This window comes from Takifugu rubripes, chromosome 3, assembly GCF_901000725.2.
Source record: "Takifugu rubripes chromosome 3, fTakRub1.2, whole genome shotgun sequence".
NCBI lineage: Eukaryota > Metazoa > Chordata > Actinopteri > Tetraodontiformes > Tetraodontidae > Takifugu > Takifugu rubripes.
In genome coordinates, this window is record NC_042287.1 from 1,952,624 (window position 1) to 2,173,201 (window position 220,578).

The following is a 220,578-nucleotide window of genomic DNA, read 5'->3' on the forward strand; positions in this document are numbered from 1 at the left end:
GGGCACGACAAAAGCATATGAACGAGATCGGCAGGGGCCTGCCCACATCTGTTGCATGAATCTGTTCTGTCAGGATAGATTTTGGCCAGCTTGGCATTAGTGAGATAGGCTCTATGCAAAATTTAACATTGTAGAAGGCTATGCCTCGCACAAATAGAGGACGAGTGGATATTTTTTAATATCTTTTCCCATTGCTCATCATGCAAGGGAGCTCCAAGGTCCTGGCCCCAAGCGGCTCTTAGCGAAGTCAGTTGATGGGGAGACAGAGTATAAATTTGCTTGTATGTGATCCCTATGAGTCCTTTCTTCCTGGTGTTAAGGGTTAAGAATTGGTCAATAAGAGAGTTCGGGGGTCCGTTGGGAAACTGGGGAAAACAAGATTTCACAAAATGTCTTATTTGAAAAAAACGAAAGAGGTGAGAGTTTGGTAGTTTAAACTTTGCTGCCAAATTGGTAAATGAAGCAAAAACACCATTAATAAAAAGATCATTAAGCGTTGCTAGGCCCCTCTCAGACCAGGTACGAAAGGTAAGATCAGAGCATGAAGGAGCGAAAAGGTGGTTACAGACTATTGGGGATAAACTTGATTGGGTGTGGAGGCCAAAGGTTTTTCTAAACTGGTTCCAAATCATCAGTGTGTTGGTTACAATTGGATTGGGGCTGACCTGTTTAACTAACAGTGGTAGTTGGGAACATACTACAGACCAGAGGCAAAAACATGAGGAGGAAATTTCAAGCAGGGCCCATTGTGGGCATTCAGATACAGCTTTACCAGTGTTCCAGTGAAGAAGATTATTGATGTTACAAGCCCAGTAATAATAACGGAAGTCTGGGAGCGCTAAACCTCCCAGGGGTTTAGGAAGGCGGAGAGCTGAGCGACCAATTCGTGCCCGTTTATTGCACCAGAGAAAGGAACTAATCAGCTGGTCAAGTTTTGAAAAGAATGATTTCCTGATAAAGACTGGTATATGTTGGAAAAGATAGAGGAACTGAGGGAGTATTGACATTTTTATTAGGTTGACACGGCCGATCAAAGAGAGGGGGAGAGAGGACCATCTGGCAAGGTCTGATTTGCAACGTTCGATTAATGGGATATAATCTTTGGCAAATAGTTCAGAAAATGATCTTGTCACTAAAATTCCCAAGTATTTAAAACCGTCTGAGGCCTTCCTAAAGGGTAGGAGACCTTGTGGTAAAAGGTCGGCAGCTGAATTAATTGGTATGTAGTCACTTTTTCCAAAATTGAGTTTGTAACCAGAGTATTTGCCAAATTTTTCAAAAATATCTAAAATTACAGGGAGACTGGAGGTAGGGTTGGACATGTACAGTAAAAGATCATCAGCATAAAAAAAGGTTTTGTGAAGCTGTCCATGACGAGTGATACCCTCAAACCCGTTCTCGCTACGCAACCATATGGCCAGAGGTTCGACTGCCAGGGCGAACAAAAGCGGGGAAAGGGGGCAACCCTGTCGAGTGCCCCTGTGCAGGGAGAATTGGCGTGATCTAACCCCATTAGTGCTGACAGAGGCAAGGGGAGAAGTGTAAAGTAGTTTAATCCAATCAACAAAGTCAGGGCTGAGGCCAAATTTGTTAAGGGTAAAAAAGAGGTATTTCCACTCTACGCGGTCGAACGCTTTTTCAGCGTCTAAGGACAAAACTAGTTCAGGAGAGTCAGTAGGGGGAGAGTAGAGAACATTAAGTAATCTGCGTGTGTTTGAGGATGAATGCCTCCCTAAAATAAAGCCAGTCTGGTCAGGATTGATTAGGGCCGAAATTACTCTCTGGAGACGGCTGGCTAAGACTTTCGCCAGTATCTTAAAATCTACATAGAAGTGGATCTTTGTCCTTTTTTAATAGGAGTGTGATTGAAGCCTCTGACATTGTGGGAGGTAGGAGTCCTTTTGCCCGAGCATCATTGAAAACCCTAACTAGAGTTGGGGCAATAGCTTCGGAGTAGGTTTTGTAGAACTCCGTAGTGAAACCATCAGGTCCTGGTGACTTATTACTCTGTAGAGAACTTATTGCATCTTTGACCTCAGAGATCGTGATTGGAGCACCTAACTTGGTCGCAGTCGTTGGGTCAAGTTGAGGGTATGCGAGCATGTCGAGAGGGTTTGGGTCATCCCAATCGCATAGAGAGGTTTCGGAAGAGTACAGTTTAGCGTAGTAATCCACAAATGCATTATTAATGGCGATAGGATTGGACGTGATGTTGTCAGGGGCTGACCTGATCCGAGGAATAAGTCTAGAAGCGGCCTCAGTTCGTGCTTGGTAAGCCAGGAGTTTGCCTGCTTTATCACCTTGCTCGAAAAAGCGCTGTTTAGTGTGTAAAAGTTGTTTCTCAATCCGACCGGAGGTTAACAAGTTATATTGTGACTGGAGCTGTACTCGTTTTTTATATAGCACATCTGAGGGGTTAACGGAATACTGGGCATCTAACAGTTGTATTTCATCTGATATTTGTTTCAATTTGGTGCGCTCCTCCCTCCTAAAGCCAGAGATGAAAGAAATAATTTGACCACGCAAATAAGCTTTAAGAGTCTCCCAAAGCACACCACTACCAATATCCGGCGTATCATTGGTATCGAAGAAGAGCTGAATCTGATTAGTTAGATAGTCTTTGAATTTTGGTTCGGATAATAGGTGGGAGTTGAATCTCCAGGGCTTCGTAGGCAATTTGTCTTGAGAGAGATTAATATTTAAAGTGATCGGAGAGTGATCAGAAATTACTATGCTGTGGTACTCACACGATTGTATGTTGTCTAATAATCTATTATCGAGTAAAAAAAAGTAAATCCGAGAGTAAGACCTGTGGACATGCGAGAAGAAAGAGAAAGCTTTCGTGTGAGGGTACATAGTTCTCCATGGATCAGATAGGCCTAATTGGTCTGCGTGAAACTTTAACATACTGGTTGCTTTAGACAGGCTGGACTGGCTGGTGGAAGATCTATCGAGGTCAAGGTCCTGGACCTGGTTAAAGTCACCTCCAATTATTATGTGATGATCTGCAGCATTTGGGATGTTTGAAAAGATTTTGGACATAAATTTGTCGTCGTCCCATGTTGGAGCATATATTGAGGCCAGGACCACAGGAGTATTTTGTAATTTGCCCTGTACTATGACATTGCGCCCATTTGGGTCGGAAACAACAGAGGAAGATTCAAAGGCAACGTCTTTGTGTACAATAATGGCTGCACCCCTCGCCCTCTCAGAGAACCTAGAGTGAAAAAGGTGACCCATCCAAGGTTTCTTAATGCGAGAGAATTCCAATTTGCGCAGGTGTGTCTCCTGCAGGAAAAATAGGTCCCCTTCAAGATCTTGCAAGTGAGATATTACCTTATTGGCTTTGACATTATTATTCATCCCCTTGACATTCCAGGAGATGAGGCGAATACTCTTATCGTTCATCGACATTGTCTGGTCCTGCTGTCATTCTGCTGAGCCCATGGGGAGAGGGGAGGGGGGGAGGGGGAGAAAAAGAAGAAAAAAAAAAAAGAAGAAAAAAAAGGGGGGGGAAACATACACAAAAACCAATCCTTGTAGGAATACAACAATGAGTATCTTCCAGATACAATTGCTTTCTAACTATCCCATTCCCATTGGTCAAAAACATATTGCCCAACTCCTCTCCAAGTAATAAGGACAGGAGAGCATCAACAAAGATGGAGCACAAAGCATTTTGCCTAAACTTGGGTCTAAAAACTAGGCCACAAACCAGGAGGATATATAACACCTTCTTACAAAGCAGCCCTATTGAGTAACAATATGCATACAAACAGTATATAGTGGTAAAGCTGCATGAATCTAAATTAACCCGCAGTGTAAAGAAAGGGGAAAAAAGGAGTAAAAAAGAATGCTGGTATGGTGTTACACCAATGCCTGAGAACCTCTTCCTAATGTTGTTAGCAATGTTATAGTAAAACAGAAATCTTAACACATGAGGCATCAGAAGGAACATTGAAAGAAAAGCGGGCCTATCAGGCCCCAACTTTATAATGGAACTTGGGAGCAAAGAATTAAAACATTACCATCCTGAATGTCTACCATTATAAACTTCCAAAGGGAAAATCTGAATATAAATTACAACAGGTGCCTCATACACATTATAAAGATGCTTAACTGGATGTAAACAGAGTCCATGGACAAAATCAGCCACCTTTGTCAGTTAAGTATTTGTGCAGTTGGAATTGCACAGTCCGCATTTTTCAGTGTTATCAAAGTGCTAAGTGGCCAGCAAATTAGGTACTGTTACCGTGTGATCGAGGGTCATCTTCAAGTGTTGTCACTGGAGAGGTATTCTTTAGCCTTTACAGCCGATGAAAGCAGGATCCTTTCCCCGTTGTTTGTGGTGATGTACAGCTTCGCAGGGTAGCGAAGACTGGGTTTCAGGCCACGCTTGTAGAGGAGGGCCATGACTTCTCGGTATGCAGCCCGTTGTGCCATCACCTCAGAGGAGAAGTCCTCGAAGATTGCCACGGGGCTCTCCAGATATCGCAGGTCGGACCTCCTCTTGCGGGCTTCACGGAGGACCCTCTCTTTGGTTTGGTAGTCGTGGAATCGGATGATGACCGGCCGTGGTCTCTCGCCTTGTTTAGGTTTTGGGGCCAGGGATCTGTGAGCACGGTCCAGTACAGGTGGTTTCAGCAGTGTCTCCTCACCCAGCAGTTGGGACAGCAATGCAGAGAAAAAATCGGTCGGTCGAGGGCCTTCAATCGATTCAGGAAGTCCTATAATACGGTCATTGTTGCGGCGGCTGCGAGCCTCGAGGTCTGCTGTTTTGGCTTTTAGCTTCTCGTTAGCCGCGGTTAGCTCCGCGCATAATGTCAATAATAATAAAAAATAATTACCTAAGATAATTAGTGTCCCCTGACATTTTCAAGCCAAGACGTGATGGCACATTATCAAGTCATATTCCGCTGTAGTGAAAACATTGAATAAAGCAATTTTTCATCAAGAAATGGATCCAGAGCTACTTTTCATCTCTGTAAATATTCTTTTACTGAGATCCTGTCGTCTGCTGAGGAACAGACGATTCCGAAGAACAATTTTAAGTTGGGGGGGGGCAGTGAAGGTTGATTGATTTTATTTTTTATTTTTTTTCCACATTTATGTTGTAATATTTTAGGATGATCATTTTGGACCCTTACTGAAAACAATTGTAAACTACACATTGATTTCTTATTTCCCAAAAATTCCATATATCAAACCGCACAGTGGAAATTATGTTAAAAAAAAAAAAGTATCCCATCAACCTTTACGGTATCACGTGATACTGTAAAGTGCACTGTGAGTGCACTATTAGGATATAGGGGTGATTTTAGACACAGCGTAAGCATTCGGACGCTAGTTCAAAATGGTGTACACACTACTGAGTGCACTATCTTGGGTATAGGGCCATTCAATTAATTTGGATTTGGGTCTGGTTTGTGAATCTGAAGCAAAATAAGGGGCCAGAGAATATGAGTAATCATGGTATCAAATAAAGAAATTGCTACAACATACTGAGATTACTGGTTATTTTGTAAATATAGAGCAACATATGGACAAAAATCTAAACATAGACTACTACTGTAATAATTATAGTCCAGTCTGGACATAAATCATAAGAATCAGTCTAATTCAGCCATATCACATATACGTAAGGTTGCACTTGTTTCAGTGACAAACAACATCAAATGTATCTCCAACATAGATAAAAAGCAAAGTGAATAAATAAAAGCAAAGTGCATATAACATCAAAAAAGTGCATGGTCTTTTATTAGGACAATGTATTTCAAATTGCACCCAGTTTAGGGTTTTTTTTTTTTCTTACATTTTCATTTAACTGACAAACAACTTAAATTCCAAGTGCATCAACAAATACAAAACAAAACTGCACATTATGCCTCTAATTATAACAATGTAACAGTGCATGGCACTTTATCAAGGCAAAAAAACATTTCAAAATGCTTTCAACAATCACCACCTCACCCTAACATGAGGGAAAGAATCACAATCAGAGCCTTAGTTGACCTCTGGACATTTTTTTCCTTATCTTGAAATTACATCAGACACCTCAATATTCAGTTGAACCATTTCAAGAAAAACATTAAGTACATAATATGAAGTGAATAACATCAATTGCATCAAACTGTTATCAAATCCATCCTCATTACTTGCTTGACTGACATGTCTGTTATCTTGCATGTATCTTGCCAGCATTTGCCCTCTAATGAGAGAAATGGCATATTTTTGGACTTGACAAGAACATTGAAGATGGTGTTGCTGATGCTGGTCAGTGAGGGATATGTGATTGTGTGTTTTAATGGCATTGAAGTGTGAGGATGAGGACTCACAAGTGTATGTTGAGCCAATCATTTTCAGAAGAAAAAGTGCAAGACCCCGTGAGTGTGGACATTTCTCTTGGCTGATGACATGGGTCCTGAACTTTTCAAAACCTGTCTGCTGCTATGCCTGTCACAATTCAACTGATGACTGAATGTCAATGAGTTCCAGTTGTGAAAAACCCTCATCCAGGGATGGTACTAGATCCTTTCCTTCCAATGCAAAGTCCACCTCAACATTCACACAGAAAGGGTCCTTAACAAATCTCATCACTTCTCTGGACGTGCTGAAATCATCAAAACTGGTGGCAAAGTTGTTCTTTAATTAATCAAAAAAGCCTGAAACCACCTTAGTAATTTGCAGGCCAGATTTCCTTAATATGGGCAAGTGAAGCATCTTCCCAGTACAAAGATCAGCAGAGAAGAGTGAGAGCTTTCTTTGAAAAACATGAAGTTTCTCCACAAGTTCAGACACTGTTTTTGCTCAGCCCTGCAACTCCACATTGAGCTCATTCCAATGATGGAAAGTGTCACTCAAAAAGCAAACAGTGGCATTGGACTCATCATTTTCCCTCAGAGACAGAAATGTGCCAGCTTTTTTCAGTTTTGAAGACTGGAGAAACACCAGAATCTCCTCTCTTAGTTCACAAGAATGTTTTAATATGTTTCCTTTGCGAAGCCATCTGACGCCATTGTGAATGAGCAAATCTTTGTACTCGGCAGACGTGTCAAATAACAGCTTGCGAAAAAGGCGGTGCTGTAAACTGGAGGTGCAACAGATAAAGTTTCTCTTGCCAGGACAGAGTCCATGACCTCTTTTAACTCACCACCTAGTTTGGAACGCAGGAGGCTTTGGTGGATGAGGCAATGTAACAATCTCATCTGTGGAGCAGCGGCTGCCATCCTCGTGGCGAGTCCCGGATCCCTTCAAATCATTGAGGGAGCACCATCCATCACCAGCATTAGATTAGATTCAACTTTATTGTTATTGCACATTTATAGGTACAGGGCAGCAAAATGCAGTTACGCATCAAAGTTTAAAAGGAGCAGTAAATGTAGATATAATAACAAGTAATGAATACATTATGTGCAGTTATCTACAGGTTGAGGTATGAACATATTTTACAGGTGGATATGTACATTAAATGCCTTAGAAGTACAGAGAAGAAATGTAGAGGTAAATGTACAAATGATAAATTAGGAATGTACAAATGATCAGTTAAACTACATTGCATAAATGTATAAATAAGTTGCTAACTGTTGCTATGTAGGATACTAGTGTGTTATTGTGTAAATGTAGAGCAGTGAGAAGTGAAGTGGTGTATGGGGGGGTTGTTAGGGAGAAAAGGATCAGTTTTCTCCCTGTGCTGTTGCCTTCAGAGGAATGAGACGGAAGCTTCAGTTTACTTGCTGCAAGGGCAGCCCACACGTCTGCAGTGTGAGCTACAAAGTGTGAGCCTTGACAAGGTTTATTTTATATTAGCACACGAACATGTAAGATTACAATAAGCATAAGTGCAAGCGTCACATGATAAAGCGTAAGCGTTGCATGATAAAACAAAGCATGACATATACAAAAGGAACATATAAGAAAATAGGGGATGGAGTGTCACAGGGTGGTCAGGTTGTCCCCTGCTATCCCGAGGCGATAGAACATCATTTAAAGCAGGTCACATGGTTCTGCACAGGAGTGATAATAAGTGGTTACAGCATTGCTATATGAACAGTTTGAACCTTACAGGGGTAGCCAGAGTTGAGCAAGGACACAGCATGTTGTTCAAGTTGTTCCCCTCAAAGAATGCAGCAATTTCTGTGAATAAAATCTCACCGGTGGTCTGTCCCTCCAGGGGAAATAGTCCAAGCTGATCATCCAAAAAATATTCTCCATCAAAAAAATCACACACAGAGGCACAACTGCGCGACTTGACTCATCCATGGCCAAAGACATCACTACGGCCTTCCTCAGCTCTTCCAAATGCCTCTAGAAAACGTCTATTGCAAGAGGACTCTCCTCATATTGGATGTGTCAGATATTGGAATTTGCTTCATCAAATCAATAACGGTTGTTCATGTTTTCTCATCGGTTACCAGAGAAACAGTAAAGTGGGTGGCTGTGTGCGTGCGTGCGTGTATATGGTCATCCAATAGCTTGTGCCCAGGGGTCTTTGCCCTCTTAATCCAGGTCTGTTCACTCTTGCCTGTTTCTGATTCCAGCAAGGCTGTAAAATCAGCTCTGTTAAAGATCTACGAGTTGGTTCCTGAGGCTCACAGGCAATTCTGGACATAGAAGAAAAGTGATGGAAGACACCTGGGATTTGAATACACACTTTCAGAGCTGTGTACGGCTTTTAAACTAGATACTTTTGAGAATCCGGCAAACTTAGTTGTTTTAGAGCAGTTGAAACACTCCCTGAGGTTATTGCTGCTTATGTCACCAATCACAAGATGATGGTGTTGGCTTCCAAGTGTAGTTTTGGTGGCATGCCCACTCATTATATGGCTGTGGACAAGGCTGAAGCAAGCGGAGCTAGTTTTTCCTGACTTGTGGCACTCCAAGGACTGGTCTGTGATGTGATTATGGCACATATTAATAATATAATATAGATATAAATATTAATACAGCCCTAGCTCAGTGTCATTAATGTGTTTGCATGATCTCTACCCATCCTCCCCCTTCTCCTCCCTCTCTGCCCAGCCAACCATCAACAGAAGAGTCCCCCCATATGAGCCTGGTCCCGTTCAAGGTTTCTTCCTGTTAAAGGGGAGTTTTTCTCCTTCTCTGCTTCTTATTGGGGGTCAGGCGCTGGGCTTCTGTAACGCACCTAGCGATAATTTTGATTTTAACAGACACTGATAAACAGATGGGTTTAATGAATTGAATTGAAAAAAATCAAATCAAGACTTGATTTGATCACCATCGCCCCCTTTGCACTGGAGGGATTTTTGCAGTTTCTATTACCAACCTTGACCTTTTTTTTATTGCAGAGTTGGGGATTTCTTCATGTTCTGACTTTAGTGGTTATGACTCTTTTAGCTCCTAGCTCAGAACAGGGTCTTCTCCCTCAGCACTGGAAGCCTTTATTACCAACTCCTAATTTACACCTGCTGTGTTTCGCTGGAGTCTTTGTCTTCCCTTTTTAAATGTGAAGTAAACAAACGGGTTTGTGAAAAAGATGGCAGCCTCAGATTTACTCGTTCTAAGGTGGCCGATTTTTCAGATGTTTGGAGAAGAGATGCGGAACTTCACAGGCTGCAGGTTTGAACATTGATATTGTGAGCTGCCTGTTGTTGTGGCTCGTTGGATGGTAAAAACTGCCCTTTGTTCAGTTGCCCCTAAACCTATTGCTTCACACTGACATGCTTCTTTCCATTCCTGATGATTTCTCCTGCATTTCCAGAGCTTTCACAGCAGCAACCTTTGTGGAAGGAGGAAGAGGATAATTACCAGCATCAGGATAGGAGCTACAGTCTGGACCAGGAGGACTCAAAGTCTCCACAAATCAATGAGGAACAGAAAGATTCCTGCTGTTATCAGGATGAAGAGCCACTGACTGTGAAGCAGGAGATGGACACCTTAATGGTGACCATACATGAGCAAGATGACAACGGTGAACTGGGCTTGAATCCTGATCAGAGCCAGGAAAAGCCTGAGGTGAACACAACAGTTCAAAGCCCTGTGTTACCAGATCCAGACTGTGACCTGCAGCTGCTCTCCTACAGTCCTCATATATCTCAGAGCAAAGATGAGGAAAACAGGACCAGCGAAGACTCCAGGTGGACCACAGCTGAAGAGCCAAAACAAACCATGAAGCAGAACCATCCTAAATGTCAGACTGGGAATGTAAACAGCCCAGCAGAGTCAGCAGTGGACTGTGATACAGACACAGGTGCTAAAACATCTGCATGTAACACAGGTGAACAACAGGGAAACATCAAGGTAGACATGACAGGGCACTCCACAATCAATCCTAATGACACCCCACACGTTGGCTTGGCATGTGGGAAAGGGTCCAGAGGGCATCGCTTCTCATTGGCTGACAATAAAAGTGACACAGGAGCCAGATTGTTTATCTGTGAATCATGTGGGAAAGATTTCAAACGGTCAACCTTACTGAAAAAACACCTCAGAGTTCACACATGTAAGAGATCACATGTGTGTAAAATATGTGGGAAAACCTTCAAAAGAAATTCTAAATTAAAAGTCCACATGAGAGTTCACACAGGTGAGAGACCATTTGTCTGTGAAACATGTGGGAAAACTTTCAGCATAAATTCAACATTAAAAATCCACATAAGATCTCACACAGGTGAAAGACCATATTTGTGTAAAACATGTGGGAAAGCCTTTACAGAAGGTTCTTCATTAAAACGCCACATGCGAATTCACACAGGTGATAGACCATTCATCTCTAAAACATGTGGGAAAGGCTTTATAGATTGTTCTTCATTAAATATCCACATGAGAGTTCACACAGGTGAGAGGCCATATTTGTGTAAAACATGTGGGAAGACCTTCAAACGACTTTCTGCAACAAATGATCACATTAGAGTTCACACAGGTGAGAGGCCATATTTGTGTAAAACATGTGGGAAAACCTTTCTACGAAGTCATGACTTGATCATCCATTCAAGAGACCACACAGGGGAGAGACCATATGTCTGTAAAACATGTGGGAAAGCCTTTAAAGATTGTCCTTCATTTATTGTCCACATGAGAGTTCACACAGATGAGAGACCATATTTGTGTATAACGTGTGGGAAATCCTTCAAACGAGTTTCTGCATTAAATTATCACATTAGAGTTCACACAGGTGAGAGACCATTCGTCTTAAAACATGTGGGAAAGCCTTCAAAATAAATTCTGCATTAAATAAACACATGAGAGTTCACTCAGGTTGGAGGCCACATGTCTGTGAAACATGTGGGGAAACCTTCAGCCAGAATTGTGAGTTAGTGCAACACATGAACACCCACAGGAGTGAAAACATCCAGATTTGCCAACATGAGAGTTCAGATATTGCTGCAGCTTCTTCATCTCATTGCGAAGAGTCAAAATAAATGTTTCAATTTTTGATTCCTGCCAGATGTTCACTCTTTAGTCTTAATAATAAACTTTTTTACGATGGAACAAACCTGCAACACATAGTCTTTATCGTTTCAAAATAAAGTAATAAAAGAAAAACAATTGATAATATCTCCATGTCAGCATTCTGTGAGCGTGTGGTGCTCAGCAGGTGTTGGCTGGAGGCAGTTAGAACCTTTTGTTTTAAACAGCACAAAGGACTTGGCTGCTTGGCTTCATACGCCGTCAGCAGTATCCCGAGTCACCACCGAGATCATTGAATGGTCATTTAGGAGGGATCAGTGAGCCACCAAGTCCAAGGAAAAGACAACAGAGTGGTTCAATGCAGCCGGAGAGCCAACTACGGAAAAGAAGGCTGAAGCTGGACACACTCAGGTGAAGGCTAAACTCAGGTCTAAATCCCACTGTAGTCTGTAGTGTGACGAAGATGACCATCACCTTGATGCCTGCAGGAAGTTCGGGAAGCTGACCGCTGATCAGATTGTGAAGTGGCTCAAGGAAGGCAAGCAGTTCTGGAAGTATGATCGCCAGTACACGGAGGATGGATGCACCCTCAATTGACTTTGTAAGACTTGTCAGGAAATGCACTTTACTGGACTGTACGAGCAATTCCTGGACACCAGTAGACAGGTGTACGCAATCTGTCTCCCCACTGTGGTGATACACTGCGGTGATACAGACATTGTTCGAGGCTCTCTTAGGATTCCATTGGGTAACGTATTGCGTCACTTCCTGTTTACTCAGTATAGTTTGTTGGTACACTGTACACGGTGTTTGTTGAATTAACTTTATTTAAAATTAAATACTTGGGCAATTCTAGTTACTTGGAGCCTCACCATCTGTCTCACCCTGTATCTGTTCAGTGTGTGAAATGTTTAGTTACTCTTCTGCCTCCTCTAGTGAAGGAAATATGTGCAGAAAATGTAGTGTGTTTATTGCTCTGGAGGCGAGACTCAGCAAGCATGAGACACGGTTCCGCAGCTTGGAGTTGTCTGGAGTTGCCAGGTAGCCAGGAGAAGGTAGCTGCTGCAGAGCTGCCTAGCATAGCTACAGCTAGCTGTTCACAGGAAGCGTTACCCAAACCAAAGGCCCACGGTGCACCACCAACCACTTCCCATTGCTAACTGTTTTACCGACTCAGTGACTCACCCGCTGAGAAATCGACTCTGGTAATTGTCGACTCTGTTCTGTGCTATGTGAAGCTGACGCCAGCGACCATAGTTAGGTGCATTCCAGGGGCCAGAGCGGGCAACATAATAGCCAATCTAAAGCTGCTGGTGAAAAGTAAACGTAAATTCAGTAAAGTTATTATTCACGTTGGAGCAAACAACACCTGGCTTTGCCAGTCGGAAGTCACCAAAATTAACATGGAGTCGGTGTTCATTTATGCAAAAATGATTCCAGACTCCATAACATTCTCTGGTCCCCTCCCCAATCTGGCCAGCGATGAAATGTTTATTTGCATGTCATTGCTGGCAGTCACGGTGGTGCCCCCCAAACCAGGTGTCTTTTGTAGACAATTAAAACAGTTTTTGGGGAAAACCTGGTCTGATTAGGAGAGACGGTGTCCATCCCACTAGGGATGGTGCCTCTCTTATTTCTAGTAACTTGGCCAATTTTATTAGACGCAAAGTGACCTGACAAACCAGGGTCCAGACCAGGATGCAGAGTTGTAGTCTTACACACCTCTCTGCTGCTTCCATAGAACCCTCATCCACCAATCAGAATCAGAATCAGGTTTATTGCCATTGTTCATGTAATACACAGTATTACACAAGCTAGGAATTTGTCCTGGTGTGACGCTGCGACATTCAACATAAAAAAGACAACATTAGAATAAGATAAATAAAATAAGACATATGTACAGTATATATATAAATAGTAAGAAATAGTGCAGGTCAATGCAGGAGTAATGTGATGTTCGTGAGTCCGACTGGCTGCTGTACATGGTGCTTAAGTGATAAGTCACTTGGTGTTCAGCAGCCTGATGGCAGAGGGGAAGAAGCTGTTCGTGTAGCGGGAGGTTTTGGTCCGAATGGACAGTAGTCTCCTGCCTGAGGGGAGGGGGGAAAACAGTCCGTGACCAGGGTGGGAAGGGTCGGCCGTGATCCGACCTGCATGCCTCCGGGTCCTGGAGATATACAGGTCCTGGATGGATGGAAGCCCGCAGCCGATCACCTTCTCGGCAGCGCGCACGACGCGCTGCAGCCTCAGTCTGTCCCAGGCGGTGGCACCAGCATACGACACGGTGATGGAGGAGGTGAGGATGGACTCGATGATGGCCGTATAAAACTGCGCCAACATCCTGGGAGGCAGTTTGAGCTTCCTCAGCTGCTGTAGGAAGAACATCCTTTGCTGGGCCTTCTTGATGAGGGAGCTGATGGTTGGCTCCCACTTAAGGTCCCGGGTGATGGTGGTGCCCAGGAAGCGGAAGGAGCCCACGATGGTGATGGGGGAGTCCATGAGGGCAAGGGGGGGCAAAGGGGCTGTGACTTTCCTGAAGTCCACAATCATCTCCACTGTTTTCTGAGCGTTCAGCTGCAGGTTGTTGTGTCCGCACCAGGACACCAGTCAAGCCACCTCCCTCCCAGTCTCGTCTCCATTGGAGATGAGCCCGATGAGGGTGGTGTCATCCGCAAACCTGATCAGCTTGACAGACTGGTGGCTTGAGGTGCAGCAGTTTGTGTACAGGGAGAAGAGCAGGGGGGAAAGTACACAGCCCTGGGGTGATCCAGTGCTGATGGTGACAGAGTCCGAGACAGTCTTCCCCAGCCGCACATACTGCCTCCGATCCGTCAGGAAGTGAGTGATCCACCTGCAGAGGGAGGCAGGCACACTAAGCTGGGACAGCTTGTCCTGTAATAACATATGAACAACAATAACATATTTAACACTATAGAGGTAGTCTCTGTTCCACGGTTAAACGTTCACCAAGCACAGAACAAGGGAGCGGTCAATCACCATAATTTTATTAAAATTAATTCCAAAACACAAATTGGAGAAACTAACATCACAATTAAATGTCGACTATTAAATATTACATCTATTTTGTGTAAATCCCTGATCATGACATTGATTTATTTTGTCTTACTGAGACCTGGCTTCAGGAGGAGGAGTATGTTAGCTTAAATGAATCTACTCCTCCTACCCATCTTAATCATCATATTCCTAATGTTACTGGTTGAGGAGGGGGAGTGGCAGCAATCTATCACTCCAAGGTATAAATTAATCCTAGACCAAAACGTGGTTCCAGTTCATTTGAAAGCCTGACTCTTGGAATCACCCATCTGAACCGGAAGACAGAAAAGCCACTTTTGTTTGTAGTTGTATATTGGCCCCCGGCTGGGCCACATTCAGAGTTCCTATCTGAGTTCTCTGACTTCTTATTATCGCTTCTGAGGATGATTTCGACGACATTTCGTAACCTCGACATGATCTGCTCCAGAGGAGAGTAGGACAGGCATCATGGGTCTGGATCGACCGGTTCTCGGCATCATTCTGAAAGGGCCCGATTATAAGGTGAGCACTGCCTATTAAATCGAAAGTGCTGAATGATGTCAAGTGAACCGAGTTGATCGTTAAATTTGAAAACGAGTAAAGAGAGGCGTTTGGCCGTTTTGACCGAGAAGTAACCACAAGTTGATGAATTGGTAGATGTTCGATCCTAGTTCAGCACGAACGATCCGAATTGGTAGACGGTTCCCATTCTGGAGATCAGTCCGAATTTGGTTCTGGACAGATTGGTCCAGATTTCGTAGACTTTTGTCTTGGTTCTGGACAGATTGGTCCAGATTTGGTAGACTTTTGTCCAGGTTTTGGACAGATTGGTCCGAATTTGGTGGACTTTCCTCTTGGTACCGGAGGATCGATCCGAACTTGGTAGACAGGTCCCAGTCTGGGGGACCGGTCCGAATCTGGTCGACGGTTCTGTCCTGGTTCTGGACAGATCGGTACGACGTTGGTAGACGTTTCTCGTGGTTCTGGAGGAGCGGTCCGAATCATGGCTGAGATACAGCAGAATGGGGCCCCAGGACGGTTTGCTGGGAAAACTGTTTAAACGACAGCTGGCCAAAGCAACAAATGGTAAAAAACATGGGGGGGGGAGCAAAAAGTTTTAGGATAAGTATGGAGTCATATTCTCAGGGCAAGGAGATGAGGAAAAGGGCTTACAAATAATATTGAATATTGTAACTGAAAATAAAAAGGAGAAGGACAAGTATGATGCGGAATTGGCGAGTGCAAGTATGTGGGAAAAAGCTATATTTAAGGGATAAAATTAAAAGTGTTGGCAGGAGGAAATATAGTCATGGTAGGAGGAGAGTTGCAGTTTGAAGGAGCAATAGGTGGCGGCAGGCCTAGACTTGAGGATGAGACTGCGGATGAGGAAGAAGGCACTGGAGGCAGAGTGAAGGCATGTGACTGGCTAACGCTCAACTGGGAGCCGCCTCCACGGCAGGCGGGGGCCTCGGGCAGATGGCAGTCAGCACAGCAGTGTAAAGCTGAGAAGGCCCACACTGGAGGGGCATGGCCTCATCTGTGGTGTGTAAGTTAGACATATTCATACTCAACCTGCAGTCTATAGATATTCTGAGTAATCTGCATCAGTCATGTCTGTCAGTCGCTGCCTTTATTTCTGTGTCGGTCGTCCAGTGTTGATTATAACTCTCAATCAATGCTTCAGTCACTACCTCTATATCTAAACATCTTAAAGCATTACAGCATTGTTGTGTCTTTATATTTCAGATCTCTTTTATAGTCATGTTTTTAATTTAATTTAATTTTGTATTTACCTTTTGCAATAAGCGTAATAATCCAGAGTAGTAACACGGAGCTGGATGAGTTTATAATTGTTTAGGAGTCCTCATGTGCATTTGGTTCATCTGAATGGAAGCATTTTACATATGAGGAGAGCTGGTCGGTTCCTCTGAGTGCAGACAACGACAGACAACGAGCAGATCTATTCACGATGAGCAGCGACTGACGGTTTAGGGTCAGGGTAGGGTCTCCTATGCAGTAGGGTCTCCTACGCAGTAATTTAGATTCATCCTTTGCCCGCATCCACAAGTGCCTTCTATTGGACAAGAACCTTCCAGAAAGAACAGCCTTAACACTGACAAATTTGCAGCATGCTGGACCTGTGTTTGAACACCACCTATTTCCAGTACAGATAAGGCTTCTACAGCCAGAAACATGGCTGTGCCATGGTTTCACCAGTATCCCCCATAGTTGTCAATCTATAAACGGAGAAGGTGGAATCCCAGGCCATAACATCTTTCACAAGAACTGCACCAAGCCACTGGTTCAGATATGTGGATGACACCTGGGTAAAAATTCAAACACAAGAATTGGTGCTTAAAAACAATCTTCTACAAACAATTGAAAAAGCGTTCTCAAATCACCTCAACAAAACCGATATAAAATTCACCCATGAAGATGTAAAAGGAAACAGTCTGGCCTTTCTAGACTGTGCAGTCAATATCACTGAGGACAGAAACCTCACCATGGAAGTCTACAGAAAACCAACACATACCGACCAGTAACTCCAGTTTGACTCCAACCACCCACTGGAACACAAGTTGGGAACCCATACCTGTGCAGTTTAAACTAAGCAACACTCTCAGACAGGAGCTGATACAAGGACAAGACACCAATACCTAAACAATCTAATGTTGTTTATGCTGTACAGTGCCAGGAGGAATGCAAGGAACTGTACATTGGTGAAACCAAACAACCTCTCCACAGAAGAATAGCACAACAAAGACGTGCCACCTCTTCAGGTCAGGAATCTCCTTACACCTAAAGGAGAGCGGGCACTCCTTTGAGGACAGCCAAATACGGGTAGTGGCCAGAGAAGATGGTTTGAGAGGGGTGTCAAGGACGCCATCCATGTCAAATTGCAAATCCCATCCTTAAACAAAGGTGGTGGGCTAAAGAACTTCCTATCACCCACATACAAAGCAGTCCTCCACTCCTTCCAACAACAAACCAAACGTTCACACCATTTCAGGAGACCTTCTGACGCACCACCATGTGATGAGTCAGTTTCAGTTGTCCCCAGCAGACAAAAGAGAGACACACCAACTGAAACTAGGTGAACGACCCTACCAACAGCCTTGACAACGACTCTCAGGTGGCCAACCAGATCATTAGCATACTAATGGTCCACAAGGCCTATATTTTTAAGCTCTGTCCCCACTGAGTTCAGAAATGAAGAAGCCTTCTGGATAGAAGGTGAAACGTCTATAAAAGAGAAGTGAAAACAGTCCAGTTGACATAGAAAACTACCTTGGAATCCATGAAGCCGTTTCACCTCTCTTCCAGGAGGCTTCATCAGTGTAGCTGAGTTACAGATACTACTGCTTTTCATGAACCATTAATACATTTGGAGCTTCAGTCGCCTGGTTGTTGGTTGCTCCACCCCTCATTATGCAGGTCGTTGAAACTTCCCCTGATACGATGGGGTTTGTTAGCAGCCTGAAATGCCTCTTCTCCTCCTTGGGATGTTTTTCAAAACTGTATGTAAGCAGGTGAGAGATGATGCCTAAAACCCCCAACTCTGTTTAATGATGGCCCTTCCTGTTTGACATAGATGGCTTCTTTCACTCCTCTCTCGAACCATTTATCTTCACTGCCAAAACCTGTACATCACTGTCCTTAAACAAGTGTCCTTTGTTGTTCAGATGCAGGTGGCCTAGTCCTGTCCTGAGGACTTGCCTGTTCTATGTTGTACCTGTTGCCTTTGAAGTCTGTTGAAATGTTTTTCCTCTTTTTAGTATGATGAAATTAATGTGTGTAAGAGAGACTGTAGAAAATACCAGAGCCATTTAACTTGATCAAGTCATTCGACCACTAATTTCTGTGCTTTTAGGGAGTAAACTGCAAAGATTTTTTAATATTTTATTTTAGAAATGAAACATGGTTATTCCTCCAGTCCTCTCTGTTCTTAGAGCACAGCTACTGAAATGACATCTCTCGTTGTTGATGTCGGTGTGTAGAGTACGCTTGTGACTTATTTATCGATAAAGTTAGAAAATACTTAATTTTGCGAGATATATAGGAATGGTTGCTTGTGAAAGATTGAAACTGATCAGCGAACATCTGATTGACCACATGGTTCTGTGGTGGTGGAAGAGTTTTTAGGTCGACGCGAAGAGGGACTAAATAACACGAAGAGTTCAAATCGTTATCTGTGTTTTCATTTTTATCTTAGAGACGAATATTGAAAATAACAATTCATTTTCTCATTGTTTCAATTTTGGTTTTATTTTGAAAATTGACTGAACGAATGATACACGGATTGCGGAAAGCCCAGCGAAACAAAAACTGCACAATATCTAAACAAAGTATTGTGAATTTTCTGAAACATGGATGGACTGCATGGATTTAATAAGCAACACACTATTTTACAAGTGTAAAGATATATATATATATATATATATATATATATATAGACACATCTCCATTTAAGATGTCAAAAAGTGTTTGCGGCTCCCAGTGTTGTGTTTTCCGTGGAAACCAGGTTGAAATGTCTCTTTGAGTGTTAAAGGTTGCTGCCCTCTGTCCTAGCTCAATGGATGCATCTGGTAAACTTCCCCTCCTTCCTCCTCCTGATGGGAAAACCATCATAACCTTTTGTGCCGTAGGTGTCTGGACAGTGTTTCGTACATCTAAAAATCAAATGTCTCTTCTCGGAGGGGTCAGGGGGACACGCATTCCCCAAAATGTAGTAGAAAGCTACTTGTTGGTCTGAATAGGGTGAGTTATTTATGCTTCTGAATTTTTTAAATGAATTTAATTTTTATCTGTTTGTTCTCAGAGGCCCCATCCCCTGCTGAGATCATGCATACTATTGACCTTTCGATTAGATTAGATTAGATTCAACTTTATTGTCATTACACATGTCACAAGTACAAGGCAACGAAATGCAGTTAGCATCTAACCAGAAGTGCTTAAGTAGCAAATAAAACTGTGATGAGGTATATACAATATATACACACAATAATATATGTTTGTGATATCAATATATATGTTTGTATTTACAGAGTTCACAGATATGTAAAGGGTATATAAAAGTCATTGCAACCAAGATAAATATATATACAGGCTGTAACTATGGTGCTGAATTTCCTACAGGATCAATTCAGATTCAGATTCAGATTCAGGTCCTTTATTGTCCCACACGGGGATATTTACAGTGCAACAACAGCAAGAGCACGCAGAGAAAAATAAGATAAAATCGAATAGGATAGAATTTGGAATATACAAAAAGGATGTATATTTACAATAATCCAGGTAAATGTATACTCAGCCCCTGTATACCTGTAGATAGTATAGAGGGTGAATACAATATAAATATCAGAATATATAATATTCAGATTGTGTTAGCGGGCGTTATGTTTATTGTGCAGTCTGACAGCAGCCGGCAGGAAAGATCTGCGATACCTCTCCTTCACACAGCGAGGGTGGAGCAGCCTCTCACTGAATGAGCTGCCCAGTGCTGTCAGGGTGTCCTGTAGGGGGTGGGACGTGTTGTTCAACATGGATGACAGCTTAGCCATCATCCTTCCGTTTCCCACCACCTCCACTGAGTCCAGGGGACATCCCAGGACAGAGCTGACCCTCCTTACCAGTCCATCTCCTCCTGTCCCTGTCCGTGATGCTACTGGACCAGCAGACAATCCCACAGAAGATGTCTGATCCCACCACAGAGTCATAGAAAGTCCTCAGGAGTGGTCCCTGCACTCCAAAAGACCTCAGCCTCCTGAGCAGGAACAGTCTGCTATTGCCCTTCTGTGTTGTGTGTCCAGTCCAGGTTATTGTTTAGGTGAACACCCAGGTACTTGTAGGACTCCACCATGTCGACATCCGTTCCCAGGATGTTCACTGGTGCAGGCGGGGGGTTGTTTCGCCTGTGGAGATCCACCACCAGCTCCTTGGTTTTGCCAGCATTGATCTGGAGGTTGTTCCGCAGGCTCCAGTCCACAAAGCCCTGATTAAGTTCCCTGTACTCCATATCGTCCCCATCAGCGATGAGGCCGACAGCAGCAGAGTCATCAGAGAACTTCTGGAGGTGACATGAAGATGTACTGTGTGAAAAGTCCGCGGTGTAGAGGGTGAACAGGAAAGGAGCCAGAACTGTTCCCTGTGGGACACCAGTGCTGCAGAGAAGCCGATCTGACTCGGAGCCCTTCACCCTCACAAACTGTGGTCTTTGTGTGAGGTAGTCCAGAATCCATGTTCTGAGGTGGTAATTCACCCCAGCTACCTGCAGCTTGTCCCCCAGCAGCCTGGGCTGGATGGTGCTGAACGCACTGGAGAAATCAAAAAACATGATCCTCACAGTGCTTCCAGCCTTCTCCAGGTGAGTGAGGGAGGTGTGGAGGAGGTAGATGACGGCGCTGTCCACCCCGATGCTCGGCTGGTAGGCGAACTGCAACGGGTCCATGACGGAGCTCACCAGTGGGCGCAGGTGATTGAGGATGAGCCTCTCCAGCGTCTTCATCAGATGAGATGTCAGAGCTACCGGCCTGTAGCTGTTGACCTCCTTGGGGTGCGGTGTCTTCGGCAGTGCGACAATGCAGGACGTCTTCCACAGCTGTGGCACTCTCCTCAGCTTCAGACTCAGGTTGAACATGTGACTGAAGATCCCACACAGCTGGTTTGCGCAGGACTTCAGGAGCCTGGAGCTGATGCCATCCGGACCCGTCGCTTTCCTGGCCCTGTTCTTCTTCAGGGCCTTCCTCACCTGGTGTGGCGTGAGGGACAGGCTGGAGCACGGAGGTGTTGGTGGGGGGGATGGGCATGGGCCAGAGTGTGAAGTGTCGGGAATGTGTGAGCTGAAGTTCATGAGAGAGGGGGAGGGGGGACAGGAGGAACAGTGGATTGGGGGCACAGACAGTGGTGGGGGTAGCAGCAGAGGAGACTGGCTGGGGGAGGGGTGCGTACCTGATCAAATCTATTGAAAAACAAGTTCAGGTCGTTTGCCCACTCACGGTTTCCCACAGGTTGGGACTTCTGCTCCTTGAAGCCCGAGATGGTCTTCAGTCCCTTCCATACGCCACAGATGTTGTTCTGTTGCAGCTGGTTTTCCATCTTCCTCCTGTAGTTGTCCTTCTCCTGTCTGATCTTCCTCCTCAGTTCCCTCTGAAGAGTCTTCAGCTCTTCCTTGTCTCCAGACACAAAAGCCCTCTTCTTCTCCTTCAGGAGAGCCTTTATGTCTGGGGTGATCCAGGGCTTGCTGTTGGAGAAGCTCTGTACACTCCTGGTGGGTACGGTGTTCTCCACACAAAAGTTAATGTAGTCCGTGATGCAGTGGGTGAGATTGTCAATGTCCCCCCATGGGCGTCGCTGAATACATCCCACAGGGTTGTGTTGAAACAGTCTTTCAGGGCCTCCTCGGCTTCTTCGGACCATTTCTTCACTGTGCGGGTGACAGCAGGCTGCCTCTGCACAAGAGGTTTGTACACGGGCTGGAGGTGTACAAGGTTGTGGTCAGCACGGCCCAGGGGAGGGAGTGGGAGAGAGTGGTATGCCTCCTTGGTGTTGGCATAGAAGAGGTCCATTGTTTTATTGTCCCTGGTGTGGCATGTGACGTACTGGGTGAATTTGGGCAGTGTCTGCAGCCTGCTCACTGCTGAGAGCAGGACATCACAGGCTGCATCAGCGTTAGCAGAGGGGGGGATGTACACAACCACCGCGAGGGCATGTGTGAATTCCCTCGGCAGGTAGTGAGGCCTCATGCTAACGGCTAACAGTTCGATGTCCTTACAGCAGTGCTGCTCCTTGATAGTGATGTGCCCAGAGTTACACCATCTATCGTTCACAAACACTGCCAGTCCTCCTCCCATCCTCCTCTAGCTTAGAGGGGATGACAGTGTTAAATGCTGGACTAAAGTCTATGAACAGCATTCCGGCGTATGTGTCATTATTGTCCAGGTGTGAGAGGACAAAGTGCAGTGCTGTGGAGACTGCATCTTCTGTGCTCCTGTTCTTACGATAGGCGTACTGATGGGGGTCCAGGGTTGGGGGGAGACAGGATTTGAGTTGTGCCAAGACCAGCTGCTCTAAGCACTTTGTTATGATAGGAGTGAGTGCTACTGGACGATAGTCATTGAGACAAGCTGGGGTGGAATGTTTTGGTACTGGCACGATGGAGGTGGATTTGAAGCAGGTCGGCACAACTGCATGAGCCAGGGATAGATTGAATAAGTCTGTCAAGACCCCTGCTAACTCCGCAGCACAAGTTCTGAGCACGCGTCCAGGGATGCCATCGTGGGGCCCGCAGCTTTGCGTGGATTGATCCTGCTCAGTTCCGCTCTGACATCAGTGGTAGAGAAAGTTAAGGGTTGGTGGCCAGCAGTCAGCTCTACCTTGCTCGCTTGTTCATGGTTGTCCTTCTCAAACCGAGCATAGAAGTTGTTTAGCTCATTGAGGAAGGAAATGTCATTTGAGGGGGGAGAGGGGTTGATGGGCTTGTAGTTGCTGATTACCTGAATGCCCTGCCACATAGATCGGGGGTTGGTGTTGGAGAAGTGCCCTTCTACCGTCAGCTTGTAGCTGTGTTTGGCTTTCTTAATACCCCGCTTCAGGTTAGCTCTGGCTGTGCTGTAGGTTTGTGCATCCCCCGATTGGAAGGCGATGTTACAGGCCTTCAGCAGGAGACAGACATCCCTATTCATCCAGGGCTTCTGATTAGGTGGTGATGTTTAGTACATGGTGATGTTTAGTATGTCTTGTGAAGACCCTTCTGTCACAGAGGTCCCTGAGGAATCCCAGGATCTGAAGGACAGGAAATCGCATGTGGATATGAAAGAACCCAACATTTAATTGACCTATTGAAGAACATGAAGAAACAGCCTTTGGAAAAATTGAAGGAGTGGAAAAAGCTCTAACAGTAAATCAACTGAACAAAACAATTCTCCATCAACACCCCTGCACCCACCTCCCCAGGAAAGAATCTGGAACAAGAAAGGAAGGGAGGAAAGAAGGGACAGGAGGAGAATGAACAGATGGAAGGGAAAGAGGATGAGAAGAAGGAAGAATTTTATCATTTTGAACCGGGAGGACAACATAAGGATTGAGAAATTGTTGTCTTCTTTCTGGGGGGCATTCTGCCCTCCCCTCCTCTCCTCTCCTCTCCTCTCCTCTCCTCTCCTCTCCTCTCCTCTCCTCTCCTCTCCTCTACTATCCTCTCCTCTACTATCCCCTGCTCTCCCCCCTCTCCTCCCCCCTCTCCTCCCCCCTCTCCTCACTCTCTGCCCAGCTGGCCATCAGCAGGAGGGTCCCCCTACATGAGCCTTGTCCTGCTCAAGGTTTCTTCCTGTTAAAGGGGAGTTTTTCCTTGCCACTGTTGCTTGTTTGGGGTTAGGCCCTGGGATTCTGTAAAGCAATTTAAAACAATTTTAATTGTAAAAGAAGCTATATAAATGTAACTGTTGGAACTCTGCGTTGTGTTGAATGAGAGACTCTTGTATCCAGGACTTTCTTTTATTCTGACAGGAACAAATTATAACATGGATAGACAGTTAGCAGCCCACTCCAGTTCCTCTCCCACGAGAATATTGTGCAAAAGGGCAATACAACTAGCCACATACCTGGCAGCAACAAATAATAACGTGGATAGACAGTTAGCAGCCTGCTCCAGTTCCTAAACACAGACAAGGTGGGAAGACGAACATTAGCGCGACTCGTCATGGCGAGTAAACTAGCAGTTAACACTGTCTAAACATCATGTTTATGTACTGGTATGTTTCCATTGTTGTATTTCTAACATGAATAAATAAACACATTAAATCAATCAGAATACTTAAGTGGACGAACACAGAACCAAACGTAACTAATATGAATTGATGTGATGGAAAATGAGACACCCACCTCTCCCACAAGAGTATTGTGCAAAAGAGGAGAGGTAGAGGGATCGCCATTACTTTTATAGGGGCACCACAGAAGAAATGCAGGACGGAGCTCCCCATCACTAAGCACCGGAAATGTTGTATTTCTGACAGCTGAGCATGTAACAGACCATATTTTGTGTAATTATAAACGCGTTATAACACAAAGGCCCTGTTACGTAAATAAAATTTGATTGATTGATTGATTGATTGATTGACAGGAAATAATGGAGAAGCACTGTCCTTGTGCAACAGCTCTTGGGTGGGTCAAAGAAAGATCCAAAAATATACCCACTGAGGTCCTCATAAGTTTAAGCCGATTAATGGGAGTAACTCGAACATTAAATAGAGAACACAATCTCTCATTCACAATGAAGTGAACAACATGAAAACTGTTACAAATTAACTTGAATAAAAGGGAAAAAAGGAGTCATTAACGTTTCTGCATATCTCTGCTGCAGGACATGTACACTGCTCGAAAAAGCATGTACATGACGTTATAAGAGAGCGACATACGTCGTTCAAAGGCCGTCCCTCATACGCATCGACTGTTACACTGGAGTCACACTCGCCACACCGGAACCAAATGCTCCCGCGGTTGTTTTTACGGAACTTTAATGTGTAACATTCGGCGGGACACATTCGGTAACAGCGGCTTTGAGCGCAAAGTTTTTGTATGTTTGACCGTATTGTGGTGTGGAAGCAACAAGAATGTCTTCTGTTGAGTGTTTGAGGACGTTCGTCGTGGAGCGACTGACTGTTGCTGCTGAAGAAATATTCCGAGTGTTTCAACAAAAGCTCGACGGATATGAAGAAGAGCTCGATTATCAGCGCAGACTGGTGGAAAGTGTTTGGAAACCCCAAATAAAGTTACACAGGACAGGTATGTAAGATTTTAAGACAAAATATGGAAGAATGTTCATTGTGACACTGAAACAGTGCTTCTGCAACGGAAATGTGCTGCTAAATGTTGAGTTATACCGATTTCAATGTAAACCTCTGAGGACTGAAAATGTAGTGAACATGGCAGGCAAGTAGGTGGCGATGTTAGTGATGGTGAATTATTGAGACAACAACTCCACATGTTTTGGGGGAGCAATAGCAAAGCTACAAGAGTTAGCAGCACATGCAGCTCATGTTGCTGGGTAACAGGCCATAGATGTTGCTGCTGCTGCTGTTGTTTCTGGGTGAGCGCACTGCCATTATCTGAAAGCGTAGCGACCTCATTACACTTTTGTGTCTGCGTAGCTTAAAGGGTTGATCTATCATATTAATACAGCTGGATACAGGAAGCACCACCAAGTTAACAAGCCTAACCCCTGCTGGCCAAACGGTGGTCCTGCAAATATGGCGTCAGTCACACGCTCCCATTGAGACCAAAAAGAGTTTTTCAATTGGCTAACATGGTGAAAGAGGCTTTTATGATGTATTATTGTGACATTATGAATGCGCATTGCAACAACGGGACCGAGCCTGCCTGCAGATTCATGTGTGACCCACCCTGTAGTGGAGCGAGCCTCGCCATGATTTTTTCATTGCAAATACATCTTACATACTGTATATTAAATACCGTATTTTCACAACCACAAGGCGCACCGTATTATAGGGCGCACCTTCAATTAACGGCCTACTTTAGAACTATTTTCATACACAGGGCGCACCGTGTTATAAGGCGCATAGAATAGACACTGCGTAGTGCATGTGGTTTCATGACGCATTCACTAGATCGAGCTGCGCTAAAAGGAATGTCAATAAAACAGTCAGATAAGTCAGTCAAACTTTATTAATAGAATACAAACCGGCGTTGTCACAACTCCATTCACTCCCAAAATGAATAAACAGCTGTTTTATTATTTTTCCCGAGTGACGTAGTCTTTTCGCGTAACACAGTTCGTTTAATAACAGCGAGTTATAACAGGCAGTGCAACATTTTTATCACAAGTGGATAGTGGAGTTTAATAAATCTTCGATTTAGTGCAACATTTTTATCACGTAGTACTGTTGCGGTAAATCAAACGTTAGTGCAAACACAATATACGGTAACTCGAACTCTCGAAGTAGTGCAAAGCGATAGCAATAGCAATATAACAATAGCAATATAACAACGTTGTTCAAACGGTAATGTCCATATTCACAGTATGACCAGCCTTGCTAAGTTGTAAACACACAAAAGAAACACGTAAAGCTCACTTTATCAGTTCATTCCTCATCCAGGAATCCCTCGAATTCTTCTTCTTCGGTGTCCGAATTGAACAGTTGTGCTAATACGGCGTCCAACATGGCCGGCTCCGTCTCGTCAAAGTCGTCATCAGGGTCGGTGTCGCTGGTGTTGTCTGCCATTTCAGTGACAATCCCTGCCTTCCCGAAAGCTCGGACCACGGTCGATGCCCAGGCATTTACGATCCACTGGCAGATAGTGACGTATGACGCTCGGCGCCGTCTCCCCGTCTTGGTGAACGTGTGTTCGCCTTCCGTCATCCACCGCTCCCACGCAGTTCGCAGTCTAGTTTTGAATGCCCCGTTGACACCAATATCTAGCGGCTGCAGTTCCTTTGTTAATCCACTTCTTGCTTTGTTTCCTCGGAAGCTCCGTTGAGTCTTCTTTAACTGGCGCAGGTCGTCTTGTTGCTTCCTCCACTTCCGCACCATTGATTCGTTCACGTTAAATTCTCTTGCCGCTGCTCTATTTCCGTGTTCAACTGCATGACTGATAGCCTTCAGTTTGAACTCTGCGTCGTAAGCACGTCTCTTGCAAGGAGCCATTTTGGGGTCTTTACAGACAGAAATGGTTTGGGACTGAATTTACTGCTGTTACCTCGGCCACACCTACCGACTACAGTAGCCGCGATTAACCAATATTACCGTAATCCACACAAAAGGCACTCCGGGTTAAAAGGCACACCGTAGATTTTTTAGAAAATTCTAGGCTTTTAGGTGCGCCTTATAGTCGTGAAAATACAGTATGCCTATTGTCTTAACTAACCAGCATTTGATTTAGCCTGTTAGCAAAGTTATAATATACACATGATATGAAAATTAAGTACTTTTTTCCCATACTTTGAACCCTGCAGCCTACACAACAGCAAGGTTAATTTAGAGTTTTACTGGCTAATGGCCACCGGGGGCAGTCTCTAGCAGTAAACACAAAAGTGAGATAGACTGTGGGGAAAGATTATGCACCAAAGAAGACACAAGTTTTGATTTCGAACTGTCATTTTGTGCATCATGCACACGCCCTCAGGTGCGGCTTATATTCACGTGCGCTCAATAGTCTGAAAATTACGGTACCCATGTTTTCACATACCGAAACAGAAACCTTTATCAAATCAAGACTTGATTTGATCACCATCGCCCCCTTTGCACTGAAGGGATTTTTTCAGTTTCTATTACCAAAGGTTCTTATGACATGCAGTGTTGGGGATTTTTTTCATGGTCTGTCTTTAGTGGCTATGACTCTTTTAGCTCCTAGCTCAGAGCAGGGTCTTCCCCCTCAGCACTGGAAGCCTTTATTACCAACTCCTAATTTACACCTGCTGTGTTCCGCTGGAGTCTTTGTTTTCTGTTTTTCAATGTGAAGTAAACAAGCCTTTTCTTTAAACACTGCTGTTCTACCTCTGTTTTGTCCAAGTAAACATCTTCACTGAGTCATTAGCCATGTGCTAATGTGGACTGATGTTTTTCTCTTGTAGCGTGTTTAAGAAAATGGCAGCCTCAGATTTGTTTCAGATGTTTAGAGAAGAGATGCAAAACTTCACAGGCTGCAGGTTTGACCATTGAGATTGTGAGCTGCCTGTTGTTGTGGCTCGTTGGATGGTTAAAAACTGCCCTTTGTTCAGTTGCCCCTAAACCTATTGCTTATACTCACATGCTTCTTTCCATTCTTGATGATTTCTCATGTATTTCCAGAGCTTTTACAGCAGCAACCTTTGTGGAAGGAGGAAGAGGATGATTACCAGCATCAGAATAGAAGCTGCAGTCTGGACCAGGAGGATTCGAAATCTCCACAAATTAAAGAGGACCAGGAGGAATCCTGCTGTTATCAGGATGAAGAGCCACTGACTGTGAAGCAGGAGATGGACACCTTAATGGTGACCATACATGAGCAAGGTGGCGACAGTGAACTGGGCTTGAATCCTGATCAGAGCCAGGAAAAGCCTGAGGTGAACACAACAGTTCAAAGCCCTGTGTTACCAGATCCAGACTGTGACCTGCAGCTGCTCTCCTACAGTCCTCATATATCTCAGAGCAAAGATGAGGAAAACGGGACCAGCGAAGACTCCAGGTGGACCACAGCTGAAGAGCCAAAACAAACCATGAGGCAGAACCATCCTAAATGTCAGACTGGGAATGTAAACAGCCCAGCAGAGTCAGCAGTGGACTGTGATACAGACACAGGTGCTAAATCTTCTGCATGTAACATAGGTGAACAACAGGGAAAGGTCAGGACAGACTTAAAAGGACATTCCACTATTCAATACCAACACCTTGGCTCAGCATGTGGGAAAGATTCCAGAGAGGGTTGTTTCTCATCAGCCAACAAAATTAAGGAAACGGCAACCAAACTGTTTATCTGTCAAACATGTGGGAAAGATTTCAAACTGTTAAAATTCCTGAAGCAACACCTTAGAGTTCACACAGATGAGAGACCATATGTCTGTAAAACATGTGGGAAAACTTTTAAGCGACATTCTTCATTTTATCTCCACAAGAAAATTCACACAGGTGAGAGACCATATGTCTGTAAAACATGTGGGAAGACCTTTATTCGAAACGATAGATTAAATATGCATCTGAGAGTTCACACAAGTGAGAAACCATTTGTGTGTAAAACATGTGGGAAGACTTTTAAACGAAATTATGAATTAACGGTCCACTTAAGAGATCACACAGGTGAGAAACCATATGTGTGTAAAACCTGTGGGAAAACCTTTAAACGAAATTATGAATTAAAGTTCCACTTAATAGGTCACACAGGTGAGAGACCATTTGTGTGTAAAACCTGTGGGAAAGCCTTTAAACGACATGATCAATTAAAAGGCCACTTAAGAGTTCACACAGGTGAGAGACCATATGTGTGTAAAACATGTGGGAAAACCTTCAAACGAACTTCTGCATTAAATGTCCACAAGAAACTTCACACGGGTGAGAGAGCATTTGTGTGTAAAACCTGTGGGAAAGCCTTTAAACGACACGATGAATTAAAGGTGCACTTCAGAGTTCACACAGGCGAGAGACCATATTTGTGTAAAACATGTGGGAAAGCCTTTAAACAAAATTCTGCATTAAATGTCCACATGAGAATTCACAAAGGTGAGAGACTATTTGTGTGTAAGACATGTGGGATGACCTTTAAAGAAAATACTACATTTATTGCCCACATGAGAATTCACAAAGATGAGATACCATTTATGTGTAAAACATGTGGAAAAGCCTTCAAAAAAAAATCCGGATTAAATGTCCACATGAGAATTCACACAGGTGAGAGACCATATGTGTGCAAAACATGTGGGAAAGCTTTCAAACAAAAATCTGCATTAAATTATCACACGAGAGTTCACATAGGTGGCAGACCACATGTATGTGAAACATGTGGGGAAACCTTTACCCAGAATTGTGAGTTAGTGCAGCACATGAGCACCCACAGGACCGAAAACATCCAGATTTGTAAACAAGAGAGTTCAGATATTGATGCAGCTTCTTCATCTCAGTGAGAAGTCTCAATAATTAGCTTTAATGCTAGATGTTCTGTATTACCTGTTCACCATTTTGTCCTGACAATAAACTTTGTTACTATGGAACAAACCTGCAACACAGTCTTTTTATCAATTCAAAATTAATAAGTAAAATGAGTCAGAAAAGCAATTGAGAAAATCTAGATGTCAGCAGTCTGTGAGCATGCGGTGCTCAGCAGGTGTTGGCTGGAGGCAGTTTGAACCTTCTGTGTTGAACAGGTGAAGTGGCTCCCTGATGTCTGCAGGTGTAGCTGCTCTTCCACTGTTTTAGGCATCAATCATGAAAGCTGTGGGCTCCATTTACCTCCTGCAGCCTCCTGCTGACACCTCCAATCAGCAATCAGCACAGGAGTCATGTGGGCTCTGGCTAGTTCCTGTCAGAACTCAACTCAGCCATTTTAAATATAATAGTTATGGGTGAGTTTTGGGAGAGCTGATTATTATGATCATAATCATTGTGTATACTGGTTTTATCACAATGCTTTAAACGGAAGAAACTGAAAGTGTTGAGAGGTATGTGAGATGGTCAGTTCTTGGGGCTTGTTTGAGAGGATCAAGACCAGATAGGGGAAAGGAATGCAAGAGGGAGTTCTGCTGGCAGAAGTCGTCGACCCCCATGCTGTGGTACAAATACACGCGGTGTAGGTTGATTGGTGCTCTTCTTCATCAACTGAGATGCAGTGCTCAGGGACCTGTGACAAGACCCCAGAAGCTTCTTTAAGTGATTTCATTTCTCTCTTATAATTAAAAATCACATAGTTCATTGATTCAGAATTGATTGTTTGTCTACTCCTTCCTGAGTAAATGTAGGGCACGAGGACCGTGTAGGTAAATGAAGTTTCCTCAACAATGCTAAGGCTTTTCCTGATGTATTGCTTAAGTGTTCCCCACTTGTGTTGTAATACGTGCACAGCCATGTAAGTTTGGTGATGAGTTAAACCTGCCTGAGTCGTCTGGGTGTTCCAATGACGAGTTTGTGAGAACAAAAGTGGAGCCGAAACTGAGAAAACTGGAGAACTCTATTAAGCAGGTTGTAGTGCCACAGGACTTCTGATCACAGCTTATTCATCTTGCTGTGATGAGGTAGGTGGCCACCTGGGATTAGAAAACATCAGCACATTTTGCATGTTTTAGGTCCAGCTCTGAAGACTGGTTTCATTTATTTCTGCCACTCTTGTGCGTACCAAGAAAACCCAATCAGGTCATTCCTCCTGCTCCATCACAGCCTATTCCAGGGATTAGAGAACCTTTTGAACACAAAGTCCTTGTTGGCATGGTCCACCTCCTAAAATGTGGGGGAACATCAGTATTTGTTTACCTTGATGTGTGCTACCACTTGCTATCCAGAAGCCATTATGCTACGCAATGTGAAAGCCAAGCTGTCATTAATGCTTTCATTAGTTCCTTTTCACCTTTGGCCTGCCCAAATCACCAAGCGTCACCAGAACTTTATGGTTTCTTGGCTTCTCTCTATCCCTAAGGTTTTTAGACACAAGTCCCAGGTATGATTCTGTCTTTATTCTCCTTGTGTTAAATAAACTGAATTGGTCTGATTTTATCTCTGGTCGTCTTGGTCATCCTTTCCCCAAAGAGATCCAGAAACCAAAGGGAGAAGGAGAGACAGTGAAGTCAAACACAGGACGAGATTCTTAATTGGCTTTGGGAAAGAATCTTAATCATACTGCCGCGCTAATTGAGGCCTTATAGAGAGAATAGAGGCACAGGCTTCAGATACGACACTATTTCACAGCGAAAGAAGTTCACCAGGACAACTGAAGATTGCTGGTCCTTCCTAAGTGTCCCCAGGAAAAGAGGTGCTGGTGAGCCTTTTTACAGATGAGCTGTTTGCTGTGGCCGAGCACGTTCCCACCATCCACCAGTGTACAAGCTTAACAGCTGGAGCCCCACGGACACTTTGTACAATTTATAACTCTCCCAATTCACAGCATCTATAGGATTGTGAAGCCACCTAGCTGGTGCTAAACAGTGGGGTGTAGTATTCGTCTACATCTCCCAGCATGCAATGCTCTCCCAGCATGCAACACTCCCTCATCATACCACTTTCTCCCAGCATGCGATGCTCTCCCAACCAACATCATTCCAACAGACCTACGTGTGTCAGCACATAAGGAGGAACGGCCATTTGCTCAGAAGGCACCTGTCTGCTTGTTCACATCCAAAAAATGCAACACAGAGTACCGGAAGATTGTTCTTTTCAAAGGGTCTCCCAGCTTTTATTGAAGATCAAAAAGGAGTCAGGATTACAGCAGCCAATGAGTCAAAAATAAATGCAGATGCACAGACCTAAAACCTAGTGGTAAATCAAAACCCAACAGTCAGTCGACTGGAATATAAGTCGCTGCTGCACTGCCTCCGGTCTCTGAGATACCTGAACGCTCACCAGGCCAACTGTACCTCTCCAGACTTGGGATGAAGCCTTTTGCTGCTCCCAAATGCTAACAGCCACTTGTTCTTCTCACTCAGGAATACACTGTTTGTGTGAATAGACTTCATGTGTAAATAGACTTCATGACTTCATGAAGATTGCAAGAGATGGGAAACCCATTGATAAAGATCTGCCCCTCATCTGTCACCAGAAGTGGTCTGGATTAACAACCCCTCCTTTTATGACCGCTTAGGCTGCTCCCAAATGTTAACAGCCACTTTTTCTTTTCACTCAGGAATACACTGTTTGTTGAATTTACAACCAGGTCCATATCTTGTGTGGGAGGCCTAGCAGAAAACTTCGCTTTACAAAATACACATTTGTTCTTAGCATGAACGGGGAGACAGCCAACTGGTATCTGTCTAATAAATATGATCTAAACTAGTCGAGTGCTGCCCCTTTAATCCCAATCACATGTTCCAGTCTCTGTAACAGTGAGGTCCAGCAGAACCTGCATAGAAATCAGTCCATTGTCTGAAGCTATAAGAAGATCAGTAGTACAAGTGCAGTTTCTGTGCTGCCGTGATCTCTAAAGCCGGACCGAAACATCTCAAACAGGCTGTTCCTCTGCAGGTGCTCCAGTAACACCACCAGCTGTGATGATTAAAGTTGACCATTTGGGATGAATATATGACGAGTCATAGTTAGAACATTATTATTACACACACAGGACCTTGGCAAGTGGTCTTGTGCAAGATTTCATGTCCTCACACTTGGTTTAACGTACCTTTGCAGTAGCAGCAGTACGAATGGAGAGCTAAAGCTAAAGGGGGAAAGTCTGGCAGTCACAGAAAGGTGAGTATGCAGTTAATCACAGAGGGATGGGACTCTACGGTGGAGCAATCGTCACTCTCCCGGATCATGTTGGAGATTCATCTAGGCTATACAGTAATCATAAAACTGCATATGGATGTGGAGCAGCTTTAGAAATGAAAGGACTACATGATCAACTTCATGTGTGAATAGACTTCATGACTTCATGAAGATTGCAAGAGATGGGAAACCCATTGATAAACATCTGCCCCTCATCTGTAACCAGAAGTGGTCTGGATTAACAAACCCTCCTTTTATGACCTCTTAGGTCTTTATGACCTTTAGGATCTGAGGGTCAAAAATTACTTCCACCACTTGCAGGGTCCTAAATCATTTTTGACAGAAGGTGTAGACTTATACTCGCTGCTGAACATGACCTCTATGATCTGTCTTCTGTAATCTCAACTGGTCTACACGGCTCTGACATTTAACAGTCACATAGTAACATCTACTGACCCGACAGAACAGAATCCAACCCTTTAATTAAACTTTTTATCTTACTATAAGTGTAATTTGTGTTATTATTTTATTACTATTCTTATTGTCTATATCACTAAATATCCCACTTTATTTTACAGGATGAACCCAGTTAGGCAAGATTCAGAGTTTCCTCTTTCTCAGTCTCCTGGTCCTTTATTGAGCTCCTGAGCTTTTGCTGGACCTTCTAGCTGGAGGCAGCATGGTTCTCTGACCCAGAGAGCTGCCTGTGCATGCACATCAGAGGTGTTTCACTCAGGCTCTTTGGGAGTCAAAACTATTCAATATTCATTTTATAAATCTTCACAAGGATATCTGAGAGTAGCTTCTTCATGTTAGTCCATGTGCTGCAGGATCTGAGCCAGGGCTTCTCCTGTCCAACGACGCCTTTTCTGTCTCCATGACATTGCTGAGGATCATTTCCAGCCACAGAAGTTTCCAGACTTCAGTCTGTAGTGTAGTTCTTGACACTTATGGATTCAGAATAAACACACTGAATATGGAAAAATGTGCATTTTTGTAAGTTTATTAGACACACAAATGATGACATGTGAAATAAAAGTCTAGAGGGACGTGGAGGGAGTTACTCTGGGTTGAAGTTTAGCCTCCACTTTCAAAATATCTTCTTATTCTTCTTTTGCTGCTCAATGATGGTGGAAACAAAAAGAGTTTAGATATCACATCTGATCATGTGAAAGAACTCTTCACCGCAGAAGAAGCTAACCTAGCTGGATGTTCTCTTCCTTGAGACATTGCCGCTCCTGCGGTTCCTGGGTCTCCTGTTGCTTCCAGAAATGTTCTTTCTCCTGGAGCATCTCCTCCAGCTCTCTCTGCTTGTCAACACACTGTTGCTCTCTTTCCTCCAGGTGGTCAGAGAGCTCAGACAGCTCAATGTTTTACAAGCCCCGCATCTCCAGATTAGCCTCTGGTCTGCTCAATGCCGTCTGTTCTCCCACGCCCAGGTTTTCTCCTTCATCTTTCTTTCTGCTGCCGTTCCTTCCTGTCTTCTCCACACTCATCACAATCTGGGTGTTATTCATGCCAGCTATTCCTTTAAAGGCAAGATGCAACTCAGAGGCTGATCATGTCGGTGCACGAATGCTACATCCACAAATGCTACATCAAAGACACTGCTGATCAAAGGCTGATAAAGCCTTTATGTCTGCAAATGCTACAAACAAAAATCAAGTTTGTGTATTCAAGCGTATCCAGCAGAAAGAGGAAAAAGCAAATCCAAAACAGCAGCAAAAATATGGGAGCTTTTACAAACAAAGTTGATGTCCACCAGTCCAGAAAAGACGGCTGTAATTTACTAGGAAAGCAACGCCGTGTGGTCGAGTTTCTAGGGGAAGGAAGTTTTGGTCAAGTTTTAAAATGTAGCAACTTTGAAACAGGAACCATGGAGGCCGTGAAGGTAATGAAGAGCTGCACTGATGTCATTGAAATTGCAAAGCATGAAATCCAAATCCTGAAGCAGCTGCGGCGCCTGGATCCCAACACCAGTCACGTGGTCAGATTTAACAGCTTTTTCTTCAACATGGAAGACATCTGTCTAAGCTTTGAGTTCCTGGACGTGGACCTAGACACCTACATTTCTGAGATGAGTCCATGTAAAACGGGTCTCCCTCTACCAGAGGTCAGACACATTACAGAACAACTCGTTACGGCTCTTCACCATTTAAAAACCATCGGGCTTATACATATGGACATGAAACCAGAAAATGTCATGATTGTGGACCGCCATGAAAAACCACTGCAAGTAAAGTTAGTGGACTTTGGTGGGGCCCAGATGTCTGGTAATATTGACTTTGAGACCTTAATGTTCACCAAGATGTACAGCTCTCCAGAGGTACTCCTGGAGTCTGAAATGAATGAGGCTTTGGACATGTGGTCTTTGGGGGTTACTGCTTTCAAACTGGCTGTCGGAACTGATCTGTTTCCATACAGTAGGCGGTACAGTATAATAAATTCTGTGGTCAAAATTTTGGGACAGCCACCAGACCATGTACTGGACAAGGGCCAGCAAACTGAAGAATTCTTCAATAGAAGAACAAATGATCATTCAAGGTGGACAATTAAGACAGCAGAAGAGTACGGGATCAGTGAAAAAGAGGAGGACTTCAGCTGTTTTGATGATGTTGTGGGGATGCTATCAGTTCAGCAAGAACATGCAACTGGTCTGGATCTATTTATGGATCTCATCAAAAACATGCTGCAAGTCGACCCCAACCAGCGAATTACGCCCGTGGAGGCTCTACAGCATCCGTTCTTCAATGTGAAAGAGGAAGCTGCTTCAAAGAAACCATGTCTGGAGAACATTAAGCTGACAAACTATGCAGTGGACCAGCTGGAAAAACCTGAACTTGTCCCACCAGAGACAGTTGTCTCTCAGGAGAACCCTGCAGAGGTCCAGCCAGACAACTCTGGAGAAGACCAGCTGAATGATGGGTTCCAGACAGGGGACAACACCTTGAATTATACCTGCTTTGTCAATACCCTAAGGACGGTTGGAGATGCATTGGCCCTTCCTAAAAGGACAGAAAAGTTTGACTGGTTTGGCTGGTTTTAACTATCTGCCCTGAAAATTTCAATTGAGTTGGCACCACAAACCAGGATGGCCGCAAAAATAAAAGCCCTGACACCTGTGGGTAGATCAACTTGATGCCTTTTTTAACTACCGTAATATAAAAACATTCAATACTTTTTTTTTGTCATCTGGATATTTATTGATATCTGGTTAATTGATGACTATATTTCTTTTGTTTAAAAAAGAGCTGGTTAGTGCAACAAAGTTTCTGCAAATTAACAGTAAAACATTAACAGGAAAACAAAGACTTTATTACAAAGTGTAAAGAAAGTGTTTTCCAAAGAACGGAATTTGGACATAGCATTTATTTGTTTTTAAAGTTTATAACAACTTCTGTATAACATAACATGATTTTTTTTTTTAAAAAGGTCAAGAGTAAAATGTCTGTGTAAATTCTCAGTCATCCAGGTCATTGTATCCAAGGTAGTTTTCTCTGTCAACTGGACTGGGTTTCTTCTCTTGAAGACGTTTCGCCTTCTATCCAGAAGGCTTCTATCGCTAAATTCCTCGTCAAGAGTAAAAAAAAAAGTAATGCCACCCCAGATTAACAAAATTACAATCCAAAAAGCAGTCTTGAAAAGATCATGATAATATACTCAAACTTATTTTCCTGAAACACTGGTGGCATTTGTAGATTTAGCTTTGTGACAGTCCAGGTGCCAATGAGGGAGCCGCCTCCAATCCATTCCCCCCAAAAAGAAAAGGCTGTATAGCCTATGAGCGTCATATCATCAAATCAACCTATAATGGCTCTTGGATGAGAGGTGAAACGTCTTCAAGAAAATCAAACAAGATTCAACTCCCATAAATAAAATCAAATTAAAAGTAATGTGCATTGGCCAGGAATCGAACCCGAGCCGGTGTGGGCCAGACGAGAATAGCTGTAACAGAGAACAAGCCAATCAGATCGAACCCTCCTGAAGACCTCTGAGGGAGAGTTCGAATCCGGCTTTGGGCATTATCAAATGGAAGATATTTGATTGAAAAATTCACAATAATAAAAATGTTTAAAGAGCATAGCATTGAATCTCAAACTATGTACATGAATTAAATCAAATCAATCTTTATTTATATAGCATCTTATACAAACAAAAATGTTTCAAGGCGCTTTCCAGAATCCCAGGGCCTAACCCCAGACAAGCAACAGTGGCAAGGAAAAACTCCCCTTTAACAGGAAGAAACCTTGAGCAGGACCAGGCTCATGTAGGGGGACCCTCCTGCTGATGGCCGGCTGGGTCGAGGGAGAAGGAGAAGGAGAGGAGAGGAGAGGAGAGGAGAGGAGAGGAGACCATGACCCAGTGGGGTGACAGAGGCCTGTCAGGTGATCGTATTTCTGGACCCTGGCAGCCTTGGCCTATAACAGCATAGCTAAGATGTTAACGGTTAACATCTTAGCTATGCTGTTATAGGCCAAGGCTGCCATTATTATTATTATTATCATACTTAGGGGGTCGTCTAATCATTAGGTTAACACTTAACCTAACTTAACCTAACGATTAGACAATGGTTAACACTTAACCTAACGATTAGACGACCCCCTAAGTATGATAATTTAATTATAATTTAAACTGGAACTGCAGAATTAGTAACTATAAGCTTATTCAAAGAGGTATTTTTAAAGTCTGATCTTAAAAGTAGAGATGGAGTCAGCCTCCCGTACCTGCACAGGGAGCTGGTTCCATAGCAGGGGGGCCTGGTAGCTAAATGCTCGGCCCCCCATTCTACTCCTAGTGTCACAGCCCCATTCCCCCAGGTCCCTCCTCTCCCTGCCTCTGCTCCACTCTACCTGCCAGCCACTCCCACCCCGTCAGTTCAACTCCACTCACCTGCAAGCAAAGCTGCAGCTGATTTCCAATCAGCCCGGCTTATAAGCCTCCCCTGCACTCTGTCTTTGCCAAATTGTTCTCCAGCACTTTGCCTGACCTCCTGTTGCCGAACCTGTTTGCCCCTGACCTGCCTGCACTGCCTCTCTCCCGGTAAACTCACCAGTAGCGATGTCCAAATGAGGCTCCATGAGGCTTTGAACCGTTTTGGACCATTGTGTTGAAAATTAGTTCATTACTCGAAGCTTCAATCATTTCGAACGCGGGGGTCATCTGCTGGCGCATTGATTGTACTGCAGCCATGTAAATGGTTGATGACCCAGCAAGTGTGCACTTTTGATGTATTATTATTTTTCTATATATTTTAGGAACAGATGGGGGGTATGGGCCTAAGGTGCTTGGGTGAACTGGTGTGCTTATGCATTTTTATTTAAAAACAACAGTTTCTCCACAGTCGAGGGTTTGAGGCGGTTTCTCTTTTTTGAAACTATTTCCCCAGCTTTAGAAAACACCCTCTCGCAGGGCAGAGAGGATGCTGGTGTTGCGAGGTACTGGTTTGCTAGGTGGTACAGGTTTGGGTATCGGGCTTTGTTTGTCGTCCAGTACACCAGAGGGTCCTGTGATCATTCAAGTGGAGGGGCTGACGGATAACGCTGTACCTCCACTATGGCATCAGCGGTGGCATTCCTGGACGCTCTTGCTTCTTCAGCATCCCTGTCCAACAGCTTCCACAGATCAATGACTTAAAATAAAACATTACATAAAGTTTACTCCGTACATGAATCAATGCAAATAAATCTATTGATCCAAATTCTCTAATTTTTGTACCTTGAGAAGAAGCAGCTGGTTCTGGCTGTACTGTTGAAGTGGATGGTGGGTCCTCTTCGGTGGGTGCATTCGGCAACAATGCCGCACACTCCGATTTTAACCGGTGCACAGCTGACTCGGCATTTGAAGGGCTTTAGAATCCGAGTGTTTTACTTGGGTCAAGTAATGATAAAGAGAAGATGCTTGTGGTTTCTATTCCACTGAGTTTATCATTCATAATTCTATTGAGGTTTATGCCAAGGTCTTTTGCCATTTTGTTAGAGTTCTGTGCCATCAGCTCACTCAAAGCATGCTTCAGCATTTTTATCAGGGGTATTATTTTTGATCCCGACACCCTCTTTTCATGTGAGAGCTCTATGGTGGCAGCATGAAAAGGTGACAGTATCTTCATACACTCAGATGCACACTCAAAGTCATTTGCAGTCAATAGGTCAAAATCTGTGGGCAGAGTGGTCAGAGCAGCTGCAACTGCATCCCTCTGCTCATAAAAACGCTGCAGCATCTCATAGGTGCTATTCCATCTTGTGTCTACTTCAATAATTAGTTTTGTGACAGGACGGCCCATTTGCACCTGGATCTGCTGCAGCTTCTCTTTAGCGGTGGTGCTTGATTTAAAATGGGTGATCATCCACCTCGTTTTTGATCTTATATTATCTAGCCCAGGAGTAGCATCCATGGCCTTTTTGACAATTAAGTTTAGTGCGTGAGCCAGGCAGACGGCATGCCGCACCCGCAGAATATTTGCTGCAGCAATCATATTTGCTGCTGCATCAGTCACCAAGCACTTCACCTTCTCTTCAAGAGCCCATTCCCTTAAAAGCTCTCAAGCAGTTCCAGCGATGTTCTCTGCTGTGTGACTGATAGGAAAAGGCCGAACTCCCACCAGGGTGGTGGAGAGTTCACCTGCATGAATAGCATGACAGGTGACAGCGAGATACGCATCCATGTTGATGGAAGTCCACATATCTGCGGTCAAGCTGACACTGTCAACATTCTGCAGGGCTGCCTTGGCCTTCTCCTTTTCTTCCACATACCTCCTCTCCACCATGGCTTTAACTGTCTGCCTTGATGGAAGGATGTATGTGGGGTCCAGTTTAGCCACCAGAGCACAGAAGCCAGGATCAGACACCACAGTGAAAGGCTGGGAATCTTTCACTATGAAAACCACTAGAGCTTCATCAAGCTCCTGCTTCCTGCTACCTAAAATATGGAAGTTAGCAGAACAAGATTAATTTAGTTAATTAACTAATTTTATACACCCAAACCTGCACAGTAAAATTTAAAAGTTACTCTTAATATATTGCCTGGAACAGCACCCACTCACCTGGTGGAAACGTCATCACAGCAGCACCACCAGCTTCATTCTCATGTTTGGCTCGGTAATGCCTCATCATTGATGACGTGTTGTTGTTATACGCCAGATGTCGGGAACAAAGCAAACACTTCACCTGCAAATTGAAAATGAGATGTGTGTGTGGTTTATTATTTGTTACTGTGTGAATAAGAGTTGAAAAATACATTTGTAACACCATTTCAAAGTGGTCCCAGACTTGAGATCTCTTCTTGGTTGGTTCTATTGCAAAGCAATAAGAAAGCAAACCGAAAGCAATACGAACGCTAATCAAATCAATCCAAAAAGGTATTGACCAGATAGGCAACGTATTGCGCTGTTTCATCCATTTTTAAACACAACTGAGACCCTCCCATTGAACCGAACCAGTCAGCTGATTCAGGCCGAATGAAGCAGTGAAGTGGTTCAAACGTCATCAGTCACGTGATTTAAAGCGAGCTCCGGGGCAGTGCTTCAGAAAAAAACTCTACCAAGTTTTGGGGCGTGGTTCGAAGCCCCGTGTCAGAGGGAACATCACTACTCACCAGCCTTCCGTCCCTGACCACGACTTCTGCCCCAGCGTTTCTGGTTCCTGTCTGCTCTCCTGGTCCTGACCGCCCCGACTGGCCCGGACTTCGCTGCTGCTCATCCCCAGTCGGCTCTGCTACTTCATCGGCCTCATCGCCTGTAAGCCCCTCTCTGTCACTCCTGCCCGCTGTAAACGGAACTGTACGGGTTCACGTCCTCCCCCTCGGCTCCACATTCCGGCTCTGCTCAAACCCAATCCCCGAGCCCGACACCCATAGACTCTACATGGGCCCTGAGCCTGAAGAATGGACTGTTTCCTGTGTTTCCTTGTGTTCCTGTTTGCCTGTGTACTAATAAAAGGGTCACTACCAACGGTTCCAGCTTTCCAGAGTGCTGCTTTTGGGTCCAAATTGCACCCATCACACCTAGAGACTCTGGGAAACAAAGGTAGACCAGCATTCTGATAGCGTAGTGGTCTATTGGGCTGGTAAGGTATCACTAGCTCCTCCAGGTAGGATGGAGCTAGGCCTCTGAGGACGTTGTAGGTCAAAAGAAGGGTTTTAAAAATTATTCTAAATTAAACGGGCAGCCAATGAAGCGACGCCATTACAGGAGTTATGTGATCAATACCTGTCAGAACTCTGGCTGCAGCATTTTGGATCAGCTGGAGGCTTCTTTAAAAAGTTGTTTGGACACCCTGATAATAAAGAATTACAATAGTCCAGCCTGGAAGTAACAAATGCATGGACTAACTTTTCAGCATCATGCCGCGTCAGTAGTTTCCTGATCTTTGCAATGTTTCTCAGGTGAAAAAAGGCACTCCTAGGGACTAATTTAATGTGGGAGTTGAAGGAGAGATTTTGGTCAAAAGTTACTCCTTGTTGTGGGGTGGAGCAAGTTGTGAGGATCGGCCGCAGACCGACGGACCATGTCACATTAAATCTCAAAAATATGTACAATAGTGCAACATTAAATCTCAAACTGTCTACTGTACAAGAGTGCAACATTAAATCTAAAACTATGTACAATAGTGCAACATTAAATCTCAAACTACGTACAGGAGTTAAATATTACGACTAAAAAATTGTTGAGATAAATGTCAGAGGGAAAAAAATTCCCTTGATCCTGCAGTTCATCACATCACCACTACAAATCCCAGAATGCATCACTGAGCAAAGCAGAGCTGGCTGCTAATCACTGATGTGGGGACACCTGGGAGGTGTTCCTGCACTGAAAGCAGCACTCACTCTGCACTGGAGATGGACATAGAAACACGGACAAGAGTAGAAGGCAATTTCAACACATTTGGGTTCCTCCCAAAGACATCACTGGTATGGTAGAAACTTTGATTTGATGATATTTGATGGTGGAGATTTGTGTTTGAATTGTTTCTTTTTGTGTTGTGAAGGTTTTCAACCTAATGCCAACCAAACAATCAAGAAAAGAAAATAAAGATTGAGTTGGAACTGAAGAGTTGTTCTAGCGTCCTTTGGGGTTTATGGAACCAGGCCATTTCAAGTTGGGAAAGTGTTGAAATTAGGCCAATAACTTGACAGACCTTGCAGCAGAGTTGTGAGGAAAAGATAAAATACTGGCCACGGATGCCGACGATCACTCGAGGTCTTCCCACGCCTGCAGAGACCACATGAGGACGAGGACAGCTATGGAGGCACGGCAGGATGTAATTGTTCCTCAACCTAACCATGATGTGGCTCTCTGGCTTCCAAATGAAAAATGGATGGAGCTTGACAAATTTGGGGGACGGGGGCTCGGCCACCATGTCCAGTAGATCCGGTTGAGGAGGAAGACGCCAAAGAGAAATTGCATTGTTCATCAGCGCTAAATTTAAAAAAAAAAAAGGAAACATACCTGAAGTTGAGTGGGGCTCCTCTACCTTTGTGAGACCCTCTGTCTCTGTGACCAGGAAGGCCAGCTGTGGAGGGAGGGGCACAGGTCTCTTCCTCTTCACACCTGGTGAAGCTGGAACAGCTGCAGGTACGGTAATTTTCAAAAATGAAATTACTTTATTTAATGCAGCTGCAGTTAGCAGAATACTTGATTGGATGAACAGAATTACAATGTTTTTAACATCAACTAGTGATGCCTGTAGTTCAGCGGTATCTCCAGGTGGGGGTTTGGAGCATGTGGCAGATGGAACTAAAAAGACAACATTAGTTTAGTCGGTTCAGATTCAATGAGTTGTGAAGATGCCGTTATTGGTAGACATTCAAGCAGCCTTATCGTTACTCCTCCTGCTTTTTAGGATTTTACATAATTAAAATTATAATTGTCTCATTCACACCAATTGAAATGACAATATTAATCACCACTCTCAAGGCCGAGCAGGAGGAGCATTGTGACTTGGTCAACAAACATGCATTCGCGTGTTAGTACCCCGTGCATCTAAACTGTTTTTCAACGAAGCATGCAACAAAAACAAACACTTACCCTCCTCATAGTCAATATAAGTTCATCATTGTACAGATCAATTCATAGTCCTTACGACGGTTATTATCACACCAACATACGAAGAGTAACATTAAAGAAACTCGGAAGAACACAAAAATAAGATAAGTTTCAGGTTTGGAGAGGAATTCATCATGGAAAGGAACAAAACTCCAGCTCTGAAACCTATTTTTCAGAAACCTGTTTCTGCTCCTGGTGGCATTCTCGGCATGGGGGCTGCTGCTGCTGCTACTGGCATAGCATCTGCACAGAGATGAAAAGAAAAACAATAGAAATCAGATATGGCATGGACTTTGTTTGTCTGACATGAAACAAATGTGGTAACAGTGTATTTACAGCTCTGGACTTACAGATCAGAGGCATCGCTGCTCTGCATCTCCCTTTCCATCTCTACGTCCTCCTCCATGGCTGTGTTAAAGACAAAAATACTGGCTACAGGTTATTAGTAGAAAAGAAAAAAACCTTTTCCCAAAGTTGAACTTGTCACATGAAGGAATTAGCATACCCAGGGGCTCAGCTGGGGCCTTCATGGGATGCTCAGCACGTGTGGAAGATGTGGTGGGCTGCTGCCTCTTCAGCAGGTACTGCTGCAACCTGAACATTCGTGTACCTGGAACGCAGCACTTGCCTATGACAAAATCAGCATAGCCATCACCTCTGCTGTCCCAGATCTCCTTCCACGTGCTCTTGGCTCGGGCACCAAATCCAACCAGCTGGTCGTCTTCAGATGAGGCAGTCACTCCATCCCCTCTTCTGGCGTGAAGTGTGAAGGATTTCTTGGAAACTGAGGGCATAACGCACAAATGACTGTAGGCTGTCCTTATTGTGGCTTTCAGCCATACAGAGACCTGCTGCTTTCTCGTTCTTCACATTCTTGATAAGATACACGGTGTATCCTACATCATTCTGCAAAAGCCATCTGAATTACTTCCCTTTATATTTACCAAACTGCAGGACATACCGTCTCGCAGCACCTCCATCTTATCTGAGGGTTCCCCTCCTCTTTGTTGGATGACAGCCAAAGCGTTCTGCCGTACGAGGTCCTCCCTCGTGGCCGCAGACTTGTCCTGAGGAGTAGAACTCACCCGTTTGGCTTCATCAGATGGCTCCTGGAGGAGAAACCCAAGAGGCCCCTTGCGGAACACGACCTGAAGTTTTCCAGGGAAAAAGGCGACTTGCTTCTGCATGTTGAGCTGACATAAAGGAAAAATGGCTATTAATTTTCTCATTTTTACTAGTAAAACAGTTCCACTCATAAAACAGTTCCACACACTTTTCAAATCACACCTGATAAATGTGATCAAAGGAATCTTAGGCCAGTAAAAGATGAAGTGTGGTACCATATGTAAAGCTCTCTGTGTGTGTGTTTTTGAGTGTGCGCACACATGCATTTATCATGTAGGTGTGAAAGTGTAAGATCAAGGTTGTTGGGGTGTGGATTCAGGAGTTCAGAAGGTCAGTACCTGGTGTGTCTAGGTAGGAAAAGACTGGAAAGAGATATGGAAAAATACTGTGGGTATGGGGGGGTTGTGTGGGTGTATGTGTGAGAAAATGTTGGGGGGGGGGCACAGAGACCGACAGACCAATAAGTTTAAATTCTGATGTGTAGAATGACAATATTCATTCATAATTCAAGACAATTCTTTACTTACGATGCAGAAGCACATCGTTTAAAACCCAACTACCGAGATTTCAGTGCCACGACAAGTAAATCGGTTACTTGAATATACAGTAAATGTTAAGTTCATTCATCACCATCGTGTAATTTAAGACAAGCAACAGATAATATTGAATTATAATCTCAACGTAACCTTGGCGTTCCATTGGAGCGATCTCACGATACATAGTTTGATCTGCACGTTCATATTTCACTGTAATTTGTCTTTAGCAGTCACCGAGGGTGTAATAAAATGTTGACAAAGTTGGCGATGAGTGGTTTTCAACTGTCAAGTTATTGGATTTTTTTCAACACCTTCCCAACTTGAAATGGCCTGGTTCCATAAACCCCAAAGGACGCTAGAACAACTCTTCAGTTCCAACTCAATCTTTATTTTCTTTTCTTGATTGTTTGGTTGGCATTAGGTTGAAAACCTTCACGACACAAAAAGAAACAATTCAGCAAACAAACAATTCAAAAACAAATATCTCCACCATCAAATATCATCAAATCAAAGTTTCTACCATACCAGTGATGTCTTTGGGAGGAACCCAAATGTGTTGAAATTGCCTTCTACTCTTGTCCGTGTTTCTATGTCCATCTCCAGTGCAGAGTGAGTGCTGCTTTCAGTGCAGGAACACCTCCCAGGTGTCCCCACATCAGTGATTAGCAGCCTGCTCTGCTCAGTGATGCATTCTGGGATTTGTAGTAGTGATGTGATGAACTGCAGGATCAAGGGATTTTTTTTCCCTCTCTGACATTTATCTCAACAATTATTTAGTCGTAATATTTAATTCCTGTACATAGTTTAGGATTTAATGTTGTACTGATATTTAATGTTGCACTATTGTACATAGTATGAGATTTAATGTTGCACTATTGTACATAGTATGAGATTTAATGTTTCACTCCTGTACACAGTTTGAGATTTAATGTTGCACTATTATACATACTTTTGAGATTTAATATTGCACTGAGATTTAATGTTGCACTACTGTACATACTGTATTTTTGAGATTTAATGTGACATTGTCCATCGGTCTGCGGCCGATCCTAACAACTTGCTCCACCCCACAACCAGGTTTTATATAACCCGCTATGTGAAGCATCTGGTAAACCTGTTGAACACCAGTTCTTCTCTGAACACCAGCCCAGAGAAGCTCCTGGAGACCCAACAGCTGTGGTAGTCCTTGACGTAGAGGAGCAAAACAACCAGCGTTCCTGTAGTCATCATGGAGACAGCTGTTGTCACTCCTCCCACAGCCGCCCTGCCCACACCTCTGACGCAGGACTCCATTGAAAAAATTGTGCAGGGCATTCTAGAGAAGCAGCAGCAGCAGCACCGACCAGAGCAGAAGATGAGACAGACAAAAACCTGTCTCGCCTGTGGACAGCCCAAGTCTCGGTATGGGACTGATAGATCTTCCATCCACTTTTTCTATCAGCAGGGTCCTGTTCGCTACTTCTACTGCTCAAGGAAGGTGCATCAGACATGCTGCTGAGGTACTCTCTGACCCCAGAATGCCCTTTGAACAATTTGCCGCATCAGAGTTTTTCCAGAGGGAGCTGGAGGCCACCAAAAAGCGTTTGGAGGAAAAAGCTTGGAGACAGAGACCCGACTCCCAGCCACCTGATCGCCTCTGCAGGTTCTGCCATTTAACTCTTAAACAGGGACCAAACAGCTCGCATATACATACAGGGTTCCCTGGAGCGGCAGGTAAATACATTTACTGCCCATCTAAAGTCTATTCTCTATATCGGGACAAGGGGATGGCCCGAGAGATGACTTGGAAAGAGTTTGTGGCGACTCCTTTCTTTGAGGCAGAGAGACGAAGATGGATGGAGGAAAGGACAAAATGAACTACATGCCATGAATGCATGTTGCACGACTGTATGTAGTTATGAAATGTAATGTTGCAATATTGTACACAGTTTGAGATTTAATGTTGCACTGAGATTTAATGTTGCACTATTGAACATAGTTTGAGATTTAATGTTTTTTGAGTGCGTGTGTGTGTGTGTGTGTGTGTGTGTGTGTGTGTGTTTGTGCTTAAATAAGATTGAATTTCCCACTTTGGTCCATACTGTTGTCAACATTTCTGTCTTCACAAAAGCCAAATAAAGGCGGCCAAGTCCTGAATTGAAAACAATATCTAAAGAACTCAAGTATCATCAGATTATTTGCAACAGAATAAGCCGATAACGTAGCATTTCCCTGTTCATATCTGTGACTTGCAATTTAGAATTTGTCCATAAAACTATGCTATGATGCAAACTACAGTTTAAAAGACTTCTGTGCTCCTAAAAAGAGCAGCATTTGTGGCTCATAAAACTCACAGAAAGTGCTATGCTCTTTAAATAGTTTTATTATCGTGGATTTTTCAATCAAATATCTTCCATTTGGTAATGCCCAAAGCGGGATTTGAACTCTCCCTCTGAGGTCTTCAGGAGGTTTCAATCTGATTGGCTGGTTCTCTGTTACAGCTGTTCTCAAATGGCCCGAACCCGGGCCTCGAGAGTTTTTTAGCTAAACGGCCCTAAACCGTTTCCCGTTCATTTTCAATGGTAGTGCCTAAACCACTACGGACGCAATATATTTTCGGCCGCTATCATCCTGTGGCGCTGTTCTGTCGTTTCTATGAAGAGCAGCTCCTCTCCAGAAAGTTCATTCTTTGGTAAACTTCGCTGAAGGTAAGTTTGGGCTTGATTTCCTACTAAATTAATGAGGAAACTTTTCGTAATTGTGCATAGGCTGTGGTCAATTTTGTCCTAAATTAGCAAGGAACATGTTATAATTGGCCCTAAATTATAATGTATGCTACAATATAATCATATCTTGTCAAGCTAGTTTTTCACATTGTATTACGGTCATAACTCGTCGCCAACTTTGTCGACATTTTATTACACCCTCGGTGACCGCTAAAGACAAATTACAGTGAAATATGAACGTGCAGAATAAACTATGTATCGCGAGATCGCTCCAATAAAACGCAAAGTTTTCGTTGAGATTATAATTCAATATTATCTGTTGCTTGTCTTAAATTACACGATAGTGATGAATGAACTTAACATTTTATATTCAAGTAACCGATTTACTTGTCGTGGCACTGAAATCTCGGTAGTTGGGTTGTAAACGATGTGTTTCAGCACCGTAAGTAAAGAATTGTTATAAAGTCTTGAATTATGAATGAATATTGTCATTCTACACATCAGAATTTAAACTTATTGGTCTGTCGGTCTCTGTGGGTTTGTGTGTGGTGTATTATTATTATTATTATTATTTTTATTATTATTATTTAGTAGTAGTAGTATTACATTTTAATACATCAAGTGTGTTTTTGTTTCCAATGTCTTTGAGAGGGGATACTGTCCTCCTGCCCCCCCCAACATTTTCTCACACACACACACACACACCCACACAACCCCCCCATACCCACAGTATTTTTCCACATCTCTTTCCAGTCTTTTCCTACCTAGACACACCAGGTACTGACCTTCTGAACTCCTGAATCGACACCCCAACAACCTTGATCTTACACTTTCACACCTACATGATAAATGCATGTGGGCGCACACTCAAAAACACAGAGACACACGCATGCACACACACACACACACTCACACACACACACACACACACACACACACACACACAGAGCTTTACACATGGTACCACACTTCATCTTTTACTGGCCTAAGATTCCTTTGATCACATTTATCAGGTGTGATTTGAAAAATGTGTTGAACTGTTTTATGAGTGTCAAGTAAAAATGAGAAAATTAATAGACATTTTTCCTTTATGTCAGCTCAACATGCAGAAGCAAGTCGCCTTTTTCCCTGGAAAACTTCAGGTCGTGTTCCGCAAGGGGCCTCTTGGGTTTCTCCTCCAGGAGCCATCTGATGAAGCCAAACGGGTGAGTTCTACTCCTCAGGACAAGTCTGCGGCCACGAGGGAGGACCTCGTACGGCAGAACGCTTTGGCCGTCATCCCACAAAGGGGGGGCGGGGGGGTCCCTCAGATAAGATGGAGGTTCTGGGAGACGGTATGTCCTGCAGTTTGGTAAATATAAAGGGAAGTAATTCAGATTTATTTTGCAGAATGACGTAGGAAACACCGTGTATCTTATCAAGAACGTGCAGAATGAGGAAGCAGCAGGTCTCTGTATGGCTGAAAGCCACAATAAGGACAGCCTACAGTCATTTGTGAGTTATGTGAGTTAGAGCACGTGGAAGGAGATCTGGGACAGCAGAGGTGATGGCTATGCCGATTTTGTCATAGGCAAGCGCTGCGTTCCAGGTACATGAATGTTCAAGTTGCAGCAGTACCTGCTGAAGAGGCAGCAGCCCACCACATCTTCCACACCTGCTGAGCATCCCATGAAGGCCCCAGCTGAGCCCCTGGGTATGCTAATTCCTTCATGTGACAAGTTCAACTTTGGGAAAAGGTTTTTTTCTTTTCTACTAATAACCTGTAGCTGGTATTTTTGTCTTTAACACAGCCATGGAGGAGGATGTAGAGATGGAAAGGGAGATGCAGAGCAGCGATACCTCTGATCTGCAAGTCCAGAGCTGTAAATACACTGTTACCACATTTGTTTCATGTCAGACAAACAAAGTCCATGCCGTATCTGATTTCTATTGTTTTTCTTTTCATCTCTGTGCAGATGTTATGCCAGTAGCAGCAGCCGAGAGTGCTACCAGGAGCAGAAACAGGTTTCTGAAAAATAGGATTCAGAGCTGGAGTTCTGTTCCTTTCCATGATGAATTCCTCTCCAAACCTGACTTATCTTATTTTTGTGTTCTTGATGTTCCGACTGATTTCCTTCAATACTCTTCGTATGTTGGTGTGATAATAACCGTCGTTATAATAACCAAGTCACAATGCTCCTCCTGCTCGGCCTTGAGAGCGGTGATTAATATTGTCATTTCAATTTGTGTGAATGAGACAATTATAATTTTAATGATGTAAAATTCTAAAAAGCAGGAGGAGTAACGATAAGGCTGCTTGAATGTCTACTAATAACGGCGTCTTCACAACTCATTGAATCTGAACTGACTAAACTAATGTTGTCTTTTTAGTTGCATCTGCCACATGCTCCAAACCCCCACTTGGAGATACCGCTGAACTACAGGCATCACTAGTTGATGTTAAAAACATTGTAATTTTGTTCATCCAATCAAGTGTTCTGCTAACTGCAGCTGCATTAAATAAAGTAATTTCGTTTTTGAAAATTACCGTACCTGCAGCTGTTCCAGCTTCACCAGGTGTAAGGAGAAAGAGACCTGTGCCCCTCCAGCCATAGCTGGCCTTCCTGGTCACAGAGACAGAGGGTCTCACAAAGGTAGAGGAGCCCCACTCAACTTCAGGTATGTTTCCTTTTTTTTTTTAAATTTAGGGCTGATGAACAACCTGATATCTCTGTATTGTACAGCCGACTGTTCTTTACATGTTGTCATCAGGTTAAGTGACTAATTTCTTAACAGCAAGTCTGCACTTGTTTTCAGGACCCGACACTTGCACGGCACAGACCTCTGTCGGCAGAGTGCCTCCTTTGAAGGACTCTCCCGAAGACGAAAATAATGGTATGTTAAACAATGTAAATTTCCCCGAGGCTGGTGCATACGGACAGAGAACCATCGGCTAGTACGTGAGGGAGGAAGATCGGCCACGTGCTTTCGGGTCGTACGAGGACCAAGATGGTTGGGGTGGGGTCTCTGTGTCCGGATTCTACCTGACTGACTGCCTGCTGGATGAGTTCAAGCGTCAACAGCTGTCTTTGACCAAGCGCCTCCAGGGCACATTCGGGCAGGTTTTCAGGTCGGACCACACGAGAAAGATGGCAAGGAAGGTGATGCTGGCATCTGGAGCCATGTCCAGTTTTGCAGTGATGAATGAGAACTGGCTCATTGTGTCCTGGGTGATGGTTCAGGCCGAGACAGAAAGGTCCTAGCAACCGATGTACCAAGGAATGGCCAAGAGGTACAGCGATGCTAGGGTGTAAAAAGCAGGCTACCACTGGATGGACAGGTGAGATCAGCGATCTTCTTTGTTTGCCGTCATTCAAACTGAAAAATGCTCTCTGCAAGTCATTTTCTTTGAAGAAATGTTATATTTAATGTTACACTTCTTCCTTTAGATCTCATATTTCTATGTCTCTGCCTCACATTTAGGGAATGCTGCGCAATAGAACAACTCGTTATGGCTCTTCATCATTTAAAAACCTTCAGGATTATACATATGGACATTAAACCAGAAAATGTCATGATTGTGGACCACCATGAAAAACCACTGCAAGTAAAGTTAGTGGACTTTGGTGGGGCCCAGATGTCCGGTAATATTGACTTTGAGACCTTAATGTTCACCAAGATGCACAGCTCTCCAGAGGTACTCCTGGAGTCTGAAATGAATGAGGCTTTGGACATGTGGTCTTTGGGGGTTACTGCTTTCAAACTGGCTGTCGGAACTGATCTGTTTCCATACAGTAGGCGGTACAGTATAATAAATTCTATGGTCAAATTTTTTTTGGGACAGCCACCAGACCATGTACTGGACAAGGGCCAGCAAACTGAAGAATTCTTCAATAGAAGAACAAATGATCATCCAAGGTGGACAATTAAGACAGCAGAAGAGTACGGGATCAGTGAAAAAGAGGAGGACTTCAGCTGTTTTGATGATGTTGTGGGGATGCTATCAGTTCAGCAAGAACATGCAACTGGTCTGGATCTATTTATGGATCTCATCAAAAACATGCTGCAGGTCGACCCCAACCAGCGAATTACGCCCGTGGAGGCTCTACAGCATCCGTTCTTCAATGTAAAAGAGGAAGCTACTTCAAAGGAACAATGTCTGGAGAACATTCAGCTGACAAACTATGCAGTGGACCAGCTGGAAAAACCTGAACTTGTCCCACCAGAGACAGTTGTCTCTCAGGAGAACCCTGCAGAGGTCCAGCCAGACAACTCTGGAGAAGACCAGCTGAATGATGGGTTCCAGACAGGGGACAACACCTTGAATTATACCTGCTTTGTCAATACCCTAAGGACGGTTGGAGATGCATTGGCCCTTCCTAAAAGGACAGAAAAGTTTGACTGGTTTGGCTGGTTTTAAAATCTGCCCTGAAAATTTCAATTGAGTTGGCACCACAAACCAGGATGGCCGCAAAAATAAAAGCCCTGACGCCTGTGGATAGATCAACTTGATGCCTTTTTTTTACAAATATAAAAACATTCAATACTTTTATTTTTTGTCATCTGGTTATTTATTAATATCTGGTTAATTGATGACTACATTTCTTTTGTTTAATAAAGGTTAGTGCAACAATGGTTCTGCAAATTAACAGTAAAACATTAACAGTAAAACAAACACTTTATTACAAAGTGTAATAAAGTGTAATAAAGTGTGAAGAAAGTGTTTTCCAAAGAATGGAATTTGGACATAGCATTTATTTGTTTTTAAAGTTTATAACAACTTCTGTATGGCTGTATAGCCTATGAGCGTCATATCATCAAATCAACCTATAACGGCTCTTGGATGAGAGGTGAAACGTCTACAAGAAAATCAAACAAGATTCAACTCCTCTAATTAAAACAGCTAAAACAGTTTTTTTATTATTTCAACAGGACTTGAACACGTGTTATACTCATACGAACTTCCGTGGACAACCACACCCAGAACCACCCACCATGCACGTGATGCATGCCAACTACGGGTCCAATTATAACCCAAAATACATAACATTTCCTTCCCTCTTAAAGCAAACGTCCTATATGAAACACATTAAAAGAAATAATGCATTCCCCTTAGCTATGAGTACAATATAACCCCATAACATAGTTCACTCAGCATTACGCTATTAACAGCAGCACACAAAAGTATTTTTTTCCCCATATATATTACTCCTGAACTATTATTTAGGGATGAGGGTAGACTACCTCAAACCCCAGACTGTACCCAAGGGGATTATTCTGCCCCTGGTGGTTTGGGTCAGTGTCTAAACCAGGCATGGGCAAACTACGGCCCAGGGGCCACATGCGGCCCGTTAAACGTTTTAATCCGGCCCGCCAAACTTGAAAAATTAAATGAATAAACCTTGTTAATGTTATATTTTCACTGCAATTCTGGTGTTTTCCCACTAGAAAAAAGACAGTCAGGAGGAGAGTGATGGTGATATCCTGAAGGATAACAGAACTTTCAGTGCTTTAAAATAGAAATGGTTATTAATTTTTTTTTTAAAAAGGCACATTTTATTCATTTGATTTTAAGTGTTTTAAGACTCATTCCAAAGTCAGATATTTTGTTGTAATGCTTCTCTTCATTTTCATTTGAAATTAAAGCACATGTTTTCTCCATATCCCAAGATGTGTATTTTTTCTCCAATGAGGTGAGGTTACCAAAGCACTCCATCCATCCATCTGCTCCTGGTCCGGCCCCTTTGTCAAATGTTAGAACCCATTGTGGCCCACGAATCAAAATGTTTGCCCACCCCTGGTCTAAACTATACTACAAATCCAGCCGTACAGGAGGTCGCCGCTCTCTTGCTGGATATCGGCGCCCTGCAGGAACATCCGTTTTCTTGTCCATGTGTTGTACAGTGTCTCTAGAAGCTAAAACCACCACTGGTGCCTCTGCTTCATTTACAGCAACATCTGCAGCAGGCGTAACTGTCTCTGGAACGGTGGACTGCTGCATCTATGTGTGTGTGTGAAAACTGGTGGTGGATCAAGTACATCCAATGAACGTTCTGGAGACAACTCTGATGAAACAGGTGAAGTCGTCAGCAGTTGATCAAGGTGTCGCCGCCATCTCTTCGATTTGTTTGTCCATTCCTGGCCACCAAAAGTAACTTCTTGCCATTTCCTTCATTCTGACAATTCCACTATGTCCTACATGAAGTTGTTGCAACACTTGTGCACGCAATGATTGTGGAATAATCACCCGCCTCCCCCATAGCAAACACCCTGACCGAACAGAAAGCTCCAACCTCCGTCCCAGGTATGGCTTCAGACGCGGATCGTCACCAGCAGTCCGACCTTTCACCACCATGTCCAGGACTGCTGACATTTCTGTGTCAATGCGAATCTCCTTTTTCACTTGTACTGCAGAAACAGGGGCTTTTGACACCTCCGTGAAGTAGAAGATGTCCATGGCGTTTGACTCGGGTTTCATAATAGGAAGCGGCAATCGGGACAGACCATCAGCATTGCAATGCGAATCTGATTTCCTGTGTTTGATGTCATAGGAATGAGCAGATAACAACAGGGCCCATCTCTGCAGTCTCAATGCAGCAAGAGATGGTACACCAGTGTGTGGACCCAGAATGGTTGTAAGAGGTCGACGGTCAGTTAAGAGAGTGAAGTTTCTCCCATACAAGTACTGATGAAATTTACGGACAACGAAAACGATACTTAATGCCTCTCGCTCCAGTTGTGCATAGTTTGATTCTGCCTTGTTCAGTGTTCTGGGGGCAAAAGCGATTGGTTTTTCTTCTCAGTTTGGCATGACATGTGAAAGAACCACTCCTACTCCATACGGAGACGCGTCACAAGCAAGCTGTAGTGCCAGTGACGGGTTGAAGTGAGTCAGAACCTGCGAAGTTGTCAGCATATCCTTAGCTTTCTGGAATGCTGCCTGGCAGTTTTCGGTCCATTTCCACATTTTGTCTTTGCACAACAATTCGTGCAATGGCTGCAGCAACGAAGCCAAGTTTGGAATGAATCGTCCGTAATAATTCAATAATCCTAAAAAGGATCGTAGCTGGCTGATGTTCTGTGGCGGTGGTGCATTGACGATGGCAGTGATTTTAGACGGTGCGGTGTGAAGTCCTTCCGCATCAATCACATGCCCCAGATACTCCACAGACGGCTTAAAGAACTCACATTTGTCTTTTCGAACTATTAAGTCCGTATTCCTCCAGCCTTTGAAGCATCGCATCTAAGTTACGCAGATGCTCTTCATCGTTTGCTCCCGTACACAGAATGTCATCAAGGTAACATTGTACACCTGGTAAGCCAGTAAGGATTTGATCCATGGCGCGCTGGAATAAAGCTTGAGCTGAGGTTATTCCAAAAGGCAGCCTGCGATACCTGAAAAGTCCTTTATGTGTGTTTATTGTTAACAGTTTGCGTGACTGTTCCTCCACATGCATTTGCAGGTAAGCTTGGTTGAGATCTATTTTGCTGATTTTTTTTTCCTCCAACAAGACCAGCAAATAAATCATCAATCAATGGGAGTGGATACTGCTCTGCTACCAGCACTGGGTTAAGGGTTACCTTAAAGTCCCCACAGGTCCGGATTCCACCATTATTCTTCGGTACCGGAACAATAGGCGTGGCCCACTCGCTGGTGGTCATAGACTCTAAAACCCCACTCTCAACCAAATCATCCAAGTCAGCTTCCACCTTTGGCCTAATTGCGTAAGGTACTGGTCTTGCCTTGCGGAATACAGGTTCGCTCCCAGGTTTGACATGCAACTTAACAGTAATGTCCTTCATGCTACTTAACTCATCACGGAAGATCTGGTCATGTTTTTCCAGTATCGACTGCAACTGTGTCGAATGAGTTGATAGCTTCCTTACCTCCTGCCAGTCAAGACGGATTTTCCTTAACCAGATGCGCCCCACGAAGGCGGTGAGGTTATCCCTGGTGACATAGACGGGAAGTGTCTCTGACCGACCATTACAGTGCACCAGTACATCCGTCATCCCTTTCATTTGCACTGGGTGTCCAGTATAGGCTCTGAAAACCGTGTCTGAAGGTCATAACTGAAGGTGCTTCAGACATTTCTTGTAGGTTTTGAAAGACAAAATGGATGCCTTTGACCCTGTGTCAATTTGCATTTTTACAGAATGTCCTTCCAGCTCAGCATTAATCCAAAACCCATCTGACCTTTCATCCACACTCAACACTTTCACTGTGTTAATCTTAGCAGACAATCCCTCTTCTGAGGAATCACTGTCCTCCATTTGACTTTTAACTGTGTGAACATGTCTTTTCTTGTTGAACTTTGCATTGTCCTTTTTGTTTTCAGCCTTTGGGCCTCTTCCTGCATCATTTTTGTTTCTGCATGCCGTTCCACGTGACCCTTCTTCCCACAGCTTTGGCAGGTCATATGCTTACACCAGCATGTAGAAGCTAAGTGGCCAGACTTGCCACATCGAAAACATGGGCCTTGAGGGTTTGAGTTGGTAGTGCCAAGTTTGTGCACCCTTCCTGTGGCGTGCAGCTGCTGGACCTCTTTAGATGCCATTTCCATAGTGACACTAATAATAATGGCTTTCTCAAGGGTCAAATCACGTTCAGTGAGAAGCTTCTTCTGAATTGCCTCATTTCTTAATCCACACACAAGTCTGTCTCTTAATGAATCATTTAGGACATTTCTAAATTCACAATGTACAGCTAATTTATGTAAAGCTGCCACAAACATGACGACAGACTCCCCCTCTTCCTGACTGCGTCCGTGAAACCTGAACCGTTCCGTGATGACCAGAGGTTTGGGCGAAAAATGTGCCGTGAGCGTGTCCACAATTTGCTCGTAAGTTTGACTTCCTGGCTTATCAGGTTGTAGAAGAGTTCGAAGCAAATTAAAAGTCTTTGGTCCCATCACACTTAAAAAAGTGGGCACTAGCTTGACATCAATTTCGTTCGCTGCCACAAAATAAGCAAAACGCTCCGTGTACGAGTCCCAGTGCTCAAAGCCATCATCAAAGGGGCCAATCGAGCCGATAACTCCAACCATCTTTTCTAAGCTCCTGGTTACGGCACCGCTCCCTTTCACTTTTAACTGACTCCCCTTGTCCACTCACGTGTAGTCTCAGACGTCCACCGGTCCGCTCCTGCCGTCGAAAGCTGGCTGCGCCGGTGTGTGAACAACTCCGGAGAGAAAACAAAACAAAAAAACCCGACAAAGGAGACAAATAAAAATTTCCCCGCAGCGGACAACATGCGCTAATTCAGACGTCCTCATCGCCACTTTTGTTATGTCGTCACTCTTGTGCACGATAATAATCCGGGGACCACGACTTGGCTCGAGCAGTTTTTTATTATTTCAACAGGACTTGAACACGTGTTATACTTGTACGAACTTCCGTGGACAACCACACCCAGAACCACCCACCATGCACGTGATGCATGCCAACTACAGGTCCAATTATAACCCAAAATACATGACAAATACAGTATGTACAGGAGTGCAACATTAAATCTCATACTCTGTACAATAGTGCAACATTAAATCTCAGTGTAGTGTTGTAGGAAACACCCAGCTAAACTGCCAGTAAAGAACCAGGGAGATGTATTTTGCAGAAAATTCCTTTACTGGAAGCGGCGAAAACTGTAAAGCACATTACATATGCTTTCAGAACAAGTCAGATGTTCGTACAGTACATTGCACTCATCTATAAAAAAATTTCACATATAATCACGAAATATTGCATAAATCATACAGGTAAGTATGTAACAAACTTAAGGCGTTGCCTTGTTAAACTGTAGTGGATTTTCCCCTACACTAAAACTTATGTTTTCATTAGGTCAATATACCTATGCCAGTGCCAATGAATTGAAGTGCGGGGATACCACAACAAAGTCGAATGATGAGTCAGGGTCAGCTGGTTCACGATCCAAACGATGGTTTATTGTTGATCCACAATTCACCATGCATGAGAAGTAGCCCGGGCTAAGTCTGAAGTCTAACAAGAATCACCCCTCTTTTATACTATTCGGAGTCTGGGGCTACTCCGCCCTGGACTCCTCCTTTTGGTGAGCTATTTCTACCTCATTTTCCACCCTTAAGTACCATTTAACATACTTATCAGAAGTCAGGTGTACCTTACAGGGTTTTTTTTTTTTTTTTTTTTTTTTTTTTTTTTTAAACAGACACCTCCTTATTCAAACAGACCATACCTCGGCTAACCCCCTACTTTTCTATTAACCCTTTGTTAGCTTCAGCACGTGTTCAAACAGGGACACATATACATAGCAATTTACCGCCGGTGTTCAAATAGTGGCTTCCATACATACAGCCGGTAGTCAAACAGCAATAGTGACAGCTCGTACATCAAGTATGGTTCACACATAGGTTATGTTGGCTCTCTAACTTCTCATGATTCTATATGTAATTTTAAACACTCATCTGCCTTAATCACAAGGTCTACTTACTAGATCAAAAGGTAAATATTAAAACCACACATTTTGCCTCTGACGCCTTATACCCTTTTTCACTACATTAACAGCTCAACATGGATGGCAAAGTTTACAATGGATTTGGATCCGATATTCCATGCTAAATCAGCTCATGGCCTCCGTTTACTGCCGCGAAGCGGAACCGGAAGAGACAAACTGAAAACCGGAAGTCGCTCTATTCGGAAGTATTTTTAGCTAAGTTACAAAACAATGAATTTCAAATTGTAAACAACTTCGAATGTATTTCTCAACATTTTTAACACATGAATTGACATATTTAGAACTTATTTATGAAAAGTGCCTGCAGGCAGGCAGTACACTCAGTTCAACATTAAATCCTAAACTATGTACAGGAATTAAATTTTACTAAATTGAGGTAAATGTCAGAGGGGGGGGGGGGGGGAAAAATCCCCTGATCCTGCAGTTCATCATATCACCACTACAAATCCCAGAATGCGTCGCTGAGCAGAGCAGAGCTGGCTGCTAATCACTGAAGTGGGGACACCTGGGAGGTGTTCCTGCACTAAAAGCAGTACTCACTCTGCATTGGAGATGGACAAAGAAACAAGAGTAGAAGGCAATTTCAACACAGTTGGGTTCCTCCCAAAGACATCACTGGTATGGTAGTGTTGGATCGCAATACCTCTCGTGTGTCACTGCTAATCCACATGTTCTTTGAATGAAGACCTTAAGAAAAATGCCAATTTCAAAATTTAGCAATAGAACCAATTCAAGATACAAATATTACAGAGCTCCGGGCCAGTTCATAACCCTACAACAAATGTGTCAAACTCAGTCCTTGAGGACCACGGTCCTGCTGGGTTTTCTCTCCTGCCATGCTGAAAATGCATTCAGTGGGATAGAAAACCCAGCAGGATCGTGGCCCTCGAGGACTGAGGTTGACACCTATGCGGCCTACAATAACAGTCAATTGCCAGGGCATGAAGTCTGACAACCTACCTATCCCTTGACCCAGTCTTTTATAAACACAAATGTAAATTATTGATGCTAATTCAGTCCAATCCAGTCCTTCTTGGATGACCTCATCTTATTCTTCCAGTCCCATTGGATGTGTTACGATACGTGGTGGTAGAGGACCCGAATCCAGGCCAGGACACAGTGGTGGAGTAGTCAACAGCTTTATTTACAGGGGGAGGAGCACACACTCACGACAGGAAACAGTCCTCCTGGACCGCAGGGTGATCGGGAGGCAGCGTTCGCCCATCACAGGTTTATCGGCGAGTCCCCCACCAGACGCAGTCCCCCTGGACTGCAGGGAACTCGGAACACCGGTGAGTCCTCAACCCGCAGCAGTCCTCCAGGATCGGCGAGGACTCGGGAGTCCAGCGCGACACGCTCACCACACGAACTTGCCACGAGACACAGAAGGCAGAGGCAGTCCTCCTAGGCTGTAAGGGGAGCAGGAGCGGTCCTCGAGGAGACCAGGAACAGGAGCGGCCCTCCAGGAAAACCGGAAGCTTAGGGACAGGAACGGCCCTCCAGGGCAACAGGAACAGGAGTGGTCCTCCAGGCAAACCAGAAGCTTGGGAACAGGAGCGACCCTCCAGGAGACGCAGAGCACCAACACATGACAGGGGAAAAGACCAAACAGCTTCACCACAAACAGACACCCTACCAACACCAAGGAACCCAAACAAACACCCACACTACTGCTTAAATAGGCAGCAAGATGTAAATTGCCTACAGGTGTGCCCACCTGCAGTGCCAGCTGCACCCAATTGTGCTCAACACCACCCCCTGCAGGCCAAAGACAGACACAAACCAGAAATCCCAACAGGATGCTGACATAGTCCTGGTTCTCTGTTGCTCCCCAAATGGCCAGTTCAAAGTTCACCTTCTTGCAGAAGAATTTATCAACACCAGTAAACTGTGCTGTCAAGTTTTACGATGGGGGTTTAACACTTCCCGTCTCAGTGTCTCCTGCTGAATACAACTATCTAAACAATCATGTCAAGGAAGGGTCAACTGACCTTTATTACACTTACTAAAGATTCTACCGTTCCTAACTTTTAAAGTACTTCTAACAGAAACCTAATGCCAACCAAACAATCAAGAAAATAAAATAAAGATTGGGTTGGAACTGAAGAGTTGTTCTAGCGTCCTTTGGGGTTTATGGAACCAGGCCATTTCAAGTTGGGAAAGTGTTGAAATTAGGCCAATAACTTGACAGTTGAAAACCACTCGTCGCTAACTTTGTCAACATTTTATTACACCCTCGGTGACTGCTAAAGACCAATTACAGTGAAATATGAACGTGCAGATCAAACTATGTATCGCTAGATCGTTCCAATGGAACGCCAAGGTTGCGTTGAGATTATAATTCAATATTATCTGTTGCTTGTCTTAAATTACACGATAGTGATGAATGAACTTAACATTTTATATTCAAGGAACCGATTTACTTGTCGTGGCACTGAAATCTCGGTAGTTGGGTTTTAAACGATGTGCTTCTGCATCGTAAGTAAAGAATTGTTATAAAGTCTTGAATTATGAATAAATATTGTCATTGTACACATCAGAATTTAAACTTGTTGGTCTGTAGGTCTCTGTGGGTTTGTGTGTGGTGGTGTATTATTATTTAGTAGTAGTAGTATTACATTTTAATACATCAAATGTGTGTTTTTGTTTCCAATGTCTTTGAGAGGGGATACTGTCCTCCTGCCCCCCCCCCCAACATTCTTTCACACCCACACAACCCCCCCCAATACCCACAGTATTTTTCCACATCTCTTTCTAGTCTTTTCCTACCTAGACAAACCAGGTACTGACCTTCTGAACTCCTGAATCGACACCCCAACAACCTTGATCTTACACTTTCACACATACATGATAAATGCATGTGTGCGCACACTCAAACACAGAGACACACGTACACACACAGAGCTTTACACATTTGTTAGGTTCAAACGACCTGAAACATGAGAAAAACAAATGAGGCAAAGAGAAGAGTTTTGAATTTTACTTGCAAGGAGAATGGAGAGATGTGCTCAGTTACAGATCTCCAACACGTTCTGACGCACAACTTCCGCCATCCTTCTTTTATTGAAATTAGGAGGTCCCGAGTTACACAGAATTCAAATGTGTCTAAAGGGAGGGGGAAAACACAAGATAGCAGGTCCCAAAAAAAGCAAAAGACTGTAACTCATAATGGTGAGATTATGTGTAGGTCTTCACTGATTTGATTATCTTAGCTCGCAAACAGCACATTCTTCCATATCAGACAGATTAAAAGAACACCTTCTGTGCCATGCCCTGCAGCTCTATCTCCAGTCAATGTCACTTCCCCACAGCAGCTGCATTTCTGTCACCCTTGATCAAAGAAGTACGAGTTCACACATCAAGCATCATGAACATTAAATTAGCAAATAATAAGAAACATTAAGTAATGAGAAACAATATAACAAGAATAAAGAATATAACAAGGTAGAAGCAAATAAGAGATAACTTTAATATAATGGATCTAACAACATTGAACCACACTTCATCTTTTACTGGCATAAGATTCCTTTGATCACATTTATCAGGTGTGATTTGAAAAATGAGTGTAACTGTTTCATGAGTGTCTAATAAAAATGAGAAAATTAATAGACATTTTTCCTTTATGTCAGCTCAACATGCAGAAGCAAGTCACCTTTTTCCCTGGAAAACTTCAGGTCGTGTTCCGCAAGGGGCCTCTTGGGTTTCTCCTGCAGGAGCCATCTGATGAAGCCAAATGGGTGAGTTCTACTCCTCAGGACAAGTCTGCGGCCATGAGGGAGGACCTCGTACGGCAGAACGCTTTGGCCGTCATCCGACAAAGAGGGGGGGGGATCCCTCAGATAAGATGGAGGTGCTGCGAGACGGAATGTCCTGCAGTTTGGTAAATATAAAGGGAAGTACAGTAATTCAGATGGCTTTTGCAGTATGACGTAGGATACACCGTGTATCTTATCAAGAATGTGCAGAACGAGGAAGCAGCAGGTCTCTGTATGGCTGAAATCCACAGTAAGGACAGCCTACAGTCATTTGTGAGTTATGCCCTCAGTTTCCAAGAAATCCTTCACACTTCACGCCAGAAGAGGGGATGGAGTGACTGTGTCAGGACAGCTATGGAGGCACGGCAGGATGTAATTGTTCCTCAACCTAACCATGATGTGGCTCTCTGGCTTCCAAATGAAAAATGGATGGAGCTTGACAAATTTGGGGGACGGGGGCTCGGCCACCATGTCCAGTAGCTCCGGTTGAGGAGGAAGACGCCGCTCCATATTATAAGGCGCACCGTCGATTTTTGAGAAAATCTCAGTGTTTTAATTGCGCCTTATAGTCATGAAAACACGGTACTTTTTTTTCTCTTGACCTTTTTTTTTTAAAAATTCATGTTATGTTATCCAGAAGTTGTTATAAACTTTAAAACAAATAAATGCTATGTCCAAATTTCATTCTTTGGAAAACACTTTCTTCACACTTTATAATAAAGTGTTTGTTTTACTGTTAATGTTTTACTGTTAATTTACAGAACCTTTGTTGCACTAACCAGCTCTTTTTTTAAACAAAAGAAATATAGTCATCAATTAACCAGATATCAATAAATAACCAGATGACAAAAAATAAAAGTATTGAATGTTTTTATATTAGTAAAAAAGGCATCAAGTTCATCTACCCACAGGCGTCAGGGCTTTTATTTTTGCAGCCATCCTGGTTTGTGGTGCCAACTCAATTGAAATTTTAAGGGCAGATTTTAAAACCAGCCAAACCAGTCAAACTTTTCTGTCCTTTTAGGAAGGGTCAATGCATCTCCAACCGTCCTTAGGGTATTGACAAAGCAGGTATAATTCAAGGTGTTGTCCCCTGTCTGGAACCCATCATTTAGCTGGTCTTCTCCAGAGTTGTCTGGCTGGACCTCTGCAGGGTTCTCCTGAGAGACAACTGTCTCTGGTGGGACAAGTTCAGGTTTTTCCAGCTGGTCCACTGCATAGTTTGTCAGCTTAATGTTCTCCAGACATGGTTTCTTTGAAGCAGCTTCCTCTTTCACATTGAAGAACGGATGCTGTAGAGCCTCCACGGGCGTAATTCGCTGGTTGGGGTCGACTTGCAGCATGTTTTTGATGAGATCCATAAATAGATCCAGACCAGTTGCATGTTCTTGCTGAACTGATAGCATCCCCACAACATCATCAAAACAGTTGAAGTCCTCCTCTTTTTCACTGATCCCGTACTCTTCTGCTGTCTTAATTGTCCACCTTGAATGATCATTTGTTCTTCTATTGAAGAATTCTTCAGTTTGCTGGCCCTTGTCCAGTACATGGTCTGGTGGCTGTCCCAAAATTTTGACCACAGAATTTATTATACTGTACCGCCTACTGTATGGAAACAGATCAGTTCCGACAGCCAGTTTGAAAGCAGTAACCCCCAAAGACCACATGTCCAAAGCCTCATTCATTTCAGACTCCAGGAGTACCTCTGGAGAGCTGTACATCTTGGTGAACATTAAGGTCTCAAAGTCAATATTACCGGACATCTGGGCCCCACCAAAGTCCACTAACTTTACTTGCAGTGGTTTTTCATGGCGGTCCACAATCATGACATTTTCTGGTTTAATGTCCATATGTATAAGCCCGATGGTTTTTAAATGGTGAAGAGCCGTAACGAGTTGTTCTGTAATGTGTCTGACCTCTGGTAGAGGGAGACCCGTTTTACATGGACTCATCTCAGAAATGTAGGTGTCTAGGTCCACGTCCAGGAACTCAAAGCTTAGACAGATGTCTTCCATGTTGAAGAAAAAGCTGTTAAATCTGACCACGTGACTGGTGTTGGGATCCAGGCGCCGCAGCTGCTTCAGGATTTGGATTTCATGCTTTGCAATTTCAATGACATCAGTGCAGCTCTTCATTACCTTCACGGCCTCCATGGTTCCTGTTTCAAAGTTGCTACATTTTAAAACTTGACCAAAACTTCCTTCCCCTAGAAACTCGACCACACGGCGTTGCTTTCCTAGTAAATTACAGCCGTCTTTTCTGGACTGGTGGACATCAACTTTGTTTGTGAACACTCCCATATTTTTGCTGCTGTTTTGGACTTGCTTTTTCCTCTTTCTGCTGGATAAGTTTGAATACACAAACTTGAGTTTTGTTTGTAGCATTTGCAGACATGAAGGCTTTGTCAGCCTTTGATCAGGAGTGTCTTTGATGTAGCATTTGTGGACGTAGCATTCGTGCACCGACATGATCAGCCTCTGAGTTGCATTATGCCTTTAAAGGAATAGCTGGCATGAATAACACCCAGATTGTGATGAGTGTGGAGAAGTCAGGAAGGAACGGCAGCAGAAAGAAAGATGAAGGAGAAAACCTGGGCATGGGAGAACCGACGGCATTGAGCTGAAGCAGACCAGAGACTAATCTGGAGATTGGGGGCTTGTAAAACATTGAGCTGTCTGAGCTCTCTGACCACCTGGAGGAAAGACAGCAACAGTGTGTTGACAAGCAGAGAGAGCTGGAGGAGATGCTCCAGGAGAAAGAACATTTCTGGAAGCAACAGGAGACCCAGGAACAGCAGGAGCTGCAATGTCTCAAGGAAGAGAACATCCAGCTAGGTTAGCTTCTTCTGCGGTGAAGAGTTCTTTCACATGATCAGATGTGATATCTAAACTCTTTTTGTTTCCACCATCATTGAGCAGCAGAACAAGAAGAATAAGAAGACATTTTGAAAGTGGAGGCTAAACTTCAACCCAGAGTAACTCCCTCCACGTCCCTCTAGACTTTTATTTCACATGTCATCATTTGTGTGTCTAATAAACTTACAAAATTGCACATTTTTCCATATTTAGTGTGTTTATTCTGAATCCATAAGTGTCAAGAACTACACTACAGACTGAAGTCTGGAAACTTCTGTGGCTGGAAATGACCCTCAGCAATGTGATGGAGACAGAAAAGGCGTCGGTGGACAGGAGAAGCCCTGGCTCAGATCCTGCAGCACATGGACTAACATGAAGAAGCTACTCTCAGATATCCTTGTGAAGATTTATAAAATGAATATTGAATAGTTTTGAAGTTGATCATGTAGTCTTTTCATTTCTAAAGCGGCTCCACAACCATATGCAGTTTTATGATTACTGTATAGCGTAGATGAATCTCCAACATGATCCGGGAGAGTGACGATTGCTCCACCGTAGAGTCCCATCCCTCTGTGATTAACTGCATACTCACCTTTCTGTGACTGCCAGACTTTCCTCCTTTAGCTTTAGCTCTCCATTCGTACTGCTGCTACTGCAAAGGTACGTTGAACCAAGTGTGAGGACATGAAATCTTGCCAAGGTCCTTCTGAAGCATTAAAAAACTCCATCCATCCATCCATCCATCCATTCTCTACCGCTTATCCTGGGTCGGGTCGCGGGGGCAGCAGCCTAAGGAGAGAAGCCCAGACTTCCCTCACCCCAGCTACTTCCTCTAGCTCATCCGGAGGGATCCCCAGGCGTTCCCAGATCAGTCGAGAGACATAGTCTCTCCAACGTGTCCTGGGTCTTCCCAGGGGTCTCCTACCGGAGGGACATGCCCTGAACACCTCACCAGGGAGGCGTCCAGGGGGCATACTAACTAGATGCCCAAGCCACCTCATCTGGCTCCTCTCAACGCAGAGGAGCAGCGACTCTACTCCGAGCTCCTCCCGGATGGCAGAGCTTCTCACCCTATCTCTAAGGGAGAGCCCAGCCACCCTACGGAGAAAGCTCATTTCGGCCGCTTGTACCCGTGATCTTGTTCTTTCAGTCATTACCAAAAGCTCATGACCATAGGTGAGGGTAGGAACGAAGATTGACCGGTAAATCAAGAGCTTCGCCTTTCGGCTCAGCTCTCTCTTCACCACTACGGACCCGTGCAGAGTCCGCATTACTACGGATGCCGCACTGATCCGCCTGTCGATCTCCCGCTCCATTTTTCCCTCACTCGTGAACAAGACCCCGAGGTACTTGAACTCCTCCACTTGGGGCAGGATCTCCTCTTTGACCCGGAGAAGGCATTCCACCTTTTTCCGGTTGAGAACCATGGCCTCGGATTTGGAGGTGCTGATTTTCATCCCAGCCGCTTCACATGCGGCGGCGAACCGATCCAGTGTTAGTTGGAGGTCACGGGCTGATGACGCCAACAGGACCCTCCTCTCCAGTACCTTGCCAAGTTACTAGAAATGAGAGAGGCACCATCCCGTGTGGGATGGACACCGTCTCTCCTAATCAGACCAACTTTTACCCCAAAACTGTTCCAATTGTTTACAAAGGACACCGGGTTTTCAGGGCACCCCCGTGACAGCCAGCGACGAAGCGACGACATGCGACTAAACAGATTGGGGAGGGGACCAGAGAATGCTACGGAGTCCGACATCGTTTTTGCATTATTGCACGACTCTGTTAATTTTGGTGACCTCGGACTGACGAAGCCGGGTGTTGTTTGCTCCGACGTGAATAATAACTTTACCGAATTTATGTTTTCTTCTAGCTAGAAGCTTTAGATTGGCTTCTATGTCGCCTGCTCTGGCCACAGGAATGCACTTAACTATGGTCACAAGAACCGCCTTCACATAGCGCAAAACAGAGTCGTCAATTACCAGAGTTGGATTCTCAGCAGGTGTCTTGCTGAGTGGGGAAAAATGGTTAACCACGGGAAGCAGTTGATGGTGCACTGTGGGCCTCTGGTTTGGGCTATGCTTCCTGCGAACCGTCATCCAGCCGCCCTGGCTAGCCGGCTGCTGCTGGGATACAGCTAGCTGTAGTTACCCTAGGCAGCTACCTTCTCCTGGCTACCTGATGCAACTCCAGACAACTCCAAGCTGCGGAAAAATGTCTCAAGCTCGCTGTCTCACCTCCAGAGCCATTAATAAACTACACTTTCTGCACCTATTCCCTTCACTAAAGGAGGCAGAAGAGTAACTAAACATTTCACACACTGAACAGACACAGGGTGAAACAGATGGTGAGGCCATGCTAGTGCTAGTGATCGGTCAAATCGGCGGAGTCCTCTATTTATTTTAATATGAATTATTTCTCCTTGTTGTTATCGAGTAACTAGAATTTCCAGAGTTTTCCATTTTTTTTAAATTAAATTTTAAATGAAGTGAATCTAACACACCCCTTGCACAGTGCACAAACGAACTCTGTTGAGAGGACAGGAAGTGATGCAATACGTTGCCCAACGGAAAAGCAAAGGACATTCCATTGATATGTACTCACTCACTCACTCACTTTCTACCGCTTGTTCCTCCACTGAGAGTCGCGGGGGGACTGGAGCCTATCCCAGCACAATGGGCGGAGGCAGGGTACACCCTGGACTGGACGCCAGTCAATCGCAGGGCTAACACATATAGACAAACAACCATTCTCTCTCACACTCACACCTACGGGCTATTTAGAGTTTCCAATTAGCCTAATCCCCAATCATGCATATCTTTGGACTGTGGGAGGAAGCCGGAGTACCCGTAGAGAACCCACACAGGCACAGGGAGAACATGCAAACTCCACACAGAAAGTCCCCAGCCTCAGTCCCAACCGGGGATCGAACCACCACACCACCGTGCCGCCCATTGATATGTAGATTTATCAAATCTCTGGGAAATACATCGGAACTCATATAGGTAGTCAAGTGATAGGGAATGTTACAAAAGTTTTTTTTTTTTAATGGAATCCTGGCTACTTAGTAAACCATGTTATAAAACTGATTCATTCTTCACACAGGTGGAACATTGTTGATGTCTATCCGGTTTCCTCTCCATGTCAGGTGGACGGACTCCTGATGTACTATATGTCTGCAAGAGCTGTTTCAAAACCAGGATGAAACATTGTCATTGTGTGAAATTTTGTTAATCTGGGGTGCCATTACCGTATTTTCACGACCATAAGGCGCACTGTATTAAAAGGCGCAGTCTCAGTTATGGGTGCTATTTCTGTATTTAAAACATACACAAGGCGCACCGTATCATTAGGCGCATGCTGAAACATACAGTAAAAAATGACAACGGATGTAAAACCGTGAGTTTTGACACATTTATTGAACAAAATATTCATTCTTCCACCACAAAACCATCAAAGTTTTCATCCTCAGTATCTGAATTAAACAGCTGCACTATTTCAATGTCCAACATCCTGAATTCCTCTTCTTCATCATCTGAATCAGACTCACCGACCGGTTCAGGTTCACCGTTGATTTGGTGAAAGCTTTTACAATACATGAAGACGGTATCATAGCCCATACGTCTACAATCCACCCGCATATGGTGGCATAACTTGCCCGCCGCTGCCTCATAGTCTTTGTGAAGGAGTGTTCGCCTTCCGTCATCCAGCGCTCTGTCCGTTTCCGTGGCAGCTGAGAACCTCGGTGAACGACGACTTCTCGTGCCCCGTTGTGCGTATCGCCATCGTGCTGGTCCCTTTTTCTCCACTTTGTGGGTCGAAGGGATGTCAAAAGTCAGAGGGATCTCATCCATGTTGGTGATGTGGCTAGGCGCGGTTATCTTGTCGCGGCAGTAGGTGCGGAAGATGGCCACCCTCTCCTGGTAATCCGCGGGCAGCCGCTGCGCAACAGTTGTCCTTGCGTGTATGGAGAGATGCTGCCTCCTCATAAAGCGAAAACACTAAGATTGCTCGATTGCCATTTTCAGCCGCATATTAGATGGCCTGCAGTTTAAAGTAAGCCTCATTCATACGCGTCTCGCTTGACCAGCGCCATTTTAGGGGATCCTTACGTGTAGGTGTGCCGCTAATCAATTTGGCGGAGCGTTTACTGAAGTACACCCACCAAAGACGCACAGCAGATTTTGGAAGTCAGTCCACACACAAGGCGCTCCATATTATAAGGCGCACCGTCGATTTTTGAGAAAATCTCAGTGTTTTAGTTGCGCCTAATAGTCGTGAAAACACGGTACTTTTTTTTTCTCTTGACCTTTTTTTTTTGTAAATTCATGTTATGTTATCCAGAAGTTGTTATAAACTTTAAAACAAATAAATGCTATGTCCAAATTTCATTCTTTGGAAAACACTTTCTTCACACTTTATAATAAAGTGTTTGTTTTACTGTTAATGTTTTACTGTTAATTTACAGAACCTTTGTTGCACTAACCAGCTCTTTTTTTAAACAAAAGAAATATAGTCATCAATTAACCAGATATTAATAAATAACCAGATGACAAAAAATAAAAGTATTGAATGTTTTTATATTAGTAAAAAAGGCATCAAGTTCATCTACCCACAGGCGTCAGGGCTTTTATTTTTGCGGCCATCCTGGTTTGTGGTGCCAACTCAATTGAAATTTTAAGGGCAGATTTTAAAACCAGCCAAACCAGTCAAACTTTTCTGTCCTTTTAGGAAGGGTCAATGCATCTCCAACCGTCCTTAGGGTATTGACAAAGCAGGTATAATTCAAGGTGTTGTCCCCTGTCTGGAACCCATCATTTAGCTGGTCTTCTCCAGAGTTGTCTGGCTGGACCTCTGCAGGGTTCTCCTGAGAGACAACTGTCTCTGGTGGGACAAGTTCAGGTTTTTCCAGCTGGTCCACTGCATAGTTTGTCAGCTTAATGTTCTCCAGACATGGTTTCTTTGAAGCAGCTTCCTCTTTCACATTGAAGAACGGATGCTGTAGAGCCTCCACGGGCGTAATTCGCTGGTTGGGGTCGACTTGCAGCATGTTTTTGATGAGATCCATAAATAGATCCAGACCAGTTGCATGTTCTTGCTGAACTGATAGCATCCCCACAACATCATCAAAACAGTTGAAGTCCTCCTCTTTTTCACTGATCCCGTACTCTTCTGCTGTCTTAATTGTCCACCTTGAATGATCATTTGTTCTTCTATTGAAGAATTCTTCAGTTTGCTGGCCCTTGTCCAGTACATGGTCTGGTGGCTGTCCCAAAATTTTGACCACAGAATTTATTATACTGTACCGCCTACTGTATGGAAACAGATCAGTTCCGACAGCCAGTTTGAAAGCAGTAACCCCCAAAGACCACATGTCCAAAGCCTCATTCATTTCAGACTCCAGGAGTACCTCTGGAGAGCTGTACATCTTGGTGAACATTAAGGTCTCAAAGTCAATATTACCGGACATCTGGGCCCCACCAAAGTCCACTAACTTTACTTGCAGTGGTTTTTCATGGCGGTCCACAATCATGACATTTTCTGGTTTAATGTCCATATGTATAAGCCCGATGGTTTTTAAATGGTGAAGAGCCGTAACGAGTTGTTCTGTAATGTGTCTGACCTCTGGTAGAGGGAGACCCGTTTTACATGGACTCATCTCAGAAATGTAGGTGTCTAGGTCCACGTCCAGGAACTCAAAGCTTAGGCAGATGTCTTCCATGTTGAAGAAAAAGCTGTTAAATCTGACCACGTGACTGGTGTTGGGATCCAGGCGCCGCAGCTGCTTCAGGATTTGGATTTCATGCTTTGCAATTTCAATGACATCAGTGCAGCTCTTCATTACCTTCACAGCCTCCATGGTTCCTGTTTCAAAGTTGCTACATTTTAAAACTTGACCAAAACTTCCTTCCCCTAGAAACTCGACCACACGGCGTTGCTTTCCTAGTAAATTACAGCCGTCTTTTCTGGACTGGTGGACATCAACTTTGTTTGTGAACACTCCCATATTTTTGCTGCTGTTTTGGACTTGCTTTTTCCTCTTTCTGCTGGATAAGTTTGAATACACAAACTTGAGTTTTGTTTGTAGCATTTGCAGACATGAAGGCTTTGTCAGCCTTTGATCAGCAGTGTCTTTGATGTAGCATTTGTGGACGTAGCATTCGTGCACCGACATGATCAGCCTCTGAGTTGCATCATGCCTTTAAAGGAATAGCTGGCATGAATAACACCCAGATTGTGATGAGTGTGGAGAAGTCAGGAAGGAACGGCAGCAGAAAGAAAGATGAAGGAGAAAACCTGGGCGTGGGAGAACTGACGGCATTGAGCTGAAGCAGACCAGAGGCTAATCTGGAGATTGGGGGCTTGTAAAACATTGAGCTGTCTGAGCTCTCTGACCACCTGGAGGAAAGACAGCAACAGTGTGTTGACAAGCAGAGAGAGCTGGAGGAGATGCTCCAGGAGAAAGAACATTTCTGGAAGCAACAGGAGACCCAGGAACAGCAGGAGCTGCAATGTCTCAAGCAAGAGAACATCCAGCTAGGTTAGCTTCTTCTGCGGTGAAGAGTTCTTTCACATGATCAGATGTGATATCTAAACTCTTTTTGTTTCCACCATCATTGAGCAGCAGAACAAGAAGAATAAGAAGACATTTTGAAAGTGGAGGCTAAACTTCAACCCAGAGTAACTCCCTCCACGTCCCTCTAGACTTTTATTTCACATGTCATCATTTGTGTGTCTAATAAACTTACAAAATTGCACATTTTTCCATATTTAGTGTGTTTATTCTGAATCCATAAGTGTCAAGAACTACACTACAGACTGAAGTCTGGAAACTTCTGTGGCTGGAAATGACCCTCAACAATGTGATGGAGACAGAAAAGGCGTCGGTGGACAGGAGAAGCCCTGGCTCAGATCCTGCAGCACATGGACTAACATGAAGAAGCTACTCTCAGATCTCCTTGTGAAGATTTATAAAATGAATATTGAATAGTTTTGAAGTTGATCATGTAGTTCTTTCATTTCTAAAGCGGCTCCACAACCATATGCAGTTTTATGATTACTGTATAGCATAGATGAATCTCCAACATGATCCGGGAGAGTGACGATTGCTCCACCGTAGAGTCCCATCCCTCTGTGATTAACTGCATACTCACCTTTCTGTGACTGCCAGACTTTCCTCCTTTAGCTTTAGCTCTCCATTCGTACTGCTGCTACTGCAAAGGTACGTTGAACCAAGTTTGAGGACATGAAATCTTGCACAAGAACACTTGCCAAGGTCCTTTTGAAGCATTAAAAAACTCCATCCATCCATCTATCCATCCATCCATCCATTCTCTACCGCTTATCCGGGGTCGGGTCGCGGGGGCAGCAGCCTAAGGAGAGAAGCCCAGACTTCCCTCACCCCAGCTACTTCCTCTAGCTCATCCGGAGGGATCCCCAGGCGTTCCCAGACCAGTCGAGAGACATAGTCTCTCCAACGTGTCCTGGGTCTTCCCGGGGGTCTCCTACCGGAGGGACATGCCCTGAACACCTCACCAGGGAGGCGTCCAGGGGGCATCCTAACTAGATGCCCAAGCCACCTCATCTGGCTCCTCTCAACGCAGAGGAGCAGCGACTCTACTCCGAGCTCCTCCCGGATGGCAGAGCTTCTCACCCTATCTCTAAGGGAGAGCCCAGCCACCCTACGGAGAAAGCTCATTTCAGCCGCTTGTACCCGTGATCTTGTTCTTTCGGTCATTACCAAAAGCTCATGACCATAGGTGAGGGTAGGAACGAAGATCGACCGGTAAATCAAGAGCTTCGCCTTTCGGCTCAGCTCTCTCTTCACCACTACGGACCCGTGCAGAGTCCGTATTACTACGGACGCTGCACTGATCCGCCTGTCTATCTCCCGCTCCATTTTTCCCTCACTCGTGAACAAGACCCCGAGGTACTTGAACTCCTCCACTTGGGGCAGGATCTTCTCTTTGACCCGGAGAAGCCCACAAGTTAATTAATAATAATAACAAGTTAATAAAATAATTTTGTTCACTTGCACTGGCAGATGTCGTTGCAGTCTCCAGTGGCACATCTTCTGCCGACCCACCAATTAGACTGGCACACTCTCGTGTCAGCCTTTCTACGTCAGCCTGAGCATTGCTTTGATACGTAAAGCCAGCCTCTTTAAATCATGGATCCAAGATGGTTGCCACAGACAGGGAGTTCACCTTTTCCAAGCCACTGACTTTTTCATTCAAATTATTTCTCAAATGGTTGGCAAGCGTGGCATCAATACAAGGAGCCATTTTGGCACATTCGGCAGAAATGACATACTCAGCATTTTGGCTATAGGAATTGCCTTTGACCCTGACACTCTCCTTTCCTCGGAAAGCTCAACAGTTGCCTGATAGAATGGCCTTAAGACTGTCAGGCAATGGTTGATTGCTGCATAGTCATCAGCAGTGAACGGCACTAAGTCAGTGCTAAGTGATGCCAGGGCTGTCCCTCAAGGTTCTCTCTGCTCATAAAGCCTATGGAGCATGGCATAAGTGCTGTTCCATCTGGTTTCGACTTCTTAACCAAGCTTTTTTGGGGCATGCCCATATTAGCTTGAATGGCGCATAACTTTTCCTTTGCTTTTGAACTGGACTTGAAGTGTGCCACCATTTTGCGGGCCCTACTGCGCATGTTCTCCAGACGTCTGACAGAGTGATTTTTTTGACAATGAGATTCAGCATGTGGGCAAAGCAGTAAATATGTCTAACGTTGAACTGAGTTACACTTGCCACAATATTGTGAGCTCCATCAGTAACCATCCCACAGACCTTTTCAGTGATTCCCTACTCTGTCATCAAATTTGCAAGTGCATCTGAAATATTAGCTGCTGTGTTATACTGCACATCTAAACGCACAGTAGCCATATCTAGGCTGTCTGACACATACTGGCAAGTGACACCAAGGTTGACTGATGTCCACATGTCAGCAGTCAAACTAACAGCTGAAGTCTGCTTAATTTCTGCCAAGGCCTTCTCTTTGGCTACAGTGTACCTTGCTTCCACCACTGCCTTTACAGTTTTGCGGCTTGGAATGGAGTATGATGGGTCCAGGATTTTAATGAAACTTTGGAACTCTTCACCCTCAATGTTAGAAAAAGGCTGACCATCTTTAACGATCATGTCCATCAAGGCCTCATCCAGCCTCTGTTTTCTGGACACTGTGTGGGAGAATGGTTGCTATGTGAATACGATACACAACATCTACAATAAATAGACACACACACACACACACACACACACATATATAAACAGTATATATACATATATATTTAGCTTACTGTAAGGAATACTAGTGTTGACAGGGTCACAAGTTTGCTGGGTATGATTGTCGTCATGCCAAGCACGCAAGTCTCTCAGCACAGATGATGTGTTGTTGCTGTAAGACAACTCTTGTGTGCATTGCAAACACCGCACTTACAAGCGATTGTAATTTTGAGACCCATTTACAAATTAAAAATACAATTCAATTATGGAAACATAAAATGTATGCTATGAACTGCATGACCTTATTTGGTGCTATGAGAGCAAAATGATCCCAAACTTTAGAACGTCGCTTATTGGTGGTGAAACTTGCCAAAATACTCTAACTCTCACTCTCCAAATCTCTATCTCCTCACAACCCAACAATTTTGAAGCATAATAATGCATCTTATATAGCTGGTATGACATCAAACCACTCAAATCTGTCAAACCTCTCAAGCTGTCATTGGCTCAGGATGCACTGAAACACCATGAGCCAATGATACACACTGAAAGACTGAGCCAATGAAAGGCTTCGAAACATTTTGAAGCAATGAAGCGCGAAGCAAAACAGCGATGACGTTCGAAGATTCAAACATCAACGGTCATTTGACAATGGTGTTTCGATACAAGCTCCGACACTCCTGAAGCTCGAATCAGTCCGCTTCAGGAAGAGTGACACTAGCTCCAAAGCCTCGGTATCATTTGCCCATCACTAGACTTTGCCCTCTTGTGGTCTTGTGGTGTTTTTTGCACGCCAATGTGGTCTTGTGGTATTTTTTGTGATTCCTTCAGTGCTGTTACCCGCAAGCTTTTAATAAAGCCATTTATTAAAACTGTACAGAACTGCTGTGTTGCAAGTGGATCCCACTACACCTGTGTCACATTGTAGCAGTCACAGAAGTTAGCAGTTGGTACACATTGAAGGCAAAAACTAGCTGATATCATTAAGCTTCATTCACACACTAACATGGATCGACATTTTCGACCACAGGCTACTGTGGGTGTTTTGTTTGCCACTCCTTCAGCCAAAACAGCACTAGCCTTATTCAGCTTTGTCCGTGCTTTTAACGCAGAGCCTGCTACTGTCTGAATGAGGCCTAATGTTAGTCTACTTAATGCTAAGGTTAGCCCTGTGCTCAGTTTCCACCTATGACAAATTTGTCTCTTAAAGACATTACAAAATTTCACAAAAAATGACTCCATAATATTTATCATTTTTCCAAAACTTAATTAATGTTGCTGAACTATGTGTTGGATATATGGGCTCCAGAATTTGGACCTGACTGTCTGGACGCCATCATCGCAAGCAGCTTTCCAAATACTTGCATCACTTTCTACAATGAGTATGGTGTATATACACAAGTGTCAAATCAGTAGTTTTAGTTCTTACGTTCCCTCGAAGGCAGTGTAATTGGAGAAGGTTCCTAGGCTTTTTGTTTAGCTTTCACTCATGATGCCACATAAGGGATGAAAGTATGAGAATTTTAAAAAAGATTTAAAACTGAAAGATCTGAGAGTGGAAAAAGTAACATTAGAAACTAAAAAATACAATCTTGATCAGAAAAGATAAAATTATTTATTACTGAAGTGAATTAAAATTATATTTAAACTGAATAAAATGTTTCATATGCTTATTTTGCTTTTGAAATTAATGCATTTTTTCCAAATTCAAGCGTAACACACAAATTTTCTTTTTTGTATTATAATTTTAAAATAAACTTTTGACCCTAATTTGGCACCATACAATTACTGATATGGAGTAGAATTATAATTTTTGTTTCATAACTTGTGTTCCCTGCAGTTCCAAAATATGTGCCTACAATTAATGGGTAGACAACTTAATTTGATAGCAATCATGAAGACAGTTTAATAGCTTTTCAGCTACAGGTAAATAGGAAAGTATTCAAGTGGAAGTAATTTACTGTCTTAAATCCTTTAATCCTCTGCTGAACCACTACCGTAAAAATTACAAAGCGGCGCCGGCTAAAATAGAGGTGCGCCGTCAAGTGTGAAAACATAAGTTTTTGTAGGTCCGGGTCCGTATGGGACGGTTTCTGGGGCCGGACCGCAGTGGGTCTGTTGGTGACATCCTGTAGGATCCAAATCTGGCCGTCTCTGACATGTTGAGAACATGGATCTATTGAGAGTCTTGGATTCTGCGCTGGGGAGCAGCCTTGGTTCATTCCTAATGAAAGTTGCTCAGTAGAGAGCTGAACTACACGTCTCCATCCGCTCGACAGATGATTATCTAACCTGAATCGGAAATATAAGCGAGCGCTATTTCCGCATATGCGCAGTAGAAATTGTGTTTCCCAAACGGATGCGAAACACAATTTCTACTGCGCATATGCGGAAATAGACGCGTTTTTGGACAAGCGCAGTACAAATCGTGTGTCCGTGACATACCGTTCATCTGAAAGGATCGTTTTATTGCGACAGAGAAACATGCCACTACTCCCGAAGACCATTATATACAGGGCTGCTTTGGCTATGCGGGGACACGCCGTTTCCCAGCGTTCGAATATCTACACAAGGCCAGCCAAGGGCAAGGTCGGCGCAATGGTAAGCCTGGCTAAATGACATTCTGATCATAATAGCGCTACAGCTAGCTGGCAGTTGCTAACTGTCCTTGGCACAGGAGGTCAAAGTCGGCAGCCCGTTTTATGCATGCGCGTTGTCATTAAATGTCTTAATTAAACGGTGAAGGTACAAGAACGTTTTTGTATTAAGTTTAATACAATACATTCGTCCTAGCCATCGATTCATGTTCCGCTTCTTACCCTTCAGGGATCGGCCTATTCCTGTTACCTTCATCATATTTCTATCCACATTTCAATATCCTGTTGGTTCAATATTTCAAACACGGTGCCAATGTTGCTTTCTCTCTAAAGTGTGTTATAAAAGGTTTGTCACAAAGTAAGCTGTTTTCATCTATCTTCTATAATCCATTGTGACCGTATATGTCATTATTAAAAGTAGGCACATTTTATTCAAATTAAATGTATGAATGTACACACAGCCTTTGGAGATATTTTGCATCAAGTCTTCCTGTTTATTTATCATTTTATAAAACCAGTGGTGATTTCAGTGAACAACAATAATACATTTCATGGGCAGAATTTGGCAAAAGAAAACTTGGAATAAATAAAATTAGACATAATACGGGAATACTAGGAAGCTAGAATCGAACATCATATGTGAACTAATATGCAAAGGCATTCAAACTAAAGGGGTACTGAATTATGATAATAATCATCATGCAGAAATCTGTGGCTAAATTTGTTTTAGAGCTAGTTTAGTTATGGCAAAAGTATCTTCACCCAACATGGTACATACATTTTATTCAGTTTAAATATAATTTTACATGGTATATACTGAATTAATTTGCAGAATGCTTCATGAATCTTCATCTCACTTTGCAACTAAAAAGCTGACTCTTCACTGTCTTCTGTGCAGGAAACTGCCATTGGTTTGGGTCTGTTCTCACTGGCCATTCTGGGGCCATCTGGATGGATCCTGGCCCACTTGGAGGACTACAAAAAGAGGGAATAGTTGAAGACTGAATTTCATCCGGGTTATCCAGCTTCCAGGATGGCGAACATGTTCCACTGCAGAGATCAGAGAAATGTGTGATCTTTTTTTTTTTTTTTTACATGTGTTCTCCAATGCCTCCTAAATTGTGTATGATATTCCTCTTAAGGAGCAGGTTACAAAAATAAATCTCAGAAACGTCTACAGCCATTGTTTCTGTCCTCTTTCTCTAGCAGACTTTGGTATGAATTTTGGTCATTCGACTGACTTTAATTTCCCAGAAAATTCAAATCACTGAATTTGCTGATGCAAAAATATTTGAAATTTGTAATTATCATATGACGCCTGAAAATAAATATTGCACGCTAATCTTAGCCATCCAGCTAGTTGGAGCTGCTAAAAAGCCACCTCAAAAGAACCATCAGTGTTTCTCTAAACTTTACCACCAAGACCACACAGCAAAGACTTCTTTCAACTGAAACTGAAACTTCCCTGCTTGGCTTCCCCCACCAGGATCACCAGCGGACAGAGCAACACACCGGCTTGATAATCTTACTCCAGGACTGGCAACACCAATTGGGCCTTGTCTAGTTTAGCAAAGTAAAGGACTTCAATTAGATGTTGTATTTGTTTTGTAGAGAGCTGTGATCAGTTCGGCGCTCAGGAGAGATTAGGACGGGTGGGCAAACATTTTGATTCGTGGGCCACAATGGGTTCTAACATTTGACAAAGGGGCCGGACCAGGAGCAGCACCTCATTGGAGAAAAAATACACATCTTGGGATATGGAGAAAACATGTGCTTTAATTTCAAATGAAAATGAAGAGAAGCATTACAACAAAATATCTGACTTTGGAATGAGTCTTAAAACACTTAAAATCAAATGAATAAAATGTGCCTTTTTAAAAAAAATTAATAACCATTTCTATTTTAAAGCACTGAAAGTTCTGTTATCCTTCAGGATATCACCATCACTCTCCTCCTGTCTTTTTTCTAGTGGGAAAACACCAGAATCGCAGTGAAAATATAACATTAACAAGGTTTATTCATTTAATTTTTCAAGTTTGGCGGGCCGGATTAAAACGTTTAACAGGCCGTGTGTGGCCCCCGGGCCTTAGTTTGCCAATGCCTGGATTAGGAGGTACTTAGTGACAAAAAAATGTGAGTTTTTTGTTTTTCTCATGTATGGGAGGGTTGAGTGTTCAGAGGAGGAGGGGGGTTCTATGGGCAGTGTGGGATTGGCATTTGATGAGGATGGGGCAGGTGTTTGATCGGGTAGAACCCACATGTTGGTGTGTGTGTGCTCATGGAGAATGATTTGTGTATGATGGTGATTGAAACGTGAAGAATGAGTAAATGTAATGGAAGTTTCATTCTGGTGGTCTGAAGTTGAGGCCTCTGTGATTTATACAAAACTGAGGGTAGGCAAGGAATGTTTTGTGTGAAGAACTGGGAAAAAAAAGCCCCACAGAAACCTAATACCCTGTGTTGTCAATAAAAGCGGGAGAGTAGAGAATTGAGAACACTTTGCTCCTCTGGTCCATATATTTCACGGTGGGTCGATCAGTTTGAGGATAAGAATTTGTTCTGTTTGAAAGAAAAAAAAAAAAAAAAAAAAAAAAAACTACAATGATGAAGTCATGCGATGGGCGCCGCGGTACGTTAATTTTTTTCCCCCCCCGGACATTTTTATTTTGGATTTTTTTTTTTTTTACAAAAATACTTTTACAATGCCCTTACACAAATGCCCTGTTGAGAAACAAGGTTCTGACAAATAAAGCAATACAATTACCTCACAAGGAGTTGTGCAAAGTGCAATTGATTTTCCATAACAGTGCAGAGTACATTCTTGTGACAACTTGTTTCACAGAATTGGCCAAGGTCATTTATCATTTTATAAAACCCGAACTCTAACCTCAGCCTACACCAGATTCTACAGCACCACAATCTCCAGTTTTCCAATTGTTTTTCCTGGAAATGTAAATTGCCATCTTGGCTTCCCTACAAATAAAATTAAGGCGCTGCCACTTATTCTGAGCAGCTTTTTTGTACCCTGCACTGTAAATAAAGGTCTTATAGAAAGAAGTTTTGTTAAAACCATTAAAAACACCTTTTACAACATTAAAAAGCACAGTGAATCTCTCACACTCACTGTACACATGAAAAACTGTCTCTCTTGGAGCAGAATGGGCACTGGCCTGACACAGCAGGATTCATTCGAGAGGAAAGCATTCAGCGCAACGGCCCCGTGTAAGACCCTCCACTGGAGGTCCCCGGTCCTCTTCCTCAGTGCAACCTCCAGCAGAGGCGGGTTCCATCCCCTCCCATCTGGTCAGCCCACACGCTGGTGCTCCTGTTGGACAGTCCTCTCTTGTTGAGTACCCTCATGCAGTTGATGTACAGAGTCTTCCTGTCCACTGCATGCAGGAAGAATGCCTTTGATGGCCTGAGGAGAGGACATCTAGATCCCCAAGATGGGCGGCCAGCATAATCTCTGGGAAGGGATGGTCGCCGTCTGGTTTGGTCCCCCGGCCGTAGTCCACGAGAAGACGACTCTTGCGCTGAGCCTGTTCCTCCACAGTTGCAGCACCCCCTCGGCTGCCTGGTCTGAGCAAATGCCCAACAGAGAGCCCACAGCCTCTGCGCCCGTTAGGTCCAGCCCTGCCATCCGGATCCGGTACAGTGCTGCCATCAGTCTCGGCATGGCTTCGTTGGAGACGTCCAGCCTGGCTCTGTGCACTAAGGGTTCTGTTAGGAGCCAGAGCTTTTTCTTGGTTAACATTCAAAAAGGGTCCATGCCTTAACACTTTGATAAAATAGAGGTAGCCCATTTAATCTAGTGAATTTAAAGTCAGTTAAAAACAGAGCGTTATCCAGCCCCAAGTTACTCACCCATCTGAAGACACACCTGGCCACATCTCTCCAGGTTAGATCCGGGCCCTGATAAAAACCTCTGGACAAACTGGATTCTATAGGTGGTGGTCCTGCTGGCCAGGTGGATGAGACCCTGCCCTCCCTCCCTCCTCTCTGGGCAGGTACAGCACCCCCTGCTGGACCCAATGCATGCCGTTCCAGAAGAAGTTCAGAACTCTTGTCTGGGCTTGCGCCATCAACACTGAGGGGGGCTCCAGGCAATTGAGCGGGTGCCAAAGCACAGAGGCCACCAGGTTATTAAGGACAAGAGTTCTGCCTCTGTACGACATGCGGGGGAGAAGCCACTTCCATTTTTGAATTTTGCCCACAACTCTTTCAAGTGTGTCCAACCAGTTTTTTTGGTTTCCTCATTCCCAATAAAAACACCAAGGTACTTTAGGCCGTCCTTCCGCCAGGCAAGATCCTGGGGAAGGACTGGCAGACCATTGGTTCAGCTGCCAATGGCCAGGGCTTCGAGAGAAGGGGTGGTTATGGACCTATTTTTCTAGGAGGTGATAACTGTGGCTGAAATCCATTCGCGTCCCGTTCCCAGTCCATCCTTGTGGATAAGTTGTTTTTGATTTTCCTTTTTGAATTAAAAAAGAACGAAATATTAAGAAATGGAATGACTTTCAGTCACTTCAGAAGAGTTTGAGGACATTCATCTGACACAGCAATTATGGTTAGATAGCTTTAAGATCAAATCAATCTTTAGTTATATAGCATCTTATACAATCAAAATTGTTTCTAGGTGCTTTACAGAATCCCAGGGACTAACCCCAGACAAGCAACAGTGGCAAGGAAAAACTCCCCTTTAACAGGAAAAAACCTTGAGCAGGACCAGGCTCATGTAGGGGGACCCTCCTGCTGATGGCCGGCTGGGTAAAGAAAGGGATTTGCAGAATGATTTACCAATGATTACTTTATTTTTCCTTCGGTGGCCTTTTCGATTCGGAACTAGTGTTCGTGTGGGAGAAAAAGAAAGTGAATGGGAAAGATGTCTGTAGATTCTCAATCATGATGTCAAAATAATTACGACCCCGGTCGACGGTAAAAGTGGCCAGGTCCATTTAATTATTTTAACCCATCAGAAATACATTCAGCAGTCATTTTATGAAAATGCAATATTTTACCCTATAATTAACTTTATATAACAAGATAAAATATTAATGTAAATAATAGTAAAATACTTATTACCTGTTCCTGGACTTCGGCTCTGCATTCAACACTATCCGCCCCGCTCTGCTACAGGACAAGCTGTCCCAGCTTAGTGTGCCTGACTCCCTCTGCAGGTGGATCACTCACTTCCTGACGGATTGGAGGCAGTATGTGCGGCTGGGGAAGACTGTCTCCATCAGCACTGGATCACCCCAGGGCTGTGTACTTTCCCCCCTGCACACAAACTGCTGCACCTCAAGCCACCAGTCTGTCAAGCTGATCAAGTTTGCGGATGACACCACCCTCATCGGGCTCATCTCCAATGGAGACGAGACTGCCTACAGGAGGGAGGTGGCTCGACTGGTGTCCTGGTGCAGACACAACAACCTGCAGCTGAACGCTCAGAAAACAGTGGAGATGATTGTGGACAGGAAAGTCACAGCCCCCCCCCCCCTCATGGACTCCCCATCACCATCGTGGACTCCTTCCGCTTCCTGGGCACCACCATCACCCGGGACCTTAAGTGGGAGCCAACCATCAGCTCCCTCATCAAGAAGGCCCAGCAAAGGATGTTCTTCCTACAGCAGCTGAGGAAGCTCAAACTGTCTCCCAGGATGTTGGCGCAGTTTTATACGGCCATCATCGAGTCCATCCTCACCTCCTCCATCACCGTGTGGTATGCTGGTGCCACCGCCAGGGACAGACTGAGGCTGCAGCACATCGTGCGCGCTGCCGAGAAAGTGATCGGCTGCAGGCTTCCATCCATCCAGGACCTGTATATCTCCAGGACCCGGTGTGACGGGTATGGTATGGACCCAAGTGCAGTACAAAACAGGCAATAAACTGATGATCAGTTAACAGGTTTATTAACTGCAATCTGGCAAACAAAGAACAGTTCGAGGGCAGGGCAGTGGACTTGGTCGAGGCAGGCAGAATCAGGCAAACAATCCAGAGGGAGACTGGCTGAGCTCGTGGTCAAAACAGAAGACAGAGTTAATTTACCGGGGGTCAGGCAGAACAGGCAGGTCATACACAGGCAGGGTCAATTCCGGGAAGACAGGCAGGTAAATGCTGGAAGGTCATGCATAGCAGAGACAATCTGGCACTGAGTGAGTGTGAGGCTGGAGAATATATACTGGTAGGTGAGCTGATTGATGAGTGAGGGCAGGTGTGTGGTCAGTGAGTGAGAGCAGGTGTGTGATCAGTGACTGAGGGCAGGTGTGTGATCAGTGAGTGAGAGCAGGTGTGTGATCAGTGAGTGAGAGCAGGTGTGTGATCAGTGAGTGAGAGCAGGTGTGTGATCAGTGACTGAGAGCAGGTGTGTGATCAGTGAGTGAGAGCAGGTGTGTGATCAGTGACTGAGAGCAGGTGTGTGATCAGTGACTGAGAGCAGGTGTGTGATCAGAGTTGTGTTGCGTGAGCAGGGGAGTGGAAAAGAACTGAGTCCATGGGCTGGAGCAGGGTGTGACACCCGGAGGCGTGCAGGTCGGATCACGGCCGACCCTTCCCACCCTCGTCACGGACTGTTTTCCCCCCTCCCCTCAGGCAGGAGACTACTGTCCATTCGGACCAAAACCTCCCGCTACACGAACAGCTTCTTCCCCTCTGCCATCAGGCTGCTGAACACCAAGTGACTTATCACTTAAGCACCATGTACAGCAGCCAATCGGACTCACGAACATCACATTACTCCTGCATTGACCTGCACTATTTCTTACTATTTATATATATACTGTATATATGTCTTATTTTATTTATCTTATTCTAATGTTGTCTTTTATGTTGAATGTCGCAGCGTCACACCAGGACAAATTCCTCGCTTGTGTAATACTGTGTATTACATGAACAATGGCAATAAACCTGATTCTGATTCTGATACCTAAAATAATTGGTGTCCCTTGACATTTTCAAGCCAAGACGTGATGGCACATTCTCAAGTCATATTCCGCTGCAGGGAAACATTTAATAAAGCATTTTTTCATCAAGAAATGGCTCCAGAGCTACTTTTCATCTTTGTAAATATTCTTTTACTGAGATCCTGTCGCCTGGTGAGGAACAGACGATTCCGAAGAACAATTTTAAGTGAGGGAGTGGGGAGGTGAAGTGAAGGTTGGCAGTGAAGGTTGATTGATTTTTCTTTATTTTTTTTTACACATTTATGTTGTAATATTTTAGGATGATCATATTGATGATCAGTGTTCCAGCATCTTACAAGGACATGAGGCACCGGAGGCCTAGCAGACAACTTAGCTTCGCAAAATGCATGTATCGTTCAAAATTCAGCATGAACTGTCAGATGATTACTGAATAAAGAGAACATTCAGCGTTTAAACCAAGCAAGAACACGCTAGTATGGTTCAATGGATCATAGCTAATATATGAGGAGTCATAGCTAAAACGTCATTAACACACAGACGGGGCATTAACAGTTATCAATCTCAGAGTTTTAACTTTAGCAATGACATTTTCTTTACCCTTCAAGATCCAGAAGTCTCTTTAGAAGATGAGGTAGGAAAAGTTCAAGTAAACAAAGAGATTGTAGGTGCAGTTTTCTTTGATGTGGAAAAAGCATATGAAATGTTGTGGAGAGAGGGGTTGCTCATAAAAATTCATTTAATAGTGGTATCTGGAATTGGGTAGTGGACTTCTTAAGAGAAAGAATCCAGGATAAGAGCAGAAATATTGAGGCAATACACTGTTGAAAATTATATACCACAGTACAATGTGGTTCGTGACAATGTTTAGAAAGGGTTGAGAGTTTCCACTTCCTTGTTATTTACTTTGATAAGAGGCTGAGCAGGGGGGAAAATATTAGTCAGGTAAATGTAAAAAAAAGTGGTGAACATAGTGCCCTGTGGGACAACAAATGGGAGCTGATGAACTCTAGCTATGTGGCCTTGAAAAGATCTTGAGTAAAATATGGGAGCGTAGTTTATGGAGCAGTAGCAAAGTTGGCACTAACTGCATTAGATATGATACAGGCACAAGCACGACTGTGCCTAAGTGCAGTCAAAACTTCACCTGTGTGTGCCCTCCAGGTAGAGGCAGGGTAAATAACACTGTTGCTGAGGAGGAAACAGTTGGCCACAAACTACTGGATCAAGTTAAGAGGTCAGAGGGATGATCACCCGACAAAGAGGGTTCTATTAATGAGTGCGGGAAATTCATAGGGAAGGGGCTTTGTGTTGTGTTTTGAATTGAATTGAATTGAATCAGGTTTATTGCCATTGTTCATGTAATACACAGTATTACACAAGCTAGGAATTTGTCTTGGTGTGACGCTGCGACATTCAACATAAAGAAGACAACACAATAACAATAACAAGGCCGACTCAGGCACAGCAACACAACACAATATTTGATCTACGTATATTAGACTGTCAAAAATGATGTAAAGATGAATAAATGAGAACGAGGACCAGAAGGTGGCAGCAATGCAACAAGACGGATGCCAGCTACCGTTCAACCAGAAGAAGAATAAGAACGTAGCGACGTCTCTATGGGCGGATCATTGGTAGCCAGTAGCGGGCTAGGACAACAACGTCGACGTTACCTACACAGTGGCTAGCAATGACGGAAATTATGCTGCTGATATCTGGATTCTGAGCCTGTAAACATTGTTTTATGGAGGCAATCCAACAAGTAAGAATTTCTCCTCAAACAGGTGATTTATACCAGACCAACGCGTTTGCCCTGCTAACCAAATTACGACAGAAACAAAGAGGGAGGATGTTCGTCTGAATTCGGTTAGCCTACGGAAGGAACTCTGCAGATGAAGAATACGTAGTCATCACTTTGTTTCCCTGGAGCTTTAATTTTCGTCAAATTGTTCTTTTTTGGCAGATCATGCTGCTATTGAACTATGAGGTTTGTTCTCCGTCTTACAATAATGCGAATATGTGTGACATTGACAGCCATGTTCAGTGGCTCCCACAGTAACGTAGGCGGAACTGTCTACACGTGTATATCAATAAATAATAATGCTGGTTGCTTTGTGTTGAATTTTGTTTAGCGCTCTAATAGGGAATAATATTACAAACTTACATTTCCTCCGGTATATCGATCGTTATTTTTAACATAAACTGCGTGTGTTGTCCTAAGGTGCTCCGTGTCATTGTGTATTATCTTTAGTAAATGTAATATGTCAGATGGGCAAAAGTGTTACTGTATATATAAAATAAAAGACTAACGTACAAAGTAGTGGAAAGAACAAATGTGCTAAAATAAGGACAGTGACTCAAACGTATATACGCATATAGAGAGAAAGTGACCTGCGTACATACACGGTCTATACACAATGTGACTGCCTCATTATTGTCTTTTTGTTTGTATTTACTGAAAGTACGTGAGGCCAGGTTTCCTGTTATTTTCAAAACATCCGGTCTTGTTGAACATGGCGACCCCAGGGAGGTAGCGTTTGGTGTCTTCACTTAGAAAATAGTAAACCTGCAAAATAGGCTACACGTATATTTTCTGGAGTAAAATTTCTCTTTATGACTATGGTATTTCTATTGTAAGTTGCTAACAATATTGTGGTGGCCTTTTGTTGAGAGCTTGGAAGACTATGGGTGTGTACACAGTGGGACCTCTAATTACGAAATTAATTGATTCAGGAAGTTGTTTCGTAACCTGAAAATTACGTAATTAGAGACGCGTTTTCCATGTAAATGCCCTAATCCGTTCCAAGCCCCCAAAAATTCGGACAGTTTGTTTTTTTATAAATCATAAAAATGCATCAAAACATATAACAAATACATGTTACAATTAGATTACCGCACAATAAATGTAGGAATTCAGTGCAAGGCTTCTCCAGGAACAAAATGAACTTTATTACAGGCTAATCTTACATTAGCCGTCATTACTAGCAACGAACGTTAACACTTGTGGTAACACCGCCATCTAATGGACAAACATTCGAACACCCACAATAAATGCCGGTTACCGTTACAGCGCTCTTCTTCTTCTTTTCTTCTTTTTCACTTTTCTCCAACACTTTCCTGGGGTCCATAGCAAATAAAAGTTAAATGAAGACGACGCTGGGATACACACATACCTGTACATATTGACGTCCCTCCTAGCCAATGGGATGACAGGAAGATGCTAGGCGATAGCCAATGGCAGAGCAGCTACAAGCAGTTTCACTCACTAAACTCCGCGAGCTGCGAGTAGCAGCGATAGCGTATTTTTGCCCTTCGTATCCTGAAATTTCTTTCGTAACGAGGAAATATTTTCCCATTGAGATGTGTCATAACCCGAAAATTCCGCATGTAGAGACGTTCGTAAGTAGAGGTCCCATTGTATGTATGTATGTGTATATATATGTATGTGTGTGTGTATATATATACTGTGTATATATACATACACACACACACATATATATAAAAAAAAAATCTCTTCCTCGCCCTCCTGGGCGGTGCCTCCTTCCTTCAGACTCGGGTCCTCTACCAGAGGCCTGGGAGTCTGAGGGTTCTGCACAGGATCTTAGCTGTTCCTAGGACTGCGCTCTTCTGGACAGAGATCTCTGGTGTGGTTCCTGGTATCTGTTGGAGCCATCTACTCAGGTTGGGTGTTACTGCCCCTTGTGTCCCCATCACCACTGGGACCACTGTTGCCTTCATGCCCCACATTCTCTCCATCTCCTCCTTCAGCCCTTGGTACTTCTCCAGCTTCTCGTGTTCCTTCTTCCTTATTTTGCTATCACTCGGTATTGCTACATCTATCACCACCACTGTCTTCTGGTGTTTATCCACCACCACTATGTCAGGCTGGTTGGCCACCACCATCTTGACAGTCTGGATCTAGAAGTCCCACAGGATCTTGGCCTGCTCGTTCTCCACCACTTTCGGGGGTGTCTCCCACCTGGTCCCTGGGACCTCCAGCCCATACTCAGTGCAGATGTTCCTCTACACTATGCCAGCCACTTGGTTATGCCGTTCCATGTATGCCTTGCCTGCCAGCATCTTGCACCCTGCTGTGATGTGCTGGACTGTCTCAGGGGTGTCTCCACACAGCCTACACCTGGGGTCTTGTCTGGTATGGTAGACCCTGGCCTCTATTGCTCTGGTGCTCCGGGCCTGTTCTTGTGCAGCCATGATTAGTGCCTCTGTGCTGTCTTTCAGCCCGGCCTTTGTCAGCCACTGGTATGTTTTCTCGATATCAGCCACTTCCTCTCTTGATGTCAGTGGCTTGTATCTCTTCCAGTGGCCAGGTTATTATGCCAGCAGGGTATCGGATTACTAGCACGGCGTAGGTATTCTGCTTACCATTCAGCTGACTTTTCAGAACCTGTCTTAACCTCTCTAGGTATTTGGCTGTGGCTGACCTCCTAGCTGCCTCCTCATGGCTACCATTTGCCTGCGGGATCCCCAGGTATTTGTAACTGTCCTGCACATCTGTAATGTCCCCTTCAGATAGGTCAACCCCATCAGTTGCCATCACCTTTCCTCTTCTAGATACCATCCGCTCAGTATCCATGTATGTGGCATTGAGTCATAGGCTTTCTTGTAATCAATCCAGGCAGTGCACAGGTTTGTGTGCCGCGTCCTACAGTCCTGGCCGATTGCCCTGTCGACCAGTAGGTGGTGTTTGGCACCTCTTGTGTTGTTCCCTATGCCTTTCTGTGCTCTGCTCATGTATTGATCCATGCGTCTGCTGATCTTAGACGCTATGATGCCTGATAGGAGCTTCCATGTGGTGCTGAGGCAGGTTATGGGCCGGTAGTTGGACGGCATTGTGCCCTTCAGGGGGTCTTTCATTATGAGGACTGTCCAGCCTTGGGTTAGCCACTCTGGGTGGTTCCCTGATGTTAGCAGCTGGTTCATCTGTGCTGCCAGGCGTTCATGGAGTGCAGTCACGGTGATGACTACTGGGTCTTGTTCTGGGAGTTGGCTGTGCTTAGCTTGTAGGTCTAGTGTTGTGCATTGCCTCTTTTTCCCAGATACTCTTCCAGTATTGTTCCGTCTCAGCCCTGGGGGGGTCATCTTGTTGCCCTGTCATTGAGAATAGACCTTTGCCTCCTTTCCTCTACTTCTCTTTTGTACCTCTTTAGTCAGGTAGCCAGGGCCTCAGGTATGGACAGTTTGATGTACTTCTTGGGCCGCTCTGTCCTTGGATTCATGCCTCTAATACCTATAGAGGTTAAGACAGGTCCTGAAAAGTCAGCTGAATGGTAAGCATAAGATCCAGGCCATAAACACCTACGCCAGTAAGGAGATACCCTGCTGGCATAATACCCTGGCCACTGGAAGAGATACAAGCCACTGACATCAAGACAAGGAAGGCTCCTAACAGATCTGAGTAGAGGCTTCTCTCTGTGTTGCCATGATTTTTGCCTCTAGCCTTCTCCTCCATGGAGATCCTTATGGCTTCTTATAGCCAAGCATCTTACCATTGCTGGCAGATGGTTGACAGTGTGTCATGTCCTGTCGTCTGGTACTTTGTGTGTTAGCCTTGGCAGGGAGGTAGTTGAGTTCCCCCAGGAACTAATGATTCTCTCTATCAGGTCAGCTGCCCTTGTCCCGATTCCATCTGTCCTTGGGGCTTTGTACCCAATCTCGATATTGTCCTGGCTCCCTGTGGGTGAGGCACACCGCCGTGCTGCGATAGCAGCTTCTTCAGCTAAGAGCTGCTTCTTAGTCAATGAGGATGTGGGGTTTCGAAGTACCCATTTCTCCCACATCGCTGTACCCTCGCTGTTACTACGGGTTACTCCATTAGTAACACTCCATCAATACCATGTTTTCTGCCCTGCTCCATGAATGCCAAGTTCTTGTTGAACCGGGCGACGTCCGAGCTGGTATGACTTTATCAGTTATCATTCCACTCATACCGAGGTGTAGGCACATATGCGTAAGGAGTCTTGCCTGGATTCAAACCGATAACCTTCCGCACCAAAGTCAGTGGCGTAAACCACTGACCTATACATATATCTATATCTGTATATATATATATATATATACATATATATATATATATATATATATATATATATATATATATATGTATATATACACACACGCATACATACATACACATATACATGTGTGTGTATAGACGTATATCTATATATGTGTAGGTTTATAAATGTAGACGTGTGTGTGTGTGTGTGTGTGTGTGTGTGTGTAGTTCTTATTGAATCACAATGTATTAATTTTACTTTATTAATTTAATTTTGTTTTTCTGCAGGGCCCGATCTTGGTAGCATTTAGTGGGTTTGGACTGCATGCACCTCACGATATTACCTGTGGAAGTGCTTTGTGGATATCAGCTGACTATGGTATGTGGACCGTGTCCACCTTGAAACAGCAAGGCTTGACCAAGACAAGAGCAGAATCACCCCAGAGCAAAGTCAAAAAGCGTAATTATATACAGAATGTCTCAAAACAGAGAACTGGTCATTTTCTATATTAAGTACAAACTCTCCCAAAGAAATTACCCTTTCAATCACAATGGACTCATATTAGAGCCTCCAAGTAGGACTGATGGGCAGTTTGTAACTACTCAGTTCAATGGAACTTTTAATGGTGCAAGCCCTGGAACACCCCCAGCAACAAGTCTGGCAACAAGTCTGGATACAGTAAAGGAAGCCCTCCGGGACACAGGCAATGAATTTGAGCTGCGATACACTTGTGCTTTCAGTGACCTGCACAACCAGCTACACATCACCCCAGCTACTGCTTACCAAAGTTTTGAGAATGTTATGGATGAGGTATTTAGGGATGGAGTCAACTGGGGGCGGATAGTGGGGCTTTTTGCATTTGGTGGTGCTCTCTGTGTGGAGTGTGTTGAGAAGGAGATGAGTCCCCTGGTGGGCCGGATTATAGAGTGGATGACAGTCTATCTTGACAACCACATTCAACCATGGATCCAGAGTCAAGGAGGATGGGTGAGTCTTTCAGCAATACAACATTTCAATGATAGATGTGATATTTGGTTATTCTGTATGAATAATAATAATAGCAATAATAACAACTGTAATAATAATAATGCTGATGATGATAACAATAATAACCTCTTGACTTATAGCACCTTTTAATTGTGGGGCTAGGTCATGGCAAACTTTATAGGGAGGACAAGCAGTTTGTAGCTAATGTGGGACTTGACTAGAATCCAGGCAAGGGACTTCAAGGTGGGGGTGATTATCCTCGTGTCAATTCATTACAATTTAACACGATGTTGAAAGGTTTAGTTGTAATAGTTGAATGCTCAAATATAAAAATACTTTTACATCCTTGAGACCAACCCAGCTTCAATCCAATGCCTAACATTTAGCTGTAGAGAAGCTTATTCAGTGTTATATCAGTCAATCAAGCTTTATTTATATAGTGTCTGTTACAATTAAAATTGTTTCGAGGCGCTTTACAGAATCCCAGGGCCTGACCCCCCAACAAGCAACAGTGGCAAGGAAAAACTCCCCTTTAACAGGAAGAAACCTTGAGCAGGACCAGGCTCATGAAGGGGGACCCTCCTGCTGATAGCTGGCTGGGTAGAGAGAGAGGAGAAGGGGGAGGACAGGTAGAGGAGAGAATAGGCAAAGATCATAGAAATACATTAATTATATTATTTATAATAAACTGCCGGTAGAGTTGAGTGGGTTAGTGGGGTCGGAGGCCAGCATACAACTATGAAGGCGGCAATACCTGTAGATAAATAAAGAGAGGGGGGACACCTGAAGGAGTCAGTGATTCATTTATTTCTCAAAAAATGCACATCGACCAGAGTCAGCTACTGTGTTTATTTTTACATTTTATTTCAAAGGTTGCCCTTTTGGCAAAGCATGAAAAAACTTGCTGCACAGCTCATTCTCTTAAAACGAGTTTAGTGGCAGTAGCCTGAGCCTGAGTCCTTTTTCCATGTAATTGGTTGTGTATCATTTTTTTCCCAACCACTGAGATCTTGTGGGTTCACCACCTGAGATCATGCAGGGGATGTAAGAAGCTTTTGAACAAAGAAATTGGAGAAATGGTTGTGACAAACGTCATTGTCACAGGCTAGTGGCCATTAACCAGTGCTTTCACATTTTATGTCTACCAGGTCCGTTTTGCTGAACTCTTTGGGCAGGATGCAGCAGCAGAAAGCAGGAGATCTCAGGAGAGATTCAGAAACGGACTCCTGGTGGGGATGAGCCTGGCAGCAGGGATCGCAATCGGGTCGTTCATAGTGAGGAAACTCCTGTGATTAACGGCCCATCTCCCTCTCCTCCCTGTCTAAAGTCCTGTCTGTGTGGTGGAAACTGCTGATGTTTACTTCTTTTGGGTTTCTTTTCTCAGAAAATAGAGAGCAGGAAGACATGCTCATGTTTGTTCCCCTATACCTTAATGTAATGTACGGTCAGAAATGGACAAACACAATTTTTTCAAGTAAATTGGTTCAATTCAATGAGCCAAGTTGTTCTTGTGTGCCTTTTTCTCTGGCTGATATTTTATATTTCTTTCCAGTTTCTGATTTGTCACCTGTAGAAAAGCCGAACTTTATGATGGTATGTTCAACTGCCCAACATGTCGTGTCTACGATAGCTTTGAATTTGCCATATGGAGAGTGAAAGCACAGGACGTAGCTTATTATCTACAGTTTCCATTTCCTGTTAAACATTCCTAACTACAGATGAAGTATATCACCATCATTCCTGGTTCAACAACAATTATTGTGTTTGAAATGTTTTTGTCACCGTTTGTTTGAAATAGTGAACAGTTTAAAGTAAAAATAAAACCTGCAGGGCTTAAAATACTATAATGTGAAAATTAACTTATTCACTTTATGCGTGCATGTGTCTGTTAATGAGGAACTATTTTAAAGCCTCTTCTCCCATGTGCATCAGTCATTTCAGCCTCTATTTTTTTTGGGTGGGAGGGTTATCCTGACTGATCAGGTGGGAGAGCCTTGGAACCTTTTATTTTAATGAGTATTAAGTGTTGAGGAAATTTTGGTAGCAGTATATCCATGGCATAACATAGCAACAAATGGGACGATGGTTTCCTCACTGTTTAAACATTATGACCTGGAAGCTTGATTTTGGGATAGAGGGATAAATCTGATTTAAATATGTGCTTGTATAATCTTTGTATAATATGTCCAACAACATATGGAAGGAAATTCAACTTAAACTCAACACTTCATGGCAATTCTGAAAAAGAAAAATGTAATGCTAAAAAACTCTCGAAACAAAAACCTCTCTTTGGTTTTTATTGTTTTGTAAATTAGGTTCACAATAATCCTGAGTAATGCTATTTCCAATGACTTTGGTGCTGGGAAAACAACATTTTTCTTCTCCAGTATTTATTACTTTCAGCCACAATTGTGTACAAGTCTTGATATATATAAGCCTTGATAGGAGTTAAATAACTAAATTCATACTTTTGAACCACATATGCTCAACTGGATCGATATCTATTGAATTTAGAGGCGAGGTCAATCTGGATTGTTATATCCTGCTAAAAACAAAACCGGGCTGCAAACATTCATGGACAGTTCCATATGACCCAACCAGCAGGCTTTTGCCAGCTTGCCTTCTTCCCAAATTGTATCTCGGTGCCCGGTGTGTTCCCTAGCTAAGTGCAAACCTTCAATCATTCATTTGATGTAAAACAAACAAGATTAATCAATCCAGGCCACCTTGGTGACTTTGATCCAGTTTTGATGCCCATGGTTAGGGCTTTTTACCTAGGGACCGGTCAGTGTGGGCGCCCTGACTCATCTCTGGCCGTGCGGCCTTATACAGCAAGCCGAGATTCAATGTGTATTTTCACATGTTTCTGTCATATCCAGCAGCGACTTTTTAAAATTTAAACTAGAATAACTCATCCATTGGGTCTGCCCACCTGGTCCAGCCAAGCACATGCATCAATTGGTTGTCCACAGCACTGGTGCCTTCTCATCCCTGTTCCAGAACTCCTCACTTATTTCCTTTGGCTTGTCTTTTTCTTGTTTTGAAAATACCACCATTGATCACCTCAACTCAATCGCTGTCTCTCTGATTTGTACACTTTTGATCAGATTGATCAATAATGTAGGAAGAAACACTATTTAATGGGAAAATTCTGAAACCTGTTAATTCTAACTTTTTAGGCGACATTTTACGTATGATTATGCACTGGGTATTTAACCAGGTTGGTATGTTTTGTAATAGTGTAAAAAGTTGTACGTTCAACTTTTCTGAAATACCACATTTAAATTGTCGATGACTGCAAGTTTGGTTTTCGGATTGATTTACAAGAAAAACCAAATGTTTGACAGGCCTCTTGGTTTGTTTAACATCAATGTGAAATGGTCTGTTAATGTGTAAATTAAACCCAGCTCAATAAAACCTGTCTTCAAAGGCATGCTGAGTCAATGTGTTTGGATACTGTCCAGTGGTGGCTCTAACTGCACTGCTGATGTCCAAGAGTAGCCATGCATAGTCCCCCTGCTGTTCTTGGATTAGGGCTAGAGGGAATGGCAGAGTGCAGTCGGGGATATACTGTCCTCCCTGTACCTGTTCCCTCTGAGGACACCTTGAGTGGGCCAATGGTGGAGGACTTCAGACGGGGTGGGACAGCTGCTTGAGACGGATTGCAAAATTCTCACCGGCTGATCCGTGAAGGTCCTCAGCACCTGTCCCGAGATGCCTGTGGGTCATGCAGAGCGTTCCCTGCACCTCATGCTTCTCCACAGTGAGGATGTTGCTGCTGTGGGCTGGTAGATGCAGTGTGGTCAACTCAGGTGACGCAGCCTCAAAGCAAGCGAAGAAGAGGTTCAGTTCCTCCAGCAGAGACTTGCTGGATCTGTAATGGGTACAGACCAGGCCATGGAAATGGGTTTGGTGCCTGGCTCAAAGGTATCTGGACATCACTCTGAGGGTGCTCTGGCACCTTCCATGATCTTGTCCGTATGTTCTTGAACCCAGAACCCTACGTTTCTCAGCCCATTCATTCCTTGTAAAGAAAGAAATATTGATTTTTCCAGAGCGCTGGTAGCTGTATGTTGAGGAATGGGCTGAGAAACGGAGGGTTCTGGGTTCAAGAACATACAGACAAGAACATGGAAGGTGCCAGAGCACCCTCAGAGTGATGTCCAGATACCTTTGAGCAAGGCACCAAACCCAAAATTGCTCACAAAGGGCCCCGCAATGAACTGCTGACTCATCCTGCCTTCGCCCATATGCAGCTGGGAACGGCTCGGGCAGCCCCCCGTGACCCCGAAGGGGACAAAGCAATATTTCCAAGTAGGTAATGATTGTTCTTGTTAAGACACGATTACCTGGAAAAACTTTAAAAATTAAATTTCAAGGTGACAGTGTAATGTAAATAGGTGTTTTTTATACATTACACATGCAAAGAAGAATATTAGAGTCAAATGTAAGATTGAACAAATTTAATTTTAACATTCTTTTGCTTGAGACTGAATAAAACAATAAAGAAAAGAAACATCACAATTAAAACCATGTACAACGGATGCAAATTATTGACACACACACACACGTATGCGTGTGTTTTTCTCTCTCCATCACTCTGCCGGGCCAAAAAAAGTCGCCACCCAGTTTTAACCAAGCACACGGGTAGGAGCCTCTTATTGGATAATTGCTCCATGAGCGATTATCTTTTAGCTGGCAACACGGTATTTATTTAACCTCACTGATGCAAAGAGCTTGTTGAAGCATGTTGAAAGACCTGGTTGTGGAAGAGATGTTTTCTTCAAGAAGGGTCAAATCATTGGAACGCATCAAGCAGAGAAGGAATCTCTGAATCTGCTAAAATTGAGTCAAGACCTACCCAAGACACCGCTAAAAACTGGAGGGACAGTGGGGAACCGTCGTCTCACAGGAAGAAACGAGGAAGGAAAAAGCCTGAACGATTATGATTGCCAATCAATGAAACATCTGGTGAAATCAAATCGCAGAAAAACAGCAGAACTTATGATGTTTAATAGTGACATTAAGAGTATTTACACAGAGCAGAAAACTAAAAATAAGTGAATTTGATTGGAAAAATAGCTTCAATTTGTTAGGGAGCAATAAGATTGGATTCTGGAGCAATGGAAGAAGGTAATTTGGTCCGATGGGTGCCTCGGGGTAGGAAGAGAGGCAGATGAAGTGATGCCCCCTCATGCCAAGCAGGTTCAGCAACATTATGGACTCAAAGAATGAGGTCAGCTGACACCCTGAATATGCAGAATGACCAGGATTTTCCTTCCCTTATGGCTTGAACGTATTCCAAGATAGCTGGCCACCACAGAATCCAGACCTTAACCCCACTGAGAATCTTTGGGATGTGTTGGAGAAGGTTTTGGCAGCAGTAGTTTGGCTCTCCCGGCCCATCAATACAAGATCTGTGTGGAAAAACTAACGCAACACTGGATGGAAGTATAGCTTGTGACATTGCAGAAGCTTATAGCAACACCTCAGGGAATGTTTGCTTTAATCTTAGCTGGAGACACAAAATATTAGAGTGGAACCATTTATGGTGGCGACTTTTTTTATTTTAATAAATACACGCACACACACACCTAGAAGTGTGTGTGTGCGTGTGTGTAGAGACACATATATAGAAAAACACACTCCCCACATTATACCATTGTTATCTCCATGCTAGGTGGTTAGCATAGAGGCAGTTGCTTCTTCAGGAATAGAAATATGGAAGATGTGGCCGATGCGCAAAAAGAAACATCCGAGTGCAGCTCGTAACTCTGGGATCAGATCAAACTGAATCATTTCACATAGATGGGGGTAATAACACGAAGCATGGGGCTTGAACTGGAAGAGAGGAGGAAAACAGAATTTGCCATCACATTCTGTGCGTACCTGCAGATACAATGCAAACATCTGCATATGGCAGAATATGTGTGGACGGTTCTTTAACTGCCTTTGAAGGCAGCAATAAAACGATATTTTATTCAGTAAAACATATGCCTCTGCTTCAAGCCTTATACTAGATTGCTGTGTGTGAGCCCTACCTTGTCGTTGGGTAGCTGTAGTGTTTTGGTGAGAAGGAGCATCAACAGACTGTTCCAAGCTTCTCTGTGGCTCTCTGAAGTCAGACTGATGAAGTAGTCTAGCGCTTGAGTGCACATCCTGGGAGTCAGCAAAGATAGACACCTTAGTAACATTTTGGTCGTCATCGCCACTAAAGAAAAGGCCGTGGGCCAATGATTCGGGCAAACCTAAGGAACATTATTGAGCATCGAAGACTTGGGAGTCATTCATTTCAATTGGTGCGGAAATAGCAGACTTCAAACAGACTTTATATCCCAAGTCAAAAAGACTGTACCTTATTTATATAACGCATCATATGCTTTTCTCAAATATTGCTGGCACATTTGGTAGATCTTTAGTACAGGAGGAACCTATAAATAGGCTTGTGTAATGAAAGTAATGCATTTTAATACAGGAAGAACTGGTCATTTATTAAACTACTAGGAAATGTGCAGCAGGTTTTCCAGAGATTCTTTGAGCTGAGGAGGACACACAATGCAACTAGTTGTAAATAACTTCCTTGGTTCCTTTATTTGTTAAGGTTAATACTTAACAAAAACTTAAGGTTACTTAATTGCTTGAAATGTGCTTCATGTATTTGCATTCAAAAGTGAGAAAAGTGTCTTTGTTATAAAAAAACCAAAAATACTACTCATATTTAATGTGAATTCACACATGTGAGGTGGTATGACCATGTGTGGTTATACTTACAGCAGCAGACGTGTCTGGATATCAGGCCACGAGTCCTTAAGCTTAGGGTCAGAATACATCTTAAACAAGATCCTTAAACTGCATGCAAGGCTGCATGTCTCCTGCTTTAACAAGTTTGGTTTTGATTTTCCTTTAAAGCCTGAACAAGAGAAACAAAAAGATTAAAACAGCAGAAGTTGCCTTGCTCTTGTTGTCTGAACAACTACTGTAAATTCCGCATTATAGAGCATTATTGACGATAAGCCGCACGAGACAAAACAAACACGAGAGCTGTATGTTCTTCAAATAAAATGCTTCATGACTAAACACGGCAGTAACAAAGCAGTAAAGTGACATTACAGTAACACGGCGGTTAAAAAAATCGTGAGCCGACCAGCGGTTAATCGTTAGCTTTAACTTTTAAGCTGCATCATCAGCATTTCTACGCGTTACCCATGACAAAGGTGTGAACATGAAGCACAAAAAGACACAACGAAACTAGCGTCTTCCTTGGTGCATTAGCATTTGTTCAACCCGTCTTGCTCTTAGGCTGCTTGAGCGCCCTCTGATGGCCATAAATATCAAATTTATTGATCCTGGGGGGGTGATTGATGCCATTAAAAATCTGCATCACTATATAAGCTGTAGGGGTCAAAGTATGGGGGAAAGCAGCAGCTTACAATATGGAATTTAGAGTATAACTACTTGTTACTGGGACCCCTCATCACTCCCCACATCTTTCAGAAAGTTTCCCTTTTTTAAATGAACTACTGAAATAAATTAATTTTAGATGATTTTATTGAGCTGCACTAGCATTACTAGCGTTTATAAGGCAACAAAATACAATTATGAAGAAAAAAAAATCATTTTATAATGCAAAATCTGTTTACCTGCTCTCCAGAGTGCAGTCCTTTGTTCACTGTTAGAGTTGAAGTTCTTAGCAAAGGTGTGCGACTCCACAAGACAATCAAGCAACTTGAACAGGTGTGCAGAGGTCATGTACATGTACATACCCTGATCTGGACCTGGGTCGGCTTCAGCATCCAGTTCACCCAGAGCGTTGCGCTGGCGAGAAGATATTTTAGAAAACTGCCTGATAATTTATGATTGACAGAGCTGTTGTTTTGGGGTTTACATACTGTGATTCACAAGGAAAAGCACAATGAAGAAAGAAATTGGTATTCATTATATTTATTTATTTATTTACCTGGGCAGCAGCCATGTGCTCAGCATCTTCTTTCTTGCTGGTTGCTGGGTAGAAGACTATATTGTCTATAGTCTGAATTAATTCGAGCTGTACCACACACTTAATTAGTAGCCCAGCAAACAGCTTCTGATCAGAAACTTCTGTAGACGGAAGAAAAAACAGATTCAAATAATTTTTTACTGAAAATGTAACTTTTTTTTTATTTCAGAAAGGTTCACAAAATGTGTGTGAATACAATTGATGACCTCGAGTTTCAGAAGAGGCCCCAATAATTAAATTGAAAGTGTATCTTCAGTGATGTTTTCTGATCTTGTTGCTTGGTGGTCCAATAAACTTTTAAAAGCTTCATGTAATATCTCGACATTCAGGATGGCAACTTCACCCTTAGTTCCTCCTAGGCCACCTGAGCAGCTCGTCTGCTCAGTTGTTTTGGGTGGTGGTGTTCTATTTCTGTTGGTGGTGCTAGGATGTTCGTGCTCTCATGACGTAAAACCACGAAATACCTGTTAAAACGACTGTTTCTGAAGAGACAGCGCGCAACCATAGGACAAAGGCCTCCCTTCCAAACTCGGTGTCCACATAGGTGATGTGTCCTGTGTGCTTGTCTGACCTTTGGACTTATTTTTTGGAATTCTGAGTGTGCGAATTTGGCTCAAGGACATTCCGCCTGTTGAGACACCTGGTATCACACTTGTTTGGCTTACGACTACAATTGAGGAATCATCCCTGACAGAGAGACCGTGGTAAGGTTGTGTCACAATAGTCATAATAGTCTTCATGCTACCTCTTCAGGTCAGTCCACTTACACCTAAAGGAGAGTGGGCACTCCTTTGAGGACAGCCAAGTACGGCTACTGGCCAGAGAAGACCGCTGGTTTGAGAGGGGTGTCAAGAAAGCTATCCATGTCAAATTGGAAAAACCATCCTTAAACAGAGGTGGTGGGCTGAGGCACTTCCTATCACCCACATACAATGCAGTCCTCCACTCCTTCCACCAACAAACCAAACGTTCACACCATTTTAGGAGACCTGGTGACTCACCACCATGTGAGCCAGCAGACAAAGGGGAGACACCTCAACTGAAACTAGGTGAACGACCCTACCGACAACCCTCAGGTGACCAACCAGATCATTAGCATGCTAATGGTCCACAAGGGCTATATTTTCAAGCTTGGTCCCCAGCGAGTTCAGAACTGAAGAACTACCGTGGATAACAATGACCTGGATGATTGAGAATCTACACAGACAAATCGTCTACATTCTGAAAAAAAAAAAATCACAGATACCTTAGTGATCAATTTAATCTAGGTTGTACAGTCCCAAACAATTTGGGAATTTTTCTCTCCAGATTTAAGTAGAAGTGTGAAACCAGCAATGTTATATTGTGCAGAATTGATATAGCCTAATCTAAGTCTAATTTAACTAACAAAATATTTCTAATCGTTTCTCATGTCGTTATAAGATATGCCTATATCACATTTTTCAAAGGCATCTTCTTATATTTATATAACAGAGCAGAATATGAATTAAAATTGTAATTTACAACAGTATTATTTATATGTGTTTGTACATTTACACAAGCACTACACATGGTCGAAAGCATGTGTAGATTTTGTTAGAAGCTACAAACAGATCAAAGCGACTAAAATGCTGATAAATGCGAGAAATTCACGTAAACGTACGTCCACAATCAGATTACATACAAATTCGCTCCGCTCATGTTTCATGAATGAGACCTAATGAATCTAATCAATGGCACAATGTGCACATGGGAGCAGTTATCACCATATTGAGGCCCCAAGAATAAATCTTGATTCTTCAATACTGGTAAATCATGCTTTCTGCTTGGACACAGAAAGGCGTATATAAATGATTTGATTTTTGGGAAAAAATGTTGCCTCCTTGACACGGCTGCAAGCCAAATATGGGACGCATTCCTCAAGTTTGTCTTCTAAAAGGCTTTATCTCTTTCAGGGTCGCAGGGATGGAACACAATGGCTGTGGGACTCACCGCTCAAAAATCCAACATACATACAATTTTAGAAACATAGCCAACAATAGCCTGAGGTTCATTTCAGTATTTTTAGCTACTGAATCAGATCAGGTTGTGCCATTGACATTGAGATCAAGACCTCTTTCAGAAGGGTGACCTATTCCCCAGAGTTTAATAATGAGTCACAATTATTAAAAGGACTTAAAGACTCACTGCAGGCTGTGGGAGGCCTTTAACAGCCCATGACTGTCTGGGATTTTCTCCGTTCAAATTCAAGTTTCAATGCCAAGAATTTAAACTCTTTGCTAATAGATACGGAGGAGAGACCCAATCAAGCTTCAGGCAATACAGGAGTACCAGTATCAGTCTTCCGTACCGAAATTTTAATAGTATTCCTTTTAGGAAGCTGAGCCTCGGGTTCAGCTCCTCTGTTAGTAATGTGGTGTGACTTAGAGAACCTTTTAAAAGTAACAATAAAACATACTAAAGGATCATGCCAATCATAGGAATATTTTTTGGTTTTAATATGAATATTTGAATAACTATTATATTATTTTAAGATTGTAATATCCCAGTTTGGGAATGATACATCCTTCAGCTTAGAGCTTTAATCCCATTAGTGCAGAAAATGAAACAAAATCTGATTCACATCTTCACCGTTCCGAAACCCTGTTTTTCAGAATGTAGGATGTTTCTAAAAAGATTGGTTGATGTGATCTAAGGCAGTGGTCCCCAACCTTTTCTGTACCACGGACCAGTTTAATGTCTGACAATATTGTCACGGCCCAATCTTGAGGTGTAGCAGATAAAAACAAAATAAAATGACAACTAACCCTAACCCTAACCCTAACCGGCATTAAAAACTGGTATTTTCTCTATAATAATAATAATAATGAACGTAAATCCACCGTGTAATCAAGTGCAGCTTTATTAGCCGCGTCCTCGTAACGTCGCACCAACAACAGAGCAACATCCTTTCTGCCCCGACACAATGCAACGCACTCTGGTCGCTATGGTAACGTTTAAACATACCTTCAAAATAAGACACAATGCAAAAAATGCATGAAAATCCTCGCTATTCACAGCAGCACTGAATCAGTGGGAGCCCTGAGACGGTGCCATCTTGGGATTTGGGAGACAATGAAACCCGAAGTGTGGTACCTAGGTCCAGTCTGCTCCATAATTTGGTTTTGGTTGCCGTCACTGCTTCCCTGCTTCACACAGATACGATGTTGGAAATGGCAACAGGATTTTCAGTGCTGTTGTGGTGATCTCGGGGTATTCTGCCATGACTTTAATCCGGAACAACGGCAGAGTTGATGTCTCGAACCGACGTTTAAGGCCCCCGTCATTTGCGATTTCCATTCCTTGGCAGTTCGTGGATCTTTTGTGGTTGGGAAGTAGCGCTCGAACTCCTCTGACAGCAGGGACAGGTGTTCGTGCACCAGCTGGGAGAACGAAGGCTCTCAGTCTCTTTCAAAATCCCCGCCAGTGTATGAAACATGCCAAATGCGCCTCTGTTCACACGCCGTCCCCACAAATCCAGTTTGGCTTTGAATGCAGCTACTTTATCTGCTAACTTGAAGACATTTGTCATTTTCCCTTGAAGTGAAGTTCAGTTCAATGAGCAGGTTGAATATGTCGCACAAGTAAGCCAGTATTGCGATCCATTCCTTATCACTGAAGTGTGGCGCTAGCGGTGACCTTTTTTCAGAGAGAAATCTCTGCAGCGGCTCTCTTAATTCAAATCCTCTGGCCAGCGATCTCCCATCGGGATAACCATCTTATCTCCATGTATAAGAGAAGGCGTTTGTGGTCCGTATCCATCTCTTCACAAAGCTGTTCCAGCAGGCGCGAGTTAAGGGCGTGTGCTTTAATGTGGCTGATAACTTTAACCCCATCATTCAGTACGCCGCTAAGTTCCTGTGGCATTTTTCGGCTAGCCAGCATTTCCCTGGGAATGACACGTAGACTGGCATTCAGGTGCAACCTCCTTGATCCGAGCAGGTAAACCAGACGGCCGTCCAGTCATAGCAGCAGCTCCGTCCGTGCATATGCCGACACAAAGGGACCATTTCAGTTTTCCTGACATAATCATCCAGCGACTTGAATAGTTCTGCAGCTGTAGTTTTAGTTGGCAACGATAGTACACACAACATATCTTCGTGCGTATCCTCCTGATAAAGATATCGCATATAAACAAGAAGTAGTGCCTTGTTGTCAATATCTGTTGACTCGTCAACCTGGAGCGCATACCATGGTGAATTATTAATTCTCTCCAGCAGCTGTGTCTCAATGTCCTCTGCTATTTCCTCAATGCGCTGAGTGGCTGTGCTCGCTGAAACAGCTGCTGTGCAATCTTTTTAACAGCAGCCTCTCCTAGAAATTCCCAGCAGATGTCTTTGGCGGCGGGTAGGATAAGGTCTTCACCAATAGTGAATGGCTTCTCGGCCTTAGCAATACGGTTAGCCACCAAATATGATGCTGTCAGTGCACTCGCATTTGTTGACGTGGTGGCCATCAGTAACTGCTTCTGCCCTTCATGTTCACGTTTTTTCCTTTGAAAATGCTCCAAAGGCTTGTCTTTTGCTGTGGGGTGCTTGCTCTCCAAGTGGCTTCATCGCCTCATTAGAAAGCTGGTCACCGCATATTACGCACAGCGGGCTTGGTGCGTGGGAATCGCCCGTGGCGATGAATCCACATTTAAAAAAGGATTCTTGATACTGCCTGTTAAAGGCAGCTTTCACTTTTTAAGCAGGCGCAGGTTCCTCTTCTGTCCCTTCATTGGGCCGTTTCCTCTTCGCAAAGAAACTTTCGAAAGAAGTTGTTTTTTTGCTCATTTTGCTAGCTTGGGATTTAATTTAGCGGGATGTATCACGTGACTTGTGGTTTCGCGACCTTGATGTGCGTCAAGTGAGACGGATGTAACAGAGAGAATCCGACCACTTTTCAAAATAAAACAATTTTCTAAAAAAAAATTTTTAAAAAAAGGAAATTATTTCTTTCTGTGCGGCCCGGTACCAAATGATCCACGGCCCGGCCCGGGGGTTGGGGATCACTGATCTAAGGCATTCAGGACCCATACCACCCGGGATAGGTTAAAGTGGCATGTAAATGTAAATAATTACTCATTCGAATTATTTACAGTATACTATTGTGGACAAAGACCAAATGGTATGTGCAGCAAAACTAGTCATTCCTTTAACATAGCAGATTTTCAGGGACATAATTAGAACCAGATACTCACTGGTAATGGACTTGCACTTCCAGGTATCCTCGCTGGACATCTGGCTGGGTCCCCGCTCAGACAGTGCCTTGTCATAGCTACTTTGGGACTGGCTATCAAAATCAGTATCCTGGGAATGTGACAGCAAACACCAAATTGTAGTAACTTTCCTCGTGACATTAAGGGGATTTCATTCGCCTAAAGCATCTTATGAAGCATTCCAGCTGCTGCATTTACTAAAAGCTGTTATTTTCTTACAAAATATTTGCCGTCCACAGTTTCCTCCTCTTGCCCAGCCGGTCGCCATGCCAACAATCTACCATGATAAATAAAAAAAATAAAAAAACGTATGCTTTAAGCATATTGAAAGTTAAATGTAATTGTGTAAGAGCTTAATTTAGCAAATGGGTAAAAAACAAAATAAGGGCTTACGTGTGAGGACTGGTGCTCTGAAAGATCTCCAGCATACAGGAACAGGTCATATTCCAGACCTCATTATTGAATTTCTCTCCATTCAAAATAACCAGATTTTCTAGACAGTTTGTCCCTGAGCGAGCCAGCTGCTCATTGTCTATGGGACAGATTTGAACAGAATTATATGTTTGTTACAAGCAAGGTTCACCTGTCAGAATGAGAAAGCATCTTTTCCCATAAAATAAATCTCTCACAACTGAAAATTTGGGTTCTAATCATCAAGTAATTCAAGAAATCTCACTCAGATTCGTTTTGTGAGCAATGGTTCCATTCAAAAAAATAAATACTGTCACCTGTTATCGTTATATAGCCATTACTGTTGTATATGTGAAAAGACATATACTTATTTATACTTATATGTATGTACACGCATACATCTACACACAAGCACGCACATGTGATTACCTAGTACTTTTGGTACTATTTCTTCCTCACATGTGAGTGGAAACACCTACCTTGCCTGACACACCACTGTAGCTGTGTGAAAATGTCAGCTAACAGAATTTCACTCAGAGGCTCATAAAACTGGGTGAACACATCACAAATGGCATAGAGTGCATGGTTACATGTTGTTGTCATCCACTCAGTTTTCTGAAAGTAAACATGATTTGAGGTTAACACATGATTCAAATTGACAGTAATGCAATGTATCTCAAAATGACAGAAGTTAGTTAGAAGTTAGTCTTCTGTTAAATATTTAAGTGGGTTGGAAATAGAATTAACAGCCAAAAATGTAATGGCGTCCAGTGGAGAATGGCTGACCTCTGTCTGCTGCTCTGGGAGCTTCATATTGTCAAAAATGCGGAAAACAATCCTGAAGAGATCTTGCCACCAATGCCTCTCAAATGTGTGTCCATAAGTCTTCATAATTTCAAACATGACTGTGAGGCCTCTGTGAAAAGCAGACAAACATTTCTCAAATTGAACTGCAACTAACAATTGACAAAATACCACCCATAAAACATATTATGCTGTTGGAAACATCTTGGTCTGGTTTATTTGGTTTCATTTGCCCATATCCAGCCAGTTTGAATGATCTACTTGCTTTCATTAAAACATGTAATTATAGCTTTATATCTACCAACATGCTGTCCAAAACAAACAGTATAAAATTGGAGTGCAACAATCCAAATAGCATCATTTTAATGGGCCACGTGTGTTGGCAACACTTTGCCCTGCACTTTGATTTTACATTGTTTATGCTGAATGGACACGTTGCTGTTTTCCCAAGATGCTTCCACTTTTCAGTCCCAGTTAAACTTGGAATATCAAACGGGGAAACCATTTTATGAAACCTGGAACTGCAAACAGCCCAAAATCCAGCTATGCCAGCCTACATCACGTTTCTAGAAAGAACAAGATCAACACAAGGCACTGGCCTCACCGAGCCTCATAAGCAGGCCATCCAGGGCTTTCCACAACGGAAACCAGCTACAGCCGTGGCTGTGGACCAGACTGTCACTCTCACTCAAGTCCTGAGAGATGATGGCTAAGGAGGAACATAGAAACATGTCGGCACCACTACACTGGACACCAGAAGCCAACGAGGTCTTTGAATAACTCAAAAACCCAATGGACACTGCCGCCAGAATGGAAACACAAGATGACACTTTGGATTCCACCTCGATGTGGTGGAAAAGAAGTCAATGTCAAAAAGTCACGGAGAAGGAAAAGTGCTGAAGTGTCACTGGGCAAAACTAGATACAGTAAGCCGAGGACATACAGGAAGCATTAAACACCTTCTGGCCATCCAAAAGGTGATAATAAAAGAGACCAAACACCTGGTCATGGGCATCCACTTTAAGAATGAAGATGGAGAATAAAAGGATCAAGAATATTGAAAAATGAGAGAAGGAAATGAACCAACTGTGAAATGGATTCTGGAAATGCAGGAAACAGGACTCTGGCAGCATCACTGAACCTAATTCCAATGTTGCCATGAGAAGCACATTCAGTGACCCATGAGAGCAAAGATAGCATGATGAAACTGCTAAAAAGACTGTGGTGGTGGCCCATCTAAAGGTACGCCATCAAAGATTTGGAAGAGCCATGAAAACCAACACAGGCTGGTGATGGATTACAGCGACATGGGACCGGAACAAAGAACGAGTGACTACTGATACCTGCTCATCATGGTGGACAAATTCACTCGAAATAATGCACAAGTATGGCACTGCATCAAGGGGTGGTCAAAAGAGCCACCCGAACACTGAAGAATGTTCAGGCACGAATCCTGTCCGCAGGAAAGACGAATTGGGTGATTCGTTGCCAACTGAGTTACTAAAAATGAGAAATGAGGATAGGCAAGGCTTATTCCCAAACCCTCATGAAATCTCCACAGAAAGACCAATGAACTAGTTGTCCAGTCATCTCACGTGCTGTAAAACCCATGCCTTCATGTACATGAAGTAAAAGGGTAGGCAGCCAGGGTCTTAGGTCTCTTCAAGTCCACAAAGTAAAATGGAACAAACCAAAGTGGTGTATGGAAAAATCATATGCAGACTCCAGAGGTCTCAACTTGAATCAGAGTCCCCCTACTGACTACCCCTTCCCTAGGGTCGAACTAAGGGCTTCTGTTCGTCCTGTCAACAGAAGATTGTCAACTTTACAGACTCTCTTGAGGAACAAATCCAGGGTACCCTCTACTTCTTATACGTTTCTGTTAACATGATAAACGCTAAGAGTTTTTATTTTCCGATTTCTCTCCCTCACCATCTCTGGCTCTCACTGGCTCAACCCGGTTTACAGAGATCACAAGGGGTGCTTTGTTTCATATGTAAAATGAGCTCCCAATTTGCTCATCTAAACACATTCAGGATATTTTCTTAAGAATGACAACCCACTATAATCTGTGATCAACCCACTATAATCTGTATCATCTATGTAAACAGTTCATCTGCACAGATTACAAAAGACCTGACAAGCAACTGTCCAAATCTGGGAATAACAAAGAGAGAATTTTGTTTGAGGGCGAGTATGAATTTATTTAAACTATGTTCTCACGCTATTTGTAAAAAAAAAAAAAAAAAAAACAGAAACTAAGACTAAACAAGTGAAGAAAATGGGCTTCACGTTTTGTTCAAATATTGCCCTACCTTGTGCGGACATCTAGTTTACAGCGGCTGATGATACAGGAGAGCTCAAACAGGATTGGAAACCATCCACGGACCCACACACGATCACCAGGAGCAACATTCATGTCATCACTGGTGTATTCTCTCAAGGTCTGTGCACAAACAAAGCAGGACATATATTCAATCATTTGGAATATAAGCTAATTATTGAAGAATGGACATGTGGCATGCAACTGGGCACTTGATTCAACAGTATAAACGAGCTGGTCCCACCTGAGGTCTTTGTGACACATATCGTGCACACTGGCGTATGAGCCGTATTGCCTCCATACTGGTGTCGGGAAAAGCTGTATTGCACACAAACTCTGCCAGGCATTTTACTACATCTTGGAAGGAATCGATAGCAGCCGCAAAGTGATCATTGAAGGTGTTCACTGAGTTTGAATGACAAGAAAGGTACAAATCAAAAATAAATCAACTGCTCAGCTGCTATAAACTGAAATAGAAAAAAGATCTCAGAGAGCACAGAACTCCACCAAACATGTAATTTCCCCACATATTGTGACTTACACAGTATAGTTTATATACTCTAAGTCAGTAATAATTCAAGGTTATATTAACCTAAACATAGGAGGCTCATAATAAAAGGTCCGCGGCTTTGATTTTTGAAAGGCCAAAGTCCCTCTGGATTGAGGAACATCACCAAAATTGTCTGAGCTGTCCCTTAGCCCACTGTCAAGATTTTCTGAGAATTTCATTAAAATTAATTCAGAACTTTTTGAGTTATTCTGTCGACGGGCAGATAGGCAGGATAGACGTAATCCGGCTGTCACATGACTTCCGTGGCAGAGGTAATTCAGATTTGATGGGAAAAAAAGGACAGGGTGGTACTTACTGACGATATGCCCAGTGGTCTGGAAGGCCAGCTCAACTATTGTCTCATCATGGTCGGACGCTGCTTGATGAAACACTGAAAATATGTTCTTCCAACCTGACCTGATGTTGGAAGCCTGCGAGTTTACCATCTGCGCCACACACCTGATCACCATATCTCTTATAGTGGGAGACCTACGGGAGCATACGCATGATGGTAGAAAGGGTTCCTCTGACAGTTGCAAAACCAGGAAGAACATTTCTATATAACCACAATAATAATGTGTAACTATAATGGAATTTAACCCTTTCCTGTACATTGTACTTAAAAAAAGAAAAAAACCTTACGGCTTTTGTCTTGCTCATAATTGCCATTAATTGAATATTGCCAGGTCTTTTTACCTGTTCTTCTTAACAATGTGCTCAAAAGGCCTGAGGAAGTCTTTTTGAAAGCGGAAGTTGGCCAGCTCTCCTTTCTCCAAGAACTTCATGGAAAGCTGCCTGAGTGAATCCACAGCAAAGATTGCTACATCTTCATTGGGATTACAGCCCACCTGCAACAAGATGCAATAACATGGCTGAAGTGAAACTAGCTGTTAACTCCACTCAAATCAAATAAATACAAAAAGAAATGTTATTGTCCCCAGAGAGCAATTTGCCTTAGAAAATCAGCAGCGATCACTTAACCAAACACCAAGTACAATGAACAACATTTACCGTTGCACTAAATTCACAAATCTATTGCACTTCCCAAATGATTGCAAATGGCAACTTGTAATTGCCTCAGTCTCTAGACATGTAGACATCTGGCATCATGTAAGTTTATGTGGAATCAGAACTGGATCAGAATTATAGACGCAACATAAAAGCAAAGAAATAAACCAAATACCAAATCAAAAAACAAATATGATCTAGAAACTGGATAAAAGAAGGGTTCAAAATGAATTTAATTAAAATAAGGGTGACCTTACTAAAAGGAAAAGGGGCTTTGGACCTCATGGGACGCCTAGTGTTGACTAGTTTGAGCAAGTTTCTAAAGCAGAACAATCCATTTATGTAGGCAGGAGTGAGAGCTTTTATCCATTAGTTTGGTATCTGCTTGTAGAAAATCCCAGAATCCAGCAAATGTGATGACAATCTCCAATTTCATTTGATCTGACCATAAGCCCACAAAAAATGAAGTGCAAAGACCCATATACATTTATTATAGCTGAGAAAAATCAACTTTTTTCACCAATTAACACCAAGTAGTCTGAACGGGTGTGACAGAGATTCCACCTTGATACTGTAATTTAGTTCATCCCGACCCATAACTTGCAGAAACCCAATATCATTGAGTGTTCGGCAGCAGGAGAAATAGGCATAAAAATCTAGATAGGCAACATGTGAAAAGCACAGGTTTAAGTGAATAGGCCTAGAGGTTGGAGATAAAAGAGTCAGATGTAAACAAAAACTGCATAAATGATGAGGATGAGCTGAGCTTGATTTGAGCGGTGATTATTCTGAGGATGCTTCAGCACATACCACAGGTCAGTCCTACCACCTGCTGTCACACTGTATAGCAACCACAACTCCTGATCTTGACCAATCAACCAGTCGTTGACATCTTTGTGCACTTCTTCACTACCATCTCTTCCATCTGCACTCATTACCATATCAATTCAAACTATCATGTGCAATAATATATTGTACACCATTTTATGCAGAATTATATGCTACTTTACAGACTCCTACCTGTAATGTACAATATTTTTAACACACTTTATTTTTACTACACTTAGGCATTACATGTCTAGTGTTGTAAAATAATATAAAAGAAAATATGCTAAATTTATGGGAAAGAAGACAATAGTTTTAAAGTAAGATCTTTTCGAATAATAAAAAAATAGGGTTTACTTAAAGGTTGACGAAGGGTGCGTGTGTGTGTGTGTGTGTGTGATGAGTAAGCATGGGGGTGTTCTATTTGACAATTTAAGATTCAATCCTTGTCACCTCTGAAGTACCCACCTTGTTGAAGTGGTCTCCTATGACCTGCCAAATGCGAGACCACTGCAGCCTGATCCGGTTCATGTTGTAGTAGGAGATCTCTACGATTTTTTGGAGGCTAAACATCCTTGGCTGATGTGCTGAGGCCAGCTCATCCATAGACACCGCACACAGCCAACGCACAAAATCCACTAGGAATGAAAATGCAATGCAAGATTAATACCTTTCCTTTCCTGTTGAGGAACATGGAGTTAGTAAAATAATATCACACTCACCTATTGCGTTTCCATCAAGTCTGGTGGAACCCGTGAAGATCCTGAACATAGGATTATTGGGTTGACATATTGTCCTGTAGCAAGTTTACTTGATCTGCAGTGTGATTTAGTTTTTACCTGTCCACAGCTACAACTACACTTTGAGAGCTGGTTTCTCCAACAGACTCCTGGATGTGCACCATTTGCCTTTTTTCTTGATTTCCAACCATATTCCCTCAAAAACATAAAGACTCTAAGTGAATACAAGGTATCCTGTCTTTAGCTTTAAAGTTCCCAAATCTACAAGCAAAATCTTGTACACAAAAATACACAAAAGAAATCAATACACCCAACACCTGACTATAAGCCGCAGGTGGCCACGTTGAACCATGAGATCTTTATGGTCCACAGAAAGATGATTTTAAATGTTTAATTACTAAACATGGCAGTAACGCAGGAGTAAAATGACATTACAGTAACACGTCTGTTAAAAAATAATGAGCCAACCAGCTGTTGATCCTTAGCTTTAACATAAAAGCTGCATCATCAGCATTTCTTCATGTGTTACCCATGACGAGGGTGTGAACATGAAGCGGAAAAAGACTGGTCAACACAAGTAAACTAGCATCTTCCTAGGTGCATTAGCATCTCTTCAAAGTGTCTTGCTCTTGTGCTGCGCGAGCATCCTTTGGTGGCCGTAAATGCCCATTCAAATGCAGAAAACTTTGCGATTGAAGAAGTCATACAGTACATACATAATTTACGGTAATTATATCCAGGGTTAACCTGAAAGTATAAAAATAAATGATATATTTCTCTCACCCAGTCCAAGAGGCATGAACTCCTCTACACCTGCAGGTAATCCCTTGATGTTGAGCTCTTTTTCCCGGACCACTCCTGAGCTATAGCGGGGTTTTACCCCTGTTCCAATCAATTGGGCAAGCTCTAGTTGACTGATACACCTCAAAATCTATAATACAGAAAGAAAAAACAAAACAAACAAAAAAAGAGTTCCATCAAGCACTTCATTGAGTCTCCTAAAAATGATTAATGAGCTCAGGACAAGCTTTATGTAAATCATATGCTAACAGAAAAGCTACGGCGTGATGTGCAGAGTCAAATTCAATATGGTGAGCAGTCTGGCATCTTAGGTCTTCCAAGCAAAGCTAAGACAATGACTAATTAAAATGACTATGTGTTAGTATATAATAATGTTAAATTACCAACGGCATGAAGCAAGATCAAACAAACAGGATTTTTTTCTATCCTTACACCGAAAATACACTGGATGCGATTGTGTTCCGGTCCAGCTTCGCTGCCTGTCTTCACGTGCAATCCCAAAGGCAGCAGTGAAGGAATTCATGTACCATCGCATGATATTACCACTTTTTAAAACAAGCCCAAGATGACTTTAAAAAATTTCCTGACTACAAATTCTCCATTCGGATTTGTGTTCCTTTTCCTTTTTTCCACTCAAATGTCAACCTGACAGATTATTTATTGTGTCTCGGATTTATTTTCTTTGAGATTTGCATATAATATTTTGAAAGTGCGGGCCCTTTAGCACCTTTTAAAAATGACCCCCCCCCCCAAAAAACAATAAATAGTTGCCGATGTTTTATTTGCTCCCATTTTCCCAACCCGCTCAGGCTGCACTGTGCCAGATTGCTGCGATGGGCAAAATAGAAGCTGGGAAAACTATTTGAAAAGTGTTCCAAGATAACAGTTTAGTTCTTAAATTAAAGATTATATCCTGATTAAAACTAACACCAAGGTTGCTCAATCAGACTTGCAATAATAAAACCAAGTAATCGCTGATGAGGAAATTCTCTCTGGGAAGAATGAGTGTTAAATACTAGTGGAAGCCTATTATACCCCAAATTTAAACTTTGAAATGTAGACTACAGATATCTATTTATTTTGAATTTATGAGTCTAGCAGCAAAGCTTAATTGCTAAATTTTATTAACTCTCAAACCATGACAAAGAACATCACCCTTTTGTTTATATATTGATCAAAATCTAAAGACCAGTTACAAATTCAAAAAGAAATTGCATTTTGCACTGTTCGATCTAAAATACAACTTCAAAATGCAAAAGGATGACAAAATTTATTAAAAGCATATTTTGGTCTTTAACTTTTTCCTTTTAATTTTTGCTTTCAATAAATTTCTGACTCACTCCTGTTTCTTCTTTTGCCATTTTGAAGTTCTGTTTGCAACCTTCTTAAGATTCAAATGTGTAAAATACAAATTTGTGCAAATTTACACAGGAGTGTAACCTGCCTATTTTCCCTATGACTCAATAATACCTCATGCCAGGAATTGCCCAGGTAGTTCCCATCAGTGTGAGCCACAGTGATGAGTGTCTTGATAGTGTCGATGTTCTTCTGCTTCATCTCTGTGATGCTGGAGCAGGCAGTGAGTAAGGTGAATCTCGCCAGTGCTTGGACATAGGCATCTCGCTCTAGCTACAAAGAGTAAGGTTGTTTTCAAGAACGTTCACAAGAGCACACCAATAACAAACTCTTACATTACTGATGTGGTCAATTTCATACACAAGCTGAGAAGGATCATGATATTGGTTCAGGAGTAAAGGTCCACAGACCTGCATGTTGAAGATGCAAGCTATTCTGATGGCACATCGGATGCCCTCTAGACACAGGGAGGCTACCTCAAGGTCATCACAGTCCTGTAGTCCCACACTGAATGCTGCGAGCAAGGGGGTCCATGCCAACTGTAACACATGCACAACAATCTGAGGTGCATTTCAAAAAACTGGATTTCATTTTTTTCACCATTAGCTGTTTGGCTAAAATCCATATGAAAAGTAGGTGAATTTAGTCACACCTTGAACATGGGCCTGACATGCTCCAGGTGAGTAGCACTAAAGAATGGAGCCTGAGCATGGCTGACAGCCTCCATCAGAGCTTTGGCAGTCTTTGCCATCTGCTCCATCTCCATGTTATACAGGAGACGACGCTGTTTCTCATTGGCTACACCTGGGAAGAGTGGGTCACAAATATTTCAGTGAAAAGCGTTTTTTTTTCCCCTCCAGCTAATGTGTGACGTATTCTTAAAAGTGAAGCACCGTTAACAGACAAACATGTGCTTACTTTGCTTGGTTGACTTTGGCATGATTGAGAACTCTTTGCTCTCCTTTATTGCAATCTTCTTGCCTGCAATCTCATCATATATGGCAGACAAATACTCTTCAGGCAGGTCCTTACTGTCATTGATACCACGGTTCATCTTAATGTACTGCTCCTTTGTCATTTTGTTCTTCACCTACATCAACAGAAAATAAGGGAGGAATTTGGTAGAACACATTTTCAACTGTGGTTACAAAATGTGTTTTCTTTCAATTGAAAAGACGAGGACCAAATGATGATAACGGACTAACCTGAGGGCTGTGCAGATCCGTGGTGAGCATAATGATAGAGTATGCTAGCACATAGGCGGTGTCTGCACTAGCAAACAAAGTCTGTCTGTAAAAAATGACAAACAAGGCAACAATGAGCATCTTGTGTTTGTTTGGTCTGAAAATGTGAACATTAAAAATAGAAACATAAAAATAGCGGAGTAATTATGAAGCGGTACTTACCCCTGATTGCATTCAAGAAATCGAGCAGCAAACTTTTCCATTAGCCTGTCAATCTTCTGTGCCTCACCAGGCAACCTAAAGCCTTCCAAGAAGGTTCTCAATGCAGAGACAAAATCCCACCCACAAAAATCTAACTGATCCACATAACAGTACATCACTTCTTTGTTGAATTTGAAATTCTCGCTGAGGAACTCTCCGACCTGTGTCTGTGATACAGAGATAGTGGCCAGGGTAAGTCAAGAAAAACATGTAACATGCTTCAGAATTTAGGGATTGCACATGCTTGATCATTAAGCTACTAACAGTGTCCAGTCTCTCCTCTTGGTGTAGGAACTGGGCAATATCTTCAGCCGTGACACCCAGCATGCTCTGGTCCTGGAGATACTGAATACCACGCTTTGGCTTCTTGTTGAAGCTGTGGAGTGACAAGAAATAGCAATAATTGTAATGCTGCTCTTCCTGAATGATGAAAAAATGATCAAAGTGAACTTCAATGCTGAAATTTGCATATGTCTTGCAATCAGTTTAGTTAGGAACTTGTTTCCCTACTTAGTTATATACTGCTTTTATTTATCTCACCTTTTTTAATCATTTATTTCCTCTTGCATTATTTCATTTTCATTTGTTTTTCTCTTCTTTTTTCAAAGATTTAGTTGTCAACTGGTCAAGAGATGCTACCTACAATAAACACACAGCTAACACACAGCTAAAGCAGGCACAGGCACCGTGGTGCCATTTTGTACAGGGTACGCCACACACAAGTCGCCGGCTCAAGGCTAAACCTCGGTAGAATAATCAGGATATTAGCTCTTCTCATTAGTTTGTCTAAACTTTCCCATTTGTTTTTCCCATCTACTTGTTTAAATTTGAATTATAGTCTGTATATTTTAAAACAACGCTGCATGTATCACACCAAACTGTTGACGTCCTTTCTTCCTCAGCAATTTACCAAAAATTCAAGATTCAGTTTCCAAACTGGACTTCGGCTTGAAGAGAATGTTAAAGTAATGTCTAGATGCAATTATGCATTGCTGTCAACAGTTGTACGGTTGCAATGATATGTTCCCCTCTTCAAACCTATTTTTACTATTGAATAAAGCCACAAGTTAACAGAGATTGCCTCAGGGTGAATGGTTTTTTCCCCCCGCCACAATCCAAAAACATACATGTATTGTTAAGGTCTGAAAGACTGAGATTGTAAGTAAATGCTGAATTGGTGAGCTGTCCAAGGTCGATACCTTTTGCCCAGGAATGGCAGAAAACGCAGTGGTTAACAGAAAATCACAGACTAAATCAAATGTGCAAATCAATTTTGGAATCAAGTTTTCAAAAATGTTTTCATACAGCTCTTAGACTTTTGTTTCAATGCTCAGAATTAGAATACCGTAAATACCAACAAGACAGAAAAATGTGGTTTTGAAGTCAGAACAAAAAAAAGCCACATTTTTCACAAATATCCCAAAAAAGAAAGAGAAATCAAGCAAAGACAGACTTGATGAGGTCAAGAGGTGCAAATGAATCAAGATGAACAAATGTTGTCACACCATGGGATTTCAAGGCTAAATCACTTTTGGTGAAAGAAAAGGCACAATAATAAAAAAAAATAAAAAAAATATCCAATCAACTGTGAGTTTGAACAAGCAAAGTTTTTGTTGACTTTTTGTTTAACTTAAAATTCTGAAATTATTGAACTAATTTAGAGTTTTAATCAATTATAGAAAGCAAAATACCATTTTTTCCTCACTTGAGGAAAGAGACTGAATAGAGTCATTTACAATTACAATTACTAAACTTGACAATAACATTGCAATTATTGTGTAGCCATATATTATGGTTTATCATATAAATGATTTCTCCAAAAGCTACCATAAAGTTACTTTTGCTCAAAGTGTTCATTCATACGACAAAGGAATGAAAAGGGCCTCACAGTTCAATGCCATGTTCAATGATGTCCTTCTGTTGTTTAATGACCTCATACTGTTCTGGAAGGTCCGTCTGGGACGCAGGGAGACTGGAGGACATGGTTGAGTCCAGAGAGCTGACACTGTCTCGACGCCCTGCCAGCTGATCTGGAAGTCTCAGTGCTCCTCCCTCAGTGTTTGAGAGATTCTCCTGACCTGCAATACCCAAAATAAAGGAAGACGTTATCATCACACTTAAACCCATCAGTCATAATACTTTTAGTGCAGTGGTCCCCAACCTTTTTAGGTAAATCAGCGCTTTACTGCGGCCCGCGGGGGGTTGAACTGTCAGATAAGTGTGCCCGCTAAGACTCACAAGCGCTACTTTCTCCTACTCACTACGATAACGTTTAAACATCCCTTCAAAGTAAGCTACAGATACGCTACAAAGACAAATATAAAGAGCATTTTCTTTTCATGAAAATTCTAACTCACCATAATGACAAATCAATGGGAGCCCTGAGCTTGTTTCTCTGCAATGAAACGGTCCCATCTGGGAGTGATGGGAGACAATGACACCCCAAGTGTGTCGCTTATGCCCAGTCTACTCCATTGTTTTGTCTTAGTTGCTGTCACACAGACAGATTATCGGAAATGGCAACCGGGTTTTCAGTTCTGTGGTGGCGATTTCAGGGTATTCTGCCATGACTTTAATCCAGAATACTGGAGCACCAGGTACGATGCTCTCAGTGCGTTCACATTTACTGATGTGATGGCCCTCAATAATTACTTCTGCCCATCGTGTTCCTGTTTTTTTCTTTCAAAATACTCCAGGGGCTTGTCTTTTAAACTAGGGTGCTGGGTCTCCAAGTGGCGAAGTAGTTTTGAAGGCTTCATTGCCTCATTAGCGAGCTGGTCACTGCAAATTACCTAGAGCGGGCTTGGTGTGCGGGAATCACCTCCCGGGATAAATCCATATTTCAAGTAGAACTCCTGATATTGTCTGTTAAAAGCTTTCTTTTTCTTGGAAGTGGGCTCTTCTCCCATCTCTTGATTTGGCCTTTTCTTTTTTGCAAAGACATTTTTCAAAGGTGTCTGTTTCTTTTCAATTTTGTTGTGTAAGATGTAACTGAGAGAATGCGGTCATTTCTCAAAAGGTTTTTCAAAATAAAATATCGTTCAGACTCAGCTAATACATAAAATGGAATTATTGATTTATTTCTTGTGCGGCCCAATCGATCCACAGACCGGTACCGGTCCACGGCCCGGTGGTTGGGGACCACTGTTCCCCCACCCGCTCATGTCGGCATACCCCCAGACCTCCAGTTGCACTGATGCTGACAGGAAAGGCCTGCAGAGTACAAAAACCCCTGACTGCCCTCCTACTCCCGATTTAACAGAGGGTTTTCACGTACGTCACATTTTGGGCAGTAAACTGGACGTCCACCCATGTTAGAAGGCACTCGGATGTAATTGTGATTTTGTTATTACTTATGTAATGATTATTTGTCTATTGTGATAATTGCATATATTATTACACATGGCATATATTATTAATATCTATATTACACATTTCAGCATTTCTGTCAAAAGAATCTCTACTGATTTAAATTGATTTCACAGGAGGAGAGCATCATAAATTCCACACCTGACTATAAGCCATGGGTGGCCACGTTGAACCATGAGATCTTTATGGTCCACAAAAAGATGATTTTAAATGTTTAATTACTAAACATGGCAGTAATGCAGGAGTAAAATGACATTACAGTAACATGCCTGTTAAAAAATAATGAGTCGACCAGCTGTTGTTCGTTAGCTTTAACTTAAAAGCCGCCTCATTAGCATTTCTTCGTGTGTTACCCATGACGAGGGTGTGAGCGGAAAAAGACTGTTCAACACAAGTAAACTAGCATCTTCCTAGGTGCATTAGCATCTCTTCAACCTGTCTTGCTCTTGTGCTGCTTGAGGGCCCCCTGGTGGCCGTAAATGTCCATTCAAATTCAGAAAACTTTATCCCAGTGGGGCGATTGAGAAGTGTCATAAAAATCCATAAATAAGCCACATCGCTCATAAAGCTGCAGAGGTCAAAGCGTGGGGGAAAAGTAGCGGCTTACAGAATAGAATTTCGGGTATATCATATCATATAATGTCAAAATGACAATAACTAATAAAAAAAGAACGTCTAACTTTCTATTCTATATCACATATACGAATGGGAGAGAGAGATTTACACGCACTTACCTAGGTTTGATTGAAGATGTGGATTTACATACATGTCTTTGCTCCATTCCACCATACATTTGAGGATTGACACTAGACACTCCAACCCCTTTTTACGAAGACTCAGCTCCTGATAAATACATTTAAAGGTTGTTGTAAACAGAAACCACATAAAAAGAAACACTTATTTTGAAAATATGCTTAACCTTCAACCCAAAGACTTGCAGTCCTATATAGGTTCTTGTCTATGTGACGCTACAGTATATGCTGTCAACAAATGTATGTGAGCAACAAGTGTTCTTGTTGTGTGGAGCATTGAGTCTTTAAGTGTACCTGCAAAGAAGTCATTCCCAATTCCTGACCACTTCTGCCTTGAGCAATCTTTGACAGGTCATTGACAAGTCGTTCAAAGATGTTGGCAGCATTCAAGTGACAATCATAGTTCACATAGATGTCAACAACACACTGGGCATCTTGAAGGAAAATAGTTTGATCAGAAACAGTAACTTATATTCCTCGACAAAAGTAATAATTCATTGTAATTCCTCAAATTTGAGATGAGAAAGCACGAGTACCTGCACAAATGCGTGTTAGCGTTTGAATGACCATCCACTTGTGTTCAAAAGAGCTTGTTGACGTCTCCAGAATGGTTAAAAATATCTCCCTGAAAAAAACCTTAAGGTAGAAAAGTGGAAATAATGTAACACAGCATTTTTATTATTTTCATGAACATATTAACATTATTCAGGTACAATTCATATAAAAATGATTGATGTTACGATTGATTTTATTGTCCTAGGTATTGTTAAAGTACAAAAATACATTTAAAAAACAAACGTTCAGACATCAAAAAAGGATGAAAAAAGAACTGCAAAAAAATGAAAACTATTTGGCATTTGTAAATTAAAACTATTCAATTGCATTAAAGTCATTAATGCTTTTACTGTGTACCTCAATCTGCATCTTGAGATGAATCTTAAAGTGGGACAGCAAGGTCAGGAAGATGGCCAACGAGAGCTCAAAAACCTCAGGCACAGAGGAAACACCATTTTTGGACAATGCTACGCAGAGATATTGCTTGATGGCGTTGGCAAACATATCATGAGCACGGAACACTGGGCCGGCACCCTGCAGCAAGGAAAGCAGCAGTTGAAGGGAAATAATCTTAGACCGCAACTCATGGGACCTGAAATGGAGAAGAAATCAATGAGCATCTCAAATACACGCACACACACGCACGCACACACGCACACACACACACAGAGTAACAATCCATATACTGCCACATTTCATTAAGGTCTCAATAGATTTTTCTAATTGAATTATTTCGTTTAAAAAGGCAGGTTGAAGTGAAACAAGACCTACTTTGGGTCTGGAGGTCCATCAGCAAGAGGCTTCATGGAGAGCTTGCAGAGTGAGCGGAACACCAAAAAGGCATCCTTCTGCAGGATGTGACAGAAACTTGCAGTGTTCTGTGGCTCCTGCAGGGCATCTGCATCCTGACACAATTGAAGAAGGCAAGGCTTACTATAAAAAAATAAATACTCTAATGGGGACATTTTCACATTAAGTATTTATTTATCCAATGTGTACACTTTTTATAAGATCTATGTTGTGTGGAAAGAAGCCATTCATACTTACTAATTAAATCAGAAAAAAATACAGTTTGCCTTCTGATGAGTGGCGTAAGGCTTTTAGTGATAACTAACAACTGAAAATATTACTTCAATCACCCATTTACCTTGTATATAGTATACTGTCAAATGATAAAATAGAAACATCTTCTTTAACTGTTGAAAATAACTATGGTCCTTGTTGGCCTGATGAAGTCCTGAAGCAAGACTTTCACTAAGCCTAAAGAAATGTGGCTAAACCATCTGCAATGGAAGGAATACAAGTATCACTCCCAATGACACATATCAAGTCAGTAAGCAGAACCCGAGGACTCTGGGATGGGCTCTCCCTATGTTAGTTATTTTTTCTGGGACTGGTCTGTGGACCCACTGACAGTCATGTGTATCATGTGTACAATGGCAAAATGCTTGCCCAATGGAGATTCTAAACATGGAGCATGATGATGATGAGGAATTTGGACCCCCTTTTCTGGCTGATGCATTATGTCACATAATAGACAGGGGGGGCCACAGAAAGGCCTTTTAGAACAACAGGAAGATGGATAATTGTACAGAATTGTACAGGCCCTGTGGCTAGTGTTAAAATTTTAAAATGTTTCTACAGGTGCAAAAACAAAATTGCTCACCAGCATCTCTGTGGAAGAAACAGAAGCCTGATCAGTGATGTCATTTATCTGCACAGTTCCTGTTCTCGAAGGGGGAACCTGTTTTCTTTCATCGGTCAGGTGAGGAAGCTGTTCATCTACATAAGAAAAGACCACAGTAGATATTTTTATATACCGTATTTTCGCAACTTTAAGGCAAACTTAAAAGTCTTGAATTTTCTCCAAAATGGAGTTCCAAAATCTGTAAATGCTTTTTGGCTTGCCAGCTTTCGCAAAAGCCATTTTGGATTCATTCTGTTTATTTCGGATACAGAAGATGAGAACTTTGATGGATTTGTGGATGAGGATTGATCAAAAAAAACAATGTGATTACATTGCTAAATACACGCTAGCAGGCAGCGTTCGTCAGGCTCGTTCTTGGCATTGACTCCCTGATTCACCTCACTAGGATCTACAGCAAACACATCGGGATGTTATTCGGATATCGAGAAAACCTACCAGTGGCTGGCAATGGCCGGGCTGAAAGACAGCACAGAGGCACTAATCATGGCTGCACAAGAACAGGCCCTGAGCACCAGAGCAATAGAGGCCAGGGTCTACCATACCAGACAAGACCCCAGGTGCAGACTGTGTGGAGATGCCCCTGAGACAGTCCAGCACATCACAGCAGGGTGCAAGATGTTAGCAGGCAAGGCAAGGTGGCTGGCATAGTGTAGAGCAGAGGTCGGGAAATCTATGGCTCGCGAGCCAGATATGGCTCTTTTGATGGCTGCATCTGGCTCACAGACAAATCGTTAATCATAAAAAAAAATGCTTCGTTAGACTCCTTTGTGGATGCGCGAACCGACGACTGTCACTGGCGACAAGAAAGCCGGTTTGCAGTAATTATAATGGGAAAGTGCCAAACATACATGTTTATGTCTATCTATTTATTTTACTATCAAACGCATAGGCAACACAGATGAGGCAGAGACACTGTTCAAGTGGGGTTGCCATATACTGCTGTTGAAAACAGCGGCCGATGTGCGCATGTGCAAAACAACGGTCCGTCAAACGGCTTGTCGTGAGATCAGTAAGTAAACTTCCCGTGTTGTCAGCTAACTCATTTTGGAAACCCTTTTGAGTAAATGGCTAAAAGAAAAAAAGACGAGGAGTATCGTACTTTTCAGCAGGAATGGACAGAGGAACTTGCCTTTGTTTGAGAGAGTGGGTTCTGCAGTGTGTCTAATATGCAATGATAAAATTGCATCTATGAAACGGTCAAATATAAAGCGGCTACAAAGCCATTAGCAAAACCATGCAGCACCAGAAGTCGCAGGTAAGAAATACTCATCATTGATTAGCAACAGCATAACAATGTTATTAAAAAGAATTCAGAGACTTATTGTACTTTAAAAGTGTTGGAATGACATAAAATGCACACATTTACTTGTATTTTTAGTTTTATATTTCATGTATGGCTCTCACACAATAAGATTTAAAAATATGTATTGTTCATGGCTCTCTCAGCCAAAAATGTTCCCGATCCCTGGTGTACAGGAACATCTGCACTGAGTATGGGCTGGAGGTCCCAGGGACCAGGTGGGAGACACCCCCGAAAGTGGTGGAGAACGAGCAGGTCAAGATCATGTGGGACTTCCAGATCCAGACTGACAAGATGGTGGTGGATAAACACCAGAAGACAGTGGTGGTGATAGATGTAGCAATCCCAAGTGATAGCAACATCAGGAAGAAGGAACACAAGAAGCTGGAGAAGTACCAAGGGCTGAAGGAGGAGAGAATGTGGGGCATGAAAGCAACAGTGGTCCCAATAGTGATGGGTACACTAGGGGCAGTAACACCCAACCTGAGTAGAAGGCTCCAACAGATACCAGGAACCACATCAGAGATCTCTGTCCAGAAGAGCGCAGTCCTAGGAACAGCTAAGATCCTGTGCAGAACCCTCAGACTCCCAGGCCTCTGGTAGAGGACCCGAGTCTGAAGGAAGGAGGCACCGCCCAGGAGGGCGAGGAAGAGATTTTTTTTTTTTGTGTTTGTTTGTGTGTATGTGTATACTGACTCTTATTGAAAATAACAAGAACTAAAGGGTTATTATAAAAAAAAAAACAAAAAAAAAACACCCGAACAAAAGCTAGACAGCCAAGAAGAACCTTACCCATTCCATTATCCTTTAGTGTTGGTTGATGCTCTTCCTCTCCCTCATCATTACCAAATTGTGTGTCTGTAGGAAGTGTCTCGATGACATCTTTAAAAAGTGAATCCAATTTAAACATAAAGAATCAAAACTCTTGGCATATGACAACTACACAGGACAGTGCAAGAGAGCTTGAGAGCTTAGTGTACACCCACCTGATGATGGTGTTACTGGTTCTCCATTTCCTCCTTTAATTGAAGCGCTGCTGCCCTGTTGTTCACCATTGATTGAAGTTGTGTTTGTCTCTTTGTCCTGGTCTCCGTCACTGGCTAACGGTGGGCTTACAGAAACAGTTGTGTAGGTTGTAGTCTCCCCTACAGAATCGGCTACAACGTATGGTGAACTCTGAGACTCTGGGGTAGATGTATAGTCAGATCTGGGGGAGACAGTATGCCAATCACTTAAGACTGGTGAATGAGTCTGTTGGGCCAGGCACAAGTGATCCTTCTCCAGTTCTGAAGCATCCAGAGCCTTTGGTGGGGAAAAGGATTGAAAATGTTTGTCAAATAAATAATATGCATTATAAATAGTTGGATGTTTCTTTTTTTTTTTTTTTTTATTTACCACCTCTCAGTCTTTAGGAACACCAACTGAGAAGAAGCTCACCAATTTTTATTCTATTATTTTTATTTTATTCTAACTATAAATTACACAAATTATGGCCTGTTTAATAAAAAAAAATGGGTAAATGACTGGTACCATACAGTAAAAAGACCATAGTTAAAGCTTAATGTGGGACTAGGTTTCAAAGATTGGGACATTAAATTAAAATAGGGGTTATGTGCATTCTATTTATTGCTTTCTGGATGAAAAGTTAAACATCAGCAACTACCTAATTAATCTATAGGAACTATAAAGTGCCTTCTAAGAAACAACATACAACATCTCAGTTGGAGTGATGGGACTATAAGAATGGGGGGGGGGGGGGGGGGGGGAATAAACAGAAAACATTTTAAAAGTGTGATTCAAACAGTGGTGCACCAAAGAACAGAGGCTGAAGGCTTTAGTCCTTCCAAACCTTGAAAAATAAAACTACATTTGTTTTGCAAACATGTAACATGTTGTCAATAAAACAGGGTTTCAAATATAAAATAAAACCATTCACAAAATAATGAATAAATATAAAAATCAACCTGCACAGCACACTTGTACTTCTCATACTTTTTGTTTTGCATTTATTTCTTTGAAAAAATATTATTTTGTGAATGGTGTTTTATATTTGCTAAACACATTACATATTCTAAAATACTCTTACATAGACTAAAAATACCTGATAGTTTAAATGATGACATTATGAAGTGAACTAACCGCCTGGGTTTCCATGCGTGTGAAGATAACATTGAGCATTTGCGCGAGTGTGGCTTTAGCTGTGGTCTGATTAATGAGGTTGCGGCTCGCCAGGTAGATGTTGTAACAGGTCCTTACAGTCAGGAGCACAGTGCCTTCGTGAATCTCAATGTGTGGAGATGTCACAATTGTCAGCAGGGCCTGGACAGAAACAATCAAAGGTCACGACTTAGCAAAGAACACACGTCAGAGTATTTTTACATCTTCATTTTTTCAATACTTGGTGTTATTGCATCATGATACTCCCGACTGAGTCTACTGTCAATAGACCAGAATAATATAATAAGGATAAATTGATGTGTGTTTTAGTTAATACTGAGAGGCAAATATTGTCATACTGTTTTCACTACATCATTCTGGGCTATGAAGTGTAGATTTAGAATATTAAATTTAGTTTTCTAACGTAAGTTCGCAATGTGTCAAAATGTTAAAAAGTGAGGCAGTTTAATAAAACTTAAATGTCTTTATAGACATTTCTTTCTTTAAAGAAAGTTATGACTACGTTCAATTATAGTAAAGAAAGAATTAAATAAGATGCTCAATAGTATATATCTTCTTAATATTTTACAAATTATTTTCTGCCAAAACATGAATAAACACCGTTTATGACCAAAGCCTCTTTCACACCAAAAAGTAGTCTGTACATATGGCTTTTTTTTTTTTTTTTTTTAAATAAATTGCCGATTGAATCTATTCCCACAGCCAACAGACCCAGAATTATTATTTCTGGTGCATCTCTTCAGACAACATCATGTCCGTGACATCAGAATAGCCCCAGAAAATGAGGTAGTAAACATTAAAAAGCAACATGGAGGGCAGCGTGGATGCCTTTCTATATTTAATCTCATTTTCAAAGCTGACAAACCCAAAGCAGACTCAGTTTTCTTTGTGCATTGCTTGAAAAGATGCAGAGGAAGTCCCCCCAATCGACCGGCAGGATGATACGCCGCGTGCTTACGTCATCCATCATCACTGGAAAAGGGTTGCAAATTCCCACATCAACCTGGATGTCTCTTTCCCACCGCTGCTGATTGGAGCCAGACGTGATAAAACCCCAGGTCTGTTGCAGGATCATTTGATCTGGGACTGCATGTCAATTATACTCGCTCCCACCAACTAAAAAGGTTATTAGCAGGTTTTTTATGGCCGGGGGGAAAGGGGAATGACCGACTGAGATAAATAACAATAATATTAATAAAAATAGCTGTTACATGACACTACTCAAACGTACCTTGATGATCTGTAGCTGCACACCCTCGTCAGTCTGTGTGCCTTGGAAACAGTTGCAGATAGTTTCCACCAATCGGTCAATAAGTCTCTTGCCTGGCATCCTGCTGTCCAGGGCGTTACCCGTGATATGGCCATATGCAATGAGCTTCTACAAATGACAAATATTACCCAAGTCAAAGAAGCACAGCAATAACCTCAGATGTCTGATATCCTGAATTTGAGCTATGTATTATTGGACTTGTGTGACCTAAGTAACAATGGACAAAAAAGACAAGTCTAGAAACAAATTCATCCTTTTTGAGTACCTTTATGGTATTTAAAGTGTCCATCGCAATTTTCTAAAGACATTTAAAAAACTAACACCAATTCTAACTATCATCCAGCTCAACCAGATTTCATCAATGCAGGGCAGGAAGTATTATAACTGTGAGACCCAAGGTAGTTTTCTGTGTCAATTTGAATGTTTTTCTTCTCCAGTTGACACAGAAAACTACCTTGGATAACTACCGTAATTTCCGGACTGTAAGCCGCTACTTTTTTCCTACACTTTAAACACTGCGGCTTATTTATGTTTTTTTTCGTGGTGCACTATCACAACTATTGTGAATCAGTCATTTTTACTAACCCTCATCAATATGGAAAATACTAGAAGAAAAGCATATGATGCGACTTTTAAGTTAAAAGCGATCACTCTGGCGGTCGAAGAAGGAAATCGAGCTGCCGCGCGTGATCTTGGCATTACGGTAATCAATGGCGAGAAGGTGGAGATGCCCGCCTGAAGAACTGATCCAAAGCAAAAAGACGACAGAAGCGTTTAGACGTAAACATCGCAGGCGGCCCGAGCTTGAGAACGTTCTGGAAGACTGGGTCAACACACAGAGAGCAGTCAAATCAGACTGAAGGCAAAAGCAATCGCCACCGCAATGAAAATAGAAGATTTTAGAGGTGAACCATCGGGGAGTTCTAGATTGTTCATTGTTTGAGTAAAAAAGCATAAACAACGTAATTTGTGTGTAGCTGATACAAACGTATATTTCAAAGTAGCTGCATTACAGACACTGTTAGGAAAAAAAAAAGCATTTACCGGTACGATATATTTATGTTGCTAAGCGGATTAAATTAAAAGTTAAAAAATCCTGACGTGATGAAAATTGGATTTAAGGTCTCTGTATAAACATACAAGTGCAAAGTGTGGCTGTTGTTTCTTACCTGTCTGTCGCTCGTCAGTGACTCGTCTCTTACGGTAATAAAAACATCTAACAGTACTGAATGTTTTCGATCTAATTTTTCACATTACTACGTGGGATACCTGCGGCTTTAAATCCGGTGCGGCTTGTATAAGTACAAAATTGATTTTCTTTCTAAAATTAGATTATGCGGCTTTTAATCAAGTGCGCTCTATAGTCCAGAAATTACGGTATGACCTGGATGATTGAGAATCTACACAGACATAACTATGAGACCTTTGTGATGGTCTATTTTTAACAGCTACATTTTTACTGTGGGAGCCTCAGTGATTACAGTATTAAGGATGTGATTGTACATATTGAAAGGAAGCACTCAGGCCCATTTTAGATGAAAAGAGTGATCTGGACTCCACTGGAGAAGCATCTTCCAATCTTTATATAAAACTAAAATGATCCATCGTGATAAAACGCTATAAAGAAGCTCCACATGTCAAGAGAAACCTGTAGTTCTAAACTGTCCTCTGTTTAAAAGGAAATTTGTAGTTGAACTTTCAAATTATGGCATTACACAATAAACAAAAATGTATCCCAAAAGTTCATAATGGAAAGTCTGAAACCTTCAGCAACATAAATTAATTCCAATGGGTATTGTTTTTAATCAGGGACATAATAACACCACCTAGAGCAGGGGTGCTCATACGAATTAGCTCTGATTTTAGGCCATCGCTAAAGCTTATGGTCATCAAAATGAATGAGGGAGCAGGACCAAGAAAACAAAAACATATCACTTTCATACGTAATGGGAGATGGACTTTTTTTTCCCACAATGTCATTTTCGAAGTGCGTTTGCCTCATCTGCCGGTCTAATAAAGAATATTAAGTCCAAATAGCGTTCCACCATGACTGATGAACATTTGGAAGTGTGCTTGAGGCTGCTTGTCAGGAGCTACTGTCCTGACGATGCATCCCTCATTTTGTAAGTAGCTCGCATGCTGAAAAAATGTGAGCACCCCTGACCTAGAGGCTATACAAGGAAACTGTGAGTACAAACAATATGGGAGGAAGTAGAGCAGGACTCGCTGTACAGAGCTTACGTATAGATAATGTACATAACCTAGACTTTCTACTCAATATGCACAAGTTGTGAAAGAAGTGCAGCAAAAAGCAACAAAGAGCTGCTCTGAGATCTTTAAAAGTGGAAAAACATGTGCCGATAATTCTGTACCTGCAAACAGTCCAATGATGTGCTGACGATCCGGGGGGATTTGGACTGGCAGGCGAGCTCAAAGGGCAGCACGTATTTTTCAGCCTCAATGTAGCTGGTTCGGGGTTGGACAACATTACTATCCCTGCAAGGATAGCAAAAAATAAATAAATGCAAGTGTGGGAACAATAGCAGGCAGCTTTAGGTAAATAGTTGAGGTAGAATATATCAGCCTGGCGTGTTCGGAGAGCTTCTGGTTTAGTTTAGGCTTTAGAACAATTGAACAGAACTATGCAAAAAAAAGACTTACTTTTGTTGGTACTGCTCTGTTTTGATCTCATCTACAATAGGAGACAAAAGAGACTAAATGTTACTCAATTCTGAACTTTGAACATTCCGACTAACAAGTGTGACACAACTTGACTTAATGTGCTCAGACCAATGGTATCATTGTTCAATTTACAGAGCAGGTACAGCTTTATGGTTGCACAAACCTGCTTATATAGACTACAGTTCCAGGTCTCTGACACAGTCTTCACTGTACTAAGTGTACAAGTCAAACTGAATTGAACAGCTTTTTAAAAATATATTGAATTTCTATTGTCTTTTTTGTCGCCATGCTAACTTATCGTATCAGGTGTTGCACATGTTGCTACACAGAGTTCAGTTGCAGAGAAGTGGGGGGGGGGGCAGACACTAACATATGCACTGTTCACCAGGAACCATCCCTGTCAGTGCTGGAAAATATTTTCATTAGGAACCAAACCCAACCAAATTGGGACAGTTTATCAAAAAAAAAAAAGAAAAAAAAAAGAAAAAAAGTGGCCTCGCATGATCACTCCATTGAAAAGCATATAGGAATAAACAAAATACATAATTAATTGCAATTCCCATGTGTTCACTCATTACTGAGGGAATAAAAGTACAGTAAAGTGACACAGGCTGAAGGAACCTTATTTATTTGCTGTTGGGCTCCGTTTGATTTAGGATTTCCCAAGTTGCTCACTTCTTGTGGAGTATGTGAAGGATTATTGCTGCACATTGCATAATTCACCAATCTATGGTGCAAAATGACCAACCAACTTCCTTCCTCAGACATCTAAACACATGTCGATGAGAGTTTACTACATAACAATGAGATGGCTGAGCAAAAGCCAGTTGGTCATGACAGATCAGGCCGGAACTGTCATGTGTTGTCCTTAATGCGTCGCTAATGTCCAATTCTGTAACAGATGGTACTGAACTTTTCTGAACTTATTAACTTCTTTTTTAAGAAGCAGTTATTTTACCTTATTCCCATATGCAGCCGCTCATTAATTAATGACACCCCACACACACGAAACTTTTATTGCTCTGCGTGTCCACTTATAAGCAACTGGTCCTGTCCAGCTGAAGTGTCCCGCATCAGCGGAGGGCTGGCCCGGTAGGGACAAAGCTACGTGCAACGCAGGGATTGATCCATTTACCTAGCACAGCTCTGACTAGCCTTCAACGTTAGCACGTTTACCTGTTTACACTGTTGAAACGCGTTTAAGGCAGAATATTTCCGCTGCAGAATGTCAAAGATTAACAAGTGGCTCACGCGCATAATAAGCACTAGCTAGAACCGAGGAGTAGACGAAAGCCAAACATGTTAGAGCTAGCGCTAGCTAGCTATAGCTCTCCCACTTCTTACTACCTTATGTTTTCATGGTCCACTCTGTCGGAACCTCGGAGCCGTTACACACTTACCCAGCGCCACTTGACATGCTTTCCGCAGCTGGTCGTGTTGGCTTCTCTTTACCTCCTTATCCAAGAGGATTTTTTCCAGGGCCCTTGACAGAAACATGCTTTTTGTTTTGCTCTCCTCTGTCTTACGATGCAAATGTTCTGGTTGCTGCATGTCTCAGAGATGATACCAATTTGCTCTCAAGCCATCCCCCTTGGCATGGTTCTGAGAACTGACAAGTAACGAGGAAAGCCACTCCAAGTCAGGTTCTCGGTGTCTCCCCTGCCGTTGCTACCTCATTTCAACGCTGCCATGTTGATGTCACGTCATGTCACGTGACGCTCAGCTGTCAGCTTTGCGAACGGTTAGCACGACGGTGCCTTCAGGGACTCACGCAAAACACAGGACATACCAATTTTTGCTGATGAACTAGTTGCACACATTCTTTTTAAAAAGCTCCATTTCAAAGAAATACAAGGTTATCCGACAAAGCCCCTCAATTCACATTTTCTTGTGCACATTAATTTATTGTTATATTTCCAATGAGATTCTAAAACAATTGTATTGTGCTCTACAATATACATTGAGAAAAAAAAAATCGATATGAAAATAATCACCTTAATCATAATTGTATGTCACGGCTTATCTGGCAAGCCAAACTCCCCGTTTGGTCATTGAAATGAACGTGGGTACCAACTCCAACGTGTAGCCTAATTGTATTTAGTGCTAATGCAGCTGCTGCTCCAAAAAAGAACAAAAAAAGATAGTTCATTGCATTATAAGTCACATCTTGAACTGTTGCTGCTATTTAAACAAGTAACAAATCATCAAAAGGAAAAAAAAATAAAATCAATTGACACACGAAATTAGTCCAACGAGGCAAAAAAGTGTAATGGAAGGAAAATAAGTCTTACGATCTCATTGCCCTGTCTCGCCTTCATTAATGAAGGCCTCTGTGTACCACTAAACATTGTATTCTCAGTACCTTCAAAGTTGTTCAATGGTATGAAACCTGCACTAGTTCCTGCTCAAATATTCACTGTGTGATTAGACACTAAAAAAATAAAATAATCAAGTGAGCAATGTATTCAGTCCAAATGTGCATCATTTCGGTCTGTTTTTGTGTCATCCACACTTTAGTAACTAAGATTTTTTTTTAAAAAGTAGTCTTTCACAATAATCCCAATAAACTGTACCGACAGACTGAAGGGAATCTCTTCCAACGAAGGTTATGAATGTAGAAATGTGATTCTGGATGGGAAATAGCCAAATTCTGCTGAATTTTCTCAATTATGCAATACATGCAAAATTGTTAAATTCAGGACTTCTGACTATGTAGTGTTAACAGGAGTGGGTTACAGTGAATCTGTCACCCATTTCTTTTCTCTTATACCACAGTTTTCACATTTTGCAATTTGTTATGGTTAGATTATTAATGAAAAGCACATGCACAGTGAAAATGGGCGTACATATTAGAGATCCAGTCATATGTAAATATCTCTGGACCTTTTCATGAAAAATCCTAGCTAGAAAATTGTGGATGAGTAGTACAGCAGTGACAAACGCTACACTAATGATAGAGAGAAACCAATATATGAAAAATTAAAATCACATTCACATATTTTTCGCAAGTGAGGCACAGAAGTAGCTCTTGTCATACACATGAAGAGCTGCATGAGTTATCATATTTTATAGTTACATTACCTACCATTAGGAACCAGTTGTGCTTTCTGTTGACATGAATAAGTTGTACACTTAAATCTGAGATACACGATTATCACTACAAAATACCAAAAATAATATGAAGCAGATCTAATCATAGGGTAAAATAAAAAGAAAATCACCAAGTTGTGGCCAATATTTAAAGATAACATCCTTTCAGTTCCAGGAACAGAAAAACCCAACAGTAGTGGCTAAAAGAATCAGAGTCCAAAGGCCCCAGACTCGTTGGATCAGCCTTCTCTTGAAAACACTGTATGAAAAGTACTGTGACTGGAGGGGGATCGTTGTCAAGTAATCAGGCAACAACTGCAGGTTATCAACACACGCGTCAGTGTTTGTTAAAAAGGACTCATGAGTCGGGTCAAAGGACTTGTATCCTGCTAGTACAGAAAGACATAAGCTCCTGATCCCTCTAACTGTAGCTCAGTGGACAGTTCTGTAAAATAAAATTATTTCTAACATTACACATAAATTACGCATTATCACGTAAAACTCGGATTCATGTTCATTTTGAGAGGAGCTGAATAGCACAAATCAGTATTTTTGTGGAATCCCTCAGTGACAAAGGGGCCATTTATTGATTTTAATGGCATGGCTTGACATGAATGACTGTTTTCCAGTGTTTACCGTTTGGGTGACTAGTCTAGAGAGTTATTACAGTTCCTTCCTCTTCCAGGGTAGGCCTTTCCAATGCGTTATCAGACGGCGATGTGAATGTGGCATTGGCGTTGCTCAGTGCTCTACTGCTACCACTTACCAGTACGTTTCCATTGGAATTAAGGGACATGTCAGATGTTGCAGCTGTGCGCAGGTCCAGGTGTGGCTCGTAGTGAGGTAATGAGGGCATGCTGTAAGTGGGGGGGGTGCATCCAATGTGTTCGGCTTCACCATCGGCTTCAATCACCAGGTCTTCATCGTCGTCATCACTTTCCAGCTCTTCTCCATCAGGGAAGTTCTGGATGATGTGCAAAGGCATGGAAGCTGTATTGCCAAGTCCACTATGGCCACAATAACTGGCGCCACTGTCTGAGGAGCGTCCCGAGCTGCCAGATGCCATGCCTCCTCCTCCGCTGCGAACTACATTGTTTCTCTGGTTGGCAGGCTTGACAGTGATAATAAGATTGTGGCTGTTAGCGATCATCATGTCTGTCACCTGGTCAAGAGACTTTCCAGCTACCTCTATGCCATTCACCTCTAGCACTTCATCATTCACTGCCAATAGACCCGTGCTTTCTGCCAGGCCACCAGGCACCATACGAGAGATAAAGATACCAGGGACTTTTTCTAACCCTTGTGGAGTGACTCTCACACTGGAGCCATCACGTATGTAGAAGCCCAGAGGTTTTTCCTGGCCGTGTTTGTATAGGCGAACACGCCGGTGAGTCTCGGGAAGGATGTCCACGTCTATGATGGATGAGACGGGGCGGAAGTCTCTTGGGAAACTGATGATCACCGGTGTCTTTTTTTTGTTGAGTCCCGTGATTTTCTTGCTGGTCAATGAGTTCATGCCAAATTTTGTGTAATCAGCTTCTTCTGTAAAATATATAAAAGTAAAAAAGACATGCATTAATAAAATCTCAGAGTTTTCCAGAAACACGTTGTTTAAATCTTAGCTTCACCGCTACATTTGAGGTTAACCACACAAGTATTTAACACGTCTCATATCATTCTTTAAACTTTCCAATTTGGGTTGCAGCAGCGGAAAACCTGTTAAAGTGGCTCAATTTAAGATCAAAGGGGGGGGGGGGACTTCCCTAATTTAAACTAAGCTGATTTTTTTTTCCTTAAGCAAGAATAAAAATGGCACGCCAAACAATAAAGTAACAACTAGTTTAGCATACAGAAGAAAGCAAGAATTCATGTGTACAACGCCACCCGTGAAAAGCCTCCCCAGTATCTACATGTAGAGGAAAAGATCTGAGAAGGAGTGGGAACATCTCACTTACAAGAACTGGGCTGAAAACACACAATAAAAAGTTGCAGCAAAGGCAGAAGTTAAAGAAAATACAAGAACAGCAACAGCAACCCTAAAGTCAGCACAAACACACATAAAAACTCTCAGGCCCTGATAACTTAGTGTTGTGTTGAAATAAATGATCACTTTCAAAAATTACACTTTTACCCTCGTGTAACTAAACAGCCTGGAGGAGTCACTGCTCAAGGGCACACAAACCCTTCCCTAACCTAATGTCCACATTGGCAAACTGGGAGAAATGCATTTAAATTTTGCACCTCCCTTTTCTACAATGTCAATTGCAGCTGTAGACTTTAAACCTGGTAAACCGAGTGCGGGTAATAACAGCATTGCATTGACTCTGCCAGGTAAGATGGAAGAAATTGGACCTTGCCTTTCTTATAGCTAACAGTATATTACACATGGCTAAATATTAACATGGTTGGAATTTTGTTCTCATACACACTTTCAGAGTAAAAAAACCTTCATAAAATGTATTTTGTTCTTAGTTACCAACGTCAAAACCCTTAATTCTTCAGTTTGGAACAGGCCAATGCGTAAACTGTACTGGGCAATGTGCAAATTATACTCATTAAGGTTAAAGGCGACACAGTGATATGCATTAGAAGTCCGTTTACATTTAAAAACACCAAAAATGACAGAAAAGGCATCCTTATATCATAAAAAATTCATATGCTGGCAAAATCAAATCCAAAGAGCAGCACGGTGGTGTAGAGGCTAACACTATCACAGCATGAATACCGGTTCCACACTTAGTCAGAATATGCATTTTCTTGTACTTTAATAAAATCTATTTACCTTTCAAATATTCCAAATAGGCTAAAAATAGAAAATGATGTTTCCCTTCCTATTTAAACACTAGTGTGTTGTGCATTATTCTGATGAATGGTATAACGGCAACTTTGGTGTCAATAATACAGTTGACAAACTCCATCCATCCTCTACCACTGATCTGGGGTCGGGTCGTGGGGGCAGCAGCCTAAGCAAAGAGGCCCAGACTTCCCTCTCCCCAGCTACTTCTTCCAGCTCATCCGGGAGGATCCCCAGGCGTTCCCAGACCAGTCGAGAGACATTGTCTCTCCAGCGTGTCCTGGGTCTTCCCGGGGGTCTCCTACCGGAGGGACATGTGCATCCTGACTAGATGCCCAAGCCACCTCATCTGGCTCCTCTCAACGCGGAGGAGCAGCGGCTCTACTCCGAGCTCCTCCCGGATGGCAGGGCTTCTCACCCTATCTCTAAGAGAGAGCCCAGCCACCCTACGGAGGAAGCTCATTTCGGCCGCTTGTACCCGTGATCTTGTTCTTTCGGTCATGACCCAAAGCTCATGACCATAGGTGAGGGTAGGAACGAAGATCGATCTGTGCAGAGTCCGCATTACTGCCGACACCACACCAATCCGCCCGCCGATCTCCTGCTCCATTCTTCCCTCACTCATGAACAAGACCCCGAGGTACTTGAACTCCTCCACTTGGGGCAGGATCTCCTCTTTGACCCAGAGAAGGCACTCCACCTTTTTCCGGTTGAGAACCATGACCTCAGATTTGGAGGTGCCGATTCTCGCTTTACACGCGGTGGCAAACCAATCCAGTGATCGTAGGACGTCACGGGCCGATGACGCCAACAGGACCACATCAGTGCAAAGAGCAGCAACCCAATCCTGAGGTCACCAAACCGGACCCCCTCAACACCATGACTGCACCTAGAAATTCTGTCCATCAAATCAAATAAATCTTTATTTATATAGCGTCTTTTACAATCAAAATTATTTCAAGGCGTTTTCCAGAATCCCAGGGCCTAACCCCAGACAAGCAACGGTGGCAAGGAAAAACTCCCCTTTAACAGGAAGAAACCTTGAGCAGGACCAGGCTCATGTAGGGGGACCCTCCCCGGCAGCCTCGGTGTATAGCAGCATAGCTAAGATGTGACCTAATGATTAGACGACCCCCTAAGTATGATAAGTTGTCTGTCTATAATAGTAAGTGGAACTACAGAATTAGTAACAATAAGCTTTTTCAAAGAGGTAGGTTTTAAGCCTAATTTTAAAAGTAGCGATGGAGTCAGCCTCCCGTACCTGGACAGGGAGCTGGTTCCATAGCAGGGGGGCCTGGTAGCTAAATGCTCGGCCCCCCATTCTACCCCTAGAGACTCTGGGGACCACAAGTAGACCAGCATTCTGAGAGCGGAGCGGTCTATTGGGCTGGTAGGATGGAGCTAGGCTTCTCAGGACCTTGTAGGTCAAAAGAAGGGTTTTAAAAATTATTCTAAATTTAATGGGCAGCCAATGAAGCGAGAGTTGTTGTTAAAGAGTTGTTTGGACACCCTGATAATAAAGAATTACAATAGTCCAGCCTGGAAGTAACACATACATGGACTAACTTTTCAGCATCATGCCGCGTCAGTAGCTTCCTGATCTTTGAGATGTTCCTCAGGTGAAAAAAGGCACTTCTGGAGACTGTTTTAATGTGTGAGTTGAAGGAGAGATTTTGATCAAAAGTTACTCCTAGATTCCTCACAGGGACTAGATGTTAATGAGATACCATCTAGAGTGATCCTGTGATCTAATCTATCCCTCAGAGGTTCAGGACCAAACACCATGACCTCAGTTTTTCCTGAGTTAAGGAGGAGGAAATTTGAAGACATCCAAGACTTTATGTCTTTAAGACAGGTCTGGAGCTTCACTAACTTCTCTGTCTCCTCTGGTTTCATGGATAAATATAGCTGAGTGTCATCAGCATAACAATGAACATTTATCCAATGCTGCCGAATAATGTTCCCTAAGGGAAGCATGTACAAGGTGAAGAGGATTGGTCCAAGTACAGAACCTTGTGGAACTCCATGGCTAACCCTACTGTGGAGGGAATGCCATAAACCTGAGCAAACAGCTATCTATCAGATTAATATGATCTAAACCAGTCTAGTGCTGTCCCTTTAATCCCAATCACATGTTCCAGTCTCTGTAACAGGATGCTGTGATCAACTCTGTCATAAAAGTTATGAACAGAATCGGTGACAAAGGGCAGCCCTGGCGGAGACCAACCCTCACTGGAAACGAGTTCGACTTACTGCCAGCAATGCGGACCAAACTCTGACACCGATCGTACAGGGAGCGGACGGCCCGTATCAGAGGGCCCGGCACCAGTTGTCAACAATTGACAAAATGTCTTGTTGATTCTGCCCTCCAAGTTTGTGGTAAGATACTGGATCTGCTCCTGCCTGCAAACTGAGATCTAATATCGGTACTTTGTTGTGTTTTTGTCTTTTCGGTTGGGTTTTTTATCTTACTTTTATTTGATGAAAACTTTTCCTTTAGTCTTGGTATTTATGCACATAAATGCTCTTGCACTGCAATTTAAAATAAAGGGTTTGTGGATTGAATCATTGCCTTGGTGGTGTTGGACCCGAGAGGCGTCAGTGGTTTCTTTTGCAATGGGGCCCCAGGGTGTCTCGTGGATGTCAAATATTCTTCCATTTGTTCAGCTAACAAAGGTTCTAGCATATTCAAGAGTACATATAATTCAATGATTCCAGTAACAAGAGATTACTTCTTTATCACGGAACTTGGGATAAGTTAGGCAATAAATTTTTTCTCCAGAAAATTGAGTATGTCTGACAATATTAGAGTTATAATGGCTGAGCAACAGAGCCAGCAGCTCCAAATCTACAGCTCTAGAGAGATTTCAGTGTACAGCAGTCACTATCAACAGCTAGCCAGGAAAGACAAAGATCCAGTTGTGACCTGACAGTGAGATCACAAGCAGCCAAGGATCCTTTATACAGAGGGGGAGAGCAGCTAAGGGAGTCTGATCACACAGGTGAACAACTGTAGGTCCAACTGCTACAGAAGGTTATTCTGGTTCTGACACAAAGGTGCCATTTTTTTCATGTTTTTCTTTTATCTGAACCATTCTCAAGTTCTCTTTTGTTCACCCTAACTAACTGACATACCCCAAATATAAACAGAATTGCTTAAACATCCTTCTCCTGGCAAATAGACCCATGCAATTATGTTGCTGGGATTTCTTAATGAACACAGATGCACAACAGAAGTTGAGCAATGGAGAGGATAAAAATGGCAATTCTATACATATTTAGTGAACTGAAGGCATAAACTGATGGCAGAAATGTGCTTTATGTTTAGAATGTTTGCATGTATTTATGCAGACAAAACTGAATTCCATTAACAAAGCTGTCTATGACACAGAAACTGCAGCCAGGTATGTAGTGCTAGGAACAACATCGAATAACGTCATTCAACATCACATCAACCACCTCGGAGGTAGCAAAAGTCCCCAACAATCTTGAAAAAATGATAATGGTGTCTGTTTTACATGTTTACATATTGTGCCTCAGAAACCACAGTATAAGAAAATGATGCAAGCAGCTGAAGGCTGACATGTTGGTGATGCGTCTGAATGTCTCCGAAATCTCAGGATTCCTGGCATGGGCTGATGTAAATAGAGCAGGAGACTGGATCAGTTGTGTTTCCTTTTTTGTTGCTCAATGTTACTGATGAAATCAGCGGAAAAAGAAGGCTGGTATTAGGTGGGTGTGTATAATAAAGAGGAGGGGGAAGAAGGTTCACCCTATCATAGTTTAGGATGGTTAACATACCTTTGAGGCACAGCTGATATTGAAGTGCCTTAATGTTGCTGATAAGACAGGAGGAGAAATGGAAGGAGAGGTAAAAGGGAGGTTCCTCAGAGGAAAACACCAAGAAGCCTGACATGCTAGCAATGCAGACTGGTGAAATTACAAGGTTAGATGTTTAGGAGGTATTTGGTAGCAGTTTAAAGTCAGCCACTTCATGACTACATATTCCTGAGTGTCTCTGCTAGTTGAATCTTAGCAACTGGACGGTTTCAAGAAGACATTTCCCTTCTCATCCAAGAGGCTTCATCAGTTCTGACTGACTGTTTTGGAGTTAAGGTGATGTATCAGACCCCACGTCTATTTAGGATGATCGTTGCGGGACGGCAAAGCAAACACGATTTACAGCAGTCCACTATGAATCAGGCTGCCGCTACTTTAGGCTACTTTCTGTCCATAAAGCTCTGAGAAGCATACTGAACTGTTATGAACCCACCCAAACACAAGTGCGGCAACTAATCAAGGGGCAGGGCTGGGGTTCAAGCTGTTGAAGGGGAGGGTGAGACAGCTCCTTCATCAACGTTATGGAGTTTTACACAGGTACACCAACACAGCCTTTAAGGTGCAAAAGATTGGATATTCCAGTGGACAGAACTTTCACAAGTTCTTTAGGGTACAAAAAGTGATATCATAAAACTTAGTAAGCTTTTCTGAATCTTTAAGACACAATCCAAGACATTTTTTTAAAGAAATATAAAACATAATCTCTTTCTCTGCCTTCTCCTCTACGGAGCAGCATGAGTCTTACAAAAGAAGCCAAAGCTCTGACCTGTTCCTGTGTATTCTAGCCTGCAGAAATGATGAGAGCCTGGACACATTCCACCTGACCCCTCTATCCATTCGTCTATCGCCTTTTGCTCTCTTAACCTCCCTAGCCTAGGCCTCACTCTGCATTCCTCCTGTACTAATACTACTGCCACTCTCTCCTCTGTCCCTCGCTGCATTCCAATTACACACAACTCCCTCTCCTTTCCCATCTCTCCAATTATGTGACAGTTCGGCAAAGTCAAATGATTGGAATATTCTCTTTAATACTGATCTCCATCACTTTAATAACCCTTCTTTGAGTGCCTTGCATTACTGCTAATACATTTTTCTATTTTTTTAACATTATAAGCATTTCGGATTTATGCGGCAGACCGACATAAAAAAGAAAATAATTGTGGAAACAAAATTCTATGTAGCATTCAGGGTATATCTTTAAGAGTGTTGCCTATCAAGAGATACCAAGTTTTGCTCAGTCAGATTAAAAAGAGTGCCGGTAAGAATCTAAATAAGGTTTAGATCTGGACTTTGACTGGCCAGTTCAACCCATGATTGTACTTTGCCATTCCTGTTCTGCAGCAATTACGCAAACATGCAGTACTTTCTGTTGGTCCGTCACACAAAATTCTGATCAAACACATTCAGGATTGTGCTTGTAAACTGGCAAAATGTGGAGCTCAAGTGCTGGTATGGACAGGTTAGAAAATGAATGATTCCTTCACTTATTGTTAACTTTAAGGTTATGTTCCTAAAAAAAAATCTATCACACATGACTATCAAAATAGGGCAAATGCCTTTGAGTCACCTGTGGGTACACATTAAACCCACTTTCATCCTTTAATTTCAAAATCTGACAGTGGAATACTCCACTCTACTCGTGACTGCATCCTCTCATACATGTGGGTGGGGTAGTTAAACTAATCATGTTGTACTTTCATAATGTACATAACCATTTGCTCTGACTAGATGACTCATATGCTGGATACTAATTCCACTGGCATTCCTGGCACAGGATATGCAAATAAAAGTGTTTCAGTCTCCATTATATTCCCCCTTTACCTTTCTAGTTGTAATTCAAGGATAACCATACTGTAAACAAACTAAGATCCTACAAGAATGGCTTGCTTTGAATGTCCATAACTGCCCCACTGCTCATGCAGGGAATCAGAGGATCAACAATATGGACAGATATGCCAAGTATTGCCTGTTCTAAGCATACATTGAACTACAGCAGCCTTTAGCAGCATCCACTGTTAACCATTCTATAAAACAACAGGCCTCTTTGCTGCTGCCATGACATGTCAACAATTATTGCCAAGTTGTTCACCCAAGGATAACACAAGGTGAATGACTTGGCACTCCCTTTGAATGACTGCTGTGTTCTTGTTCCTTGAATTCGGTAGTAAAACAGAACAAGTACAACTGATCAATCATTGTTAATAAAGAAACAGTAGCAGAAATTGATGGCAGTATCTATTCTGGCATTGCGGAACAAGGCATTGCCTCTTTCCTGCTTCCCCTGTGTTTAACCACATTTTTCGGTAAACTTAATAGCTCTCACAGTCCACAAACACATATAAAAAATAAAAAGAGGGGTGAAGTGGAACAAGCTTTAGACAGACGCGGGATTGATAGACAATAGTGTATAATTTACTCAGCAGATAAAACTGAAGAATGCTCGAGGTTGCACATTGTTCATGATGCGCCATTCTACTTTCATCACACCTAATTTAATTCCATTTTTAAAAACACCACGTGATGTTGGTGTTGTATGAGTTTTGGTTAGCCTTTGCCCAAAGTGCAACAAACTCAATCACGTTCATTGAGGTCCTAAATAGGGATACCAATTCACACATTAAGCATTATACATGTAGCCTTTCACCAAGTGATTCCTCCTCTGTCACATGAGAGTGGAAACAAAGGCTCAGAATTAAACATGATCTAATTTATACTGACACACCAGTGAGGTTTTATCTTGTGACTTCCCGTTTTATTTTAAAATGTAAATCTCCTCTTATTTCAGGTCACCTGCCTGATTGTGTTGACTGTTTCCCACTGTCTTCATGTATCTGTGTATAGTCTGAGTCTTTCCTAGTCCTGATCCCAGAGAGTTTCATTCTGTTTCAGCCATGATGAGACCTTGTCTAATTTTCCTCTTAAGAGTGGGGGTTTTATTCAGTAGTTTTTGAGTTATATTGAACATCTTTGTTACCTGTTACTGCCTTTTTATTGCCTCTAGATATTATTTTAGGATTTCCCAAGTGTTTAAAATAGCCACTGATTGAGAGAGTTCTTTGTTAGGGTTTGATTTCCAAAGCCTTTTATTTACTGGTACCCTTCTTCAGGATTGATTTTCTTTTGGAGGGGGTACATTTTTTTAGACCTTTTTCCTCTGCTGACTTTTAGTTTAAGGTTTTAAGGCCAGTTTTAGTTTTGACTCTGCCCAAGCAATTTGGTTAGTTTAAAAAATAAAAAAAATAAAAAAACGTATTGAAGCTGTTTATCAACCTCTGGGTCTGAATCCTGCTTAGAGTTCCGGCCTGACAAAGTAGTTTACCATTTCTCCATTGTTGCAGTTAGTCACAGTCACATTTCATTTCTACACTTCAACCTCACTGCATTTGCTTCACAACATTCTCATGAGAACACATCCTGTCGCTCTTGTCGCAACCACTAAGAAAATACATACTTTTAATGCACACACTTCTAATATCTTATAATATAATTACATTTATTTAAAATAATTGTATTGTTTAAGTGTAATATCCTTGTTCCAAAAATAGTATTATACAAAAAATATTAAATATCAGGAGAGAAATCTGGAAGAGGTGAGAAAATTTCAGGATAAACTGAAGGTGGCTTCACAGTTCATTTATGCCTATAGCACTGACACACCAACAGGTAACTATTACAAAGCACCGCATTGGTACTGGTGAACATTTTATACTGGGAGCAGAAAGAGCTTAACAATGCACGTGCATGTGTGCATGGTGAGGCTTTTAAATCTGTGGGGTTTGTAGATTGTGGTTGTATTTCTCTTCCTCAGAGTTCTTTAAAATAAATATACCTGGTAGTCTATAAGGTAGTGTATGCAGGAGCAACTCAGTATACATTGGCTAAATTTTGTATGTGACCAGATGCGAGTTTGGGTATATAACAGAAACATGGTTCCATGTAAAGCTGTATAGTGACCCTGCTAATCTTCTGACAAAGTGGATTAGCTTATCTGGGGTTTTACAGCAAAGTGCAACAACTCAAACCCAAGAGCGCATTTGGCCCATACTACCCTTTGTTCTACAGAAACTAGTGACAATTAACCAGTTTGTCAGCCCCAAAGATGAAGAAAAATAAGAAAAACAGGATGGTCTCCGGTGCTGACTTTTTTGCCCAAACTTACTTAGACCACCACTCCGACGTGATACATCAAGAACAATGTAAACTATTGTTCTTGGATAAAATATCAGCAAAAGTATTCAAAGTTCAGGAAAAAGAAAGAGGGATAAAAGCTAGTTTTTCAGACAAAGAAGACAAAAACAGTCATTTCAAGTTTTGAAGGCAGAAAAGGGAACTCATAACTGCGTCTTTACTCACCTTTCCTCTGCAGAAACAACCTGAGGAGAGGGCTGGCAGTGGAGATGGCTTTATAATAATTATCATCGTTGTTGATGGGCAGCAGGTCACCATGCACATCAGCATAGCCCACCAAAAGCTCCACATTTGGGATATGATGAACATGCTGCAGAAGGCCATAGAACTCATTGAAGCGACCCGGTTTTGACCGATCGAGCGAGAAGCGACGAAACTCTGCACCAAACTAGGACGCATAAACAGAAAAAACAAGATATCAGCATGACCAAGGGTCCATATTTTCTCCATCTCTATGATTCTGCAAAGGATCATCAAAATGTTTAAGACTGAGCAACATGACACATGTAATGGGAAGCTCAACGGATGCAGACTATCAACATTTTAAAATAGGGTGGTGGTAGCTCGGGTCAGTGCAGACAAAACATAGCAGGTTTTCTGGCAGTAGGGGGAGGTACCAGAATACCTTCAGAGCACTGGCAAGGTACCCTTGAGCAAGGTACTAAACCCGCAATTTCTCATATAGGGCCCTGCGATGAGCTGGCGACCCATCCAGGGAGGACCTGCCTTTGCCCTTATGTGCCCCCCCCCCGCATGGTATGTACCACCGACAAATTGAGGAAGTGGCTGATATCGAGAAAACCTACCAGTGGCTGGCAATGGCCGGGCTGAAAGACAGCACAGAGGCACTAATCATGGCTGCACAAGAACAGGCCCTGAGCAATAGAGGCCAGGGTCTACCATACCAGACAAGACCCCAGGTGCAGACTGTGTGGAGATGCCCCTGAGACAGTCCAGCACATCACAGCAGGGTGCAAGATGCTCGCAGGCAAGGCATACATGGAACGGCATAACCAGGTGGCTGGCATAATGTACAGGAACATCTGCACTGAGTATGGGCTGGAGGTCCCATGGACCAGGTGGGAGACACCCCCGGAAGTGGTGGAGAACAAGCAGGTCAAGATCCTGTGGGACTTCCAGATCCAGACTGACAAGATGGTGGTGGATAAACACCAGAAGACAGTGGTGGTGATAGATGTAGCAATCCCAAGTGATAGCAACATCCGGAAGAAGGAACACGAGAAGCTGGAGAAGTACCAAGGGCTGAAGGAGGAGATGGAGAGAATGTGGGGGATGAAGGCAACAGTGGTCCCAGTGGTGATGGGGACACTAGGGGCAGTAACACCCAACCTGAGTAGATGGCTCCAACAGATACCAGGAACCACACCAGAGATCTCTGTCCAGAAGAGCGCAGTCCTAGGAACAGCTAAGATCCTGTGCAGAACCCTCAGACTCCCAGGCCTCTGGTAGAGGACCCGAGTCTGAAGGAAGGAGGCACCGCCCAGGAGGGCGAGGAAGATATATATAAATATATAATATATATATAAAACCAACAATAACTACGGTGAATAAGGATGTACCAATAGCTAGATAGAGAAGTTGTTCCAGCTTTACACACAAAAGGAACCTTGCACCTTTGTGTGGGTAAATTATTGACTCGTACACTTTCGATACAGTTGGAAACAAATGCAAGCCAAAAAGGTGAGCAGCCAAGATCCCTTTTCATCAGGCGGATCAGTCGTGGGGGGGGGGGGAGCTTGTCCAGAGAATGAGGGGCACTGAAAGATCATGGAGGATGAAAAGAATCGGACCAGGTGTAGGACACGGACGAGGGCTTCAGTTCTGACGCCAAAGTAAAGAAGTCCGAGTTGTAAATGATTGAGACAAATCAGAGGGAGGAAACGGTGATCGGGGAGGTGTCGCTCCGGCTGACACTAGCCTACTTCTCACCTAGAACAATCCTCGGAAATTCACAACGGATCTACGACTGTAATCGTAATAAGTCTGATCAGCTAAACAGCTAGTTAGTAAAGCAACACTCGAGCTTGCGCAGCCGGATGAATCCGAACTTAGTTGGTTGAATTATCTATCATTATTAACATTCTTAGACGAGTTAAACCAACAGAGATAACAAATGTAGCTGCTTAAAACCCCATACCTTGCTCTTCACCTCGACTGTACTCAGAGAACGGTTGCTCGGGACTCGGTGGCTCTTGTTCATGTTTTGCTAGCAGCGAGACCGCCGCGAAAGCTCCCACTCGGGCTGCTCCTTTCACCGCTGTTCACGTCTGCTAATTATCCCTGGATCCCCCGGAAAATGCTTGTCCCGTCAAATAACCAGCATGGCTTCTTCTCCGGCATAAGTATGGGTCCTTTAGCCCGGCGAAGCCTGTGAACTTGTCTCTTCTCAGTCGCTGTTGCCTTTTGCACAGACCAACTGTGACGCCGTCTCTCATTGACTCACACGGAACTTCAAAATAAAAGGCACAATATTACACGTTTTAATGTGGAAATCTTTGGATTCTTTGCTTGCGTTAAGGGTGTATTAAATGTATCTTAAAGCATGCAGGAATAATAAAGTTTTATACTCACCTATTTCCATTTTGTACTACTTTAACCTGCAGGTCCAGTTCGCTTATCCCTTGCAATTTGCAAGTTTAGCGGTTAGCAAAATGCGTACTTAAATATTTATAGAGGCACCTATCATCAATTTAGTCAGTGACACTGACAACGGCTCCATTATTATTATTATTATTATTATTATTATTATTATTATTATTATTATTATACAGTTATATCTGCCAACAGCTGCTGCAGCATGAATATGGACTTCCATCTCTGGAGCAGCTGTCACGACAGCTCTGACATTCACAAGTAATTTCGATTCTTTTTTTTCTTTTAATAATCCGTTTCAATAGATCTATAGGTCAGGATAGATAGTTCTACAAATAGATTATTAAAAGTGATTAGACTTAAAGGTGTAAGGTTTCAAAGACCTCATCTAAATATACTGTATATGGGCTTTTTTAGTGATACCTTACCAGCCCAATAGACCGCTCCGCTCTCAAGCCCCCCCTGCTATGGAACCAGCTCCCTGTCCAGGTGTGGGAGGCTGACTCCATCGCTACTTTTAAGATCAGACTTCAAACCTTCCTCTTTGAAAAAGCTTATTGTTACTAATTCTGTAGTTCCAGTTATTATCATAGACAGACAAATTATCATACTTAGGGGGTCGTCTAATCATTAGGTCACATCTTAGCTGTGCTGCTATAGGCCAAGGCTGCCGGGGTCCGGAAACATGATCACCTGACAGGCCTCTGGTCATGGCTTCCTCTCCTCTCCCCTCCCCCTCCCTCTTCTCTTGTCTCCTTCTCCCTCTCCCCTCCCCTCCCCTCCTCTCCTCTCCTCTCCCTTTATCCAGCCGGCCATCAGCAGGAGGGCCCCCCTACATGAGCCTGGTCCTGCTCAAGGTTTCTTCCTGTTAAAGGGGAGTTTTTCCTTGCCACTGTTGCTTGTCTGGGGTCAGGCCCTGGGATTCTGGAAAGCGTCTTGAAACAATTTTGATTGTAAAAGACGCTATATAAATAAAGATTGATTTGATTTTACCATTTCTCCAAATGTGTTGCTCACCAGTAAATTCTATAAATCCATCGCAACACCTACTGGCATTCTTATACAATGCTATAATTGCATCGTCACAGACTCCTGCAGGGAGTCAATGCCACATTGCCTTACTCCTCAGACATCTCTCCCTTTTCCTTTTCAGTGAAAACAGCCCAGAATTAGTCTTTGTCACCCAGGAACAGCTGACACTCTCCACAAAACAAGACATTTATTATGCACCATGAGGAACTCCATGGCCCACTGCACCAGAATATTGTCCAAGGACCTCATCATGGTGCCCTACAGCAGTTAGGGTACCTCAGGTTACCACATCGGGTGTATGTGCAGACATCATCATGGACTCCCTTACAACTCATCTGTGAAGAAAACAGCATGCCAGTGGTACATTTCCCTCTTCTAATGTCATTACAATATAGTCTTGTTACTGTGCAATAGATCATGTAGCAACTGTTGGAGTGACTCCTGACAGGACACTTGGGAAAACACAAAGTAAAAACAATAAAAATAAAAAGAAACCTCAATAATAATGCTCAATAAATGAAGGATAAACACAAACATAGTAAAAGTCATAGTTGACCAAGTATTTAGACAATGCGTTAGCCAGACAACAGTTTGCAGGGCTCATTCTGTTGCCCCTCTACTGGTTTACTGGCCTGTCTTCTGATAAAATCATACCAGTATAGAGCTTTTTCTGACCATCAGTTGCCACACAATGAATAAAAACTAAGACAAAAAAGTAAATGACAACTGTCATTTATATATTTGTGTGTTTACATATTCATGAAACCAATTATTTTACATTCTGTACAATAGTTTTCATAGCTTGTAGGAAGTAATTTGAAACTGGATTTCCTGGGGAGGATAAGTATACATTACCTCAAGGTTTAATAAATAAGTAAAAACATAAATTAGTCATGGGGCTGAATACTTTACATACTAAATCCTGGAGTTTGTGTAAAAGTCATCAAGAATTTAAATGTGTTTGACCTTTTTTTTCCCCCAAATGAATGTGGCATAGACATTATTTCTGTGAGAAGCACAATCACAGCACTTTATTGTTCTTTAGATGCTTAAGTGAAAAATGTAACAAAACACATGCACAATTTGCACAATTCAAAGAACACATATAGAACTCAACTTTTCGGAGGGGGAAAATAAAACCTTTATATCAGCATTATGGTTTACGGTCTATTCTTGCTGGGTCAAAGAAACATCTATTCTCAATAGAATGCTGGCACAGCAGAGACTTTGATGAGCATAAAGCTTGACAATGAACCCCTTTGACAGACTAAGTTGGTGGCACGGCTTTAAAAATGGAAATAACTACATGTATGTACACATATATTCATATACACAGATACACACATATCCATACTACACACACACACACACACATATATATACACACACACGTGCGTGTATATGTATGTATAAATATATATACCTGTATGTATAAATATATATACCTGTATATATATGCATGTATGCATGTGTGTATATACACACAGCTCAACACATACGTATATATGTACATATATACACATATTCATATATACACACACACACACACACACATATATAAAGTTATGATATATAAAAGTTCCCCAAAAAACTATTTCCTCATTGAAAATAAACATGTAAATATGAGCCACCAAAGCAACATTTACTGTTAAGCATACCATGTTGAGTGTTCAAACGTTGCTGAAGGTTTGTACAAATTTACACACAGCCCATCGCAGTATAATTACACAAAAGATTGATTATCTGGTCAGCTAAATAGCTTCAAATCACATCAAAGTATTGTTTTAAAGTCCCACTTTCGACAATAGAGCATCAGCAATTCCTTATTACGTTCCATTCTGTCCAAAATTCATTTCATTCTAAAATCTCTCAATTTCTCCTAAAAATGTAATAACTTTAATAAACCTTTATCTACTTTTTACACACCCACACACACACACACACACACACCCTTCAGTCCAGATGAGGCAGCTTTGTTGAATAATATCTAAGGATTCTTCGTTAGTCAAACCTGTTTGCCCAGTTGGCCCCTGTCACTACTACCCCTTGTAGATGATGGCACAAATTTGGGAATAATGATTGGCATAGTATCTTTTCCTTTATCAGCTTTTACTTCTGAGCTCTCTAAAACTCCAAGTCCATTTTCTACGTGCTCCTCATCATCAGACATATGAAACTCTGAGAGGTTTCTGAGCCCCGCTTTTATTCTAGCCTCAGTCAGTCCTCTGTCAGCACAGGGGTGTAGGTCCTGCCCTTCGTCATTACACTCCTGTTGGCGCTCGTCCTCGTCGCTGTCAGAGGCGATGGGAATGGGCTCAGGAGTGTTTAGAGGCAGCCGCTGTGGTAAACTGTCATTGATTGTCTCGGTTTGGTCCGTTTTTGATGGAAGTGGAAATGTTTGAGCTTTAGTACGTTCCAACGTTTCACTTGCTGTTCCCTGGTGCAACAGCACCCCAGCGGTACTGGCTCCGACACGTTCCCTGTGTCTGTGGAGAGCCTGCTGCGACACACCGATGCACATCTTCGAGGTCCGCCTCCTGCAGTGTCTGCCCTCGTAAGCCCCGTCCTCACAGAACACCAGTTTGTGGCTCACTTTGTTCACCTCATGCATACTGAAACCCAGCAACACACTGGCATTCCGCGATTCACATTCCTGTATGCACTGCCTCCTTTTATTGAGAAAGTGACTGGTAATGTCAGATTTCCACAGCCAAAGGCTTGCAGCCAGCTTTTCCACCTCCTGTTGTGTGGGATATGGTGCCTTATTGAAGTACTGCGTTAGAAATGTTTTTCTAGATTCATAGGTTTCATTTTCATATCCTTTTGGGTCAAGAGCTAGAAGTACAGGTTCATCTGGATCTTTTTCAATTATGAACGGACCATTACTGTCTCCTGGTTTGGCTCTTTCTCCGGGGGGTCCTGCTCTTCTACGTTTTGGTTCGTTAGTAATCAAGCTGTCAAGGTTGATGCGTTTAAGGGCACTGCTTTGGACCCGAGAATAATGAGCATCTTTACTGTCCTGTCCATTCTGGGATTTTCCTACACCTCGACAGTGCACCAAATGGAGAGTGATGGTGGAAGCGGTCATATTACTGGTATAAACTCCCAAGCAGTGGATACACTTGTAGGTCAATTTCTTTTCTACAGGGTGAACAGTCTGGATTACCTGATGTCTCTCTCTCAGGTGATGTGCCAGTGAATCTGAGATGGGTCCCTTGAGTATAGAGAAACAAAGTGGACACAGTGTCTTTCCAACATCTCTCTTGTATGGCACAGATGCCTGAGGGGCAATCTTAGTTAGAGTCCCATCCGCAGTCCCCAAAGTTTTGGTTGGCAGCTGAGGCATTAACCGCTTCCCTGAAATCAGTGAGGCAGACAAAGATACAATAGAATTGTTTGTGTTTTGAGCATGAAATGCTACAGATTCCTCTGGGGCATCCCTCATGTTGTAAGTAGTCACAATCAACTGAACGTTCTTAGGATTTCCCTGCTGCAGTGTAAGGTCAAATGTCAAGGGAGAGCCTGTATGTGGGCCTACGCTCTCATTTGGGTGTGACACTCGCATGTGCGTCACCATCTTCTCAACATCGTTGAAGGTTGCACGGCAATGTGGACAAGAAAGACCGTGAATCAGCATGTGGTTTAGCAACGTGTCACTGGGGAGATATCGGTTACAGTAAAGACATTTGCTGGTAAAGTTGTGGATCTTCATGATGTAGTTGGCTACGGCCAAAACCTTCTCGGCTTTATGCTCCTTCTCAAAATGAGAACTGTAAACATTCTCCGGAAAAAGCTCGTTGCAGATCGTGCAAATCTTCCACTTCTGAGTGTATGATGTACCCAGGACCGAGGAACCGCCTTTCTTGGCCATGACGGAGGCTACAGTAGTTGCTGCAGCCTGAACACGCGTACCCAATGAGTTGGACTTGAGTGATAACGAACCCCCGATCATACCTGAACCCTTCAGACTTGCACCAGAAATGACCCGTTTTGCTGCTTGCGACTGCAGCGGAACAGGAACCTGGGAATTTCCTGCCAAAGTTATCCTCACTTGCTGACTGCCTGCAGACAAAGGCTGAGCGCTCACATTCTTTAATCTCACTGCATCGTGTTTTGTCCCAGGTAGAAGACTTGACTTGAAGCCTGTCTTCGATGCAGCATTTATGTAACTCGGATTCTGTGAGCTGGGAGATCTGGTGGTGGCCATCACTGCACCCTTAGGGCCCATCCCAATGATGGTTTTTTCACCTTGCATTTTAAGCGGGGTCACGATTAAAGGTTTAGGACGGGGAACTATTACACTGGTGTGCCCAATCATGGCAGTGACTTGGTATCCAATTCTCTCGTGGTCCTCAATGACATGCTGGACAAGTGCTTCATAGGTCTTTGGAACAAATAAACACTTCTTGCAGTGTATTTGGTTTCCAGCAACATTGTTTGTATTATTAATCTGCGATCCACAATTCTGAACATGGGTCTTCTCCCCTGGTTTTACAATGTAAGGCTGGGCCACTTGGTGGAAATGTTCCCGATAAATGTGCTTCCTCACAACATTGTACAAAGGATCCCTATAAGTGCACTTTTTGCAGTAATATACTGCCTGTTCCACACTTTCAGCAGTCCTTTTCAGCAATCCATCCTTCAACGTGAACCCACCCGCGGCCACCACTACTCCACCAGAACCTTGCCGTGCCACGTTATTTGGCATGTGGAAAAATTTGACATGTGTTTCCAGAGTCTTTTTGTCGCCATTGTAAGTACAATATGGGCAGTTGAGCAAGATGTTGTTTTCAAAGTCCTCACTATGAACATTACGGAAGTGGCTCTTGTATGCAGAGAAGTACTTTGATGAGAAGAGACAGCCAGAGCAGCAGAAAGGCTTTGATCTGTAATCCTAAGGGTCAGAATCAGGGAGACACAAAAGTTAGAATACATTTTAAATTCAATTGTTAGACTTATACTGTACATTTATTACCAGTAGATTTAGATATTGGAATGTGGATGCTGCCAGGAAAAAATAACTAATTATGGATGTGTAAAACTGGACACAAACCTGGGCTTTGGTATGTGAAGGTTCCCACATACACACATCTTCCCATGATGTGTGCTTTATGTACACCTCTGGAGGAGTAAAGTCTTTATAGTCCTAGTAAATGAAATCAGTGATTAACAATTAAAGATCATATATATATATTTTTTTTCAAAGTACCTCTAAGAAAGCATCAATCCAAAATCCAAATGATTTTCAGGGCTATGCTATCATGCTGGATACAAAAAGATGTCCTATTATGGTCCTTACCTTGCAAGGACATTCCTGCTTTTAAAGAATGCTACATTCATTTTCAGACTAATGATAGTAACTGTTTTACTGTTACTAGTTTTCACATGAACTTCAGATCCAGTCAGTCAGCTGCCAAATGCAAATCCACCAGAAGTAAACATCCTGTGAACTTCTTTGCCTAATTTGCATTACAGTAAAGTAACCCTAGAATATTACCTTCACACTTAACAACTCCATCAACATTGACCACAACCACATGGGTGAGAAATCGCCTGATGTTCATGTTCGAAAGGTAAAATGCTTAGTATCTGATAGTCAAAATGCATCCTACCCTCTAAAAGAGCAGCTTTAAATGCCCAATCGTAAATCCAATATTTGATAAATCTCATATGTTTTGACTCCTAAAGGCTGTCAAAATCAGCCTTATCTTTTTGGCAGGATATGGTGGCATTGCGGTGTAGCACCACAGCAAATCATCACATCACGTCCTGTTCAGAAAAACACATCGACACAAACATGGCTGCTTCGTCACAAAAAAAAAAAATAAATCACCACTTTGGGAATTGTAGAGCGCAAAATTAAAAGTAATGCAACATTGGACAGAAATACATCTTGTGACCTTTTAGAAGCCACTGTCAAGAAGAGGAAATGACAACACAGCAAATGAATGCCAGAATTAAGCCTATCCTATTGAGCCTACCCCAGCTGCACTAATCACTTGTGGAGTGAATTGTTATCGTGCCACAGCTGTGGAAGATCTCCTGTATCATCCCAGTGCCGAAGACACCACAAGGAGCTCAACAGCTACAGGCCGGTAGCTCTGACATCTCATCTGATGAAGACGCTAGAGAGACTCATCCTCGCCCACCTGCGCCCACTGGTGAGCTCCTTCATGGACCCGCTGCAGTTCGGCTACCAGCCGAACATCGGGGTGGATGATGCCGTCATCTACCTCCTGCACCGCTCCCTTGGCCTGCCGGTACCGAGCTGCTGCCTCAGTAGTCCCACAGGCCAGTAAGGCCCGATAGGACTCCTTCAGCCTGACAGAATCCCTCACCGCTGGTGTCCACCAGTGGGTTCGGGCATTGCCACTACGACAGGCACCAACCACCTTGCGGCCACAGCACCGGTCAGCTGCCTCAACAATGGAGGCACGGAACATGGTCCACTCGGACTCAATGTCCCCCGCTTACCCCGAGACATGGTCAAAGCTCTCCCGGAGGTGTGAGTTGAAGCTCCTTCTGACAGGAGACTCTGCCAGGCGTTTCCAGCAGACCCTCGCAATACGTTTGGGTCTGCTGGGTCTGTCCGGCATCCTTCCCACCATCGGAGCCAACTCACCACCAGGTGGTGATCAGTTGACAGCTCTGCCCCTCTCTTCACCCGGGTGTCCAGAACATGCGGCCGCAAATCCGATGACACGACCACAAAGTCGATCATCGATCTGCGGCCTAAGGCGTCCTGGTGCCAAATGCACATGTGGACACCTTTATGCCTGAACAAGGTGTTCGTTGTGGACAATCTGAGACGAGCACAGAAATCCGTACTTCCCAATCACACCTCTCCAGGTCACACTGTCGCTGCCAACGTGAGCATTGAAGTCACCCAGGAGGACGAGGGAGCCCCCAGAAGGAGCACTCTCCAGCACTCCCTCTAAGGACTCCAAAAAGGGTGGATACGCTGAACTGCTGTTTGGGCCATAGGCACAAACAACAGTCAGGATCCGTCCCCCCACCCCAAGGCGAAGGGAGGCTACCCTCTCATCCACCGGGGTAAACTCCAATATACAGGCACTGAGCTAGGGAGCAACGAGAATTGCCACCCCTGCCGTCACCTCTCACCATCGGCAACTCCAGAGTGGTAGAGAGTCCAACCCCTCTCGAGAAGACTGGTTCCAGAGCCCTTGCTGTGCGTCCAGGTGAGGCCGACTATATCTAGTCGGAACTTCTCAACCTCACACACCAGCTCAGGCTCCTTTCCCATCAGAGTGGTGACATTCCATGTCCCTAGAGCCAGTTTATGCAGCCGGGGATCAGACCGCCAAGGTCCCTGCCTTCGGCCGCTACCCAACACACAATACACCCGACCCCCTTGGCCCCTCCTGCAGGTGGTGAGCCCACGGGAAGGGGGTCCCATGTTGCCTCTTCGGGCTGTGCACGGCCGGAGTCCATGGGCAGAGGTCCGGTCACCAGGTGCTCGCCAACGTGCACCGCCCCCAGGCCTGGCTTCAGGAGGGGGCCCGGGTGACCTGCATCCAGGCAAGGGAAACTTGGGACCAATAATCGTTTTCATCATTGGGGGTCCTGGGCTACGCTTTGTCTGATCCCTCACCTAGGACCTGTTTGCCATGGGTGGCCCTACCAGGGGCATAAAGCCCCAGACAACAGAGCTCCTAGGATCACTGGGACACGCAAACCCCTCCACCACGTTAAGGTGGTAGCCCAGGAGTGGGGCTCCGAGTCATATCAGCTAATCTGCAGCATCGGTATCCCGCAGGGAACAGTTCTGGCTACTTTCCTGTTCACCCTCTACACCACAACCTTTTCATACAATTTGTCATCTTGCCACCTCCAGAAGTTCTCTGACGACTCTGCTGCTGTCGGCCTCATCGCTGATGATCCCCTCCTCCTCCTTCCCCTTCACTCTACTTCTCCTCTCCTCTCCTCTACCCCTCTCCTCTCCTCTCCTACCTATCCTATCCTCTACCTGTCCTCCCCCTTCTCCTCTCTCTTCACCCAGCCGGCCATCAGCAGGAGGGTCCCCCTACATGAGCCTGGTCCTGCTCAAGGTTTCTTCCTGTTAGAGGGGAGTTTTTCCTTGCCACTGTTGCTTGTCTGGGGTCAGGCCCTGGGATTCTGGAAAGCGCCTTGAAACAATTTTGATTGTATAAGACGCTATATAAATAAAGATTGATTGATTGATTGATGGGGACGAGATGGAGTACAGAGGACTTATTCAGGTCTTTGTGGACTGGAGCCTGCGGAACAACCTCCAGATCAATGCTGGCAAAACCAAGGAGCTGGTGGTGGATCTCCACAGGCGTTAACAACTACCCCCCGCCTGCACCGGTGAACATCCTGGGAACGGACGCCGACGTTGTAAAGACCTATAAGTACCTGCGTGTTCACTAAACAATAACCTGGACTGGACACACAACACAGAAGGGCAATAGCAGACTGTTCCTGCTCAGGAGACTGAGGTCTTTTGGAGTGCAGGGACCACTCCTGAGGACTTTCTATGACTCTTTGCTGGGATCAGCCATCTTTTATGGGATAGTCTGCTGGTCCAGTAGCATCATGCACAGGGACAGGAGGAGATGGACTGGTAAGGAGGGTCAGCTCTGTCCTGGGATGTCCCCTGGACTCAGTGGAGGTGGTGGGAAACAGGAGGATGATGGCTAAGCTGTCATCCATGTTGAACAACACGTCCCACCCCCTACAGGACACCCTGACAGCACTGGGCAGCTCATTCAGTGAGCGGCTGCTCCACCCTCGCTGTGTGAAGGAGAGGTATCGCAGATCTTTCCTGCCGGCTGCTGTCAGACTGCACAATAAACATAACGCCCGCTAGCACAATCTGAATATTATATATTCTGATATGTATATTGTATTCACCCTCTGTACTATGTACAGGCTGATTGTCCATTTATCTTGGTTTATTATATACATACACATCCTTTTTTGTATTGTTGTTGGGCTGTAAATTTTCCCATGTGGGAAACCTCCGTTTAAGGATAATTTTTCCAATTTGACATGGATAGCTTCCTTGACACCCCTCTCAAACCAGCGGTCTTCTCTGGCCAGTACCCGTACCTGGCTGTCCTCAAAGGAGTGCCCACTCTCCTTTAAGTGTAAGTGGACTGCTGAGTCCTGACCTGAAGAGGTAGAAAGTCTTGTTCTATGTTATGTAGTTCTACACAGTTCTATGTAGTTCTATGGATAACTATGACCTGGATGATTGAGAATCTATACAGACATGTCATGTGAGGCTTTCACACTGAAATGAGAATGGTGATGTGGAATATTTAAGGGTTGGCCTTTGTTCAGCATTTGGACACTTTCACATCTTCAGCAGTTGTGGGCCTGACCTCCTGTTGAGAGGTGTGTGGCTTTATACCTTGCAATTTTGTCCCTTATACAAAGTATCAAAGCTGAGCACAGACTGAACATGTCAGAATACAATACGCAGGTACATCAACAGCATCAAGAAAGGCAAAGGGCTCCTTTCTTTTTTAGAGTCAAGCTGCAAATTTCCCCAGTAGGTTGCAAGGTCATTTGTCCAGGGGTGAAATGCTGTGACAACTCTTTCACATTGCCAAAAAGAGCAGCATCTATCTGAGAAAATGGGATTTTTCTCTAGTGTGAAAGGGGCTATAAAAATGGGATGCGGTATGATGTCAACACAAGACCGTGTCAATATTTACCTCAAGGTGATCCCGACAAAACTCTAAGCCAATGTCCCCCAGGACCTTCTTGACATTTTTCCTTGCTTTGCGCAGACTCACAATGTTATTGACTGGCAGCTGGAACATTGTCTCCACCTGAATGGAAAACACACATAATGAAAACTGTCAATGAATACCGTCAATGTTTAACAGATGCCATTGTGGTTTAGCATCTTTGGGAATATGTGATAAAAAGAAAAAAAAAATTACAAATGAATATCAGATTTAAAACATTGCAGAACAGTTTTCGTTCAAGATTGTGCATGTAGGAGTATCGCAGTGATTATAGAGGGCTTGAAGGGGCATGCAATTGCAAAATGAATTGTAGGCCACAGCTGCCATAAGAGTTAGCATCAGTTTTTAGTTTGCATCAGAGCTGTAAACACACCTGGACCTCACCGGGGTGCTGACTGGTGGGTTTTGACCAACAGATGTTGTGTCCGCCTTTATGATTTGTTTCTAGCTAAATGTATTTTCAGTCTGGAATTGACTTCATTTACTTGGGAAATATGTCGGGAGTTATTAGGGTTATTTATCTGTGATTTAGGGCACATATACGCCCATGTCTAACTTGGCTAACGCTAACAGTGATGCAGCATAACAGAAGCCCACAGGGGTTTTTTTTGGACCCATCATGTGAACGATGGTGGCACTTAATGATACAGCATGTTTGGGACATGTTTTTAAACGTGCTAAAACCAAAGAACAGAACACAAGGGCAGCGTCGTCCATGCCACCGACATGTAAACACTTTTCAGAAAGCCCACAACGCAGTGCAATTTTTCCACTCTGCGACATCCCCTATATATTTGGCCCAAATTATTCCAAATTAAACAGTGGTATTATATCTACATGTGAAAAGCTATATGTGTTCATTTTGTAAACCCTCCAGTGCAACGCCCTGCTTTGTTGCTGCTGGCTCGTGTATGTAGAGGAAACACACAATACAAACTTTGAAATTTAATAAAATAGCTCCTGTGGAAAAAAGACCTTAACTAAAATAGGCTTGTGACTGCTGTGACTACATTTTACTATGTCATGTTATATATTAACAATCTCTTTTGCATTGCTACAGTTGCTAGCTGTAACCTACTAAGAGCAGCACCAGTCAACTCAAAAGCAAAGCCAACCATGTAAATACTGATATGAACAATTAGAATGTTTTTATATTTATATATATATATACACTGCTCAAAGAAATTAGAGGAACACTTCAAAAACACATCAGATCTGAACAGGGGGGGGGAAATGATCTTGAATATCTTGATTTATTAGTAACAAAATGATGACACATAATTTGATAGAAATGAAAATGATCACCTTATAGAGGGGGAAATCAACACCCAATCGACACCCCAAAAATGAAAGTGAAAAAATGATGCAGCAGACTGGTCCATTTTGCCAAAATGTCATTGTAGCAACTCAAAATGATTCTCAGTAGGTTGTGTGGCCCCCACGTGCTTGTACGCATGCCTGACATCGTCGGGGCTCCTGATGAGACGACGAATGGTGTCCTGGGCGATCTCTGCCCAGTTCTGGACCAGGGCATCACTGAGCTCCTGGACACTCTGCAGATCAACCTGGTGGCACCGGATGGACCTAAACATAATGTCCCAGAGGTGTTCTATTGGGTTTAAGTCAGGTGACCGTGGGGGCCAGTCAATGGTATCAATTCCTTCATCCTCCAGGAACTGCCTGCAGACTCTAGCCACATGAGGTCAGCCATTGTCGTGGACCAGGAGGAACCCAGGTCCCACTGCAGCACCGTAGGCTCTGACAACGGGTCCAAGGATTTCATCCTAATACCTAACAGCAGTCAGGGTGCCATTATCAAACCTGTAGAGGTCTGTGTGTCCTTCCAGGGATATGCCTCCCCAGACCATCACTGACCCACCACCAAACCGGTCATGCTGAATGATGTTGCAGGCAGCATAACGTTCTCCACAGCATCTCTAGACCCTTTCACATCTGCCGCGTGTGCTCAGGTTGAACCTGCTCTCATCGGTAAAGAGCACAGGGCGCCAGTGGCGTAGTTGCCAATTCTAGTGGTCTGTGGCAAATGCCAATCGAGCTCTACGGTGCCGCGCAGTGAGCACAGGGCCCACTACAGGACGTTGGGCCCTCAGGCCACCCTCATGGAGCCTGTTTCTGATTGTTTGGTCAGAAACATTCACACCAGTGGCCTGCTGGAGGTCATTTTGTAGGGCTCTGGCAGTGCTCATCCTGTTCCTCCTTGCACAAAGGAGCAGATACCGATCCTGCTGAGGGTTTAAGGACCTTCTACGGCCCTGTCCAGCTCTCCTGGAGTAACTACCTGTCTCCTGGAATCTCCTCCATGCTCTTGAGACTGTGCTGGGAGACACAGCAAACCTTCTTGCTACAGCACGTATTGATGTGCCATCCTGGAGGAGTTGGACTACTTGTGCAACCTCTGTAGCGTCCAGGTACCACACCATGCTATCAACAGAGATGTTGATCCAAGCCAAATAAATAACTACAGCAGTAGAAAGTCAGTCAGTAAAAAATCAGCCAAAAGAGATGAGGGGAAAAGGAGCAGTGGCCTCAACCTGGAAAGCCATTCCTGTTTTGAGGGCCGTCTCATTGTTGCCCCTCTGATGCTCCTGTTGTTGATTTCATTAACAACAAAGCAGCAGAAACTGATTAACAACCCCCTCTGCTACTTAACTGATCAGATCAATATCCTGGAAGTTTGACTGATAGGTTGCTATACTCTGATTAAAAAGTGTTCCTCTAATCTTTTTGAGCAGTGTATTTAACCTATAAAGAGTGATCATGTTCATTTTAAGAAAATGTTTAAATATTTCTTGCATGAGCAGAAATGGTTTAAAACTCAATCATGAATCAAAAGTACAGATTCTCAAACAAATGCAATGGCTCTAAACTGTCTCAGCAAAACATCAACTGTAATCACCAAATATTCCTTTGATATTGCCAAGGTCTTAAGTTAAAAGGCACAATTATAGAGATTACAGTTACAATTTCTATAGAAATTTTCAAACGCCATGGTTTCCTGTGCATCTTGGTTTTCTATGGGCTAAATGCACTGTTGTGTCCTGCTGCAGCAGTGCTGCACATCTGGCTTTTCTATTCAACTTTTCAGAAGCCTCTCATGTGTAATCCATTCCTCACTTGATTTGGATTCCCATGATCCATCTACAAGTGCAAAAATTTGTCCTATTTCTAGGGCCATCCCTTATTTCTCCCATTACCGGTAGATGCTGCTAAATTGGAATTTCATCTCGTAGGCTTTCCCTATAGTCTGCCCGTCTCATTTTTCTCCTTGCTTAGCAATAGCAGCCACAGAATGGCACCTCCTATTGAGTCAGCAGCAGTCTCTCCAATATGTCTGCAGTGGCAGGGGAGGAAGCAGCAGAGAAGAGCAAGTGATGTTGGAAGGGGAGGGACAGAAGGAGCAAGGGTGATCAGTGGAGGGGAGGGGGAGTATATGTTGGGGAGTTGGAAGGAAGAGAAGGAAGTGTGAATGAGAGTGGAAGAGATGAGAGGGTGAGGGAGGGAAGTGGGGGGGGGCAAGGGAGGTAGGACAGCCATGTACAGAGGGAGAAGGAAGAAATGAGGGAGGTGAGGAGAGGCAGGGGACAGGAGCAGAGGGGAAGCAAAGAAAGGAAATAAGGAAACAACCGGGAAGGAGAGGAGGAAAGGAAGGAAGGAGGGGGCGGCAAGAGGAGGTTACTCTGAAGTGTGTGTATTCTGACACAAAGAAATGGATCCGAACAAACCTTCAATAGGATCTGACCCCATTTCCTTTTCAACCACTACCAACATTTAATAATCTTTTTTTGCTTTAAAAGAAGTGACTAGTAAAATCCGTACTGTCACTCGAAAACGTATTGTATTCCATAAACTCCATCCGACACCGCAGAGTTGCGTGGTGGACAGTTGTGATCGTGATGAGGATGATCAGAATGTGACAGATCTCAATCTCACCATCGATTAACCTAAAGGTATCACATCATAGTCCCAGGGCAATCTAGTCTCATCGTGGTCCGCCAGGATATAAGAGAAATCTTCTCTTTGAGTTGGCCCGAACACATTTTTTGAAATAACGTGTCCCGAAATGTAGATGCCAGCTGCGCGCATAATATCTCACCTTATATCGTGTTTTGGACAGTATATAAATCTGCAATAAAGGCTAGTTAATCTAACCTGTATGTCAACACTTGGCAGGATCCAGTTTATTAGATTTGCCAAGGCATCACTGTCAATAACAAAAACTAGTCACACCGCACCGAGTTAGCATGCTAAGATAGCCAGCAAACAATATGGACTGCTCAAAAACCAAGGCTACATGTTTTGTGTTTCAGCCGCTGGATGGGATGTTTTAAAATCAAATACTCAGCTACTGGGACTACGCTGATCGGCCATAACTTTTAGACACATTTAACTGACTATGGCGATAGCCAAGTTACCTTAGCAGTAGTTGAGGAGCCACTGATCACATCACAGTACGCAGCTACGGCCAACAGCTAGCTTTGATGGTCTTACACAACATTAAGGCGAACAAGTTTACCTGCTTTCACATCCACAGCTCCAGCTTGAGAGAAATGTGCCTGCTAAGGATGACGGGATACAGTTCAGAAAGCTCTCAGACGTATTGCTTCCTTCAAATGACAAATAGCTTCGTGGCGGAGAACGTGCAAACCGGCCGTTCGTGTATCCTCCAAGCACGATTCTCTCTCGGTGGTTCGGACTAGTCTCTATCCTCTAGTCGGCAAAGGGGCAAAAATATTCTGGCTCATAATTAAATTAAACTGTGCTATTTTATCCTGGTGGGAACAGAAACATATCCTCTGGTCGTAGCTACTCCCGGCATAGCCACATTTTTAAGCAAATCGCTTGAGTGTGTCTATTGCCTTTACTGATAACCCTCTGCCCATTCTCCTGTCAAACAATACAGTGCTGAAACTGCCCGACCCAAAATGGCGCTAATAAAAACTCCGGAAGTGACGTCTATTTAATTATCAATTTTTAAAAAAACCCTCAAATGTCCAGGCGAACCAAGTTCGCCGAACCATTCATTATCCTTTGAAATTACGCATATATTTGCTGGTCAAATAAATTACCTTACAGATGTACGTTGTGCTATTTTTCTGTTTCAGACGGTGGGGTGAAACAATCCAGATTGGTGATTGAGCGGTCTGGCCGACAGATGGCGCAGTCCCTAAGAGGGGCTTCTGGACTGCGCATGCGCTTTGCGAACAGCTCGGTTGGTTCGGTGGAAGGAACATGGTGGGCTTGGTGTTATGGTAACTTGGGATAAACCTTTAACCAGATACGTTAATCGCGTCTTTAAAATAGCTCCACTTTTATTTTCAAAGACAATGGTCAAAAAAAGAAAACCCATAAACAAAGACCAATAATAAAGAAAAACTCCCATTACCCAACAAACTTAATCACTAGACATAGCCTGACATGCTAACAGGGGTCAAGGAATAAAAATAATAGTCCAGAAAAATAATGTAATAAGTTTTGAAACTGAAAAAAAAGGATGGCATTTAAATAAAATAAAAAAATTAGAAGAACATGGGCAGCAATTCAACAATGGGCAGGTTCATTTGAGTGTCTTGGTTTACAATTGGCTGGAATTATTAGTGATCTTTTTTTGAGAATGTTACATTGTCAAGAGTATTAAACTGCAATTACCTCATTCAATAGTTTTGAGTGGAAAAAAATATCAATTTAGTATTTGTATTTAAAAAAAATAAGTGCAGGTAGTTTTTGTTTTTTAAACTGAAAACTGAAAACCTATTTTTTAATGTTAAATCACTAGCTAAAGTCTGAAAATAAGGATAATATTAATTCTTGATCATTCTAAGTTAATATTTGAGATTAACCATCAATTATGGACCAATTATTAACATTAAATTATTAAAATTAAAGTGGGACATTCTTAAAAATCCAGAAAAAAATCCTTGGTAACTACTCTTTCGATTACAGATAATGCTATGATAGTTTTGTGTTTATCTTTGCAAGAAAATACATGTTTGATGAACACTGCTTATAGTGTGTTTAAAAAAGTGTGTATCAAAATTTGCAGTTTGTCATTGTTTTAACAGTGGCTGCCCAAGTTAAACCCTTTGGAACAGAAGAGAAATGTCATATCACAGGACTACCACAGGCATCAGGTGGATTACCTTCCCTCAGACTACAACAAAAACTGTAAAGATTTCAGTTTTAAAATGAGTGGAAACTTTGACATTGAAAAGAAATCCCATGGAAAATCAGAAATAAGTATCATCAATTCATGTTGTGGCAAAAAGTAGGAGCAGTCCTTTTGCGAATGAAACAATCTCGTTTCCGCCGAGTTTGGATTCTCCATAAACGCGATCCACAAAAGAAATTGGTACCTGTTGATGAGATTAAGGAGTTTCCATTATAAATTGCCACTCATTTAAACTTAAAAAAAACTAAATACTACAGAAGCAAGGTCTATGTTCATAAGAGGAATAATAGTAACAATGCCAACACCGATGCTAACAAATAAATTTTATTACTGTCTTACTTCTCCAATAGTGTATTTCAGTTGCCTGGCCCGAATTATGATCTCCATTTGGAAGACATAACCTTTGGACATGCATTTCTCAACCAGAGTCTCCAAGACTTCCTTCTTGTACAACCTAAGAAAATAGAGAAGCAGGGATATGAGGGAAACCAAGAACTGCATGCATTGTGGTGGTTCTGGAACAACTTTTGCAGCATTTACCTAAAACTGCCAGTCAGATCTGATGCATTAGGTCTCAGCAGGGTCTGAGTCAAAAAGTTTGCCCCTCGACTGAAGATAAAAAGGCAACAGAATAAAGACAAGACAGTGAAACATGACCGCAGAAGCTGGAGATGGTGTCAGAGGGATGACTGAAGACTGCATCAGCTTGGATTTACCTGATAAGCTTCCTACGAAGATCCCAGCCATACACTCCGCCACTACCGCGGTAGCGAGTACCAGACACAAGATCATAATTACCTTCCTTTTGCTTTCTGATCAAGAGAGATAAATAGGGTTTGTGATTGGACATGCAACATGGATGCACTGTAAAGTCACCGTGTTAAGATCTGATACATATCTCATCTCTTTATCACCAAATGTAAAGTGGATTTAGACTGAATGACCTCACAAGCAAGTTGGACTATATTCCAGTAACAAGAAATAAAAAGTGCAAAAAAAAATTAAAAATAGTGCTTTGAGGCAACAGCCCTAACCACTGCACCAACTGTGGTGGGTGTGCTGCATAAAAGTCAACATAAAACATAAAAGTCATGTTTCAAAATTAATTTATCCTTAATTTAAGATGATTTTGCACAAATACACACCAGACCAAATGTTCCATTAGCCTGCATAGAAATAGACTGGCATATTTCTGTCATCAATTTGACAGTAATATTATTATTTGTTTGATGATAATTTACTATCTAAACTCAAAGAACTAAATTCTGATAGGACAAGAAAAGAGTTACCTACTTAATAAAGTCTGGCATAAATTTGGGCTGAAAGAAAATCATAAAAAGAAAGTCACTCATTGATTATTTCCCTTAAATACTTTACAAATGTGAAACACTGAACTAAGCATATGCAACAAAAGAGGTCAACTCACATGGTGGGAAAGATCTGCATCCATTATAAAGATGAAGTTTCCAGTTGCCTGCTTTATGCCGTGGAGGTAAGCAGTTCCTTTAAAAATATCCTGAGGTCGTCAAGGACGGCTACCACAATATGTGCTGATAAGAGTTACACCTATAAACTTACCAAGCCCCAGTTTGGATGCTCTTGGTCGTAGAACCTGTACCACACACAAAAAGCATTATAGCGATATTACCAACATTCTGTTCAAGAAGTCTGAGAGTAGAATGAACAAAATTTTTATCTAAAGAAAATATTAGAAATATAATGTCAGTTATCATCATAATTGTGTGTGTGTGTGTGTGTGTGTTGACAACAACAAAAGCTTACAGTAAATATTTGAGATTGCACCACAGCATGTTTAGCTGGGCAGGTAGTTACCATTTAATGCCAATATATTTATATCACCCAAAAATCACCTGTTGAATGCTAAACGTAGTGAATACTTTTCTGATAGTTGCGCTTATGGTTAAATGCCGAACTACATTTTGTTACTTTGTATTTGTAAAATTAAACACAACTTGGATCTGACATGCACTATTTACCACTTTATCTTTTCCGTAAATCTCCTGCAACTGTTTGGCTACGTCCAGTGTCCCATCTGGGCTTGCATCGTCGATAACGATGATCTCGTAGTCATATCCACTGTGAAAATAGGAAAATGTGCAAACTAACTTTATCAAGTAATGTATTCAATACTGAACCAGTAAATCGTCCAGAGACCGAAGGCAGATGATCTCGTTAAAACTAAAATTCCAGGAACAAACCTTTTGTTGAAATATTTTACCAAAAGCCACACAATCAAAGGGAGGTTTTCCCTTTCGTTATAGGTCGGGAGCAGGACTGTGTATTTGTCTCGACTGTCCCGACTTTGCTGTGGAGTTGTCCGGCTCGTCATAGTTCAGACTTTCTGTCTAAGGAGCAGACGATTTCTCTAATTCGGAACAGGCTTCCTAATTACTTCCGCCTCCTTGCTTCTTCTTCTTCTTCTTCTTTTGGTTTTAACGGCAGTTGCCATCCATATTGTGTCACTACTGCCGCCTTCTGGTCCTCTATCTCACTCATCCAACCTTACATCATTTTAGACAGCCCGGTACAGGTCAGAAATTTGAAAGCCTCTTTCCTCCCGCCTCTATCCAGGTCAAAATGCTCTTCTCATCCCCATCCACCATTCTCATCTTCCTCAGTCCATCCTCATCATCACCTTCCTTTCCTCACTATACTGCCTGCATATTAAAAGCATGTTGTGTTGTCGCGCACATAGCCCACTCATGATGTACTGTTTGAGTTGGGCCCGATTCTTAACCTTCTCATTATAATCAGCTCTTTGCTGTTATTTCCCCATCTCCTCAGTGAGTTAACCCTCCTTTGTATTGAAAAAATATGCCTCCCCTTGACAGCTGCTTCCCATTTCTGTTTCACTGCTCATTTGCTTTTTCTTACACATTACTCTTACCCTCTGACTTTGATCATTTAATTCCTCTTTCAACTGTGCTCCCCTTACCTGCTCCCTTTGCTACCTTATCTGCCCTCTCATTCCCCAAGACCCCCATGTGAGCTGGGCTCCACAGAAACACAATGCAACACTTCATGACACATTTCCTGCACTCTATTATATTTATTACAAAATTTTGGTGATTTTTTTGATGCTCCTGTTTTAATGCTTGTTGCTGTTGATACTGAATCACTACTAATTAGTGTCTTGATTCTTCCTCCTCGTTCTTCATATGCATTTTTATCGCCGTTAGCATACAGCTGTACGTGCATTGCCGCCACCATCTGAACTGGAGCGTGGCACAGACTACCTCTGACTCTGAGCCCCGTTACTTCTAAAAATCACCCATTCACCCTATGGAAAATATCTAAAACTATACAAAGCAATGTGACAGACCATGTTATTTGTAGCACATTGTCACACGTCATAGTTGATGTTTCCAAAGTATTAAAATTGGTTTGATGTTGTAAGCAAAGTAGAGTCATTTTCCGTGCATTTGAAATGTCTTAGTGATGTTTTTCTCCATCTCTGTACTGTTGGGTCACGAGGTTTGATGTCGCTTTGCTGTATTATCACCTTCCGATAAGTGATGGAGAATTGTACTTCAGAGAAACCTTTCCGCACATATGATAACAGAATTATCATTATTGTTTATACCTGATTATTGTTTGGTATTTGTCTTCCAAGAACCAGCAAAATGACCAAATTTAAACCTTGAATTTTGCATTCCCATTGTAAAGTACGACAGAAGGATATATTTCACCATACATTTAATTAAAAAAAGATATACATCAGAGGTTCTTCAGTGTGAATATAAAACAAAGGAACATATATGCATTTTTATATGGCGCATCAGTTCTCAAAGTACATCTTGTATAAAAAGATTATTACTTCATTTGTTTCCTGCTTATTTTCCAAAAGAACACAAGAAAACAGATAGATCCTTCGAGCATCAATATCTTACTCTCCTGCACTCGCTGAAGCCAGCCAAGTTTGGCCATCAATCCCTGGCAACACCAACCATCTCCACTGGTGCTATTTAACATCTGTTTTCAGTCTGTTACTCTGCTCCAAAGGATCCACGGTCCTTTCAAAGGATGACCAGCACCTGCTCATTGTTGCTGTGTGGTAACATCCAGTTAGGTTTGGTCACCATAATAGTGGTTTTCTTAATCAAGAGAGCATACACAAAGTTAATGCAAAAGACCACTTTCATTAGACAATTCTCTGCCAATAAAAAATGAATAAATATACATGAAAAATAATTGGTGTAATTGATTTGAAAGTAGATCGCATTTCACTTAATTGAACACCAGTTTAGCCTCATCTCAATTTATATTTTCTGACAGCTTACCTGTTTGCTGTGGAGCTCTGTGACAGCCTCCACTGCTGTCACATATACCTGCTGGGCCGATCTCACCAGTCTGCCCCCGAGATCCAGGGTTTCCCGGGAGCCCTGGCTTACCATCATCTCCTTTGGAGCCTGGAATTCCCAGTATAGACTCACCTGTTGAACCTGTTGCCAAGGAGAATAGAAACCACACCAGAGATTGGTATTGTGCAATGTACAATCATTTATACATTGCAAACAAACAAATAAACAATTCAGATTTGCGTAATCCAACTTGATACATATTTGGAGACATTAATGGAGCTACAGTATATGTAAGAAAAGTATTTAAAGTTATTAAAAATAAATAAACCAGACATGGAGTAATCATATAAATTTCAAATACTTATATTGCTGGCAACAGCCATCCAGAAGGAATATTGTGATTTTACAAAAATGAGGCGGCACCTGCATTTAATGTTGATTTGTACATTGTATGTGCCACCGTTCACCATTGAGCCACAGCTACATTTCAGATCAAAATGTCTCATGTTACTAAACCTAAATAGCATTGGATGATTCCCAAATAAGTCCTGACAAAGTCAGAAACAAACCAAGGATCTGGGAGATTAATGGCTAAAACTGGAGAAGAATCTGAACACTGATCCCAAATCTGCCAATTTAGGTAAGATTCAGCTAATTTGGCTAACTTATTTCTAATGAATGTAGGCATGGACACTTCAGATATTCTCTTCAGCTGAATCATGTTATGCATATAGGTTGATAGTACACTAGCATGTTTGCAGGTGGGTCGTTGAATTGACTAGGTAATAAATTGATATAAAAACAGCAATCATTGCTAACTTTAGCAGGGATCGTTGCTAACTTGAGCAATGCATTTTTAAAGCCCATTTCTCTGGCATAATGCTGAGATGCTATGGAAAAAATTACATTATATTATCATGACAATATTAAACATGATTGAGACAATACATGGGTCAAATGTAAATGTCCTGGGGGGGGGGGTACCATGTTAACAGTATTTTGAATGTGGTTTCAGTTCCAGTTTTGGCCACAATTTACATTTAGCTCCTTTAAGCAGTTCTATAGTTTAATTACAAATAGTTTATTTTTGTGATTGATAGTAGCAAGATTTTGTTTTTTAATGTTAGCACGGAATTTGAAGAACCCAGACTTTCAATTTAAAGCACGTGTCAAACTGCATGCTGGGGCCCTGGAGCATCAGAGGGCATGTTAGTACGATGGACTCACACCATCACAGAACATTAGTGGTACCTGGAAATCCTTTGATCCCCGTAGGACCCTGAACATTGGGTCCTGGTTCTCCTTTTATCCCTGTTATACCTCTACCACCTGTAGAGAGGACAATCAGTTGCTGATACATGAAATGATAGATTCCTAATTCACATTTTTCATACATATGAAAAATTGCATGTATTAATTAAAAAAAATTGTAAACATTTTTTAAATTTAGACCTACCTTGTTCTCCAGGGTATCCAGCCTTGCCAGGTCTCCCCCTTGGGCCTGCACGCCCTGGTGTGCCCCTCACACCTGGTGGGCCTTTAGACCCTGGAATACCAGGTTCTCCTGGTGGGCCCACTGTTTCCTCAATAGGAGCTGGCTTACGACTTATTTCATTGATGAATGTGTCAAGTTTCAGCACCTCTTCTGTAAAAAGGCATCATTTTAAATGGGCTATTATTTACATCATGACCTTTTTGTAGATAAATACTTCATTTCAATTATTTATGGTTCCAAAGTGTTTAGAATTGTTCCAATGGGTTTCTTACTATGCACAAGTTGTTCACAGGCCTGTGTGACCAGCTGATAGATCATGGCTATGGACTGAGGCTCTCCCTGTAAAGCACACACTTGTAATTATTATTAAGAGTAAAAAACTGTTATTTAGACTGTCTAAATATGAAGCTATATCCCACCTTTTCCCCTCTTTCCCCTTTGAAACCTGGCAGACCCTGTAAAGCAAGACACAGCACACGGAAATGAAAATAAACTAATCAACAATATGAATTACACTTGTATTCAGCCTGTTTTGGAGCAGCTGAACCAGAAACACAGATGCACCAGTTTACTTATCGATTCACTTTTACATTTATTCATTTTTTAAACTTTCCTCATTTCTTCATTGATTTATTGCTTTATGCTAATTTGTCAGTTTCTAGTGTACTCATTGTAAAACAGGATGGGCGGGCTGTAATTAAATAAAGGCACATAAACAACCCAAGTAAATTTTCTGTTGACTATATATTTAAATGTATACTGTATTCCTATATTTGTTTATTTATTAAGTCAATTTTACAATCCATAAATATATAAATTTACATATACATATTTATACACCAGGTATTGTTGAAGTGTGAAGCAAATTAGTGTTTAGTGTGAGCACTATTTTTAATATATATAACAAACAGGGATAATATGTTGGCTTGATGCAGCTCTTATCTTACCGTAGGCCCCACGGGTCCTAGGGGCCCTCTGTCCCCTGTCAGCCCTGGGTGTCCTGGCATTCCTTGGAAACCCTTTTTTGTTTTGGTTTTTTAAAGAAATAATTATCATGAATTATGACACTGGGCAAGTAATAAATTCTTGTAATGCCAAGGATTTGTTTCATGGATAAAAATCTGCTATATTTTGTAATACTACACAAGTGTTCATGCTAAAAATCACAGTCAGAATTTCTATTTTATCTGTATTAATTATGCTTCAAGGTTTTCAGAGTGCATGTATCTAAACTATTTATAATATTAATGTGATATAAGTAGAATGTCGGTCATGGCTTTTTAGCAATATCACATCTGTGAGATGTTGAAACAGATCTAGTGCAAATGAGGAATTATGAGTCTCACCCGCGGTCCAGTCATGCCAGGAGCACCAATATTACCTTCAACACCTCTAATGCCCTGTAAAATATATTAATTAGAGACAAGAACAATGAAAATCGGACACCATTTTCTGTTAAAACGACTGGGTTACAAGAGGTGACCTTAGGCCCTGGGACCCCCTCCTGTCCCTTTGGTCCTGGAGGTCCAGGTAAACCCTTCATAGAAGAACAACAAGTAGGTTGGTGAGACTCGATTAATTTAAAAATAGTTTTTCCTTTTTTCCCCCAGTTTTAACACACCCGGCCTCCTGGGCGCCCCGGATCTCCTTTTTCTCCCCTGGCACCAGCTGGACCCTTGATATAAATAGGTTTAAACAGAAAACAAGTCAATTTCAAAAACAATTTTATGTGAGTAACCAAGAGTTTGAGGAATTCTACTACAGGCAATAACAAAATGAGAAATTTACTGACCAGTTTGCCCTGCAGCGCCATGCCTCGAGGCCCCATGTTACCTTGGAGTCCTGGGCCTCCCTGAAATCCTGCTTGTCCTGGAGGTCCCACTTCCCCCTGAAACAAATGTCAACTTGTCAACTGAATTTCAGTCATATATATTTGGCATCATTGTTATTTGTGTTTAGGTTTCAGTGTGTATGATTATTTTCAAAATTCTCATGAGTGAACAGAAATCAGGTCTAAACAGAGGTTCATGGATTTAAGTTGGATTCATTTATTGACTTAAATACACTTTTTTCTGAAATATTATTTGTATTGTTGTTAGAAAACCAAAGGCTAGGGAAAATGTGAAACTCAAAAAGAAACATGTGTGAATGGATGTGATGTCCTTTGAGCTTTTAAACAAATCAATTCAATCCTGTCAAGCGACCTTTTGGCCTTGACCTCCTTTTTCCCCTTTCTCGCCACGAGGACCTGGCTTTCCCTAAAAAAAAGAGGAAAAACAATAATTACAATAATATAGTTTGTTTCATGTGCCACAAGTACATAATAAATATCATTATGTACTTCTTACTGTTTCATTTAATTTTTTTTATGTTTTTTGCTCATCTTGCATTAGAATTGTTAAAGTGAGAACTGATTTCGACAGCTGACCTAACCGACATCCAGATTTGTGGGGTTTTAGCAAATCCATGTGTCTCTTTGCAGCAAGTGTTGACATGCTTGAAAAGTTCAATGTAAATCTTTTTTTTCTGTTAAACAAGTATTGGGTATTAACAACAGAAAGAATTAGTGGTACAGACGCAGCAAGAACCGAAGCCTTAAGATCTTACATGTGATCCAGGTAAACCAGAAGCTCCAGGAATGTTGGAGGAACAAACACAGGTGTAGGCTGGTGAGGGACAGCTCTCTTCATCCCTCTAACATACACAAATCAGGCTATTTCCATTTTTGAATAAGCACTAACAATAACAATGGGGTGAATTTATGAACCAAACTTAAACATAGGCAAAGTCAAACGGACCACTTGAGGAAGGTCACAACAGGTATCATCTGACGGCCATGTGGTGTTACAGATGATCTCGAAGGACTGCAGCGCAAACTGTAAAGACAGATGCAAAGTTGTTTAGGTTATCTAATTAATTCTCTGGGCCAGGATGCATTTTATAAGGGCAGAAAGGAATAATGATATTACTGGGGCAGATCCACTGTTGGGTCCTCTGGTGTTCACAAATTTTCCGAGCATCTCAAAGCCATCGGTAGGTAAGTTGCCAAGTGGGCGGGCAGACCTCTCACTCACATGTTGGCAGTCCACAGAAAGGGACACACTCACTTGACTGACAGACAGGTGAACCTGCCACATGAAGAGCAGAGAGGCAACAAAATGAGGCAGAAGGTAGAAATGACACAATTCTATAGGTAGCAATGCCAAAATTGTCTCGTCTCATCTCGTCTTCTCCCACTTTATCCGGAACCCGGTCACAGGGGCAGAAGCGTAAGCAGAGATGCCCAGACTTCTTGTTCTTTTAATCATTAACCAACGATTCTGACAATTGTTGAGAGTAGGAGCAAGACTGACTGGTAAGTCGAGAGCTTTGCCTTGTGGCTGAGCTCTCTTCACCATGATGATCTGGTACACCGACAGCATAACTGCAGAATCTGGACGGATCCACCTGTCAATCTCACACTCCATTCTTCCCTAATTTGTGAATAAGACCCCGAGATACCTGAACTCCTCCATCTGAGGCAGAACTTCTCCACCACCCTGGTGAGGGCAATCCACCCTTCTCTGGACAAGAAGGTGTTAATTAGAGGTGTCAATTTTTATCCCAGCTGCTTCACACTCAGCAGAAAATCCGCCCCAGTATTTGCTGGAGATCCTGGTCCATAAGGATTACGAACCAAACATGTGACAAAGGAAAGCCCTGCTAAAGTCCAGCATGCACCAGGAACATGTCTGATTTTCTGCCGGCAATGTGAATCAAGCTCCTGCTCCGGTGCTACAGAGACTGGATGTCCATTAATAGAGGGCCACAGACCCCATACTCATGGAGCACCCCCCCCCCCTCCCCCCAAAGAATACCCTGAGGGACAAGGTCAAATGCCTTTTCCAGATCAACAAGGCGCATGTTGACCAGTTGGGCAAACTCCCATGAACCCTCAAGCAGCCTGCGGAGGGTATGGAGTTGGCCCAGTGTTCCACGGCCAGGATGAAAATCACATTGTTCCTTCATTGTTTCTCCTGAATCCAGGGTTCAACTGAACTCCTCTCCAGTACTCTGGCGTAGACCTTGCCAGGGAGGCTGAGGAGTGTGGTCCCCCTATAGTTGGAACACACCCTTCAGTCCCCCTTTTTAAAAAGAGGTATCACCACCCCAGTCTGCCACTCCAGCGGCACTGTTCCCAACTGCCATGTGATGTTGTAGAGGAGTGTCAGCCCGGACAACCCTACAACATCCAGAGACTTGAGGTATTCAGGGCGGATCTTGTCGACCTCTGATACCCTGCCATCGAGGAGCTCGATAACTACCTCGTTGACTTCGGCTAGGGTGATGGCAGAGTCCTCCTCACAGTCCCCAGTCTCTAATTCCTCAGTGACCTGCTTGGCCTGCCAGTACACGTCTATTGTTTGGAGAGTATTCTGGGCCAACATTGCCCGATAGGACTCCTTCAGCTTGATGGCGTCCCTTACTTCCAGTGTCCACCAAGGGGCCTGCCGCAATGACACCAAGGACAGCACCAGAGACCTTGTGTCCACAGCTCAAAGCTACCGCAACAGCAATGAATGCAGAGAACATGCAGAGAAGTTGGGCCCACATCGCCATTTTGGGTTCCATGGGCAAAGACCCGGCCACCAGGCACTTCACGACGAGCCCCAACTTCAGGCCTGGCTCCAGAGTAGGGCCCCGGTAACACCAATCTGGGCAATGTAAATAGCCTTGATTGTGTCCTCTTCATGGTGGGTTGTTGAACCACCCTTAGTCTGGCATGGAAGCCATACCAGAACATAACAGCCCCGGACAACCTATCTCCCAGGCTCATTCGGGAACACAAACCCCTCCACCACAGTAAGGCGGTAGTTCAAGGAGGGGTGCCCAAATTGTGGCATGCATAAAATGGTTAAGTAAAATTACACTGCCTGGCTAAAAAAGTCGAAACCAAAAACACCAATATTTTGGTGGACCGCTTTAACATTTGATCACGACATGCATTTGCTGTGGAACTGTTAATGTGGAACTGTTATGGTTAACTGTTAATGTTAAGTTTGGGTTGGCTCAGTCTTCCCTATCAGTAAGCAGTTCAGGAAGCCCTCCAGCGTACAATACAGGTGGGTCAAGCAAGGCAAAGATTTGCTAGCCTACAACAGCTACCCCCACCTGGACACGGCAGGGCTCATTAGGGCACCGAAACTGAATGCAGATTAATTTATTTTTCTGAAATAATTCAAAATGTAGATTTTGACTTTGTAACAGACAAACCAAATAGTGAAGAAGCAAAACTGCCATGTAAAACTTCAATACAATCATGTCTCAAAAGTAAAATATAGAATATAGAAGCTACAGAAAGAAAAGTTACTAATCTAAAATGAACAAATCTAAAGAGAGGAAACACCTCTGCTGTCTTAACATTATAATTTTCCACAAGAGTTATGTTACCAAATAAATTGTAAACCTTTGAGCTCACATAATGTCCTGTTGTTTTATGCATCACATAATCTATGGAAATGATTTGTACCCTGGTATATACTATACTAAAATAGATCATATTTCTGTTGTACTGTAAATATTTATCACTAGATAACAAAGCAAGTGGCACATAATTCCACCTTGTGAAAACTTCCATAGAAGAGTCTGTGGACTTGTGGTTGGTCAAAGGTTAGCTCCTGGACTTCTCCCCTGTAGTCCAGACTGAAGTACACCAGGTGTTTGTTCTTGGCTAGTGAGAAGATTCAATGAAAAAGACACATAGCTTATTTATGGTACAGTAGTACAGTATATGGTCAACGATGTCAACACAGTTTGGTGATGTGATACCTTAAATAGGTCTCTCACTCACTCACTCACACAGACACACACACACACACACACACACACACATACACACACATACACACACACACCATAAATTCAATACAATAAGCTGCTACTTTTCCCCCACCCTTTTCCCCTGCATCTTATGGAGAGATTCAGCTTATTTATGGATTTTTATGACTTCCTCCATCGCCCCCACTGGCACAAGTAAAGTTTTCTGAATTTGAATGGACATTTGCTGCCAGACAGACAAGTTAAGAGATGCTCATGGCCTGAGAAAGACGTTAGTTTAGTTGTGTTTAACAGTCTTTTTACGCTCAATGTTCACACCATCATCATTGGTAACACAAAGAAATACTGACGATGCAGCTTTTAGGTTAAAGGCCAATGATCAACAGCTGGTCAGCTCATTTTTAAACCTCCATGTTACTGTAATGTCATTTTACTGCTGTGTTACTGCCGTGCATAGTAATTAAACATTTAAAATAATTTTCCTGTGGACCATAAAGATCTCATGGTTCAAAGTGGCCACCTGCGGCTTATAGTATATTAATTACCACTTTGGTGAGCCACTGTTGCATGATATGTTGAAGAAACTATAGTGCCCTATAGTGTGGAATTTACCATGGAGAGCTTAATTTACACCTGCCATTATGGTTAACTGATAGGTTAGAGTTAGGGTTATAATATAATAGGTGATTCAAATTCAAATGTAGCTGTCTGCGAAGATGTTACTCACGGTCCAGCATTACCCCCATCTTAGGCTGGAAATCAATGTCAGTGAGCTGCCAGAGAGCAAAGGGCTCCCTTGGGGTGCTCTGCAACAATCGGAAGCCTATGCTGATGGTGTGCTCGGCTGGGAAGCCTACAGGGTGAATATATCTGCAGAGAGAAGGAGCTTAGGGAGTCATACCAAGATAGGTCGGTTTCCATCGAAGATAACTGAGACTATAAATGCATTAAATTGTTGAAAATTATTCAAAACTAAGAACTCCATAGTTAATAAAAGTATCAATAATGTAAATTTTGGATTAAAGTGAATCAAAGAGGATGAGAATAGATAATCTCACTTTGTGCTCTGTGTCAGCTGTGCGTCCCTGTACAGGCTATAGATGGGAAGACTGTTGAAGACAAAAGGGTCAGCAGCGACACCCTCCACAGATGAGTGGGAACTTTGGGTCAGACCAAAGGCTTCCATCATGTCAAGCCCTGACACAAGACAAATCACACCATTCAAGTAGAGGCTTTAGGTGTGGGCAATTCTAAATAATCATTTTTGTTCTCACCTTTGACAATGTTGTTTCTGATAGTGACTTCTGGACAGACTGCAGCACATTATGGCATTAAATCATTTAACCATGAAAGAGAAAAAGCCCATTATTCAATGCTATTGATCCTGATAACAAAACTATATTCATTAATACAATGTGGAAACCAAATGTATGCAAATTTGTTTTAAATTGTTTTGGTTTTTTTTAAATTTAAACTTTTATAATATTATACTTTATCTTTTATTTGAACATCTGTAATTTTAAGAAATTTTGTTTACAATGTCATACCAAGTATGATGAAAGACAACATATAACATATCCAAGGTAGTTTTCTCTCTCAACTGGACTGGGTTTCTTCTCTTTGAAGATGTTTCGCCTTCTATCCAGAAGGATTCTTCAGTTCTGAACTCGCTGGGGACCAAGCTTGAAAATCTAGCCCCTGTGGACCATTTGCATGCTAATGATCTGGTTGGTCACCTGAGGGTCGTTAGCAGGGTCGTTGGTAGGGTCGTTCACCTAGTTTCAGTTGAGGTGTCTCCCCTTTGTCTGCTGGCTCACATGGTGGTGAGTCACTGGGTCTCCTGGAATGGTGTGAATGTTTGTTTTGCTGTTGAAAGGAGTGGAGGACTGCATTGTATGTGGGTGATAGGAAGTGCCTCAGGCCACCACCTCTGTTTAAGGATGGTTTTTCCAATTTGACATGGATAGCTTCCTTGACACCCCTCTCAAACCAGCGGTCTTCTCTGGCCAGTACCCGTACTTGGCTGTCCTCAAAGGAGTGCCCGCTCTCCTTTAGGTGTAAGTGGACTGCTGAGTCCTGACCTGAAGAGGTGGCGCGTCTGTGTTGTGCCATTCTTCTGTGGAGAGGTTGTTTGGTTTCCCCAATGTACAGTTTCTCACATTCCTCCTGGCACTGTACAGCATAAACAACATTACATTGATTATGTCTTGTCCTTCGGGTGTACTAACCTCTGTCTGAGAGTGTTGTTTGGTTTAAACTGAACCGGTATGTCATGTTTCTGGAGGATCCTGGGGTCTCTGAGAAGTTTAGTACAGTCCAGTTGACAAAGAAAACTACCTTGGATAACTATGACCTGGATGATCTACACAGACATACTGCATATAACACTATTTGTAACCTACAACATTAAAAGTCACCCTCTTGTGTGATTGTCACAGGAATATTAATGCTGATGTGCTGCTCGCTGAAGAGTTAAAACTAAAAGAAATGTCATGATCTGAATAATTTTGAATCAGCAGTCATGAATCACCTTCATTGTGAATAGGAAACTTGTGGGGATGGATAAGAATTCTGGCTGGAGTTGTGGCTGACAAGAAAATACATTTTCATTTTAGTACACATTTAACAAATAAAAAGTCAAAATCTAACTTCAGTCAACAATATTTTACATTTTATAGAAGTTATTGAAATGAGACATTAAATAGAGTAAGAAGAGTGCCTGATATTTACTATCTACATTTTAAAAAAACAAAACCTGTTGGATGCAGAAGGGAGACGGCAGCGCCCTCTGTTGACCCAAGAAGAGAATGCACACTTATCCGATACAGACTCTCGTGCTCCAGATTCATGAAGCAGTGAGTACTGCTGGAATTATTCAGAGTTTGCTCCATTAATTTCTTGTCTGTACAGAAAACACACACACACACACACACACACACACACACACACACACACACACACACACACACACACACACACACTACAGTAACTGTAGTCAAATACAGTTATCTTTTTATTGATTTAAATAAAGCATTACTTTACCGTTGACAGATTGGATGACAATACGATAACCATCGACAGCAGACAGTGGTTTCCAGGACACACAGATACTGGAGTGGTCTGACTTTACTACACTCAAGCTACTGACCCGCAGACTGGCTGGAAGAGAAACATACAGGCATACAGTATCTGTGAGCATATCCAGTGCCTGGATCACCATATGGAAGAGAGGAAAAAGTGGGAAAGTTAAGGTTTTCAGGTACAACTTACACTGACATGCTGTTTTGGTAAACCTTTTAGTTATAAAGAGGGTGGACCATCAAAATAAGACTAGAAAAGTGACTAATGTTCAGGTCTACTACCATTCTTAATATCTACCATTTTTATTTTAAGTTATTTTTTTTATTATTTAAGTTTTTGTTGAAAACCTAAAACAAATCATCCATAATCAGAGCACCTCGTCGGCCGGACAACTTTAAAAGTGACAAGAACAAAATAAAGTAATAAGGAAGTAATCAAGTTCAGCATCTCAGCGAAACCATCTAAGAAGTGCTTTTACATCAGGGACTTCCTGATTCAATGACTGAAGCACTTGTTAGTGTGTGATGAGTGTGTGTGGGGCTAAAAATAAAATGTAATGTTTGTGGTCACACACTGAGAAGAAACAAATTGTGCAGTTTTTAAAAAAAACAGAAAAAGTCAATATGATTTAAAACACTGCACAGAAAGTTAAGGAAAAACTTATTCCAAGTCAATTACCGTATTTTCACGACCATAAGGCGCACTGTATTAAAAGGCGCAGTCTCAGTTATGGGTGCTATTTCTGTATTTAAAACATACACAAGGCGCACCGTATTATTAGGCGCATGCTGAAACATACAGTAAAAAATAACAACGGACATAAAACCGTGAGTTTCGACACATTTATTGAACAAAATATTCATTCTTCCGCCACAAAACCATCAAAGTTTTCATCTTCTGTATCTGAATTAAACCGCTGCACTATTTCAATGTCCAACATCCTGAATTCCTCTTCTTAATCATCTGAATCGGACTCACTGACCGGTTCAGCGTTGATTTTGTGAAAGCTCTTACAATACATGAAGACGGTATCATAGCCCATGCGTCTATAATCCACCCGCATATGGTGGCATAACTCGCCCGCCACTGCCTCATAGACGTGGTGTTACGGAACAGTTAAGGAGGCCAGGACCCAGACGCAGAGTGCAAATAAAAAGGTCTTTATTGACAAAGTATCGAAGACGTCCGAACAAAATAACAACAAAAAACTCAGAGAAAGTAACAACGGAAAGGGGTTTAAAGTAAGCCTTATACGCGTCTCGCTTGACCGGCGCCATTTTAGGGGATCCTTACGAGTAGGTGTGCCGCTAATCGATGGGCAGAGCGTTTACCGTAGTGCACCCACTAAAGGTGCCCAGCAGATTTTGGAACTCAGTCCACACACAAGGCACACCATATTATAAGGCACACTGTCGATTTTTGAGAAAAACTCAGTGTTTTAGGTGCGCCTTATAGTCGTGAAAATACGGTACACTTAACTCCATATGAACCACTTCTCCTTAACTCCAGCCAACTGTTCTAAACCAAGTTATCACAGCTAAACACATGGCTTTAAAATGTTCTTATATTTTCTACACAAATAGTATCCACCAAAAGGTTTTCAAGCAACTTTTTGTTCATATTTCCTTTGTATGTGCATATTTTTAATGTGACTGACTCACTGGTTTTTCCTTGGGCCGAAGCGCTGCCTCCCTCTTTATTGCGGTATTCAGCAGTGACCACTATGCTGTAGTGTGTATCTGGTTTTAATGACATTAGGACAACCTGCCTTTCCCCGCCTGGAACAACCACCTGTAACAAGACCAATATCTATTTAATATCATGCGCTGATGGCAATTGCAGTACAGCTATTCAGGAGCATTTCTTTATATTTGTAGCTTCCTTACTGTTCTGTCCTGCCTTTCATTTTCACTCAGTTCAGCATAAGATACACGATAATTGAGCACATGAGCGTTTGGAGGAATCCAGCTGACGCACAAACTAACTGGAGTCTCCTGTGACACTTGCACACTTGAGGGGCCTCCACCCGACACTGCAGAGAGAACACACCAAGCTGGAATTTAAACACGCCATGCAATATCTGGTTTTACACACAGTCTTTGTTGTCCTACACATTTAAATTTTACTTGAGTTTAGGAAATATAATAAAAAAATCATGCAGGATTGTGCATATTTTTACAGAACAAAACTGTTGGTTGTGTTGGTAGTGAAATAAAGTGTATTAGTAAGTGTAAGAGTACTAAACGCTCATTAGAAATTCTGATTTCATGTTCAAAACAGGATACATCAAGTCAGAAAATAATAAAGAACTTTTTTAATAGATATTGGACTAATTGTTACAAATTGATTGTGGTGTGAAATGTACGCATGTACTGACAACTCACTGGTGCTGTAACGTATGGCCACAGCTTCACTCTGAGCTCCATCCCCATAAAGAGCAGACAGGGAGATCTGGTATTCATTGTCATCTTGAACCCCAACTAGTACAGCCTGGTCATTAGCACCATCTACTATCAACTGAAAATGGCAAAAGAAAAGGTCTTTTTTCTAGTCACTGTTGTGATGCAAGGCGAGCCCCGTGAAGCTGTAAATGCAGCCCCACCTGTCTCAGGACGCCTCCACTCAGGGAAATCCATTTGATGAGATAAGACACAACATCGTTAGCAGCAGCTTCCCAGCACACGGTAATATCACTGCCTGAAAAATTAGTCACCCTCAATTCTAACGGGGAAGGCACTTTTACTGCAAAGCAAAGAAGAGTTTGTTGTAAATGTTTGAGAATGAAAAACTGGCACTGAAGTCACATATAGAAAATCTGAAGCACAAAACAAAGTCTATTTTGGAGTGAAATACATGTGGTAATGTTGCCAATCAGTGCTGCAGATAAGCCTTGAGGATAGTGAGACTGGACTGAAACCCGATATCTTGAAAGAGAGGAAAGGTTCTGCACCATCACTGTGTTCAGTCCTGTTACCTCCACCTGTAAAACCACATGAATAGCAAACTTAATTCACTTGTATGTTATTTGACACCTTTACAATGGAGACAACCCTCAGAATTGATCAAATCAAAATTCTTTGTCATATGGATGTTTCCCCCACGAGTAACCACCATTTTTGGAGCCAGAATAAGTACATTTTTGAAACTAGCCCCCCCCCCAGAGTGGATCAACCCCGAAACATCATCCTGGAGTTTCCTTGTGTGGACCCTAACGCTTCTTTCTTTGGGCCTCTCATCACCACCAACTTGTGTTTGTGGTTTGGTTTCATCATTTCTTTCAGTATCTCACTATAGGACGCGTTGCATCGCCAGAATTTCCACGACACAAGTCCTTATTTGCCGACTGATCTGATCCTTGGAGTAGGGACTTCCTTCTTATAAGACCCGGGCTTCAAGTCGGCCATTTCTGTCTTACCTCTGTGGGGTCAGAGATCAGTAGGTCTCGGGCAACAGGCTTGGCTAACATTAGCTCATAGAGCGAGCTCACCGACTGCTAACATGCTATCTCCCCTGCAGCAGCAAAGGTAGTAGTAGCTATTTTCTTTCTGTGAGACCTGGTCTGTTAAACCATAGCAACTTATATGTGGCTAGTCTGGCCCTAAACACTAGCTGCTTATCTTAAGAGCTGCAAAATACAGACCTTTTTTCCCTCATCATGGAAGGGTCCACCCTGAGAGTGTGCACGTGCAGCTGGGCCAGACACCCATTCTGCCTGCTTATTGCGCCTCTGGCTGCAAAACACTTTGCCATAGCTATATGGCTAATATGGTGCTATCTAATAAAACGCTGTCTAATCAGGCTCGTTAAGGCAAGCTGGCACAACAGACCAACCTGGCTACAATGGACCCGATGATATGGGCAGACTAGGGTGTCCAGCTCAAGGCCATCACCCTGCAATGTCCCAGTGCCTGTTAGCAAAACAGGAGCACACCGTGAAATGGATGGAGAACTCTGACTCCAAAGACAAGTCCATTAGTCTCAGATCCTATGAGGATGATGGACAAATCTCTTGCTCCCTCGCTGGCTACAAAGCCGACCTCCAGGGAGGCCCGGCTGTCGCCACCATGCAGAGGTGTAAGAAAAAAAAAAAGTAGGGAAAGGTGTGCGTGGGCCAAGAGGCCAATTGCTGCAAAGGTGAAGCTGAGGAAACACAGAGCGTGATTTCTGGTTCAGGTACCTGGTTCGGAAAAAGACGAGGGCCCATATTGAGTCTGCGCGCTACGAACAGACACGAGTTAGCACGCATTCAGAATGCTAAAGCACGCAGCTCTGACACAGGTTGTGCATCCTAGCGACAGTTTTGTTGCAGCCATTGTGAGGGGCTAATGTGATGGGGAACATGCATAGTGGAATGGCCCTAATGGGGCCAGACGCCTCGGCCTCCTGTCCTCCTGGACGCCTTTCCCCCATTAGAACTGATCACTCCTACTCTCCCCAGGATTCAAGAGAGGTCTGACTAGGATTTAGAGAGGCATCGGCCACTCCGAGACCTTCTGACGCAGGTGCTGCTGAGGGTGATGATGGTAAATGGAACAGGATTGAGTATTGATGCGTAAGTCAGTTTACAAAAGGGACATGGTGCCTTTGACCAGTGGCAAGGAAACTGGCCACCTTTGAGTCCACCGACTTGTTTACATATTTAATGGAGTATTCCAAGGTTCTAGGGATGCCTAACCCTAAGATTGTTCTGAAACTTTTAAACCCTTTAACGTTTGATCGGGCTCCCCTGAGGTAACGCGGTGGATTCTAGTGGTATGTAAATAGTTTAAAAATAATTATCTGCTTGTTATATTTGGACCCGTACCTGGTTGACATCACTGCCGTGGTTGGTGGTGTAAGTGATTCTGTGTCCTGGAACATCATTATCTGCAGGAATCCAGCTCACTCTCATCACACTGTGTGTGACCAATGGAAACTGAACACTTAGTGGTGGTGGGAGGGGGACTGTGGGGAAAAGATGCACTTAGATAACTAATAACTGTTGTAGTTGTACAAAGGTCACAACATACATTATTCCTGTTTGCCTTTCATGTTTGCAGAGATACAGATTTTTGAAAACCCACTGGGACAGCCCCCTCCTCTCCTAATGCCTGCTGTACGTACGGTAGCTGTCCTTTTTCCCTCTCTGTATTCCCAGGTGCCTGGTGGGTGGGGGGGCAGAAGTTCATCGCCCTATGTGAGCATTTGTGGTTTCGGTACCTTGCTCAAGGGTACCTCAGCAGTGCTTTGAAGGTGTTCTGGTAGCTCCCTCTATGACCAGAACACCTTCCATGTTTTGTCTGCACCGGGGTTTGAACCCAGAACCTTCCGCTTCTCATCTCAGCCCCCAGCAGACTGAGCTCCCACCACCCCATCATCTCTCGTTTGGACTAAATATTCACCTGCTCAATGGTATGTTTCTCTCTCTGTATCCCCGTTTTTGTTATGAGCGTTGAACCAGGTCACGACCACGTGAGTATATGACTCGAGTTAGTCTTCTGCCCAGGAACGTTCTATTATGTTTGACAGACACCCTGAGAAAACCCGTTTTTAGTAGTGCTAAAAGTAACGTAACATCACTAATGGGGTTAGGATTAGAACACAATTTAAAACACAACAAAAAACAAGATTTAAAACGCAGTTCTTAACCAATAAATAAGGACAGCCCACCGTTATTCTTATTTAAAATGGCTCAAATCATGCAGAAATGTATAAAAATAGGTGCATGATGATTAGAATATTGTTACTGCAAGGCCTGGATGAAACCTATTTGGATACCCACTTAAATATTCAGTGTTATATTAATTACTGTTCACGTATCAATGTCTAATCTTGTTTCTAATTTATCTCTGGAAGTAAGTGGTAGACAACAGGTAAGCAACAAAAAATGGACCTTGTTTTGATCCTTAAAGTAAAGATGACAGTATGTAGAAAAAGATGCTCAATAGTGTCGTTTCTAATAAAGAAAACGTACATGTGGTGGCGACAGCAGTCAGAGGGTCACTGGGCTCCTCATCATACAGGGCATAAAGGGTGACAGAGTAGTCTGTTGCTGGTTGTAACTCTGACAGATCCACCACGAGTTGATCTGCATTGAATTTCTCCTGCAAAAACAAACCAAAAACATGTCATTTTGCTCTTTTTTAGTCTACACGACAAGACTGTTTATGTAAATATTAAAGTGTCATTTTAATTGATGCGGTCGTCACACACACTCTGAGATGTCATCAAATTCATCATCCCAGAAGTTCTTGCCTCACCTCCAAGGCATCCTCAGGTTCTCCATTGTCGAGTGCTGAGTACAGAAGCATATATTGTGTTGCCCCTGGTGCTGCATCCCAGCTCACTCGAAGTGTGCTGTAAGAGGAAGCCGTCACCTGGAGGTTGGCAGGGATCGCCAGGGGCACTAGGGATGGAAAATCTAAAATTAGGGATGTTCCAAACCACAGTTTACCAAAAGAGTATGAATAATCACCCTTGAGTTTTCATTTTAAGGACCGAGTATGAGTATTCACCTGCTACTACTTTTGAGACATACATATGTGTGTGTCCGTGTGTGTGTGTGTGTGTGTGTGTGTAAAAACACAGCTCATGTTTCACTCTAAGCTGTTCAGCAAATTACTACTATTAAACAAACTTGCTGATCACCAATTAGCGAGTTTAAATGAACTGATTCTTTAGCTTTTTTTTGACAGTATTTGACAATTTCTGTTCCAAAATGACTGAAATGAAAAAGTTAAACATCAATGTCCTCTAGACGTCATTCAAGACAGTTCAGCGTTCAATCAGGGCCGACTGAAATAACAAAAAGTGTCAAAAATAAGGGGCACAACTTACTGAAATCAAAGGACGTCAATATAATTAAATCCCCTTCTGTATTACCGGTAGGCATACTGCACACCCCACATCGCTGACACGTTGGTTTGTATCCAGCACATTCTCACCCAAACCTGTTTGTTTATCTTGTTTATCTCAGTATTACCTGCTAACATCTTTAAAAGGAAAAGCTTAATAATGTTGCTCCAGTGGCAAGAACGTAATGGGATAGACCATCTATAGTGCACCCAAAAGCATAATAAATGACCTGCTGCACAGCTCGAGGTACCAGTGGCTGCTGACAATAGACATCTGAATTCTTCGTAATGACTCAAATAATATCTGTTCTGCAATTCTTACATGTAGTAACGGCTCCTCTGAGAGCCACGCCAACACCATCATCATACGAAGGAAAGATGGACACATGGTACCGTGTCTGAGAGGAGAGCCTTTCCAGGAGCACACTGGACTGGGAGCCTTCCAAAACCACCTAAAGACAAACCCTCATTTACTGTAAGAGCAGATGTGCACAGAATAAACTGATCAGGCCTGACATCATAACCACAAACAGGTGAACATGAAGGTTCTCATTCATAGAGGTCGTTGAAGGTCTAACGGAGGCACTTGGATGTTTTGCGGCTCGGTGAAAGCTTGTGCTTCTACTTTAATTTATACATCATGACATCTTTCCTGATTCATTTCCAATTCCATCTGTTTTATGAAAAATATTCTTTTGTGGGTTTTGTGGGACATTTGAAAACTGAGCATAAAAATGATCCAACATAAAAGACAATGTGGAGGTCGGTAGAATTTTCAGTGATGCAAATGTTCAAGTTGAATTTCTTCCATGTTGCATGTTCAGCTCATCCTTCTGATGGAAGGTCTATGGTAAAGCCTTGCAGCTGACCTCCTGGGGATTCTGGCTCTCGCTGCTGTGGTAGACCACTCTGTATTGCAGGACTGGCTGTGTGGGGTTGATCCAGTTCAGTCTTACTTCTCTGGAGCCCACGTCAGAAAAGCGGAGGTTTGTAGGACTGGGGTAAACTAGAGCTGGGTCAGTTCTGGGTCCAGGTTCAATTTCTGGAGACAAAGCAATCAATCAGGTCTCTTAATTCAATATGGAATATGTGGAAATAAAAATTCTATTTAGCATTGAAGTTGGAAAACGATGGTTGAAAGGTAAACTAATATTAGTTTCGCTATTGAGAAGAGAGCTCACGCTTTGAAACGCCACGCTCCTCGATTCTTCCACATAGGATGTGGACCAGTCGTGCAACCACTTTGCTGAGCAAAGGAAAATCACTGACATTGTATACGTTTAGATCCACTGGCTCCGATGCCAACTGCCTGAGCTCAGCTTCGTCAGCATTCTTTATGCCTGTATGATATAAAGTTACATTATAGCTGAACCGAGTTGAAGCAAACTTAGCACAGAATGCTGCTCTGCTTCCAATTTGCAATTAGACAATTATATTTTCAGAACTGAATAAAAAGTCTCTTCTGCTCTCACCTACGGCAATGATCTCCATACCAGCACTTTTTAGTTGGTTTGCTGCAGCTATGGCGTCATCTTGGGATTTCCCATCAGTCAGTAACACCACAAAAGATGGCACATCTGCCCTCGCACCTGCGTTCTGTTGCATGTTCTCCTCCAAGACATGAAGAAGTGCTTGACCTAAAGGAAGAGGATATTTTCTGTGCTAAAAAGCATTGGACAGCATGAGGCTGATGCCCTAACCCCTGGAATCCGCTCTATGCAATTAAAGGGGAGCTGATTTGCTTCCTTTCAAATCAACGCTTGTATGTGTGTGTGTGTGTGTGTGTGTGTGTGTACAGCGGCTGCAGCTCTGTTCCAATCTGAGGAAAAATACACACGACTTCTATTTTTGCCGGATGGTAGTGCACATACCAGCACAAAAACTAAACCTGATACACAGGAAATAATCTGTCAATTCAACATTTGAATGGAAATAATGGAATTATGGCACAGAAATGCGAATGTGTAGCCTCCCTCTCCTCTGGATGGAGCATATATGTTAAATATTTTCTTGGTTTTGTTGCTCATTTCACACACTAAATCCTTGTTTCATAATATTAGATTCCTTTTAAACCTATAATTAGTAAACCACAGAGGAGATAACATTGTGTTATTATACCAGCATCATTTGACTACAGTATAAGATGTTCTTGCCATGTTTCACTGGTTTTCAGGCCAATAATCTTAATTGTTTTACAGGGCTTCCTTACCAGATTTACACTGTTTCGAATTAAGGCTCCAACTTAAACTACCTTACCTAAGAAATAGGCCGTGCCATAAAAACAAGCTAGCTCTTCCCTTCGTGTGCAAGGGCAGGTTTGGAAAAGTCATGGGGACCCCTGACATTCCAGGCTATGCATCATTATCATCATGTCTTCCACTACTTCTTCCAAGTAAAATGGTTGTAAAGCCCTCATAATCTGTACCTGTAAAAGTATTTCCTCCCTTATATTTGAAATTCCTTACAGCCTCCAGCAGTTGCTCTTTGGTGGCAAAACTGTTGAGGTGCCATTCTGTGCGCGGGTCTCCACTGTATTGGGTCAGCCCTTAAAGAAAAGCAAATAAAAAAGGCATTAATTCATGTGTCGTTTATCTCTGACAGCCTTGAAAGTATTTCATCCATCCATCCATCATCCATCCATCCTTGACCACTTATCCGGGGTCGGGTCGCGAGGGCAGCAGCCTAAGAAAAGAAGCCCAGACTTCCCTCTCCCCAGCTACTTCTTCCAGCTCATCCGGAGGGATCCCCAGGCGTTCCCAGACCAGTCGAGAGACATAGTCTCTCCAGCGTGTCCTGGGTCTTCCCGGGGGTCTCCTACCGCAGGGACATGCCCTGAACACCTCACCAGGGAGGCGTCCAGGGGGCATCCTGACTAGATGCCCAAGCCAACTCATCTGGCTCCTCTCAACGCGGAGGAGCAGCGGCTCTACTCCGAGCTCCTCCCGGATGGCAGAGCTTCTCACCCTATCTCTAAGGGAGAGCCCAGCCACCCTACGGAGGAAGCTCATTTCGGCCGCTTGTACCCATGATTTTGTTCTTTCGGTCATTACCCAAAGCTCATGACCATAGGTGAGGGTAGGAACGAAGATAGTGACAAGACAGTGACAGTGACAGTGTCATAACGAGGAGGACAATCAAGCAGTAATCAATGAGGAAGATTACAAAATAAATCAGTATTTTTAAATATTTTGGGGACATTGATGTAAAAGAAAAAAATGAATGTTTTCTGTCTCATTAAAGGTGCTGGTGTACTGAAACTCTGCTGTCTCTGAAAGGCTCCAGAGCAGGTCAACCTGCCGACCTGCACCACGATTTAAAGAGCACAAACTTATTTTAAATAAGTAATATTGCACTTTTCTATTTTGTATTCTGAATAGATATTACATGTGTAATAAATCCCCAAGTCGTTCTGAGAGAGCCACGCCAGCACAACACCACTGTTCAGCATGCTGGGGGGCCTCACAGCCTTTCAGGTGGACACCGAGGAGCTCAGTTCCACAGAACAACAGGCCTCACGAAGCTATGCCTCTGCCAGAGATACATCCAGGTACATTTATAACCCCACACCAAACTGCATTCCTTACCAACCATGTTTTTCATTACAAGCACCAGATTTTTGGAAGGTATCTCGAGATTGGTTTCAGAAATAATATCTTCCATATCCAGAACACCTTCAAATCAAGTGTCTCTAACTCACACTCGGTAAAGTTCCTCTACTTTCCTTTGGGACTCATGGCTTGTGTCCTTTATCCGATCATGCCGAGAGGAAAGTCATCGTGTTTATACTTATTAGCATGTGTATTTGAGGACGTGGCGAGAGAGGAAACAGCTACTCCAAGCTGTTCCCTCAATTCCACGCTGATTGTTACCTACAAAGAAAATGTGCTTGGATTCAGCCGTATGTATCTACATTTTTTTGTGTGTACGTACTTTTCTGGATTCGAGCGTACTGAGGTCTGGTGGTAGGTCTGGACACAACCCACATGCTCGGTTCCGCATTTTTCTTATAGATGTTGCACCATTTACACAAAAACAGTCTTTCCAACATTATAGGAATTATTGCTAAGCAGCATTGTTAGCACTGGCCTTACTTTTAGTGTTAACTTTCTGTCCTCCACCCCTGAGACTCACCAATTTGGATTCTCTTTGGCCCAATGTGGAAAGGTGTCATCAGTCCCTCCAAAAAGTCTCTGACCCGCCTGAAGTTGGTACGTCCAATGCTCCAGGAGCCATCAACCAGGAAAATAATGTCTGCTGCTGCACCACTGTCGCATTCGAGTGATTTTCTCGGAGATGTTCCTAAACAAAATGTGACAAACCCGGAAAAATGTATTTGCTTTGGAAGCTAATCTGATTAACAATTGATATTACATCTTTGGGTTATTCGCCTATATTTGAAATGTGATGTGTGTGCGATACAAAGTGTAATGGGCTGTGTTCTACCAGGACACACACGGACCTGAGCAGTTAGGTTAGGGCACTTGTGTCAACATGACTTAATGAAAGAGGAGGCTTCCATCATTGTAAAAGTGCACCTTAAAATTAGACCTATCCTTTACAAACTATGCTCGTACATAAAACCAACACTTATGTTCTCCAACCCCCAGTTCCTTCAAAAATAAGAACCACATATTAAATGCAAGATTTTGTTTAACTCAATATGCTCAGTGTGGTGGGAGGTGCCCTGTTTATTATTGCTTTATTTTATTACTGGGAATAAAGAGGAGAGGATACCTGTTGCTGACTGGGAAGTAAAATATGTCTTCCTGGTTCCCTTCTTGCTCTGCTCTTTAGACTCTTCCCTCTCTTTCTTCCTCTTCCTCTTCTCGCTGGTGGTTTTTCCTTGATGTTTAGACGCCGTCTGAGTTGTCGTTTCTGTAGCTGGTAGGTCTGCAAGGTACAAATATTGAAATGAGCCGGGGGAGACTCAAATGAGATTTACATAAAATGCTGATCAGCTTTCCACTTATTAATTTGTCTGCTGACACTCTTTGGCCATATTAAGAGTGCAATTATGTGATCTTTAAGGGCATCAACCAAAGGCACATATTGTTTGTCCTGAGAAGACCATCTATGATTTTTAGTAACTTAATGGCATTTTTTTAATGTAAAGATGGAATATCTTTAAAATTCTTTAAGATTTTCAGTCTTAGAATAGAATATTTTTAGAATATCTCAGTTTCCATCATCATTTAAGATGTACGAGCATTTCCTGCATCAGGGAGAGTAGGTTAGCGCATGGCTCATCCATACGGAACAGTCACCTGTAGTAGGAGCACCAAGCGTGGTGGCGGCACTGGTGGTGGTGGGGTCTGGATACAAAACTGTCGAATAGCTCAGGATAACATGTGCCACACTGTCCAAGTCTCCTGAGCCTGACCCACCTGCTACAATCTTCTTCCTCTGTTCGCGATGACCACCACGTATCACTTCTTCTTCCCATAAACCCTCCACTAGAAAATTAATAAATCGTCAAGTCATATGATATAAATATAGTGATGAAGAACAATAAAAAGAACAATAAAACCACTACATCAAAGTACAATGTCAATAAATGTCTGAATGAAACAATTTTAACCAATCATAGTTCATTAAAAAGTTAATTGTGCTTGTCATGTTTCAATACTCAAACCTGAATAAAATTACGATACACACACACACACACACACACACACACACACACACACACACACACACACACAAATTTCTTTTTCTTTCAACAGCATAACCATTAATGTCTAAAGTTAACCACAGTTCACAAGTAAATTATTTGTTATAAACTTTAATATGAAGTATTAAAGTAAATATGAGTCATCTTGACACAATAACCTGGTATCTATGACAGGGCTGGATCCAAAGGGCTGAAAACAGTTTCCAAACTGTCAGTATTGGTAAAAGACAATTAGTGCCTGAACATGGCCAACGGACAAAAATCAGTGATTAGCAGTCCTAATATCCACAAACTAAACTAGTTTCTCCAACATATCATGCAACAGTGGCTCACCAAAGTGGTAAATAATATACTATAAGCCGCAGGTGGCCACTTTGAACCATGAGATCTTTATGGTCCACAGAAAGATCAAAGAGAAACAAAGAAGTAAAATGACATTACAGTAACATGGAGGTTACAAAAAAATAATGAGGCGACCAGCTGTTGATCGCTAGCTTTAACTTAAAGCTATATTGTCTTCATTTCGTCGTGTGTTGCCCATGATGAAGGTGTGAACATGAAGTGCAAAAAGTCTGTTAAATAGAACTAAACTAATGTCTTCCTCTGTGCATTAGCATCTCTTCAACTTGCCTTGCTCTTGGGCTGCAAAAGCGCCCTCTGGTGGCCGAAAATGTCCATTCAAATTCAGACAACTTTATTAAAGTTTCTAAAAAAAACTCTATTGAAATTTATAAAAATAGATGAGTTCTCTTGTTTCACATTCACACACAACAAGTGAATGTTTCACCTGTTCCACAATTCTAGCAGCTGATAAAAGATGCCGTACTTCTCCCACGACTTTCCAGCATCCAGCAGCCTCCATAAGATGAAGGTAAAAGAACTAAAAACTAGAATCCAAAACCAACAACCACTGTTCGTTACAACAATGAAGAAGGCCAGTGCATCAAATGAGGCATCATTTTAAAGCAGCACAAATCCTGACCGAGCTTAAAAAATCCGTCACTAATCACACCCATTTTACTGCACTTCTTACTTGTAAATTGACGCTTTGCCAGGAGTTTCTCTGTTGTCCCATTGAGTACAAGAATCCGGAGGGCATATTCCTGACTGGAGTCCAGTCCTGCCACCGTGGCACGGCCTCGTGTCGTGGTCAGCATCAGTTCTGGCTGTGGAACCGCTGGAGGAGATGAGAGTTGTGGTTAAGAACTGATTGCCTCTGTACTGACATTATGTCCTGTGATTAACTAAACATTAGAGGCAGAAATAAAGCCTAATAGGCCGTGAATGTATTATGTTCCATATTCCACGAAAGGCAGATAATGGCTCACCTGAGATGGGTCTCATATGGACCTTGTAACCTTGTACAGGTCCATCAGCTTCTTTCCATTTAATCTGCAGCCTGTCCTCTGATAGGACCATTAGCTTAACCCGTCCTGTGCATACACCAGGGAAGGAATTTGGGTGTTGAGGGAGATGAGAGGAGAAAATTTTAAGTCTTTGTTCATTTCAAACATACAAGTTTTGAACCATTATTCCACCTCCAGGGCTGAATATTAACCCGCTCACTGTCGTTCCCCAGAAAGAAAATTCATCTCTTGTTTAATTTTAAAGTACATCATTTCCAGCAGGGGCTTTCCAAAAAGTAGCTTCTTTCATAGTTTCATCTATCCATTCATAGAAGTGGCCCCCGCCATCCCTGTGAGGGAAGCGTCAAAGAGTTACTGTGTGTCAGTCACTCAAGCAAAAGAGAAGACGAGGGAGCGAAGGGGAACGGAAGTGGGGAGGACAGCGGTGGATAAATGTGAATACATGAATCACAGAACTTTGTTCTCATTGTAAAAAAAACCCATAACCATTGAAAACTATTTTTTACAAGCATGAAAATGAATGCTTGCTTTTGTGTGTGCATGTGTGTTCTTGAACTACACACTGAGTATCAGAATCTGCATTCTACTAGCAAAGTGAGGACATTTTGTGTGTGTGTGTGTGTGTGTGTGTGTGTGTGCGTGTGTGTGTGTGTGTGTGTGTGTTGCTACCTTGGCCATAGACCACTGAAGCCTGTAGCAAGAAGAAAGTGAGCAGGAAACGCAGCATTAGCCTGAAAGATGGTGAAATTATGTTGTTGACAAGGGGAACAGAAATTAAAGGTAAATGCACATTACACAAACACACACACACATTAAAACACATCTACTTATTCATACACAGTATGCATAAAACACAAATTAGAACTGTGATAATAGAAGGTTACATAAGGCAGGATGCTTTTTGTAGGTTACATCACCGACATTTAATCAGCTCTTCCTTGGCCCATGAGCAACATTTCCTGGAATATTAATTCACTGCCTGAAATAGTCAATAATCTGCTTTTAACTTTTAGAGTTATTTTGCTCAGTCAGTCAGTCAGTCAGTCAGTCAGTCAGTCAGTCAGTCAGTCAGTCAAACAGTCAGTCAGTCAGTCAGTCAGTCAGTCAGTCAGTCAGTCAAACAGTCAGTCAGTCATCACATAACCTCGTTGTCGCAGGTAATAAATAACTTGTTTTGACTGGTGAACACTATCTAAAACTGCTGTAGATGCAATTTAGATAAATGAATGAATGAATCACGATGCTTAAAAAAATCTCAGGCTTAGCAGCAATAATGAGAAATGATTGATCGATGATTCAAGCACCAGAATAATGGGAAAATAACAAAATATTTTGAGATTATGCATTTATGAAAACAGCTGATGCCTTTTAAATACTAGCTGTAACAAAAGAAAAGCACCATTTTCCCATGGGAACTCTGCAGTGAATTATAGGTGACCGAGTGCCCATTACCGCCCCTAAAACTAATGACACACAGGGTCGCAAACATGCACTTTAGGAGGCCATGCACTTTAGAGAATGAACCCTCAACAGGCCTTCAACTAATTCTGGGATTCTTTTACTGCGTACTTAGTAGAACGTGTGTTGAAATGTTAAATTAGTATTTCAACATTCTAGCAAATTTAAAAAATCCTATACAAAACTTTTAAATACTTTATTATGTTCACTAAATTTATTTAATGCCTCAACAAGTCCAATGTTTTACAGTTTTCTTCTCATTAACATATGGGGGAAGAAGGGAAGAAAAACAAGATTTATCATTTAAAACTGAGGTGTGTGTGTGTGTGTGTGTGTGTGGGTGTGTGTGTGTGTGTGTGGCCTATTGTGTTTTCTGTGTGTTGTTTCACCTTTCACATGTACTTACTTGCCTGAAGCTCTGGCTGCCTACCAAAGAGAGAAGAAAAGACTTGTCGATTATAGAAGACTGTGGCTTCTCCTCACTCACACAACCTTCAAACTTTTGCTGGTCGGGGATTATAACAGCACACATTTCAGATGCAGCATTTAAATGATAGCCTTTGTTGCTGTTTTGTTGTCATCGATCCCCAATTCTATGTAGGAATGAAATGAAAGTGGATTTTGTGAAATCAAAGCCACCTATATGGTAAATAATAGACCAACTCTGGTGTAAATCAGAAATATGCAGTGCTGTGGATTAAAGCTACCTTAATTTCGAAAATAAATGCACAATAGAACACCAACCCCCAAGACTCCCATTTTTGCAGAGAGAATCGTGGAAAATGCAGCATTATTATTAAATTAAAAGATCACACTTGCTAAATTCCGACCTGTTTGGTGAACAGTTAACTCCTCAAGTGACATTCAGAGATGCTCGTTTTTAACTCTGTTACAATTATTCGCGCTATTTGTTACATTTTATGTACGGAACAGTTCAGTCTGAAGCGCTGTCTCTGTCGGTATTCTCTGATTTACAGCCGTTTTCGAATAATGGGAGGCAAATAAACTTAGCGGTTACCTTTGAAGAAGGGAAGAGAAGAGAAACAAGAGTTTCGCTGTGAGTCCTTAAACGCAACTCTTGCTCGTCTTCTGAGACGCCAGGTGAGCTCGTTTATTTCACTCCAGTTATTCCTTAAGGCGATCTTTTTGCAGCATTCCAGAAGTGAGATGTCAACACCCGCCAGCTCGTCTTAAGTGTGAATGCAACTCTTAACATCAGCCTATATCTGAAATAGCCAAAAGCAAGAAGCGAGATCTTCCTTCTGCCGCGACATGGGCGTGGCGGTCCGGCGGGGAGATCCTGGAGGATCCTGGTTGCGATCTGGTTAAGTCGCAAAAGCTGCATCAAAAACTGGCCTTAATTTTGTGTTAGGAACATTTCAAATCATTTTTAATGATGACAGAATGACAACCTCTTACAGTGGAGTTCAACCCAAGTGCAAATCAAGTTAGATCCAAAAGGGTTGATGGATTCATTTTTAATGTTATTGATACAAACTTCCACTCCAACATCTAAATATTACAGTAGTAAATAAAATGATAAGTAAACATTCTTTCATATCTTATGTTCTCCCTATTTTTAGCAAAACAACTGCCAAGTTTAACTTAATTGTTTTTTCTTTTTTAAAAAAAAAGGGACTCCTATTTCTTATTTCTTTCTCCATTTAAGCCCTGAAAATCTCTGAGGTTTTTCTGAGGTCATCTGCAATGACCTCCAGGTACAACAGGGAAAAAAAATTAAACAAAGATTAAGACAACTCCTAACGCTAGGACAGAATAAACAATCCTCCACAGAGCAGGTCCATACTGTGAGGTGGTTGGAGGACATTGTTAAAATGTCCCAGAGTAATGAGAGTGTCAGTCACAAGTATGTTTTAAAGATGATTCCATGTGGATGATGTACCAAAACCTCAAGTAGAGTTTCTTAGGCTACAATAAACCTGTGGGAGACTTGAAGTGTAAAATGAGCAGGTTTGGCAAGTTCCTGTGGTCCAGTCCAGCATGGTATTAATGATATATGTGGTAGTAAAAGTCTCTGTGCAACAGAAGTCCAACGATCAATATTTTAAGGATCTCCAGTAATGAACGTAGCAGATGGATAAAATGAGTCAAAGGGTTCTGGGATGGAAGCAGCAGCATGCCTATGAATTATGTCACCATAATCAAGGATTGATAAATCGTCTCGGCTGTACTTTTACTATAGTCCAAGGAGGAAGTGGACCCGTTTCTCTATAAATATCCATGTGTTTTTGGGGATAATGTTTTCAATTTATGAATAAATTACTACATATTTGCTGTGAGGGTTGATGTGCTTTTCTGTAACTACTCAGGCAAGTCATTAGGTGACTTTTGTTGCATACTTTTATATTGTTCAAATCATGGTCTAAACCCAGTGGAGTTTCTTTCAGTCCCGCTGGAGTGACGCCTCAGATTGATGAGTTTCTCACAGGAGCTGGGAACAGTTTCACCAGTGTCCAGTCAAAGATATACTGTATTGGCGGGGGCATAATGGCCAGTGATGGGTCAGACTAAGGATGGTTCACCATGGAAAACAAGGCAAGGATGTTTCTTTTGGCTGGATTGGCTTTACCAAGGTGCCTGGTGGATGACTCTTTGTCCAAAAGGCCCAGCCAGGGTCAGCTCGGAAGGACAAATTGGGTCCATCTTCCAGTCCGCTCACTTTCTGCAGGAAGGTCCATGAGGTGCTGGTGCAATGCGGTTTGGGCTGTAGTCATGGTCGTGTGCCTCCACGACCCAAAATGAACCAAAACCTTGTAGGACATGTCATCTCACTGGGGGAAGGAGCCTGATCTTGTGTGGAAGCTTGGCAGGAGATATTTGGGCTCACCTCCACGCATGGCGTGGACCCTCCATGACTCGGTTGGACACTGGTCTCTTGCTGTCTTTGGTATCTACAGGTGAAGCGTTGAGTAGAGAGTTCTAGCTTCGGGGAATTTAAGATAGTTTGAGCACTAACAAAGGTAATATCAGTCTTTAATGCAGGCAGGACAGTTAAGTAAAGCACATTTCTAACCCTTGAATAACTTGCTTGAGGCTGAGTACAACAGAGTTCATGGTCCTACTGTATTTTCCTTGATTTCCCATCATAAGTGAAATGATTGAGTGCTCAACTAGCCTTGAGAATGACAGTAATTGTATAGATGGTACAGCATCCTTATGTCAAACCGATTCTTGAAACACATAATAGCATCAACACAGAATAGTCTTGGCGATTCACTTATTGTGAAGATGGACAGTAGATTAGCTAACAAATTAGGAACATATTTAAGTAATTTTCTCACAAAAATGCTTTGGTATAATCCAAAAATAGAGTTCCTTGGAATGCTAGAGCAGCATCTCAAAAGAGCTTGGTTATCAACTTGATTGGAAAATCATTTTTATATTGAAGAAATCAGAGTGGGCTTATTTTATAACTGCTTAAATAATAACTAATAAATTATAAAACTGGACATCAATGTTCTTAAAAAAGCTACAACATTTTTCCAAATACATTGAATTAAAGCCACTGACAAAACCTGGAAATCTTTAAACAAAATTCACTATTACCATTTCCTCACATAAAACAGAAGTGTGTGTTTTTTTCCTTCAGGAGAATCAGGCTTCCAATTGAGATACACATCATTTATAATCCCCATATCTGTTATAGCTTTGTTGTTACAATTCCCAACAGTTCTCTTGGTGGGGACCTGCACCACTTCCCAAAGACCATCCCTGTAGTCCGTCATAAATAATGCATTCGCATCACAAACTTTTCTCAATATGAGAAAGAAATGACAAACTCCCTGGAAAAAAGATGCCAGAATGTATTATTTTAAAGCTTTTTACAACCAAATGAGCTGCATGTGTGTCCTGCTACACTTCATAAACATCTTACAAGGAGCCCAAAAATGTCCTAAAGACCAATTATAGAGCTGACGATGGTCTGGATGCGTCTCCCAAACTGGAACTGCTGTGGCTGGAGTGGTGAAGTAAGTGCAGTAGAACCAAGGCACTGGATCAATGCAGAGGGAACTGTTGCTACTTTTCTTCATCATTGTATTCATCATCTGCGGAGTCCTCTGTCTCGCTATTGCTCTTCCCCAATAAGGGAAGCTCAAGTTCCTGGCTCTTGGTGTTGATCTTCCTTAAAGTTGGGCCTCTATCTAATGGGAAATGTCACAAAACAGATACAGTCAGCATTCAAACCAGTTCTGGCCTTTTGGTTACTTAATGTATACAACAATGATCTTCTAAACAACCACTCATGTTGTTTCCCACATCAATCGTCTGTTCATCATGCACCAGTTCATTCAAAAAGTCTATCTTTAGTGTATTTCTGACATCAGGAGATACTTTTTTACATAAATCAAGTTTTCCTGAATATAAGATTGTTGTTAAAAACCCTAAAAAATAAGATCAATCCGATTCTACAGTTCAGACACCAAAAAAAAAAAAAAAAGAAACTGCACTACCTAAAATATTTACAATTCTTGGCCTATAAAATTCATCTGAACTTCCTTTACACTGGTCCACCCTAAAGACAAACCAGCCGGACAAACTAAGTAATAGGCTGCCGTTAATGTTGTCTAGTGCAGTGCAGATTATATAGATCTGTATATTGGTGAAAATAAACTGCCAATGCACAGACGCACAGCCCAACACAGGAGGGCCAACTTCCCAGGACAGGATTCAGCTGTCCCTCTACACCTAAAAGATAAGGGACACTCATTTAAAAGGGAAATGTTCATGTTTTGGCCATAGAAGAAAGATGGGTAGGTGGTTCTCGCCACCCATCTGTTGACTGAACAGTTTGTTACTGGTCTTTACAGTAGTTATTAGACTTTAAATACACCTTTACCTTTTTTACTGTGATGACAACACTGTGAGATAAATTAATGTGATATATTTGTCTTGGGTGTATGAAATTCTATTGATCTGGTATTTAAAAGTGCAATCACCCTCCGATATCTGACTGAGTCAAATATTTCTCTGCCATCATGGGGGGTGCTATTCCCATGACCAGGGAATACACCATTTGTGGAGCAAACAGACAAGCAGATTGTCCACATCATGTCCTGAAGCGACTCAGCTAATCCCAATTTTTTTTTAAAAAGGCTATGTTAGCCGGTGGTTCTGGTCATGTTCTGGTCGCATCAAGTTTTACAGTCATGTGGGAGGTGTTGGAGTGGTGGACAGAGACACCCCCCACCGTGAAGATGTGTGTGGGTGTCATTTCTTCTATACAAATAGAGTTAAATATAGGACCATTTTTGAATATGATTAGGTTGAAGAAATATAAAATAAAATTTAAAAAAAAACCTCAGAAATGGTTAAAAAAAAAAACATAGTGTGGGTTATTAGACTTAAATGCAGATTATTTGATTTTGGTGTTTAGAAAGACCCTCATTCCAAACAATACCGGAGGCTTTATAACAATGTTATGAACAACATAATCACTATTACTAGTAGTAGTCATCGTACTAGTGGGAGCAAAAATAGTAGCGTTGATTATGCAGGGCTGTGACCAGTCACACAGTGGTCCTGACCAGCTTCTCAGTGGTCATGAGCAGTTGCCCTGTGGCACGCACCAGCGATGATGACCACTAACGGCGCTGAAGACACAGCAGTTCCTGCAGACGTGTTCATCCAGGCTTATTTAGGCTATTTATCCATTAGAACATGCCAGCAAACAGAAGGAAAGATTTGTTTCCTTACTGAGAGTCTCTATCAGGTGAGATATCAAGAACGTTCAGTAACATAAGCGAGCAAGGCTGTAAATTTTCTCTGAGTCTTATTAAGAAAAAAAAATCCCCAGTTTTACATACGTCCCAATGACTCACAAAAAGATTTTAAGGTTACCTTAAGAAAGCCAATCAGGGTTTCTGGAAAGAGACATTTCTGTTATTTTTTTCTCTTTTGATCTTGGTGATTCACATTAATCAGATACTTCAAAGACAACTTTTCCCAAAGAGTAACAATCCAAAACATTACAGATAGATGAATTGTACTACAGGTATGGCAATATATTTTTGTAATTACATCCATACAATCTTGTAACCACTGTTAAAGGTTGTATCAGATAATTGCTCAATTACAGGAGATCAGTCCTCACACAGTACAAGGAATTCATTCCTTGTCCCAGTTTAAATGCAAAGGATAAAGTCAAGTAACTGACAGGAACATGTCCTCTTTAACACTAGGTGGCGATATGCATCTTTTGGCATCTTAATACGTCCCATTTTTGTTTGACACGTTACAACGCATGATAAATAACTGGAGTCAGGCAGCATGATGGCATTTCTGCCAACAGAAAGATGGCTTTGTTCATCTCATATTTGATGCACTATTTACTTATTGTGCAAACAAGGTGCACACTGTCCCCCGGAGTCATGTGTATTTCCAGAGATAGACCAGAACGTATGCTAACTTTCTTCTGGGATCACGGGCTATGCAAAGGTAGCGGAGCACAGGTACATGCATTGTCTAGTTTAACTCTTATTGACACATGCCAGAGCATATTGATTTCCAGTGTGTGCCAAATATCAGTTGGAATACCACATTTACATGCATTTTAGGTACCTAGAGATGGTTGGATTGGGGTAGTAATTCATTTTTGGGAGTGTCATATAAACGTTCTGACTGTTAAAAGCTTTGCTACTGAGAGGGAGAGGCCAGAATGCTCCGTTTTAAATTGAGAACATGATATTTTTTCTCAGAATTCCTGATACACCCTTTAAGGTGCAGACATTTCGGTACTGTGGATTTGTTTTACTTCACAGACTGTTCTGAAGTCTGCATGGAGATCAAACTGGATACGTTACTGTAGATGACTTGTGTCCTGCAGGCAAACTTACAACAGTAGAAATTGACGATTCATAACTTTCAATTTTCTGAATAGTTATGAGCAAAGAACAAATCACAAATACTTTTCATTGAGCTGACTGCACGTTTAATATTTAAAAGTACCAAGTTACACTTACTTTTTGATTTACATGCCTTGAGTCCCACATGTAATGAAATTCCACATAGACACACAGCAAATCCGAGCCAGTTGAGGGGAGACACTTTGTCTCCCATTAGAAATGCTGCTAAAAGTAGAGTAGACACTTCCTGTAGAAAAATACAAATAATAAATATGATTATGTCCTTAAACCTATATAACCGCTTTTTCAAGGACACCCTGCAATTGAAGACAATTCAAAATTCAGATCACAAAACATTAGTGAACTATAAAGTGCAAAATATGAGAGAGAACCTGATTAAGAATAGCAGGAACAAGGCTAAATGCTCATCACTGTGACATTGAATGCCTCTATTGAATTGAATTTGTTGAGTTCCAGTGAGTCCTGAGTTGTTTATTCCAGCCGTATGGAGCATGGAAGGTGAAGATGGTCATTCCTAATTTGGTCTCCACATGAGGGATAATCTGATTGGCCTGAGACTGTGAATGTGTTTGGAATTCAGTGAAGCAGCATTAATAAGTGAGGTTAAATATGATGGAAGCTTCTCAAGTTGGGCCCGGAGATCAATAAAAACAGGGCTGTCCCCTATGGGTGCAAAGACTGGGCCAGCCAACTTTACTAGATCAGATGCAGTGGTAAATAGTCTGTGGAAAATGAGTCTCCTATGATAAGATGTCGGTTTCAGCATTGAGGATGTGATATTCATTACCAAAACTGTGGTCAGACATACAATAATTTTACAATTTTAAGAGCTAGATTTGCCAAAGGCAGATTTTAGGTTCTCAAAAGCTCAATTAAGAGCGGACGTAATCCTGCCCAAGGTTGTGTCATCTGCACAGTAATAGCCGTCAAAACCTGAAGCAAGATATTATAAATTTATAAGTAGGATAAAAGAGGGCTGTGTATGGATCCTTGTGGAGACTCTGAGAGATAAACCAACTAGAATATTATGGTCTCGAGCGTTTAAAGCTTTTGATAGGTCAGCGAAGAGAACTGCGCAGTGCCGAGGCCAACATTATAATGCTGTTAATAACAAGCGTTGTGGCTGATGTTGGTCAACCAAATCTTGTTTAAATGTCTAAACAAGATCAGAACATGGCTGCTGGCAACATGATGATATTAAAACAGCTTGTCTGATTTACAGAGGACTTTGTAGGAGTAGCAACAACAATCTAATCAATTTTAATGTTACATAACAAAGTTTGACAAATTGACTTTAAAACAAAGATGCAGTACAAGTTGGAGCATTGACTAAATGTAAATAAAATCAGAACAAAATGATTTGCAAATCCTTTTAAACCTGAATTCACCCCAAAGTCAAGCTGTGTATTTAACAGTATGTATAGTTTTGTGCTTGTATTCTTGTAAGTTGCCTTTACTACTTTATATGATGGTCTAAATTATTACTCTATTTTACTTTATATTACTATATTTTACTTCCCATTGCTCTATTTTACTTTTTGTACAAATGTTTTTCTTGTATGTTTTATGCACCAATATCACCAGATGTAATTCCTTATATGTGTGAACCTACTTGGCTCTTAACATGAGTATGACTTTATTTAATATTCAATATTAATATTCATTACCTTTATTTTTTATCTGATACCTGCAACACATTCACCCTAAAAGGCTCCTTTGACAGGGCAAATTTCACCACTTTGTCAACAACTGCACGAGCAACAAGGCCAACAGTTTGAGAACAGGTACAAATGCAACAATTTTATCATATAGAGCCCATGACGTCATCAAAAGATTCAGAGAAACGAGAAATGTCTTTATGGAAGCAGCACAACTGAAAACTAACACTGAATACCAGTGACATCTGATCACTTAGGCAGGACTGCACAAAAAACCCAACAACCTTCTGAGAAGAAAACCAGGACCTTGATGTCATACATCAAGCAAGAATGGCAAAGGAGTCCACTTAGCTTTAACAGTTCACGTCCTCAGTTTATTGGGTAGAAAGGTGAAGTAAGATAGAAGAAAAAAATGCTTTTTTTTTTTTTTGGAACATACTGCATCCCATTCAAAATGAGTGAATGGAAAAAAAGGAAAATGATTACCATTCTGAACACACGAGTCTTGTCTTTGTAGCATATTCAATGGAATCCAGAATGAAAAGGATTTGCAAATCAGTGTATTCAGTCTATTAAATCAATTGTATATGTTTTTATTTATGTGTCACAAAAAATCATATTAATAGAGGTTTGAACAATACAAGTATATTTTAAAAAGTTACCTTAAAAATCCCTGCGATGGATAACGTAAGGCTGGACGTATAAGAGACAAGCAGGAACTCGGAAAAGCTCAAACCAAATGCTAGCAGGCCTCCACTAAACAGGGCGAGGACCGAATGTAGGAATGGTGAGAGCTCCGTCACCCGGAATAACTTATCTGATGTGCTGAGGCGCAGCCCTGGAAAACATGTCAAGCTATTTAGAACTAAATCAACCAAATATAACTTCTTCAAGAATGTCATACTTGGATGTTACTACTCCATCAATGTATTTGCAACTAAGGTATGGGATGGAATACATGGAATAGTAGACCACCAAGGGATAAAAACCATTACACGGATCAGAGTTTGTGAAGTTATACTTATAATTACAACATTATTACGTCTCTTTAATGGACCAAATACTCAATGAAGATAATTTTGGTTGATTAATAGTTCTCTTTCCCTGCATTATGCATTGTCTTGCTAGATATTTCCTTCAAGGAAGAAAGCCCTGCATATGCATGAGGGATATTTGGTTTGGAACCAGTTCTGGAACAAACTTCCCCTCAATATTTAAGCAGCTTTTACATCAATTTGACTTCCAAGGGAAGTCTGCCTTCCACCTATTACTGGTATATTTGCACTGAGAGTTGTTAAAGGGTGTGCCCCTTGATACAGAAAGTGTTTAAAATTAGGTCTGGACAGTATGGAAATATAATTCAGCAGTACAAACGTGCACAGCTCAGTTACGGGCTGTCTCGCCCCAGTCGATGAGTTTTCATACGAACTGGGGTCAGTTTACAGAACATTTAGGCCTCAGATACCATTTAAAACTTTTGCTTTGGTATTTGATTCAATAATAATTCAGCATTTAATTAAATAATATTACTTATGACTTAACTCTTTAGCTTTGGTGTAAAATTGGAAAACATCATTCACATTTTTATGCATTTTACAAATATGTCAATTAAATGTTATCTAGCAACACATGTGGCAAAGTTTTACTGAAGAAATACATAGAATATATCATTTAAAAATATATTCCTGATGCAAATTAGTAAAAAAAGAGAGAAACCATAACTGTTTTACATCATTTCAATATCAATTTTGACAAAGTGACCCCTAAATTCTTTATCAAACAGGCCTTTGCAATGAACAATAAAAAATATATAAATATATTTTACAATTTCCAGAATAAAGATTAAATAAAAGAATAAATAAGCTCATATACATGATAATGATCCCTATATAGCACCTTAAAAGGTGCATTTCACTCCCACTCTGAATATATTTTTCACAAAATTAAAATATGAAATATGAATTAATGGTGATAGAAATCTTGAATACATGAAGAGATGAGGAAGTATAACAAACCCTAATACGGACCTTCATTATACTGGAAAAGGGGGAAGAGACCAATGAACATGAGTGGCTGAATGTGATACAAGGCATCTACCGGGTTTTGAAGACCTGAATGATGAGACAACAAAAATAAAGTTAGAAATAATGTGAATTCTCTGTACTGACACTAATATTTATCATCTTTGCACTGACCAAGTTCTGCTTTCTGCATGAGGACCTGTGTGAGGGTCCAGCGGATGCCCCCTAGAAAGGATGCCAACAGCACCATGACAAAGCCCTCCAGATTGAACTGGGTTGACTCAAATGTAAACATGAAAAGACCACCAGAGATCAGCAGGACCACAATGATGAGAAGGGGATTCTGGTCAAAAGGCAGAGCAATGATAGAGTAAAAGCATTCCAAAGAAATCAATCTGCGGTCAGAACACTGCAAATAAAAACAAGATGCAAAGTACATCCACCAACCGAGATGCGGTATATTGCAAAGATAAGTTCATTTTATAGGTATCTATAAAAAGTTTAAAAAAGTTTATAAGATACAAGAAGTGGTATGTTTGATTGGTACAAAACCCACATTTATATTGCCCAATCTCAACCTATCAGAAACTACTGTATAAGAACTGTAACTGGACTTTGTTCCAGCTGGAAGATAGTGAAGACTCGCTGTACAAATATATCAGTTTGACACCAAAACACATCATCAAAGTTCTTCTGAAAACAAACATTTTTTTCTGCCCCATTCACAGGATATCATGTGCACAATGCGAATGCTTAGGGGCAGAAACAATTATATTTTAGAAATGTTATCAATTGCCTGCCTGCTTTCATTCTGCAACTATGCCAAAACTATGCTAAATTGCTGTCTTTGGCATGCAGGCCTTGCTTAACATGGGTCACTGCAGATCAATTAAAGAAACATTTAACGATGCCTGTTGCTGCTCACGTAGAGACTGATGGAGCCTATCCCAGCTACAGCAGGGTCCACCCCTGGATGAATCGCCAGTTCATCGCAGGGCCCTATGTGAGCAATTATGGGTTCGGTACCTTGCTCAAGGGTACCTCGGCAGTGCTCTGAAGGTGTTCTGGCACCTTCCTCTACTACCAGAACACCTTCCAAGGTTTGTCTGCGCTGTCTTGAACCAGGGACCCCTCCACTTCTGAGCCAAGCCCCCAACAAGCTGAGTTACCACATATGACAGAATCACTTCAGATTCATTTTTTCCATCAATTTTGCCTCAATAACTAGTTTGAAAGTGTTTTTTTAATCATTAATTAACAAGCAATAGTAGTTTAATAATGTAAGTGTTTGCAAACTGTAACTGTTATTCACAGAAATCTATGAATAGTTTTTAAAAGGTTTGCAGAGTTATCACAGCCACATGTGCATGTGATGTGGTGATTGTCAAAAACTGGTTTACATTAACAATACCTAACCATTTACAAAAAGAGATTTCACAATCTTTTGACAATTGGAAACAAAAATGTTACTCACGGGCTCTTCAAGTTTAAAAGCTAGGGAGAAAAAAAGGATAAAGAGCACCGCCGACGTCTTGGTCATGGTGTACCTTAAAAGACAAAACAGGTTTAGTGCAAACATTTCATTACAAAATGTTTCAACCACAAACTTACAAACTGATAGTGATGAAGAGCAAACTCCAGTTCGAAAGCCCAATATCCAGTGCTGTGGCCAAAGCTGGGTAACAGACAGAGAAACAGTGATGTTGAGGAGACAACGGCTTTGCATTGATGTGACATCTTCTCCCATCTTAATGAACTTCTCTAATCTTGACCAACAGGATACATCTGGGTGCTGAGCTTGGTTGTCAGCAGCGTCAGCACTTTTACAAAACATTCTCATGTTCTTCTTTTCCTGTCAACATTCCTCAAACAAAATCTACATATCAGAGCATTTAAAGATAATAATAATGACAATAATTCTTCTCACAACACTACTTAACATTACATAGTCAAGAATGATTAAATACCTATTTGATTACAATATGACAGTAAGGACTTGAAGGAGCATGTACATTTCTTTTCACATATAAATAAAATAGTCCAATAGTCAGCATTTGTTAAATCAAGTATGTCCAGTGAACATGACCTATGTGATTCTATACTATCCAGTGACGTGCATTATTACCATAGTAATACCATGACAATAGACCTTCTGCCACTATCTTATAACAAATAATTGCCACATTTTGATATAGGAACAGAAGGACTTGCTGACTTTGGTTTAAGGCTTAATGCGTGTATTTCTTTACATATTGTTCATTACTGTCATGGTGGCCTTGAGTACTCAGAAAGATACCTATAAATAAAATGGATTATTTTATTACTCTGTATATCTTGTGCAACCTCTAAGACACTGATGTCACCATGCCAACTTCCACACGACACTCATCTGCCTGAGTGTCAGCATGACAGTCTCTCTGGCTGAATGATAGTTTTCATGCATCTCTCAAATCACTATGGAGTTAGTCGCTTTTCTCTTCCATTAAGTATAATTTGGCTTGTTTCTTCTACCCTCATCTCTGTCAGAACCCCCCTTGACGAGTGTGGGATTGTAACGTGACATGGCAGGTATCGACCTCTAGTGTTGGAGCCTGGGCCTACAGGTAAACTATGGTGACGTACCTGTTGGAGCAACTCTCTGGAGGTAGTCTGCCCAGTTCAAAATTATACGAGGCTTCCCTGTCCAGCTATGCAGAATCCTTCGAGTGGCAGCCGAAAGTGAGAAGATTATAGTGATGTGTACTAAAGTCATGAAGAGGGGATAGCGGAAGTCCTGAGAGAAATAGTAGGCTAATTTAAGGCTCAGAAGAAAAACAGAACAAAGTCACATGATAACACAACTGTAGTCTATGCGTTATTGATGATGACATAAAAGGCTTATACTTACTGTCATCAGCCATTTGTTATAAAATGTTATTCCAATGGAGAATATATAGTAAAAGAGGACTAATCCAATGAGGCGAAGGCCCCGGTAAATGGACTGCAGGTGTGCCATATGGGGCTGCCAGAGTGCGCTGGATCCAGGATGCCTATAGAAAGGTCACCTGCAAATTAAGACTGATGCACCTCCTGGGAAGTTGGAGAGGGAGGGGGAAAACTGAGATCTGCAAATTACAATTCTCTATCCTATTAATTTAGATGAGTACTGACAAACAGACAGACAGACACAACAAGCTGTTGAACTACGTCAGCTAATAGGAGCCAAATGCCTTAAAGCTAACGTTATCTATCGTATCGTAATAACGTATTCTACGTGTACCATATGTGCACAAGTGTATAACTAAGTAGTTAGCCGTCTACCTTGTGTAATGGACAAATATGTTCTCAGTGCAGCTGCGCTAACCTCGAAACTTACCCGTTGTTATAAATTTGTTGGTATAAAGATAGACATGTTCTGTAGCTTTTCAGTTCCCGTTAGATTCAGAACAAATACAATAAAGACGTATTTAAAGGATCGTTGTTCTACCCGTCGGTCAGCTAGTGCACAGGAGAGCAGAGTACACTTTCCCAGGGCAGCGCTGCCTGCACTGAACTCCGGTTTTTAACTTAATTATGTTAAACTTTGTTTATTTATCATATCCTGTACTTTGAAATTCCAAAGTCTGCTTAAAGAGACATGGACGACTTTTTAGGAATATTTATTTATATATACTGTAGATGTTTAATCAAATATGTTAAATTTGATGTGGAATTGTTAAATTTGATGGAACAAGTAGGTTATATTACGCGGTTAGCTTAATTGGAGAAATGCAACGTTAGCAGACAGTCAACTCTTCAGACAATTGTAACCTAAATTGATGACTTTAAATGTTAGGTCTAAACAAACATCTAAGAAAACGAGTAACAAAGAAGCTTACCGTCAGTCATATTGACTCTAAATGAAAAGGTGGGCAAACTTTGAGAAACATGTTGTAGGCGTTTACTAGTAGTTCACGATAATAACCGCAAGGGGCAGTAACACAAGAACGCGCTCCTTGTCAGAGCCATGGATGATACACGCGTAGAAGAACTAGACAAATTAGCGCATTGTCAGTCGCTCACTGCGAACGAAACTACCCCAATACCCTATGTAGTGCACTCACTAGTAGGGTCGCCATTTTGTAGGGGTGTCCGATTTAGAGAGGATCCATACAGTAGTGTCATTGCAGGATCCGTTACAGAAAGCCGATTTGTACTGCGCATGTGCAAAAAGGCGTCTCCATCCGCTTCGGAAACACGATTCGTTCTGCGCGTGTGCGAGATTGGCGGCTGCTCCCTCTCGTAAAAATTTGCGATATGATTTGAAAGATTTAAAGATTTTTTAAAAGGCCTTTAAATCATACCGTATCGTAGCAGTCTTGACGGTTTTTGGGCTTTTATGCAACGTTATGACGTACAAGGATATAGTTCACTCTCTCTTGGTTTAGTTCGCTTGTTCTCCGTTATTTTTTATTTTAGTTGCAGAGCTACAATTTTTCTCAAAAATTGCCTGAGACATTGCCCTTAATTAGGTAATGAACTAATTAACTAGCTGATTATACGACAACCTTCCTCAAGATGGCAGTCGAGAAGTCTTTGATAATAAAATAAATTATTTTTCTAAAGAAGTGGTTCCTAGCCTGGGTTCAATCGAACCCCAGGGGTTTGGTGAGTCAGGTCAAGACACACACCCAACTCATGATTTTTGATAACACTCCCCGCTTGGCCATCATTGGCTGTACGTGATCATGCTACATTGCTTGGCCTATCTGTGCTGCAGGGAATTTAGTGCGCTCAGTAGTCGATTTGTGACTGTTCTGATGGTACATCGTGTGATTTCGTCCTTAATATTTTAATCCCTTCATACTAACTATGTTGAGCAAAAAAGAAAGCAGTCAGACTAATATGTACAATGTGGATTCACATGTATAATGGATGGCAGTCTTCATCCTAACTGAATGATTTGCCATACCAAGTTCAGCAATTCTAGTCCTGCACCGACAAAACTAAAAGAATACTTCCTTAAACTGCATGGAGCTGGGGAATACACGAACACAACACTTGCTGAATTCAAGGTGAAACGAGCCAGATTTGATGAAAAGGCTACACTGCCTGTTCTTGGCTTTGTACCCATCAACAAACTGATCCTTACAGCATCGTATGAAGTTGCTTACCTGATTGCATGTTTTTGTTTGAAAATCATGTTTTGCTAGTTTTGTTGTTAATGCACGGTTCATTTTGTGCAAGAGTAATACATACACCGAAATTGAAAAGCTTTCATATATGCCTGTACCATTAAAAAGGAAAAATCCATTTATGGGTTATATTAATGGACTAGAAAAATATCTTCAATCCCATCATCACACCTTCCATGATGGGGATGGGTCTCTGTACCACTGGAGTAGGAGCAGGGTGACCGAGGGAGGCCCTTGAGAAAAAGACAAGGCATAGATTTGGTGATGCCATAATTTGTCATATTGCCAACCGGACCCCAATCTGTGCCATATCTTATGCTCTGATCTAGCACAAACCTGTACGCAAGTGGAAATATTTTTTACATGATTTTTTACCTGACAGTCTTATGTGAGAAAGACAAAAGACAGTATAAATGTGAGACATTATTGAAAAAGATATTTATGGTCTTTCAAAACCACCTTATTTGTGTAAAAATTCAAAAGACCAAAATAAATGTTAGATAAATACAGGGTTAATATCACAAAAACACTTTACATTAATGCCAGTAATTGTTTTTATTCACTATTTGTCCAATTATTTTTTGTATCCTTTTGAACCTTTCAGTGTTGTATTAATGAAAGGATTCCAAATAAACTGGCTTCTTACTTTTTCTGCTCAGCTATTCTGTCTTTATATAATCTGTGCAAATAATACCAACTGTTTACTGGAACATGAAATAAAATATTTGGATGCAGGATGATTAAATTATGCAACGTGTAGAAAAACTATGGGTATAATGTGGAATGTACTCATTTTTTAGGCTTTACTTTGAGATTGGATCAGAATGATTTTCTTATCAAAGCAATCCTTCATTTTAGCATGGTTAATGTCTTATTTGCACATCTTATTTGCACCTTAATTTTTCTTCACACTGTCTGACACTCCTGTATATAATTTTAATTTCTGTATATACTGTGCAATGTACATAATAGAAGAGTCTTTTAATTTTTTTTTCTTTTAGTACTTTTCTGTATTGTACACCACGGGCTACCGCTGTAGCGTGCAATTTCCCCGATGTGAGATCAATAAAGTATTTTATCCTTATCCTTAAACATAAAACACCGCAAAGTGAGACAGACAGGCAGACAGACAGACAGGCCGGCAGGCAGGCAGACAGACAGACAGCCAGACAGACAGATAGAGGGCGCGCGCTTCCTCTTCTGTCGTAAAGCAGAAAAATGACGTAAACTGGTGAATGCGCAGAAACGACGTGGTGCTGATCCGGAAGGCTTACAAGCGTTTTGATTGTTGATTTGCAAGGTAAGTTCTGTTGGAATTACTTAAAACTAAAACTCAGGCTGACTTTATTTGGCACGTATTTATCGTGAATGTTGACCATAAACCAATAAACGTGTTTTCCTTGCAGAATGGCGGATGAGGAGGACGAAACTGGTTTTGACGAGGAAGGGGAAGATGGCTTCGGCGTTGTTGATGTTGGCCACGGGCGGAGAAAGAGGCTCTTTTCCAAGGAGCTTCGTTGTATGATGTACGGATTTGGAGACGACCAGAACCCATACACAGAGTCTGTGGACATACTTGAGGACCTAGTAATCGAATTCATCACAGAAATGACTCATAAAGCCATGTCCATTGGACGCCAGGGTCGTGTCCAGGTGGAGGATATAGTTTTCCTAATTCGAAAGGACCCTCGCAAATTCGCCAGAGTCAAAGACCTGCTGACAATGAATGAGGAGCTCAAAAGAGCACGAAAAGCTTTTGACGAAGCAAATTATGGCTCATAAAGTCAACATTGCGCAAGTTTTAAACAATCCAGTACCTTTCCTTTGTAGGCTATGGCGTCATTTGTATGTTTCTGCGGTATGGGCGACGTATAAATTATTGATGTCGCGCTTTTCAAGACAGCTCAATAAACGTTTAGGTAAAAGGTTTGTGATTATTATTATTTTGCTGTAATAGGTCTTAAATCTGACATTAAATTTACATTCAGCACAATTTTGCTTATGGAATGTTGTTCACAGTTTGAATGTCTAAAATGTATTTACAATAGAACTTTTGGATGAGAGGTGAAAGTCCTCCAATAAACTCAAACATTCCAGTTGCTAAGATTCAACTGCCAGAATAATTTTCAAATAGTTTCTCTATACAACTACAAAATGTAAACACCATGTCATCCTTTTTGTCCCAGATGTGTAAGGCTTTTTTGGATCACAGTCCAGTTAGATGTTCTACAGACATCTTTAATCCTTTCTATCTTCTGAAATAGTTCACTCAAGTATGCATGAATATATAAATATATAACTATGTTATATAAATTATTATTAATTTATCTAACATGTTAGATCATACTTAAAATGAGCTAACATAGCTATGAATAAATGTCATTGCTAGACACACTTGGACTAAATTAACAGTGCAGTCATCATTTACTTGATTCCTAATTTTGACTTCCAGATGAGTAGTAGCTTTTGAAATATTTTTACATGTTTATAAAAAAAAGTACTGTTCTCAGGCTGAAACACTGGATGAATATTAACAGATCCAGCATTAACGGCTCAATAACTGAACACAGGGATCTTTATTGTACAGTATGCAAATATAAAGGCTGCCTCCTCTTTAGAGTCACTGCCACAATCATCCCGTTAACAGGCTCATTATCGCGCAACTACAACCATGAAGGTAGTTTGGCGGGCTTTTCAGAGCGCACTCTTGTTTGAGGGACCTATGATTTCGTAGTTTATTGAAAAACAGATTCAAGAGGTTCCATAAAAATGCTGGATGACAAAATCTGGATGGTATACATACATTTATATTGAAAACATACAATTTACAATAAGGTGTTTTTTTAAAAAAAATTAAATAATTTTCTGTTTTTTAAAATAATTTGGCACAATATTGCGACTCATCCATATTTTACATCACTCTTGCATGGTTCCAGTATGGAGCTATATATGTCACCATCTTTTCATGATGACATTCCTAAAAATCCAAACAATATCCAGCATAAACATAATTAGAAAACTGGATGTAGTTCAAACAAAGCAGAAAAAGAAAACAGTACAACTTTATTTATATTCCTCAAAAACAAGACGTTTACACAGACCATAAATATGACAACTGAGTACAAGTAGCATGTGTTAATTCATTTATTCCATTCAAGCCAATTACACATGGAAGTGGCTGAATTAAATTGGTCTAAAACAGGCTGCTGTTCTATCTTGATTTGAGGAGGCGGGTCACTGGTAATTTTGCCTTTTATCATATGCATATGTCAAGGCTGAGTGTACTTTATTTGATGTTATTTCTTTATTTATAATAAAGCTGGGGGAAAGTATAGCCCAGCCAGAGACCCTCCACTGGTTACCCTAGCTGTTGACGTCTATAAGGATAGAAAAGGACCAGGTGGACAATAGGAAAGGAATGTCCGAGTCGTGGGTTTACTGCACATTCTCCATCATCTTGAGAAACTCTATAAAAGAAAGATAGTTGGGGTATTATTCTTGAGATTAAAAAGTAACTATATTACCAACTGAATATTTCACTGGCAGCTCATATTGTGATGCTAGAGCTCACGCATAGCTTTGTGTGGTCGCTATCTGCTGTCTGGGATAACTGGAAATGATAATTTTACATTTTATCATCTTCAAAGGTCAACATACCATCAAAATCCAGCATGCCATCAGCGTTTTTGTCTCCATCTTTCATTAGTTCGTCAACCTCGTCCTCTGAGATGGGCTCCCCAGTGCTGCGGATGATGAGGGCAAACTCCTCTCTATCAATATAGCCATCACCATTCCTGTAGAAAAAAAAACACAAAAGAGAGTGTCAATTCAAAGAGAAAACACACACTCGAGATAAATTCTCGTATCTAAAATAAGGCGGACATACTTGTCAAACACACGGAAGCACTCTGCTAGCTCTTCCTCGCTCTTGCCAGCCTGGTCCTCCTTTAGCAGCCTCACCATCATGACCAAGAACTCCTCAAAGTCAATAGTGCCACTGCCTGGAGGCAATAAGGTAAAGCCACAAACACAATCACAATGGACAAACTGCCCAAATGCATGTCCTGCAGTACATGGCCTCCTTCCTATGAATGCTCTTCGCCAACAAGAAGAAACAATGTAATGAATAACATTTTTTTTCTTCATATTGTCTGACATTCCTTCTGTATATAATTTTTAATTTCTGTATATAGTGTATAATGTACATAGTAATGTACATAACATAAGAGTTTTTTTTATTTTTTTATTTTTGTACTATACTGTACTGTACACCACGGGCTACTGCTGTAACACTTGAATTTCCCCGATGTGGGATCAATAAAGTTTATCCATATCCTTATCCTTAATCAATAATAATAATGTATAGAGTTAGAAATAATGAAGATGAAATCTCTCACCATCCTCATCGACTTCCTCAATGATCTCATCCAACTCCTCTCTTGTGGGGTTCTGGCCAAGCATCCTCATGACTGTACCTAACTCCTTGGTGCTGATATCACCACCACCATCGGTGTCAAACATGTCGAATGCAGCCTTGAATTCTAAAGGTGTCAAAACATCTCTTTAATTTGTTTTGCCAGAACAACATGGTAAAGTTACTTTAGTTTAACCTGCTCACCAGCCAGCATTTCCTCGCTCAGATATGAGCGGGCCTCTTGCTGAGCATCTGTCTGCAAGATGATAGGTTAAATAGATAGCCAGTTGAACAGACAGACAGACAGACAGACAGACAGACAGACAGACAGACAGACAGACAGACAGACAGACAGACAGACAGACAGACAGACAGAGGGCTTCTCGCTGAGCCTCTGTCTGCAAGATGATAGATAGATAGATAGATAGATAGATAGATAGATAGATAGATAGATAGATAGATAGATAGATAGATAGATAGATAGATAGATAGATAGATAGATATAGATAGATAGATAGATAGATAGATAGATAGATAGATAGATAGATAGACTTCCTACACTTATGCGACTAACTGTTTCCTACCAGGAATTTAAACAATGCAGTTAATGAGTGTAGCTATTTTAGGCTCAACACATTTGGTCATCTCAGGAATGTGTCACATAAGCAGAATTTGTTGCTCACTGCAGAATCACTGACTCTCAAATTTACTCTTCACACAACCATGATTTATTCACATTTACAGGAGGTAGCTGGATAATATCCAGATCTAAAAACACTATATAACCCCCATTATGTTCAGCAAACTGCATACTATTCACATTTCTTTAGAAGGATATTTTTTTCTTTTAGAAAATCTGATTTTATCAAATGGAAAAATTATGATTGTCTGTTGATTTCCAGTCTTTCAAATACTATTATATTATTTTGTGTGAATTTAATTTACACTCAAGAGAAAAAGCAACAATTTTAAAGACTAGTTTTAACAACTTGGAGTAGCTCAATGGGTCACTAGTAAAATAAGATGTCTTACCATTTTTGAGGATTAGCCTTTTGCCCCAAACAACAAAAATATGTAAAGCAGAGGTCAATCCTTGTGGACCCCAACGGAGAGACGAGACATCCAGTGAAGGCTCACTCACAATTTAAATGGAATGGACAGATCCCACCCCTTGCCTCCCACAGGCCTCCAGATTTAGCACTCTGAACTTTTAGGGTTCTGGGGCCACTGTGAACCAATCACTTAGAAGAGGTATAAAGTTATCTTTTCTGAAGGTTGAAGAAATGTAAAATCAACAGACAAAAGTTGGTTGTCCGTTATGATAAGTCTGAATGTGTGAAGTGAAAATGTATACAAGTCAGAGCATTTTGTTGGTTTTCCCAAACCTGAATTGTCAGAGCGATCTCATAATCACTGTTCCCCATGAAGGCTTTAATCAGATAAATGAACATTTTGGAACTAGTGGAGTCACAAATTTGAGCTTTTGTGTGCATTCAAGCTGAGTGAGAAAATCAAAACAAGCAGAAAAGTGTTGTGCATTTGGACTCCCACCCCCCACCCCTACTCTACCCCGAATACTGAGCCTCCTCAACAGTGTCCCTAAATAGCAGGGAAATTTTAGGTCAAGATGGGTATAGGAATGTAAGATGAGTTCCTGCACATCCTGGGACCACGCTAACCAATGAAAAACCTGATGCTCCTTATTTGGTGGGTACTTCTGAAGCCAAAGACCAATGTAAAAGACTGAATAGGTGGGTAGGAAGTTGAGGAAGGGAGTACATATAGAGAAAAAGGGGGGAAGACTTTTTGTGAAGAAGTCTTAGTGGGTGGGTGTTTACAGTTTATATACTGTACTTCCAGTCAAATGGAAGGATTAACATGCTTTGGGGCTGCCTTGAGCTTTTTGGACATGGTAAATGCTTAGTGGCCTACTGGAGAAAACCATTTTGGGAATTCGGTAAGGTTCGGGTTATTAAGGTAGATAATTTAATAGCATCTGATAAATAGTGTAGATGTTACTATAGGCACATAATAGTATGAAAACAGGACTTCCTTGTTCAAACATAGCTATTTCAAAATCAGTGAAGGCAACAGTTGGGAACGGGTAATGGAAAAGGAGTATACGGTAAGACCAACGTGTGGATAAATGGAGACGGTGGCAGCATATGTTCCAAAAGGCTCCTAAATGATCAATAAAATACAACAATCAGACAGAATTCACAGACACACACATAGTAATAACTACAAAGATGAACAGGAAGTGAAACAAATTTATTTGGAAAGCAGAGAACAAGGTAAGAATTTCATTTTGACAGGGAGGAACATGACTTGAAATCAAGTGGTGTAGCATTTCCAAATAATCAGCTGCCAAGATGGGACAGCTGGATGGCTGGTTACAGGAGGTAGCCAGGGGAAAGTGCCTTCGTCTTAAAAGGTTGAAACAGCTATTTATAGACTTTCTCACCAAGCCACGGGGTTTCATGGGAGTACTGGCAGGGTTAGTAGTCCAGTGAAGTTGAAATAGATGTTTTTCGCTCCTCACCATTTTGTTGACTTACATTATATCCATAATTGTTTTGGCTGGTAAGAGTTTTATGAGTTTCCTTTCAACTGTTGATCAGGAGAAGGCATGTGTAGCGGAATGTAGAATCTCATCACTGGACATTTTCCATCATTTTCAAAAACTCTGGAGATTGAAAAACAGTAAAAAACAGTTGATCAAGCCACCATTCTGTCATGAAAAAAACAACTAAATGTATATCCACCTTAAAAAACTGTAGTTGTTGTGAAGCATATCATATCATATCAGTCACTGCTAAAGTGGACGTGTGTGTGGACACATCTGAGGTTGGAACTACAACTGTTGTTAAAACTTGGATGTCATGAAGAAATAGAAATGTGGCAAAAGCTACAGTCATGTTTGCTTTGCTAATTCTAATGCCAGTAATACTGGTATAAACTATATCAAGGATAAGGTTTCTACTTATCTTTCCAAAATTATTTAAAAAAGAAGGATCCACATGGTTAAAAATAATTTCTGCCATAATACAGCCAATCAGAGGACAGTAAGTACTAGAAAAAGAATAAGTTGCATTTGCAACTATCTGGCTCTATTCTTTAAACAAGATCAAATGTTGACAGGTGAACTGAAATTCCTGTATGTATTCCTTCAAATAAAAGACAACATAATATAATATAACACTAAGGAATGCTCGCCCGTCACCCTCCTAATTCACTCTTACCATCAAAATCAATCTTTCCATCTTTGTTTGTGTCTGATTCCCCAAACATTTCATCGATATCTTCTTCAGTGACTTGCTCTCCTGTCAGATGGAGGATTGCACCAAACTCCTCCCTGTCAACGAAACCATCTCCATTCCTGTGCATATGGATATATAGTATGTATCATTTACACTGTGAAAGATATCAATCTTGAGGAACAGCAACAACAACAACGACAGCAAGAAAAAGAATTATAGTAAAAATATAAAGAGAGCACCAATAAATCCCTCAAAAATGTTTTTGTGTGAAATGTAGTTAATTAAATGTGAGAAATTACTCTCAGCAATATGCATTAAAAGAACAGTTCTCATTTATTGGTTTGTTTTACTGTGACCAAACAACACAGTCAGTTTGTTGTAACATGACTCCTGTGTAAAAAACAGATTCGTGCAAAGTGTGAGATTTGGTTTCGTACTTGTCAAAAATTCGGAAGCACTCAGAAAGTTCGTCTTCACTCTTTCCAGCCTGATCTTCCTTTAACTGTTGCACCATCATGACCAAGAACTCCTCAAAGTCAATGGTACCGCTGCCTGAGGAGAGGGGATATGTGTTATTGGAAATAAATGTCCCATTTCCAGTTTTGGAGGTACATTTGTAGATTTGTTTTTTATTGTGTGCATTAATATGTATTACCATCCTCATCGACTTCTTCAATGATGGCGTCCAGCTCCTCCCTTGACGGGTTCTGGCCGAGCATTCGCATCACAGTTCCCAACTCCTTGGTGCTGATATCACCACCACCGTCAGTGTCAAACATGTCGAAGGCAGCTTTAAATTCTGTATGGCATAAGTGAAAATGCAGTCTTTATTGTAGATATCTACTAAAGACTTCAAGACTATGAAGCAAGATATATGAAATTGTGTATTAAACCCCAAAAATGTGAAATAACTTAAAGTGGTCACCCTTTTGCTTTGATCAGGGCCTTGCAAACCCTTCTCTCAATGAGCTTCCTGAGGTGCAATTTAAGGGCTTTCTGCATTCATTTATGTTTTATGATAGAAAATACTAGCGTGTTTTACTGTTTATAGCAGTGGGATTTAAGATGTGGTGGCCAGACAAACCTGCGATCATCTCCTCCGTCAGGAAGGAGCGAGCGTCACTTTGGGCATCAGTCGGCTTTAAACAGATGACAAAAAGGTGGTGGCAGGGTTAGAAATGGTCAAAATTTGGCAAGCAAGGCCTACCAACCTAAGAGAGTTGGTTTACCGCTCTATAATCAAGGCAGCAATTCTCGTGATTGAATCGAAAAGACATTTAATTCAAAACACTAACTTTCTATGCTAAATATTTCATGCTGTATCAGCCAATTCAAGAGGGTCTAAAGACTATTTTCTAGTATTAAAGTCAGGCACCCTAAAGTTTGATGCAAAAGTCTTAGTTTATGCAGATATTAAGCAGTTTAAAATAAAAAAACAAAACAATTCATGACATGTTCCACTGCAATCGTTCTGCAATAATGCTTTCAAGTAACTATATATGTTTTGTGGTCCCTTTTTAATGATTGTGACATGTTATGTGTTCTCTAATCTGAAGCATTTGTTATTAACTGGTAATATCACTTTAAACTGCCTGATACGCCCACTATGTGTGTCTTTAATCCTGCTCTGCCGTGTTACTGCAAGACGCTTTCCCACTCAATAGGTAATTTGGGGTTATTTGCTACTGAAAGATTCAAGAAGACGTACAATAAAATTAATGTTTGACAAGATTTTTGCTTTTTTGTTTTGTTGCATGCTGAATCTTCATTTTGGATCCTGCATGCTTCAAAATGTCCTCTTGTATTAAAGTTAACAGGGTATCCTTTTTGTCTCTGTTGTTTTATACCAAGATGCAGTTTTTCTGCAAATGTTCATGCTAGTAATATTGAAACAACATACATTTTGGATTTTTAATCATAAACTATGTATCCAGTTAATGCTATAAGAAAAAACTGAAATAGAAGCTATAAAAAACTGTCAGACTTCATAAAATACAAGCTGTCTACAATTGCCAAAAGTTGATTGCCCAAGCCGATAGTCGCTCGTTAAGTTATTCCATCTCTTGTTAGCTTGACACAACCTTGCAATACTTAGAAGGTCATACATTATTCACATTCAAGCTATATTAAGATGGGATTTAGGGGAGGACGAGAGAAGGATTCTTTCAACTGAGCTTTCCAGTTGAGGTGAAGAAAAAGCCGCCTGGCTTCTCACTTTACTCAGCTGTGTCCTTTCTATCTTTATCTCTGCCCCTAATCCCTCAATATCAATCATTTGGACTTTAGTTACACGGTGGAGTATCAAAGGGAGATTGAAAAATCCTACATTTAAAACGTATTAATTGAAAATATTCTGCATTGAAGGATTTTCTTTCTCTACCTACACGAAGCAACATAAAATCAGAAGTATTTTACAACCTTCTCAAAAGTAAGAACACCAGTAACAGCAGCAAAAGTCCATCAGTGCCACTAATGTAGACCTGCAAGACATCGCTGAGAGGTGAACTTTGTGGTTTGTGTATATGGTCCACCTTTAGCCACTGGATACATGGGGCATCTATCCCCATCAAACCAAGCAAAAACAAACCAACAACAAATTTCTCAAAGAGAAAATATCCTTGCCGTCATTTTCCTTTTATCTTTAATTCAGATTGCGGTTTCTTACCATGATGGCTGTTCTTGTTCAGCAACAGACACCAGTAAAAGAACAACAAGAAGCGTTCCTGCTACACAGCTCTCAACGGTGCTTTGCTTCCCTCCATTTGTACTGTCCCATTTGATCACACTTTTAATGAAAATGAACAGGATTGGGCAACAGGTCCTTCCTCAGATAACAGAGAGCCAATCAAATTCTCCTTTAGTTGTGTCCTCTCACAGCCTACAGATGGACATCCCCTTGTGTGACATACACTTCAATAGCCCATATTTAGATAGCACACAAGTGGTGTGGCATTTATCTAAAAAAAAGAAAAGAAAGCCCATGAGGCAGCTGGAGGGTTTTTTTTATGACAGAGGATCAACAGAGCATCTCAGTATGGATGGACCCTTGATTACACACACACACACACACACACACACACACACACACACACACGCACACGCACACACACACACATGCACACACACACACACACACACACACACAGAGGCTTCAATAGGCCTCACTTCTAAGTATTTAAATTCCACTGATTAGACAGTATGATGAATCTATGACAATATGACAAAAAGAATGATTTCAATATACGCTAAAATATTAGGTTTTGTTAATAAGAAATAATAACTCTTTGGTTCTGAGGTACTGAGAGCATTTTTCTTGTAAAAAGGGCAGGAAAGATGGAGCCTGATAAGATGCAGAAGAGGATGGAAAGATGAAGCTGTACATAAAGGAGCAATGGCATAGTGCCAACTTTATATAGGATGTGTTTGTCAAGGATGTTCAGCTGCTCAACCTAGAGAACATCCACAAATAGAATCAGTTAGAGAACAGAATGATGGAAAGAGGCACAGAATAAGAAAGGAATGATTGGTAATAAAGAGGACCAGCAGTTTCTCCTAGAAGCAAAATACATTTTTAAAGTAGAACACTAGTGTGCAACCCTCTTCAAAAGCTCATCTGCCCCAACACTTACCCCGCCAAAAACCCAAACCAGATACTACCTCACCTGTCAACACAACAAACTTAAAAAGAGTATCTGGCAAATCTTGACCTGTCAAATCTTGAGCTGTTAGAGGAGCAGCTGGTGATGTCAGTCAGGGAGAGAGAGAGTTTGTGTGTGTGTGTGTGTTTGTGGGGGGGCTTCAGATGCATGCCAGGAAGGCTGAACTTGTCCTGTTGCCCACATAGATGATGATAGAGGGCAAAAGGAAGCTAAAAGCGAAAGAAGAGATGTGTGGTTTAAAATGCAAAGAATATAGCACAAATGATGAAAGGAAAACATGCTAAATCCCAGACATGAAAAAGAAAAGGAGTTTACCAGCCGGTTTATTCAACAACGGGCCCAAACTTAGCTTATGCATCAATAATTTGGTTTTTATGATGAATGGTAATGATAATTTAACACTTTTATTTAAATATTTTGTTCTCTAAAAAGGAAAATCTGAAGTTTAATGAGCTGCATATGCGTGATCAGGGGCTGCCATAGCTGCATCCCCATTTCAAAACAGTAAAATATAAAGAGCTAAATAAAATATCCTGTATTTTAGAGCATTAAAAAGAGTACATTTAATTAAGATAAGAAACAGTAAGATGGAGACTAACCACAACCACTGTACATCTGTTTGCATCCAATTGAAATCCACACAGCGATTAATGAACATCAAATTACGCTAAAACGATGTCGGACTCCGTAGCATTCTCTGGTCCCCTCCCCAATCTGGCCAGCTATAAAATGTTTAGTCGCATGTCATCACTTTGTCGCTGGCTGTCACGGTGGTGCCCCGAAAACCAGGTGGCCTTTGTAGACAATTGGAACAGTTTTTGGGTAAAAGCTGGTCTGATTAGGAGAGACGGTGTCCATCCCACACGGGATGGTGCCTCTCTCATTTCTAGTAACTTGGCCAATTTTATTAGACCCAAAGTGACCTGACAAACCAGGGTCCAGACTAGGATGCAGAGTTGTAGTCTTCCATGGATGTGACTCATCCATGGAAGGACCCATTGTGGATCCTCCTAATGACACCAAAAGGGATAAAATAGCAGTTGCATTCTGGACCAGCTGCAGGGATTTTAATGACTTCTTCGGGCAGCCTGGTCATCACAAATTCGATCATCCCACCTGAAGGAGGTACTCTCACTAATATTGGCCCACCAATCATTCCAATTCCTGCGACAGTCTCTACCCACCACATACTTTTGGTATTCGTGCGGCAGCTGTACAACACTCACCAGCAGCTAATAAGTGATCTCCAGGCCTCTTGGGATTAAAAGTTTTAATTGCACTTTAAAACCTGGAATGTGGAGACATTTTACAGCCTAAAATATGATGCGTTACTTCGATGCTATGAAAGACTATAGTGAACAGCTACAATCACAGTTTTCATAGGAGTTTTAAAATGACCCTTGCAGAGGTCACCCAGGAGAATATTCCTTTTCTTTTGGGGAACCTCAATGGCACGACACATGGTCAGAGATGCAAATTCAAACATGTATTGGGAGACACCCTGAGAACATCTAAAGTGAGAGGGGTGTTTGATAAAAACACGACCAGAATTTTACAGATGAGCTGTTTGCTGTGGCTGAGCACGTTCCCACCATCCACCAGTGTACAAGCTTAACAGCTGGAGCCCCACGGACACTTTGTACAATTTATAACTCTCCCACTTCACAGCATCTATAGGATTGTGAAGCCACTTTGCTGGTGCTACACAGTGGGGTGTAGTATTCGTCTACATCTCCCAGCATGCAACGCTCTCCCAGCATGCAACACTCCCTCAGCATACCACTTTCTCCCAGCATGCGATGCTCTCCCAACCTACATCATTCCAACAGACCTACGTGTGTCAGCGCATAAGGAGGAAAGGCCATTTGCTCAGAAGGCACCTGTCTGCTTGTTCACATCCAAAAAATGCAACACAGAGTACCGGAAGATTGTTCTTTTCAAAGGGTCTCCCAGCTTTTATTGAAGATCAAAAAGGAGTCAGAATTACAGCAGCCAATGAGTCAAAAATAAATGCCGATGCACAGACCTAAAACCTAGTGGTAAATCAAAACCCAACAGTCAGTCGACTGGAATATAAGTCGCCGCTGCATTGCCTCCGGTCTCTGAGATACCTCAACGCTCACCAGGCCAACTGTACCTCTCCAGACTTGGGATGAAGCCTTTTGCTGCTCCCAAAT

General features: G+C 42.1%; 13 protein-coding genes, 1 long non-coding RNA gene and 1 pseudogene across 32 annotated transcripts; 6 read left to right on the forward strand and 9 right to left on the reverse strand.

Annotated features, from left to right (window-relative positions):
• The first annotated feature begins 10,127 nt into the window (after positions 1–10,127).
• LOC101070406 (zinc finger protein 239-like) lies at positions 10,128–11,332 on the forward strand. The gene has a single exon (XM_003979279.3). The coding sequence runs from the start codon at positions 10,129–10,131 to the stop codon at positions 11,179–11,181; it is 1,053 nt and encodes a 350-aa protein (XP_003979328.2). The 5' UTR covers position 10,128; the 3' UTR covers positions 11,182–11,332.
• Positions 11,333–28,568: 17,236 nt separating this feature from the next.
• Positions 28,569–31,572, forward strand: LOC101062873 (oocyte zinc finger protein XlCOF20-like). Its single transcript, XM_011617967.2, has one exon. The coding sequence runs from the start codon at positions 28,610–28,612 to the stop codon at positions 30,005–30,007; it is 1,398 nt and encodes a 465-aa protein (XP_011616269.2). The 5' UTR covers positions 28,569–28,609; the 3' UTR covers positions 30,008–31,572.
• Positions 31,573–41,859: 10,287 nt separating this feature from the next.
• On the forward strand, positions 41,860–53,059 carry LOC105419264 (homeodomain-interacting protein kinase 2-like). 9 transcript variants are annotated; one of them, XR_003887932.1, is made up of 5 exons: positions 41,860–42,191; positions 48,790–48,897; positions 49,082–49,195; positions 49,263–49,385; positions 49,483–49,513. XR_003887932.1 is itself a non-coding variant. In XM_029834235.1 (5 exons), the coding sequence occupies exons 4-5, from the start codon at positions 51,004–51,006 to the stop codon at positions 52,089–52,091; spliced, it is 945 nt and encodes a 314-aa protein (XP_029690095.1). In that variant the 5' UTR covers positions 49,505–49,554; positions 49,648–50,142; positions 50,231–50,350; positions 50,489–51,003; the 3' UTR covers positions 52,092–53,057. The 9 variants fall into 9 exon arrangements, 5 of the variants coding, with proteins under 5 accessions (XP_029690097.1, XP_029690098.1, XP_029690095.1 ...); XR_003887930.1 differs by having other exon boundaries at positions 41,872–42,191; positions 49,082–49,186; XR_003887931.1 differs by lacking the exon at positions 41,860–42,191 and adding an exon at positions 47,635–47,674 and having other exon boundaries at positions 49,082–49,186.
• A 709-nt stretch (positions 53,060–53,768) lies between these two features.
• On the reverse strand, positions 53,769–55,684 carry LOC115249090 (uncharacterized protein K02A2.6-like; annotated as a pseudogene).
• Positions 55,685–76,382: 20,698 nt separating this feature from the next.
• On the forward strand, positions 76,383–77,785 carry LOC115249240 (uncharacterized). Its single transcript, XR_003887950.1, has 2 exons — positions 76,383–76,610; positions 77,505–77,785. It is a non-coding gene; the product is annotated as an uncharacterized lncRNA (long non-coding RNA).
• A 7,347-nt stretch (positions 77,786–85,132) lies between these two features.
• LOC101076691 (bcl-2-like protein 1) lies at positions 85,133–93,965 on the forward strand. Of its 3 annotated transcripts, none has more exons than XM_003978176.3 (3): positions 85,133–85,516; positions 89,834–90,533; positions 91,682–93,965. In XM_003978176.3, the coding sequence occupies exons 2-3, from the start codon at positions 90,021–90,023 to the stop codon at positions 91,823–91,825; spliced, it is 657 nt and encodes a 218-aa protein (XP_003978225.1). In that variant the 5' UTR covers positions 85,133–85,516; positions 89,834–90,020; the 3' UTR covers positions 91,826–93,965. The 3 variants fall into 3 exon arrangements, with proteins under 3 accessions (XP_003978225.1, XP_029690113.1, XP_011617785.1); XM_029834253.1 differs by having other exon boundaries at positions 85,133–85,313; XM_011619483.2 differs by having other exon boundaries at positions 85,133–85,291.
• A 1,016-nt stretch (positions 93,966–94,981) lies between these two features.
• On the reverse strand, positions 94,982–129,552 carry arfgef2 (ADP-ribosylation factor guanine nucleotide-exchange factor 2 (brefeldin A-inhibited)). 2 transcript variants are annotated; one of them, XM_011619481.2, is made up of 39 exons: positions 129,225–129,552; positions 127,804–127,834; positions 127,515–127,638; positions 125,104–125,250; positions 123,834–124,013; positions 122,681–122,996; positions 122,487–122,576; positions 120,353–120,468; positions 119,458–119,591; positions 119,044–119,278; positions 118,668–118,767; positions 118,426–118,565; positions 118,114–118,222; positions 115,899–116,088; positions 114,275–114,386; positions 113,972–114,177; positions 113,771–113,855; positions 113,484–113,655; positions 113,218–113,369; positions 112,976–113,104; positions 112,680–112,838; positions 111,192–111,339; positions 110,508–110,604; positions 110,391–110,431; positions 110,137–110,306; positions 108,532–108,683; positions 108,152–108,324; positions 107,530–107,690; positions 107,278–107,408; positions 104,945–105,074; positions 104,638–104,773; positions 104,141–104,279; positions 103,967–104,024; positions 103,730–103,838; positions 98,491–98,630; positions 98,174–98,348; positions 97,305–97,443; positions 96,575–96,692; positions 94,982–96,374 (listed from the first exon to the last, which is right to left on the reverse strand). In XM_011619481.2, the coding sequence occupies exons 1-39, from the start codon at positions 129,373–129,375 to the stop codon at positions 96,210–96,212; spliced, it is 5,460 nt and encodes a 1,819-aa protein (XP_011617783.2). In that variant the 5' UTR covers positions 129,376–129,552; the 3' UTR covers positions 94,982–96,209. The 2 variants fall into 2 exon arrangements, with proteins under 2 accessions (XP_011617783.2, XP_011617784.2); XM_011619482.2 differs by lacking the exons at positions 125,104–125,250; positions 127,515–127,638; positions 127,804–127,834; positions 129,225–129,552 and having other exon boundaries at positions 122,681–122,901; positions 123,834–124,007.
• A 155-nt stretch (positions 129,553–129,707) lies between these two features.
• Positions 129,708–144,196, reverse strand: LOC101076234 (par-6 partitioning defective 6 homolog beta (C. elegans)). The gene is made up of 3 exons (XM_003978174.3): positions 143,895–144,196; positions 141,902–142,124; positions 129,708–132,456 (listed from the first exon to the last, which is right to left on the reverse strand). The coding sequence occupies exons 1-3, from the start codon at positions 143,955–143,957 to the stop codon at positions 131,567–131,569; spliced, it is 1,176 nt and encodes a 391-aa protein (XP_003978223.2). The 5' UTR covers positions 143,958–144,196; the 3' UTR covers positions 129,708–131,566.
• Positions 144,197–146,817: 2,621 nt separating this feature from the next.
• On the reverse strand, positions 146,818–160,242 carry adnpb (activity-dependent neuroprotector homeobox b). 2 transcript variants are annotated; one of them, XM_029833612.1, is made up of 5 exons: positions 159,656–160,242; positions 156,427–156,705; positions 155,086–155,202; positions 150,435–150,527; positions 146,818–150,275 (listed from the first exon to the last, which is right to left on the reverse strand). In XM_029833612.1, the coding sequence occupies exons 2-5, from the start codon at positions 156,517–156,519 to the stop codon at positions 147,387–147,389; spliced, it is 3,192 nt and encodes a 1,063-aa protein (XP_029689472.1). In that variant the 5' UTR covers positions 156,520–156,705; positions 159,656–160,242; the 3' UTR covers positions 146,818–147,386. The 2 variants fall into 2 exon arrangements, with proteins under 2 accessions (XP_029689472.1, XP_003978222.1); XM_003978173.3 differs by lacking the exon at positions 156,427–156,705 and having other exon boundaries at positions 159,656–160,240.
• A 637-nt stretch (positions 160,243–160,879) lies between these two features.
• dpm1 (dolichyl-phosphate mannosyltransferase subunit 1, catalytic) lies at positions 160,880–163,749 on the reverse strand. The gene is made up of 9 exons (XM_003978168.3): positions 163,528–163,749; positions 163,306–163,405; positions 162,887–162,920; positions 162,735–162,811; positions 162,602–162,627; positions 162,025–162,120; positions 161,849–161,917; positions 161,648–161,762; positions 160,880–161,492 (listed from the first exon to the last, which is right to left on the reverse strand). The coding sequence occupies exons 1-9, from the start codon at positions 163,656–163,658 to the stop codon at positions 161,388–161,390; spliced, it is 753 nt and encodes a 250-aa protein (XP_003978217.1). The 5' UTR covers positions 163,659–163,749; the 3' UTR covers positions 160,880–161,387.
• Positions 163,750–165,008: 1,259 nt separating this feature from the next.
• On the reverse strand, positions 165,009–192,663 carry col20a1 (collagen type XX alpha 1 chain). Of its 3 annotated transcripts, XM_011619479.2 has the most exons (44): positions 192,371–192,663; positions 191,759–191,778; positions 190,564–190,625; positions 189,856–189,960; positions 189,561–189,704; positions 188,241–188,309; positions 188,121–188,180; positions 187,591–187,746; positions 186,988–187,155; positions 185,282–185,401; positions 184,329–184,493; positions 184,038–184,196; positions 183,726–183,898; positions 183,179–183,308; positions 182,263–182,408; positions 181,977–182,106; positions 180,828–180,967; positions 178,877–179,003; positions 178,626–178,765; positions 178,408–178,540; positions 177,910–178,055; positions 177,685–177,814; positions 175,985–176,101; positions 175,698–175,844; positions 175,473–175,529; positions 174,217–174,255; positions 174,001–174,139; positions 173,670–173,812; positions 172,726–172,835; positions 170,095–170,253; positions 169,924–170,001; positions 169,733–169,819; positions 169,330–169,383; positions 168,918–169,013; positions 168,747–168,800; positions 168,609–168,662; positions 168,472–168,525; positions 168,073–168,144; positions 167,545–167,580; positions 167,398–167,464; positions 167,087–167,275; positions 166,882–166,959; positions 165,610–165,771; positions 165,009–165,423 (listed from the first exon to the last, which is right to left on the reverse strand). In XM_011619479.2, exons 3-44 carry the CDS (start codon positions 190,619–190,621, stop codon positions 165,395–165,397), a joined length of 4,620 nt encoding a protein of 1,539 aa, XP_011617781.2. In that variant the 5' UTR covers positions 190,622–190,625; positions 191,759–191,778; positions 192,371–192,663; the 3' UTR covers positions 165,009–165,394. The 3 variants fall into 3 exon arrangements, with proteins under 3 accessions (XP_011617781.2, XP_029689528.1, XP_011617778.2); XM_029833668.1 differs by having other exon boundaries at positions 188,121–188,309; positions 191,763–191,778; XM_011619476.2 differs by having other exon boundaries at positions 188,121–188,309.
• Positions 192,664–194,328: 1,665 nt separating this feature from the next.
• On the reverse strand, positions 194,329–206,121 carry slc35h1 (solute carrier family 35 member H1). Of its 4 annotated transcripts, XM_011619475.2 has the most exons (11): positions 205,773–205,980; positions 204,803–204,984; positions 204,538–204,688; positions 203,527–203,590; positions 203,390–203,462; positions 202,090–202,258; positions 201,922–202,005; positions 200,557–200,732; positions 198,333–198,462; positions 197,212–197,234; positions 194,329–195,515 (listed from the first exon to the last, which is right to left on the reverse strand). In XM_011619475.2, exons 2-11 carry the CDS (start codon positions 204,908–204,910, stop codon positions 195,498–195,500), a joined length of 996 nt encoding a protein of 331 aa, XP_011617777.1. In that variant the 5' UTR covers positions 204,911–204,984; positions 205,773–205,980; the 3' UTR covers positions 194,329–195,497. The 4 variants fall into 4 exon arrangements, with proteins under 4 accessions (XP_011617777.1, XP_011617776.1, XP_011617774.1 ...); XM_011619474.2 differs by lacking the exons at positions 197,212–197,234; positions 205,773–205,980 and adding an exon at positions 205,998–206,121; XM_011619472.2 differs by lacking the exon at positions 197,212–197,234 and having other exon boundaries at positions 205,773–205,978.
• A 2,098-nt stretch (positions 206,122–208,219) lies between these two features.
• On the forward strand, positions 208,220–209,061 carry taf13 (TATA-box binding protein associated factor 13). Its single transcript, XM_029833191.1, has 2 exons — positions 208,220–208,368; positions 208,475–209,061. Exon 2 carries the CDS (start codon positions 208,476–208,478, stop codon positions 208,848–208,850), a length of 375 nt encoding a protein of 124 aa, XP_029689051.1. The 5' UTR covers positions 208,220–208,368; position 208,475; the 3' UTR covers positions 208,851–209,061.
• Positions 209,062–210,375: 1,314 nt separating this feature from the next.
• On the reverse strand, positions 210,376–212,665 carry tnnc2.2 (troponin C2, fast skeletal type, tandem duplicate 2). The gene is made up of 6 exons (XM_003978167.3): positions 212,515–212,665; positions 211,687–211,738; positions 211,466–211,609; positions 210,955–211,069; positions 210,726–210,862; positions 210,376–210,535 (listed from the first exon to the last, which is right to left on the reverse strand). Exons 1-6 carry the CDS (start codon positions 212,515–212,517, stop codon positions 210,504–210,506), a joined length of 483 nt encoding a protein of 160 aa, XP_003978216.1. The 5' UTR covers positions 212,518–212,665; the 3' UTR covers positions 210,376–210,503.
• Positions 212,666–213,734: 1,069 nt separating this feature from the next.
• On the reverse strand, positions 213,735–217,603 carry LOC101074227 (troponin C, skeletal muscle-like). 2 transcript variants are annotated; one of them, XM_029833190.1, is made up of 6 exons: positions 217,365–217,603; positions 215,827–215,881; positions 215,398–215,541; positions 215,180–215,294; positions 214,725–214,861; positions 213,735–214,168 (listed from the first exon to the last, which is right to left on the reverse strand). In XM_029833190.1, the coding sequence occupies exons 1-6, from the start codon at positions 217,368–217,370 to the stop codon at positions 214,137–214,139; spliced, it is 489 nt and encodes a 162-aa protein (XP_029689050.1). In that variant the 5' UTR covers positions 217,371–217,603; the 3' UTR covers positions 213,735–214,136. The 2 variants fall into 2 exon arrangements, with proteins under 2 accessions (XP_029689050.1, XP_003978215.1); XM_003978166.3 differs by having other exon boundaries at positions 217,408–217,595.
• Between the last annotated feature and the right edge of the window lie 2,975 nt (positions 217,604–220,578).

Bases quoted from the DNA above. Each gene is read 5' to 3' on its own strand.
- arfgef2 (XM_011619481.2), bottom strand. From the start codon at position 129,375: ATGCAGCAACCAGAACATTTGCATCGTAAGACAGAGGAGAGCAAAACA. The intron at 118,768-119,043 runs GTACACAGTAAA...TTCTACCTTAAG, and splicing joins ATCTCAAGATGCAGATTGAG to GTTTTTTTCAGGGAGATATT. The intron at 96,693-97,304 runs GTAAGTATAACC...GCTGACTCCCAG, and splicing joins ATCCAGACACGTCTGCTGCT to GATGTGCACTCAAGCGCTAG.
- LOC101076691 (XM_003978176.3), top strand. From the start codon at position 90,021: ATGTCTCAAAACAGAGAACTGGTCATTTTCTATATTAAGTACAAACTC. The intron at 90,534-91,681 runs GTGAGTCTTTCA...TATGTCTACCAG, and splicing joins TCCAGAGTCAAGGAGGATGG to GTCCGTTTTGCTGAACTCTT.
- col20a1 (XM_029833668.1), bottom strand. From the start codon at position 190,621: ATGCTGCGTTTCCTGCTCACTTTCTTCTTGCTACAGGCTTCAGTGGTC. The intron at 188,310-189,560 runs GTAAGAAGTGCA...TTAATTTTCTAG, and splicing joins GGCAAAGCGTCAATTTACAA to TGGAGGGTTTATGGGAAGAA. The intron at 178,541-178,625 runs GTGGGGCTGCAT...TGCCATTTTCAG, and splicing joins GTGGAGGCGTCCTGAGACAG to TTGATAGTAGATGGTGCTAA.
- LOC101076234 (XM_003978174.3), bottom strand. From the start codon at position 143,957: ATGAACAAGAGCCACCGAGTCCCGAGCAACCGTTCTCTGAGTACAGTC. The intron at 142,125-143,894 runs GTATGGGGTTTT...TATGCGTCCTAG, and splicing joins CAGTCGAGGTGAAGAGCAAG to TTTGGTGCAGAGTTTCGTCG. The intron at 132,457-141,901 runs GTGAGTAAAGAC...TATATTTTACAG, and splicing joins GTTGTTTCTGCAGAGGAAAG to AAGAAGCTGATTACACAAAA.
- LOC101074227 (XM_029833190.1), bottom strand. The intron at 215,295-215,397 runs GTAATACATATT...CCCTCTCCTCAG, and splicing joins TGAAGAAGTCGATGAGGATG to GCAGCGGTACCATTGACTTT. The intron at 214,169-214,724 runs GTAAGAGTGAAT...TTCAATCTCCAG, and splicing joins TGGAAAGATTGATTTTGATG to AGTTTTTGAAAATGATGGAA.
- LOC101062873 (XM_011617967.2), top strand. From the start codon at position 28,610: ATGAGGCAGAACCATCCTAAATGTCAGACTGGGAATGTAAACAGCCCA.
- adnpb (XM_029833612.1), bottom strand. From the start codon at position 156,519: ATGACATTTTGGCAAAATGGACCAGTCTGCTGCATCATTTTTTCACTT. The intron at 155,203-156,426 runs GTGATCATTTTC...TTTTCCATTCAG, and splicing joins TTGATTTCCCCCTCTATAAG to GTGGAGACAATGTTCCAGCT. The intron at 150,528-155,085 runs GTAAATATTGAC...TTCATTTACTAG, and splicing joins TTTGTCGGGATCACCTTGAG to GACTATAAAGACTTTACTCC.
- taf13 (XM_029833191.1), top strand. From the start codon at position 208,476: ATGGCGGATGAGGAGGACGAAACTGGTTTTGACGAGGAAGGGGAAGAT.
- tnnc2.2 (XM_003978167.3), bottom strand. The intron at 211,610-211,686 runs GTGAGCAGGTTA...TGACACCTTTAG, and splicing joins GAGCGAGGAAATGCTGGCTG to AATTCAAGGCTGCATTCGAC. The intron at 210,863-210,954 runs GTATGTCCGCCT...TTTTTTCTACAG, and splicing joins TGCTTCCGTGTGTTTGACAA to GAATGGTGATGGCTATATTG.
- slc35h1 (XM_011619474.2), bottom strand. From the start codon at position 204,910: ATGGCACACCTGCAGTCCATTTACCGGGGCCTTCGCCTCATTGGATTA. The intron at 204,689-204,802 runs GTAAGTATAAGC...TATTTCTCTCAG, and splicing joins ATAACAAATGGCTGATGACA to GACTTCCGCTATCCCCTCTT. The intron at 203,463-203,526 runs GTAAGTTTGTGG...TTGTCTTTTAAG, and splicing joins CTCTTCATCACTATCAGTTT to GTACACCATGACCAAGACGT.
- LOC101070406 (XM_003979279.3), top strand. From the start codon at position 10,129: ATGAAGCAGAACCATCCTAAATGTCAGACTGGGAATGTAAACAGCCCA.
- dpm1 (XM_003978168.3), bottom strand. From the start codon at position 163,658: ATGACGAGCCGGACAACTCCACAGCAAAGTCGGGACAGTCGAGACAAA. The intron at 162,121-162,601 runs GTAGGTAACTCT...TCTCTTGATCAG, and splicing joins TTTATGCCAGACTTTATTAA to AAAGCAAAAGGAAGGTAATT. The intron at 161,493-161,647 runs GTAAGACAGTAA...TCTCATCAACAG, and splicing joins TGAAATACACTATTGGAGAA to GTACCAATTTCTTTTGTGGA.